This window comes from Triturus cristatus, chromosome 3_2 (assembly GCF_964204655.1).
Source record: "Triturus cristatus chromosome 3_2, aTriCri1.1, whole genome shotgun sequence".
Classification (NCBI taxonomy): Eukaryota; Metazoa; Chordata; class Amphibia; order Caudata; family Salamandridae; genus Triturus; species Triturus cristatus.
This window is the reverse complement of record NC_140584.1, coordinates 439,912,676-440,156,468: the sequence shown is the minus strand read 5'-3', so window position 1 is coordinate 440,156,468 and position 243,793 is coordinate 439,912,676. Positions and strand designations below refer to the sequence as shown.

Genomic DNA, 243,793 nt, shown 5'->3' with positions numbered 1-243,793 from the left:
CCAACCTGTTCAGAGACGCAGGGGCCGTCTCAAACTATAGCAACCCACACACAATACTGCTCGAAAACGCCGATTGATGTTCAGACCCAACACAATTAGACTTGGCTACGACGACTCTGGTGAGTGACTATGCCCAAAGCTGTGTGGAAATACACCTTGCGGCCGCAGAGAGCGCAACGAGGCGCTACAAATCCCCACTGAGTATTATCCACCCGCTGATAAAATAAAATGTATCACTGTGTTAATGTGCTGGATCAACAGATGAGTGTGTGCGTTCCAAGTAATCTGTTCAAATCTTAGAGGGGCTTCATCGACCCGTCTTCCTTCCCAGGTCGGTAAAATGAGCACTGTGGACTTAGGCAATTATGATACCCGATATTTAAGCACCAGTGGGCAACCCGGTTGTCTTGTGTGTTGTTGGAGTGTTGGCTTCACTGCAGCAAGTGTGTGTGGGTGAGAGAGAAAAGGAAAGAAAAAAGAAAGAAAGAAAGAAATGAAGAAAGTAGGAGGAAAGAAAGAAAAGAAGGAAAGAAGAAAGAAAGAAAGCAAGAAAGAAGGAAGAAAGAAACAGAAAGAAAGAAAGAAAGAAAGAAAGAAAGAAAGAAAGAAAGAAAGAAAGAAAGAAAGAAAGAAAGAAAGAAAGGAAGGAAGGAAGGAGGAGGACGGAAAGAAAGAAAGATTGATTCCCAGGCTACCTGCACCATCCTTTTCCTGGGGTGAACTCATGTGAGCCCTTCTAGCCAATACCTTCCCCTTGCACCTGGAAGCCTGCTTCATAATCATGAGCCACCGCGCTCAGCCCTGCCCCCTCACCCTTCCCTCTGCCCCTGCCCCTCCCCCAGCCTCCAGTGCCAGGCACCTTCCTGCAGCCTGGCAGTGCTGGATTTAGGGGCTGTGCGCGGTGCAGAGCTGGGCGCTGCTTTGCTGTTCGTCCGTCACTTCAGAGTGGTAGAAGGCACCTTCCGCAGGAGACCCCACCATGGCCCTCCGCGGCAGCCTCCGGCTGGCCCTCCTGCTGCAGGCGCTCTGCCTCTCCCTGGCTCAAGTTGTAAGTTTTTTATATTTCTCTATTTAAATGCCCCCCTCCTCCATCTGGATTGCATTTTATTTGTACTTATCCTTATAAAATATGTAATGTCCATAAAGTTTGATAATTTAGAACCAACGATTAACACAGTGGACCCTGCTTTGAGTCACCACTGAAACTGACTTCCAGCGCTTTAAAAGCGGCCCTTCTGTAGCATTAGCGCTATATAACCCAGAGCGCAGCCCAGCCTAGAACTGTCAGGGTGTTTTTACTTGTTTTGTCTTAGCCTCGAGTAAATCCCTTCTTCTGTGTCTGTCAAGAAAAGAGATCCTTCGCCTGCGAAGGATTCGGCACCTGATGCTAAACGCTTTTCGTGTTTCTTCGTTGCGTTTTGTGAGGCGCTAGCTTAGCTCACAGCATCCACCCGTACAGAGAGAGTAAATGTGCAGGACTGGCAGTGGAGGGCGTTACGGGGAGTGATCGCAGTGCAAGAGCAGAGAGAAGGCGCCGGAGCCCATGTTGAGTCCACCACCCTGCAGCAGGCAGAGCCATGCCACACTGGATGCCACCTCTGCATCTTCTGGGACACAGGACGAGTCCAAGTGAGAGCCAAGACGGCAGGAGAATTGATGCCGTGTGCAGTCTACAGGAGGCATGGCAGTGGCAGGCTAGATGGGCCTACATCAATTCAGGAGTCGTTCTTTTCCCTTCCAGGCTGCTGATACACCTGTGGACACCGGGGAAGATTAGGAAGGGGTGAGCATCCTTTCGCCGGAGAACTTCAGGGCCGCTTTTCAAAAATACCGAGGATCAGAACCGGGACCCGTCTTCTTTCTCTGTTCGCATCTGTTTGCTATTTGCTGCCGTTCTAAAGCTGCAGAGATTGAAGTGCCTGGAAGCCAAAGCACTCACAGGGATCGCTATAGGGAATTCCTCACGTATCCACCTGTCCTGAAAGTATGCAAAAGTTACCAATAAACTACCGCGTCATATGCAGAAGAGGAGGACGAAAATAGGGCGTATCAGCCATGTTATATGGTAACCTAGGTCCCGTGGGCCACCTCTGTTGCCCCCCCTCACACATTTTTTTATTCAGCAACTGGATTATAGATTCCTGTATCAGTTAAAATGTAATGTTATACTCGGGCAAGGAAGGGGTAGCTCTATAATACCTGTTGTTATTTACAGCGCCTAGAAGCCAAGACATTAAGCCAAGGAGCTCTAACGCACACAAGCCACTATTATGCCCCCATCAGTATTTGTACACCTTCCCAGAGCCTCCGCTCGGCGGGGCGGGGGAGGGGGCTGGAATGCTGCTGTGGACAGAGGGCCGCTGTTGGGCGGTAGGTGAGGTGGAGTGTGTGGTGTGCAGCAGCACAGAGGACTCTTTATGCCCGCTCGGCCAGGGAGGTTTCCTGCAGCAGGGCCACGTCTGCAGGGTTACAGCCTGGGCGCTAAGGGGAGATTAAGGCAGGAGCAGCTTAACTCAAAGAGCGCCTCGTTCCTCCGCAGACACCCCCCAGACAAAAGCATTTGGCATTCATTTGTGACAGACAAAGAGCCGTATTGACTGGCCGAGGCCAGGATGCCCCTGTCCCCAGGTCCTGCAGGGAGTCTGTTTTAACAAGCTGACCTGTGGGGTTTCGCTGCCTCATTTTACTCCGCAGTAAACGCGCAGGAGTCTCTTTGAAGAATAAATATGTCCTGAAACGAGGACTGGTGCTGGCTGTCAGCAGCGAGCACAGTCACGTGGCTTGACTCGAAGAATGTTTTCTGGGACTGCGGTGGTGGCCTCCGCTGAGCGCCCTCTGCGCTGGCTGCCGGTCTGTGGGCTGCACTGACTAACAGGGAAACGCCACTCGGGCTGGGGTGGTGTCATTCACATGCCAGACAAGGCCTGGCATAGGACTGACTTCGGCCCAGGAGCCTTCTGGCTGTACCCCAATCTCACAGGCTTCGAACTCTGCTGCCAGGATGGATGGTCTTGAAGGGTGAGTCCATCTAACTCCATGGGGGTGGGTAGTTCTTGGAGGTTTATTTGTGCTGGAAGGGCAAGCCCACTGAAGTCCATGGGAGAGATTCGGCGCTTTGACTAGATGAAAAGTAGAATAAAACAGGCCCTTCTGAGCAGCAATCCTACACAGCACTGGGGGATAGGGCGCTTCCCAGAAACACTGCTGCACTTCGAATGGCGCTGCCTGGACCGAGAGGTCTTGTGAGGATTGTAAGGAGAGAGGTACTTACCAACAGGCCTGCCCTTAATATATAGTATATTCATTCCTCAGCACGGCTGCTGCACGTTTAGTGTTACTCTAAGAATTTCTTAGCAGTATTTGTATGCCTTTAATGGAACAGTACCGACCCTTCTGAGCTACACTTTAAATGGGACAGAGCTCAAGAGAGCTGCTATGCCTTTAAATGGGACAGTGCAGGTACTTTCCAGCAGGACATCTATACTCTCTGTACTAGAGTGTGTGTATGGTTCAGTATTTCCCTTAAAGATAGACGCTATAGCACTTCCCCGCGGAACTGAAGCACTTTTAATGGGGCAGTGTCGGTCCTTCTCAGAAGGGCTGCAGCACTGGTAACGGGAGCAGCAGACTTCTCAGCAGGCCCACGCTTCTTTACTAGGACAGCAGCACTGCTATTCATTAATAGAACAGCATCGCCAATTCTTAGCAGGCCAGTATGTCACTAAATATTAGAAGTGCTCTGCAGGCCCTCTGACCTTTAGTAGGACAGTACCAGCACTTATCTTTTTGCTGAGGACGGTAGTAGCACTTTTCACCGTCTCTGCTGTACCATACAATACAAGCATTCATCAACAGACTGTCTGCACTTTAATGCAACACTATTGTCACTTCTCTGTAGCCTGATCTCCTTTTAGTATGACAACATTAGCACTTCTCTACCCACCTGAATCACTTTTCATTGGATAGTACTGGTACTACCCTGTAGTCTGCTTTTCTTTTCATAGGCCCAGACTTTGCCAGAGAAGCATCAGTATTGTACTATGCACATTTTACCAGGCTTGATATTCACCGGATAGCACAGAACCTGCCTTTCTTGCCACATCTCTTTCATGGGACTGCTGCAGTGCCAGCATGTCTTTGCAGGCCTGGTTTTGGTTTCAGTGCTGCAGTACCAGCATTCTCTGCAGGCCTCAGACACTTTTCATAGGGTAGTAACGGCACTTCTTTGGAGGTCTGCTACGCTTTGCTATATCCAGCTCTTCTTTGGAGGCCTGACACAGCTTCCACAGAGCAGTACCTGCACTATTTGCATGAGTAGTACCTTTTTTATAGGACTATCCCAGCATCTTTGGAGGCCTACAACACTTTCCATAGTGCTGCACCAGCACTTCTTTTCAGGCCTGTTACACATTTCAAAGGGCTGTAGCAGCTCTTCTTTTCAAGCCTAATGTGCTTCCTTAGGGTGGTCTCAGCTTCTTTAGAGGCCTGCAACGCTTTTCAAAGGGCAGTACCAGCACTTCTTTTCAGGCCTAATGCACTTTCTTAGGGCAGGCCCAACTTCTTTAGAAGCCTGCAACACTTTTCAAAGGGCAGTACCAGCACTTCTTTTCAGGTCTGATGCGCTTTCTTAGGGTAGTCCCAGCTTCTTTAGAGGCCTGCAATGCTTTTCAAAGGGCATTAGCAGCACTTCTTTTCAGGCCTAATGCGCTTTCCTAGGGTAGTCCCAGCTTCTTAAGAGGCCTTCAACACGTTTCATAGGACAGAATCAGCACTTCTTTTCAGGCCTCGTACACTTTTCAAAGGGCATTACCAGAACTTCTTTTCAGGCCTAATGCACTTTCTTAGGGCAGGCCCAACTTCTTTAGAAGCCTGCAACACTTTTCAAAGGGCAGTACCAGCACTTCTTTTCAGGTCTGATGCGCTTTCTTAGGGTAGTCCCAGCTTCTTTAGAGGCCTGCAATGCTTTTCAAAGGGCATTAGCAGCACTTCTTTTCAGGCCTAATGCACTTTCTTAAGGTAGTTCCAGCTTCTTTAGAGGCCTGCAATGCTTTTCAAAGGGCAGTACCAGCACTTCTTTTCAGGCCTAATGCGCTTTCCTAGGGTAGTCCCAGCTTCTTTAGAGGCCTGCAACGCCTTTCAAAGGGCAGTACCAGCACTTCTTTTCAGGCCAATTGCGCTTTCTTAGGGTAGTCCCAGCTTCTTTAGAGGCCTGCAACGCTTTTGAAAGGGCAGTACCGGCCCTTCTTTTCAGGCCTAATGCGCTTTCTTATGGTAGTCCCAGCTTCTTTAGAGGCCTGCTATGCTTTTCAAAGGGCAGTACCGACACTTCTTTTCAGGCCTAATGCGCTTTCCTAGGGTAGTCTCAGCTTCTTTAAAGGCCTGCAACACGTTTCAAAGGACAGAACCAGCACTTCTTTTCCGGCCTCGTACACTTTTCAAAGGGCAGGATCAGCACTTCTTTTCAGGCCTAAGGCACTTTCTTAGGGTAGGCCAGCTTCTTTAGAGGCCTCCAACGCCTTTCAAAGGGCAGTACCAGCACTTCGTTTCAGACCTAATGCGCTTTCTAAGGGTAGTCCCAGCTTCTTTAGCGGCCTGCAACACTTTTCAAAGGGCAGTACCAGCACTTCTTTTCAGGTCTAATGCACTTTCCTAGGGTAGTCCCAGGTTCTTTAAAGGCCTACAACACTTTTCAAAGGGCAGTAACAGCACTTCTTTTCAGGTCTAATGCGCTTTTCTAGGGTAGTCCCAGCTTCTTTAGAGGCCTGCCACACTTTTTAAAGGGCAGTACCAGCACTTCTTTTCAGGCCTCATACACTTTTCAAAGGGCAGTACCAGCACTTCTTTTCAGGCCTAATGCACTTTCTTAGGGTAGTCCCAGCTTCTTTAGAGGTCTGCAACGCTTTTCAAAGGGCAGTACCAGCACTTCTTTTCAGGCCCAATGCACTTTCTTAGGGTAGGCCCAGCTTCTTTAGAGGCCTGCAATGCTTCTCAAAGGGCAATATCAGCACTTCTTTTCAGGTCTAATGCACTTTCTTAGGGTAGTCCCAGCCTCTTGAGAGGCCTGCAATGCTTTTCAAAGGACAGTACCAGCACTTCTTTTCAGGCCCAGTGCACTTTCTTAGGATAGTCCCAGTTCCTTTAGTGGCCTGCAACACTTTTCAAAGGGCAGTACTAGCACTTCTTTTCAGGCCTAATGCAATTTCCATGGGTAGTCCCAGCTGTTTTAGAGGCCAGCAACACTTTTCAAAAGGCAGTACCAGCACTTCTTTTCAGGTCTAATGCACTTTCTTAGGATAGTCCCAGCTTCTTTAGAGGCCTGCAATGCTTGTCAAAGGGCAGTAACAGCACTTCTTTTCAGGCCTAGTACACTTTTCAGCGGGCGTTACCAGAACTTCTTTTCAGGCCTAATGCACTTTCTTAGGGTAGTCCCAGCTGCAACACATTTCATAGGCCTGCACCACTTTTCATAGGACAGTAGCAGCACTTCTTTTCAGACCTAGTGCATGCTTGATAAAACAACAGCAACACTTATTTGCAGGCATAATACATTTTTTATAGGGCTATACCAGCACTTCTTTGGAGGCTTTCAACACTTTTCATAGGACAGCACCAGCAATTGTTTTCAGTCCTCGTGCACTTTTTATAGGACAACGCCAACACTTCTTTACAGACCTAGAACACTTTTCATAAGACAGTACCAGCACTTCCTTTCAGGCCTAATACACTTTTCATAGGAAAGTACCAGCACTTTTGTGGACTCCTGCGACAGTTAGCATAGGACCTCACCAGCACATCCCAGTGTATGGTGACCACCTCCCTCCACGTCCAGATGGTCCGTGTTTCCAGTCCTTGGCTTTTGCATGAAAGCCTGATGCATTTTGGGTAGACATGTTTTGCCTGCACTGAACTAATGAGGCTAACGCCTGTGAAATCAGTGTAGTGAAAACTTCAGGACTGGAGCCGGTGTCCATAATGGCTAGGAGTGAAGTGGTGACGTTACATCCTCGCAGTGGGACAGTACAATCACATCTCAGCCACATGAATGGTGCATGTCTTCGATTTATTACTGTATTTGAATGAATGAATGAATGAAAGGATTTATAAAGCACAACAGCTGCTCCAAAAGAGTGTCCCGGTGCTACAAAACAAAGTTATCCCGGCCAGACAAGCAAAGCTAGAGACTAGAGAACAAGCAGATTTTTAAGTGTTTTCTAAAATGCGTCTCATTGATGGTTTGATGGACAGCAGAAGGTAGGTTATTCCAGGCCCTAGTTGCCGGAAGGGAGAAGGGACAGCCTTCCTGCCTGGCTAGCCTGAATTTGGGTATCTTAAACAAGAAGGCATCAGACGACCTCAGGGTTCTTCTTGGACGATAATGATGACGTCTCTATGAGATATTTGGGACTAGACCTATAGAAGGCTCTGTGGGCCAGCACCAGTGATTTAAGAAGGATATACTTTTGTACTGGTAGCCAGTGAAGTTGTTTTAGATGCCCAAATATCTACACTTGGGTGGAGATTTACTAAGTTTTTACACTGTTTTTTGCATCACAAAAGTGATGGAAATCGTCGCAAAATCTTTCTTTATTCGATTTACATTCCAGCGCTAAACTTGTTTATCGCGCTGGAAATAACGTGAAAGTAACGCAAAACACCGCATAGCGCTGCTTAGCATTACTTAGCGACAAGCAGGCGCACCATGGGTGGTGCATAGGTGTTCCCAGTAGACAAGGTTTAGCATCAGAAAACTTTGCCCTTTTGAAGTAGGAGCAAGGAAGGAGAAATGGTTTCATTTCTCCTTCCTTATTTCGCCTTCCTTTTCCAACTTTGTACGTGTGCTGCTCTCTACAGCACACACACATAGAGGGAAAAGGGTTAAAGTCAGTCTATGCATGGTATTTTGCACAGGAAGAGTACCCTTCAAGTACAAAACCTATGCGAGACTCACGGAGACACCCTTGCACTATGGCGCAAAGGTGTCTCCGTGGCACACGGCAGCTGATTTCAGCGCCGGCGCTGGGGAAAGGGGAGGAGAGTGCCATATTTCTGTAAATATTGCTCTCTCCTTTTCACGCAGCGCACTTATGGCTGCTGCGTTGCGTGAATAAGTGTTAAATCTAGCCTTTGGTGAGGTATGCACGTATGCACAATACGACTTGGTTTGTGGGTCCAATAAATGTTATCCCGACACAAACATGCGCAATGATCTGGGGTGGAAGTCTGAAACTATATACTGGACACAACAACGTATGTTGGAGGCGTTTTAACCCTTTCTTGGACTGTGTGGACTAGACCATCATGTATGAACCCAATGCCTGTATGTCGTACAGATCGAAACTGTCTATATTATTTGGTGAACGTGACAGCCCCAGCTAAAAAAGAAATAAAGCAAACTCGCTAAACATTCAGGATTTACTCATCAATGCCAGGGCCCAGGTGAATGGGGAAAAAGAGCGAAAGCAGATGGGGTGCGCAACAATAGTAATAATAAAAACAATTCTTATAGTGAGGTGGGCGTTGTATTTACAATTCAGGAGGAAAGGCTACCTTTCCACCTGGTGGCCACGTCAAACCATGCCTTCACGGCACTGTTTTCCGTCCTGGGATGTTCGTGACAACCTAATGCATTCTGGGGTTTGCAGTCTTGAGTTCTTTCATTGACAAAAAGACCCGACGGGAATGATTTCCCTAGGAACGGCAACAGTGTCTGTGACGTCATAAAGAGAGTAGGAGCACCCCACTCTTTTGTCCCCTGTTACCCTAATCATGCATCCCTTGCGTCATTTGTACCCATGTCACGTTTTCATCTGAATAGATTATTTCAGGGAGATCCCTGGCCTTAATCAGGTTTAGGTAATATTTATATACATTGGTGACCCTTTTATGGAAACTTAGACTGTGTGCCTAAGTCGGCCTACATATGAATTTTCGCTTTCTTCCATTATGCTGATTTCCTGAGGTGTTAATGAGCACGTAGCGTGTAAGACTTTTCAGCAAACGTTACAAGAAGCACGAATAATTACTGTTGTTAATATTATGATGAGCATTAATATGATGTATGTGCACTCTGTTTCTTGTACTTATGTACTTTTTCTCCGTTTTCTCTCCTTTTAGAGGGGTCCGCCAGGTGAACAAGGACCCCGTGGTCCCCCAGGCCCTGCAGGAATGCCCGGATCCGATGGCATCGACGTGAGTACACGGTTGAACTCTGGACAAAGGGGGTCTTGTTGGTTCGTCCCGCCCCATCTGGGCTGGGGAGAAGGGCAGACAGTGCTGCAGTCGACTCTACTGTCACTAGATGGCAGCAGAGACCAAGGAGAAGAGGCAGGGCATCTCTGACCAGTAATAAAAAGTCGGCTCTTTGAAACGATAACACTGCCTAGACCAAGTCTCCTAATGAAAAGAGAGAGGAATGCAGAAGAGCGAATTCCCCGGATTTAGCAATTGAAGCGCATAATCTTCTAAGAAATGCTCTTGCTTGGTGCGAAAATTATTCTTTCTAATCTTACGACCCCTTCCTGATTTCCATGAGTTGGATTCATTTTCCTATGCTAAAATAGTACCATTTCGTCTGGCCTTACACCGAGTCCTTCAACGTTTAGTTTTCCAAACATGGCACACCTTTTCCCACTAAACCTCAAGATAAGCACCCTTTTCCCAACTGTCCCTTCAATTTTTTTTTGAAAAGCGCAACCACAGTTCCCTTTCCTCCTACTAATTTGTATGAACTCTCCTTCATATTTGTTACTTCTGTGGCAGACGTACTCCATAGACTTCCGCCTGTTCTCATTCGTCAATGCGTGCACGCTGATAGGACGAACCGCAAATAACGAATTGCACAGAACGCTCGATATGAGGGCGCGCGCTCGCCTCCTTCTATGAGCTGTAAAGCGATTGAGTCAGGATGTTCATAGTTCTTGAACAGTCAAAACGTCTCGAGCCACAACCACAGAAATAAGACTACAGTTTCTGCAGAGAGTATGGGGCACAGAAAAAACCTACCTACACAGAGAAGGCACCCGATAATGTGGCACTAAGGGGAAATTATGGGGCTTGTTTACAAGCCCCTTGCGCCTCTTTTGCGTCATTTTTAAAATGGGAAAAGTGACGTACGGGTGGCGCAAGTGGCTTGTAAATCTGCATCTATGTGCCTAATTTACACACTGTATCAACTGTGATGATTGAATTGATTTCTTAAAAGTCATGATATCTAACTAATCCTGCACCGCTACACAGGAAGACTTGCCTCCCTCTGTGTATAGTCAGCCCTCTTTAAAAACCAAGATATTTTCAAAATTTATAGAAATGTACCAGGAACTGTCTCGGCTAATCTTGGATTTCTGGATCCCTTATGCAGGGTCGGACTGGGAACCCAAAGCAGCCCTGAAAAATGTTGTAAGACAAGCCCTGATACAGTGCATAGCCAGTGCAAAAAGCGACCCGGACCACTCACTTCAAAGGGAGGTTTTGGAGAGAGAAAATTTGGGAAAAAATGGTGCATTCCACAAAACATTTGTCATTCTATGTTCAATTGTATTCAGTGCTTAATTTGTAAAAATATAAGTCCCAGGGCTCTCGTCAGGCGGTCACTGAAGCTTGCACCACACATTGCCCTTGCCAGGCTGCCAACGATAATAAGAAGACAACTACTAACCATCACACTCCTACCACTGTTATATTGAAAAAGTAATTGATTGTTGTTGAAGTAATCTCTAAATTGGCCATATCGCGCCACCATGTGCGGACAGTCACAAGCGCTGGTGTTGACAATTATGTGTCAGTGCCGAGCAACGGAAGCCACTGGCACAAATTGAGCACTGATTGTATTAGCTTTTACGGCATAGTGAATGATGACTTTAATGATTTCCTTACTATCGCCCTCCAACAGTACCTCTAATCTCTCCAAAGCCCCTTTCTCACATGTATTTCATTTGTTTTATAGCACCTCACAAACCAATGTAGGGTGTCAGAGCACTTTACATCACACACACACAGACAATGAATCATACATGGGTATAGAAAATGTTACATAAGGCAAAGGGGACTACACGTTGTAGGGTTCACATGCCATCCATACTGGTTGGCACATTTTAGGAGTGCTTGGTCTGGAGAAGCACAAACTCAGGATTCAGAACATAACAAAGTGGTTAGGATTCACTTTAATAATAAGAATTTATTTCTACCCAAACAAACCTTTTTTTTTTTTTTTTAAAGCAAAATCAGGATAATGAAGGACTGGGAAAAACATAGCTTTCTAATCTTTACCATGCATCTTGCATGCAGCTCTTTGATGGCAGCTCATAACTCACTGTGCTAGATTACAATTGTAACTTAGGAACTGCACAGTAACAAAATAATCTGTTCGACAAAAGCAGTAACCCACTGAACTATGAACATAAAATATTGGGGCATATTATCAAGCACAGCTTTAAAATTATCGCCGCATTAGTGGCAGAAAACTGCCGCTAAAGTGGCGATAATGGGCTTGATAATATGCCGTAGAGAATTCCAATAGAAGCCCATGTTCACACCAGAACATGGGCTTCTATGGGAATTCTCAAGGGCATATTATCAAGCCCATTATCGCCGCTTTAGCCGCAGTTTTCTGCCGCTAAAGCAGCGATAATTTTAACGCCATTTCCTGATAATATGCCCCATTGTTCTTTGCTATGCATGGTACATATTCTTTGCAGCAGGCATATTAACTCTCTGCACTACCTTAGGTGAGTCAAAACTGCAACTAGACTAAACTCCCATCTCTCTCCAGCAGGTACGTTAATCACCAGAGTTAACTTGGCACTTTTATTGGTGCTCGAAAAACGGCTGAATATTCAAGGAACTTTGTAGTTATTTTTAAAACTGCAGCACTGCTACAAAACCAGCCCCCACTAACAAAACTGCCCCCCCACCTTCCAGCCTTCCTCAGAAACACCCAATGCCTGGTACAGCCAGTCCAGCCTCGGACCCACGTCACCTGAGCCAATCTAGGCCAGAACAGTGCCTAGATAATTGAAATCCAACACGCGCTATTGAATTCACTCATTGTCTCGTCCCTTTTCACTTCTGATGAACGCAATCACATTTTGAACTCTTGTACTCACTCATCTGCTCACCCAGTCATGCACTGATATGCTTTTTAACACATGAGTTCGCGCATTGTATTGGGACTTTTATAGTTGCATTTATTTAGCTCTTCAGACTGGGAAACAGCCTTTAGATCACATGCTTTACATCGCAGGCCATTACATCGTGGTCGTTACAATGACCACGTTGTTACAACGCTAAACATTACATCGCAAGTCGTTATAACGACTTGCTGTAGGGTGCAGAAGGTGTTGGATTTACAATCCAACAGCTTCCCAATCCAACACCTTCCCTGCTGTTGCACAAACTGGAGAAGAAATACTAAATTATACTATTCCTAAGTCCAGCGCACCCCCTACAGAAAGTCATTGAAATGACTTGCGATGTAATGGTTTGCGTTGTAACAACGCGGTCGTTGTAACAACTGCGTTGTAAAGGCAAGTGATGTAAAGCATGCATTCTAAATGTATATATTCCTTCAAACCACTAATGAGACTCTGAAGCGCTTCTGTGGGTGGATAGCATATTAGACTGTAGGCGCTTGGCTGCCAAAATGTTAATTTGTAGTATGGTGTATGTTAGACTTGGCATTTTTTGCCATGTTTCCCCTGCCTTTTTGCTGTCTAACCTCCCGGTTTTGACTCTGTTTTTGCAGGTTTAGTGTCTCTGCGCACTTTCTCACTGCGGTTCAGTGTTGAAGTGCAAGTGCGCCTGTTGTAAAATGTTATTCTGGATTGGTGTTTCCATGATTGGATGATTAGATTTACTAATCAGCCTCTAGTACAGTGCACCGTGAGTGCCCAGGGCCTGTAAATTGAATGCTGCTAGTGGGCTTGCAGCACTGGTTGTGCCACCCACACAAGCAGCCCGTAAATGTAACTATCCTGCCATTGCAGAGCCTGTGTACAGTCTGGTACGGCCATGTCGACTTGGCACGTGGATCCACTTGTCAGGCCCTAATCTTCCCTTTTCTTACATGTCAGTCACCCCTAAGGTAGGCCCAACGTACCCCTGTGGGCAGGGTGCAGTCTATATGAAAGGTAGGACCCGCCCTGGTGTGTGTGGCATGTCTTGATAGAGAATTACTGCCAATTTCGTTTTTCACTATTGGAAGGTTACCTGTTCCCATAGGACAGAATGGGGAGTTTGTTTATAACATCTTATAAACATAACTGGCCCTAGGAACAAGGTAGAGAAATAAAGTTTTATTTGCCTGAACTCAGAATCTAAAGATGCATCTTTTAGTGAAGGTGATTTTTACATTCTGTGTTTGAAAATACCACTTTTAGAAAGCAGGTATTTTATTGCTCAGTTATCCAGTGTGCCTCTGCTGGGTTTTTGGATTGACTGTTTGGCTTTGGGATGACAGGGGCTGGGAGGAGCAGTGGCTCCAGAGAGTCTAGATGGGTCAGGAATGGTCCTGGTCTGCCTTTGACAATGCTGTCTCGACCTCCTGCCAGGAAGCTGCACCAGAGAGGACAGAACTGGTTCTGGGTGGGCACAGACACTCTCTGCCCACATAGAACAAAGGATTTTGGGCTATAAAAAGTGGGGCCCAAACCTCTAAACTTTAGAACTCGCTGGAATCACAGGAACTTGCCAAGAAGAAGAGCTGGAAGAGCTGCAAGGAGGAGTACTGCCCCATTGCTGTGCTTTTGCTTTGTTGGGTTGGCCTGCAGTTGCTGCTTCTACCTTGGGCAGTGAAAGGACTGGACTGAGCTTTCTTTTACTTGTGCTGAGTATCTCCAAGGGCTGAAAGTAGAGCTTGCCTCCTGTTCTGAAGTCTCAGGGACAACAAAGACTTCACCAACCTCTGGGTACTGCTTCTGGAACCGCTGTTTCCGTTGCCACAGAGAAGGGAACCACAACCGACTCTGTCACCGACTCTGTCACTGGCTCTGTGTCATGACGGCACTGCAGACCGCCCCTTCCCAATCTCGCACCGCAACTCTGGTCTCACCGACGGCAAACACCGCCATCTCTCCTTTAGGATGGACTGGCCACTATTTAGTGGATATTCGAGTTTCTCTGCCTATGATTCCCTCTACTCCTTCGGTTAGATCGGTCCCTAGAACACACTGGAGTAATCTAAGGCTAGAGGACCTGCATCATGTGTTGACTACTGATCCGTTGGGGTCCTTGGATGAGGTTGAAACAGGCTATTACCAGTTTTGTCAATGGATTACCAGGGCGCTTGACTCCTTGATCCCGAGTATTACATCTAAATTGAGCCCTAGGAAGTCCAACCCCTGGTATGACAGTGCATTACGTGCCTTGAAAGGGAATTGTAGGCGGGCCGAGAGAGAATGGCGGAGGACTTACGATACGGCTATGAAAGCGATGTATCTGGCCACCATTAAGACTTATCATCGTGCCATATGTAGAGCTCGTGCAGCGTTCTACTCTCGGGAATTCCGTAACAGCTTGAACCCATCGAAGACCATATTCAAGGCCCTTAAAGATCTTCTGTCGAAACGAATTTCTTCCCCGGTCATGGCCTCTACCTCTCAGTGTGAGGCTTTAGCTGTTTTCTTTTTGGAGAAAGTGCAGGGCATTTACCGGACCTTTCCCTGTACAAGTCCGCTTTTGGAGGTTGTGGATATTTCTTCTGTCCCTCTTATTTTGGACTCTTTCCCCCCGCTCCTACCTGAGGCTTTTAATAGACTATCCCTAAAGATCAAATCGGGCTCTCCTTTGGATCCGGTAAGACCTGCCCTCTTCAGGGATCAGTCTTTTCTGGGGCGCTCCGCGGTCCACTCCTTGATAAACACCTTGCTGGCTACGGGCAAGGTTCCAGCTAAATGGAAGCGCGCAGTAGTTTCTCCAATTTTGAAGAAACCCTCTCTGGATCCGCTGAAGCCGGAGAGTTATCGGCCTATTTCTTTGCTTCCTTGGCCGGCAAAATTGGTGGAGGCTCATGTCAATCAGGTTCTCTCTGACCATCTCACTCGTGCTAACATCTTGGATGCTACCCAGAACGGGTTTCGTGCTGGGCACAGCACAGAGACAGCCCTTCTTGCGATGGTTGAACATCTGCGGTCGGTGCTGGATGGGGGACAGACGGCGGCGCTAGTACTATTAGATCTGAGCGCCGCCTTCAATACTGTCTCACATCGCATCCTTCTACATCGTCTTGAGGAGATAGGTATTGGGGGGTTAGCCCTTCAGTGGTTTCGGTCCTTTCTCGACGACCGGTCCTTCTGCGTTGCCATGCCACCATATCAGTCCAAATTCCATCATCTGGGCCTCGGGGTGCCTCAGGGATCCTCGCTGAGCCCCACGTTATTCAATCTTTACGTGAAACCGCTGGCTGATGTCGTCAAGCAGTGGGGCATGAATATGGTCTCATATGCGGACGACACTCAGTTGGCGGTGACCATCAGCGGGGATGCTGGTGTGGATGCCCCCAGGTTCCAGAATGGACTGAGGGCAGTGGCGAGCTGGATGAGTGCCAACTGTCTCCAGCTCAACGCTAAGAAGACCGAGGTCATGGTTGTCGGGAAGGGTAAGGAACTCTGAGGGGACAGATGGTGGCCTTCAGAACTAGGACCATCTCCAACTCCGGTCTCGGTAGTGAGAAACCTAGGAGTATGGTTGGACTCTACTTTGAGTTTCGTTGGGCACACCAAGAAAACCGCAGCTTGCTGTTTTGGGGTCCTTCGGGGCTTAGGATCTCTCCTGAAGTTTTTTGACCCTCCCACCAGGCAGCTGGTGGTTCAGGCAACTGTAATATCCCGTCTGGACTATGCCAGCTCGCTCCTGGTAGGGACAAATCAGGCAGAGATCATCCGCCTCCAACGTGTCCAAAATGCCGCTGCAAGAGCTATAGTTGGCTTGCCTAGGTCTTGCTCGGTTTCAAGTACTTTACGATCCTTACATTGGTTACCGATCAAGTCGAGAATTCACTTTAAAGTACTATGCTTGGCTTTTAAGATCATGAAAGGAGTAGCTCCTCAGATCCTTTCGAATCTCCTATCTAGCTATGTTCCGACTCGCCCTTTACGATCACTGGGCCAGGCACTAGCTGTAGTGCCGAGGTTTAAGGTCAGCCGAATAGGTGGTCGGTCTTTTCGGGTGAAAGCAGCAGCACTTTGGAACTCGCTGCCGCTCGAGATTCGTGTGATGGACGATCTTTTTCTTTTCCGTAAAGCCTTAAAAACTTTTTTGTTTTAATTTTCGCTATTTAGCTGTTCCCTCTCTTGGAATTTCTTTTTCAGTGTTTGTTGTGTTTTTTACTGGTCATGCGCCAGGACGCCCCTTAGCCGGGGCAGCTGTGCGCAATATAAATAATCATAACATAACATAACATAACACTGAACCGCTGCATGCACCTTGGTCTGTGGGCACCGCACTCCGCACCGCCTCGCTTTACTTCGCCACCCTGGTCTCACCAACGCCGTCGCTGCTGCTGACTCTACACCCATGACCGCATCGTGGTTTGGGGTACTGCTCATAAAGTTTCATGTTGCACCAACTCATCCCACACAGCCGTCTGGGCCGACCAATGCCAGCTCCCGCTAACCGGCTCTGTTGCCTGCACCGCAACCTGCCAGCACCGCATCGAGCACCGTCTCGCCCTGCACCGTAAGTCTTGGTCTCACTGACGCCGTCTGGATGATCGTCACAGAGCCGCTGCCTGCACTGCATCGAGAGGACACAGCGCCCTGCACCGCTTCCATTTTGCAATGCAACCGCGATGGTTGCCACGACCGGCTCGCACGCCTGTGTAAGCCGCAATGAGAAAGGTACTGATACCAAGTCTGTTCATGCCTTCGCTGGCCCGTATCAACACGGTCAGCTTGATTTGTTAGTGTCGGGATCTGTCAGCAGCGCCAAACAACAAATATGCCACTAACCTTTGAAGTCCTCCAGCGGGGACGAGGGATTTCAGAAAAGCCCCCCTACTCCCCTGAACGCAAACTCCCACAGAGTGACGACACACTGCTCTGAGAGGGAACACCCCAGGGAAAAGGGAAGTGGATAAAACAACAAACTATGCTGCTTAGGTAGGTATCTACTTATAATTATGTCTGGTCAAGAATCGCGGTATGTCTTCAGAAGCCACCCCACTGGTAAGTGCTATGTGTAGAAGAAAGAAGAGATGTGTGAGAAGCAGCACGGGGATACACATACATACGTAATAATAGTAGGTACTGGACTGCTACACATACTCACAAACACTTATGCAGCAATACAGGAACATCAGGTCAAGAAACGATAATCCATTCAATGAGAGAGAAATTCATCAGATAGTCACTTCTAGCACAGAGGGTAGACTAGTACAGAGGGTAGACTTTGATGGCAATAATTACGTGAAAGAGGAATCGAAGTCACACACAGTCTCGTAGGGTTAACTTCATGGTAAAGGTCATTCCACTAAATGGCCACAATCCTGAGAAATGTCACAATAAGCAAACAAGGAAACAAGGGGAGGCAGGGCTCTCTCTCAGTTAGAGGCTATAATCCATAAGGAAAATAAATACACACACTGTTAATATCACAGGGACCATCTGTACCCTGCAGCTGTTTAGATAACACAGAGTCACAAGAACAGCAAAATCAGCCCCGCACTTAGCTGCTGTGATTACCACCGGAGTGAGGCGTAAGGCAAAAACAAAGTTGTTAACTGAAGCGTATAGCACTTCACAACAAAGGTACTCGCACGCTGTTGAAGTCACAATGCAGCGAGTGTTCCAAACCGCCCAAGCTCACCCACTGTAAGGACAACAGAGCTTGGGCTGATGGAAGTCAGAGTTGCGAGAGGAGCGCTCCTGCGCATCCCTCCAGGCTTGGCAAATACCTTACGGCTTCTAAGTGGCTGCAGCAAAGACCCAGGAACTCCGGAGCCGCTGAACCCTGCGTCACGCTCCTTGGAACCCAGTCCAGCGATGAAGACACCTTCACGGCAGCAGGGGCAAAACATAGCATACGATCAGGATAGTCCAGCCAGGAAATGCTTCGATTGTCAAGTCCCGACCCCAGGAAGGAGAGGGGCTTTATAGCACACCACAACACTATGACGGTGCCGGAGTTTCCGTCCCACCTGGAGTCCCAAGGGATTCTGGGATCTGTAGGTCCCTAACCGGCGCCAGGTAACCTACGGAGGTGGAGCCATTCGTTCACCAGACACAACATCGTGCACATAGGGGATGGAAGCCCTATGTGTTGCAGGATCTAACCCCTTCACCCCCTGCCCCCGCTGGACAAGCATGACAGAACCCCCTCTCAAGGACCAACGACTCGGCGGTCGACCAGGCTTACCAGGATGCATGGCGTGAAAGCATTCCAACAGAAGGGGACAATAGAGATTGCGAACAGGCTCCCAGGTTCTATCCTCAAACCCTTTCCAGTCCACCAAATACTGCACCCTACCCCTCATCAGCCAGGAGTCCAGAAGTTCCTGTACCTCATACCTGCGTGACCATCCAACTCTATGAGAAGAGTCCTCACCTGTAATCTAGTGGTTACGGGACAGGTACGGAGTAAAAACACATGTAAGACCGGGTGTATGTGCCAGGAACAGGGTAAGGACAATCTCATGGCGACGGGGTTAACCACCCTCTCAATACTATAGAGGCCAACATACTTTGGTTTCAATTTGTCCGCCCCCTTGAGATGAAGATTCTTAGTGGCCAACCACACCTTGTCACCCACATGATAATCGGGTTCCCGAGCCCGCTTCCCGTCAGCGAAACGTTTATGTGTGTCCTGTGATGTAGCCAAGTGGTTTTTGGCATCAGTCAACACAGCTTGTAGATGAGAATGGTGTTCATGTATGGAAGGGTGATTAGAAACTATAGGCCATTCAAAAGGAAGCATGTTTGGATGGTGCCCATAAAGGCAAAAGAAAGAAAAGCAGCCCAATGTGGAATAGGACGCATTATTATAGGCGAACTCCGCCATCCTGATCAACGTGTGCCAGTCCATGGAGTTCTGCAAAGAGAAGCAGCGTAAATATTGTTCTAACGTCTGATTGAGACGTTCTGTTTTTCCATCCGTTTGAGGGTGGTAACTGGTGGACAATCTGGCTTCCACCATCATGATGTCACAAAGTACTCTCCAAAAGTGAGAGGTATACTGAGTTCCACGGTCTGTAATGAGAACACAGGGTATTCCGTGAGCCCGCACTATGTGCTGGAGAAAGGTGATAGCCAATTCAGAGGAGGTGGGCAGGTGTTTCAAGGGACTAAAGTGCCCCATTTTCGTCAGGTGGTCTATCACAACCAGGATAGTGGTATACTCTTCACTGGGTGGCATTTCCACAACAAAATCCATAGACACCGTATGCCATGGGCGAGGAGGAATGGGTAACGGATGTAACAGTCCTGTTGGTTTCGTATGACTGGCTTTTCCCGGCGCACAAATGGTACAGTTCCTCAGGTACTCCTTAGCATCCTTACGTAACTTTGGCCACCAAAAGGAACGTTCTATATAAGAAATGGTTTTGTATTCTCCCAGATGCCCTCCTATCACCAAATCATGGGCCAAGGCCAGAACTTGTAGTTGCAAGGAGGTTTCCGGTACGTATAGTGTGTGATAATGGTACAACAGATTGCCTTCTTCTGTTCAGTGTTCAGGGTCTTCTTGTTTCCAAGCCAGTTCACCCACTTCCACCAAAGACACCTTCAGGTCCGCTATGAAGTCTTGCGGTGTGATCAATGCAAAGTTCTTGCTTCGGATAGCGGTTTTGGGAAGAATAGAGGTTGACTCAGGAAGTACTTCTTGCAGACTTTCTTTGGGTTCTTCCATACGTGAGAGGGCGTCTGCCTTTCCGCTTTGTGGACCAAGATGAAACTTTATGATGAAATCATAATCAGAGAAGAAAAGAGGCCATCTCAATTGACGTGGAGTTAGGGCACTGGCGGTTTTCAAGAACATCAGATTATGGTGGTCCGTATAGATCTCCACCGTGTGACGGGCTCCCAACAAATAATGTCTCCACTCTTCGCAGGCTCTCTTGATGGCTTGCAGTGATTTGTCGGTGATGTTGTAATTGATCTCACATGGAGTGAGCTTCTTGGAGTAATAAGCCACGGGATGTAGTTGTCCTGTATCTGGATGCCGCTGTGACAATACTCCCCCTAAAGCATATTGCGTGGCATCTGTTTCAACCACAAACGGCAACTGAACATAAGGATGTAGCAAGATTGGAGCACAAGGAAAACCGTTCTTTCAGGGTTTGGAAGGACTGGTCCGCTTCTTCAGTCCATACGAAGAGGGTGTTTTTTCTCCACAATCTTGTTATAAATGATCTTGGAGAAGTCTTTGATGAAGCGCCTGTGAAAGTTGGTGAATCACAGGTAGCTCTGTACAGATTTGACATTGTGGGGAGCCTTCCACTGCATGATTGCTTCGCCTTTTCCGCCATCCATCTGGAATCCTGGTGCATTTATTACATATCCCAAGAAGTTGACGTCTTCGGCGTGGAATAGACATTTCTCCAGCTTGGCGTATAAGGCGTGGCGTTGGAGCCTGTCCAGCACTGCCTTCATGTGGATCACATGTTCTTGTGGGGTTGATGAGTAGATAAGTATGTCATTGATATAGACGATGCAGAACTTCTCTAGGTAATCGCGAAGCACCTCGTCCATAATGTACTGGAAAGCAGCAGGTACGTTGCACAGCCCGAAGGGCATTACTTGGTATTCGTATAACCCAAACTCCCTCCAGAAGGCTGTCTTCCACTCGTCACCTTTCTTCACTCTCACTTAATGGTAGGCTCCGTGTAGATCCAAATTAGTGAAGAGTCTAGCTCCCTTGAGTTGGTCCAATAGTACCGGGCTTGAGAGGCAAAGTGTAACGTTTTTTATGGCCCCCCTATTGATGGCCCTGTAGTCTAAACATTCCCTCTCATCTCCTTCCTTCTTGGGGATGAAGAAGAGAGGGGATGAGGCCGGTGACGAGGAATGTCTGATGAATCCGGACGCAAGATTTTCTTCCAAGTAATCCTTCAGCTGCTGTGTCTCTGGCTCGGTGAGGACATACACCCTACTACACAGGATGGCAGCTCTGGGAGTCAAATCGATGTGACAATCGTATGTACGATGCAGTGGAAACTGGGTAGCATTCGGTTTGTTGAACACCGGTTTGTATTCTTCGTATATCAAAGGCAACGTGGTAGAGCAGCAATACTGGATTTCTTCGCATCCAGCTGCCAAAAGACCAGCCTGCGTACCGAGGGTTCTTTCCTGACGTACATGTTCCCTGGTGCAATGTTCTTTACAGAAACTTGATTCCAGGGTGATGGTGTGGGCTGCCCAACGCACCACAGGATCGAGTAGGGTTAAACACGGCATGCCCAAGATAAGACGGAAATGTGGGGCATCAATTAAGTCAAATTGAATGGTCTTGTAGTGGTCTTCACCGAACTGCATTACCAACGGAATGGTATGATACCTCACCGATCCTGAAGTCAGCGCCGTCCCATCTATGGCCTTTACAGGTTCGGGGGAATCCTTTTTCTCACAAGGAACACCAATGTTCTGAGCGTACGTCTGGTCCATAAAATTTCCGGTTGCTCCAGAATCCAGCAAGGCAGACATCTTTAAAGGTGTTTCTTCAGTAATCCATAGCATGATATACACATTCAGATGTGCTATGGAAGACTGTATGGTGTTGGCTAATACAAAAGAGATTACTTCTTGTTGGTCACCCAAGCTAAGAACCTCGTTCTGACTCGGGCTCTTTAGTTTTACGTCGCCTCTTTTTTCTTCGGTTGTTGAAGCACCACTGCTTGCATCCCTTGGGTGCTCTGCCTTTCTGGGAATCTATTGCGGGCTCTGCATTCCTTGATGAAGTGCCCGCTTTTTCCACAATAAAGACACAACTTCTGTTTCCGTCTCTTTTCTTTTTCTTCAGCTGTAAGAGGCCCCTGGATTCCATTGATTTGCATGGGCTCTGTTCCCTCAGACGCTCTGGCATGTTTCTCGAAGACGGGTTTAGGTCTTTGAAGGTAGTAACAGTTCTCGCCATGATTCTTGTCCCCTTTCCTTTCCTGTAGCCGGTGATCCAATTGCACCATGAGATCAATCAGCTCATCAAAGGACTGGGGCAGCTGAACCACCTGAGACAAGACGTCTTGCAGATCCCCATGCAATCCTTGGTAAAACAGAGTGATGCGTTTTTTGAGGGGCCCATCGGTTTCCACCAGGAGTCGGTTAAACATTGTTATATAATTGAACAAATCTTGGGATCCCTGCCTGAGGGTTATTAGTTCTCGGTCCAGAGTCATAACATGTGATTTGCGGTCGAACAATTTCCTCATTTCAAGGCAAAAGTTCGGAAAATTGTACAGGATGGGGTCATCTCGCTCGATCAGTGGAATAGTCCAACTAGCTGCATTACTCCCCATATAGAACATCACAAATGCTGTCTTAGCCTGTTCCTCCTGGAACACTGTAGGTTTACATAGGAAGTGTAACGGGCATTGACTTAGAAAGACTTAGAATTACTTTGGATCCCCAAAAAAGCATTCAGGAGGTGCCGAAGGGATCCCAGTATTCTGTACTACTTCGATAGTTGGAGTAGGCTCAGTAGAAAGAGGGGATGCTTGTGCCACAGAAAATAACCCTGTTCCCTGCATTTTACCATTAGTGTGTGTGTGTGTAGCATGTACCGGAGGAGGTAGGGTCCACTCTCTAATGTAAGTCCCTGTCCCTGTACTATCGAGTTTGCCCTTTCGGGACAGGCCTGCCACTTCTCTCCGTAACGTACCCATCTCTTTCCTTAACTCTTGGTTTTCTGACCGGGAGGTGTGTACCTCTAACTGAAGAGATGTAATGCTCTCCAAGAGAGAAGACAAAACTGTGTTGGTGTCCATCGTCCAGGCTGGGTAACAGTCTTGGGCTTGACAATCTGTCGGGATCTGTTAGCAGTGCCAAACAACAAATATGCCACTAACAATTTGAAGTCCTCTGGCGGGGACGAGGGGTCGCAGAAAAGCCCCCTTACTCCCCTGAGCGCAGACTCCCACAGAGTGACGACTCACTGCTCTGAGAGGGAACACCCCGGGGTAAAGGGAAGTGGACAAAACAACAAACAATGCTGTTTAGGTAGGTGTCTTCTTATACCTCTGTCTGGTCAAGAATCGCGGTATGTCTTCAGAAGTCACTCCACCGGAAAGCGCTGTGTGTAGAAGAAAGAAGAGATGTGTGAGAAGCAGCACAGGGATACACATACATACGTAATAATAGTAGGTACTGGACTGCTACACATACTCACAAACACTTATGCAGCTATAGATGAACATCAGGTCAAGAAACGATAATCCATTCAATGAGAGAGAAATTCATCAGATAGTCAGTTGTAGCTCATGTACGGAGGGTAGACTTTGCTGGCAATAATTACGTGAGGGTGGAATCAAAGTCACACACAGGCTCATAGGGTAACTTCATGGCAAAGGTAATTCCACTAAACTGCCAAAATCCTGAGAAATGTCACGATAAGCAAACAAGAAAACGAGCCGAGACAGGGCTCCCTTTCCGCGGCTACAATCCATAAGGAAAATAAATATACATGCTGTTAATATCACAGCAGCCATCTGTACCCCGCAGCTGTTTAGACAACACAGAGTCACAATATCATCAAAAGCCGCCCCTTTGATTACCAGCGGAGTAGGGCATAAGGGAAAAACAAGGCTGGTAATTCAAGCGCATAGCACTTCACAAGGAAGGTACTCGCACGCTGTTGAAGTCACAACGCAGCGAGTATTGCAAACCGACCAAGCTCACCCGCTGTAAGGACAATGGAGCTGGGCTGATGGGGGTCAGAGTTGCGAGAGGAGCGCTCCTGCGCTTCCCTCCTGGCTTGGCAAATACCTTACGGCTTCTAAGTGGCCGCAGCAAAGAACCAGGAACTCCGGGGCCGCTGAACCCTGTGTCACGCTCCTTGGAACCCAGTCCAGTGATGAAGACCAGCCCTGGGCGTAGTGGGGCTACGTGGAGCAGCGTGTAGTGTGGCAAAATCTACGCACACTCGCGCGCTCCGCGTAGCCCCACTACGCACCACCCGCCGCCCACCCGCCCTCATTTAAAAATACTTAAAAGAATATCAAAAGTAAATAAAAGACCTTACCTGAAGTGTGGCATCCCGGGGCTCCCTCTTCTTGCTTGCCGGTAACTTCTTCACAGAAATGCGCATGCGCGGACGCCTGCGCATTTCTCATGAGAAATGCGCATGCGCGGGCGTCCGCGCATGCGCATTTCTGTGAAGAAGTTACCGGCAAGCAAGCAGAGGGAGCCCCGGGACGCCGCACTTCAGGTAAGGTCTTTAATTTACTTTTTATATTCTTTTAAGTAGTTTTAAATGAGGGCGGGCGGGCGGCGGGTGGCGGGCAGCTTCGCTTCGCAGCGGCTTGGGCGTAGCGCTGCCTGCTACACCTACTTCATAAACGGCGAAGCAGGCAGCGCTACGTGCACTCTGTGGGCGAAGCGTAGCACGCCGCCCACCCTTAATGAAGACACCTTCTCGGCAGCAGAGGCAAAACACAGCATACGATCAGGATAGTCCAGCCAGGAAATGCGTTGATTGTCAATCCCCGACCCCAAGAAGGGGAGGGGCTTTATAGCGCACCGCAACTTCATGACGGTGCCGGAGTTTCCGTCCCGCATGGTGTCTCAAGGGATTCTGGGATCTGTAGGTCCCTAACAGGCAACAGGTAACCAACGGAGGTGGAGCCATTCGTTCACCAGACACAACATACTACACACAGGGGATGGAAGCCCTATGTGTTGCAGGAGCTAACCCCTTCGACCCATGCCTCCTCTGGACAAACATGACAGATAGACTATGTTGTTTAATGTTTTCAGCATCGCGGTTAGCCCGGACGGAGCTGCCGACTCGTACAAACTATGTTTTTCAAGTATTCTTGCAAAGTATACCTTTTTAAGTATTGTATTGTGGATTATAACAGTTTTGTTCTTGTTTTAAGTATATAAAATATTGGATATTTTTCTAAAACTGGTGTGGTGTCCTTTTGTACTGTTTTTACTGTATTACTGTTGGTTTTGTGCAAATGCTTTACACACTGCCTCTAAGATAAGCCTTACTGCTCGTGCCAAGCTACCAAGGGAGTGAGCAGGGGTTATTTTATGAGTGTAACTCCCTTATCCTGATTCGAAGGAGGGTCCTTACTTGGACAAAGGTGCAAACCCTTGCCAACTAGAGGCCTCCATTTCTAACAGTGGATGTGGAAACAGTTGTGTTGTGCGTGATGACCACCATATCCTCTCATGGACTGCTGCATCTTAGTATTTAGTGGAGTGAAGAGGAGTAAGGGACAGAAGAACCATTGAGCTTTATATTACTGTTGTGGTTGTTAGGAAGTGTGAGGTCTATGAGTGCTGCAATGAGGAGTTAAGGAGTGAATGGCACTTCTCATATTGCTGCCATGGTGTAATTGTGTTTATTCTTGCAGCAAAGTGACACAGACTGAGAGATAGTAGGACATGTGTTTGTGTCTACCATCCTTGCGTGGAAATGGTTATCAGTTCTTGCATGAATGCGATTGTGGGTCATCTGATGTTGAAACTTTTCTTGCATAGTTAATTTGTTCTGTTAATTGTTAGGTTTTATGTTGCATCATCTGTTTGGGAAGAGCATGGTATTTACTTCCTTTGAGAATTCCAAGTTATCTTGGATATTTCTTGACATTGCGGGGAGGCCTTTCCCTAGTTCCCTGCTTGGATAGAGAATGAAGTTCTCATTGTAGGAGGAACTGATCAATCATGATAATCCAGAACAGAGGTTTCTGTTCCATGAGAATCTTTTGAGCTACACTTGAAAGAAAGATGGGCTACTACCGTGAGTGGCTCTAAGGACAAATCTCGGCGTGTTGAAGGTAAAGCTAATGTTTATGCAGAGATAGTGGAAGGCTTGCTGCACTGGCATCATTGACTTTTATAGGCGAAGAAATAAGGGCTGTCTTGCTGGATCCTTTAAGGCGTCTACGAAGAAGTGGGAGTGGTGCCTCTAGTTAGAGACAATGTACATCGACTAGTTGCGACATGACGTGGGCGATGGTGGCCTGCATCTTCTGAGGGTAGCACAGAGGAGGGAAAAAGCAGGACAGAGAAAGCACTTCTTGTAGCTTGGTTCTCTTCGGGGACTAGAGTTCTCGATCGCTCCCAGAAGCCTTCCTTCAGTTGACGTCACGGTCTAGGGTCCAGTTACTGACCTCAGATGCTGGTAGACTGGTAGCATTATACACTGGTTAGGATCTTAGTTTGGGAAAAGTTAGGTTTAAGGGGGAGACTGATCATCCACTCATCAAAGAGTCGCAGGAGCCTGCATCCTTCCAGTTTTAAGATGTAGGATGCTCTCTGTTGTGGGTGTAGTTGTATTTAGCATGCTCTGTGTGTTGTGGATGTAGCTGCAGCAGAGCTGGGTGATGTGTCTAATGAGATCTGGTATCATTGTGAGGACGAGGTTGAAGAGGCATGGTGTTGTGATCACGCCTTTGGGCGTGTCTTTAACCCCTTCAGCGCGGCGCGGATTACCGCGCTGTGCTGAAGGTTCAATTGCGCGGGCGGGGCCATGGCGGAGCGGTACCGTCATACGCACAGCGCAACCGATGCGCCTGACGGAACCGCTCCGTCATGCGCATCGAAGGGGTTAAAATTGGCCTCCCATGTCTGATTACTGGTTCTTTTGATTTTCCATGTGCTTAGTTGGTCTTATGCCCAGGGACCATTTAATTAATTATGTAACTGAAGTTTTGCCCACCTCCCTTAAGTCTCTGCTAAAATTTTAAGTGGTCAGATGTAGTATAGAAAAAACAATTGCTGCTTCTATTATGCATTCAGTGTTGTGGTTTCAAGACCAGGGATGTTGCTCGTCCTTTTAACTGCAAGCGGGAAGAGAACGCATGTGTGATTATTCTCTATCTCATGTAGCTTTACGGAATGGCACCATAATGTTGAAGACACACACTAGAATTGATCTGCTCATCAGAATAAATGTAAAACGGATGCATATGAATGTCAATACTACGAATAGACATATGGATATTAATGAAGGGATGCCCTGATTAACATGAAGGTGAAACACCTATTGGCATTTTTTGAGTTTTGATATTATGAACATTAACAGAAATAATAGATGTATTAAATTATTAATACATTGCAAATTATGAATGCATAATTCAAGTGACAATTTTTTTTTCTATATTACATCTGAGCAGTTAAAAATTTAGAAGAGATTCAAGGGAGGTGAAACAAAATTCAGTTAAACAAGCCTTGGGGTATGCCAGATTTTGTGCTGAAAGGAGCTGATGTTATTGGAGGTAGGAGGAAGATGCTAGTCCTGCTGTTCATGTAAGAAGGGATCAAATCTAAGGCATGCTGCCTTTGGTACAGTGGTTCTTATGGATCAGTAATATGGCCTGGTGGTGTACCATGTCAAAGGCCGTAAAGTAACCAGTGTATTTTGTCCACAGTCATTTTCAAGCCGCCCAAGATCTGTGTCATGTGGAACTCAGTGCTTGTGTCTGAGTAAAAGCTTGTTTCTAGTCCTGGGCAAAATATACATTATTCTGGCTAAATTCAGCACATTTGGGCTAATGTTTGTTATATGAAATTTCCCAAATAACGCTATTATGCTACTTCTTGTTATTATAACTCGCCGTTTGCAGCAAAAATTTACTGTGAACGCACAATTCATGGTAAAATTTTACCACAAGCCCACTGGAACAATGGACCACAAGTGGTTGTTGTTCGTCGTCCTTTTGATTAAATGCCTGAATGCCTGTGCCAAAAGTTGATGAGTGGATGTCCTCTGTACTGAAAGATTGTGTGAAATGATGGATTTACATTTCACATAATAAAGCCTAATTTCGCTGTCATAATTTCGCGCAATTACGCGAAAATAAATGCCGCGAATTTTGCGCGCCACTACTAGTTTTTTCATGTTCAGAGTGTAAGTTGATTCCTTCCACGAATTCTGAGGTCTGGAAGAATGCAGTTCTTTCAATGAGTTTGAATCGGCCATTGGAGGCCGGTGAGATAGCCGTCTGGATGTGCGACGATGCCAAGGTACTTTTAATGATGAGAGATCTGATGTAGAAGGCCCTTAGGATGGGAGGGAAGAGTCCGGAAGATGGTGAGTTGTAGCATATCGTTCTTGCTTGGAAAAAGGCAGTTGTTAACATGTAGGATTTTCTTGAAGATTTGTGTTAGGCAAGAGTCTGCTAGGGAACCAGGAACCTCTTTGCCATGACTAAATCCTTGAACTCAGACTCAGGGAGCCGTTTCAAGGAGGTCTGATACTGGTGTTTGCCTGAGCAAGTTCTCTTGTTAACTCCTGTAATTTTTGGCTGCTTTCTGTGCATCTTGGTCCTGAGATACTCTGTCAGGTTCGCTGTTTTTGAGAAACGTTTGTTTGCAATGGCATCTTGGAATGCTTGCAAGAGTGTGCTTTTGGTTGTAGTGTGATCTCGGTTGTGGTATTCCAAGAGGATTCTAGAGAGTAGGGGATTTTGCGTTCTTAATGGTCGACTTGTCGATCCTGCTGTGGCATCAGAACCGTGTTTTATCACTTCTTCTGTTTCCAGCTTCTTTATTTTTTCATTGAGTCATGTGATTTTTCCCCCATGGGTATGGTGTGTGAACGTTCTCAGGGAGTCAGTTTGTTGTAACCTTTATATAATCTTTTGTACATGTTTAACCTCTGTTAAGTGGTTGTGGGAGGGTGGTGGAGAGGTGATAGTCAAGTGGTGAGAGGTTGAGCTCATGCACTCAGTAATATCTACAACTATCCACTAGCCCACTTATGTACTCACTCAACTAGCTACTCACAACTCCACTGACATTATCAGTCCCATGCACACACATTCACTCAATCACACACTCAGATTCACACTTATGTGCTAACTCACTTAGACACATACGTATTTGAGCCGGGCCTTGTTTACTCCCTCACACACTCGCTCTTGTGTTCAGCTGCGCAAAAGGACACACATGCATTGATTCACATGGTCACTAACATTAACATTTTCACTCAGTAACAAATTATCTTGCATGGGTTCAGCCAGTTACTCCAATACAGGGAACCCATAGATGAGTCTATCAATCATTCATGTAAAGTTACATGTCGAAACTCTATTTATCATAGAAAATTGATGTCTGACCCAACCAGTCAGAACAACTCCTGATCTACCAGAAACAATATGCATTTGGGGATATGAGCTAAGAGTTGTTGGACATGGAGTAAGAAGTACAATAACTAAGGAACCTTTATAAGACGTGTGGCCTGCACAAATAGGTGGTATAAACAGAATCTCCGTAAATAGACAGTACAGCTGTGATCAACAAACCAATATGTTTTTATATTATTTAATAGAAATATATCACACCCTGCGCAGCGGCTATTGACAGCAATACATATGGGAAGGTACAAGCAGGTCATTCACCATGTTAAAAATAAACATGCTTCATCAGACAGGACAACCCCCACCCTCGCGCCCCGGCCAGCTGCACCACCCGCACAGGCTTAGGCCAATGAACAACTTCTATAACTCTACCCTGCATCTCTCCTCTTCCTCACGCATCACTGAATACCCAATGGCCACTTACTTTTCAATGTTATCACGATGTTTCTCTTCTCGTGCCCAAGTGCTGGCCCCTTTTCAATTATCCATTGAAATGAATTGGGCTGATGGTATAGTTCAAAGGGTCGTATGGAGGCCTTTAGGAACCTGTGACATTTCTTTTCATGAAATTTAGCGAACATTTTGTGAATTTTCACAGAATTTGTGTAACAAATTGTTGCCATGTCGCGCATGGAAATGGACATTTTATGCAGGGGCATACCTCACCTTATATAGTCATGTTAGGAACCGATGTGGAGAACTGGTTCAAGGAGAAATTGCATCCGGCAGGGCATTTTCTACTCCCCAAAGACATCTTCTCGCGCCAGCTTCCCATGGAGGGAAAATGTACTTAATTTGTAGGCATAAAATCTCAATGATACCTACTTGCAGCAGGACGATGGTCACTTTTTAGCATTATAAATTAATGTACAGCTGTAGTCTAGTTTTGCCTATCACTTCACTCTGTTTTAATAAAATGTACCGTTTTCTACCAGGCTCCAAATTATATTTTTATTCCAAAAAGATTCAATGAACATAAGATCCTGGTTGGTGTTTGTAAATGAGGGTCACTGCAAAGGTTGTTCCCTCAAAGGCGATCCCACCAGCAGGCTACACTCATTTTTAGTAAATACATTGAACATATCTTCTCTTCTGGACTCAGTCATCCACTAGTCCACTTCTTCCTCCAGAGGCAAAATGGATAAGTGGAAAGTCAGGGGAAGGAAGGTCAACCAAGGGACTGCGTAAACCCGAACCTGGACCGGTGCTTAATTTGAGCCGGTAGTTTCCGGTGCTCGGCACCGGCACTTAATTGGCAACACCGGCGCTAATGGCAGTCTGCCACATGGTGGCGCTTTTTGTGTAATTTAAAGAGCATCATGACAACAATTCTTTATCAATTCTACATACTTTAAAAAAGACTCGTACCCGCAACCCAGGCTATTTTGCTTTCATTTCAAGCAAAATTCTGACTTTAAAGCCTTTCTAGGTAAAAAGTGCCACTCCGCTTTTCAGCAGTATCCTTCGGACACGCTGTACACACAGACACTCCCAGCCTTCTCATAGCGCACTCTCTGTTAGGGGGGTTGTAGTTTTGTAGAGACTGGAGCTTGGTAGTATTCTAGTGAGCAGAAGTCATGTTTATGAGTTTAGAAGGATGAAAAGGAGAGGTGTCGGAAATAAGATGTGAACCAATGCTCTTCTAATTTCAAAAGAATGACACATTAGGAGCATTTACCCACTGAGTCATCGATTCATGACTCCCATATCAGCTTCCTGACTGTAAAGCAAGTGAGAGACGCCAGGGGATTAAAAAGCCCTTTCCAAGTTTTGCATGTACCACGCATGTCTCCGCTGGTGTGGGGCCTCGGCAGATGAATGTGTCTGCTTCAAACCACTGTGTAGTCTATGAGCTCTAGAAAGGATTCCTAGTGAGAGAACTCAGAGGGTTCATGCGTTTGTTGCAGAGATCGAGGCGCATTCCGCGGGTATCAAGTTATCCCTCTACTTCAAAGCACTATCTGCTGGATGTAATGTAAATGCACGCTCCAGCTCTCACCCCTTTACCAGACAGGGCACCTCTTACTGAAAAATAGCAGTGACATGCAGCACCTCTGGATAGTTTACATCAATAGAAAGTATCAACGTCAAAGAACAAGCATTAGCAAAGCCAAAATGTCTGCTCGTTGCATAGAGGTATCTTGGTTATTTACCTATTTCATTTTTTAATCTCTTTTAATTGTAGGCATATGAATGCACATGTAGCCTCCTAAACGTAGCCGGTATATCATCTATGCTTGTAATACACATTTTTTAAATTAAAAAGCATTCACTGAAGTTGCCATTTTACTAGTGATGTTTTTTCAAAATAGTAGGCGTTTTGGTTATGCCATGTATTGTCTTATTATTTACGAGAAAGAAAAGAATGCACGAACATCCAAATAGGCGCTCAAACTGCAGGCAGCTAAAGTGTTGCATTTTTACTTAAACACTTTATAACATGGAGACAGAAAATAAGTCGTCATCTAACTGGGCACACGAAGTGCATGGAACTTAAAGAGCAGGTATTTAAAATCAATATTAATACAATATACACCATTTGAATCAGATTTGTAACGTGAATCAGATTTGTAATGAAAGAGAAAGGACCTATTTTTTGGCGGATGTGAACAATTTGCCCAGGTTTTGTGAAGTGTCTGTCAGTGAAAGGAGCCCATGAGTAAAGTGAACTGACCCACTGCATCAAGCAGTATCCTGTGGTGGGCAGATGCAAAATGTGAGTGACAGTTTAATAGACCAGTAAATGAAGCCCATTGACTAAAAGCCCCTCTATGTATGCATATTATGAGTGAATGCTTTGGGAAAAAAATAACAAGGCTAGATAGTTAAAGCTGACAAAAAGGCCAGTCATAAAATGTATACCCCACTATATCAACTATACATACATCCTTAAGTAGCACAAGACAAGTTTACTGCAGCGAATAGGGGATTACTTTAAAGACAAAATATAGGACCTGAAAATAACACAAAAAACACCCAGTAGCATTCGTACCAGACACAAATTCCCAATGCAGAACTCTGAAGCTAAATGGCGCAATATGCAGATACACTGAAAACAAAATGCCTAGCTGCACCGACTTAGAGAGATCTGCCGGAAGGCATCAAATCTGCCTCAAGGCTGAAATGTAAGTTGTCTTGTAAGACTATCTATGACACCTCTTCAATCAGTTCATCGGGTTTTGTGCGCTTCCAACTTTGCAGTAATATTCATCGGATAACTCATAAAGCTTTGAACCCAAAGGCCATTTGAAGATGCACCACTGAAGGCAAACATTTGCAAAGCCAATATGTCTGGTGTGTATTTAAAGAACGGACTAAAATATTTTTTTAAAGCCTGCTGCGGTGAAAAAACGAAACAATAAATACTTTTTAAATATAATGCATATTTGAGATAAAGTTTAATGTGCGACGATTAAGTGTACCTTTGAGAAGTAAAATGGTCCCATACGCATTGCAATGCATTTACCCTGTAGGAGGGAGAATGATGTACCAAGCAGCCAATAGGCATGAGATGAGAGAGAAGCATTCCTTTGGGCGTAGCCAAGGCCACTCTATAGTTTAAAGAGCTGGTAATAATATGTCTTGCATACAGATGCATTTTCTAGCCAGATCTAATAAAAATGGGTCTAAAAGAGAGAGAAAAGAAGTGGTCATGTTGATCTGTGTTACACTCACAAATATTGCCATCAATCCAAAAATTGTGCACAATAAAAGAAAGGGTGTCGTTACGGTACCAGTTTCATCACACCTCAACACTGCTCAAACTTACAAGCATATGTTTTTTCTATTTTACTAGTTCCAGTACATTCCGATAGATTTTCTTTGCTGTATCAATCTTTCTCCTATACTAATATTACTTTTGGGAATATTAAACAATGGCTTTAAGTTGTTATTCTCTGTAATAAAAAAAATGCAGCAGTAGTTTTTACTTACGTCAACACTATGTCATGCCACCTACAATGTTTCTGTTTTTGTACCCTTTGCATATGTGCCTTATGCAACATACGTTTTGGGCACCTACTTCAAAACTGACAGAGCTACACACACAGACTCATGACATACCAATATCTAGCGGACGGGTTATTGACCCCATGGGAGAGTGTATTTACTATTGTAAGTCACCACATGCCTTGAGAATGTAATAAGACCGAAAACAAATATAAGTGCCCCTTTTTCAGTATTTTCACTTCCCCGAAGTAGCTAAACACTCTACGGGGACCAATCCCCGTAGCCCGCTGCCCCTTATAGAGATGGTGTTTTATCTATGTTTGTCAGAGTTTACCAAATTTGTAAGGATCGGTCCAGTCCTCATAGCATGGGTTAAACAAAAACTCGCTCTCTCGACCTATTTCAGTGAGGTGCTCTATGTTGTAGCCTTTCACTGTCTTTGTTGACATGGTTGCCTTAGTTTTGTACATCTAGGATATCCTAATAAACAATTATTGCAAAAAAAAAAAAAAACAAATACTACATAAATCAGAGTAGTATGTCACAAGATTGAGGTCAATAATACCTACCTGCACATTTGTCAACTACACTGTAACAACTTCTAACGTATTGTTGAGGTAAGCGGAATAAAGATGTACAGATCTACTTTTCTTAATCCCATGTATGCTTGCCACGGCAGTGTATTGGTAGCCGATACTATGCTGCCATTGTAAGTGCAGGCTGGTGTTAAAATGTCAGTATTGTGGCAGAACACCATGAAACAGTGCATCCAAAAGACACATTATATCATTTCAATGCCCAGTGTTTCAAACGTCCATCACTATGTAGATCATGTGACACCTCCAGTCACATCTATTAGGTATGTAGGATGTGGTGAGCCCTGGCAAATCTGTGACCTAACACATCCAGAATCCATACACACCCTTTCCCTCCAATCAATAAATAAAAAGAGAAAATCTCTTCAAAATTCAGTGTATTTTTCTAACATGCGGAAGAATTGTCCACAGTAAGATAGACAGACATTTATTAAAAATGATAGTTTTTAGAATCATTCATGGCCCGCCCCCACCAGCAATGCCATTGGTGAACTAAGAGGCAAGTCAGTAGTCATGTAAATCCTAAAAGTTATATCACTTCTTCGTTTAGCTGGAGCAACAGTACAGTCTATTAAATCCAATCTCAGAGGCGCTTGTACAATGGACATCCTGAACTCAAGCATTTAAAAGCGCGCTCATATGTGATAATTAAGAAAAAGGAGGCTCATTGAAATACAATATTTGCATAGGATCACACAATTTGAACAAGCAGGGAAGCCATTATTGATTCCGGGTTATCTGGTTTCACATTTTGAAATTGCGCCACCAGATGGGTATCTCTGTCCCTCTCTTCCATTTACATTAAAAGTCACTGTTTTGTCTTTCATTCTGGGCCCAGGAAGAGAAAAACTGACACAGAGATCCCAGACTCCATTTGAGCCCCCAGACCCAACTACCAAGCCAAGAATACAACACTGCCCCTGAAGCTTCATATGAATCGTTTACTTGGCTCAAAATCGGACTAGTAATGGTAGAAGGAGTCAATGACATCCAGACTAGGACTTGGATCCTGGCATATTGTGGAAAGGATGCCACAGGGGTATTGAATACTGGATTTAATATGCAATTGCTACAATTATGATAATCAATTGCATCTCAATCCACACTCTCTGTTAAGATGGAGGAGATGCTATTAATCAGAGTTAATTTCAGTCCTTCCTCCAGATGAAAGTTTTCTTACTAATCTTGGACTGAGCAGTCGTGGTCTTGCCTTTGGTCCTACCAGTGGAAGGGGAGGTAATTGGTCTCATACCTGCCCCACCCCTTCTGACCTCACTTGTTCCTAAGGACTTGCCACCTTTAAAATAAGAACCTTTTCCTTTTCTTCAGCAAGGCATGTGACAAAATGGCACTCATGCAGTTGGAGAAATATTCTCTCCTCCTTTCGTCTGGTGACGGATCTCTGTTCCACCCTTACTCATTACTGTACTTGATGCGGGAACTCCCTTGGTCTGTAGCTCCAGACCACACAGTAATGATGCTTCCACCACTCAATCGGCCTCTTCAGCCATGTCTGCTGCATGTGAGTGCTTTCTGGTCGCCTGATGACACCTGCAGTGTGTGGGGGAGACTTTAAGGACTGTGAGGGGGCATCAGGGATTGTGATACTCATGAATTACTCTATACACCATGTAAACCTGTGCTGGCTGGTAAATTTCACCCCTTAAACTCTGACTGAGATGTAAATTGGGGCAGGGACTCATTCCCACTTTCAATAGCAAGATTCATTTATGACTTACTAAACTAGGTCACTATCACCTCCAACACCTTCATAACAGGCAAACAGACTACCACAGACCGCGGTTCCTCTCACAGCCGCTCTTATACTCATGTGAACATGGAAGATGAAGCGGGGCACCTCTTTCTGTGCATCTTGGGATGGGCAGGTGTAAGCTCCAAGGGTCATTCTTTATAGACTCCCAAGTTTGTTTCAGGAAACCTCAAATTCTTGGTGTAGCTCAATCAGGCCTACCCTGAAGAGGATCTTCACAGTTGGCAGACGTGGACATTACACATATTCTCGCCTATGTTCCCTCTTTGGATGGTCGGATGGTCCTCCCTTAGTTACTGATGCTGCACTGGTCTCTGCTGTCTGTGAACCTTTTTTCATATATCTCCGTGCAGGGGAGTAGTTATAATTAGTGCAGCAGGTCTAGTGGCACCGAGCGTGAATTATTCCGAGTCAGCTGCACCTGCAGCCTCCATGTGGCTGCCAAATAACACCGATTATGGATGTCCTTTACTATCCAACTAGGGGTGAGCGGATTTTCTTTGCTTGCATTAGGGCCCATGGCAACCTTGTTATGGCACTGCCTGGACCAACAGTCGATTTCACTGAAAAACTAATAATCACAACGTGTGTTAATCTTCACCTCTGTGGACAGCTACAGCTAACATGCCAAGGGTTGGAAAGACACAAAAACTGAACCCCCAGCCTACCTCCACGGATCTGGTGTTTGCCCACATTAGTAGGCATATGCTACTTTTCTTTTGTTGGATTGGCGAAGGGACGCCTGTTTTCTTTCCTGTGCTGTATCTGTGATGAAGTATGCCTGCACACCTGCTTCCTGCGAGGTACCTGCTGTGGTGTGTGAGGGGAGGAAGCTGGAGCTTGTCCTAGCACTGTCCTTCATCTTACTGTTTGTGCACGGCTGCATCTTATGTTGCCCATTTGCTGTGAAGTGTTAACTGCTGCTGCATGTTCTGTGCCCCATTGAAGGTGGCAGGGGCTCTGCCTGTGCTGTGTCTCTTCTATATGTTTGTTGCGTCCATGCGTGATAGAAGCTTGCACGTTTGTAGTCCACGCTGTGTATGCTTTGTATGGGTATAGCAGACGTACAGGGGAATATTTACTAGAAAATGTCGGTGCGCGGTGTTACGCCAAAATTGTTAACGTTGTGCTCCAACATTTTTGAAACGCATGGATGAGCCGTATTTACAAAAATTAGGCACACCCCTGTGCTTCCCTAGCGCTGGCACTAAAAAAGCTGCCTAGCACCAGCGCAGGCACCTTTGCGCCATGTTGCATGGGTGCCTGCACGGGCGATTGTTTTTGTGCAGGAAGAGACACATTCCTGCACATAAACAATCTTTAAAGGTGATTTGCTGTTTCTATGTGTTCTGCAGAATGCAGCAGACACAGAGAGAACAAAATACGAGGAGAAATGATTAATTTCTCCTATTATTGCCATCCTAAGACCAGGTTTTACCTGGCTTTAATTTTTGGTGCTGCCCCAGCCTTGTAAATATGGGGCAGCGTCAAAAAGCAACGGTTGTTGCGGAGGAAAACCTACAGCAACACCCATTGCCCGCCCCTTTGCCACATCAGGCTGCTGCGTTAAGGGGCATATTTACAAGGTGGCGTTAAGCTTCCTTAAGTGGCTTAAAGCCACTTTGTAAGTATGGGGAATAGAGAAACACCACCAGAGCGTCGGAAAAATTGACGCTCAGGTGGTGTTAGGAGCTTGTAAGTATGCCCCTTGGTTCTGTAGTTCATGCTGTACCTGTTACGTGTGAAGGAATCCCGAACTACAGCTACTAATCCTGCACCTGTTCTGTTGGAGAGTGAATGACATTTGCACTACTGTAGTTTGTGCTGTCCCTGTCCTGTGTGATGTTGGAGTGCACTGCTGAGACCAGTACTTTGTGTGTGAGAGAAGTTAGCTCTGCTGTCACTCACATACATGCCTCGTCTGTGCTGCTGCTCTCCGCACTGTATCTATTCTTGGTGTCAGGAAAAAAACCTTGAACAGCACTGCCCATTTTGTACCTGCTCTGTGTACTAGATGCGAGTTCTGTGCAAAGTAGGTTTACCTTGCTTGTGTTGTACTTTCTCTCATTTTGTGAGGGAAGTATTCACTCCTGGTACCGTGTTTGAGGGAAGTTTAAATTGTTGCTGTTGGTGCTGTATTTGTTCTGTGCATAAAGGAAGCTTGCACTACAGCTGCCTGTTATTTATTTACCCTGCGTATAAGGTAAGCTTACCCTGCTGCCCTATCGCGCTCTCGCTGTTCTGTGTGTAAAGAAACTTGACGTTCTGCTGTTCCCACGAGCAATAGATTCAGCACAAGTTACACCACTCCACCTGATCATGCGAGCTGTTCCCTCATCTCATGAACCTTCTCTCCCCTCTACAGACCTCATGGTTTCTTGGTTCTTTAAATTCAGGCGAGAAGTTGTCTTTCTCTCTCCCATAACATGTCCTATATCTTTTTGAGAGTGTTGAATTAGATATAATGTCTATAACCGCATCCCATATCAAAGGCCACTGGCTGGGCAGCTGTCTGGAACCTAAATCCCAGTCGTAGACGTGCTGATCCTATTCATCGTCAGTCAGCCAGACCCTCACATTTCCTTCTATCGCAATCATCCACTACCAAATATGCAAATCCACTCCCCCAAAATTCTTTTGCTCCAACAAGAAAGTTCTCACTGTTACATTCAAAAACACCTTTCTTGAATGCTTTGCACACCTGCCGCATGTCACCCACCTGGAAACCTTACTAAACACCGTGACAGAAACAACAGACTTTGCAAAGGAGAATGTGCCTTACTTGAAGACGCAACCAGATATCCCAGAAGAAAACTGATACAGCGAATTCATGAAATCAATAAATTAAGTGTTGCAGCATTGAGATCATTTTTGGACAATTCCCGCTTACCGCAACCATACAGAAACTTCATACGACCCGATCCACCACCCACTAAGCCACTTTCTCAGTCAAACAAGACTACATTATCGGCAAAGGTCTCAAAGCCCTAAACACCCCGAAGAAGATGTTCGAAGTGGTGCAGGATGTGATAATACTCCAGTGTAGGCCTGACACTTGTCACACACTGCTGCAAAGCAGTGGTCTCGCTTCATTCTTCATAGACAAGGTCTGCTAAATTAGATCTGCCATCAGCCAGACCCACAACACTGCCCCAAACACACCAACCATCCACACCGACCCCAGTGCCATGATGAATTTGAGTTCACTGTGTGAATGAACCACAGTCAGAGCTCTCTCCCACACCTTCTGGTTCCAATGATTCCTAAATAGATCGATATCAGGGTACTAAGTACACCTCAGATCCCAAAAAGTGGTCAAAAGGGTCAACTTCATCCCCTTCTGCTCTTCAACATATACATGAAGGTTCTAATTAATCTTTTAAGACAACATTGTTCAGTTTAAGAAGTCTGTGTGCCATGAAAACAATTTCAACACATATTAGAAAGGTTAAAAGCCACTGGAATTTGGGTAAAGCATAACATGTGGTTCCAAAACAGATACATTGGTCCTAGGTAGCATGTATCATGGTAAAAGTATCCACTCTTTCTGCTCATCTGTTACATTGTATGATGTACAGGTCGCAATGAAAATCAAAGTCAGAATTACCCCGAGACACCATCCTCGCCTTCAAAGCCCAGCTTGCAGCACTGTTTGCAAAGACCCACTGTCACCTACTAGGAGCTCAAACCAACCCATGGAACAAATCCTGCCATTCCTCTCATGATCACATGTGTAGTGGCCAACTCTCACCTTTCACCGAAAATGCGTATGCTGGCCATAGCTGATACCGAATTTGCAGACTTTAGAAAGTACAATTTGCAACGGTTTCATCCTCAACCTCAAAAAATGGACAGCGAGTCACAGCACACACCTTAAAGCTCTTCACTGGCTCGCTTTTGGGACAGAATTTTATTTATGTGCCCTACCTGACTTTTAAATGTCTTAGCGCCTAGACGAAAAATTCCTTCAAAGCAAGATTGTCCAACATGCAGCCTGCAATATAACCTTTCCCATGCCTCCCTAAGCCAGGTGCAGGAACCTTCGCAATGCATGTTTCTCCTTCTCGTCCTGCCGATGCAACTCAGGCTCCCTCCACATTTGTGATTCTGAGTGCCTCTCAAAGGCCTCTTGATCCTGGGTCCCTCAGCCTACAGCCATGCTCCTGACCATTGCTGATGCTTTATCCATACTGGCTCAAGCTCCACAAACCTCTCTTTCCACCAATGTAACTCACATGCATTCAGTCTGTGCATTTACTACATTGCCTCGATGCTGCATCAACAGTCCAGATCCTTTGGGGCAGATTTACAAGCCCCTTGCGCCTCTTTTACGCCGCCGTTGCGTCACTTTTGTGACGCAGCGGCGGCGCAAAACCAGCACCATGCTGCGGGGTATTTACAACGTGACGCATCTGGGAGATGCGTCACGTTGTAAAGCCCTGCGCCAGAAGCAGGCGTTCCTGTGCAGGAGGGGCGTTCCGTTGCAGGAACGCCTCCTAAAAGTGGCTGAGTGAAATCTACAAGACTTCACTCAGTCACTTTTGAGCCCATGCTGCGTCAAAACCCTGCGCCTGCTTGAAGCAGGCGTAAGGATTGACTCAGCATTGTGCAGATAGGGCACCACAGAGCCTCGCTGGAGCTGCGTCGCGCTCGCGACACAACTCCAGCAATGCGCTGCATTTACGGCACAGATGCGTCACGCATCTGTCCGTTTTTGCACCATGGTGCTCCGCATTGTAAATGCGGCGCATCCATGGTGGCGGAGCCGTGACGTACAATAACTGGGGCATCCCTGCTGTTATGCAGGGATGCGCCAGTTATTGTAAATCTGTCCCTTTGTATTTCCTGCTGTGACTTCCTATCTGCAATGTTCATTCATTGGTTTAATGACTTAAAGGGTAGTTTAGAATTTGGGGAATGTGGCATATCTGGCGAATATTGGCAGATGTCGCTTCCATTGTATTTAGAGTGTGTATGCTGGTATATGTTCTAAATAGTGGAGGGCAAAACATTCATCAATTTTGGTGGATGTCCTAAATCCATCAAAAGGATTAAAAACCCTAATCTGAAAAATTCTTTAATTCTTTAATGCCTATTTGAAAGGTATTCATCCCACCTCAGCACAGAATGGAGATATTTTCTGAGAGCCGACCATAAGAGTTCTCATCCATGACCTTCCAGTGCTGACCAGCTTTCAGCCTCCCCTTCCCAGAGGGTCTGAGTACAAAGATGATCAGGATTAGCGCTCTCAAGCTGATACGCACTCAGTAACGTTCAAAGTCAAATTAATTAAATATGTTAAGTTAATAAAAACCATTGCATATAAAAAGAGCACAATACATTTTTTTCCTGAAAACTACAATTAAAAAGACATCTTAAGAACTCAACAAGAGATATTATTTTAATACCATTGCGAGCGACAATTTTACACATAGGAGGTAAAGTGCATTTCTTAAAAACTCATAAAAAAAAGAAGAAAAAATATATATTGTCTTAGTGCCAGTGCCAGAAGCATTGTACATGGGAGGCATGCAATTAATTTAGCAAGGTTTTTGATGCAGTTTGACTAATGAGGAAAAGCTGACCAGCTGCAGGTTTAATCTTGTGTTGTCTCGGTTGAAACATGTTGTGGACAGGTTCGCACTCCCAGTCAGTTTAAAGAATGTTGTAGGAATTGTCGTCGCTCTCTCAGGAGTACTGGACAAATCTAAATAATGTGTCTGACAGTTTCAAGAGCTTGATTCCAGCCTCTGCAGGATTTATTGATTTCTTTTGCAAGCCATTTCGGAAAAATACCCAAAGTTGGGAAATCACCCAAGTGCAGGGGCATTATTTTAATTTTTTGTGGGGCGAATGACTAAAACTCAGGTATTCCTGCTGCTCTAGGGTCTTATAGGATTGGATGGTAAACCATGAGTGAGTGCGCTTTGAAAAAATGTTTTTATCCTCATAAGCAGGATCTCTTGCATATTTTTATTGACGTTTCTCACTCGGTAACACACAAGAGTCCCAATTTGTTTTTTTATTGAGACCTGTTCAATTTCATTCTGTGCGGTTTCCTTGAGAAAGAAATGTAGGTATTCTATTGCGTTCCTGCATGATGATGCAAACCTAATGTTAACCAGGAAATAGTTTTTTTTATCAATGTCCACAAGAAAACACTGCTGATCCTGAGTGATCGGCTCTTCTAGAAGAATCACTGGTAGATAAGTAGTTATTTCCCTTTTCTTAGAACCCTCTCACTTTCATGCCAGTATCACATGTGGACAACTGTTAATTGACTGTGAAAGGGAGAACGCCTCACAGGAGCGGCTAGTAACATATAAAAGCGGTGGGGTGAGCGAAGTGCCCCACTGCATCCCAAAACACATTTACATTAAAGAGCAATACAAAATAAAAACACTCAGATGCATTAAAATGACATTAAAAATAAAATAAATGTACTTACCTGGGCTGCGTCCTCTGTGTTCTTGCAGTCAATGGCTCCAATGGGCACGAGTGGAAGCAGAAACCTCCCAAATCAATCCAGACGCTGCTCTCATGCTGCATGAGAGCAGCGTCTGGATTGGATGGAGTGTCCTGGCTGGATGGTGCTTTAGGCACTGTTGGCCTGTGCTGGATCTCCACACAGCTGTCCAAAACAGCTTGGTGAGGACCTGCAAAGTGCGCACGTCACTTTGGCCGGCTCAAGACAGCTAGCCAAACTGACTTGCACAATTCTTAAGTGTCAGGCCAGCCACGTCACCAGTCCTCCATGCAGCAGAGGACACGCCATTCCTTCATCCTGGCTCCTGGGCAGACTGATGGCTGCGCGTGCTTTGTGAATAATAAAAGGTCAATTAAATCATTTCATTGCCATTTTATTGTTTACATTCCTTTAGCGGGGCTGGCAGCAGGTGGGGAGGGTTAGGGGGGTGCGACGCTACCCCGCCTTCACGAAGAAACCGCCGCTGACACCTCAGCTTCCTATTTTTGGCTTGCAGAGCGAGATGACTAGTTTTCTTTGCAGAACTGCCATACGTATGTTTGGATCCCAGCTGTGCGGGAAGTTATGGAACATTCATTTGAAGTGAAAAAGAATAAGGAAAAAATACATGTCCAGAAGTGATGAAGGGATGGTGATAAATGGCAGCAATATGAACACTGAGATTTTATCCCTCCGAATCCCATGTGGGAAGTCATCAGTTTACAGATTTCTTCTCCAAACGTCATGGTGGGATATGGGTCCACCAGAGGGGTCTTTATGACCTCAGTGGCCAATAGCTCAAAGTCATCTTAGTGTTGAGCTTTCCCATCCTAAAAATCTGCTATTTTCTGAAATGAGCCCTGAGAAAGTAAAAGGCATTGGCCACAGATTCCTATTAGGATGTGAAGTCTACAGAGATGAAGGGCTGATTTATTAACACCATGTAATTCGCTTCCTTCGCAGGGGGACAAAGGACCACCTGGGGCTCCTGGTGCACCTGTAAGTTTATACTTTTATTTTATTTTCATTTTAAACATGTGACAAAATAACATTTGTATTAAAAATTTTAATATTTTGTTCCTTTGTTGCCATATCTTGACAGGGTCCAAAAGGTGATCCTGGACAGCCTGGCCTGGACGGCGCTGCGGGGGAACCTGGAATTGATGTGAGTAGACATATGATCCAATCTTCTTGAGAATTAAGAGTTTACGTGAAATGTTCTAAAAAGTGGTTTTTCCTTGGGTACGGTGACAAAAACTCCCCTAAGACAAGAGGTGGTTTAAAGTTCTTATCAGATAACGTTTACTGGGAAATGCTTGAAATGCTTAGGAAGTGGTAGCCCGTCCCACAGTTATCAAAAGTTCAGTTCATTGACCATACAGGCACAGCTGGACACTTTGGGTGAGGACGTTCCACTGCGGTAGGACGGTGGGGGCCATTCATTCACGGTTTAGCCCTTTTCTTGTTCTGGTAGTACAGAGTGGATAAAGTTATTTATTGTCTAAGTAGGGTGCATGAACACCTTTGTTCTCTATATGACTTGTTCTGTATAGACGGGGTGGCAAGAATCATATATTTATTGGGCGGGGTGGATAAACACCATTTTCCCTTACACTTTTTCTGGTAACTCAGGGTGGAGAGGATTTTTTGTTGTCTAAGCAGGGTCCTAAAAATCTTTGTACCAGAGATTTGCTCAGGTAACACTGAGTTATTTGACCGAACATGATGTATAAGCGCTCCTCTAGCTTTGTTCTGCTAGCACAGGGTGGAGAGGATTGTTCTCTGTCTGAGTAGGGTACATAAATACGTTTCTCCATTACATTTGTTCGAGCGACACTCGGTCATTCTTTGAATGAGAAGGTTGCATAAGCACCTTTCTCTCCTAGACATGTTCTTTATGCAATGGGTGGTGAGGACCAATCATAGACCGCGGATGGTGTATAGTCACCTTTTTACCTAGGCGTTTTCTTTTTACACATCATGAGAAGGGTTCTTTGTTGATTGAGTAGGGTGCATAAACACCTTTCTCCCCTAGACTTCTTATGGTAAAACTGAGTCATTCGTTGATTCAGCAGGGTTCATAAATACCTCTCTCCTCTAGGAATGTTTTGGATACACTGCGTAGTGAGAACTCTTAGTGTGCATAGACAGCTTTTTCCCTCGACTAGTTCTGGTTACATAAGGTGGAGTGGGTCACTGACTGAGCAAAGTGGGTGAACACATTTCTCCCTAGATTTTTGGGGTAGCCCTGGGCCATTTATAGACTAAGCAGGGTTCACTGGCACCTTTCCCCCCTAGACTTGGTCAGGTAAGACTGGGTCCTTTGCTGTATGAGTAGAGTACATAAACACCTTTTCTCTTCGATATTTAAACAGAGCTAAGAGTGTCATTTAATGACTCAGCAGAGTGCCTAAACACCTTTCTACCCTACACTTGTTCAGGTGAAGCTGGGCCATACTGTGACCGAGCAGAGTGCATAAATTCCATCCAATGCTTTGATCACAATGGCTGATAATTTGTTCTCCTAGTAGGGTATATAAACACCTTTTCCCCTCAAATGTGTCCTGGTCAAGCAGAGTTAAGAGGTTCATTCATTGACTGAGCAGAGTGAAGAAACACCTTTCTACATTGTACCTTTTTGGGTGAAGCTGGGCCATACTTTGCCCTAGCAAGGTGCAGAAACCCCACCTAATGCTTTGGATACAATGGCTGATAAGAGTAATTTGTTGTCCTAGTAGTGTACATAAACACTCTTTTCTGTTTTCTCACTATAACGTTACTTTAACCTTTGCTTTTTTCAGTGAATTTCTAAGGTTTTTTTAAACGAAAGCAAATCCTTTTATTACACCTAACTATAACGTTAGATGTAAACTTCTCCTGGTTCCACATGGTGGAGAGAGTCATTTGTCGACAGGGCAGGTTGATTAACCACATTTGCTCCTAGACATTTTCTGGATACACTGGGTGCTGAGAGTCAATTGTTGACTGATTAAAGTGCATACACACCTTTTTCACTTAGAATGTTTCATGTTACGCAGTATGGTGAACGTCAATTTTGGACTAAGCAGGGTGCATGAACACCGTTCCCTCTAGACTCATTCAGGTTATGTATGGTGGAGAGGATCATTTGTTGACTTTGCAGGGTGCAAAACCACATTTCCCTTCTCATCCTGTTCCCTTTAGACCCATTGTTAGAGATTGACCATTGAACCTGCATCCTACAGAAAGTCCCCTTAGCTTTGTCCTCATTCTATTTGAAGAGGAACATTACTGACCAAGTGTCTTATAAACTCTCTGTTTTATCCAAGGTTTGTTCTAATTATTAAGGCTACTACAGATAACATATAGATTAATCATAGTTGTAAAAGTCCTGGTCCCAGTATAGTTCCAATTGAACAGACAGGGGGCAGTTATTAACTGAAAATGTACAAAATCTCCTTTCTTTCAGTGACATGTTCTAGACCAGGGTTCTCCAAAGTCGGTCCTGGAGGGCCGGATTCATGCCAGATGTTTAAGATAACTACATTTATCTAAATTGAGAAATGCAAAAAATCTGGCATGGATCCGGCCTTCCAGGACTTACATTGGAGAACCCTTTTCTAGTCAGAGAGTTGATTTACATCAGCTAATGACTGAGCATTGTACACAAAGACCTGTCTCCCATAAACTGGGGCTCCCATGTCAGGAAACTAAGGGGACGATTATGATGGCGGATGGACATCGGGCCGGGGCATGGGACCGTCCACCAGCAATGCGGTGGTCCCGCCATTGAGATTATGATGCGACCATCACCATGGCTGTTGCATCGTGTATCTCTGACATTGCGGCCGGTGCTGCTGGCTGAAGCACCCGCCACAATGTCCGAAATACATTGTTTGGATTTCCCTGCACTACGTGGCAGGCACGACAATGTGCCTGCCACCCGATGCAGGGAAATGTAGGGGGGTACACCCCCCAGTACACATCCAACTCCTCCAACACAACGGGGGCCCACTACGGGCCCCCAAATACAATCCCCACCAGCCTGTGAATAGCGGTTACACTGCCATACACCAGCTGGTGGGGAGACAGCATCATTGTTTGGCGGACGGTGCCTGCTAGGCACCGCCACCATATTGTTAATGCAGGGTGAGTCCGTCAGGCAAGCGTAAAATTGCCTGTGGCGGACTGTGGTGGACGGACTTTGCCAGCACACTACCCGCCATTGTAATTTGGCGGGCGGGGAAGTGCCTCACGATGGCGGTGAAACCGCCACAGGCAGGCTGCCGGTGGTGGTTTCACCGCTATCGTAATGACCCCCTAAGATAGGTGTTCTGAGAGCTATCTGTCTCATGTCTTCTCCGTGTAAAGCTGTAATGCTATAGTATTGAGCTTTTAGCTATTCAGTGACAACAAAAAACACACCTCGCACAGGTTAGAGTTGGATTCTGTCTTTGACCCTTGTTCTCGTCCAACATTTCTGAGTATGCTTTTTGAGTTCTTCGTCAGTGAGCACATGGGGGAGGTGAGGTACTACTTATGCCTAAATCTAGAAACAATGCAAAAGGAAAAAACAATTTTGAAAAAAAAATAGATAACATGGTTCGGTTTTGGCAGAATAAAAATAAAAATCCGCTGTTAGTAAAGCCTTCTTGTTAGTGGCTTTAGCTGTCTTTAATTATGGGATGAATAAACTTGAAATTATCTACCTAGAAGTAAGACGCTCTGTATGTGTCTCTGTGTGCCTGGTAAGTGTCCCCCTTACACAGCTAAACATTTCTACAGTTTGCACACACTTTTTCCTCACTTGCTTCTTTCTAGACAAAGAATTTAGTGTAGAGTTTGAAAATGAATATCATGCTACCACCTGACGGATAGGAGTAGGCTTGCCCTGCAGCCTTTGGAAGTAGGCCAGCAAAGCGAGTTCCGTTGAGTAGGGTCTGGCCAGTGGAATAACCCTGCCCAATAAAATCTCCCTCTCGACTAACAAAGGTTGGTCGACTCCTTTCTGACCAGAAAGGTCTCATTAGTAATGGGATAGTGGGTCCCGACTGTGCAAGTGATAGCTCAAGTATAGATCGGTTGGTGCTCCCAGATCACGAGCATGGATTCCATTTGGGTGCTACAGGCTCCCTGACCAACCCCAGTTTAGACATCTTACCAGTGCCCTCCATTATAACAGAATGTCCCCGGAGGGATGGTTCTGAGACCTCACTGCCAAAGGCAGCTTGTAGCCACAAATAATAGGAAGAACGTGAGATGGGAAACAGTGGACTCCTCACCAGAGGGAGTTAGGGCCCTATATTCAATCCTGGGTCCCCGTATGGAGAACATATGAGCCAATTGGGAGAAAATTACGTGACCCTGGCTGAGCACCATACTGTATTTTCCAAGCTGAGGAGCGTCCTAACCAATGAGGGTGGGGCCTGCCCTAAGCGGCCATGGGGATGGTTCAATGGCCGGTGAAAGAAGGCAAAGATAAACTATTTACAAGCGATGCAAAAGGGGGGATACCCAAATTATAATGGAGCCAATTATCAGGCTAGCATAAGAGCAGCAAAAGCAGCATGGAGGCTGACTTACTAGACACCGTGGAAACTAACGACCAGAAGTTGTGGTCTTTGGTTATCAGGAGTGAAGGGAGGTCAGAAAACCTGCAGGAACATCTATCTTACCCTGTGACTGGGTCACTCATTCCAGGAGATTGTACTCCCTCATTTCTGTACCTGATGTCCAATCTGGGTGTGGGGCTGCTTTAGTATAAAGAACCAGCTCATCCCCCCCCCCCAGTAATTTTCTTCCTTGAGGAAACAGAACAAACAAAAATCTCGTTCAAGCCTGGGAAAGCCCCAGGTCTTGATAAAGTCCCAGCAGATGTTTTTAAATCCGACTTCGGGGCAGTGGTGGCTGTCACTGAGTCGCACGGGTGAGGCGAGGGGATAGAAAAATAAATCAAAAGGTTACTTACCTTGCTGCCAGACCGCCGTCTTGCCTCACATCAATCCCCTTCTGTTCCTGCTTGAAGCAGGAAGCACACACGGGCTCCCCAAAGCACTCGCAGCATCTCTACCTCGCAGTGGCATACCTGCACGAGCCACTCACTCAAAACAAGCATTGGCCCAGCCAATAGGTCTCGTCTTTGGGACCTTATAAGTGTTTAGTTATTCAGCACAATATCCTTGGTGCAACAACATCAAGTGTTGCATGGCTAAACACTTATAAGGTCCCAAAGGCTAGACCTATTGGCTATGCCAATGCTTGTTTTGAGTAAGTGACTCGTGCAGGTATGCCACTGTGAGGTAGAGATGCTGCGAGTGCTTTTACAGGAGCCCCTGTGACTTTGTGCCTCTTCAAAATATATCTTGGGTCTGGTGTAATACTTCTAGCCCCTATTCCTGTCTTCTCGCACCCAATGCATTCTTAAATGTCCCATGTACAGCCAGGGTTGACACTCCTATTACCCCTGACCTCCAGTGACACTTTACCTGTCACGGGTGGTGGTGGACGTGGTGGTGGTGGTGGACATGGTGGTGGTGGTGGACGTGGTGGTGTTGGTGAATGTGGTTGTGGTGGGGTGGACATGGTGGTGGACGTGGTGGTGGTGGATGTGGTGGTGGTGGACATGGTGGTGTGGACGTGATGGTGGTGGTGGACGTGGTGGTGGTGGTGGACGTGGTGGTGGTGGTGGTGGATGTGGTGGTGGTGGTGGATGTGGTGGTGGACGTGGTGGTGGTGGTGGACGTGGTGGTGGTTGCTTTGGTGGTGGACATGGATGTGGTGGTGGTGGATGTGGTGGATGTGGTGGTGGATGTGTTGGTGGTGGATGTGGTGGTGGTGGTGGACGTGGTGGTGGACGTGGTGGTGGATGTGGTGGTGGTAGACGTGGTGGTGGTGGACTTGGTGGTGGTGGACATGGTGGTGGTGGATGTGGAGGTGGACATGGTGGTGGTGGACGCGGTGGTGGATGTGGTGGTGGACGTGGTGGTGGTGGTGGACATGGTGGTGGATGTGGTGGATGTGGTGGACTTGGTGGTGGACGTGGTGGTGGTGGACATGGTGGTGGTGGTGGACATGGTGGTGGTGGATGTGGTGGATGTGGTGGCGGTGAGCGTGGTGGTGCTGGTGGACATGTTGGTGGTGGACATGGTGTTGGTGGTGGACGTGGTGGTGGTGGACGTGGTGGTGGTGGTGGATGTGGTGGTGGTGGTGGACATGGTGGTTGTGGTGGACATGGTGGTGGTGATGGACGTGGTGGTTCACGTGGTGGTGTTGGTGGATGTGGTGGATGTGGTGGTGTTGGTGGACGTGGTGGACATGGTGGTGGTGGTGGTGGACATGGTGGTGGTGTTGGACATGGTGGTGGTGTTGGACGACTATTGGGTAGGAGGATGCTGGCAGAATACGGATGGAGAGGAGGATCTCGAAGGGGGCACATGGGAGAGCAGAAAGAGGCCGAATATTAGATACAAAAAATGGCGAGTAGATAGAACACGAAACAGATTTAGCGGGGTGGTCCCTTCTTATAGCGCATGTGAATGTTCCTTAGCACCCCGTTTTTAGTAAACAGGGGGACCACGGGGAGATTAATTGAATAATCACGCATGATGATCCCTTGTGATTAATTGATTAATCATTCATGATGATGGCGTGCGGAAGATGTGTTGTTCAAGTCACGGCGTTGGCTTACCAATGTGTGATTCTGGGCAAATTAGTTAATCTCTCGTGCCTTCTAAAAGGCAATGTGTTCCTGTGTGAATGTGCTCTTGTGTAATGTAACTGGGTGTCTTGTAAAGGTCTCTACTACTTTTGAGTTCAGTTTGCGCTGTATGAATTTGCAAAACAAACAGCCAGCAGACTTTGTAGAGTAAGAGCCTATTATATCCGTTCATGTAGCGCACGCACAGCAATGAGGGCTCTGTACAGCCCAGTACTACACACTACACAACAAACAAATATCCGTTTATGTAGCGCACGCATAGAAATTAGGGCTTTGTACAGCCCAGTACTGCACACTACACAACAAACAAATATCCGTTCATGTAGCGCACGCACAGCAATGAGGGCTCTGTACAGCCCAGGACTGCATTTAAAATTTAAAGCTCATTAAAGCGCAATGCTCCCATTAATAAAAAAAATAATTAGTGCCTGCAGTGAGAGTGGCTCACAAAGAAATGAAACATGCCACAGCATCGCTCTGGTTGTTGTTTGGGAGGTGGGAGGGGTGTTCTGTGCAGAAAGGCATTACGGCGCTCTAGTAAATAAATAAATAAAACAAGCGCGGTACGCGAAAATGAAAGCGACCGCGTTTGGAGGTGAAAGTGCACGCTGTGCTTAAAGAGCAATGACGAGGGAGGAAAGCCACGCTCGCTCCCGCGGACCCTAGGCCAGGGCAGAGAGAAGGTGGGACATGCCCCCGCCCTTGGCCAATTGCCTGCTGTTTTTCTTAGAAAGACGCATGCAAAGGCCAATAGCGGGTGAAGAAAACAAAACCACACGCACAAGCGTGTGGTTCCAAAGTTTAAAGCCCTTACTAAATGTCTCGCAGAGCAACGCATGCATGCTGGCTCAGGCGAGACCTAAAAAGGGGGACCCCAGTGTGCTCTCCAGCTACTGCCAGAGCAGCTTATTAGATAATCTTCAAAAAATCTTTTGCAAGCAGGTCCTTGAGCGGTTGTTGGACTGGTGTGAAGAAAACGAGACCCTTTCAGGACTCCACGCAGGATTCAGGCACAATGTTAGCGCCGTTGACCAGGTTTTCTGGTTCCTCCTGGTCAAATGGATGGCAGTGGAAATGGCCATGGGCAATCTTTATGTGTCGTTCATTGATTTACGTGCCGCATTTGACTTGGTCCCCAGAGGTAAGTTATGGGAGGTGCTTCAGCGGATGGGGACCCCACTTGATCTCCTCTGCTTGATTAGATTACTCCACGAGGGAAATTTTGCTAAAGTAAGATGTGGCATGAAAGCCAGACTAACTGAGGCCTTTCCGGTAAATTGAGGTGTATTCCAGGATTTTGTCCTTGCCCCAATCCTCTTTTTCTTATACATTAACAGCTACATTGCTTATCTATCAAACTGTGTTAATGATTCCCCTACCCTGGACGGGGCAAAAATTTCAGCCCTCCTCTTTACGGACGATGTTGTTGTCCAAAATCAGGACGGGTCTGCAAAATCTGATTGACAGTTTCAATCAGTTCTGCAGATTTTGGTCTTGAAATGAATACCTCCAAGACCAAACATATGACTTACACCAAAAAGGCAGGGTGAGAGGGGTTATTAAGGAGGGACCTGAAGTATTAGAAAGAGTACAGGAGTTCGATTGTCTGGGCATCAGATTAGACGAGTCTGGATCCTGGGACCCGCAGATCTCAAAGAGAACCCTAATTGTGAATCACCAGGCCAGTGCCAATTTATAAGGCCCAAGCTAGGAGGGCTGCATTGTATGGGTGGAACTATGGGGCCATTGTAACGCCAGTTCCCTGAGTATAGCAGAAAACAACTTGAGCCTAGGGAAGGGCACGCCTGGACTTAGGGATCCACAAGATATTGTCAATGCTAGCGATAAGACCCCTATAGTACTGGGTTTGAATTTAGAGTCTGATGGATTGCGCCATCTTAAGGAGGGTGTCATTTTAGCCAATGGGGCGAAGAAAGTTAGATGCTTAGGGGGTCTCAAAAAGGGTTAGTCTGAATTGAGTCTAGGAAAATTGTGGAGTGAGCCACAGTCCATTCGTAGAGGGCATTCCGCCATAGGTGAAAAAACTGGTGAAAGAGAAAGTTAGGGACCATTCCTCCTCGCTAGGGAGCTCAACAAGTGCTTTGCTTTTCTCCTCCACAAAACTAACTGTATGGCTGAGGAATTTTGGGATTTTATTCTCATGGCACTTGTCCCTGTATCTCATTCTCCACCTGCGGTATGGGTCTTTCCTGGTAGCAGCCTTTACCGTTAACAGGAGGAAGACGAACCAGAGATCTGATTACTGTTTTCATTGTAAAACCACATGTGAAAGCGAAGAACATGTGCTGTTTTTCTGCCTCCTTTACGCGAAACTGAGGTCCAATTGGATTGTTCCCAGGTGCATATCCCTCAGTCTGCAATTGGGGTCAGGACTGTTTCCAAATGTCTGCACATAGCGTAGTTAATTAGATGCAAAGAACTAGCCATTGTAAATAGCTACGCTTCAGATGTTTTTTCTGTCTTTTATGTGATTGCATCTGGCTGATGAATTTTTGTTAGTGACTTTTTAAGATATTTATTATTGTTTTAAATTGCAAATGTTTTTAAATGTTTTTATGGATGTATTTTTTGAGATGGAATGTTTCGAACTGTCAATAAATGATATGATACGATTTACAATGTTCTGCAGGATATTATAAAGTTATACTCTGAAATGAATGACATCTTCCACCATATACTTACAAGTTAGAACACGTTGATTATTCTCTTGGCGAAAAGCAACATAACATAACCTAACATAACATAACCTAACCTAATGCAACGTAACATAACATAACATAACATAGAATGACACAACATAACAAACCATAACATACTGTTTCATGTTAATGCACATATTAAGAAAAGCCTGTGCGTCCACATAGCATTGCATATGCATGGTGCCTGCAAATCTTTCTCCAGGCACCAGAACTCATGATGTGTAGATACAACAAATTACATTTTTTAGGCAACCGCAATGGAACTATGGCGTTGTTGTTGAGGTGTTTCGACTCTCTAAAGGCTTCGTGATAGAGCCTTCATCTTTACATCTTTAATTGGATGGCAGTCTATTGTAATTAGAATCCAGGCACTTGCTGAAGGCTTGCCAAGTTGCAGGGCCACTTTTTTTCTACTGGATTAGGATAAAACACTTTTTACTGCTTCCTTTTTTTTACAGTCTGGCATGTCCAACAGTGGACATGCTTTTCCCCTTGGGGACCATAACTATGGGTGACAAGCAGAGCGCAGGCTTCTGGCGGGGCAATGGAGTTTAATGCTTTTCCGCAGAAAAGAGGGCTTGATGATGTGATGTGCGACACATGAAACAAAGCAACTTGTACATCATATGCTCTTGGAAAAATACTTGGACATCGCACAACAGGATATTCAGGGATCCCCAGGGAGGCTCAACCGGTGTAGTAAGTCCTGAATAGAACAAAGATCATTACATTGTGACCTCTGTGGAACACTGACAAATGCAAACATTCTCTGATTTTTTTGCCCATAAACCTTTTCTTTTAGCCTCTGACATTTGCATGTGCTTGTTTTCTCTGGAATTCCTCTTGTCTCTCCAGCCTGTTTTGTCTCTGGAAATCCCAGGCTCCATTTTGGCCTGCCCTTGGCACAGCCGTTTTGGGGCTTGGTAACCTTTCCCTCCCCTGTGCCTGGTGAGCCTCTGCCTTCCTGGGTGATGCCTGTTTAGCTTGGACAGGTGGGATGTTGGTCTATGGTGAAGCATCGGTCAGATGGGCTGGAGGTGTCTCACCCACTAAATGGACTGCTAAATGTCATGGGTGGCAGAGCGAGCCTTATGGCACATTCCTGCTGCCCTAGAAGTCTATGTGAATTTGCGAAATATTTCAGAGTATTGATTAACCGAGAGATTAATTAAGATGAGCGTCTTTTCATTTCATTAAAGAGTTCTAGGAGAGGGAATGTCTCAGGTCAGCTTCTTTGCTGCCTCGTTCACATTACATTTCTTGCAGTTAACTTCAGTTGATTTATTATCGAAGAGCAGTTTTATCTACGATGATATCAGTAACTTTGCATCCACATGAATGTATGTGGTGATGAAGGCCAGCAGCGGCTGCTGCAAGAGGATGCACTGGGAGCAGGCGAAGAGGAGCGAGCCCCGGGGGGACTCATTCTGATGGTGTGGGGCGCGTGAGATGGAGGCTTGGAGAAAGACATGTGTGAATGTGCCCTGGGTGTAGGGCATATTCTACTTGTGTAAGTGCAGTGAGCTAGGGGTTGAGGTATCTTCCTGCTGAATAACAGGGACTGAGTCAGAAGACAGGAGCAAATTCAAGCAGTGAAAGGGGGAAGAGCTCAATGTGTAACATGATAAGTGCCAGGCCCTGGGCAGGAGGCCACTGCAGCTTGCACTGCACATTGCCCGTCCGAGTGCTGCCAATGACGGTACTAAAACAGCGACTAACCATCTCCCTTGCCTGCAAGTGCGACAGTTCAGATTATTCCAGGTCCCCAAAGCTAAAGGAATGGCTGGGGAGGCAGATAATAGTTATTTTTTAAAGTATATTGTAAATAAACAACCATTGTTCTTCTCATCTCTAAATAAGATGAGCAGCGCCACCATGTGGCATACTATAATAAGTACAGTGTTCACAGTTAAGTGCCGGCGCCCAGCACCGGAAACCACCGTCTCAAATTAAGCAGTGAAAAGGGGGCTATGCGTCGTAGGCCCCTTCATGTAAAAAAGAGCGAGCTACGGGCTTTGAAAAGGTTGCAGCGGTGTAAAAGGAGAGCGCTAGACACACAGAGCTCATACCTGCTGGGTAAAGGTGAGTTCAGGGACCCAGAGCATGCTGCAGTTAGGTGACATTGCTGGAGCTCGGAGTTTGGCCATAGTCTAGCTGTCTAAACAGGGTCCGTTGGACTCAGCAAAAGGGCATAACCTCTTCCTCCTCTATAGCCCCCGTCTATTGGCCTCGATTCTCTACCACAAGACATTTGCACCTTCATCTCTGGTGAAGGCCAATTGCTCCACAATCTTGAAAAGCAAGCCAGCTCCACTTTATTCTGTAGGCGGAGGGCCAATTGAGCTCAATTCTCAATAAAGGACCATTATACCTAGTTCTTGCTGATCAGTCGTAGCACATCACCATATAAATATGTCCGCTGAGCAGGACTCTGATGCTCCTGACAACGTGTCACAAACGTTTGCACATCATTCTACAATGCATATTTTACATTAGTAAAGTAAATGAACTTAAGTTGCCATGTGATATTGTTTTACAGAATCTGGTATGACTTGCTAGGATGTGTTAAGTATGTGACTGTGAGGATGTTTATATCTTTTTTGACGAGATCGCCAATGCATTAATAATAATCCCATCTTCTTTTCCAATAAAACACAACACCATGAAATAGAAATGGGAAGAACCAGGTATTTGGTGGCTAATAGAATTATAGTCCGTCTTCCACTGATGCGAGGTGAATTCAGCTTGAAATGTGGATCTTGCAAAATGTGGGATAGAAAAAAAGTCAAGCAGATGAGGCTCACTTTAAGCATGACAGGCTTGGGTTCATAAAGAGGTTTTCTCTGCATACTTGGACCCTACTACCGGCTAGGGTCTGATTTACTCGATCAGTGAAAAATGCTCTATGAATGTTACTCTTAATAATGACTGGTGATGGTGGGTCATTGAAATCAGGAAGTGCATGGACCCTCCTGAACACTGTAAGCCTGCCTTCACCAACCAGAAGCTGTTTTACTATCTAGTGATAATCTGCCATGTGTTTAACGCCAATCTGAAATATGGTGTGCTTTCTTTCTGCAGGGTTTAATAGGGGCAAAGGGAGACAGAGGTCCGGCCGGAGCTCTTGGCCCTAAAGTAAGTATGAAAGATTTCTTGTCAATGGTAATCTTGCATTATCTCTTCAGTTTCCTTTCACCAGCCAAGGCGGATCCAAATACTCCGAATTCATGCTCTGGGTTTCAATGACTCCTGGGATGGAGTCTTGTGTGATAATTGGATGCTTCATTCAAATTGCATTATTTGCATTTTGCATAATGCACTGGAGTATAATATTTAAAATGCCGGGTTGACCACCTTATGAACACTCCTTACTTACAAGAATATGGCAATGAGGTAGGAGTAGAAAAGTTGGTTTATCAGGTTCACACATTTTGCTTAGTTGGGGAAGCTGGTAAAATGCATTTGCCTTCTGTTCGCACAATCAAGAAGTTCATTATTAGCCTATATCCTGATCTTCAGTAGTAGCAACACAAGGCACAGCTTCCCTTTATTCATGGCAGAGGCATAATGTGAAACAATTGTGGCCTCCACATAATTTCATGAGAGTCTCCAACATGCCACATGCGCTGCCTCCTCACGGGAAACAGCGTTTACAACGCTGTCATTACATCGCGTTACACTTACAACTCGGTTGTTACAATGACTGCCTTGTTATGACGCAATACCTTTACATCGCAAGTCAATAGATCGACTTACTATAGGGGGCGCTCTAACCTAAGGAATATTATAATTTACAATTCCAACACCTTCCCTACTGTTGCGCACGCTGGAGTTGGAACAGTAGATTATACTATTCGTAAGTTCAGCGCCCCCTACAGCAAGTCGATCTAATGACTTGCGATGTAAAGGTATCACGGTCTAACAAGTCGGTCGTACGACCGCGTAGTAATAGAACGCGAAGTAAAAGCATGGGTTGTAACAGCTATATTCCTCCTCACAGATATACCAACGTATTAGGCTAGGCAGCGGGCTGCTGAGGTGTTGGATTCACGTTGAGCTCATGGGCTACAAGGTCTTAGGTTCTGTCAATGGTTCACAGTTATGCATCACACCATTTATGTTGTTTGTTTTAATCAATAAGGGCCTCATTTCACATCCACTGGTAATTGTGTTTGTGCCCGAATCAGGGATACAGCTCGGGCAGTACTACCCAACTTTTTCTGTGCATTGATTTTCCCAGGTATAACTTGGCACAATTTGCGTGGGACAAATGCAATTGAGATTTCACAGTTCAGAATGGAAGATAACTTCTGGTATTACTACATTATCACCCATTCTGAGGTGTGGAACTTGGGAGGAGGGATAATAGGACTTATAGTTAATAGCACACCCAGCACTATCTGTATGTGATAGGTGGATTTGAACTCTAAAAATATTGTGGTCAACTAAAGTGCCACCAGTATCTTTGCTCGTCCATTAATGCTAACATGGCACAGTCTGGCTGGGTCATTTGGCCCCTGGATGATTTCCTGGCTGACTGCTGCCTTGACATCAGCTGAGGCTGGATCATGTGAAACCTTTGCCTTGTTGGGAGATCTCCGTCACAGATTGCCTTTATGCCATACTGTCTCTCCCTGCTAGCATCACTGGTTCTGAAGGTTTAATGTGATACATTCCTCAGCCCCTTCTAAAGCAATGACATGCTGTGGGTATTTCTAAGGAATTTTTTGCTCAATTCCCTTCTTTTTTTAAAAATGATTCACATTCTACCTCATCAACTGGCACCAACTTTGAAACTAGGTTTTACAAACTTACGAACACTCCCCATCTGCTGCGAAGTGCCATTGGGCTCCATGCTCTCTCCCCTCATCTTTAACCTCTAAATGGAACCCCTCTTACATTCTTGCAGACAACAGCACCAAGATCCATCAATATACAGATGATACCCAACTCCACATAAACATTTGTTCAATCAACAACATAGAGAGACTCAAATCCTGCCTCAAACCCACCCAGCCGTGGATGTCAGCTAACTTCTTGAACAGTCGCGGCTCGCCTCACTAGTGGTTGGGGAGGTTGATGGGGGGGTCACATGGGGGTTCGAGCAGGGGGATTTAAAAATAAAAAAAACGCACCATACCGGGTCCCGTGCCGCCTCCGCTCTTGGCCGGGTCCCACATCTTCCTGCTGCTTTCCTGCTCTCCTGCCTCTGGCAGGAACAGGAAGCAGGCAGACTCCCTCCCCTCCCCTAAGCCAATCACAACGCTGCAATGGCAGCGTTCTAATTGATGGGGACAGCGCCCAGCCGGGCGTCAATGGGGAGGCCATTTTCTCTATGTGGGCTGCATGCAGCCCACATAGAGAAAATGCAGAGTGCGCATGACAGGTGGTCGGCCCCAGAGGGCTGAACAAACAGTCAGGGCCAACAGCATTGGGCAAGCCATTCCTCCCCGACCCGCCCAACCCGCCCGCCCCCAACCAATCATACCCTTCTGTATTCTCACATTTTATGTTTCTGCTTCTCGCACTGTGAGAAAGCAGTGGGGCGACGCTCCTCCGCCCTAATGGAGGAGCCGCCCCTGTTCTTGAAGCTAAACCCCACAAACAGTACCAGACAGCCACACAATTTAAGTCGGACTCTCCAACTTAAACCTACCAGGCTTCGTGCTCCGGCTGACAGACAATGTAAAATCTCTGCGACCCATCCTTGACACAAACCTTTCATTCAAGCAATACAGCACCAGAAAGACCAAGAGAGCTTGGTTGCAACTCTTCCTCTTGACGAAAGTGAAGCAGCTTCTCCCAGAAGAGGATTTAAAACAATGTAGTCCTCTCCTCTCTGGATGGAGGCAATGCCCTGCTCAACATTCTCTCCTGTATCACTTTATATCTCCTGAAAGGTATGCCACACACAGTAGCACTGCTCATCAAAAGCTTAAAGAATGTCAACCATTTCACCCTCATGTTAAACAACCTCCACTGGCACTGCCTTCCAACATGGTTTATCTTCAAGACTAGTTGCATCACTTATAAAACCCTCAAGGACAAGACAATAGTTTACCTTTACTTGAGGGACAACACCATATCTGGAACTTGAATACTGCTAAACTGGAGAAAAAAACTTTGCAAGAAGCAAAAATACAGAAGGCGAGCCTTCTCCTTTTATGCTACAGATATCTGGAGCAACATCCCTGTTTGCAACGGATGAGTACCAACTCTCCTTCAAATCATTAAAAGGTTCACAAGGAGCACTACTCCCAACTCAGCAATCTACCCTTAAACATACCCCCATGATTGTATCTTTCTAAGGATATGTCCCTTGTTCACCACTCCTTTGCACATGAACTCAGTTTGCACTCTAAGTATACCACCACATACATAGTGTGGCAGTTTAATACTCTATGACAGTAACTCAGGTCTCAGGGGCTAGCATCATATACAAGTGAATGGGGCTGACCTGCATTCTTCAGACTTTGTGCACATGAAAGTGGCTATCAAGGGACATAGTGTAATTACTTAGTGTTTGTAGGTTTTACATGTACACAGCATATTGCCACAGTAAGCATAGGTACATAATACATGTACATAGTTGCTTTACCTATATTTTGATGCCACAGATGTCACCTACGAAGCAAAATGGGTTAATTGTACACAAGGAGAAATTCAAGTTGAGGGATTCTGGGTTTCCTTACAGGATTCTGCATATTCAAATTTGTCTACTTGAAGAACTTTTCTGCATGAGTAAGTCAGGGCTTGGACAAAAGGAACGATAGGGGGCTGGCTCGGAGATCAGAGGGAAGAGTAGCTGACAATGCAAACACACATTAACACCCACAAAGTAAGTTACATTTACACATTTACAATTATATAGTTACCATTGTAAAATAATTACTGTTATATTGTTAGCAGAGTTGCATAATTATAAAGCTATTTGACATATTGACATTTATTACAGTTGCTTACATACATTATAAAGATAATATGATTCTAAACAGATAGTGACTGATCTTAAATTTTAAAAGGGTGGGGGAGCGGAGAGTAGTATAAATGGGATTCCCAGGGTCATGGAGACTTTTATGGGGGATTATCTGGAGTGGTTAGCAGCTTTCACTTCTCAGATGTTCGGACTCAAACGTTGAATTTTTGGTCTATTATTGTGGTCACGAGGGACAGCAGACGAACACGACTGAGAGGATTTTCCCTTCAACGTTCGAGTCCGAACCTCTCAGCCCCTCGGCGACCATGAATCACAATACTGCTCACTAAATAATACTACATGATTATCGTATCGTATGTATTAACCCCGCTTGCTTAATAATTGCAGCACAACGTATTTTTCCTCATTTTAGGTCACTTAAGGAGTGGTACACACAGGGCTGGACCCTGTGTTTTGTCCTGAAGAAGAGCACTGGGGAAGCTCGAAACTAGTTGACGTCCACTAGGGACCCCTGACCCATAGTAGACAGGGACCCTAGAGACCGACCCCATTTTTAACATATCAACAAGGCGCCCGAATAAAGTTATTTCACCCACTAGTTAGATATTTTTAACTCACCCACTCCACTTACACCACTGCACTACACAGTCACTCACAAAACAGTGCTCCTACACAGTGTTGCAAATCGTAGCACGCCCCAACCCGCAGCGGGCTGGGATGGCCCCTATGATAAAGCATGTCACCGTGGGGAAACCCTGGTGAGTGAGGGGACTCAAGAAAGAACATTTTTCCTTTCATGCCATGTTTTTCTGACTCTAACTGAGCGAAAAACCTTTTTCCCTAGCTAGGTTCTTTATCAGAGATCTCGGATGTTTTTGGTTTACGATTGAAACAGGAGGGTGGACCTAGAATTTCCCTCTTTCTCCCCCCGTTTTTTATTCTTCTGGGCTCTGGACCAGTGTGGTTGTGCGGCAGTTTTTCCCTGCAGTGTGGCAGAAGGTCCCGTGGTCGTCCAGTTGCCATGGAGGGAGAAGCCCTCGCTGGCCAGATAAGGTCTGTTTGGAACTGTAAGTCAGCGGTCACCTCATGCAAACAGACCCACACTCACACAGTTGATATCTCATCTAGATTGGACAGCCACCCTGCCCTGCTGGCTGAGCTCTAGGAATAAAATTCACACACTAATCACACCGGACAAGTATACTACGAGTCCTAGCGCTCTGAAGCGAAGGATCGGAGATACCCGGAGCTGTAAAAAAAAATGTGTTTACATATAAAGAATGAAAAATGAGCTAAATTGTGTCTCCCAGATCCTCCTGGTCTGCCCTTGTGTGACCTTTGGCATATTTTATATTCCCTGTGTGTTAGCTTGTCTGCCAGAGCTGCCAGAGTTTATGCCAGTAGTGAACATACTTTGCGTGCTTATTTCTGTGCCCAGAAAGGGTGATTTGTGGAATCCTCTATACTAGCATCTCCACTCACTCACAACATCTACACAGTGGGCTGAGCGGCCTGTCTCACTAAGGGGGCAACAACTCCAAGACTCAGACATTCTGGGCCTCATTTATAAGTTTTTGCATCAGGGCAGCACTGCAGGCCTTCCAAAATAAAGGCCAGCAATGACCAAAAAGAGGCAAAATTAAGGTCAGAAACTAGCAGAAATAGGCAAAATACAGGTCAGAATACAGGTCTGAAAAAGGCAGAACAAAGGTCAGCAATGAGCAGTAAATGAAAGGCAGAATAAAGGTCAGAAACGAGCAGAAAGAGGCAAAGTAAAGGTCAGCAACGAGCAGAAAGAGGCAAAATAGAGTTCATAAACAAGCTGAAAGAGGCAAGATAAAGTTCAGACACGAGCAGAATGAGGCAAAATAAAGGTCAGGAGCAAGGAGAAAGAGGTAAGATAATGGGCAAAATTAGCAGGAAGAGGCAAAATAGAGGTCAGAAACGAGCAGCAAGATGCAAAATAGAGGTCAGAAACAAGCAGCAAGAGGCAGGATAAAGGTCAGAAGCAAGCAGAAAGATGCAAAATAATGGGCAGAGTGAGCAGAAAGAGTCGAAATAGAAGGCAGAAGTGAGCAGAGAAATGGCAGAAAAATTAGCAGATAATACACAAAACCAAAGGCAGCAGAGGGTAGCAGACTGCAGGCAAGCTGGACAGGAGGGCTGTCAGTGGGGGAGCTGGCATGAGGACCTAGTACTCTGTGCCCCCCTACCTTTTTAATGTGCACCATCTGACAAGCCCACTCATACACTCACACACCCACTCACAAACTCATGCACCTACTCACAGACGCACTCAGAGACTTACACACCCACTGACAGACACACTCAGATGCTCATACACCCACTCACAGATCCATTCAAGCACTCATTCACCCACTCACAGACCCACTGAGACTCACACAAACACTCACAGACCCACTCAGAGACTCACACAACCACTCACAGACCCTCTCAGACACTCATGCACCCACTCACCAACCCATTCAGACACTCACGCACCCACTCACAGATCCACACAGGTACTCCTACACCCACTTACACAGCCATGTACACACCCATACAGTCATCCACACACCCTCTCACAGACCCATACAGCCACTCACACACCCACAGACCTACTCACACACCCTCTCACAGACCCATACAGCCACTCACACACCCGCTCACCTACCTTTACAGACACTCACACACCCACTCTCAAAGATTACAGGTTACATTTAGGAAATTAAATGTAAAAAAAGTTGAAATTCACTGAAAAAAACTAAGGTTACAGTGACATTATAGTTAGGAAATAGAATTTAGAAAACCATCGAAATTCAGTGAAAAAACAAACGTCACAGGGATGTTATAGTTAGGAAATAGAATTAAAAACCTTAGAAATTCAAAGAAAAAACCAAAGGTTACAGGCTCAGATTTCACTCATACAAAACCAGAGAAATTCCACAGTTATAATTACCTGAGCTAACAATAAATTACTCCCCCACAATGCACTGCGTATGACTTCGCATATTACATATTGACATCACTGATGACATTATTGATACATCTCAAATTACATCACTGATGACATCATCCACTAAGTGTGAGTGTTTCATAAATGTTTCTGAGAGCTAAAGATACATACTAAGCTACTGCAAAAGTTAGATTACTATTCTTTTTGTACTATTAATAAGTGATACTGTTTCTAAAATGTATCATCTGAGTGGCACTGTGACTGTCTGTATCAGTGTGGAAGAGGGTGTGTGAGGAAACTAGATCTACACCCAGAAAGTGTGTTTTTTGTGATTTGGTGTATATTTGTTTAGCAGTTTTTGAAAAATTAGGATACAAAAATATTTGTATATCTGGACGGTTGGGTTTGAGGAGTAGTCCCTCAAATCTAATTTTTAAAAACAGAGCCTTCTGATTCGCCCAGGGGGCTTTTTTTTTTACATTGGGCCAAATCTCCTGTGGAAGCAAGGCTCTTATTGACTGCCAGCACAATGAAGAAAAATATTTCTGACAGTCACTACAGGACTTAGACACTTTTGCTACAATCCCGTGAAACTTATGTTTGATTGTGGCAAAAATTAAAAACGAAAATGGCACGCCAATTTTTTTTCAATATTTAGGGAGAACTGATGTAATTGAGGCCTCCCTCCCGAGCCAATGGGGCCACAGAGACCCCATCCCCCAGGACCAACTTTTAAAAAAGGGGAGGGGAGGAGCAGATGACCCCCCTCCCTGAGTCTGTAGTGCACTGGGGAACCCATCCCCCGGGGTGACACACTTTTGTTAGGGAACGGAGCATGCAGCCCCCCTCCCTCAGCTTGTCACAACCCTGTGGACCCTATCCGACAGGGCCAAACACTTTATTTTGAGGGGAGAGGGGCATGCAGCTCCTCTCGCTGAGCCCAAAAGGGCCTCGTGGACTTCATGACCTGGGGTCAAATAATAAGTAGAGGGGAGGGGGGCACATGGGCCCACCTCCTTAGCCTTTCAAGGCCCTGGTCGGCCCATCCCAGTGCAGGGCCTGATCGTTAACTGTGTCCTTGAAAGCCCACCCCCAGGACACAGTAGGATAAAGTGTGCTTCCACCCGGCGGAATCTTTAAAAAGGATCCCACTGGGTGGGAGCACACTTCTGTTCCCCTGACTGTGCTCTTGCAGGCAGGGAACCTGTGATTGCACAAAAAAGTGGGTTAACACCACTTATAAATATGGAGCAGGGCATTGCGCCACCAGAACACCTGTAAAAATGATGCGCAAGTGGCGCAATCCCCTTGTGCATAAGCCCCATGTTATTGGAAAATTAATTAATCATCATTGACGCTTCGCCTAGTTGCTGCTGGGACTTTTGACAATATAATTATTGTTATTGTGGTCTCAGTCCGTGCTTGTTGGGTGTTTGTTCTTTGATTTACCCCATTGGGTGCGCATAGATGAAGAGCTCATGTGGTTCCTTTCTGTAATATACCTCCTAACATGGGATGTTGTTATCTAATGTAGGAGCATGGAGTAGGTATGATAGTATGCTTACTGTTTGCATTACTTCATAATTTAAAACAAATAAAAATAGTTTAGAAAATAGTGCTATAGCATTTGATTTCTTTTGTTATATATTTAAAATGAATACATAACATTAACGTTCAATATTATTCAACGCAAAAATAGTTTGGGGGGAATTAAATAAAATTTGCTATTTTGCCTATCCTTTACAGTAGGGACACTCCACAGTCTAGGCAGAGGTCTTCGTATGGTAAAGTGTTCAGAAAATGAAAACATTTCATTCAAATTGGAAAAAGTTATTCAAAGTATTTTTATACTAAGCATTATTCTACATATATATTCTAAATTTAGAACAAAATAAAGAAAATGCTACATCACTATTTAACTTAATTTCGAATTATATCTTTAATTAATTTACATATAGTCATTGAAATTAAAATTATTTTTCTGACATTTATAATTTCCTACCTAAAGTGCAAAAATAAATGTTTATAAACATTATTAACTATTAAAAGGGCTCTATAGAAATTAATAAAACTAGCTTAATTGTATTTTATTAATATTTAATCTTACATAGTTTTTTAATTAAAAAAATGTTGTTCAAATGTTTAATGATTAAATAATAAATATATTTTACTTTTATATTTGTTCAAGTTGATTTTTATGTATTTACATGTTTAACTATGTTATATCATTTAATTTAGAATTTTTCCTGTGGTGTTTTATTTTTAATGCCTGCCACCATTGTATTCTCTGGGAAGTTGTTGCAGTATTAGTGGGTGGCCGTATGTGACACTGAACTTACTACTGTTTCTTTTTGTTAGTAGTAACTCACACTTATACATTTAGCTCCAACCCCTTTTTCAGAGGTTGGAGACATGTAATTCCACACTTTTGAGTACCTTTACACTCCTATTTTGTGAACAGCCAAAATAAGTAAAGTTACTCAAAAGTGTAAGAGTAAATTTGCGCACAAGTGTAAATTACCTTTGTGAATAGCCCCATTTTATTTTGTTCATTTTTAATATTACAATGCCTTTTCCAGCATATTTGTAAACAAATACAAAATAAAACACATTGCCAAGAACAGTCCTGTTGGATTTGATAATGTTTGTTCCCTACAGCAAGGGCTAAGAACTTAGACTTGGCTTGCACAGACCTTCAACACCCTTAGCAAGGAACCACTTCTTTGGTGCCAATAAAATATGAAGTCTGTGGAGATTTATTTTCACTCGATAGAAACATCATTGCTGTGAGCACAGTGTGAAATGAAGTTCTATAGAAAGAAAAAGAGCTCACTCATATTCAAATGGGATAGAAGTTACTGTAGACATGGGTGATCATACATTCCACAAATAAAACCTCCTTGGAGTCTACTGCCTTGAACCTATGATGAGTAAATATATTATAATGTGAGAAAAGTCTTTCCTTGAGGATCATTTTTGGGATTTGTGTAATTTGCTGATTTTCCTACTTGTAATATGTTTAGGCACTAGTGTTGTACACCATTCCCAAAGAGGCAATATCTCCCCATGCGCGCTAGTTGGTATTGAGAATGGATGCACCATTTTCTTGTAAGTGAGCCTTAAAATCCTTTTCCTCACATCTTTCAAACCGTTTGCATGCTAATGATCTTCAAGTAAGTATGGTAACTTCACTGCACCGCAGCACGCCTTAATGTGAGTGTTTTCCCTCACTTTGTTTACTCTTTAACCAGTCCTGAAGAAAGCCTCTGCATCTTTGTTGAGGCTGAAACATGTCGACCACTGAAAGTGGGATAAGGAAGACTAATTCTATGTTCAAAATATTCCTATATTGTTTTTAACCGTGCCCAGGAAACTCAAGAATAAAATTAGGCATTGAGCATTCCAGAGGTACTTTTAAATCACAATCACCCATTTTTCACGCACTCACTCCAAAAAATCCCCACTCCTCTGTAGTTCAGGCGTGGCAGCACAGCTGGGTTGCACTCGGCAACCCAGCTGGGAACCCGATGATGAAGCATGCCACCAATTAGGTTGGTGGTGAGGGTTCTTCTAAAAAACGAACTGTTTTTTTTGCATTCTTGTGAAGGACAGTGTGCCATCCTTTCATTTGGATCCCCCACAGGGTGCGTCCACGTTGTTGTTTATAGATTATCTAGAGAGAAGAACGTTCCCCATACTTTTCCTCGCTCTTTCTTGGTTGTTATTATATTTGATCTTTATCAAGCAACAACTTTAAAAGGGCTTGAAAGTCTGATTTTTGTGTGAAAATCCACAAGTGGAAACCTTTGTAAACCACAGGTTTTGTAGTATTTACGAGAATTGTAAGGAAAGCCACTAAAGAAAAATATTGCTACTTCATACTCTTCTACTTTGAACAAGAACATCATAAACTCCAGATCATACCTACTAAACAGCACTTTTCTTGTACAGATTTGATGAGGAAAAATCTGTTTTTTATCAATTTTTATCTGCACTCGAGCCAGATCCAGTCTGTCCTGTTAAGTCCTTCTTGGCTGTCATTAATCACCGTGCTTCCCAATGGGAATAATCTCTTTAGGTTCACAGTACATATCCGGCGAAATCACAAATTAGTTATATGTTTGCAACCAAACAGCTACAAATTATACGTAAAGCAAAAGTCACTTTAAAGTACTAGTCATAAGACATTTTACGAATTGTTTTTCAATGTTTTACACAAGTACATTCAAAGAGGCAGGTTTCTTGTTGGTACTACTCACTATTACTGATTCATTGCACTGGGAAAAGTCACTTCAAAGTTCTAAATATATATATGCATATGTATTAAGAGTTCTATATTTGAAACACATCCACAATCACTGTGGTTTTGATCCTATGCATAAGTAATGCAGCACACCTATTTAGTAAACCTAAAATGCCTTAGATGAGGTGTTAAAGGCAGGGAAACATCATTCTAAAGACTTGAGGGAAAAGGGTTAGTTTAATTATTGGCTTGTATTCCTGCTTTGATCTTTACCTTTGATCTTTGAAGAGTTTACCTAACCAATTAAAATATGAGTTTTCCATGGGCCTGAATTCCATATCACACACACTTCTGAAGTAATAGAGCAATACAGAAAAGCCTCAGATGGTAATCAGTCTAAATCATATTTTAGCCCCTTCCTTTAAAGAAATGTTTTGTTTTTCGTGTTATACATAAGTGCACACTGATGCTCCGCTCTACTCATCCATCTCAACGTCCTTACATGGTCCTTCTTCCATACATACCGATGACAATCTGAATGTGTTAATTTATCTTTCAAATGGGGTTTCTTGCTTTTGTAATGCAGGATGAGAGCTAGCAAAGAAGGTCTGCTTGCACATTTTTTTAAATTGGAGTTCAATATATCAACTCTTGTTTTTATTTATGCAGGGTCAACCTGGTCCTCCTGGCCTACCTGGTCCCAGAGTGAGTATAATTGCTTCAAGCAGATCACAACATTATAAGAAAGGATACATAAGTTTACATCTCTAATTTCAAGTCTTTTTGTCTAGGGACCTGGGCTGCCTGGACTGGCGGTGAGTATTTTTTGGTGGAATCATATTTTCTGAAAACCTTAATGTATCACTCTTAAACAGGCAGGGTTAAAGTAAACTTTATAACTAATACAACAAGCTTTGAATGAGAAATATGAGTGAAGAATGCAATGCCAATATATAAAAAAGAGGAGTGACGGAAGAGATAATTAATAGAGATTGCTTTTTTATTTAAAAGCAGTGAATGTGGAGAAATGCTGTAGTTCACAGGACATGTTTTCCAGCATTCATGAGTGAATAAAGTAAGTGTAGCGTATTCAGATTTACAATTAAGAAAACTGAGATTGCCATGTAAAATGTCTGCACATATCACATTGTGATAGTAAGAAAAATTCAAATGTGTTTAGGTATTTAGAGCTGTTGACATTATTAATTTCAAATTTGAAATTGTGATAATTGTAATACAAATTTAAAAGCTGTAAAAGTGTTTTTGTGTCTTCAAAATTATAATCAATAGATAAATGATGTGATTTTAAGTTATGTTATCGTTGTATTAAAATGTATTTAAAAACTATGATTGAAACAGAAATTAAATAATTATTACGTCTTTTGGTATGTTAAAAATTCTGGTGTTAATTAAAAAGTAGTCTTTGCAGTCTTAAAAACGTGACTTTTTATTTTCGAGTTTAACAGTAGCTGTGAGTGGTTTATACATTGTTCTAAATATTAGGTTGGAATCCATTACATATGAGATTTGCTGTTTTAAAATTATACAAGATATTTGGTCAATTAGAAAAGTTATTTTTGCTAACTAAATCTATACAAGCTATTTGGTTATTTAGAAAATGTAAAAAACACATGAGCTCCAAACTGTGTGGAGTAGGGAACAAGAGGCACAGGGTTTTAGGAGCTAGCAGCCTCCAACTATGAATATTTAACCACAAAAGAGCTGCTCCAAAAGTGATAACCACTATAAGGTTTGAGTTATATTGTGAGTGGGGACATCTCACAAAAAGTAACGGACTGGTCTCACACACCACCTGGTGTCATGCTTCATCACTGACCAGTCCTCGCCCTCTAAAACCTTGGTTTGATAGAGGGCGGACATACACCTGACAACAGGGATGCACTTCTAAACTAAGTGGGGGCCCGTGTATGAGTGAGTGAGATTAAAAATCATTATAGTTATCCTCATTGTGTTTTTTAATGTGAAAGGTAACTATATGATGTTTAAAAGCAGGTGACGGTATGTGGGGGAATTAGTGTCCCCTAACCGGTGTGTTTAGAGGTCGACATGTTTCTGCCGTCTTGGCCCAGGAGGGTCCAGGGCATTCATCAGGACCTAAATATGTAAATGGGGGCTCCGTTCTTACCAAAAGTGGCAAGAGTGTACCACTGTGTGGGCGTGATCACTGTCACACTCCACAATTGGATGGCTCCTAGATTCAAGCCCTAAAAACCAAAGCTACTGGCCCGATGGGAGGAGGGGAGGGGAAACCCCTGTTTGTCAGAACTGCCTCAAGGAAAGTTTCCTGCGTGGATCCTAAGCGACTGCTCCCTGCTAGGCGACTGCTCCTGTTCCTCCCCGGTGTAGCTACATCGGGGAGCAACGGGAGCAGTCGCCTAGGGGTATGTGGGGGACACTAATTCCCCCACATACCGTCTTACCTGCTTTTAAACATCATATAGTTACCTTTCACATTAAAAAACACAATGAGGATAACTATAATGATTTTTAATCTCACTCACTCATACACGGGCCCCAGTTAGTTTTGAAGTGCATCCCTGTCGTCAGGTGTATGCCCGCCCTCTATCAAACCAAGGTTTTAGAGGGCAAGGACTGGTCCATGGTGAAGCATGACACCAGGTGGTGTGTGACACCAGTCCGTTACTTTTTGTGAGATGCCCCCACTCACAATATAACTCAAACCTTATAGTGGTTATCACTTTAGGAGCAGCTCTTTTGTGGTTAAACATTTAGAAAATGTATCATTACTACTTAAAATCTGTAACAGGTATCAAGAAATGAAAACATTGTGTCAATAATTAAAAACCCCTTCAAACCGTATATGCTTTCTTCACAATTTCCTTAAAAAGTTTGGCTTTTGCAACAATTTCATTCACAAAAGATCAACTTGCAGAGAAAAAAGCTGTATACATATTCATCGGGATTGTCAGTTATAGAGAGGGAGGTTTTGTAGGAAGGGAACAGATTTGTGCAGATCGATTATATCGTGCTCTTGCTTTAATAAGATGCCAATAATGTTTCTCTAGTTTGGTGCACAAGGGTGTTCACAGGTAAACATGTGATAATGTATGAGTGTATACATTTCTCTTCGGTTTTAGATCAGGCAGGGTGTTGTGAGACAATAACGGAGAATGGGTTTTATAGGACTGACATTACGTTAAGGGTATGGATATCTGAGCATGGGTGCAAGTGCATGAACATGGAGAATAACCATGTTTTATTAGGGAATAGGAGCACACATTTGGGCTGTGGGTGGGCGGGCCAAGGAAAGTGTCATGTGTGCTTAGGACACAGATTTTGTTTGGAAAATGCAACTTAGTACAAGTTTTGACAAAAATAGGTGTGTATACTGTGGGAATGCACGTGTGCAAAGTGGATGGGTGTCTTCGGTATGGAGGATGTCCATGGTATGGGTCCTTGTGCTTCTGGGCTGGGCGCAAATATTCAGAAAACAATCAAGAGAGTTGTTTGTGGGAGAGATTGGAGAATGATGCATGGGCACATAGACTAGGGCATAGGATCGGGCACCCTCTGCTGCACAACGAACATGAAACATGAGGGTCACATGTTGGTTCAGCATTCCTGACCTTTATTTAGCACACACCTTAAAAGAACATATTCTGTTTTTCCAATAGGGTCCTCCAGGGCCAGTAGGAGTTCCTGGCGAAATTGGAGTGACCGGTCCCAAGGTAAGTGTCTTCTTCACTCACAGGTGACTCAGAGACAATATGAAGAAATCCCTGTGGTCCTCTCCAAAAGCCCTTCAGATGAAGAACGAGCGTCCCATCTGATGATACGAATAGGTTTGACTGGGATGTATTTTTAACATAGGAATGAGCTATGCGGGCTTTTAAGTTCAAATGCAGGATAGCAGGAATATCCTCTAACACCTTTGAGCCCTAGTCACATGGGGCTCTTTAATCAAACCCTCATATCCCCTACACTCTCCTTTTAGGTGTTAGTAGTGGTTAATGGGACATTGTTTCTTAACCTGTTAATCACTATAGTGTCTGCTGTTGAAACTAAACCAGTGAGATACCACAGTCAGTTTAGTGCCTGCTCAACTACTCTATACATGTGTAACTTGTTGGTCAGCTCTTCATATCCTGTTGGGGCTGACTTAGACTTTCATCTTTCTTAGGAAGATAAAATGAGCACCTGTTGGATGCTAACAACACTTGTAACTTAAGTGTCAGGCAATGAACTGCTTTGTTCTCTGCTCGGTAAATGGCCAGTATTATATTATTTTTGTGACCCACAATCATTTTCAATACAAAATCGTGTTTTTTTTAAAAAGAAAAGCTGGTTGCTTTTCAAATTTTTGGAGACAAAGGTATTTATTAATTATGATATTCTCTTTTTCTTTCAGGGTATTAGGGGGCCCCTTGGTGCTGCAGGACCACCCGGTCTCCCTGGAAAGCCAGTGAGTGGTTTTATTCTAGTCTCTGAGATGTTTTAACAGTTAAAAGATGGTGCCCTAAGCCACAGTGACTTCAACAAAGTTTCTCTTTTATCCCTCGTCCACAACTCGTGACATTTGATGATTTGTACTGTGCTTGAAGAGGGAGACTCTTTGAGCTATTCGTATTCTCCAATGGTGTAAGGACCCATGGGAACCGTGGGGATTCCATCCGGGTAGGCGAGAGAAGAGTTAGCTGCCAGATTTCCCAAGAGACTGATGCTTCTGATAGACTGCTTAGGGAGTGTCGGGGTTGTTCACATATCAATTGAAAGTCTGATATGTGATTGACTCTGTTCCGCGCTCCGGGCCTATCAGAAGAACCCATCTGTTTGGAAATTTTCCAAATCCACCATACAACAACCAGCTGTGCAGTTGAAAGAGTGCATCCTCTTTTCTCATTCTTTCCGAGAGAATGAAAAAGCCATTTCTATCATCTTTACCATCTTTCTGAACAGAAAAGGGTATTTCGTAAGCAATCACATTTTTCTTTCCACACTCTTCACATTCCTATGATATACACTGAGGGCCTGATTACGAATTTGGCTGTGAGGTATCGGACCGCCACGGTGGTGGCCCAACCGACCACCGCCAAACCCATGTGCCCACTGCTCGCCAGATGACGAGTTACCTCGTGTCTGGCGGGCTTTTTTGACGGTCACATGGCGGTGCCCTTGAAAATTGGCACCGTAATGGGAACACCCAAGAAAATCCTTCACAGCATGGGCTGTAAAGCCCATGCTGTAAAGAAACTGGGGTGCATGCACATAGGGGGCACATATTGAGCCCCCCTGCATGCATTTCCATGCATGTGGGCAATAGGGGGCTCTGTAGGGCCCCCTTTGTTTCAGGACCGCCAGCCTTTTCATGGAGGAAAGACCTCCATGACACCGCTGGCGGTCCTGAAACTCGCAATATGCATGGCTGTGCCTCAGCAGCACTACCAGCATATTACTGAGGCCCTGACCACCGCACCACCACCAGGGAACGGCAGTTACGTGGGGTCTGTGGTGGTGCAATGGTGGTTCGATCGCCCAACTTGTGATGGGGCAGTCGGACTGCGGGCGGGGCGTTGGCTGGACTACCACTGCAGCGCTCCGGTGAGTCTGGCAGTCTTTGAACCACCAGACTTGTAATTAGGCCCTAAATGTGTATATAAATTAATGTTCTCTGTCATGAAAGTGAACATATAAAAAGATCTCTTTCTGATGCCCCTTAATCGTAACCACGGACACTTTTGCAGAAGCCAGAGCAGATGGATAAAACAATTGTCAGAGGTAAAGATGAGAAATGCAAAGAGACCAGAGAGAAATGCTAAGCTGGAAATTCCATTATGTGAAGGTTTTTTTAAATATTTTATGTATATTCCAAGCTCTAAACTACGTATTTGCTTCCTTTATGTTTTTTTGTTGTAGGGTCCTCCAGGAACCATCCAGGGAATTGAAGGCAGTGCCGACTTCTTGGTAATTGTTATTGTTTACAACATTCATCTTTCGTCCATATTCTGTGCCCCATTGATTGTTCCTGAGACCTTTCCTAACTGAGCTTCTTTTTTGTGTCTCTTGCAGTGTCCAACCAACTGCCCCGCTGGACAAAAAGGGCCACAAGGCTTGCAGGGACTCAAGGTAAAACCGACTTCATCTACAAGTTCCTTTAATGGGATCCCATGTTATAGCTTCTTGAGAAACAGGTGTCTTGAATATTAGTACACAGGCACTGCATTCACAAGAAAATACTTTACATCACAAGGGTAAAAATGTATTTATATACACATTCACATAGAAGCAAGGTTAGTCTAGATAGAGTGATTTGCCCGGAAGCACAATTTGGTTAAGCTAAAATGTCCCCATCAGAACTCCACTCTGTAGACTCCATATCAAATAATTTAACCAATGCCCAAAGTTTATTTATCTATGACTTCTAAAAGACGAAGTTATAAAATACCCTGACTGAAAATTTGGAAGCCAATTCAGGTTTATGGACATCTACATTGTTCCTGGCTTTGCATTTTGAAAATAATCGACTTCCATAATGAATTAAATGAAAACCTAAGATAATATGAGGAATGACCCTGCCTTCTTCGTGAGAACAATACATGAGGAAGTGACGCCACTTGGATTTTTAACTGCTTTTTTATCTGAGCACAATGTCTGACTGTAGGGACTCAAAGAGACATTTAATAGATTGGCAGTTAGCACGTTTAAATGCACTGCTGATGGCTTTACATCTGGAGGTAAAATTTCAAAACCATACTGCCTTGGCCGATATAGGATTGGTGATTCATTGTATTCTCCCAGCACTCCACAGTGCGTTCAGTGAAATAGTTCTTATGTATCTATTGTGTCACTATGCATTACAAGTCAAGGAGGAGGTCGCAGAATTAGGTTATTGATATTTTTTTGGGAAGGAGGATTTTTCAAAATTTTCGAGGCAAGAGCATCGGCTAATAATGTGTTTGCAAAGAAGTGGGAGTAGGTGAGCTATGACAAAGCAATAGAGTACATGGAGGGAAAAGCTGCATAAGGCACATTGTCTAGGAAAATTAAAGAGGCACACGCTTGAGAATGCCAACGAGATTCATAAAAATGGTACACCAGAGTCGGAAAACACTTCATTGATTAGGAATAATGTTACACGAGAGTGGAAAGCTTTATACAGGAGCAGGTGTGGCTGGCACAGGTAGAAGCGGTGGGGCGGGGTGGGGCCGGAGGGGGTGGGGGGAAGTCATCAGATGATGGGGTAGGTAAAATTTAATAAAAAAATGTATAAAACCACTTACCTTGCCTCTTCCCGCATCGCCGACTATGTGTTCTATCAGGCAAGGTCCTTCCAATTTATTACCAAGCTTGGTTGAAATCTAAAGTACTTGTGTTTTGTTGGGGGCTACCGTGCTCAATAAATTGGAAGGACTCTGTCCGATATAACACTGAAACCGGACGGAATACACAGACTTTATCATAATATAAGGGAAACCATTGGATGTGGTGACCATTATAATGTTTCACAGTTGAAAACCTAGATGGCAGCAGTCCCTAATAAAGGACAAAAGTGTGCCTCATCGTAATACGGAAAGTGGGAGCTTGGACACTGAAATATGTGATGTGTGTGATCATAGGTAAATTTTCTTGCAGTTGGAAATAGAAAGATTTACCAAAGCCCTGAAGAAGTCCACAAGGACAAAACGCATTGGCTACAAGTGGCAAGCTGTTTTTCAAGAACTGTCAATAAAGGAATTAAATGAAGAGGAAGGAGTCTGTGCATTCATGTTACATTATTGTTGATGTTTAAATAAGGAATCTCTTGTCCAACTACTGTGGATAAATGTGTAAGGTTGTGCTGAGTCAACAGTGTATATATAGTGAGTAGGAGTTTTCTCCCATGTTAAAAGGAAAGAAGTTTGTCATTTTGTGACTCTTGCATTCCGAAAAGAAATATTGTCTGTACAATGATTCATTCATGAAGTAGGTGCTTTATGTATTGTCCAAAACCACTCAATATTGAACTGTGATCGAGTAATGTTAAAGTAGACTAGAGCAATATTAAATTGTAAAAGAAGAATCTTATGCCAGAGAAAGGCAGTAGTAAACTGCTGTAGGAGAAATGATAATGTTAAGCTGAAGTAGGATAATTTTGAACTATGAAAGAGACATGTTAGACAGGAGTAAGACAATATGAAATTTAACGGAGAAACGCAAATGTAAAACGGTAGTAAGACAATATTGAACTCTAAGAGATAAATGTTAGTCTGGCGTGGAGCAATATCAGACTGCAGCAAGAGGAATGTCATACTGGAACACTGCAATATTAAACTGTCGAAATGGAATATTAAAATGGTGTAGGTGAATATTAAATTATCTAAAATGGAATTTTACAATGGAGAAAAATTGAATAACAATAGAAGGTCTAAACGGATGGAAGACAATATTACACTTTATTAGTTTAATATTAAATTGGAATGGGACAAAATTCATTTACAATTAGAAGAATTGTACAATAGAGTAAAATTGAATAACAATAGAAGGTCTAAACGGATGGAAGACAATAATAAACTTTATTAGTTTAATATTAAACTGGAATGGGACAAAATGTATTTACAATTAGAGGAATGCTGATTGGAGTGGATCGTGAAATATATTATATGAACTATCAAAAAAGGAAGTTACTTGAAGACAGTGATCTCCTTTGTTTGCTAGAGAGGTAGCTACTTGAATGTACTAAGAGGAGAACTGCAACGTTCTGTACCGCAAAGGGGACATATAGGACCTGTTCTGCTGGATGAGACTGCTCATATTGGCTTGAAGTGTATGAGGTTAAATGAGGGAGACCGAAATGACTTTCACATTTTTTTCTACCCTCAGGGTCATAAGGGACATCCAGGTCCACTTGGAGAGCCAGGAAAGATTGGGACAACGGTGAGTAAATCAAGAGAATTGAGTCTTTGGAAAGATGTGTTGCTTAACAAAGATGTGCCAATGACAATCCTGACCCCATTCATCTGCCATTGATGTCTGTGGCTGGCAGGCCAATACGAAGAGCCTTTGTGTGAGAGACGGTCTCAGTACACATCAGTAGTGAATAAAGAATGTTTAAAGAGTCGTGATTCCTCGATCAGCCCGTGAGTCACTAACATCTTTGTAATATAAATAGTGATGTATTATCAGTACAAGTTCAGTGACAGTCACAAAAAACACACATCTACGACTTCAGGAACGAGAAATATGTTGCACCAGATCCCTTTCCTTGAAAAAGGAATTAAATACAGATCAGATGTCATGGCTCAGATAATGAATTGCCAGCAGGTGGGAAAAGTTGCAGGTTATGAATTGCGAATTTGAGAAGGAATCAGCAAGATATTGCTGAACCCGGGTCAGAGAGGAAGTCAGTTACAGATTACAGACTTCAGGCCAGAGATGGAATCAGTCACTCACAACAGATTCTGGCTTAAAGAAGGATTTCATGTGTGCTGATTATCACCCAAAGTAAGAATCTGCTCAAGATGCCAAATCTGCGAAAAGTGATCAGTTGCAGATTACATTTTTTTTAAATAAATTAGATACAGATTACAGACTACCTCTGAAAGAAGGAATCAGTTACAGATTTTAACTCCAAGAAGGGATCTGTCACATATTACAATTAGGGCTTAGGCAAGGGATTGTTTAGATTAATAAGAACGTTTGTTACTATTATTCTGGGAGATTAATATGTTGCAAAACTATGTCCCAATGTTACTGATTCTGACCAAGTAAAGTAATCTCTTCCATCTGTGATTTTATTTTGGAGTTCTATACATTAGGCCGGGTTATATGTATCTATCCTCTCTCTAATACTCTTGAATGTCTCAAGTTGCCGGCCTGGTCTAGTACATATGCACCTCTGTTTGTTGCAGTGTTGTTTGGGAATCTTGCTGTTTTCTGGCCTTTGGGTAGTCCATATTAATCTGCCCCTTCTCCTTCACTGTTTGAGGCTGCTGCAAGTTGCTGCAGTCCCTTTAATGAGTATATGTGCTATTTGTTTTCTGCTCAGGGTCCGAAAGGAGATGTTGGAATATCTGGCGAGCAAGGCATCCCAGGCCCTCGAGTAACGTATTTACTTACATTTAATATATAACTTTTATTATGTGTTTTACTAACCATAAATTCGAACATTGATGTGTGCGCTGTGTATTCTGCTGTTGTATAGTGAGATAGGCACACCAAAATTCCTGGTGATGCTGTTCAGCTCCTGCAGTGTTATGGTATGATCCAAGGATAGGCATGCTTTGAAATGTTCTTCATTCCATGCAGTGATGCAGTGAAAGTCATATAAATGTCTGGATATGTTTTAAGATCGGGCCTAGAGACAACTCTAGCCGTCACAGCAGCCCAAGGTTTCCAAAAATAAAATCATAGCAAAATTATACATACATATACACGTACATACATACATACATACATACATACATACAGAGGCTTTTTGTCCTCCCCTCTTGATTTATTGGCCTCTTCAAGTGTCACTCATAGTTTACTTCTGCACATCACAGCCTATAGCACGGGGCAGTGGGCCGGCCCATTTCATCCATTGGATGTCTTGCACCGCAAGTGTTGGCATTTTGCCAGTTCATCTGTACAGAGCTGCCTGAAAAGGAGCGCACGTCAGTGCCAGGGCTGCTGTGCATGGGCCACTGGTTCACCTCTTTATTCACATAGTTTTATCCTTTTGCCAATTTATTCATTTTATTTATCATATCTTTACAAAAAACACCCACAAAACAAATTCTCGCCATACCAATTGGCTTTATCAATGCTTGTATTTACTCCATGCAGTTGTACAGGGGATGTTATTTTTTCGATGCAGTGATGCAGTGGAAGTGATTATAAAACCGAGGGTGTTCTTTAGTCTATGCAATGTGATAGCAGGATAGGCATGCTTTGGTATGTTTTTGGTCCGTGCACTGAGCTAGTACTGAAACTGCCCAGGGATGTCTTGCAGTGTTTTTATTCTAAGCAGTGATGGAGTGAAATTGAAGGATAGGAATACTTAGGAGTGGGCATTTTTCTGTACATGATGATGTTTCATATAATAGTGATAACATGTAAAGGCTAGGTTTAACATAATATTTGAAATTTACCCAGAACATGTTGTTTTTTAGGGTCCACAGGGCGTCCGAGGTTATCCCGGGCCATCTGGACCCAAGGGGGAGACGGTAAGTGCACCAATAGTATTATGTAATCTCTCAGCAGGAACGTGTCCCCTTTAATCTCGTTTTCTACCCTGGACCAAGGTACTTTAGTTGCAGCACACTTTGGAGGTCGTTTGTGGCGCTGATTTTAAACATCTGGAGTCCCAGCCCTCCACCGCCCCTCTCCCCAGGCTGCAGAAGTAACTTGCGGGACCAGTTTACTCAGCTGGCTTCGATCCTGGATTAATTCTTGATTTCGGAGGAGGCCTCTTTTACTTTTCTCACTCTGTGCACTTCTGGCAGGTTGTGACACTATCACAGTAGACATCCATTTTGTCCACTATCCCCTCACAAAGGAGTCTCGTTACTTGTTGGAAAAATATTCATGCTTATTTTCAGTGTTTTTGGCAACAGGAAGGAATAAATAAAATGTTAACCTCCTGCCCTTTGTGGTGGACTCATCCCATGCTCCCTGTTAGCTGGTTCTTTAAAACAATCTGCCCCTGGCTCCACACTCAACCTAAATTTGAATAAAGCTAAGAGCAAGCAAATGCTCTCTGAACTGTTTTAAAATGCCACATATCAGGCCATTTTACAAAATAGATGCATATTTGTTGTCCCTTCTCTCTTTCTACTTAAGAGGAATAAAACTATCCAATGCTCCACCCACCTCGCCTTTTTTGTTTTTATTTTGCTCTAAAGGTACCTTGCCACTATGCCGCAGACCTTGGCCTCATTATCACTGAGCTGGTAGTCCTGATTTGGTTGCAAGTTGGAGTTTGCCTCTGAACCAGGATTTGTAGTAGTGAGAAAATACCACAATCTGTCTGCACACACCTTTCATAAGGTACAACCTGGTAGAATTGGTGCTGGAAACAAGATAGAGAGCGTTTAACAGCCCCTATGGGGGAGATCACATTGTAGTATGTATCATCTCTACTCCCAGACATCGAAAAAGGAATGGGGAAGTAATATCACACCTGATAAATACTGCACCCTGAGGTATTTGCATTCGCTGCATGTTAAATTATTGCACAAAATAATGTTTCTCACCAAAAGAGGGTGCCAAACAGAATCTCCCCATGGTGAGGGTGGCGAAAAGAGGCTAGCAAACTCTAAAAGCTTTTCACCTAAAACTAAGCTTAATCTACCATTTTGGCACATTTTGATTGACAATATAGCATTAATGCACTGAGCTTGACCACTCAGCCCTTTCTTAACATGTCTCTGTAATAGAGATTGATTTTACGGGAAATCTTCTGCTGACTCATTAAAGTCATTATCTCTGTGCAGCTGCCAAGGACCAAGTAACTCACAGTTGTATTCACTTTGTTTCAGGTGGTCCTTTTGCCATTGGCCTTCTTCTCTCCCCTGTTCCCCCTGTGGAGCGGTGGCTCGCTCTAGACATTTGAGTCTGACACCCAGTCATTGGGCTTCTGCCATGAGATTTGATTGTGTTTGTCTTCCTGTGCAAAGGTGTGGCTCTCCTTAAGTCAACAGTGCAGTGGGACTGGGCCCCAGACTTGAAGTATTACTTTCTTGGAATACACAACCACTGGTCCACCCAGAGCCGGCTTTAGGGCAGTGCGACTGGTGCGGCCACGCTGGGTGCTGACCTGTGGAGGGGGCGCTGTGACCTCAGGGGGGCCTGTGTTTAGCAAAATCTTATGATAGTAGATATGAGGGGAACTTTTGTAGGTGGTAGGGAGAGGATCCGAGGAGGTGGTCATGGGACGTGGGGGCGCCAAAAGTGATTGTCACACCGGGCGCCACAAGCTCTAAAGCCGGCCCCGGGTCCACCTTTCCTTACTTGCTTCAGGGCCTTTACAACCAACGACGTACTTGTTCTCACAGTAATTTGTCTGAGTGCAAGAGCGGTGTGAGGAGGTTAATATGGGGTAGTGCAGTTTGTGAAACCAAGTGTCAAAAGTCAATAGTGTTGCTTGTCCTCCTCTTACAATGCTTGGTTTGTTCCTGCCTAGGGTCCCACTGGATATAAAGGAATGATCGGATCAATTGGAGCAGCCGGGAAACCTGTAAGTTCACCATATGTCATCAGTCTTTTGTAACTTCTATATCTCATCTATCCTTTCCTAAGCAATATACAATAGCCTATTTCCTATATATTCAACAAAGAATGATAGCACCTGTTTCCTGAAGCCCTTTTCTCTCATAAACCTTATATATCCTTGCGGTGTGTACATCAGCGCCTCTCATATCACCTCACCTGTAGTCTCACCTCTCTACCACACTGCTCATTAGTATCCAGTTCCACAGCTGTCTTCTACAACCACCTATCATCAACAGACATACCAGCTATCTCTCATCTGTCTCTTACACCCCCAAACCTGTGTCTTACACCCATCTGTTCTTTCCTTAACTCTCAATTTACATATTTCTCACATGCGTCCTTAACCCATCACTCCCATATTCCTTGTCTGTCTCTTCTGTTACATTCATCCTGTAACCACAACGATTTCCTACACCCCATCGTTTCTCCCATGGTCACACCCATCTTTGTAAACGTCACCTGTGCATGTAGGTGTCATGTTCTCCACCAGTTCCAGCTCACCTCATGCCTCTCTGTCACACCACTTGTTTAGATCTAATATTTTGACATTTATGGGAACATATCCCTTTGTTGCCTGATTTCCTGGTTCTTGGTCCAATATGTGAGTATCGGGGGTTAGCATTGTTCGCTGAAGTCCTTGGCCAAAACCCACTCCCTCATTTCTGTCCTGTTTTCCATGCAGGGTAAAGAAGGACCTCAGGGGCCTCCTGGTGATGCTGGTGAGAAAGGAGACACGGTAAGTAACCTGTTGTCTTACATTTCTGAAGCCAGCCACACTTGCTTTGTTTTTAATCACCTCTATACAGCTATTTTAGAGCTCGTGGTGCACCTAAGTTTAACACATTTAGATATTCACTGCAGATTGTAAGGATATTACAAGTCACCAAGGAGCTCCATGACATATAGTGCCATGAGGCAGAATACTGGGGGCCCCTATGCATCAAGGGCTTGCTTTGCCCTTGCATCATGAAAGGTGGCGCAAGTTTTTAAGTGAGATTTACTATGTCACCTAGAGCCACCTTCCATGGCTCTGCAAAGCATTATAAATCTGAAGTAAAGCAGGGCAGCACAAACTATTGTCTTGCATCACTCTATCCTAGGAAGGTATTCAATGGGTGGAGCGTGGTTGTCCCGTGCATCCACCTATAATTCTTGGAGCATGCCTAGATTTTTAATAACACTAGTAAGCCTGAAGATGCGTCAAAATGGTACACCTTCTGATAGGAGGCATAACAAGGAGAAATATGCCTATTTATCTTAATTTTTCCCTCTTTCTCTGCAACACACTAGAAGCGGAAAAAGCCTTAGAGGATTGGTTTTGCGCAGGAAGGTTGACCTTCCTGTGCAAAAACAAAGCTGGCACCCTTGAATCATGGTGCAAATGTGCCTTCGTTGGCGCTTATCAGACACAAGGGCACTGGCCCTTAATAGTTATGGTGCATTCCTGCCCTCTCCATTTGATGTAGTGCAGCAAGTTGTCTTGCCGTGTTGCGTTGCACCACATATTAGGAAATCTGCCCCTGTGTGTCTTTATAAGGGCAAAAATCTTCAAGATAATTTGCAATATACTTGTTTATGCTCAGTGGAGGCACATTATCCAATGTAATAGTATGCAGGGGATTGTGATAGTCAAACTGGTCAAGTCTTGTTGTGCAGCTCTGTCTTCCAACTCTGAGATGAGGCTACTGTAGGCTGAAAGTGCCAATCCATCATGAGCACATGTTTTTGGATCCGAGAAGGGCTGTGGTAGGCAAACCCTGCAGGAGGCAGAAGATTGTACTCGGATATCACTACTCGCAATAAGCTATTAGAAGTGAATAGTGTAGTATTTTGCTTAGTACAGGCGCACTCTGAAAGGTAATAAGAAAATAAAGCTCACCCATTTATAGGGAGATTACAAACTCCCACTTATTACAGTATATATAACATACATAGGCTATTCACCCTGTATCTGGAACATCATCCTGTGTCCATCAGACTGCCCCAGCACTGTACTAATTTAGGAAAGAGACTCACCTCTTTATGGAGCAGTACATCACAGTGCATAAACTGCCCATAAACCAACTTTCTGTCCTTTTACTCATTGATTCTATGTGTTTTTTCGACCATGTATAGGTCTTAACTGCCTTTTGTCTAGGTTTGCACTAAAGAAATACCATGTACACATATACATACATAATAGAATAATTTAATTATATATGTAAATGTGGTGCCTGATATTATAAAGATAAATAAAACAATAAAATAGGAATAGTGTTTCATATTACTAATGAATCAAATATTTATGTGTTAATTGTTCTTGCTGTAATACAATGAAAAGAACATAACAAAAAGAAGAGTGTATGTAATTACACAATAGCAAAATAACTTATTCTCCTTGGTCAAGACAGAACAATAATAATCGGCCCAACCATTCAATGATCCACAACCAATCCTATGAATATAAATAGTACCTCTCTCTATATACCATTACCATAATGGAATAGCCAGAGAGGCACAGTCATCAAACCACCAACCATCAATCAACACAATGGACACCAAGGAGCTTGTTTAGAAGAAAATGAAGGGTGAATGAGCCTACTCATTAGCCTTTTCAGTCTATTTCCCCTTCTTCCCCCAATTCTCACTCCTACATTGAGGCATCACATCAACCCCAGAATCCAACTGGTTCAGAAATTCATTCGCAACAACCCTTCAAACTAGGCCCTCCTCTTCTGCAACCTCTGATTGCCCTCTGCCAAGATCAATGTTAGAAATTTCGCACCCACTTCCACATTGATTGGGAAGCATTCTCCCGCGTCTTAGTAATACCACCCTTGGTCTATTCCAGGCTACTCTAGTGTCAAGGCATAGAATCAAGGCCTGCTGCCCCTCTTCTATTATGGGAAAAAAGACCCAGCAAGAGCATACTTGGTTATACCACCAAATTGTGTCCTAAAACCTGCTTGGAGGGTTACCAAGCCCGCCCAGAATGGGTTACATTTACCACATTTCCAGTACGTTTGGAAGAAATCTGAAAGCTCCTTGCGGCATCAATGACCTGGGTTCATTTTGTGAGCAACCGTGGGCACAACATATGTAAGCCTATGACATTTAGACTGCGCCATCTTAAACCTACAGTTATGCAAACCATTGTTATTATGATTAGATCTTCTCCACCACAAATTCCTCTATGGAGCCCCCCTCTCTTTGCCTATATGTCCCTTTATTCAAATTTGCAAAGTTTGGAGATCTGCATTACAAAAACCTTTAAAATTCAGTGTAGTGGAGGACTTTTTTGAAAATTCAAGGTGTTTGAAGATTTGCTTCCTGTGACCTGCATGTGATTTCTGCCCAGGTCTCTGACTTTTTCAATTCTGAAAATCGTACTCCTGAGGTAGTCATATATTAACCCAGATACACTATATCACACCAGCAACCTTTATACCGCCCTTACTGTTTAATCGACAAATATTTACTTTGAAATGGCCAGTGGTGGCTGCCTCTGTATGGGGATGGGGAGCTGGAGGCATGATATTTAAAAAAAATAACTTACCTTCTTCGCCACCGCTCCAAGGTCACTCCCGTAGTCCTTGCAGAGCACCGGAAGCACCCAGTCTCCCGGGCTCTACCAGCCAATCATGAAGCTGCAAGAGCAGCGTCGTGATTGGTCTGTCTGGCTGAAATGGCCGCTCAGGCAGTAACTGGGAGACTGGGCATGTACTCCACTGGGCTGTGCAACACAGCCCAGTGGAAAACATGCCAAGTGCGCATACCCCTTTGACTGCCCCGGAGGGCCGACCAAGTTGTCATGCGCACTTAGGGAAGGGATGTAAACCACTTCGGCTCCCTCTGATACGGGGGATCCCACTCCGTCCGACCTGGCGGGAGTCGGAGTCCCGCTAAGAAAAACTAAAATGATAATAACTTCTTGTTATTATCATTTTTATTTTGCACTACTCAACGAGCAGTGGGGTGACGCTCCTCCGCCTTAGTGGAGGATTCGCCATTGGAAATGTCCATTAATCATGAGAAACATAGAGAATGACTGTTTAAATGAGAAATGGTGGAATAAAGAGACATGTTACAAATGTCAGGATAATTTCAAAATTGTAGGTATTCCAATTCCTTTCAGTGGTTCAAAAGTCTGCTTCTGTCCCAGCTCTTTAATACCTCTTCTGTGCAGCTAGCTTGCCCATCCCTCATATAGCCCTGACTTCAATAGCGCCTCTGAGCCGAAACCCCACAGCATTGGCCTTTGTCTTAGATTAGTAATCTTGCAAGGGATGAGCTTCTGTATGAAAATAAACCTGTTTAGAGTATTTCTACCGAGCCAAGGGGCAGCTGCATGATTTAATAAAAGTTCTAAACAGCCAGGCCCAGAGATGGGCCGTCTCTAGTGATGCCCCTTTGTACCAGCATCAGATTTCTTTGAATCCCTCGTTTCTAATTATTTTGAGACTCGTCGACAGTGCGTCATTTTGCCTTGAGGTCAAAGAAGCTAATTTTGTGTAATTCTGTTGATACTGACAAGCTATTCCTAAAACCTCAATAAAGAGCAGCCAGAATGATATTAGCACAGAGTACTTAATGTAACGTAGATATGAAAAACAGACTGGTAAAAAAGGACAGACATCATATAAAAGCTGTGATAAATGAAATAGAAAAAAGACCTAGCAGTAAGACAGGCATCAATCCAATAGAGACGAGGAGACCACACTTCAGATCCAACTGAGATGTGATTTACATATATTGTGAACTGTTCGAGAAGCCTGAAAAAAGTACTTTAGCGTTTTGCAGGCACCCTATAGAAGAAACATGCATACACACACGCAGCGAGAGAAAACATTAAAAACACACATTCTGTTGAAGCAGCAATAGGGCTATCGAATGGCAATCACCAAAGCAAATTCTGGGGCCAACGTTTGCTAGCGAGTCACCGAGAATAGAGGGAACTAGAGCATGCTTTCCAGAGGCCCCTAGTCACATAGCCAGTTAAAGAGAACCCATGTTAATGCACAAACATGATTTGTGAAAACGGACATGGACCTGGACACCCAGCTAATCAGCATTAGAAATAGAGGCAAGGCAAAGAGAGGTGTTATGGTGTGACCTTCAGATAGTATGGATACTTTAAGAAATGCAATTATGTCCTAGTAGAATGCTTTTCCTCTTCGTCTTCCTCACACATGCCTCATTTGCACCTTGGCATTTCACCGCAGTCACATTTCCAGTGATGCAAGTCGGCCTGTGCACATCAGGACTCCATCCATGCTGGCCTCGGTCACTGCGACCCGCTGAGGCGGTGCCTTTTTATCTTTAATTGGAGGCCTGTCTTTTGATGTAGCTGCTACATTCAAGTAATTTGCCTTTTTGGGCAACGTATAATCCGGAACCTTTGACCCCCGTCATTAGTGCAATCGGAGTCCCAGCCTCTAAGCCTGCCACTGGCTTGTGGGTGAAATATGAAAATAGCACATTTCGCTTGTCACTTCCGAAAGACTGAAGATTTTTTAGCACAAATGTGTATGTGGCACAGTTGGGGAATAACATAAGCCAACGCGTTGTCAAGAGTTCCATCAGTGTCGGCCCTATCTATTGACCAGGACAGCGCACTGGGTGGAATGAACATTTGTTGTATGTTGTGGGGCGGAGGTTGTTGTGGTGTGACGGCAGGAGGTGTGAGGAAGATGGGAGGAGGGCAGGGGGCTGACGGGGTGCTAACAATTATGCTGAGGTACATGAAGGGCTCATTACAAAGTTTTTAACCGGACCCGATTGAGACCAAGTGGGATGGACGAGCTGCTGTTTGCATAACATTAAGTCAGGCGGCTCACCCATGCCAAAGGCTGACCCTGAGTTTCACCCTTCAGTGAGAGGAAACTAGGCATAAGCCTTGGTATATCTCTGCAGGGCTTTAAGTGGGATAAAAAATATGTGGGGGCGTCTCTAATTTTAATCTTTTATTTATTTATTTATTTATTTATTTATTATTATTATTATTATTATTATTATTATTATTATTATTATTATTATTATTAGAGGATCTTGGTATATTGGTAAATTGGGCTATTTCTTGTGTAGTACTATCACTAGGGGCCCCATTAGGATGGCGGAAGGACCACCACTGGAGTGACGGCGGTGGCAACCGCTGGCCCTGCGGTGGCGGTCCTTCACCCATCGAATGGATATTTCCCACCTCCAGATTAGGATAGCAGTGGGAACAGGAATGCGTCTGCAGCGGACGCAAAGACCGTCTGCCGCCAGTAATCGTCCAGATTGCCTGGCGGACGGCTCGGGGAGCACACAATGGTGGCGGTGCCTATAAGGCACCATTCACCAGATTAGGATGGCAGTATTAGGCAGCCGTTCGCCGCCATGGAATGGCATACAGTCTTTTTTCACAGGGCCCTTTGTGGGCCCCCAGGGGGGTGGGTGGGCTGCACTTGGGGGGTAGCTATGGTACCCCCCTGCATTGCCATGCCCAAGATGGCAGGCACCGCGTGTGCCTGCCACGTTGTACATGGCAATGCACGACGTGCCTCTTTGGCATTGCGGCGGGGACTGCCTACAGCACCGTCCATCGCAATGTTAGAGATGCGAATGCGACTGCCAGGGTGTGGGTCGCATCCTAATTAGTGGTGCTGGACCGCCGCACTGCTGGCGGACGGTCCCAGCATCGCTAGGGTGGCGGGCAGGCGGACGATTGTCCGCCCGCTATCCTAATAGGGGCTTTAGTCTCTAATTACATATAAATATGAGTTTGCCAATTTTGTGGAACAACACAAACCTGATGTTATATTTGTCACGGAGACCCTGGCGGATAGTACATCTGACGCAGATCTTAATATTGCCATCCCGGAGGGCTTTAATTTAGAAAGTGCTGACTGATTAGATAAAAGGGGTGGGGGAATTACTATAGACTATCACAAATCCATAAAAGCAACTTTCCAGCTTGAATGTGAAGCTCTTAGATTCAATTTGAAACTGAACAATACATATTGTTTTCAGGGCCTTCTTATTTATCGTCCATCTGGCCCCAGGGGCAATTTCACCCAAAAGATACAGGATTTCATGGAATCTAGTTTTGAATTCCCAAATTTTACGTTTATAGACAATTTTAATTTCCATTTAGAGCATGCTTATTACTCCTCTCGCTGATCATTTGATAGATAACTTTCACAGTTTTAATCTTATGCAGATCATAAAGGAACCCACTCATCATGCTAATCATGCTCTTGATGGAGTTTTCACTGACAATCAGGAATTGAGTTTGGATAACTTCCTGTCTATAGTATGATAAGGTCATAAGGCCATATTTCATTCAGTCTTTGGAAAAACCTCAATTTTGAGGAGTTAAATGTTATTCTTTCCAATTCTAATCCAATCCTGTATACTAATGTGGAAACTGCTGCAGTGAATTACACAAACTGGATAGAATCTGCAGCTTTACGAGTAGTGCCGGAAAAACTAATAATTAGCCATAGGAAAAATCTCTCTGCGCCTTGGTGTTCACAGGAATTAAAAGCTTTAAAACAGATATGTAGACACCAAGAGCATCGATGGAGGAAAGAACATTGCTTGGAAGAAAATAATACATACAAACTTCTTCTTGAGGAGTTTAAGGCACTAATCATTGCAGTAAAGTCTTGGGGGCATATCAGCAACAACCGGCGATAATTATCGCTAAGCGCACTTAGCGCTCGGATAATTATCGCCGGCTAGCGTGGATTTTTATCGCTGAGATAGCGTGCTATTAGCAACGCTTATCTCAAAAGCGATAAAAGTCCTAGCGCTAACTGCCAAACGTGAGATTATCGCTAGAAACCCAGCGATAATCCCACGAAGTTTGGCGATAGCTTGCTGATAGGGCCTCACATACTTAGCCATGATATCCACCTTCCATAGGACATCATGGCTAAGTTAGTTTCAAAGCAGGTGTGAGGAAAGTAGCGATAACAGAGGTTATCGCTACTTTTCTTGTCGCTGCTTTGTGTGAGGCTTGATAATAGGAGAAATGTCGCTTAGTGACATTTCGCCTGTTATCCTGGGGAGGACCGCCCCCTTTGCATCTTATTAGAGATGCAAAGATGGGCGTTAGGAATTCAGATGATAAGGCAAGGTTTCACGAGATAGCGTGACGTTGCTAGTATAGCGATAAAATTATCGCCGCTTTTTGGCCGAAAACGGCCGCAAAAGCGGCGATAATTTTATATCTCCGCCTTGTAGATATGCCCCTAAATACTTTACTGAGAAAATAAGCTTAGCCAAAGATACTACCAGAGAGCTAATCAAAACTGTTAAATCCTTGTCTAATTTTAGCAACGGAAGCACTTTTAACCCTGATCAATCATCCTATGATAAGCTGGCTAGGTTCTTTCTTGCCAAGGTAAATCCTATTTTTCAGGATTTCAGTCAAAATCAAAATACTTTCTGCGTAGAAGAGGTTTTGACCACTGTAGAGTTGTGGACACTCAACAATGCTACAGTGGCACTGTCCCTATAAAGATTGAACAATTCTGCTTATTTAACAAAGAAAAAGTGATCAATCTCATTCATTCACTCGGTTCGGGGCTCCTTCGGACTCCTGTCCTCCACAGGTCTTACCTGAGATTTCCAGGACAGTAGCTGGTCCTCTTATGGGTTTACTAAATACAGTTTTGATCACAGGAAAGTTCCCAGCTATCTGGAAAAAAGCCTCTATTCTTCCTTTGGTGAAAAAACCTTCACTGAATCCGTAAGATGTGAAAAGCTATTGGCCTTTATCCCACCTTCGCCTTCCGGCCAAGATACTTGAGAAAACTATGAATAAGAAAATTCTATCTTTTTCGGACGCTAACCAGCTTCTTAATTTCTCACAGAACGGTTTCAGAGCAAACCACTACTGAAGCGGCCCTAGTGGCAGCCTCTGAAGAAATGAGACTGGTGGTTGACAAGGGTGGAAAGGCGGCGTTGATTTTACTAGACCTATCTGCCGCCTTCAATATGGTCCACCACTCACTCCTTATAAACCGGCTCCAGACATTGGACTTTAGAAGTCCAGCACTGGCCTTGCCTAGCTCGTTCTTTTGCGAAAGGGAGCAGGTAGTGGCACTGGGAGATTTATCTCAGACCCCTTCTCCCTCCCCTGTGGGGTGCCTCAGGGATCCTCTGTTAGCCCCACACTTTTTAATATTTATGTTACCCCTCTAGTCAATCTTATCCACAGTTTCGGCTATGCAGTATTTTCCAATGACACACAAATTGTGGTGTCAATATCACCTGATGTTGAAGAGGACGAAAAAAAATGTTTGTAGTTGCACGTCTCACATTGTAAATTGGATGTAAAGTAACTGAAGCTAAACTCAGGTAAAACGGAGGACTTGCTTTTTGGGAATCATTTGACCTTCTGGAACTCTTCTTGGTGGCCATCCAATCTTGGTTCCCTTCCTTCTCCTGCTCAAAATGCCAGAAATTTGATAGTTATTTTTGACACCAAACTGTGTTTCTCAGAGAAAATAAACCAAATCACCTCCTCTTGCTTTTTCCTGCTCAGGATTTTAAAGAAGATGTTTCCGTTCATTCCTTTGGAACTGCAAAAGACAGTTATTGTGCTGCTTGTTCTCTCATTGATCGACTATAGCAATGTTTTGTATCTGGGCACCCATATGCATCTGATGAAAAAACTTCAATCTCTGCAAAATGCAGATGCAAGACTGCTTTTGAAAATTCCTAAGTGCGCTCCCATTTCTCAACCTTTGCATGGTCTACTCTGGCTTCCATTTAGGGATAGGATCAATTTCAAAGCATTATGACTGGCCCATGAAGCTCTTCACTGGACTGGGCCAGAATATTTTCAGAAAACGTTCTCCTGGCGTTCTCCTAGCTGGGCTCCCAGATATAGTTCAGCCAGAATGCTAACTGCCCCCAGAATAAACAAAGCAAGATGGAATGGCAGGATTTTCTCCTTCTGTGCTAGTAAACTTTGGAACTCTATGCCCCTAACTTTGCTCTCCAAATCCAATCTGCTGCAATTTAGGAAGCAGCTAAATGCTTGGCTTTTTATTCAGTCACACAGTTAATCTCATTGACCTGCCTAGGCTATGATGGCCTATTGGGGTTGAACACAAGAGCTAAGACACCTTCGGGTAAGTGCGCGCTCTAAAAAATAAAATTACATTACATTACAATTATCAAATGGTGGTTTGTAGGCAGTCTGAGGCCAGCTGCGTGTAGCCAATCAAAATTAAGCCAACTATTGACAATGAGAGAACAGTTGTCAACTTGCAGTCAAAGCAAAGCTGTGCTTAGGATTGAGTGAACCGCTGCACAAAAAGTGGGAACATTTCTTCCAACCAAGTATCAACACTCAAAAACTCCCATCAAAAAAGCACTTAACATCTGGAGGCATTCTACTTCCCAATCTATACTAGAAATATCTTCTAAAAGAGGCAAGATTCCAATTATATTGACTCCTAAGAAGTTGAAAGGCACATCAATTTCTAATTCGAAGGTGAGCCTGGATGTACCTATGCCATTAAAACCATGATGGAGTCCAAATACATGATTTAATGCTGGATGATGGTACAAATCCCAGACAGGGTGTTATTTTGAAGCACTAGACACTGATTACAATACACAAAAGCTCAGCCTTTGCAAGACTCGCAATTTGAAGTAGACTGCCCTTTGGCAAGGCCTGGTACAAACATCCACACCTTTCCCAATATTACTAAGGTCCTGACTATGAGCCTGGTGGTCCTCGGACCATCAGACTTGTGGGGGTGCGGTGGTGGCAGTCTCCTGCCTGCCATATTAGGAGTCAGACAGTCAGCAGTGGGGCAATACAGGCCCCCACAGCCCCTGCGGTGCGGGGTGCCCCCAAACTCCAGGGGGCCCCCTCAGCACAGAACTCTGGCCAGAGAGCTCCCGATTTAGTCGGAGGGGCCCCTTCCTAAACCTTGTAGGTGTCCCCCTCAAGTTTTGTTATGCCAGTGGCAGTCAGACCTCCACAGCCCCACCGCCAGGGAACCACCATTCCATGGTGGTGTTGTGGTGGTGTAGAGGCATCCATATGCTTAGCGGGACTGCATATTAGGAGTTTCCTCTCCGCCAGGGTTTTCAAGCAGGATGAGCCGCCATGAACACCCTAACTGATAGGAAACCTCAGTGCCTCTGTACCCTGTGGATGCACACAGAGGGGTACATTTTGTGGATAGCACACAGGGGAGCACAACATGTGCCCCCCCCCCCCCCCTGTGAGCATGCACACCAGTTCCTGCAAGGCATGGACTTTTCAGTCTATGTCGTGCAGGAACTTTTTTTGGCGTTCCCAAATGTGGTGCCCATTTTTAGAGGCACAGCCGTGGGAATGCCAAAAAAAAGCCTCCCAGACAGGAGTAAACTCCTAATCTGGTGGACGACCTAACCACAACTTTGGTGGTGCGATGGCGGGGCGCGGGGCAGACACCACCAAACTCATGATTGGGCCCTTAGTGAAGTACAGACTAGAGACCAGGATAAGAAAGGCTTGTCACGTTTCTCTGAAGAAGGAAAACAAATGGATAATACGATCTAAAGAATATAGAAGAATACAGGGTTTGTTCCCCCATGCGAAAAAGAACGCCATTCGAAAACCAGTTCGGGTGTAACTCGCCAAGAAAGAGGCTAGCTTAGAAATTCCAAGATTATATGGAAGAGGATGAGAACGAGACAGATTTTATCAGTGAAAGCTGAAGTCAGACCCACTTTCGTAAAGTTATTAAACTGCTGTTCCTCGTGTGATATACCAGACTAAGTAAATCTTTCAGAAATTAGGGAAAATTAAGAATAAACTCTGCAATGATGAATATATACAAACCAGTTTCTTGGCTATCGGTGTTATATGAAGGGGTGCTCTGTGCTCGTGAGTCGATTCAGTCACTATTTCCGTAGTAAGAAAAACCATGCCATAACCAAGGATTCTGTCAGTATCCAGCACACTGCCTCCAAGAAGGGAATCAAGCACTGTGTAAGCTCAGCCAGTGCCTCCTCCCTTTGAGTAGATGTATACATTCCACATTGCTTTACATTATGTTATGTTATTGGCCTTTTTATAGTGTACTATTGCCCATTAGTGTTACTACTGTCGAGTACCTGTCTGCTTTAAAATGCAAAAAGGCGCATTTTTAGAAGTAATTACATCATTGAAAACAGTCAGTGAACTACGTGTTATGTTACTAGACGATCTGTTTAAAAATTCAACAAAGATAATACTATTCCATATACACAACCAAGGGTCAGAACACCATCCTATCCTATCTTTTCGTGTTGAATAGAAGTGACATTCTTTAGGGTCATTTAAAAATGGCAGGTGGCCCAACAGACATGAATCGGGATCTCTGCTTTCAAGGCGGGTATCTCTAGAGCCCTCACTGCAGCCACAGTTGTGGCAGTTGCAGTGAAGGCTGTGATCTTTTCAGAGCATGTGCCATGTTTGTTGTAGCCGCTTAGCTTAGTTTTTGCTTTTTCGAAACAACCCCTTTTGCAGAAGTTTCTTTCTGGACACAAAAGACCGCTGGGCCTGATATACTGAGAGGTCACTCCAGGTGCATGATGGTCATTTTTATGATTTTCCTATTCAGAACCACCAGTGGTTTCTGGCAGTCCTTGACAAGAAAATGCACGTCTTTAGAGCCATCCTGAATAGAGCAAGTCTTCTGCCGTACTTTTACTGATGGTCCTGTGGTAGATGGGATGTTATTCAAAGTTTTCAGATGCTGCAGCAAGTTACGGCTTCGCCGCCAGAAACCTGGCATTTCAACTACTTCTAAATGGGGCTGATGAATCATGAGGGCGGCAGACGGGGAATCTACCACTTTGTGGCTGGTGCACACTCCTTCAGCAAAGTTGTAAATGGTCCTCAGAAGTCTTTTACAGATATCCACAGCACATACAGAAAGGTTTATATAGAAGAGGATTCATATATTACGTTGTTTGAACTAAAAAGTACAGAAATGGAAACCGCTATTGGTTTAAAAATTGTTATAAGGGAATGATCATTACAAAGACAAGGGGGCATATTATCAAGAAACGGCGTTAACATTATCGCCGCTTTAGCGACAGGACACTACAGCTAAAGCGGCGATAATGGGCTTGATGATATGCCGCAGAGAATTCCAATAGAAGCCCAGGTTCTGGTGTCAACATGGGCTTCTATGGGAATTCTCTGCAGCATATTATCAAGCCCATTATCGCCGCTTTAGCGGCTGTTGTCTGCCGCTAAACCGGCGATAATTTAACGCCGTTCTTGATAATATGCCCCGAGATTCGGGAGTTGGATGGTAAAAAGCATGGAAATCTGTTGTGAGCACGGGGATGATAAATTACATTTCCTGCTGAGGTACACTGCACTTGTATGTTTTTCATATCTTTCGTGGGGAAAGTAACTCATCATGACATTTGAGGAGCAGCAGCTTGGAATTCCACTCGTATATTCCAAGACATTGCTGTATTAATGAAGGGATGGCATCCAGTGGTGGACGGATTTTTTCATCTGTTTTTCGCTTGGCTCAAGTCTCGGGCTCATGACCTGAGTGAGCATGTGACCTGCTAATCTGATCCGTGCTCTGCACGCGCACTTATAATAGCTTCATTCTGTAAATACAAGTTTTCAATACCTTTAAACAGCTCTGCAGCTTGATCAGTAAAAGATGCTCATATGATTGATTCACAGCGCCAACCCGCTGGACAGGTTACAAAATCATGCCCACCACAGAAAACTTTAAGAAATTCAAATGAACTTTTCTAATTAAACCACTAGATGGCAAGCTAACCACAGCATGCTCACTCTTAACCTCTCTAGCTGCTAAACTAAAATTGAAGATCAGTAGCTACTTTCCTTTTAAGATTGGCAAAATATAACCATTATCGACATTACTCTTTTTCAGGGGTCGAGAGGCGGCCAAGGCCTACAAGGAGCGATGGGTCTCAAAGGGAACAATGTGAGTACTGACGCAGTATAATATTGGGGATGGGTGCATGCCACGCCCCTCGCAGGGACAGGCAACGGGGAAAAGAAAGAGAGGCCGTATCTGAGACTGCCAAGAGATCAGCGAGAGTCCAGGGTGACGGAAAGGGAATGTGGGGTTGGCCTTCACTTGAAAAAGATTGTGAGGGTGGTATAGTGACAGAGGTTGTCCTTATGAAAGACTGGAGTACACTCAAGCGACAGAGTGTCAGTGCAAGAGAGTGTGAGCGAGAATACCAACGTTTTTGTAAGATTATGAGTGAAATCGCGTGTGTGTGCCAGATTGTGGGACACTTCAAAAGCAAGCACATGTCTGGGGATGAATATGCGTTAGTCCTAGAGAGCGATTATGAGTGAGTGAGTGACTGAGCAAATGTGAGTCAGGTTCCCGGAGTGAGACAATGAGTGAGAGAGCATGTGCTAGCGCAAGTGGGAGAGTTTGGAGTATGTGAGTGAATATATGCCTAATCCTGTGAGAGCTCAGTGTGTAAAAATGTGCATGTAAGAGAGTGTGTTTTAGATAGGAGTGATATCACGCAAGTGAGACTTCACATGATGGAATATGCCAGGAGAGGGAGTCAGTGTGACGTACAAGAAGACGACACGCATTGCACTCCAGAGTGTGTAACACGTTTTTGATGGACCCCTCCATTGCTTCCGCAGGGCCTCCCCGGCATCGACGGCAAGGACGGCACTCCAGGTGTCCCCGGCATTAAGGTGAGTGCTCTGCAGGAGCCTTGTTTGAGAATGTGGCATTAAGTGCCCCTTTCTTCCAGGAGTATCAAGTATCCCCTATGAGGCATATCGGAAAAGCAACCCGCTCTTTGTGGGGTAAACTGCTCCACTCAGGAAACATAGGACAGGTGCGCACCCCTTTAATATGTATCACTAAGGCAGTGACAATGTTCCCACGTCCTCAGTGTTCTGCAAAGTGCCCATTGTTTTCAAGTGTAATATCATCAACTCAGAAGCTTTTATGCAAAATTGTCACCTTATGTACGTTTCGTCAATTTAACTGTGATACATTGTGCTCATATCCTTCGTGAGCCACAGTCTTCCAGCCATATATCAATCCTGCACAATGTCCACACCCTCACTTTGCAGCTTAGGCAAAGAAGGTAAGTTACACCAAAGCGCTCTCCCCCTCCATGTGCAGCAGTGGTAAGCATAAACACAATCTTAAAGTGCCATCTCCCACCATGGAAAACAATATCCACGAGAACCACCTTTACTTCAAGTCCACATCCTCTAAGTGCAACAGTATTACAGGCAGGAATCACTTAAAGTGCCAGCTTACTCCATGTGCATCATTGGCGCAGCTAAGAATTCTCTCTGCATATTGCACGAGTCATCCCTTTGCAGCAGTGGTACAGCAGGAGCGCTCCCCCTTAAAGCTGCCTCGTCGCCATGTGCAAGACTATTATAGCCAAGAATCGCCCTTCAAAGTTCCCTCTTCCTCCACCAGCCTCACTGATGCAGCCAGGGTGTGTGTCTCTAAATTGATCCTTGAAGTGCTCCTCTATCCTTTTGATGCTCCTGCTAAGATCATCATTCTTTCTTTTACAACGCTGATCCAGTCTCGAGTTCACCCTGCAAACCATGCGCATCCTCCATGAATTGAATCACATTCATCAAGTAGGAAGCACCACTGCGCATTGCTCATCTCTTCCAACATGGGCAGTTCTTTCCCAAGCAGGAAAGATCTCTGAAAAGTGCTCAGCTACTCCACGAGCACCTCTTGTCCATCCAATAAACCCCTGCAATGTTCGTACCCCCTCCATCGACAACTCTTGTCCAACCAGCCAACATTCCTACAAAGTGCTCACCTCCTCCACGGACAGCTCTTTTCCACCCAGCAAACGTCTCTGAAAAGTGCTCACCTCCTCCATAGGCAATTCAGGTCCAGTCAATAAACATCCCTACATAGTACCATCTCCTCCATAGGTACCTCTTGTCCATCCAATAAACATCCCTGCAATGTTCGTACCCCCTCCATCGACAATTCTTGTCCAACCAGCCAACATTCCTACAAAGTGCTCACCTCCTCCACGGATAGCTCTTTTCCATCCTGCAAACGTCTCACCTCCTCCATAGGCAATTCAGGTCCAGTCAATAAACAGCCCTACATAGTACCATCTCCTCCATAGGTACCTCTTGTCCAACCAGTAAATATCCTTGCCAAGAGCTTACATGCTCCATGGGCTAGTTTTGTTCACAAACCAGACAGCCCTGCAAAGCCTTTATCTACTCCATGGGTATCTGTTGTGCGGCCAGCAACCATCCCTGCAATGTGCTCACCTTTTTTCGTGGTCAGCCCACAGACATCCTAAAAACTTCTCACTTTCTCCATGGATAGCTGTTGTTCAACAAGGCGTCCCTTCCTCCACATAAACAATCACTAATGTTGATTCCCCCCAACACAGGCACCCTTGCACTATGGTGCAAAGGGACTTGTCTTGGTACCTAGGCAGCTGAGTTTAGCGCCAGTGCTAGGGAACATGCAGGGATGTGCCGTACCATAGTAAATACGGTGCATCCCTGTGCTTTCAGGATGGTGGAGCGTGGCGCTAGCAGTTTTTGCTTAATTCCACGCTTTGCCATTTACTTTTAAATATACTCCCTAGTGCTCACTTCTTCCATGGGTAACCTTGCCCAACTGAAAAAGTGACCCAAAATCAAAGCATTAAGTATCAGCCTCCATGGGGTTACCTGTGACAAAATGGGCTTCGTTTAGATGTTTATGCATTTGCCATAAAGACAGTATATCATCAAGGACCCATTTGCATGCAGTTTCAACTCATGAGGTATACATCTAACAATCCGGACATCACCCAGCGCTAATTTTCTGAAAGTTCCTAATTTTCTGAAAGTTCCTATGTTCAAGAAGACAAGAATCAGACAAAAGGCTTTCTAAGTTTGAACACCTAAGGATTGGAATCTTCGTCCGCCCGCCATCAGACCAGAAGCTTCCCACAATTTAGTTCATCTTTAAAGATGCGGCTGTTTGTTAGTCTAGTCATCAAAGTCTCTCATTCTCTGTCCTTGGTTTTTCTACTTTTGATAGCGCCGGGATCCCTGTAAGGCACTGGAGCTTGTAGACAAAACTAAACTCAACTTAAGCAGCAAACATGTCTGCAGAGTGCTCACCTCCTACATGCACACTACTATTGTCCAAGCAGGAAACACCCACAAGTGTTTGCGATTCATTTTCTCTTTTTCTCCCCAGGGTGGTCCCGGACAGTTTGGTTTCCCTGGAGTACCTGGCCACCAAGGACTGGCAGTAAGTACTGTATTGTGATAACCTGTAGCACGCCTTGTCTGCTAGTTACATTCACTCACTTCCCTGCAGAGGGGCTGGCTTCTGTCCCTCACTGGGGAATAGTCCAAAAGCCTCACCTTAGAGAGAACGGGAAAAGGAAACAAAACGATTTCTGCTCTCATACATTTCAGTGCCAGTGTTGTGCACATGATATATGCAGGCGTTCATGTGCAGAGATGGGCGCTGGGTAGTTTGCATACTGGAGTGAAGTATTTCTAACGTTGTCGAGTTGACTATGAAGTATTATTTCTATTTTGTGTTATGCATTTGCACAGACGTCCCGTCGATTTTCAGATTCATGTAATATTAGTGAAGTAGTGTTAATTCTGTGATTCTGGCACACTATTGTGCACTATTTACATGATAATTATGCCGTTGTGGAAAACCAAAGTACACAACCCCTATGAACAGGCGTTGCATTTTGTACATTATGTATGTAATCCCATATCTCCATTATTTCTCTGGTGGTCCAAAGGCTTGGAATACTAGTGTAGTATCTCTTTAGTTCGTGCATAGGTGATCCCATAGTGAGGTTCCATGGATTTGCCTCACTGCGATGCACGGTTCCTTTGGTAATCGGATAAATTTGGAACACGGTAACTATGTGTGATCGAAGCACTGTATTGCTGTTGGAGTGGCACAATACAGTGCAATAGTCGTAGGCTTATGTTAACATTCTGCACTCTGCGGTGCAGTGTTCTTTGGGCAGTTTTTTGGGTTTGGCACACTGCACACTGCGCTGCCAGCTGTATTGTTTTGGATTTTACAGACTTTAGCGCAGTATTGCTATGGCGATGCAGAAATGCCACGTTCTCTGGATGCCCCAGGCAGTGATTCTATATTCCTCTGGTAAAGATATTTTTATTTTTACAGAATGACCGTGTTCTCAGGTCTTTGTTCACAGTAGCGCAGTATTCCCATTGTAAAGCTGTGTTTAATTGTTCAGAGCCGCACGATAGTAGTAAGATAATGGCGTGTTCTTCATTCAGAACAGTGCAATGCTCCTATGAGTTTTTCCTCTATGTAGTGCCATTTTTATATATAGATGTATCTTTTTTCGCAGTAGTATAGCTTGCCTTTCATAAAGCTGTGTTTTGTCACAGTAGGGCAGTATTTCTACACCTATACTGAGAGTTTGGCACACTATACGTACGTCGTTTGGTAATTGGTAGCAACATTTCTATTTCTCCTTATCAGAGCTGCGCTTTCCAGTGATCGTCATGTCCCACCTTTCTGTGTCTTTAGTCCCACTTGGCTGACCCCCACCCCCCCCAGTGGACAGAGGTAGCTGTGCGTCAGTCAGGGGGCTGTAAGATGGTGGGGAAAGTACCACAATTGGCTGTCTTTAACACATGGACTATACTCATGTTTCTTTCTTCCTATTCTTAGGGTCTGCCCGGACAACCAGGACCCAAAGGAGGTGTCGGTGCCAAGGTATGTGCCCATTGACACATTTGTACCAGCATCCCCTGTCCACATAGAAACATTTATTTGGCACTCTACATAGGGGTAAGAAAAAGGAAGTCTTGGAAAAGAACTGAAGTATCTGCAGAAGGCTGTGACAGAGAAAAATGACTGAAACGTGTTGTGTATGTTGTACTGATGAAGTGGACCTCTTTGAAAGTATACAGATGCGCGAGGGTGCTTGGGGAGTGTATATCAAGCCTCTATATGCGAAACACATCACAGAAAGCTCAGTAGAATTTAGGGGAGGCCTTAGCGAGGCTGTCTATGTATATCGTACCAATGAAACTGTTAAACATGTTAATGAGGCCAGGCAGTCAAAGAGGACTGGACCAGAGGGCGGCCTAGTACTGACCTTAAGTCTGTCTCCAATGGTGAGCTTTTGCATGATATGTGAATGTCTGTGCAATCATCAAGCTGGAGCAGGTATGAAACAGATGGAAAGGGACTATGCTGGTACTGGTCCATAAGAAAGGCTCAAAATGCAGAGTCCATCAACTAAAATATTCTTTAAGATCTTGCGAGAACTCATGGAAGAGCAGACACTAACGCAGAAGTGGTTTTGGAATGGAAAGTCCACGGTGCACAGGCCACGGACACTAACTGCCCTCGGAAGCATGCATAGTAAGGTGGGAGCTGTGCCACTGCGTTGAGCATAAGTGGATTTCACCAAGACATTTGACTGAGTGTGCCTTGTGACCCCATGCTTATGCTGAATAATTGGGGTGCCCCAAATAAACTAGTAGAACTCACTAGTGAGTTTGATAGGGATAACTAGAGTAGAGGAAGAATTGGACGCGGGGAGTTGTCACTCACAAGAATCTCAAGTAACGGAGGCGTGAAGCAGCGGGGCATGCAGGCACCTGTTACTCAACAACTTCCTCAGTAGACCGGCATTTGGTAGGAGCGGGTTAGACTAACCCTGCCCCGGAAGGGGAGTGGCACCTTGTGTTATGCAGATAATTTAGTGCTTTGTGACTGACGCCTGCTGGGCTCCAGGGAGCTCTGGGGGTTTCATAGTTCTTGACCACCTGTGTGTTAATATGGAAAAAGTAATGACCTTAGACCATGCTTCCTACACAGGGACCGGTATATCAGTCAGTTGGTTGGAAGAGACAGGAGAATCCTTAACTTTGATTTACGAATGATAGCAAGCTTACTGGGGAACCCACAGTGGGCGGCAGAGCGAGCGCCGCGGCTGTGCGGATGAGGGCCCTGAGGAACTCTGCCCTCCTTTATTTTGCTGTTCCACAGCAGCTTCAATAAACATTTAAAAAGCAGCAATTAGTAATGGAGCACAAGCCTGGTTTCATGAATCTAGTGCTAATCCCTATGCAGAGGAGGCCCCTATAGTGAAGTGCTCCAGGACTTAGCCAAGTTACCCCATGGTTGTGACTTTCCTCGAATTTGGCATAAGATCAGCCTGGTCGGCCTGTTTGACTGACATGCCAATGTGCCTTTACAGCTTTGAGCATTCTAAAGGTGGCACTTTGTGGCAGACATGCCAATGTGCCTGTACAGTTTTGAACATTCTAATGATGGCACTTTGTGGCAGACATGCCAATGTGCCTTTACAGCTTTGAACAGTCTAAAGGTGGCACTTTGTAGCAGACATGCCAATGTGCCTTTACAGCTTTTAACATTTTAAAGGTGGCCCTTTGTGGCAGACATGCCAATGTGCCTTCACAGCTGTGAATAGTCTAAAGATGGCACTTTGTGGCAGACATGCCATTGTGTCTTTACAGCTTTGAACATTCTAAAGGTGGCACTTTGTGACAGACATGCCAATGTGCTTGTACAATTTTGAACGTTCGAAAGATGTCACTTTGTGACTGACATGCCAATGTGCTTTTACAAACCTTTCATCATTCTAAAGATAGCACTTTGTTGCAGAAATAATGTCGACTAGCATAAAAGCAGCATGGGTGTTTGTTACCAGAGTTTGGCCTGGTTTTTTCAGTTGAAACAAAAGGAAGTACTTAGAAGTGTTGCTGTTATGAAGGATGTAGTTTAGAAGCTCTTAAGGAAGCTCTCAGAAATGGAAAATGATCATATATGACAACAAAGGCAGCTCTTGAGCAGGACTTTGGGGCCTCTGCATATGAAGTGCCTTGTATTTATCCTGCTGAAAGATGATAGGGTGGCATATAGGGGCATACATTCCCAGCACTTCCCTCTTTGTGAACCAGGCGATGAAAGGATGAGAGATTTTGCCAGTTGTACAATAGCTCAATGAAATCCTCGCCTCTTGTACTTCTGCAGTGCTACAGAGAACTGCAGGCCAAGTATAGCTTTCCATTATTAAATAAATCATTAACCTGCAAAGCCAAGCAGGCGAAAGAGCCATTAAATGTGAAAACTGTAGGTGATGGCATTTTCTGTAATTTATTTGGCACGATTTTCAAAAATTTAGTACAACGTGTGTCATGAGATTTATATACTGTTTTATAGAATAATTTTACGTTTGCAATATTGAATATGGTTTTGCATAAATGTTAAACGTAATTAAATTATGAAAGGTCTAATAAGAGGACAATGAGCCCTACAGGCTGAACAATTCCTTTTTATTTCTAAGACCTATTTCTCTGCTACAGCGTTATTCCATGGCATGCCTAGAGGGCAAAGAGATAGGCATTTAAAGAAGACATTTGAGTTAATTCCTGGAGACTAAATCCTATACAGGTTTCAAGATGACTTAAAAATACATGCAGGGCTTGTTTCACTACAACAGTCCCCTCTGGGCAGTGGGTAAATGACTAATAATGCATCACAGTCACTACAGAACCCGATGGCTGCCTTCTAAGAATGTAACAGAGGCAGTGTTGTGGCCCTCGGTCTAGTGTTCAGTGTGCACTTGCTCCAGTGTGCACTTAGTTCAGTGTGCAGTGGCACTGGAGATGGGAATGGAGGTGAACTGGTGCAGCATGCTGTTCTTCCAGTGCTGGGCATCAGAGTTAATACAGTGTAAACCTGCAAGTAGGGAATGCCATAAATCAATGCAGGGCATACACAGAGTCCAGTACTTATTCATTGTGATGTCTCCAAGTCTGAGGGATGCCTTGTCTATGCTTACTTCTGTCTGTGACTTTTGCAGGGTGAGCCTGGGAGCCGCGGGGAGCCAGGATTCACTGGAGCCCCAGGCAAGATTGTAAGTCATGTTGTTGTGTTCAGGTCACTGGTTTTCCTTTCATTTTACTCACCTTCAAGCATCCCTTTTTAAAAATCTTAGCCTTTTTACCATTCTAGCTTTCCCTTCTCCACCCTTTCCTGTGCCGCTTTTACGTTTCCACTTCTTTGAGTCTTCCTTAACTCATTTTTCCCATCTCTAACTCTTCCCTCCATTTCATTTTTTACTTCATCTGTCCCATCATTTCCCCTGTCCTCTATTCACCATTTCTCCTTTCTTCCTTGCATCCCTGCCTTCCCTACTCCCTGGATTATTAGGGTTTTTTCCTCCATGACTCATTCTTTTCTTCCCTCCTCTCTTCTCTCTTTTTCCATTCTCCTGCATTCCTTTCCTCTTTTCTTCCTTATCTTCACTTCTTTTTACATACTTTCCCGGGCCTTTGCTTTTCTGCCTTATTTCCTCTATCCCACCCGCTCCTTTTCTCAATGTCATTGTTTATTCAGTTGTCAACTTCCATCCACAAGGCTAGTTCACATTTGGTAATGGATAGTTTCAGAGACATTATTGACTCATGATGTCTTCTCATTGCTAGCACCTGCACGTCCTGAACTTTCTCTACTATTCCTACAACTCACTTTCTGGTTCTTGGCTCTTCTGAGGTGTATTCCATACTGTCTGTCTGTCCATACACATGCACTGCAGAAGGGAGGACGTTTACACAGTTCTTTCTCTAACTCTCCTGTCATAGACTTTTGTGTACTGTTGGCACGGGGACATTGTCAAAATTCCCTGTGCTGTACCGTGGATGGAGCTGTCATGTTTTAAATGATGTTTCTCTCTGTAATATCTTTCAGGGTGAGCCAGGGCCACGAGGAGAAGTAGGACCTCGAGGAATCGGTGGACTCAAGGTGAGTATAGAGAACTAAAACTTAATGATGTGTCAAGCACCGATGACATCAAGTTATGTCTTCCACAACTGGTGGCTCATTGTCTATTTAACCCGCTTGACCGATGATATTAGAGGCTCTGTCATCTCTCTGTGCCATTGGTACCTCACTGCCTCCTGACTGGTACTTCATTGTCACTCTCATTGTCTCCTGACACATCACTTTCTCCATAATCTTCCGATGGCTGTTACTTCATAGGGGCATATTATCAAGACAGGCGATAAAATTAAAGTCGCTTTAGCGGCAGAAAACTGCAGCTAAGACGGCGATAAGGGGCTTGATAATATGCCCTATGGAATTCCAATTGAAGCCCATGTTAGATGTGAAGGACATCTAACCTGAGCTTCAATTGGAATTCCATAGAGCATATTATCAAGCCCATTATCGCCGTTTTAGCTGCAGTTTTCTGCCACTAATTTTATCGCCTGTCTTGATAATATGCCCCACAGTTCCTTTCACTGATCTGGGTGAGTTTGTGCTCCTACAAAGAGTCTCTGTGGCTGGCCTTCCCTAGGCACAGATTACCAGAACTCGATTATCGGCTAAAGGACCAAAAGATAATGTGACGAAAAACTTTTTCAAAGGGACCCTGAATTTAGGGTGCATAGGTGTCAGGCAAACGTAGAAGAGGTGCACATCAACGTACTGACACACACCATAAAAATCACACCGCCTAGAGTGCGACAGATATCTTTAAATGATGAACCCAGTGATAGGCAGATCAGAAGGATTTGGAAACCTGGGCCCTAGAACAATTATTTGTAAATGAGGCAAGTCCTTTTGACATTAATTCTATCTTCTACCTTTTAATGCGAAAAAAAGTGATGAGATGAATGCTTGCAAATAGTCGGCAATCGCTCTGGGTAGTATTACAACTTATCAATTTTTGCCCACTGTGACACTCTAGACAGAGACCGACATTATTAAAATCAGTACTGACCCTGTTTCTCATGGAAACAGTTCATCCCAAACTGCCAAGTAGGGACCCCTCCAGAAAGGAACCTAAGCAACCTCAGACCAGTTTCGGTCATATTATGTCTTGTCAGTGAGGTATAGTTTGCATCCTGTGGCACAACGAGGAAGAGACCCACATCGGTGACTCTCACTTTCTCCCTCTGATGTGTTATTCTGGCTGTCAAAGCCTCCATTGAGAAAAGTCACTCTCAATGACTCCCTTCTCATATGTGATTTTTATCCTCAATGCCCACTGTATCCCTCTCATTGCTCCTTGTCGTCTACAAAAATATCAAGGGGCTTATTTACAAGCCCATTGCGCCTCCGGTGTGTCACATTTATTGATGCACCGGCAGCGCAATGGGCTTCCCCATATTTACAAGGCCATGTAAAGTCACGCAGGGTGACTTTACATGGCCTTGTAAATATGTTTTCCTTTCATGCATAACTCTGCATGAAAGGGGCGTTCAATAGGTGTTTCTGTGGGTGTTTCCACTCAACATCCATGGAACTGGACGCATTCCCAGATTTTAGTTTTGTAAACCTGGGAATGCATCAGAAGCGTACGCCTCCCCAGAGGAGACGTAAGGAGGTGCAACGAGGAGAAATACTTTCATTTCTCCTTGTTTTTTCCTCTTTCTATGCATGCTGCAGAATGCAGCACACATAGATAGAGAAAAATGCCTTAAATTATTGTTTTTGTGCAGAAAGGTTTACCTTCCTGCACAAAACAATCATCCCCTCAGCGCAGGCACCCTCGCAAAATGACGCAAGGGTGTCTTAGTTGGCACACGTACGTCTCCTGTTTGTGCGCCGGCACAGGGGAGAAGGACAGGAATGCCCTGTACCTTGTAGGTATGGCACATTCCTTCCCTTTTATTTTGAAGCACAGGAGTGGAGCATGAAGGCTTCCTACACTGCTGTGGGTCAAAATAGTATAATGAGGCCCAAAATAACTAAATAAAGTTCTTTCCTTCAAATTTCATCATTATTTTCTTTTCTCATCTTCCTACCTTCTTCCTCATACCTCAGATATGTGTAGCAATGTTTATCTCAATTCCTTTGTCATTCCTTCACCCACATTATCTTTCTTATTTTAGGGGGATCGTGGTGAACGGGGACCTGTGGGACCTATTGGATTACAAGGCAAAACGGTGAGCTGGATTCTGTTACTGATACATGGTTCTAAAAGCAGCTGCTTTTTTTTTTTTTGGGGTGGAGTCAGGTAGTCCCATTCCTAACTGTACGCTAAAATGGTGAGCCAAGGTCGGCAGCCGAAATGTTAAAGGGCGTGCGCTGGGTAGAGAACCCTCCAATGGCGCAAGGGCCAGAGCAGCTGGCTGACCATTACTGCCCAGATCCAGACAGTGATGGTTAGCTGCGCTGACGATCGTAGCTTATCGATTCAGTGGAATACCATTTCACTTCTGCGCCTCTTATTCTGAAGTGGAACTATTGGCCTGGATTACGTCGGCGCTCTTTTTCAGGGGTATTATCCTTGAGTAAGTTATTACCACTGTATCCTTTCACTAAGGTGTGCATGTCTACCATTCAGCATGCTGTGCAATGTATTCCAATGACTCGGATGCCTAAGAGCTTTACAGTATGTCTCCTCATGTTCTTAGTCCTGATGAGGCCCTACTGTCCTAACTAAGGATCGAAACGTTGTTGACAAGCTTTAGTGACAGACACACATGAAATCTGTCTATTTTATTGTAGAATGCCTTGCAGTTTATAAGATGTTTGTTACTGTGACGAAAGCCTATGTTCACTTGCGGATGGTGATTACCTTAAACTTGGGCTTTGAAATCTGGGGGCACATTGCACTGTGTGGTACCGCGAAACTGTGATGTTTTAACGCGTTATAATGTTTTTCTACTTGAACTTCATAGAGAAATTGCTCTGTTTTTTCTCATCAAAGGTGGTCTGGTGTTTCCTAATTTGTATATGTTGTATATGTCAAGGAATGCATAAGACTATTTAATCTGTTTCCTGAAAAAATGTTTTTGTAAATGATACCAATGTGAACCATTGTTGCCTAAAGATTGTTATGTACCCGGGTTCCCATGGGTTTAAGGGTTGTTCTTGTTGCCTGACATGACCACTTGTAGTGACGGTCTAGATTTGAAGCCTAGTACTAGGGCCTAGTGGTCAAGAGGAATTTCTACCCGAGATATTTTTTTCTCTCTGAGAGGATTCCAATTTCCATTCGTATGTACTTTCAAGACTCTATAACTTGCGACATGTGAAAATATTTATTCTCTTGCATTGCAGGGTGCTAAAGGTGAACAGGGCCCACCAGGAATCCCTGGTCCCCAGGGCATCCCAGGTGTGAAAGGAGACCAGGTGCGTAACAAAGGTTGTACAATAATGCCTGGGAGATTGGCTGAGGAATACAGGGGAAGAGATGGAGTGAGGGTGTGGGTTCACGAGAGGAGCGGGGATGCAGGGTAGGTACGGGTATATTTGTGAGCGACACTAAACTGCATTGACAAACCACTAGACCTGGGTCCACATTTTCACATGGCTTGAGTGAGCAGACTGGCCTCAGCAAAGTCTTAAAAGATTAGAGTGCAGAGTGATCAGCAGCCACATATTCAAAAAACAAAAGGTTTGAGAGACTCATCTGGGTACCACAAAGTGACAAAGCTTGTAAAGATTTTAGAGTGCTGCAGAGCCTCACCAAAGCCTGCTAAGAGCTGAGAGTGTCTCAGAGTTGTGCCAAAGCGTGCAAAGATTTCAGAGTGTTGCAGAGTTGTACCAAACAAAGTCTGCCAAGATTGAAACTTGTGGTTGAGTCTCATTGAAGGTTGTAAAAACTTGAGGGTGCACCAGACCCTCACTAAAACCTGCAAAGAAATGTGAATGAGAGGTTCATAGCCTGTAAAAACACGACAGTGATTCTGAACCTATGGTTCTGTAAAGGAATTATGTAGAGTACTGGTGGTCTCATTAAAGTGTGCAGAGCTTCGAGGGTGCTGCAGAGCCCAAATAAAATCAGAACAAAACTGCTGCTGTGCTGCATTACACTTTATAAAGAGCTGAGAGGTCTTCAGTGTTACATTAAACTGGGCAAAGGTTTTAAAGTGCTGCATAGTTTGACTGAAGATCAGGCAGATTTGAGTGGAAGCAGAGAAGTGCGTGATTAGTCGTAGATAAGTGCACACATTTTTGAGTGGTGCCATGCTTGCAGAGTCTGGAATTATTTGTGAATGACGCTCTGTCTTATCAGCGTCTGAAAGTATCTTATGTGTGTACCAGCCTAAACAAAGCTGTCAGAAGTCACAAAATGCTCACTGACTCTTTTTTTAAATTTCTGTTCCTCAGGGATTTCCTGGCAAAGCTGGACCAAAAGGAGGAATTGTGAGTACCAGGCACTGATTTGTAGCACGTCTTATCTATTTCTTTCTATTAGAGTGTGATTTTTGGAGCATGCTTTGCCTTGTGTCTATGATGCACACTGTTCTGTTTGAATGGTGAACAGCCCTTACAACGAATCCTTCACTCCGGATGCAATTACAACGCGGTCGTTACAACGACCGCGCTGTAACACCGCACACCATTACCCCGTAAGTCATAACAACGACTTGCGTAGGGGGCAGAAGGTTTTGGATTTAAAATCCAACACCTTCTCTACTGTTGCACAGACTGGGGCTGGAATAGTAAATTATACTATTCCAACATCCAGAGCCCCCCCTTGAGCAAGTCGTTATTACGACTTGTGGGGTAATGGTATGCGTTGTAATTGCATGTGGAGTGAAGGCATCCATTATAAGGAGGCATATTCGTTTGAATGAGTGCATCCATGTGCTTGTGGGGGGGAGCAGCTTCACCCTTCGAGCTACTAGATGTTGAAACTCATTCTCACTCCATATCAAAGCTGCTCCCACATTGTTTGCCTTTAGAAAGCAAGTGAAAACCTGGATCTTTAATAATTAATTTTAAATAGGGTTCTTTCAGTTGTGTTTCCTGCTGCTAGCGCCAAGATACCTCAGAGTAATCGAGCGCTTTAAAAACCTTGTGTATGACTATGAGTGCCCATATCAGTGGTCCAGTAAATGCAGTGTACTAAGCGTCACAAGCCTTTTTTGCTAGTCAAGTGAGTACATATTAAAATCTAGTACTTCGAGATTTGACACTTGTATTTCCAGTGATTTTTCTTTATTGACATAGCTAATAAATCTTGAGGAACAGAAGTTTCACTGCTATCCCAGTGTATTCACCCACAGTCAGATGCCTTCAGCTTAGCCACCCGGTACTCTGTGAATCCGCTAAGGTACAAGGCTACCTCATTCCCTGCTACTGCAGCAAAGTACGCCCCGTTTGCTGTTTCATTTGCTTCTTGGCAGACGGCATGACAGAGAAACGTGGAAAGCACCTTTCAGGCCTGACACCATGCCTCCGAAAGGTGGTCTGTGACAGTCACATGCTTGGTTGGGACAGTCCTATTAGGCTTTCAGAGGTACAGACCTCTCTGGAGGATTCCCTTATTCCCACTGTTTAACCTATTGCTATCGTTAAAGCCTTTCAAAAGCACGGGAACTCTCCGAGGGCGAAGAGATTTAGGAAGTTTAGGGCAGATTGTGTCGAAGGCAGGGGACATGGTCACTGTATCACAGCGGGAGGATCTTCCCAGCTACGTGCCTTTTGCTTTTCGTCCAAAATAGTGGCCATCTCACGTTCTGTGTTACAGTGGGTTAACGCCCCCTCTAAAAACGTTTCCAGCTCTGTGGTGTCGTAGCTAGGGGTGGGCGGAATTTGCGAAGTTGTGATACGCAAAGCTCCGCGAAATGGTAACAAATCTCCGCGAGCACGCAGAAATTCCACGAACACGCGGAATTGCTTGTTCGCGATGCTTTTTTCCTGTTTGCGAAAGCTGTTTGCGTGCTTGGAGGGGGGGGGGGAAATCTCGTGAACACACATTTTGAGAACGCGAACAAGCAAAAAATTCCGCAAAGCCGCAGAATGCAGAATCTTGGGCAATTCCGCGTTCTCCGCAGAATGCAAAATTACCCAAATTCTGCAAATTCCGCGAGCGGAACAGATTTTACCGCCCAGGCCTAGTCGTAGCTGCAGTGTAGCAAAGAAAAGAAAGCAACTTAAAACTGGATTTGCATGTGGTGAGGAGGAGATGGTGTTCTCAGTGAATTCAACACCACACTTCTCATGACCTTCATCAAGGACACATTTCAATGAGGTTTGTGATTGTATAGCTGAGGAAGACTTCCTCCTCAGAACAGGGAACACCAGAGCTTTCTTCACTCGCTTGAAAACACAGTTGACATCAAGCACTAACTCAACTGTGGGCTGAAGAAGGACATGCCTGTGCGTAGAGCTGTAGAGATTCAGATCTTGCCTAACTCCACAAGCGGGCCATGAGGCTTTGCGAGGCTAAGTGGAGACACGAGGAGTCTTCCTAAACAGGTGGTTCCTCTGAATTTGTGTAGTTACCTGTGCATATATGTTTGCTTATATGGTATATGCATCGGAATCTGTGCCTTTTTAAAGTCTCATGGATGTGTGTGTTTGGGTCTGCATGTTAGACTGCTATTTAAAAACCCTTCTCAGAGCCAGTGTCTCCAAATTGGGTATGTTCTGTAAATGTGTGATAGTAGGTACGACCCTCATTTCGGAGTCAGACCACACCACGCCAATATTCAGTTCCACTAGCAACAACGCATCACTATCTTCCTCTGTCCTGTGCAGTTTTCAATCGTCACTAGAGCCTTTGTATTTTATCTCCGTCTGTTTCTATGAAACCATAAGTAGGGTTTGGATTGGCCTAATGCCACAGCTGACATGGAGGTGTGGACCCTGCTGCAACCCCTCCACATCAACCTCATGGGTGGATCTGGTGGTGGCCATCTTTTTTTATGATGGATGTGGTGAGGCAATATATTTGCCTGGCTGAAATTATGGAAAGATTTGTTTTTCAAAGAGGGTCAACCAATGGGAGTAGTGGGGGGGGTTCAATGAGGATCAACCAGTGGGGGTAGGGGGCGTAGTGCAATGAGGATCAACCAATGGGGGTATTGATCCCAGCGGTGGAAGAGGAAGATTTAATTAATTCTGTTCTTCACTATGCAGACTCCGTCATCCCCTCACATCTCTTGGATATGCTAGTCTCCTACTATGTGCTTATCTGTCTAGTGTAAGAAATTGCTCAAACTGTTTGGGTGTAATAGGAGAATGCAGTGGCATTGTAGTTCATGTGCGCGTATGTGTGTGTGTGTGTGATTAGTGTGCGTAAGTGAATCATATAATACCCTTAGTGCGTCAAAATGGCAGGCAACCCCTCTGTACTCTAAGAGCTTGCCATGAAGACCCTTTCCTCTTTTGTCTACAGGGGGACCCTGGTGTCGAAGGACTTGGTGGTGAGAAAGGCGAGATGGTAAGCCATGTCCATGCTTCTCTTGACCACCCTGCGTCTTCCAGTGCTTGACTGTATGTGTGTTCAGGAGTTTTATAGGTCTGAGGAGCGTGGTCCACGCAGGACTTGCAGGGGCAAGTGGCGGGTAGGGTGAGAGGTTCGGTGGATTTTAGCTTAATTTTAAAATTGCATTTTTCTGATTTTTAACATAGGGAACTTGCTCAGTCATCCGTAGTTACTTACATAAAAAGATACATTATTAATGTAAAGTGCAACAGACCTAATGAGCTAACTTTAGCTGAAGTTTCCTGACACTTGATGGTAGCCACGTGCCACAGAAAGTTCTCCACCCATGGACATTTGGAATACCGAAAGTCATCCAAATGCTACAGACATTTTTCATAGACAAGAACAGAGCCGCAATGCGGCACCAGGAACCCGAGGACCACCTGGCTAGCACAATCGTGGTGGTCTGTTCCAACTTTGATGGTTTCTCAAGGCACTTAACAGGGGATATTGCAGAATATATAACAGCACCCACTTTTACACATTACAGCTTCCATGCTTTTACTCTGTGTTATTATTTTCGTATTTATTGGTTTTCCTGTACCCAACATATGCATCAGAGGATTAATACATATTCAAGTAAGCTCTAAACACAGTGGGTAATAAGCAATTGTTCAGTATATAATAAGTCACAAGACATACAAACTGTAGAACAAGCCTGAGAGGAAGGGGAAATGAAGAGATAAACAGAAAGAAAAGAACAAAAGATGACTAGGAAGCCAAGAAAGGAGCACACATTAACAAATACATCGGTGAAAGTAATGATATGTAAAATGTTTCATGATGTATGCATTAGAAATCGCGACCTATATCTATTGCTTTCATAAACCTTTGAACGCTAAAAAAATGTGTATCTATCAGAATATGAACAATTTACTCTCTCATTAACCAAAGCAAAGAAGACATTTAAAACAGGCGAAAACATTGCTAACGTTCAATCATCTTTATTTGGTATGGCCAGTAAATTTCAGTAATGGGCTGGCAAAAAATAGCCTGAACTTGGAGAAGATCCATTGAGAAACCAATGAGGAGATTGGAGATGAGGAGCCACTGGATGTGCCGATATGACATATGTAGAGCTGTAATTGACATGTAGTTGTCGGACTTAGGTACCAGATACAGCGGCGGCGCATGTGCGAATAATTAAATCACAAATGTGACTTATTACATGATATTAAGTCAAGGGTGGGCACTCCTCTGGGCGGTATTGGTTGAGGGGAGGGGTGATGTTGATTAATGTTGTTGTCATGAAAATCAATATAGATATATTTTTACAAAAGTACTTGGAGAAGATGGGGAGCCAGAGTTTCAGTCTAGCGTGAAATGATGAATTTGAATACAAAGACTAAGAATACTGAGATTTGTTAATCTAGTTTTCCTCTCTTTCAGGGCGAATCTGGGGAACCCGGTCCTAAAGGGCAGGTAAGCAGTTTGCCCATTATACTCCCTCACAGTGGTGGCCAAGTGACCCAACGCGATATGTGTTGATCTCACGAGAAGAGAAGGGAGGCAGTGGGATGTACAATGGCCCAACAGAGTGCGTGGCCGGATAGTATGGATGGGATCTGTTGGGACGAGTGGTGGGTGAACAGCGTGGCTTTGTTCTCACTGCTTGTTGGTGCACTTTGTTTCACTGCTTCTTTGTCACTAGAGGTAGTCAGTGAAAAATTAGTTCATTTCAATATTTGCTTTTCCTCTGGCTTACGCCATGGGCCAGATCCATGAACAGAAGTGTGACTTTAATTTGCATCCATATGTAAATTCAACAATCACATGGGTATAACTTGTACATACTTGCCTTACTTGCAAAACAATGTGGCTTTGGCAGGCAAAAACTAAACAAGTCAGAACAAACAAGCATAAGTCATTGGTATTTAGCAAAGTGCTTACTTAAACTGTCTGTGTTAGCTCAATAAAAGCATAGTGTGTAAAATACACATGTTCAAGGTCAGGAAATGTGTGATTTTTTAAATGTGGAAATGGCACTTCTTTCAAACTTATTCTTTTTTAGCTTAACATCTCTCTGCTTTCAACATTATCCTCACTCTGTGTGACAACTATAGTAAATGGAGCACTTCCCGGCACTTTCAGCAGCATTTACGCCTTGGCTGTTCACACGTAGCTGAAAAGTGTGGGGAGTTCCATGAGATGTGTTTGAGACTTTCTAGTCAGTTCCGACTGAGTGGATGTTCCCCACATCCACATTGGGTTTCCTGGACCAATCCTGAAACACCCCTTTGTGTACCCACAAGTGTAGATTAGGAGGAAACCTGCATGAGAGTCCTTTTTGCTCGAGTGAGTACATTTCAGACATGTATATCTCAGGCCTATGCCTTTACTTATAGACAGAATCATGCATTATTTACCCAGGTTTAACTTACACCTTGTGATAGGTGTACCTGAGACCCACAAACATGTAGCACCGTCTTTCAAAAACCGTGCCCATATTAACATGTGTCCATGTATGATCACGTGTAATCAGTGTCTTGTGATGTAGCTCAGAGAATGAAGCTGGACTATGATTTGTTGAACAGCGCCCGAGATTTGTAACCCTCAGTTTGAAGTCATTGTAAATTTCTGTAATAAATCCAATTAGAGAGTAAAGCACATTTGAACTCCCACACGAATGGTGCTTTTTCTACATTTTTTGTTATTACACCGAATGATTCCACAGTGCACATTTCGTTGTTGAAACTCTGGGTTAAAATGTATTAAATTCATGTAACGCGCATGCTTTGCTTTAACTTTATGTTTCTTCTTTAGAATACTTACCCCCCTTGCTTCCTCCACAGCTGGGAGTCCGCGGAGAGACGGGCTACACTGGCCCCACTGGGGACGCGGGGATGCCGGGTGTGCAGGGGCTCGCTGGCCCCCCAGGCCCACGAGGGATGCACGGAGAGAGGGGCGTGCCGGGAATGCCTGGGCGCCAGGGGGGTCCGGTAAGTGGCTTGCACTAAAGTTTATGACAACTATGTAAGTTATTTAGGGTATTAAAAGACCGAGCTAGTGCATTACTACGGCCACACTCTCTGTTCAGCCTTACAGCTTTGTGTTTGAGGCACGCTTTCCAGTGAAGGCGCGCATGTGCATTTATGGTTCAGTTCAGTACTGCGCACAGGTTTATCTGAGGCACTTTCATGTTGAGCGAACACTTGCTTAGGACGAGGCCCTCCCCATGAAGTAACACGCTATGCCTTGTGGTTAGCGGGTACTATTTCCACTAAACATTTTAACTGTTGACATTCTTGACACTAATGACAACGCGTTTGTCTTAGGACAGCCTTTTGCCCTGAACACATTTGTTTTGTGGGCACAAGACATGCTTGGGGCTAAGGAGGCACATTGCTGTTTGGGGCACTCTAAAAATCAGAATCTCATTAGGAAATGTCCCATAATTAGAAGGGAATATACTCTGTGGTCTGGGTATGGAATTCTCGTCGGCCTCTTATCAACAATTACTGGGCAGTGTCATTTTTCAGTCAAAAATAGAAGGATACCCCAAATACGTTAGCGGTGGGGAGGGCGTGGGGTTTTTAGGAAAAAGACACCCTATAAAAACGCTGCTTATCCATAACCAATTCACAAATAAAAAATAAACAAAATCCCAAAACGTGGAATGTCACAGATTACAAGCCATCTCACTTTTATAGTGATTTATTCTGCCTAGATATAGGCAATGACTTGCGAGACAGTTTACCAGGCCACACACCATATGCTGTTCCCTTTCTGCACACAGGCGGAAAAGGTGCGCCGAAACACGTCTACTTCTTCCGAGTGTATGTCTTCAGCTGGTAAAAGTTGTAAACAACCATGTGGTGTTTGTCCCCCACAGGGTTCGCATGTACCCCAAAGTCAAGTTACTTCTGTTTGAAGCACTCTTCCTAGCAAGATTACCCATTTGTTTTTGGACAGTCTTTGTCACTCAACTAACTTGGGTGCGAGAGGTTGTTCAGGCAAGACTTACACATGTCTGTTTGGGGTACTCTTCCGACTGACTAAGCTAAGACATCAGTGTTTGGGTGTTTTTCACCTAAGCCATATCCCAACATGGTATTAGCGGTACTTTGCTGAAGGGCCAAGTAGCGATCTGTGGTATTTAAGGCGCTTGTTACTACAGTCTGTTATTACGATACTCTTTAGCGGATCTTAATCCACTGCACAGTATAGAACAGAGCCAAGTCCCTCTTCAGCTACCTGTAGGCAGCTCTCCTGTGTGCAGCCAGCCTACTACATTAGAAATGTTTGCTGAAAGTATTATATTGATACAAAAATTGAAAAGCATGTCATCGAGACAAAAAGGTGTCTATTATCAAATCTCTTAAACGGATTTTTTGAGAAACATGTTTGAATTTCAGAAATATATTTAAAACTGGCACTTCAAAGATAAATCATGTGGTGTCAGGGAGACTTATCACTAGCATAATTACGTTAAAGCTGGGTGCATTGCAGCTGTGGCTGTTATGCCCACATAGATGCATTCCACAATGACCAAGCCTTTTTTATTTTACTTTACTTCTGGCTACCATGCCTGATGGACTGAGACGACCACTGCTGGTAATCTTGCATTTGCTGGCCAGTAATGTAATCTTTTCTAATGTGGTCACAATTACGCCTCTAACAATATTAGCAAATCGGGATGATTTTCATTGAACATAAGTAGGTCTTATTACAGAAAAGTTTGGAGCCCCCTGTAGAATAGATTTCATTGTATTTGTGCTGCTATGCTGGAGAAAATATTACAACCACCAACTAACTGCAAACAGTTTGCATTTCGTTGAGGCAGTGATGACTTAAATCCAGTACTTAATTTGAGCCGGTAGTTGCCGGTGGGGCACCGGCACTTATTTTTCTGCATCAGATATTTACTGAGTGGAAGAGCTGGAAAGCGCACATGTAGGAAAGATGTAGGAAGAGAAAGACGCCAAAACCATCACTGAGGAAGAAAGCAGGAGCCTGCAAGAGTGAGCTAAAGGGGCGGGCAGTGTCTTCTCCTCAATTAAAGAGGCACAAGGTGTTTTTAAGGCTACCAGCCTTGGTATTCGGCGCCCCAAGCGCTTCTGAGCAGATCTTTGGGCACCAGTGCTTTTTAAAATAAAATAACCACTTCTTAAATTGGACCATGGAATTGCATTTACAAATCTTACAAAGAAATAAAATTGTGGCCTTGGGCCCTAAATTGGCTTTTTTACAGGAAGAAGGAAGAAGTGTACTTAAATGTTAAGAAGGGAGATTTGTAAACCGGAAGACGCTTTCCTTTTTATGCCACCTGTGTATTGTTTGTCAATCATTAAGATTTTACCCCATCCTTGTTCAACATAGCCTTAAAACAATTACCAAACTACAAAAACTGAGGACGCAGCGCCCTCTGCTGGACAGTTATGAGAACTCTAGGTACAACCAACAAGCTGCAGATAAAAATGTTTTACGTGTAACCACAAACCATCGCCATGTGTTATAACGTCCCTATTCATCTCAGAGTAGCCCTATCATAGAAAAAATGAGATAGGCTCAAGTACACTGGAAGTGCCCCAACCGACAAAGCAGAAATTCCAGCACTCATAAAATCCTGGGAAGTCAAGTACCATGCCAAAAAGGAACAGCAAATAAAAAGACATTCAAGTCCACATCATCAAATAACGGAACATTCTGAAATGCCTATTGTTAGAGATGTAGGCCTGGCTAAAGAGAACTGCTCCTTTGCTTTACACCGGATGCCCCTTTAAGCATTGTTCCTGGTTGGCAGTAGATAGATATAGTTAGGACCATGTTTCCATAGGAAAAGCATTTTTGACTAGCCTAAATCTTTGGTGCCAGTTTACGAATGTTCACAAAATTTCCCCCAAAAACTGCCCTGGTGATATTTGCTGCGCATGGACATTTTTGGGGTGATTGTTAAGCGGGTGCTGGGAAAAAGGAGGGGGCAAATAACTGTATTTCTAATGTTAGTTCCCATAGAGATTTTAGTTGCGACTACAGCCCAAACTGCTAGATGGAAGTACACCAAATTTGACAGAAAGGTAGCTCTTGTTCCAGAAAGAACCTTTTTTGATATTTGGTATAAATCTGTTCAGTAGTTTTTGAAAAATAAGAAACTAAAACAAATTAGTATATATAAGGAAGCGGATCCTCTGAGGATCCGACAGTTCCCGTGCTGAAATGTGACTGGATGCCAACAATTCAAACAGGATATGTTGGCAACAATCTTAGGACTCAGCTTCAGCCGAGTTCCACAATTCTTTTTTTTTTAAAAGAGAAGGCGACAGAGTAGGAAAACCCTGACTCACTAAGCCTCTTTGGGAAATGGTCCCACAGGGCAAAAAAGCATTTTTTTTTTTATTTCAGCTGGAGTCGTGCTGGCTCCGTGGCTGCCACATATTTGTTTTTGTAAAAGAGGTGCAGACTCCCTTGCTTCTCTAGTAATTTGCCCCCGAGTGGGCCAAATGTAAATGTAAATGTATGTGTCTTGTAAAGCGCACTGCTACCCTGAGGCGTCCTGGCGCTGTAGACCGCTGGGGAACCCGTCCTGGCTATCCCTGTGAGATGGTACCTCCAGGGTATCTCCAAGGTGAAACCAGGCATCCCCGGCGAATGTGGGGGGCCGTTGTGGAGATGAGGCAAGCTAATGCCCAGAGTTGCCGAGTGTGTTCCTGGTTAGAGTAGGTACCGAGGCGAGAATTATCGAGTCCATTTTGACCCTGGTCCACGACCCTGCCGCGTCGGGAATTGAACCCTGGTCCGTGGCCGATTCTCTGCTTGCGGATCTGCCGCCTCTAACCAGTGAGCCACACCTCTCCACCAATCCTGGGGGCATACGGAAATAATAAGAGGAGGGGGGCACACAAGGCTACCTTCGTAAGGCTCTTTTAAGCCCCAGGGACTCCTACCTCCCTGGGGCTTTTTTAATATAATGGAGGGGGTTGCACAGACCCCTCCTGAGCTCTTTTGAGCCCCGTGGACCACCACCTCCCTGAGGCTTTGTCTTTAATTTGGAGGGGGTTGAACAGACCCGCTCATGGGGTGGGTTCAAGGCCCGGGGACTAACTCCTCCCTGGGGCTAAATTAAAAACAATGGGGGGCCTGTGTGCACCACCCCTGGTCCCAGGATCCCCCACTGCCCCACGGCCTAAAATGCAATTAAAACAGGGAGGGGGAGCCCCGCTCCTAGGCCATATATGGCCCTAGGGACCACCACCTCCTCAGCACTGGCCTATGCTCACAGAAGGATGGGGGCCACACAGCCCCCTCCTTGAGCCAATTATGGCTCTGGGGACCACCACCCCCCAGGACCGGCTCCGTCTATGTCCCATGGGGCCCACCCAGAGGACATAGCTATTTGCTGTGACTTGGCTGGAGCTTTAACAGCTTCCACCAAGTCAGAGCAAACACTCCGCTTCTAGCAAGCGAGAGCTGACAAAATGCTCTCGCTTGCTGGAAGTGGAGGTTTTGTAGGTTTCCCCGCCTGCTGTCAAGCGGGCAGGGAAACAGACAAAAAGATTGCTCCTGCATGCAAGGAGCTGCCTTTCAGAAGCTCTATCCGTGTAGCACAAATGACGGCTCCCACGGGAGGCAGGGAGCCGGTAGGGACCGCGGGTCCTTGAGGCTCCCCCACGGTCTCAGGGGCAAAGAGTAGCAAGAGGCAAAATAAAGGTGAGAAACAAGCAGAAAGAGTCAGATTAAAGGTCACTAATGAGCAGAAAGAGGAAGAATAAAGTTGCGAAACAAGCAGCAGGAGGCAAGATAATGGTGAGAAATGAGCAGAACGAGGAAGGATAAAGGTCAGAAAAAGGCAGAATAAAGGTCAGAAACAAGCAGAAAGAGGCAGAATAAAGGTCAGCAAAGAGCAATAAAAGGCAAGGTAAGGTGAGAAACGAGCAGAAAGAGGCAGAATGAAGGTCAGAAATTAGTACAAAGAGGCAGAATAAAGGTTAGCAATGAGCAGAAAGCGGCAAATTTAAGGTAAGAAATAAGCAGAAAGAGGCAAACTAAAGGTCAGCAATGAGCAGAAAGAGCCAAAAAAGGTGAGAGATGAGCAGAGAGAAGATGAATAAAGGTCACAAACGAACAGAAAGAGGCAAATAAATGTCAGAAATGAGCAAAAAGAGGCAGTGAAAAGGTCAGCAAAGAGCAGAAAGAAGCAAGATAAAGGTGATAAATGAGCAGAAAGAGGCAGAGTAAAAGTCTTCAGCAACCAGAAAGAGGCACAATAAAGGTGAGGAACAAGCAGAAAGAGGCAGAATAAAGGCCAGAAGGGAGCAGAAAGAGGCAGAGTAAAAGTCAGCAAAGAGCAGAAACAAGCAAGATAAAGGTGAGAAATGAGCAGCAAGAGGTAGAGAAAGTCAGCAACAAGCAGAAAGAGGCAAAATAAAGGTCAGAAGGGAGCAGAAAGAGGAAGAATAAAGTTCAACAACAAGCAGAAAGAGGCAAAATAGAGATCAGAAATGAGCAGGAAGAGGCAAAATAAATGTCAGTCAAAAACAGAAAGAGGCATATTAGAAATCCGAAACGAGCAGAAAGAGCCAAAATAAAGGTCAGCAATGAGCAGAAAGAGGCAAAATAGCGAATGAAAACGAGCTGAAAGAGTTAAAATAAAGGTGAGAAACAAGCAGAAAAAGACAAAATCAAGGTCAGCAACGAGCAGAAAGAGGCATATTAAAATAACATAAAGGTGAGAAACAAACAGAAAAAGGAAAAATAAAGGTCAGCAACGAGCAGGAAGAGGCAAAATAAAGGTCATAAGTGAGCAAAAAAGGCTGAAAATGAGCAGAGAACGAGCAGAAGAGAGCAATCAGACACTCTCAGGCCGACTCACAGACCCACTCAGAGAATCACACATCCACTCACAGACTTACTGATACACTCATCCATCCACTTACTCACACACTCACTAGCAAAGGTTAGTGGTTACATTTAGGAAATAAAATTCATAAAGCCGTAGAAATTCACTTTAAAAAACCAAAGGTTACAGGGACATTATAGTTGGGAAATAGAATTAAAAAAAATGTAGAGGTTTACTGAAAAAAACAAAGGTTACAGGGTTGTTATACTTAGTAAATAGAATTGACAAAAACCTTAGAAATTCACTGAAAAAAATCAAAGGTTACAAGGGCGTTATAGTTAGGCTCAGAATTCACTTGTACAAAACCATAGAAATTCTGAAGTTATAGTTACTTCAGCTAACTATAACTTATGCCCCCACAATGCACTGCTTATGATCTCACATATTACATCACTCATGACATGGTCAATGACATCACTGATAACATCACTGATATCTCAAATGACAACACTGATCATATCACTGAATACCTCATCAACCGAACCACTCATACACCCACTCACACCTCTATACAACTTCACATACACCCACTCCCACTCAACAACTCACAAATCCATTCACAGACCTATTCAAGTACTCACACACCCACTTCCTGATTCATAGAGCCACTCACACATCCAGTCACTCATACAGCCACCCACACAACCATTAACTCACATACAGCCACTCATGCACACACTCACTCACCAATACAGCCACTCACACATCCAGTCAAACAGATATAAAGGCGCTAACACACCCACCCAAACAGCCACTTATATACTGAGTTAGTCAGCCATACAACTACTCACACACCTACTCACTGATGCAGTCAATCATACACCCATACACTTACCCATACACCACTGACACACCCACTCACTCAACCACACAGCCACACACAGTCACTTACTCACCCCCTACAGCCTCTCACAGAGCCAGTCACTCACCCATACAACCCACTCACACACTAATAGAGCCGCTCAGACACCTACTTACACATGGATACACACAGTCAAACAGTCGCTCACATAATCTATGTTAGAAATAGTTTCACTCGTTAGTAGTACACAAAGTATAACGATATAACTTTTTTAGTGTCTTAGTATATATGGTTAACACTCAGAAAACTTTAGAAAACACTCAAACTCACTGGATGATGTCACTAGTGATGTCATGAGTGATGTCATCAGTGAAGTCATTTGAGATGTCATGAGTGATGTCAACAGTGATGTCACTGGCCATGTTATGAGTGATGTAATATGTGAGGTCATAAGCAGTGAATTGCAGGGGCATGCATTATAGTTAGCTCAGGCAACTATAACTGCTAGATTTCTATGGTTTTGTGTATACAATCTGAACTTTTGTTTTTTTCAGTGAATTTCTAAGGTTTTATTTATACTATTTCCTAAATATAATGTCCCTGGAACCTTTCTTTATATATATCTTTTGAAATTTGCAGAGCTTTTATCTGAGAAAATCCTCACACTTCTGTACAAAATTATTGACTTTAAGAGAATAGACAAAAAGTTTGGAGCTGGGTGGGAGGGTCTGTTATGCCATCATTGGTTCCAGGCTTCAATAAATCAATAAATCAAGGGGGTGTATTGAAATCCTGTACTGTTTTTATGCTCTTTATTGCTGATAAAGTCCAGTTTGGGCTTCGGGATTCTGGCTGGGAAGAGGGCGAGTGACATAGAGGTAATGGCCTGATTACTTACTTTCACAGCTCCAGGCTTTTTACTTGTCCCAGTTTTTGCCACCCTCCCTTCCTCTTGTGACATTAAGGTCCTTCATCTGAGATTTGTTGTCAGAAGGATACAGTATATGTAAGCCTCTTCATGCCACCTAGATAGGTGGCTGGACTTCATTTCAGTGTTTCCTGATGTTTCTTGTTCTGAGGTGGGATCATCTCATTGGTAATGACTAGGATGTGTACAAGTAGGACTAGGAGTAATGAAGATTACCGGTAAGTAATTGGGCCAATCTGCTCTGCCTTTCTGAATTGTTTTTACATGGTGCTGGCATTCACTTTTCCAAGTTAGAAACTCTCACACTCACATATCTACTTCTTCCTTCCATCTCTGTCCCTCCCTTTCCCACTCATAAACTCAATCTCACACATGCCCACTAACTTCTCCAATTAACTGTTTATTCCCTCACTTCCCCATATCTCCCACTCACTAATCTACTTATTTCATACTCCCACACTAATTCACTTATCCACTCACTCACTTCCCTCATTCATTCCCTCTCTCTTGCTATCAGGGTCTCTAAATTCCTCTAGCCCTCCCAATTACATGTATCTCTGTCCCCTCAGTATGTATTGCACCACTAACCTCACCTGCTCACTCTCCTTTGCTTCTAGGGAAGAGATGCTGGTGACAGGCACATTGAGGAGGTAGTCCTGAAGATGCTACAAGGTGAGTACGTACATGTGCTCTCTGAGCGCTGTCTTACGTTGGGTTGGCCCGGTGGGGAGTCGTACAATCAAATATGTGGTTCACAGTTTAGATATAGGAAAGTTCCTGAACTACTCCACTTTCAACTTGTTGCTCTTGTGTTATATTTTGGCATTTTTTACATAACTCACAGCTATATGTACTAACACATTTTCCCATAAACACAGAATGGGAAAAACCCTTTCTTACATCAGGCCCTCAGTGACTAGGCACTTGTGTGTGTGTGTGTGTGCGCGCGCGTGTGTTTGTGTGTGTGTTTCTTTCCTGAGCATGGAGCAAACTCTATGACCACAGGTTCTTGTACTTTACTGCAGCGCTAGGTTGCCTGCTCTGAAGCACAGAGCAGTTACTTGATCCTCCACCTCCTTGTGGTATTACTTCAATACGTTTCTTTATTTTCCAATTTATTACTCTTAAACTTTTACCTCGCAAAGAAAAATTCAAACTACTCAAAACTTTGATAGAAAATAACAAAAAATCTAGTAAAAAGAAAAATAGATTAATTAACATTTTGGGAAAACAGAAAATATCTGGCAACAATAGGTAATTAAAGAGGAAAAATGTAGTACAGGGGAAAATAACAAAGGAGAAAACAACGAAAAACAGCAGAAAACCCTAAATGAAACAGATGCAAACAGAATGAAAAAGAAACAAAAATGATTTAATTTAAAAGCAAAAAAAAGGGGGGGGCAGGGGGTAAAGGGTTTACCACAGAAGAAGAAAATAGATAAGTAAAATAAGAAAATGATGGCAGGTAAGGGAAGGGGAGAGAGAAACTTGTCCAAATTTCGCAAGTCCGGCACATTCCGTGAACTGTATAGTGTTTTGTAGTGTCCAACACACTCAACATGTATGTCAGACTGGGTGTAGAGTAGGTGTCCAGTACTGGCTGTTGTGTTTGCTCCTGCCTAATTAGCCACTCCAGTATGACATGCTCTGTCCACAGAAAAATGAGTGCGGGCATAGTGGGCAGCATAGATCAGCAATCGTAATCTTTCCAGGTGTTTCGCGTGTTTGTGCCTTGCCTCCGCCAAGGGCTGGTTTTCCATTGGGTCAGCCAGAGCAGCGGTCTCCAACTGGAGGAGCGAGTGTTCTATCTGCGACACCTCCTTGTCCAGCTGCTTGCGGATGCAACAAGTCAGGCCCATGCAATGGTCCTGAATCACTGCCTTGTGTGCTTCCCATTCTGAGCCCCTGTCCGCACCATGCCTGTGCTAACGTCAAAGTATGTGCATATGGCTTCCCCTGTGGTTTCATGGTAGCCTGAGACCTCCATGGCTGCCGGCTGAAGGCGCCACAAGCGCATGGTTTGGTCAGCACCTGGCCACCTAAGTTGGATGAGATGAGGGTTGTGGTCTAAATGTGTGCTCCCAGGTAGTCAGGATAGTGACAACCGGTAAGCAGCGCTGCGGATCCTACAAAGCTGTCAATGCAGATGTGTAGGTTGTGCGGGTGGGAGGAAAATTATTAAAGCTTGGTCGCCGGATGTTGTGCGCGCCAGATATCTGTTAGGTGCCAGTGAGAGAGCCAGTCCCTTAGTGGTTGAGCATTAGACATTGCAGTTGTACGGGAGGTAGGGAGAATGACCTGTCTATAGATTTGTTGAGCACCACATTAAAATCTCCACCTATAAGCCAAGGTAGGGAGCTCCAGCACGCTAACATAGCTGATAGGGACTGGCAGTATGAGGCCTGCTCACAGTCGGGCTTCCGTCCAGGCGGCCACATGCAAAGACGTATCACCCATCTTTGTCTGTCAGGGATTCGTCGACATGAAATGAGGTGCCTGGCCTCACCCAAATTAGCACCCCTCTTGCATGTGCTGAATAATCTGTGGCAAGTACCTGCCCGCCCCACCTATAGTGGAGATGATGTGTCTCTGACTAAATGAGGTGTGGTTCCTGCAGTAACGCTATGTGTATTGACTGTTGCTTGAGATAGGCATATGTTTTATAACGACGTGAAGGAGTGTGCATCCCCTTCAGATTCCAAGAGAGTATGTTAATGGACGACATTCTCTAAGGGTGTGTGCATGGATGCTAGCATGGTCTGCACCTGGGGGGGCCATGGTGGTAAACAGGAGAAGCAGGCAGGAGGTCGCACCCGCTGATGGGTGTATCGCTTGGATATGGGCAGCGACGCGCTATAGTCTGAGACTTTGGAGGAGGAGAGAGGGAAGAGTGAAAGGGTGAATGGAGAAAGAAGGGGGTGGCAAAACAACATGTGATAACTAGGTTGGGGCAGAGGAACAACATGTATCCACCCAAACTGTGGGAATTACAACCCACTACAACAGATCAACTGATTTGGTCGGGGAGAGTGGCAGTGTGACGTGTCGGGAGCGCTGGAGATGTTCCTCTGCCGGTCCCCACGTGATGCAGTAACGCGCTCATATGTGTTAGGTAGATAGATATAGCAGGAAAATGGTGCCTGGATGACCATGAAGTGCTAAAGTGAATGGTCAGCTAGGTGAGTTATTCTAGGGAGTTGGAGGCATATAGAGTGTAACATTGCCATGCACAGTATATGATAGAGTCAATGGGGCAGATTTATGAGCCCCTTGCGCCACTTTTGCGTCACTTTTCCCATGTTAAAAGTGACGCAAAAGTGGCGCAAGGGGCTCATAAATCTGCCCTAATGTCTTTAGAACAGTTCATCTGCCATTCGAGGCATGACATCTGGGGGTGGTCCAGTCTCCTCTCTGAGGGGCGAAGCTGTAGTGGAGCTGTAATTGCTGAGGGGGAGGTCAGGAGTGGCATCCAAGTCCCGATCTGACTCGTGAATACTCAGCGTGGCAACAGCCTGAAAGGCCTCTCTACATTCCTGGATCACCCGCTCCAAGTTTGATACTGTAAGAGGCTGGGAGGGCCGAGCGGGGTTGGGCGCGTAGATGTCTTCTCCCACGGGTATTTGAGCGAGGCTGTGTAGGCGGTGCACCTTCCCTGTGCCTTGGGAACGCCCCCAGTCGGGTGACGGACTCCAGCCAGGACCAGGCCTCCTCCGTCCCATGAAAAAAGTGTGAAGCCCCATCAGCAGTGACTCTAAGGTGGGCCGGAAAGTGAAGAGAGTACGGGAGCCCTGCTTTTTCTGTAATACCATTGCGTAGTCGGGGAAAAAGAGAACGGCAACAATGTCAACCCGCACTCCTACGAGCCTGCAAGCCTCACATGGGACTAGGAAAGGCCGAGGCCACGAGCGAGGCGGAGGACGCCTTGCCGGGACACGGTGCACCCTCTCAACTGTAAAAAAGGGAGAAAGCGAGCCTGGTGGGAGCAGGGCATGCAGCCACCGCTCGGTGTATTCCATTGTGTCGGATCCCTCCACGTTCTCGGGCAGACCAATGACGCAGACATTATTCCAGCGGGATCGCTCCTCTGCATCCTCAGCGTGAAGTTCTAGAAGGTGGACCCGTCAGCTCCGGTCGCGTGCCATGACAGCTGTGTCTGTGACAGTAGGGCAGTCTTCTGCAAGAGTGAGTTCCATATCCCGCACTTTGTCTGCAAGCTTGCGGTGGTCATCATGCAGCAGAGTGAAATCAACAGTAATTTTGTCGATATGGTCTTCGAGCGAGGTTCTGGTCTGGGCTAGAGAGGTGCCCTGTCTCTCCACAGCATTTAACACAGAGTTTAACTTGGTCTCCAACACCAATGAGGACACTGTGTCTGGTGCATGTTCCCCCCGCTCTGGATGTGTGGTCGGGGTGTTGGGCTGCAAGGAAGTTGAGTTAGGGGTGCCACGCTGTCGACCCATTTCTTGGGAGTGTTCCAAATCGCCGTTTGCGAAGAATAGAGACTGCGGCTGGTGATCAGGCGGAGTCAGGCCCCGCGCGAGTCCCTTTCATTTGTAGCAATGGCGGGCATGTAGGTTAAGGTGATAACGCTGCTCAGGAGTGTTTGCTTTCACAGGTGGCTCCGCGTGGAGGTATCCCAGTCCACCTTGGTCTCTTCAGTTCGCTGGGTTCGCATATAGGCTGCGGGCCCTCACCCAGTGGCGCACCAGGCAAGAGATGGGGAAGCAAGGCAGAGGGCAAGGGTTCAATGGAAGATGGAGCCTGCAGCCGTTCGTCCCTGGTCATTCAGGTCTGCTCAAGCAGCGTGGCAGAGACCAAGTGCGACCAGCACACCGAGTCCATTAGGGAGACAGACCTGGGCCCGATCCCCGGGTCCAGCAGTACAGCTCCCAGCTATGTAACCCTTCAGGTGCGTTAGGAAGGGCCTGAGATGTGAGGCAAGCAGGAGGGGGGGGCATGGGGGAGGAGGTGATCTGTGTGAGGGAAATGAGAGCTATGGCAGCACAAACAGCTCCACCCCAGCACACAGGAACAGTCCGATGATGTTCCCACTAGGCACAAGGGTGGGGCCAAGTTCGATGTGGCCCCGGGCCCAGTTCTGCACCCACGTCCCCAGAGCCCCACGCAGCATACCCAATATTAGGGAATTGGCAGGTAGGTACTGCAGCCAGGGTGGGCCTGGGCCCCACACATCACATACTATCTTCTCCTCCGGTCTACTCAGCAGCCCCCCAAGTAGTGTCCGCAGTTGAGCGCGGCAACCCGTGCAGGCCTGGGCCCGACGCGGCCCCTGAGCCTCTCACATCCCCTCCTGCAAACCTCCCGGCAGGCCGGAGGCTAGGCCCGAGGTTCCGTGCAAGCAGCAGGGCAGCGCTAGCAGCGTAGGCCAGCGGAGGTGAGTGGGCAGATCCTTTGGGTCCCACAATGCGGATCAGGTGGGCTCAGGTATTCGGCAGGATCCCACATGTGCTTGGGCCTAGGCCTGAAACTGCCCCGTGCCCGACAGCACCGCCTGGCTGCAGGGACTGCCACCAGACTGCCAGGCATAGAGAAGGTGGTCTAGATCTACCGCTCAGATTGCCACTGTCCGTGGCCGCAGGTCAGCATGGCTCTGCGCCTCTCGCATGCAGTCTGCAGCAGGCAGGTCCGGGGGGAAAGGGACCACCCCGGCCGCGGTGCTCGGACTCCGGCTGTGTTCTGGGCCTTGCTTCAGTTTGGCACCGGCGTAGTCCGGGCAGGTCCGGCGGCCTCCACTCACAGCCGTCGCAGGGACACTTAGTGGAACCAACCCCAGGCAGAGCTTGCCGTGTAGATTTTCTATAGGCGTGCGATTCCAAGAGGCACCTCGCTGCGGGGCGGTCGTCGTACAGGGGCCTTGGCGCATCGGAGTCGCACGGGCTGCCCAGGAGGCCGCCAGGCACTGCACTCTGGCTGTCAGAGGGGCGAATCGGTTTCCGAGCAGCTCCAGGCATTCCGCTCCGACTGCGGCTGAGGTGTAAGATGGCAATGCGGGCATTAAGATGTTGTCGGATTAAGGGGGCCGGAGCCTGGAGCACTTTTAAGGTGCGTCTGCCATACTGGGCCATAAGCTTAGAAACTTTATGCAAATAAATCATTGAAAAATAATAATTTGTCACTAAAACTGCCACCTCAGCAGGACAGGTTTCTCTACTCCTCCTCATCCATCAGTCCCGTGGGGCCTTGTGCAATGTTATGATAGCTACCTGCATTTGTGGGCTGACGGCGACCAGAGAAAGGAAGGGTGCAGACTAAATGATTCCCCAGGACAAAAAGTAATTGCAAAAATTAAATGGTGATAACAAAAACATTGTATATGTAAAGCGCTTACTTCAACAGGCTTGTACTTTCCAAACGCTGTAAACGTTAAAACTGCATCAACTGAAAACGCTTCCCTTTTATCAAGTTCGGAACGGACGGGGTACATGCACATGTCTGAATTGGATCCTGTGACTTGCAGGTGCCTTGAAGGCACTTTGGCCTGATTCAGAGCTTGCCGGGCGAGATACTCTGTCACAAACATGATGCATATCACACCTGCCTTCTTGTAAGTGCCATGAGTTATAATATACTTGTAAGAAGGCGGACAGGATATCCGTCACGGTTGTGCTGAAGTAACCCGCCCGTCAAACTATAACCCTTAATACACTTGCTTCTCCTTCAAGAACATACATGTCTGACGTCACCACAGGGCATTTACATGTTATCCTAATTGACCATTTCTTCAATTAGGTTATGTTTCTGATGTACTGCACAGCCCTACCTAGCCCCCACTAGACCCACAATGTTCTCTCCCACAACTTTTATGTCCAATGTTGTGTCTAGAGGCGGCCCTGCTGTATAGAGGACTGTATGTGTCAATATTTACTTCTCACATTGCAGAAAAGTTGGCTGAGGTAGCAGTGAGTGCGCAGAGAGCAGTCCTCGGTGGAGCGGGCATTATGGGACCCCCAGGCCCACCTGGACCCCCTGGATCCCCGGGAGGACAAGGACCTCATGGACATCCTGGTGCACGTGGCGTTCCCGGCATCTTTGGTTCTGGTGGCCAGATTGGCAACACAGGCCCGAAGGGTAAGTGGCCTGTATATCGCAATTGTGTGGCTAGGATGCGGGTGAACCAACGTTTTCTGCCAGGTATGTGAGTTATGGGTAGTAAGTCTTGTGCTCTGGGAGGCTGGTGATGCATTGTAGGTTAGAAACCCACCAACCTTCATCCCAGTGCAGCTACATTCAGAGGGTCAATTATCATTGGAATGAAGGAAGGTCCAGTGTTACCTGCAGGGGTCCAGAATTAAGGAAGGGCTTTATACAGCGCCTAATGTCATCAGAAGCGTCTGAAACGTTTATAGCGCAACAACTGGGGCTTGTGCTGAATTTTGAAAATGATGGACTTTTGTTGATGTTAACGGACCTGCAAATGGTCACTGAAGAGATTTGCACTAATAGGGCCCAATTCACAAACGTAAACTTTGACCAAACGTCTACGTTTAAAACTTTGGGAATTCACAAATGGCATTTAAGAGTGCTGTCTTTATGTCTGTACTCGGAGCGGAGATCCGCCCCGATTGTGGACATAAAGATAGTACTTGTAAATGCCCTTTGTGAATTACCAAAGTCGTAAACGTAGACGTTTGGTCTAAGTTTACCTTTGTGAATCAGGTCCAAAGTGTTTGGGGTAATAGCGCATAATAACCTATGTGATTTGAAAAATATAGGCAATGCTTGCGCCTATCACACATTTGAGGGAATCTTTTGAGGACTGAGAGGACAATAAAGAAGACATTAAATGAGGAGTTTGGTGGTCAGCTCTAATGGGGACTGTAACTTGGGAAATACGGAGGATGTCATAGGGAGAAAGAGCTTCTGTCATTGTACCACAGTATCTGGGGTCTTTCTCAAATGTTCACGAGTCCAATCATCTTTCAATTAACTTAATGTAGTTTCATTTAATTTCATGTCTTCTTTTGATTTTCAGGCAAAAGAGGCGAGAAAGGCGACAGAGGGAATCCTGGTCATGGGCACCAGGGTATGCCAGGACCACCTGGAATCCATGGTAAGATCAACAGGAAACTCGGATGTCCAATGCCCAAGAAGGGCGAATTTCAAAGATGGAAGGGGCTGTATGGGGTCGGTGGGCGGAGCACGGGTTTCGGCTATGATCCTATGATGGATATGACCCATTGGACAGGTGGATAGGATCAGTACCATTAAATATGCAGAAATGCTTGCTTATTCTCCCTGCAAATGCCGTGACGAGTGCTTAGCACACGCAATATGTAGTGTAAGGGCTTCTGCTTACATCTTACAAACAGTAACTCAGGCATATATTTTTTAAATGCTTAATGTTAATTATATGGGAATTAATTAATTCATACAGACAGACTTCCACAAACGTGGTTTCTACTCAGATCTCTATGACATGTTCTAGAAATATTTCAGAGCACCTGGAAAGTTTAACACAATAGCTCACGATTGATAAAACATATTTTTGTTGAGTTGGCACTTTATTTGACGCGCAGAAACAACCATGGTAGTGCAGAATTACAACGACACAAAACTCAAATATTTCACAGATGCATTAGAAAGTATACTGACGTTAGGGAATTGAGTTTCCAGCTCTTATCGACTGAAAACACTGACCAGAGCAGGGGCAATAGCAGATGAAATCACTAGGTAAAAAAATATTGTATGTAAAAATATTGTGATCTAAATGACCTGCAAAAAAGATTCCATCTACAATATTTACTACCGCTTTCTGTATCGTAAAGGTAACCGTATACGTGGAAGTGCAGATTTACAGTTCTTAACTCCACATCTAATTGCTTTGGCGATGTAGTAGTAGTCGATACTCTGGACTCAATATTTTTTAGGTCAATATTTTGGTCACAAGACAGTGACAACCCTACCGTAGCACTGATAACACAGCAATGCAGTTTTCCTGGTCTCTGCAGACTGCTAATAGGATTACTGGAAGGTTAAGTCAGAAAGAAAGTGAGCAAGTCAGAGGCTAATAGGAAGAGGGTCAAATTGCCAACCCGGCTCATCTAATATTGGTGGCAATGACAACTGCTGTAACCTGGATAGGAGGACTTACTGAAGGTCAGGCAGCCGAGGTTGTACTTTTAATAAAACCTCAGTCAGGCAGAAGTGGAGAAATAGAGAACAGGGACAAATCCTCCACACTATTGTTCTCAAAGGCATTTGAAACAGTTCTTTACCATGCAAGTCAAACTATTGGAGAACCTGCATTATGGCATCTGTAGGCAACAACAACAGCAACTTTATTTGGCTTTTGCAAAACACCATAAAAGTCAAGAAAGCCATACATATACAAGAAATCATGGGGCAGATTTATGACGACTGGCGCATCCCTGCATATCAGCAGGGATGCGCCAGTTATTATGCGCCACAGCTGCGCCACCATGGATGCGCCTCATTTATAATGCGGCGCACCATGGGGCAAAAACGGCACAGATGCGTGACGCATCTGTGCCGAAAAGTGGCGCATTGCTGGAGTTGCGTCGCAAGCGCGACGCAGCTCCAGCAATGATCTGGGGGGCCCTATCTTTAAAATGCTGTGTCAATCCTTACGCCTGCTTCAAGCAGGCGCAGGGTTTTGACGCAGCATGGGCCTAAAAGTGACTGAGTGAAATCTTGTAGATTTCACTCAGCCACTTTTAGGAGGCGTTCCTGCGCCGGAACGCCCCCACCTGCCCTGGAACGCCTACATGTGGCGCAGGGCTTTACAACGTGACGCATCTCCCAGATGCGTCACGTTGTAAATACCCCGCACCATGGCGCAGGATTTGCGCCGCCGCTGCGTCACAAAAGTGACGCAACGGCGGCGCAAAAGTGGCGCAAGTGCAACATAAATCTGCCCCCATGTCTATAAAATGTTTACCACATCTAATACTACTTACATGAATATTAAAACAATGCTTATTTACTTAATATTTAAAAAGGATTAAAAAGATGCATAAAACTGTATACAGAATAAACAGAAATACCAAGATCACATCCAGCCATAATACGCCCTCAACTGTTAATCACAGCTAGATCTAAGCCTAACAGGGGACTTTAAAAAGCTAAGAACATAAAATACAGTATTATCATAGAGCATTGATAAAAAGGTAAAGGCACATGCCTAAAGTTTGCATGTTTGGGATAGGGATGATATACGTCTTCCCCGATAGGTCATAATAACTGCAAAACATTAAAAAGTGGAGCATGTCGTGTGGAGACTTCCCGTCGCAGCCACAGGGCAACAAGCTCTGACTGACTGACTGAAGTATTTATTAAGCGCACTTATGCCGAGGCGTCTTGGCGCTGAGCTGAAGAGAGGTGTGTGGAGAAAACTACGGCTTGGTGAATAGCCAGGTTTTCACAGACTTTCTAAACAGGGTCTTACTTGTTGTCAACCATAATTCGGTTGGTAATCTGTTCCATAAGCTTGCTGCCTGGAAGGAGAAGGCCTTGCCTCCCCAATGGGCCCTTTTAAATTTGGAGATGCCGACTAGACCCGTATTAGTGGATCTAAGAGTACGGCTTGGAACATAACGAGGAAATAGCGTTTTTATGTCATCTGCACCTCCACCATGGACTGCTTTGTGCACTAGGCACAGGATCTTGAATTGAATACGGTTACGTACAGGGAGCCAATGCAGCTTCTTCATACATGCTGAAGTGGGATGATGCTTTGGGAGATCCAGTAGTACTCTTACAGCCACATTCTGCAGAGATTGGAGTTTTTGGAGCTGTCGCTCACCAATCCCAGAGTATAGTGCATTACAGTAGTCTATGCGGGATAGGACCAGAGCTCCTACTACAGTTTTCCTTAGGGGCGGAGGGATAAAAGGCAGAATTTTGCGAAGAATTTTGATCATCAGGAAACACGCAGAGGTGACCTGGTTGACTTGGTGAGTTAATGAGAGATCTTTATCCACCAGAAAGCCTAAGTTCTTGACTTTTTGTGCAGGAACAGGACAAGCGCCCGCCTCTAGAGGCCACCAGAGGTTATTCCAGATGGATGGTTTTTGGCCGAATTCCAATACCTCCGTCTTTTCGGTGTTAAGTTTAAGAAAACTCATCCATCTCATTACCCTGGAAAGACAGCTTCTGAATCTCTCCGCAGTGACTTCAACATTTTGTGTCAAGGACACCACCAGCTGGGTGTCATCAGCATATGACACTAATTTTAGGCCGTTGTTTCTAATTAGGTTAGCCAATGGCATGACATATAGGTTGAACAACGTAGGGGATAGTGCTGATCCCTGGGGAACACCACAGGGGAGAGAGAGTTCAGCAGATTGAAGTCCCTCCCAGTGAATCTGCTGTGATCTTGACTCAAGGAAAGAGCGCAGCAGCGCCAGAGCAAAATCTTTAATACCTGTTTCGTTCAATCTATCCAGCAACACTTCATGGTTAACAGTGTCGAAAGCAGCTGTTAAATCAAGAAGGACAAGAGTGGCCCTGCCTCCACTGTCCATGACTCTACGGATTTCCTCCACGGCCATAATTAAGGCTGATTTTGTGGAGTGGCGTGATCTAAAACCGTGTTGTTACATCCAGTAGGTTGTTGGAGTCAATAAATTGCATCAACTCCTGGTTAATCATTTTTTCTAAAACTTTGGAAGGAAAAGGGAGACAGGATATGGGGCGATAATGTTTGGTATCCTGTGGGTCAAGTGAAGACTTCTTTAAAATAGGCCTGATACAGGCCTTTTTCCAACTTGACGGAAAGACACCTGAGCTGGTGATTTTATTAAGCAGGGGAGCCAGCGAGGCACTTATCTCCATGGGGGCCAGATGGTATATGTAGGAAGGGCAAGGATCTAGGGGAGAGCCTGACTTTATTTGAAGTAACGCGTCATTGACCCTTGTTCCGCCCACATTGGTGGGTGAGAAGAAGATGAAAGAGGTCAAAATGGAGCCTGGGCAATAAAAAGCGATCGTAAGAGCTTGATATCCCTAAAAGGTATGGTTAAGTGGATTGCATAGTTTAAAAGATGATAAATCTACGTATACTAGACTTCCTTAGCTCCAGGTCTTCCCTTCTAGTATCCGCTGTCTAAAAAGGCCTCCTTTACCCAACCCAAGTCCTTCATACTGGTTGATTCCGGGCTAAAAATAAATCTGCTCTTTTCAGGCTTGTAAAACACTCCTTGAATGGCATCTGTAGGCATCAAGTTCTAGTTCGAAGCATGATATTTTTGTTCAATGGAGATTTAGACAAATGTTAAATATTTTTAGACTCCCCCCATTTTGTTAAATCGATGCTTGTACACTGCTTATAGTTTGTAATTAGTGAATCAGCATGTGTGTGCCCATTTTACATTTGTGTGCACATGCCAATAAATGTCCAGCACTGGCAAAATGTGCAAAAAAGTAAACATTAATTTTGTCACAAGAAACTGATCATCCATTCCAGATTTTGTTGACTGGCTTTGAGGCATCTTGCATAGCCATTGCCAGACCCCTCTTGGTGATCATTGTACCATGATTAATCTGCTAAACATAATTAAAGTGCTACATCTGCCTAAAGGGACAGAAGAGTCAGAAGTTCCTGACAGACGAAATCCTGTATGTTCATGATAAGTCCTTGGTTATTCACCCGAAAGATGTTTGTGGGACTAGTTTCTTGAGGTAAAAGGTAGATTCTTGGATGGAAGAATTGTTACAGTGTGCTGTGCCTTGGTTCATTGCCATAGCTTCTTTCTTTGAGTCTGAAAGTTCTCACTTGGAGTGCCTGATTTAGACTAGGGCAGATTTCACGATCTTGAGTCAAATATTCTATGTGGGGTTATTCCATTATCTTAAGATAGAGTTCTTACCTTTAAATTTGATAGTCTCTGTGTAAGCTCCTCTTTACGATCGAAGAAGAGATCAAGGGGCATATTTCCAAGGAAATGGCGCAGTACGGCACTGCAGCAAATTTTACAGCGCCCCTCTGCGCCACTTCCAAAATGCAGGGATGCGTCGTATTTACAACAATACGGAGCCCCCATGTGTTTTACCTAGTGCTGGCACTAACAATATTTGCCTAGTGGCACCACAAACACGTTTGCACTATAGTGCAATGGTGCCTGCATTGCAGGGATAATTGTTTATGTGTAGGAAGGTGTCCCAATCAATAATGGCGATTTGCTACTTCTATGTGTGCTGCATTCTGCATTTTGGAGCAGGACATTGCGCCACCGGAATGTCTTCCTGACGTTCCGGTGGTGCAATCCCCTTGTACATATTATGCCCATAAGTTCATAGCTTGAGAGTTCTCTCTGAGCTGAGGTTTGTTGTTTGTTCTTGAGCTTGAGAGCTTTCTATTGCAACTGCCAAGTTAGCTGAAAGGTCGGTCAGTTTTATACTTGAGAGTCCATTAGAGGAGCTGCTCCTTTAGTTCATGGACAAATTTCCAGTTTTCAGACGGAGAGTTTTCAATGGGAGTATCCTATGCCTAATTTGTAAATCAATAAGTATGGGGACCCAACGTTTCTCTCAGAAGCCCACCGCTGGTGCTGCAGAATGTAGGGGTTACTGAAAACCACGGCTGTCTAGTCTTGAATCACGTCATGACTCTATCCAGTACCATACACTCCTTGCTCTTTATTTCCCTTTTACATGTTCATTTAATCCCTGCTTTCTGTCTTTGGGACTGTTAATCTGTCGTTCTCATATTTCTTTCCTCGTTATCTCTCTTTTGTTCTGGTTGAAGTCGGATGATGAAAAATGTGTCCCGGTACCCACAAATGAGTGCCGGTGGGCCCTACCTGCAACCACAGGCTCAAATTAAGCATTGGGAGTCTCCACTTCACCATATATTTAGAGGTCATTATTTTGAGCTTTGGAGATCTTAATGAGAGCTGCTCCTTATGTGCAACAAAGAGTTCTTGTTTTGAGCATGCGGGCTTTCTACAGGCGCTGCTCCTTAATTTTAAAGCTTTTGTACTTCAGATTGGGAACTCCCTATCACATCTGCTCCTCGTATTTTCTTAAGTGAGCTGCTTCTTTAGTTGGATGGTATACTTCTTGGTTTTGACTTTTGAAAGTTTTCAGACTATTTTTAGAAGGTTTTGAGCTGAGTATTGTTATTTCGCGGTGATTCACCTTTAGCTCTAAGATATAATTATTTGCTTTGTTCTCAGTTAAAGGTGCTACTTTAGATCAAGGGCCTTATTACTCTGTCGACACCATTGCGGAAAGGAAACTCCCGACTTTAGGTGGGCAATTCTGACCGCACTATTATGATGCGACCACCCATAGGGTGGTTGCAAACATCCATTATACAATGAAAGCTTCTGCGGCGGGTGGAAAAGCCCCGCAGCACAAGCTTCCATTTAAAAATGTATGTTTTGAAACATCCCTGCACCATGTGGCAGGCCCAAATGTGAAGGGCCAGGAGGCAAGGGGGCCCCAATGTCACTTTCCGACAGCCTTTCCATGTTGGAAAGGCTGACATGGAAAGGCAGTCGGTAACCAACATCATAATGCAGACGGAGGAGACACCATCATTAAGGGATTATGCAGACTTTCCAATGGACCGATGGGCTACTTGAGCCCATCGGAAGCATGTCAGAATCCCCCTGCAGGTCTAAACTCTGACTGCCACCATCCTAATACGGCGATCAGACTTGTAAACCGGGGACTGCTCCAAAAATCTTACCCCTTCCCAGGGAAGGCATAACTAGGAAAAATATATATTTCTCCTCATTTCTTTCTCTTTCTTTGTGTGCTGAATTTAAGCACACATAGGAAGAGGAAAATGCCTCCCAAGATTGTTTTTGTGCAGGAAGGTGCCCCTTCCTGCACAATAAAATCATGCATGAAGTGCAGTCACCCTTGCACCATGATGCAAGGATGCCTGAGTTGGCACTAGGCAGCCAAAAGGGTGCCAGTACAGGGGAAAGGACAGGAATGCATCATATTGCCTTAAATACAGCACATTCTTGCCCTTTCCCTGTTACACAGTGCAGCAAGGTGACCTGCTGCGCTGCACTGTGTGACTTCCCCATAAATAGGCCTCTAAATGAGGAGGATCTTGTGTGCGCTTAGGGTTTTGGCAGGAAGCATTATATAATTGTAATGAAGACAGTGGTTATCAACAAATGTCACAAAGGTTATAGTGTAGGAGATATGACAGAGTGGAAGACAAAGTAGTCTGTGGCATAGTCGTAGGCAGAGGAGTGGGTAAACAAGAGGACACGGGCGTTCCTTATCCACCGTGACGTTTCTATACACCTTGCAACAAGCATGCTCACAGCCAAGAAACTCAGGATACCATTCCATATATACACTGCCCCTTACTGTGATACTGGCATTTTAAAGCAGAGACAGCCCATTTAGGTCCAGGTCCTTGGAAGATTTTCAGAATATCTAAATGAGATACATTTACATACAATAATTCGAAATGAAACTCATTGACAAAATCAGTATGTATCCTTAGAATGTTTTCTTTTCTGGTGGCTGTGCTCACCACATATGCTGGGGGAGTGCTGTGCACCTGAAGGTAAAATGCAACTTCAGTGCATAACAGTGGTGTTTCCATGTTTCAAAGTGTGCACTAAGCAGGCTGGTCTCTGGTTGAAGAGATGTAGGGAGCAATGATACCTGTTGCATGGCTGGATGTTATATGGTGACAGAGGCCTGGCATATGACACACAGTTAAGATTTCTGTTATTCTGGTACATTTAACTGAAAACCAAGCCCATTTCCTCCAGCCTCACCATGCAATAATTCTAATGCTTGTTCGAAAATGTTAGGTGGATATGACACATTAATAATGGAATGCAATTAGTGAAAAGCTTTAAATGGTAATCATTATGTGCTTAAGTGTAACAAAAGTGTATTTAACACCAGAGATTGCCTGAGTCATTACAGGGAAACAGATGTGGAATATATTGAAGCCCTGATTATGAGTTGCAAGGTACTTGTGAGGTGCAAACTCCACACGTGAGCTTAAAATCACAGTGTAGTAACATCCAGCCAGTACCGTACAATTATGAGGTAACCCCTAAGAAATGGGGCATAACTGTGTGAACCTGATTGTAAGAGGTGGCTTCCAAGCAGTGGGCCGCGTTTACAAACAAATGACGCAGTGCGGCCCTGCAAACCATTTTGCTGCGCCATGCTGCGTCATTTTAAAAGCACTGGGATGTGCCGTATTAACAACAATATGACACATCCTGTGCTTTCCCCTTTGCTGGCACACAATTGGCATCCATGAGCCAGTGCAGGCACCCTTGCATCATGTTGCAAGGGTGCCTGTGCTGGGGGGATTATTGTATTTGTGCAGGAAGAAACAGCTTCCTGCACAAAAACAATAATTGATGGCATTTTCCTCTTTCCATGCATGCTGCACAATGCAGCATGCATAGAAAGAAGAAAAAACGAGGAGAAATAAAAGTATTTCTCCTCATTGCACCACTCCTACACCTCCCTTGGGAGCTGTAGGGTTGTGATGCATTCCCAGCTTTACAAAACCTTTTAAATCTGGGAATGTGTCAGGTTCCATGGATATTGTGTGGGAATGCCCACAGCCACAACCATGGAACGCCCCTTTCACGCAGAGTAATGTAAGCTTGGACACAAGTGGCCCTCAAGAGTAGAGTCAATGGTGTAGAGAGGGAACAGGAAATAAGCCCTGTCAGGGGGAAGGATTTCATGCTCCCCTTCGCAGTAGAAAAAGGTTAGGTGAGTATGGAGACAGCGTCTTGGCTTCTGTTACAGCCAAATTATGAAGTGATTTTACTGGCTTATTTTTCTGGCAAGTAAAGTTGGACTCTGTGTTCCCATACCCAGTAAATCTGGGTGCACAAACACCGAGCCAGCCATAATCGCCTAGAGATGGATTGTACAAGTGATTTTCACTCTGCCTGAAGAGACTCAGGTGTTATGCAAATCTCTAGAACAGTGAGAGTGACTAAAAACATCAATTTTAACATCTCCCATTTTTGCTTCCTCTCCAGGTCTTCCTGGCGTCCCTGGCTACAGCACTGACGGCAAGGATGGGGAGCGTGGCCCACCGGGTGCGCCCGGCGAGAACGGACGTGCAGGGTCCCCAGGACCCGCAGGCCTGCCTGGATTCTGCGAAGCAGCCGCTTGCCTCGGCGCCTCAGCCTATGCTCCTGCATCCCTCACAGAAGCTGGAGCTATCAAAGGATGAGCAGACTGACCTCACCCTCTCAGCAGCAGGGGGCCTATTTAATAAACATGCAAAGTGCAATTTTACACATTTCTGAAAAAAATGTTGGGGAAGAAGTGATCCCCTGCCCCCAAAAAATAAACTTTGAGGAATCTGGGAAACCGATGAGTGTGGAACAATTTTTCTCACCTGATTTTGATCGTATACATGCCTCCGATTGGTCTTCTGCCGGAGCAGTGGCACCAAGATGGAGCCACAAAGGAACACCCAGGTCTCTGAAGCTCAAGGAGAGTGAAGGAAGAATGTGCTTGTAGAGGTGGCCGCTCCAGGATTCGACATGCCGCAACACATTGTATGGTCAAGACTTGCCACACTTTCCCACCATCTAAGACAAGACATACATTGTGGAGGAGTTGTTGTTTGCTCAATACCTCATAACCATGTCTCACTTCCTCACCACTTGTAAAAAAAAATAGTTATTAATAATTCTAATAATAAAATGCATCAGCTAAATAATCTCCATCCTTTTTATGTTTTTCACGTTTGTTGTCTACAATAAATGCAATTTTCTTTTTTTTTTTTTAGTTTTAAATAGACACCAGCAGCCTGAAGAAGGGTCCTGTTCCACCACTGACACCGCCAGTCCCCAGTTTTGTAAATCTCTGTATTTTGTAAATGATGGTTTTATAAATAAGAAAATAAAAACAAACAAACGTGTCCTATGGAGAGTGTCAAATGGTGTCAGCTTTTGCGATTGCGAACATCAGCTGTTTACAAGAGTGTGACTTGTTGGTTGCAAAAGTGTGTGGCAGAGGCCATTGCATGGACAAAGTTGCTAATGCCTCCCTCCATCCACAAGGGTGACAGGATGAGAAGGATGCCTGCTATTGACCAAGCCAGACTACCATATCTCCTGCACCTCCAGGAGATCGGATGACTTCTTGGGTCTAAGGAATAGATGGTCATTATTGTGGGTGGCCAGAACGAGGCCTGAGTCCACTGGTAGGGGACAAATCTTTCATTCCTCACTGAATGACCTTAACAAACTCTTAGACCTGATCCTATCTGTGTGTGTTGTGGTGGATGGCCAAAAAGACTTAAGCAGCAGTCAGTCAGGTCATTGTTGCTGGCGCTAAGGGCTGACCCCGGATGCCTTCCTACTTTTAGGCAAACGTCTAGATTGACTAGGGGATCTTTACCAGGCAGAGTTTGTTCTGGAGATGTGACACACAGTTTAAAAGTACCAGCCCCCTAAGAGGCTTCCTTCTCTTTAGTCTCTCCCTTGTGACATCTGCCTATCCTTCTAACCTACTTTGAGTGAGATTCCAGTGCCTTCCCACTTGGATAGGAAGGGTGTGGTGATAACTTTTGCATGCCCGAGAGGATAATCTGATGGCTGCAGTTACTCAACTCAAAATATGCCTGCACCTCCTGAAAGGTCCCATGGCGGCAAAACCGGATCACTGACATAATATCGAGTGACAAAATATCGTGTTCCCAAAATATCGGGACATAAATATCGATGTCAAATATATCAACATCCTATCTTCATAATGGTAAGTACTAAAATAGCGAGAAAAAAAATATTGTTGTTAAAAATGTCAAAGTACGAAATATCGTTTTTTTTTTAAATGTATAAAAAATAATGTAAAATGAAGTAAATAATGCATATAACTTTCATTTTTTTTAGAATTATTACAAAATGTTAACAATTATGAGTAATAAATGTAATGTAAAAATAAATTAAACAAACATATAAAATGTAATATATATATTTACTTATTAATAATTAATAAATAATTATTCTAATCAATTATAAATTGTTAGAAATATATTAAAAACAATATATATATATATATATATATATATATATATTCACTGAAAAAACCATAGGTTTCACACATGTTATAGTTAGCGGAAATTTTACTGATAAAAAACCAGTGAAATTCCCCCGTTATAGTTAGCGCAGGCAACTATAACTCACGCGACCGCAATCCTCTGCTGATGCTAATACTGTATTTAGACACTTATTTGCCCATGTCTTCTTCCATACATTTTTAGCTATACATATATTACAAATATTTTTTTTTCATAAAGACACATATGTCATCAGCAGAAGATTGCAGTCGCGTGAGTTATAGTTGCCTGCGCTAACTATAACGGGGGAATTTCACTGGTTTTTTATCAGTAAAATTTCCGCTAACTATAACATGTGTGAAACCTATGGTTTTTTCAGTGAATTTGCAAGGTTTTTTAAATGCTAATTCCTAACTATAACGTGTGTGAAACCTATGGTTTTTTCAGTGAATTAGTACGGTTTTTTAAATGCTAAGTTTTTTTCCCTTATAATAAGCCCTGTAAAGCACAGGGGGTGGGGTAAGTGTGGATAGTGTTTTTTGCCCTTAACAAAAGCCCTGTACATTTGGTGGCTTTCGGCCACCAAAAGCACAGGGGGTGGGGTAAGTGTGGATAGTGTTTTTTTTATTTTTATTTTTTTACCGTACGCTTACCGTAAGCGTACGGTAAGCGTACCCCGCGAAATTGCCGAAAAAAAAATAAAACCGTTTTTGCACTTGGGGGATGTTTGGGGACTCCCTCAACATGACTATGTGGGAGGGAGTTGTCAAAACAGCCCCTTTACATGTTTTTTGGCTTGATATTTTAAAAATCACTCTCAGTGCGAGAGACAAAATGGCGGCCGCCGCTTCCTGGTTTCGGCCGATTCGAATGTTTACTAAGATCTAAGAGCCAATCAGAATCGCGCTCGCGCACGCCACCGTACGCTTACCGTAAGCGTACGGTAAGCGTACCGTAAGCTGGCTCAGATATATATATTGATTTAAAGGCTATTTTCTCAGAATCTACTGAACAGATTTACACCAAACCTACAAAAGGCACTTCCTTGACCTAGGGACTACCTCTCTGCCAAATTTTGAGAAATTCTGTTCAGCCGTTCGGGCTGTAGCTCGTTCTAAAGGTCCTATGGAAAAATGCATGGGAAAAACGCGTTTTGGGACCCCCCTTTTATCTCAGCCCCCGCTTGACGGATCCCCCCGAGACTTTCAGGGTAGGAGCGGAGCGTAGCGCCCCACCTATTTTGAGAAATTTGCGAGGATTCGTCGACCGGCGCCAAAGTTATTCAAAATAGAATGTTGAGGTTTTCCTATGGAAACGTGGTCCTAACTATAACTACCTACTGGCTATCGCCAGTAGGTAATATATATATATATATATATATATATATATATATATTCAATCGTCGCTTCCACCAGGGCTGCCGAATACACGGCCGGTGCATCCAAGTTTGCAGGGGGTGGAGACCCGCTTTGTTACACAACAACTACGAGTGGAGAAGATGCACTCACGAGGTAGTTCAAAGAGGCTTTATTATTCGCATATGCGTTTCAGCATTCGCCTTCATCAGTGCGGTAAAAGCCATACTTTCTCTGACACAGCGAGAGACCATTTAAACAAATATGTGGCCTGATAGGTTGAATTGCGGCCTCTGGGAGGACTGCCACTCCCTTTGGAGTTCATGGTACTGTGCCGTTCTCTTTAATGTTCATAATACAGTTAGGTAACAATAACCATTTTAAGACCAATGTCAGGATTATTATAACCAATGTCCCGGCTCTTCTCCACTGGAGTCCTGCCACTTTCGTTGTTTTTAGGGTCCTTTTCGCTCTAGCTGTGTCTTCACCATCTCTCGCCTGCCGCCGGATGTCAACTGTCGGCTTACTGCGGGTGTCCGTCGTATGGCTGGGCACTCCTGGCTTTGGATAAGCCACGACCTTTTTGATTGGCAGGGCCTTGCGGCGGCGATTCTGGCAGCCCAAATAAATTCCAACGTCGCTTCCACCAGGGCTGCCGAACACACGGTGGGTGCATCCAAGTTTGCACCTGTAACATTAAAAAGAAATATATATATATATATATTATAAATTAAAATATTTATTATTTTTTAAAACTACATTTTACACTACATCAAGGTGCCGATCACAATCCTGTAAAAACCGGGTACGAACCGTCGGACGGAGCACATTCCCCGTCCGACGCGTACCCGATCGTCAAAATATACAAACATGGAATTACGATTCGCACGGAAACACCTTTCCCGTACGAATCGTACAAAACCCCGACCAAAAAAAATAAACGTACAAATGCGATCCGGGAAAGCGCCGACGTGACGTCGGGACGCACGCAGCCTGCCATTCACGAACCAGGAATCACGATTCGCACCGACGTCATCCCGCATGGACAATATTTTCCGGCTGCCAAAAACTGCCGGGAAATCAGGACGACGCGAACAAGGAGGACCTGTACGCGACGGACAGACATGGACCCGAACCTACGTGTCATCCCGGCCCTCATAGCAGTCGACCTCCTCTACAGGTTACGACGCAGATGCCGCAGAAGGTCAGAACAACACTCATGGGCAAAGGGGGGGGGCAGGGGCAGGACACACAACTCCCACCCAAGTCACACAGCACACATGCCCTGGACATACCTGACCCTCAGGCCCTGATCACTATGAGGGGGTGGGGGCGTGTCCAGCCAAGCCAGCGACCGTCACAACGGAAGTTCTTCACGACGCGAACCGTCAACACAACCATACAGGTACGTCCCGTACCCACGCCTTAAGAGCGTGGGTATGAGTCGTACCACGCCCACACCTACGTCACCCCAACAATTGCGGGACGGCACGTACCCACGTGGCAAAGGCCTGGGGACGGCCCGCACAAGCATTCCACAGCGTGGGTACGGCAATGTATGGACCGTACCTCCACCCGCGTATGCATGGAGCGTACCCCCCACCCCAACAGTGTAAGTACAACACATACCCCCACCCGCATACGTACGGAGCGTACCCCCACCCCAACAGTGTAAGTACGACACGTACCCCCACCCGCGTACGTACGGAGCGTACCCCCCACCCCAACAGTGTAAGTACGACACGTACCCCCACCCGCGTACGTATGGAGCGTACCCCCCACCCCAACAGTGTAAGTACGACACGTACCCTCACCCGCGTATGCATGGAGCGAACCCCCCACCCCAACAGTGTAAGTACGACATGTACCCCCACCCGCGTACGTACGGAGCGTACCCCCACCCCAACAGTGTAAGTACGACACGTACCCCCACCCACATACGTATGGAGCGTACCCCCCACCCCAACAGTGTAAGTACGACACGTACCCTCACCCGCGTATGCATGGAGCGAACCCCCCACCCCAACAGTGTAAGTACGACACGTACCCCCACCCGCGTACGTACAGAGCGTACCCCCCACCCCAACAGTGTAAGTACGACACGTACCCTCACCCGCGTATGCATGGAGCGAACCCCCCACCCCAACAGTGTAAGTACGACCCGTACCCTCACCCGCGTATGCATGGAGCGAACCCACACCCGTGTATGTTCGAAGCGTACATATTGTGAATTAGGAGGGGTGTGTGCAGAGTCCCCCCAGCAGTGCCCAGAGACAGGAGGGGTGAGTGCCTATCACTCCCAGCAGTGCCCAGAGACAGGAGGGGTGGGTGCCTATCACTCCCAGCAGTGCCCAGAGACAGGAGGGGTGGGTGCCTATCACTCCCAGCAGTGCCCAGAGACAGGAGGGGTGTGTGCAGAGTCCTCCCAGCAGTGCCCAGAGACAGGAGGGGTGTGTGCAGAGTCCTCCCAGCAGTGCCCAGAGACAGGAGGGGTGTGTGCAGAGTCCTCCCAGCAGTGCCCAGACACAGGAGGGGTGGGTGCCTATCACTCCCAGCAGTGCCCAGACACAGGAGGGGTGTGTGCAGAGTCCTCCCAGCAGTGCCCAGACATAGGAGGGGTGGGTGCAGAGTCCTCCCAGCAGTGCCCAGACACAGGAGGGGTGGGTGCAGAGTCCTCCCAGCAGTGCCCAGACACAGGAGGGGTGTGTGCAGAGTCCTCCCAGCAGTGCCCAGAGACAGGAGGGGTGTGTGCAGAGTCCTCCCAGCAGTGCCCAGAGACAGGAGGGGTGTGTGCAGAGTCCTCCCAGCAGTGCCCAGAGACAGGAGGGGTGTGTGCAGAGTCCCCCCAGCAGTGCCCAGACATATGAGGGGTGGGTGCCTATCACTCCCAGCAGTGCCCAGACACAGGAGGGGTGGGTGCAGAGTCCTCCCAGCAGTGCCCAGACATAGGAGGGGTGGGTGCAGAGTCCTCCCAGCAGTGCCCGGAGACAGGAGGGGTGTGTGCAGTCCTCCCAGCAGTGCCCAGAGACAGGAGGGGTGTGTGCAGAGTCCTCCCAACAGTGCCCAGAGACAGGAGGGGTGTGTGCAGAGTCCCCCCAGCAGTGCCCAGACATATTAGGGGTGGGTGCCTATCACTCCCAGCAGTGCCCAGACACAGGAGGGGTGGGTGCGGAGTCCTCCCAGCAGTGCCCAGACACAGGAGGGGTGGGTGCAGAGTCCTCCCAGCAGTGCCCAGAGACAGGAGGGGTGTGTGCAGAGTCCTCCCAGCAGTGCCCAGACACAGGAGGGGTGTGTGCAGAGTCCTCCCAGCAGTGCCCAGAGACAGGAGGGGTGGGTGCAGAGTCCCCCCAGCAGTGCCCAGAGACAGGAGGGGTGGGTGCCTAACACTCCCAGCAGTGCCCATGCAACGCAAAGGGTGGAGTAGCCACAGATACCATGCCCAAAAATGTCAGTCAGGTGCACAAAGACCCTGCAGTACATGTACCACATGTGTGCGAGGCTGGGAGTATACGCATGCATAGCGCCGAAAAGAAAACATGTCCACATGAAGTCATGTCAATAGTCCACACACACAAGTACTATGACTACCAAGGGTGCCACGAATGATGCAGGTGGAGACATCGCTCAGCATGCATGTGCAAAGTTGAAGGAGTCCGTCACACACCCAGCTGATGTAGACACAGCTCAGCACCACATATTGGGAACACCCTGCAGGGAAGATGTCAGGGTACACAGAGGAAGGAATACACCTTGGAACAATTCCACCATGCAGCAACTGCGTACATGGACAGAGAAACCTAGCTAACACCGTGTGATGGCACACAGATACCAGGGTCCCCCCTATGACCAGCACACTACTACATTTCCCACACACCTAACACATGATTACCACCCAAAATCAGGTCACAGCCCCACCAACAGCAACATCAGAAAAGCAGTAGTGTTCAAAGGAAACAAAAATGGCTTTAATCAGCATGATCTTAAATAGTGTGTTAGTAGAAAGTTCAATATTTACAAAGCCCATAGGGCAGTCCATGAGTCACAGCTGGATGGGGGACACAGTGGGATGCGTGTCCCCTAGCTTGCCTGCACAGTTACATGCCGTCGTCTTCCACAGGGGTGAGGGCATCATGTGGGGGGGAAGGAACAGGCACCGCAGGGACAGGAGGGCGAAGGGTAGGTGACGTGGGTGCAGGGATGGAGGACTCCACCACAGGGGGTGGGGCAGGGCCAAAGGTGGATTCTAGCAGCGCGCTGCACACCTTGGCAAGGTCCTCCAGGGACTCCCCTGCACCCGAAGGAACCACAGGCCCCAAGGAGGGGGGGGGTCAGAGGGATGGGTCGCAGCGCCACTGGGGGAGGGTGTGGACAGGGGGGGGACTCAAGCACCCTGACCGTGGACTTCCTTGACCACTTGCGGGGTGGTGTCACTGTGGGGCTCAGGGACAGAGCGGCCATGAAGGAGTCTTTGGGGGAGATGTGGCCAGGAGAGCTGAGGGGAGGGGATTTGGAGGGAGTGGATTGGGTGGAATGCGGACTCCCACTCTGGCTGCGTGTCACACGTTTGCCCCCCGACCCAGTGGGTGTGCCTACTACACCATGTGTGTGCGTGTCAGGAGGTGTGCGGCAGACCTTCCCTGCTGGTGTGGTGCCTGTGTCTGTTGTGGTGGGTGCATGCTGACGTCTGGGTGTATGTGGGACAGGCATGGGAGTGGGAAGTGTGGAAGGGGCAGGGGTAGGGGGTGGGACGTAGCACTGCAGGAGACCCACTGCTGCAGTCAGTGTCGAGTCTATCGACCTCAGCAAGTTGCGTTGGTCAGCCTGCGATGAATGAATGCCCTCCAAGTATGCCTCCATGTTGTTGAGGACCTGGCTGTGGGCATGGAGGACATTAAGGATCGCAGTCTGACCAACCTGCAACTGCCGCTGGATGTCCACAGACTCGGCATTGGCGGCAGCAGTGGAGACAGGGGCAGGGGGTGCGGTGCCTGGCAGGAAGGAGACATGCGGTGACTGGGCACGCTGGGAAGGGACACGAGCACGTGGGAGGCAGCTGATGCCAATGGAGGGGACGGTGCGAGATGTAGGGCTGCTGTCAGATGGTGGTGCAGCCACCGCCCACTCGGAGAGATCATCCTCGGACCCGTCAGCTTCATACTCTGTTGTGCCAGTCGACAGGTCCCCGGCTTCACTCTCCTCCGCCTCAGTCCCACTCGATGTGCCAGCCACGATGTCACCGCTGGCACTGGTGCTCGGTCCCTCTGCGCCGTCTGTGTCCATGTCTCCCTCCGTGTCCCCCGACGATGCTGTGGGCAGGGTGAAGAGACAGAAATTAATCATACACCTGTATACATATGTCACATGAGTCCAATCTACTTAGGTTACAGTGCATAGCCTGAAACAAAAGAAGAGTTACAACTACAAAACAAGGTACATATGTAGGCCCTGCAAGACACAGTTGTTTGACCCACCATGCCACGGAAAAACTATGGAGAGCATGACACAATAGCAAATGAGATGACATGGAATTTTGACTGAGGAGCAAGGCCCTGGGGACAATCCAGCACTGCATCTGCACCACACAGCGTGGCAGGAAATAGGGATGAGCAGGGACCATAGCCAGGAACTAGAGGCACATGCAGCATAGGTAATACTGATAACATGCCCACCCTGACTGGCACACTGCACCTTGAGTGTATGTCCAGACAAACATCACACACTGGCCAGTCCTAGCAAGGAGATTTCAGGTCTTGACATGTAGGCCATGCCCGCACCACCCACCCCCTACATGAGACAAATCTTTGGAGACACAGGAAGCACGTACATCTCTTAGTCTAGGTGAAATACACATGGGATGCAAAAATTCAATATTGCACACAAAATACCCAAGGTGCGCCTGTCCAAATAATCATGTACAAATGGGCATCATCAGATGATTGTAACAAGACACACAGGCAATGGCCACCGTGAGTATGTACTTGGAAAATCAGGTCAGGCTGGACAGTGGACACTTGTACTACATTTCACGTCAATATACATGGTGCCAGGGGACAATGGCACAGATCACAACCTATGCTGTAGACACAGAGATTTTCGACATTTTCGAATTACACACATGATACCTAGGTAAAGATGCCCCTGGGGACAGTAGTGGCCACACAACTCCATGCTCCTGAATGGGAATGACTGCAACACACGCTAACATCCCTGCACTATGCGTACCGCACACTCATGCACATCATGTCACAGGCCACCACATAGGACATGCGTGCTGGAAGGCCTCGCACTTGAGAGATTAACTCCCATGTCTGGACTCAGCATTAATGCCAACTGACATGCAACCCACAAGTCCAGAACTGGACAGGGCACAGGCAAGGTCCCAAAACCTGTTACACACCACCCCCACACATGATGCTGCAGGCATAGTACACTTGGAGAAGGTGCCAGGCTACATAACCTTGTGACGGAGTGACTACACACAGACCAGGGAACACATTGCAAGGAGGGGAAGGGAGGCAGGAGAGCACTGCAATACTGTGGGTAGCCGGATCTGCACAGCACCATAAAACCCTGGCAGTGTATCCATGGAACAGTGCACGTACAAATGCTGGTGAAACACAACAAACACACATGTACCCACCCCCTTCCTGCTGCTGCATCTCCTGTAGGCGCCTGTCCAAGTCTGGAAAGACCACCGCCAGCACACGCTTGTGGATGTGGGAGAGACGGCGGCGCCCGCGGTTCTTATGGCTCTCAGGTGAGTCCCCCAGCAGGACCCGTGCGATCCTCCGCGTCCAGCACCGGATATCCTGCCAGCGTTTCCTCACCTGGGACAGGCGCCGCTTCCGACCATCCGCACTCCTCACGGCGCTGACGGCGGTCAGCCAGATGTGCTCCTTGGCAGAGGTGTCTACCTGTGAGGATGAACAAGTGACACTACATCAATACACCTGGCACATGTCACAGAGACACATATTAGAACACATTTGCTGTTTACAACAAGGCATAGTATGCATCCAACGCATTGCACCTTTGTCATAGGGACATGATCCTCTGGGGAAGGCCAAAAGCAGTACGTGCCATTGAAAGGACACAGGTGGAATGAGGGCAACTACACAATCAATGATCCAGGCTCACACTGTGCATCACACCCACCACTCCTGTCTCTGGGCACTGCTGGGAGTGATAGGCACCCACCCCTCCTGTCTCTGGGCACTGCTGGGGGGACTCTGCACACACCCCTCCTGTCTCTGGGCACTGCTGGGAGTGATAGGCACCCACCCCTCCTGTCTCTGGGCACTGCTGGGGGGACTCTGCACACACCCCTCCTGTCTCTGGGCACTGCTGGGAGTGATAGGCACCCACCCCTCCTGTCTCTGGGCACTGCTGGGGGGACTCTGCACACACCCCTCCTGTCTCTGGGCACTGCTGGGAGACATCAGGCATTCCCCCCCCTGGGACCCCCCCTACAGTACATAGCATGTGTGTCACACCTGGACACAATGGCAGAAGTCACAGTCACCAAAAAGGGACACAGTCTGTGCCAGTGGACACTGCACTCACCTGATAACCTGGTCGCCCATACAGCATGGGGTACTGTGGGAGGATCACATCCACCAAAGCCATGTTCTCCTCCAGGGTGAATGGCTGTGACCTCTCCACAGCCCTTGACATGGTTCCAGGGAATCAGTAGCAGCAGCTGGGTCGTGGAATACAGAGATGTGCAGGCAAGTGCTCCCTCATGGGACCTGGCTGCCTTATATCTGCCTTGCTGGCCCATTTCATGCACAGGAGTGCAGAGTGATTGGTCACTCACATTTGCATCCTATGTTTCCTCCAATCCCTTCAAACCTAGCAGTCAGTGGGTTCTTATTCTTTTTTTTTCTTCAGCATGATGTCAACCCCACAAACACATTGCAACAAAGTAGATTCATTCCAACTGACTTCTGCTGTGCACCTTCCAGAACAAAATCAAAGTTTAAACTTGGTCTCCATGACAACCAGCATGCATGTAGACCTTAATACTTGTCCCTCATGTGTCCCCTATGTAATTTGGAGCTTCACACACAGGTACGGTGCGTTCCGGGGCCCTAGGGCACCCCAAATGCATATCAACGGCCCGTACACACGCCTGTACGCTCCCTATCACTATGGGTGTTCTCGCGTATGCGTACTCGTAGTGGTACGGCCCGTACACATGCCTGTACGCTCACTATCACTATGGGTGTCCTCGCGTATGCGTACTCGTAGTAGTACGGCCCGTACACACGCCTGTACGCTCCTTATCACTATGGGTGTCCTTGCGTGTGGGTACTCGTAGTGGTATGGCCCATACACACGCCTGTAGGCTCACTATCACTACGTGTACGCATACGCGAGGACACCCATAGTGATAGGGAGCGTACAGGCGTGTGTACGGGCCGTACCACTACGAGTACGCATACGCGAGGACACCCATAGTGATAGGGAGCGTACAGGCGTGTGTACGGGCCGTACCACTACGAGTACGCATACGCGAGGACACCCATAGTGAAAGTGAACGTAGGCACGCGTGTACGGGCCGTACCACTATGAGTGTTCTTGCGTATGCGTACTCGTAGTGGTACGGACCGTACACACGCCTGTACGCTTACCATCACGATGGGTACACATACGGCAGCACTCCCATAGTGATACGGGAAGGTACACAGACCCTCTTAGCAGAAGTACGGTGTTTTTCACACATCACAGTGGTGACAGGCAGCACACAGGAAGGAATAGGGCTGACATACTTGTCCATGGATGGACATGAAGGCATTGTCTGGGCAGTACTACATGTGTGGGGGCACAGTTGTGAAAGGCTGTGATGTGGCACAATACTCCTGAGTGGAGAAGGCACCAGATGTATGATGAGATGTGTGCATATGTAATGTGTGACGGTGCAATGTGTGCCAGGCATGCCCTTGACTCCTTTGGCATGTGTGCATGTCGTACTGCACACTTGGCATGAGCGTCACTGGCATGGCACGGACAACAACACACGCAAGTGTCCCCTGAGGCCCGGTACAGGGGTTACCACACCTGACATGTCACTACCCATGGTGCACGATGTGACTATGTCATGTATGTGTGGGGGGTTCACATTAGGTAGATGTTTGAGCTCCCTCAAAAGCTGCAGCCGTTGCAGCAACCAACATGTGTCTGTGTGTAGATGGCCATGGCACACTGTTCCGCACACCATGCCACATGTGGTATCAGATGTGAGGTGCGTATGTATGCATGGGACACGGAGTAGCGTAACAAGGACATGTCTGCATCCTCTCTATGAATGTGTGGTGAGTCATGACATGTGCACCTTCATGGCAAGGTGTGTGGGCTGTCCTAGTGTAATGTCATGTGACCTGTGGCTCTAGTGTTCCGCTACCAGTCTCTGCAATCGACATCCTACTTCTGCTGATGTGTGGGTGTATGTCACTCCTGTCTTGCGTCTGGCTGTTCACTTGCACTGGGACACAGCTAATCCCATGCCATGGCATGTGGAGGTTCTCAATCTGCGTGTGTAGCTGGGTCTTGGTAGGAGTGTCACCTGCCAGCCATACGTGTCCAGGGCATGTGGCACATACCTGACTCCGTATGTCGCATATGTGTATAGACAGATTAACATGTGCTCAGGACAAATTATTTGTTGTTGTGGTGCACTCACTCTTCCTTGTCACTTCCAAATTACTGCAGAGCGCCGCCTCTTCCCCGACCAATTCCGGACTTGGCTGCCATGCGGGAGAATGATTGTATCCGGTGCTACCGCTTCCCCCAACGGTTGATTCTGGATTTGACGGCGAGACTGGCACCACACCTGCAACCGCTGCACAGGTATCCTACGGCACTGACACCCAAGCTGAAGGTAATGGCAGCCCTACATTTTCTAGCCACGGGTACCTTTCAAAATACCATAGCTCATGTTGGTGGCATGTCCCAGAGCATGTTCTGCCGTGTGCTGCATGATTTCTTAGAGGCCATGTTGATTCACCTGGATGACTTCATACATTTTACTACCCCTGAAATGTTGACTGGGGTCAAGCGTGGATTCTATGCCCTGGGAGGGATGCCCCATGTCATTGGGTCCATAGATGGGACACATGTTGCTTTGGTACCACCACACGCACAGGAGGTAGCGTATCGCAATCGCAAGCACTACCACTCCATCAATGCCCTTGTGGTGTGTCTGTCCAACATGGTGATTTCACATGTCTGTGCTCGTTTCCCAGGATCAGCACACAATGCCTACATCATGAGGCGTAGCAGGATGCCTGAAATGATGACGCAGCTGCGCAACGAACGAGCATGTGTTGTTGGTGGGTACAGTCTGTCTGTCCTGTATTTTGCGTAGACTTCCAGCACGACCGCTTCTCCTGTTCTAACGATGTCCATGTGCTTCCCATGTAGGGGACGCTGGCTATCCCAACATGCCATGGCTGATCACACCTCTCCGCAACCCCATCACGCCGGCCCAGCTCCGCTACAACACCGCCCATGGCCGGACAAGGCGAGTGATAGAGAGGACGTTTGGCCTGCTGAAGAGCCGATTCAGGTGCCTACACAAGACTGGCGGCGCACTCCCATATGCCCCGGCGAAGGTCTGCAAAATCTTCATGGTCTGCTGCATGCTGCACAACATGGCAGTTGAGAAAGCTGTGCCACTCATCCTGGATCAAGATGACGAGGACCATCCACCCGTGGAGGACGAAGGGCTGGGCAATGGGGCTAGTGATGTGGAGGATGTGGAGCCGCAAGAGGACATCCGGACTCGGCTCATACGCAACTTCTTTGCTTAGTGGTGAGTACCGGTGTCTGAGTGTGCACGCATTGGTCCCCGTGTGGCATGTGTTGTGATGTGTGTCTCCACCTGCATGTATGGCACGTGAGTCAGAGGTGTGTGTGGGTGTGTCACTGGAGTGATGGTGCCAGTGATGGTTGTATTTCCCCAGTCATAATTGTGACCTAGCATGTTGTCATCCATACATGTGTCGAGTAAATGCACATGCAAGTGGCTGTGCTTTTTGTGGCTGACTTCTTGTGTGTCTCTCTTCCCCAGGTACTTGCGCATGCCGACTGCTGCTTGCATTGTTGTGGCACTGCTTTTCCTCATGGACACGTCATCGTGTGCTGACTCAGCGTTACAGGCACGGACACGTTTGGAAGTCTCCTTAGGGTAAGGGATGCATCAGGGGTGTATTGGGTGTGGCAGTTGTTCACGATGTATGCACACTGCCCCTGTCGATGTTTGGTTCCTCTGCAGCCATGTTGCATCACCATGGTACACATGACATGCAGCTGGGTACACCTGAATAGATGGTCAGACTTGTTGACAGTCATCAGTGATGGGATAGTGGATTGTGATGATGGCATCAATGTGTGTAACACTGCCCTCGGACACATACGGTTTGCATTGGCTTGACATGCTGTGGGACTTCCACATCAGCGGATCAATGGTGTATGGCAGGCTCTCCGTGAGCAGCTGTGGGTGTTTAGCTGTTAGCCGACACTTGTGTGCCAGTTCCATGGCTATCACGCATTTGTGCTGCAGAAGGGGGGTGCCAGAGTTGGACCCACATGTTACTCCACATGAAGTGTTCATGTGTACTTCAAGTTGCCTCTGCAATCCCGAAAACATGACTAATAAAGGTGTCCCTATGCCTCCAAGGTGCCTCTTCTCAGTCAATGCTGGTGTGTTGCCACGGTGCATCCAGCATGTCTGGCATGGTTTTCCCTGATAGTGGCTATGTGTCTATGTGTCGAGTAGCAAGATGCAAGCTGTGTGTGTGGGATGAGACTGTGTATTGTGCATGATGTCCATGACTGTGTGGGTATTGTGACATGTGCCATCCCCATGCATCCAACGTTGGCCAGGCCCCCATTATGTGCATCCACCGGACTCAAGCTTGCAGGACATGGTTCTGCCACCTGTCTACACATACCTGGGTGCCCCCCAGGACACTGGACATGATCCCTGACCTCTGCGCATGACTGTTGCTGTACTCAATATGTCTGTCAGCACGGTTGTGCGGCCACCCCCTCAGCTGGTTGGGCCCATCACGGGTGTGTATGGTGCTCCATGTCTGTCTTGCCTAATACACTGTGACCCGTGTGTCCTGTGCCAGACTCATGCCCCAGGGTGTGGATGGTTGAAGTCAAAAGAGAACTCAGGCATGGTTAGACTTTACAAGACACATGTAAGGTAATAATGCAACCAGCAGGCATCTTCTCTTCATGGTGTGACTTTTTTTTTTAGTGGGGTATGACATGAGGGGCTTTCCGGGTGTTTGGAATCCAAAGTTCAGTAGGGGAGTTGGTGTCCTTGCCATTTGAAATCCTCAGAGTCCATGCCACAGTCTTTGTCAACATTGGTCAGACAGTGACCAGCAAGGCCATGTGGCAGAGAATGTCTTTTGATGCTGTGCTGCTGTTGCTCCAGTGGGCCAGGTGCCAGGCCAGGTGTCCTGGGAGATGGTGCTGTAGCGCTGACCCTCACGGTCTTTTCCGTGGACGACCCGCCCTCCTGCGGGGACCCTCAGAAGCAGGCCGTGACTATGTCTGGGATGCTCCATCGGATGTTTCCTCCTCCTCCTCCTGATCCCTCCCTGTGGGTGGTGATGTTCTACGCCTTCTGGCACAGGGAGGGTTGCCCATGTTGTCGGCCATCCGACGGAGTGTATCGTGAATTCCCGTGTACGCCGTCACGAGCTCAGCCTGTCCGTCCTCCATCCTCCGTTGGTGTTGCAGTAGACAGGCATGTAGCTCCGCATGTTGCTGGGCCTGCTGGGTCTTGATCCCCTCGAGGACGGGCACAACCTGGGCCAGGCCCGTGGTGTCCTGCCGGTATGTGTCCAGGATGTTTCGGACATGGGAATATACCGGATCCCCAGCCAACTGGTCAGGCTGGCGCCTCCGCCGTCCTCCACTCCCACCACCCCTGCCCACTTGCACCTGGCCTGCCCTTGTGGGCACATCGGGTCTCCGGGACCCCTGAGGGGTGGCATTGGCGTTGTCGCCTGCCTCCTCCTGGGTGCCTGGGACACCGTGTCCCTCCTGGCCAGCCTGGCTGCTTTGTGGTGGGGGGGCAGGGATCCTGGGTGTCTCCTGGGATGTGGCAGGAGTGGGGGTGGTGGTTGGCCCCGTTGTACCTGACGCAGGTGCTGCAGGTGGTTGGACACCAGAGGGGCCAGGTTGGTCGGGGTTGTCCACAGAGTGGTGAGAGTCGTCGCTGCCGGTGGGATCGGCCTCCCGCAGAGCCGGGTCCTGTGAGTCTTCCCCCCCAGTGTTGGGGGGTGAACCACGAGGTTGACCTGTGTGTGAGAGAGACAATGTTAATTTTGGTCCATGCAACATCCATGTTTCATCAGTTTCAAAGTTGGAACATTTCCTCTGGGAATTTGGATCTGTCTTGTATTCCACTCACAGTGCACTTGTGCATGGGTGTGTCCCTTGGGCACAGCTTTGGCGCCTTTAACTATGTGTGGCACAGTCTTACTTGCTGCGTCAAGTGTGACTGCAGTCAGCAGTGGAGTGGGCAGGTGTGGCGAGCCGTGCATTGGCGCCTTCCGTGTTGCACTGTACGTGGGCACATGAAGTAGTTACACACACTTCAATGATGCAGGTAGCTGTCGTTGTGCCTGTGCACAGATTGTGACATGGCCCTGTGTTTTGCCATGGAGGAGAGGGGGGGTGCTGGCACTGGCCACCCTTGTCTACATGCACGCAGTCCACCTCCTGACGAGCAGACATTCCCACACACCACATGGCTGATTTGCTCTCCCTGTGTCTCTCTCCCTCTCTGTCCTCCTCTCCCTCCCTCCGTGTGTCAGCCTCCTCCCTCGGTCCGTGTCCCTGTGTCTCCCTCCCTCTCTGTCCCCCTCTCCCTCCCTCCGTGTGTCAGCCTCCTCCCTCTGTCCGTGTTCCTGTGTCTCCCTCCCTCTCTGTCCCCCTCTCCCTCCCTCCGTGTGTCAGCCTCCTCCCTCGGTCCGTGTCCCTGTGTCTCCCTCCCTCTCTGTCCCCCTCTCCTTCCCTCTGTGTGTCAGCCTCCTCCCTCTGTCCGTCTTCCTGTGTCTCCCTCCCTCTCCCTCCCTCTCTGTCCCCCTCTCCCTCCCTCTGTGTGTCACCCTCTGTCACCTCAGCCCAGCTTCCTGGGCACACACTGTTAGCAGATCTTTGAATGGCTCTTGGCTTGTTGATGTGAGTTTGTTTCTGATCTCCAGGCACCCATTGGGTGTAGTGTGTGTCTCTGCGCTGCTGCTGTGGTGGTGTGTGCTGCCACTCTTTCACAATGTTGGCTGTTCATTAGCTGCTGTCATGTGCAAAACAGTGCCTTCACCCCCATGTGTTAATGCAAGGCGTCTGCCATTTGCTGGCGAGTCTTTCCTGTGTGGGGACACACTGTTTGTCTGGCTGTGACCTAGGCCATATGGGCAGAGGGCATTGTTGTCTGCTTCTGAGTTGCACTATGTGATTTTTGGGGCCCACCCTCCCGCCATCCGGGTTACCGTGTCATGTGTTGGTGTCTTCTGTGGCCTGTGACTTGACATTGTCCAGCTGGGTGCATGGGGCATGGTGGCGCCAGTGGCATGTGTGTGTTCATGGAGTGTGGTTGAGTCATGCGATAGCTTGGGGTGGTTGCGTGCCTGTTTGTGAGTTTGGTTGTGGATGACGTTCCCCCCATGTGAGGTGCGTTGTTTGTGTTCTCACCCGGGTCTCGGAGTCCTCCTAATCCTTCGACTGCCTCCACCAGCAGTATGGCCATCACCCTCTCCTCCCAGGGATGGTAGTGTACGGGTCTGCGGGACGGCCCTCCTCCAGTGACGTTGGCCTGGTTGTGTTCATCCGTCATCTTGGCTCGGACCCTCCTCCGCAGATCGTACCACCTGGCTTGGCATTCCTGCTTGTTCCTTCTGGTGTCCGCAACAGCATTCACAGCATCGACGATGGTCTGCCACATGGCTGTTTTTTCTGCAATGCTGGTCTGTCTGACCAATGTTCCAAAGAGGTGTGGCTCGACTCTGAGGATTCCATCGACAAGGACCTCCAACTCTCGGTTACTGAACTTTGCATTCTTGTTAGTGGGCATGGTGAGGGATGTGGGTGTGGATGGTGGGGGGGGTGTGTGGATGGTTGTGGGTGTGTGGGTGTGGTTGTGCAGGTGTGTGTGTGAATGTGATGAGGGGGTGTTTGTGAAGGTGGTTGTGTGAAGGTGTGCAAGTGTAAGGTGTGGTGAAGCTTCTAGTTTGGTGCTGTAGGTTGTCTGTGGGGTCTGGCAGCATTGAGTCTGTTGCAAAGGCTCATGGTTTGTGTGTGTGGGCCCTTTTTATTGGTCCATTGGTGGGTGTGGCTGTGTTTGAAGTTTGGGTGGGTGTGTTATAAGGAGTGGTGGTGTTTTGGGCCTCTGTTTGTTTTTGGCAGTTGCAGGTCAGTGAATGTGTTGTTTTGGTAGTTGTTGGACATGTTTTGTGGCTTTGTGCCATTCGAATGGTGTATTCTTGTGTCGTTTTGGTTTGTCCTGGTTGTGTACGTGCGTTTTTTGGCGTGTATACGGTGTGTACATGGCCCATTTTGTTGTACAGTGCTGTCCTTGTGTGTGGCTTGGTACGAGTCGTACATTCGGTTGTGATGTTGGGGCCTGGGGTGCGCTCCGTCCTTAGGATGTTGTGGTGGGGGTACGCTCCATGCATATGCGGGTGGGGGTACATCTCTGACGTACACGGGTGTAGGTACACGGGGGTACGACATGTACAGGGGTGTACATACACGGGTGGGGCTTCGACACGTACACGGATGTACATACACGAGGGGGTACGACACGTACAGGGGTGTACATACATGGTGGTACGACACGTACAGGGGTGGGGGTACTACTCGAACGTACAGGGGTGTACATACACGGTGGTACGACACGTACAGGGGTGGGGGTACGACTCGAACGTACAGGGGTGTACATACACGGTGGTACGACACGTACACGGGTGGGGGTACTACTCGAACGTACAGGGGTGTACATACACGGTGGTACGACACGTACAGGGGTGTACATACACGGTGGTACGACACGTACAGGGGTGGGGGTACTACTCGAACGTACAGGGGTGTACATACACGGTGGTACGACATGTACAGGGGTGGGGGTATGACTCGAACGTACAGGGGTGTACATACACGGTGGTACGACACGTACACGGGTGGGGGTACTACTCGAACGTACAGGGGTGTACATACACGGTGGTGCGACACGTACAGGGGTGGGGGTACGACTCGAACATACAGGGGTGTACATACACGGTGGTACGACACGTACAGGGGTGGGGGGTACTACTCGAACGTACAGGGGTGTACATACACGGTGGTACGACACGTACAGGGGTGGGGGTATGACTCGAACGTACAGGGGTGTACATACACGGTGGTACGACACGTACACGGGTGGGGGTACTACTCGAACGTACAGGGGTGTACATACACGGTGGTGCGACACGTACAGGGGTGGGGGTACGACTCGAACGTACAGGGGTGTACATACACGGTGGTACGACACGTACAGGGGTGGGGGTACGACTCGAACGTACAGGGGTGTACATACACGGTGGTACGACACGTACACGGGTGGGGGTACTACTCGAACGTACAGGGGTGTACATACACGGTGGTACGACACGTACAGGGGTGTACATACACGGTGGTACGACACGTACAGGGGTGGGGGTACTACTCAAACGTACAGGGGTGTACATACACGGTGGTACGACACGTACAGGGGTGGGGGTACGACTCAAACGTACAGGGGTGTACATACACGGTGGTACGACACGTACACGGGTGGGGGTACTACTCGAACGTACTGGGGTGTACATACACGGTGGTACGACACGTACAGGGGTGGGGGTACTACTCGAATGTACAGGGGTGTACATACACGGTGGTACGACACGTACACGGGTGGGGGTACTACTCGAACGTACTGGGGTGTACATACACGGTGGTACGACACGTACAGGGGTGGGGGTACTACTCGAATGTACAGGGGTGTACATACACGGTGGTACGACACGTACACGGGTGGGGGTACTACTCGAACATACTGGGGTGTACATACACGGTGGTACGACACGAACACGGGTGGGGGTACTACTCGAACGTACTGGGGTGTACATACACGGTGGTACGACACGTACATGGGTGGGGGTACTACTCGAACGTACAGGGGTGTACATACACGGTGGTACGACACGTACACGGGTGGGGGTACTACTCGAACGTACTGGGGTGTACATACACGGTGGTACGACACGTACACGGGTGGGGGTAGGACTCGAACGTACAGGGGTGTACATACACGGTGGTACGACACGTACAGGGGTGGGGGTACGACTCGAACGTACATGGGTGTACATACACGGGTGGGGGTTCGACACGTACACGGGTGTACATACAGGGGGGGTGTACATTCACGGGGAGTACGACTCGAACGTATGGGTGCTGGGGGGAGTGTTGGGCGCGTATGCGGGCACATGTCTCCATGGTTGCAATGGGAGTTCGGTGCGGATGGTGTTTTTACCATACGGTTGTAAGATCGGACGCACGGGTTGGATCGTGATTCCTCGGTCGGACTTCACTTTTCACATTTGTACGGTAAATCGTCCGAGGACGTGTCGGACACATTTTCCGACCCGAGGACGTGTGGGGAATAATTCCCAAGGCAGTTCGTATGGACTTTTTACCATGCGAATCATGATTGCCAGTTTGTACGGCACCTGTACGATTCGTACGGTAAAAAGACCGGATACGAGTCGGACGGGGAATTTTTTTAACGGATCGTGATCGGCACCTAAGTAGTGTTGGATACCGGAGGGAAATAATTTACTAATCCCCCTCCAGCAAGTGCAACAGTAGGAAAAGTGTTGGAATACAGAGGGAAATAATTTACGATTCCCAAAGCAGCAAGTGCAACAGTAGGGAAAGTGTTGGATAGCGGACGGGATAAAACCAGACATTACAGCTATTGAACATAAATCCCGAAACAAAATAAAAACAAAACAATTACCAAAAATATTTATCAACAAATAAATGAATATTAACCACTTCGCTGCGGGGGTCATTCCCCCACGGTGTGGGGGGGAAGGGGTCACCGGCGCTGCTGTGCTCGTGACGAGCTCAGCTCTTCATGACTCACAGTGGAGCTGTGCTCATGATGAGCTGAGCTCGTCACAACCCCGCCCAATGATTAATTCTCCCGCACAGGTGCGGAATTTATCGCGCGTGGGCGGGCCGTGGCCGTTATGACGAGCTCAGCTCGTCATGAGCACAGCTCCACTGTGACACATGACGAGCTGAGCTCGTCATGAGCATGGAAGAAGTTAATGATCAAGTAATGATTAATTTATTTAAAATAAATTACTTTCCACCCTCTACCCCAATAAACACCAAAACACACACCCAAAAATATTTACATTAATAAATTAATAACAATTAACAACAAATCATTAATTAATTTAAAAACATTTACTTCCCACCATTAACCTCTATAAACCCCACAACTCACACATCACAATTATTACACAATTAGCATATTCAATAATTAATTAATTAGCATTAATTAACAATTAATTAATTAATTATAAATAATTTACCTCCCACCATATTCCCCTATAAATGCCACCACCAATTTTCTAAAACATAATACAATTAACATAATTAATTATTAATTAATTAATTGATAACAATTAACAAGCAAAATATAATTATTAATAACTTAATCCACACTATAAAATACAATTAAATATTATTTTAAAAAAATTAATAAATGTATTGAAATGTAATTACTTCCCACCCTACTCCCCTATCAACCCACAACCGACCCCTAAAAAAATGACACAATTAACATATTTACCAATTAATTAATAATAATTGACAACTAATCAATAAATAATAATAAAATAATTACCACAGTTAACAATATAAAATATTAAATAAATAAATATTAATAATATATTTGTTAATTATAATTAAATTAGTTCCCACCCTACTCCCCTATCAACCCACAACCCGCTCCTAAATAAATGACATTATTAACATAATTACTAATTAATTAATAATAATTAACAATCAAGTAATAGATAATTAATAATAAATTAATTCCCACAATTAAGAATATAAAATATTAAATACATAAATATTAATTAATAAAAAAATGTAATTCATTAATTATAAATAAATTACTTCCCACCCTATTCCCCTATAAACTCACAACCCGCTATGGAACCCGCTATGGAACCCGCTATGGAACTAAAACGCAAAATGTACTTAAAATAAAATTAATAACTCCTAAAAATGTAACAACTATATTAATAAACAAATGCAATAAAATGGAACACATACATTTAAAATACATACTAAAATACATAACACTAACTAAAAAATGATATTTTTAACAACTATATTTTTGCAAACGATAATAATGACTTCAATATTTTTTCAAACGATATTAATGACTTCGAAATTGTTAAACTCGATATAACTTACCTTAGACTCGATATTCTTGACCATGATATTATGACAGTCGATATTTTTGTATCATGATATTTTGCATTCAATATTATTGCAAGTCGACAATAAAAGCTCAATATTCTGACTGTTTACCGGCAAAAGTAATACCTCTCACAGTAGGCCCTCCAAATATATCTCATGCTAATGTCTCCTCCAACAATGTCCTCGAGGACTTTGCACGATACCCCAGATAAAAAAACCTCCAAACACTTGTTAGTGAAACACATGCCATGCTACTCTGAAGCACTCTTTAGGCCCCCAATTTCACTCGTCTCACCATTAGGGTCACCTCATACGGCTGTCAAACTTACAACACTTTATGACTGCCCAGTGACTATCTCTCTTTACTCTGAGCTCACCATTTGTACCTTTTCCTCTTTATCTCTACTCTTTTTCTGCCACTGACATCTCTTATGCATTTCTCTTCCAGCATCTCTCCCTTCTCTGTCACCCATCATGCTTCATCCCTCCCCAACTCACCAGTTAGCGTTTCCTTAATACATCTTACCAGCTGTAACTTTCCATGTCCCTACTCGCCTCAGTCCTGCACCTATTCCTCTTAAATCTTCGCTCAAAGCTCCCCTTTCTTTGTTAGACCTCTTCTCCTACAACAGAATGTCTGCTTCCTCTCACTCCACCTGATGTGAATATCCCTGACCAGTTCTGCTAAGCATCCCTTCTCCCGGTCAACTCTCAGCATCTCTATGTCATTTCTCTCTTTTGAAGCCTGTTTGGTCACCACTCCTCCAGCTCTCCCTTCACCTCTACTATTGCATCACATCCTTCTTCCTTTCACTTCCTCTGCATTCCCCCTCACCTTTTCTCCTGTAGCGGTTCCTTCTCCAAGTGACTTCTTTTCCTGCAACTTTGCTTCTCTCCTTGCCTTCTCTAGTTCTTCCTTCCCTCAGTCCCTTTCTTCTCCATGGTTCACCCTTTCCTCTTCTCTCCATGCACCTCTTCACCTCTCCCTTCTCCTGCAGCTATGCCCACTTCTCCTCCTGTAGCTATCAACATACCATTAACTCGCCACCCCCAACTTAATTCCCTCTCTCACAACTCTCTATCTCATCGGTGGCTCCTCCGCTATGGGGGAGGAGCGTCACCCCACTGCTTCACTGCAGTACCAACTTTAGAAACATAAAATGATAATAACCTAGTTATTATAATTTTATGGTTCGTATCAGTCTGCGTTGTGAGAGGGCAAGTGGGCGGTGCTGTTCTGTTCTGGGAGCAGCGGAGGAGTGGTTTGCCCACTCCTGAGTGTTCAGTGACTGGTTGGCCCTCTTGGGCCGCCCAAAACAGTCATGCGCAATTCCCTGTTCTCCATGCAGGGTGCAATACAGCTTGCATGGAAAACATGCCCACCCCTCCAGCCCCTGGCTGAGCGCCATATCACTGCACTCAGACCAATCACAATGCTGCATTGGCTTAGGGGAGGGAGCCTGGCTGCCTGCTTCCTGTTCCTGTCGGAGGCAGGAGAGCAGGAGCAGAGAAAACGTGAGACCCGGGTCGGGACCCGCCTCAAGGTCAGTTTGCGTTTCTTAAACTGCGACATCCCCCACCCCTCTGCAGCCCCCTTCATGACTCTTGTGCCCGGCCACCACTTGCAAGCAATGCCGGCCACCCGCTGTATCCGTAGTTACCTTTCCCCTTTCCTCCTACAGTTTCCATTCTGCCTCTCACTTTTTCCCTAGAAGAGTGCATGATTTTCAGTACCCCATAAAACATACCATTTTTGCATCTGGATTGCTTCCTAGATAATGAATTCAATGCCATTTTGTGTCTTTAATGGTAGTATGACGCCATCTTTAGGAGTGACCCTAAAGCCATTGCATTATGAAAGCGTGGTCCTTGCTCCCACCCAAGGCTCTCCGCCCCCTCATCTCTCCACCAGCAACTTCTTTCTTCCTGCTGTCTTCCACCTGCCGCTCTGTCCCCTTTCCCAGCATCCCTACAGTTCTTCTTCACCTGTCTAAATGCAAACCTGTTTCTCGTTGTACATTCTCCTGGGTTGATGTCCAGTGGTGTAACAATAGCCATCGTAGCCCCCGCAGCGTGGGGGGGCAGCGAGTTCCATGGGGCCCCATCAGGCACTGTGCACGGACGACGGGCCCCTGGCTTGAGAAATGGTCTGGGGCAGGGCCCCCTCCACGTACTGTGCAGGGGGGGCCCACTCAAGTTTAGTTATGCCACTGTGGATGTCCCTGCTCCACTCCAACTACAGTAGGTTCTCGTCTTCCATATAAATTTCTCTTCACCCCTCGACATCCAGCATTTAACTCTCTTCTCATCTCCCCCAAATGCTCCCCCTCTTCTGCTCCGAATGCAGCACATTGCCACCTTCTTTATTTATTCTCTTGCTGCTCTCCTTTCAACTCTCCACCTTTACTTTAATTTCTCCTGTGTCATATCGCCCCATGATGCTCTCCATTCCTCTCCCCACATACAGCCAGGGTCAGACAGACAGAAAACATGCTCTGGCTCCAAAATAAGCAGCCCCCATAAGCAGATCAGATGGCAGAAAAAGTTGCCCACATTTGTAAATCGAGCAGAGACATGCAGTATAGGTTTTTAGAAGGTATCTGAGACTGCATGCATTTGTGCTTACCACGTGCAATGTTTGTGTTCCTAACAGATAATTCAACAGTAACAAGCAATAGGTCTAGCTTTAAAGGAATTTTGCATAACAATATGAAGCATTACAAGTAAATAGCATGGGAATGGATATATATTTGTGTGGAAGCAAAGAACTGTACACTAATGTTGGTGTAGATTAAAAGGTCAGGTGACAGCTGCACTGTTAAGCCAGACCTAAAAATCCTTTTGGGAAAATGACTACACCCACCCCATCATCTGTGCTGCTGCCTGTAAAAAATAACATAAATTATCTAGTTATCTAAGACACTTTACTAGCATTACAATGACGTGTGTGCTCCTGAAAGTCCAAGATTATGCAGCTGAATAGATAAAGAAAATGATCACAGCGGCATGGAGAGTAGGCACTTTTTCATATAAACACTCCACTTCTGCCCACTCAAGATATGTACTCCTGGCTTCCAACATGTTGTCAAAGCCCCTCTCTAGTGGTGCTCACATAATCATCTGGCAACAGCAGTTCTGTCAAGCCAGACCATAAACCCCGGCCCATCAGACCAAAAACCATTCCAACTAATGGCTAAAAAAACAGCCCACACACTGTCCTGTCAGATTAGGCCTCCGTGGGCCCCACTGACAGCTGACAGCTGTTGAATGTGCTGGGTGGGGGAAAGGGGGTGACAAAGCACACAAAAGACACTACACCTTGCCACACATATTGATTTGTCCAATTTCTTTTTGCAGTAAAGCAGCGACTGTTTGAAACAATATTGAGCCTGCATGTATACATGGATATCAGTGTCTCCATGTGTGCCCTCCCCCAAAACCTACATGGAGGAACACCATTGCCTTCTGGCACTAAAGATTGCCCTACATGCCAGTCCGACCTTGCCTGCAGCTCCTTCCTCTCTCTTCACCTCTCACTGCATATCCGTCTCCCGCTCCTCGTCACTGATTAAGCTGGTGTCCCTTCACTTGTAACTCTTGTCCCCCTTTCCCTTCACCTTTCCCCCTGCAGCTGCTGCTTCACTTCTCCAGGTGCAACATAAATTCCCACCACGCTTCCCTTCAGCCCTACTCCTTCCTCTCACATCCTACCCTGAAGCTCTTCCTTACATTTGAGTCATATGTAGTCTTGGGAATCTCAGCCTCAGAGCAGACTCTGGATGGTTGATCCAAGGGAGACAGTATTTGTGGATCATCTGTAACAGCCCACCTCACTTCCTTGGGGTCACAATGGTGAAGCAAGGTTACCATTGGCCCTAATGCAAGCAAGGGAAATGGAGCTGTCCCCCACACATAGATTCAGTGGTGTAACAGAACTTGAGGGGGCCCCCTTGCAAAGGACATGGGAGGCCACTCCATCCCATGCTCTGGACCCAGCCAGGAGCTCTCAGGCCTTGGGCCAGCCCCCCCCCGTGCACAGTGCCAGAGGGGGCTCCCTGGAGATCAGGGCCCTCCTATACCACGGGGGCTGCGTGGGCTATTGTTACGCCACTGCATAGATTGGGTAGTAAGAGAGATTGATAGCAGGGGTGCAATGGGCCTCTGTACCTTTTGCATTAATAATAGCTCTTATCCATGCCTATGAACTCTCGGATTCTGGAGCAGGTACTACAGACAAAACACAAGCCATTACCCCCTTTTAGTGCTTGGTTTGTAAAATAAAGAGCACCCGTGCTTAAAAGCTCTGCTCAGAAGCCCTTGGCCGGTGCTATTAGAGGTCGGCTCATCGAATACCAAGGCTGCGTAGTCCTTAATACACCTCATGCATCTCTAATCCACCACCAGACACTCCCTGCCCCTTTATTTAACTCTTGCTAGTTCCTGCTTTCTCCCTTTGTGACAGGTTTTCCCTCTTTCTCTTCCTCGTTCCTGTCCCTTTGTGTGTTTTCCCTTCATTTGCTTTTGGGAAATGTCTGATGAGGAGAAGTAATTGCAGGTCCCCAAAAATGAGCGCCGGAGGCCCCCACCAGCAACCACCGCCTCAACCTGAGCACTGCTAACTCTTTAACGCCGGTGTAGGCAACCACCTAGTCCACCTGTTACTTACTCTAGCCTTGTAAATACTTTGGTTCACAAACTAGACAAAGTATTGTTTTATGAGTGTGGGAGGACGATTGCAGCCCCCTACCGTATGCGTATTTTGACCCATCCTTTCTGTAAAGTCTATGTTGCAGGGTAAGTACCCAATTTCACAAGGCTAATTGTTTATTTTAAAACATGGTTATCATTGAATAACACTGAATTCAGCTATTTCTAAGGTATACACACAGGTAGCTGCGTGTATGTGTAACATATCTAGATTTTGAAATATTTTAATGCACATTCCTTCTCATTTTAATCAGAGTATAAATAATTTAAAGGCAGTATTCATTCACACACTGAGGTGCAAAAGTAAGGACAGTAAAGGGGATGGAAATATCTCCAAAAGCCACCTTCGTTTTTAAAGGGACAATTGCCACATATGGGTAAAAAACCACGAGCAAATTTAAACAAGGGATCTATCTGCAAATAGATTCCTGTCCCTCGAAAACGTATGCGCCAGTACTCTACAATAGAAGTATGCAAAGCACATCTTTGTTTGCCAAAAATGTTCCAGGGTTCAGGTTTTAAATTGTGGGCGGGAATGAACAACCGAGGGTGGATATGTAGATGAAACAGGAGTGAAATGTGGGTACTGCACTAGGCGAGAAATTCTCTCAAATAGAGGCAACCATTAAATAAGTTCAAATGTTCACTTCACCTCCGACGAGTTTGATACAGTAGGTGTTACATTTACATAAATTAATTAATAACGTTACAATTAAACCGTGCATCATTTCCTGCATCCTGCTCCATAGGGAACCTCACATCTGGTAGTCTAGCAGCAAGACTTGCATTGTCTATCGCTAATTGTGAATTGTAGATTTTGATTTCTTTATTAAACCCCTGTGGTGAAAGTACAGACTGACACTGTGGAACAAAAATGGCAACCTATTGCACCTCACGTATATCTTTCACTTAATTGTTTTTATGCGGAACAAAACCAGAAAATGGGTCAAATAAAGGTGGATGTACTCCCTCATTATTAAACCCAGTGCGGTCTTAACGCATGAGAACGCTGGGCAGTTGCCTGGGGGCCCCAAGAGCATAGGGGCCCCATGTAGGGCAAAATTTAACACTCATTTTCCATTAAATATTTTTATTCCTGTGAGTGGTTGTGTAGGCTGGGCCCAGTGCACTTCTTTGGCCGGGGACCTATAATGCTGTTAAGACGACTCTAAACCCAGGGGTGAATACATCTGTACATGGAAGACCACCTGAAACTAATCAGGGGAAGTAAGATGTTGCATTCAGTGTAAAATGTTTGTACGCCAAATGTCTTTAATGTATTAGCTTGTGGGGGGCGTGGCTTGAAGCCTGCGGTGGATGGTGGTGCCGATGTGAGGCTCCACAGGACGGCGTCGACCGGCCATGTTTTGAAGCCATTCGTGGTAAGGGCCCATGGTCACCGGAGGATGCACTGACACCCGGGGCTCATTTCGGAGCTTTCCCGGCGACGAACATGCCGTTTTCCCTCATGGCGCACCTTTCCTGCTATCTATGTTAGTCGCAACCGCCATCTTGGGTGCACCGTTTCTACCTCGGTCAGATGCCCGGTAAAGGTATTGCTAGTTATTTGTGAGAAACAACTCCCGAGTTGCTCCTTTGGGAAATGTTTTGTTTTTCATCATGACGTAACCTTCTTTCAAGCTCTGCAGAATCTGACCGCCATTTTGGGTGCACCAAATACTCTTCAGTTAAGTGCTTGGGGAGGTTGAAGAGGCGCATTTACTGGATCAATTCTATCCGGCCATATTATGTTTGATATTTGGCCCTCATACCTCACCACTGCCATAATTTTGCTTGGGCTTTTGGAGGCGCTGTTCATCTTTAATGTGCTCCATTTTTCTCTAGTTGGGCTATAAGTGAGAATTTTTCATATCGCTTTCTTTTGAGGCAACTTAACATATTTTCTTCTCCACAAAAGGTCCGACAATATTTTTTGATAAAGCTTTGTATTTGAAAAAATAAAAAATCTGCATATTTGTGTCTTCTTATGGGCAGACTGAAAAAATTGGGCCCCCCTGTGCTTCGGTCCTCTCAGACCTTCATAAAATATTCAAAGATTTTTCCGGAATTTTCTAAAATGGAGGACTCTGGCTGATGTTTCTAAAACCTCGTCATCTCCATTCAATGCTGCTCCCGCAGCACTGAAGGCTACTACTAAACGTTTGAAAAAAGACCCTCCTTCTCCTCTGAAATCTTCCACACCTGTCTCTTTAGACATGTTTTTAGAGGAGATATGTGCGCTTCGTCCCTTCATGGAGGAAACAACTGCCAAGTTGCAGTTTCTGGCAGAAAATTGGTCTCAGATGAATGATCGCCTTACCTCTGTGGAACACAATGTCTCCTCTTATGCGCACACGAATGAAAAAGTTAATGTTCTTCAATCTCAAGTCTCCTCACTTCAACGCCAAATTGAAGACCTTGAAAACAGAAATAGAAGAAATGATCTTCGCATTTATGGTCTGACGGAGGGCTCAGAGGGCTCAGATCCTCTCTCTTTTCTTAAATCATTCCTTCCAAAACTACTACATTTACCAGAAGAAACATCACTCAACATTCAATGTGCTCATAGACTTGGTCATCAACGCACAGATATAGCCTCTTCTCAGAGACAAGAGGAGTTATCATGTACTTTCTTGAGTATACAGATTTACTTAAAGTACTTCAGCAGTTAAGTCAATGCAATGTGCTTCATGGTCAGGCTCCACATTATTTTTCGCTCAAGATTATGCTAGAGCCACAGCAAACAAACACAAAGAATTTCTCAACATGAGACCTGATCTCCGAGCCATGGGGGCTCGATATGGCCTTTTCCATCCATGTCTCTTTAAGGTTACTTATAATAACAAGACTGCGACATATGAAGAGCCTATCAAATTGCAGAGCTTCATCAACTCCTGCAAGACGGAATCCATGGAACATTCTGGGGCTGCGTCATCTCAACACGTTTGATGTTTTTTTTCTTTTTAAAAACATTTATTGACATTTTGATTAAAAGAACAATTAAATGCATTTCAGTAATATTCGATGGTACATACAAATTGACTCAGTAGGGTATACATTAGTTCACCAGTGGATACATCGTAGTAGGTGAGGTTCGTGCTGACTTTAGTTTGTGGGCAATTGGCATATGTGTCATCTTGCACTCAGTCTTTTATTTTGGTCCAGTCAGTTACTCGTCTACGACAATGATTCTACGAGCGGGGGTTCACATATATTTCCACGGTAAGTATTCCAACCTCCCCACACCCGTGTCCAATTTTTGGGACAGCCTCTGTGCACATAAACTGATTTCTCCACTATCATAGCACTGTCCATACCTTTACACCACTGTCGCAGGGTAGGGGTTTGATGGGATCCCCAGTGCTGCCCAATATTACGCTTTGCTGATGTCATACCCACTGTCACCCAGTCTTGTGCTGTGTGGTTGAGATCCGTGGGTTCCCAAACATTAAGAAGGCACCTTTTCGGTTCTGGGAGAATCGTGACCTTCGTGACTTGTGATAGTGTGCGCATCACTGCGGTCCAGTAACCCGCAACCTCCGGGCAAAGCCAGAGGATGTAGAAGAATGTACCTGGTGCACCGCATTGTCTGAGGCAGAGTGGTGTGTCTGTCCAGTTAATTTTGTGTAGGAGTGTCCTAGTATAATAGGTGCGATGTAGGATTTTTAATTGCACCAATTTGAGTTTGGACGATATCGCAACCTCTTTCGGAGACGCAAGTGCCTCTTGCCAATCTGTGTCATCCAGTTCACCTACCTCCTGTTTCCATTTGGCTTTGAGAGCCGCAGTGGGATCTGGATGATTATTTATAAGTTTCCGATATGTTTGTGAGATTACCTTTTTGGTGAGTTGGTCTGTAAGGAGTCTATCTTCCAGTGGTGAAGTTTCTTTGAGCTGCGTACCTTGTGGAATTAGTGCCGTGAGTGCATGTCTGATCTGCGTGTATCGGAATATTTATGTTTGTGCCAAATCATATGTGGTCTGTAATTGAGCGAATGGGACCATTTACCCTGTTTTCCACCGATCTCCAACCTTCAAGATTCCTATCAGGTCCCACTGCCAAAAGCCCTTTGTGTTACGAAGTGTGCCCAGTTTTTTTGTGTCCCATAGTGACGTGGCCTGTGTCATTACTCCCTCCCAACCCATCGCTCGTTGCGCCTCGAACCATATTTTGATAGTGTGTGCTGTCGGACCTGCAAGGTTGTTTTTCCTGACCTTGTTGTAAAGTGCCCCCATAACCCCCGCAGCTCCGAGGAGGTGTCTATCCATGTGATATGCTGGGTCATCCTGGGATATGTGAAGCCATTGATTTATAAAAAAGAGCTGAGAAGCCCAATAGTATAACTTGATATCAGGGAGGGCAATGCCACCGTCATACCAGCTTCTCGTGAGTTTATTTAGGGCTATGCACGATGCCCTACTGTCCCATAGCAGACTGGTCACTTCTGCGTTTATCTCCGTAAAATATTTTGGAGTAACGGGGAATGGTGTATTTTGTAGTGCATATAGGAATCTTGGGAGCACCATCATTTTAAAGAGGGCTGCTCTTCCCAGTAGCGTTAGCGGGAGTAAGTGCCAGGTTTTTAACGCCACAGCGGAACCTCATCAGGGGCTTTGTGAGGTTTTCAGCAATGAATTGTGTTTTATCGTGTGTTGCATATATAGCTAGGTATTTAAATCCCCCATTAGCTATTTGAATGTCACATCTCCGTGGAAGCCGTGGCAGGGAGCCGTGCAGTATGTAGAGAAGCGACTTTGCCCAATTAATGTTGTAACCTGATACCCGTCCATATGATGCGCATATATCTAACAGGCAGTTAATTGAGCGTGCCGGAGACGCCAAATATAAAAGTTTATCGTCTGCATAAACTGAAATGCGGTCTTCCCAGCCCATGGCCCATTTCAAACCGCGTATGTCCTGGTCTTGACGCACCCAGGCCGCCAGCGGTTCCAAAACCAGTGCAAGGAGCAGTGGCGTTAGGTAGAGGGACGAGACAAGGCTGTCCCCTAACGGGAAGTCTGTTGATATATGTCTGTTCACAACAACCTGCGCCAGTGGCTGTGTATAGAGTAGCTGGACCCAAGCGCAGAATTTAGGACCGAATCCTAAGTGTCTATGGACCGCAAATAAGAAGGGCCATTCGACTAGGTCGAATGCCATTCGTGCATCCAGCGATAAAATAACTGCATCCTCTGCTATATGCCGTGACCCCATGCAAGCGCCTCAGATTAAGTGCCGTGTTTCGATTTGGCATAAATCCGGATTGATCCGGGTGGATCACAGTGGCGAGATATAGCTTCAGTCGCATGGCGAGTGCCTTTGCCAGTATTTTCGCCTCTGTGTTAATTAAAGAAATTGGTCTATATGACATACATTCCTGCGGTGGCTTGCCGGGCTTGTGAATTGCCACTATGGTGGCTAGGCGCTGATCTCTGGGTAGGACTCTGTGTTCCAGACTGTCTGTGTACATATTAAGTAAATGTGGTATGACACGAGGCACCGCTTTCTTATAAAATTCCACCGGAATTCCATTGGGCTCTAACGCTTTTCCTGTGTGTAAGGCGCTTATTGCCAGCTCTAGGTCCTCCATAGTCAGGTCCTTTTCTAGAGTCTCAGCTGCATTAGGGTACAGTGTGGGCATTTTTATGTCTTTGAGGAATTCTAAATTTTCCTCCACCGTGTTGGTGGCTGTTGGGGTGTAAACTTTTTTATAATGCATCACTAAGGCTTCCGTTATTTGCTGGGGCTCCGTCGTTATACTGCCATCTTCGAGCCGGAGCTGCGCCACCCATTTACTAGCTTGCTCTTTTTTATCCAGCCATGCTAGGAGATTTCCTGCCTTATCCCCTAGTTCGTAGATAGTGTGTTGCATTTGAGTGTATTTGGTTTTTGCCTCTTTCCATGCGTAGGCCCTGTACTCTTGTTGTGCTAAGTGTACCCTGTGTGTTGTGTCCTCATCAGGACCTATGACATGAGCCGCGTCTGCCCGGGACATGTCTTGCTCTAAACTCTTAATGTGTTGTTGCAGAGTATGCTTATGACCAGTTATCAGGGAGATAGCCTGCCCTCTCAGAACTGATTTGTAAGCCTCCCATAATGTTGCGGGGGACCGGACCGAGTGTTGGTTTTCCGCAAAGTAGTTCACCGTCGTTTTAAGGAGGTCATTGCTGATCTTACGGTTTTTAAGGTAATTGGGGTGCAGTGGAAACAGCCTGCGCTGTCTCGGGGTGGAGGCGGTATAGGTGATGTGCACTGGAGAGTGGTCCAAGATACCCCTGGGCAGGTGCGTGATCTCAGTTACCCCTACTAGCCCAGTTGCTAATGTAAAAATGTAATCTAATCTGGAAAGGCTGTTATGCACTCCCAAATGGAATGTGTATTGTTTCTCAGTTGGGAATCTATTTCTCCATACGTCTATTAGGCCTAGGGCCTCCGTGAACCCTGCTAGTTTGAGATTGCGCCGCTAGGGTCTTTGGGGGGTTGGCTGTCTATGGATGCATCTTAAGTAGTATTAAAATCTCCCCCAAGTATGAGTTCCCCGTGTGGGGAGGGCTAACAAAAATTTCCCCAGAGCTGGGAAAGTTACTTGGTGTAGCGTCGGTGGAATGTAAACCGTCACAATGTTAAAAATGTTAACGTCCCATTGAAATGTTATTGCGGCAAATTGTCCTTGATCATCCTTTCAGGATCCCGTAACTATCAAGGGGAAGCGTTTATTGACCAAGATCCCCCCTCCCCGCGAACCAATGGTAAAGTCAGAGTGTACGACCATTTTAAATCCCCACCTGTCTAAGGCTTTACAGGCCGTCCCCGTCAAATGTGATTCCTGGAGAAGCATAACAGCAGGCCCCTTACGTCTAGGGTCTTGTATAACTAGTCCCCGTTTTATTTTATCACCCAGGCCATTTACATTCCATGATAGTATCTTGAATGGAGGGTGCGTGGGGCAGGAGGCTCTTGGCTGGGGGCCCATGTTGTCCTCCACCCTGTGGAGGTGCGTCGTGGTCGCCATCTATTGGAATTGAGTGTTGAGTCGTCAGCAAACAGCCTACTGTGTTGTCGCCGTGTATGTACTGTAAGTGTGTACCATGCGTCAATTGCGAAACTGGAACTGAACAATATAATTCCCCCTTTAACAGTGCCCTTCCCCCCACCCTGCCTCCCTGCTCCGCAGATTTAAAACTACCCACCACCCCAACTCAGCAGGGTGCTTTATCCCCATAACTGTGTACTTGCGTAAAGGGGGAGAGTTACTCTGTGTTTCTAGTCCATTCCCCTTGATTATTCGAAGTCCATTGCGATCCATCTGTGTGTCTCCGTGGCTTGGCTCAGTCCCTGAGTGTCATCGGGGGTATCACGGGAGATCGGCCCCAGGAGCTCGTTGAATCATAGAGTGTGACTCTGCAGGGTCAATCATAGGTCCTGGCCGTGTTTTATTGCAATCCCTACTACGGTCACATCTCTTTACTTCCGTATGGTGTTGCTGTCATGCATTATAGTTCATAGGTGAGGATCTCGCTGGGTATAGTGTCAATCCGAGTTGTCATCGGCATTCTGTTGAGTGCCGGTCGACGCTTCTGCTTCTGTCAATTCCGCTATGGCCGGTGTGGTGAATTGTTGCTGCCATTTCGGTCCTTGTCTTCCGGGTCTTGTGGCTGGTAACCATCCCTCCAGCAGGTCGTGAGCCTCCTCCGGTGTAGTGAAGAACCAGCTTTTACCTTTTGCCTCTACCCGTAGTTTTGCTGGAAAGAGCATTGTATACTTGAGTTCTCTGCTGTGCAATTCTTTTTTTACGTCGAGTAAATTGCGGCATTGTTTGACACAGCAGCTGTGTAGTCCGGGTAGAGGGTCACGTTGCAGTTGTCAACCTTAAGTGGGGGGGCAATACGAGCCACCTGGAGAATCGTGCCTCAATCCCGAAAGTTAAATATGCGTGCCAGTATAGGTCTGGGGGGCTCCTGGTCTGGGTCTACCCCCGGCACTCTATGAGCTCTTTCCACTGAAAAGAAATGTGCTAGTCCACGTGGCTGCAGTTGAGTTTGGACAAGGTCTTCAATGAAGAGGTCCAGGGCCGGCCCCTTGATGCTTTCCGGAACACCGACTAAACTAATATTATTGCGTCGCGATCGGCCTTCCTGATCATTGAGTTTTTCAGCCATTTGCTTGGCTGCCAGTTCCAGTTGGCGGACCTGTCGTTGTAGGGCCGCTGTGTTTGTCAAGAGTGTCGCTGTAGTGGTTTCCACTTCTGTCAACCTAGTGTTCATTTTGGAAAGATCAGCACGCAGCAGTGATATGTCGGATGAAATTGAGCCAATAGAAGTTTGCATCTGTTGCTGGGTAGCCATCACATCCTGTAGAGTTATTTATTTTGGCTTAGCAGTCTTCAAGTTGCCGCCGTCGATCGTGTGTGGGGATGGTGTATTTGGTTGTTCTTTATGGAAGGTGTATTTGTCCAAATAGTTGATCCTCACACCGCGCTGTCCTCTGCCCCTCATGGTAGCTGGAGCTGTAAGTGAGGCGTCTGGGCGCTGGGGAGGCCGTATTCGCCGCTGCCTTCCAAAGGGGTTGAACTCTCCGTTGCGGCCTTTTGGTTTTCCTGCCCCCCAGTAGCACCCTATGATAAGCCGGCTTCAGCAGAGGAATCTCGCCTGGGGGTCTGCTCTGTGTAACGTCCACAATTACACCCTTCCACGGTCAGATTGGGAAGCGCCACGTGGGTGTATTGGGTTCTGCTTTGTTCCCTGAGAGATGTGCAGTGCTGCGTTTACGTTGCTAGGGATATATATGGCACTCAACCTGTGGCACAACGACTAGTTAGTGGTACCTTGTATTTGCCCAGTAAATCCAAGCTTGTTTCTATTGCCCCCACAAAGCAGTTTTGTAGTAGGAATCCGGAGCCAGCCCCCCGCGTGGGATGTCAGCCACGGCGTTTTTCTTGTTGAGCCCGCATACTGGGAGGCCGCCGTTATCTGGTGCAGTGGATAGCTGTGATACGTGCAGCGGGCCGGTTGTCTAACGTCTCAGGGTTCACCCCCGGGCCGAGTCTTTAGCGTTGGCAGTGATTTGTGACTCCGGCCCGGCTCTGACTAGCCGCTTGCAGACGCTCCCTGGTTCCACGATAACTGCTGTACCTACGGGATGCCGCTCGTGCCAGGCTAATCGCGTATCCAGCTGCACAGGTTTGTCTGCGGCGCCTCTCACCGCACTCAGTGTCGCCCGTTGACTGTCTCCTTTTCATGCAAAAATCACCTCGGAGTAGGCCGCCGTCACCCCTGTCTCGCTCGGCCCTTGCCGTACGCGAGGCCCCGGCTCGTCTGCAGTTCGTAGGCCTCAGTCTTCTTCGGTCTTAGTGGCACTCATGGAGCTCGGACCTGCCATATACCGTTCACTGGGCATTCCGGAGTCGCCGCCGATGGTCAATTCCTACAGGGTAGCCGGATTCATATCAGGATTTTCGGGGAAGGTTGAAATGTTCGCCGGAGCTCTCTCAGGCTGCAGCCATTTTCGTTGGTCGCTTGCCACGCCCCGATGTTTTTCTTCTTTATTCATGGTTGTAATCTCTTTCCTTGAACTCTAATGTTACAGAGCTCTAGTGTATGGTTTATTAACTCGTTGTTCGCTCTTTGCCATATTCATCTTTTGTCAAGTTTATTTGTTATGTCATCCAATTTCCTAACTTCAACTTATTTTTATGGTAACTGCTCTTTTTTCCTTTTCCCCAGGGTAGTCCTTGTTTGTTCCTGCCATTTACCCTTGCCCCCTATGCAATAAAACAATGTGGCCCGTCCCTCTCTACGTTCCGTTGAGCCTGGGCGTGCCGCCCTTTCCATGTGGTCTCACCCCCCCACCTTCCTATGATGTTTTTAGATGTAGGTATGTTGTTTTTCCTTTACTGCTACTCTTCTCTTTTTTTCTCTCTTTCCTCTTTTTTTCTGCTCTGTTTCATTTTTCAATCTACGTCTTTTCTTCTCTTCTCTTTCTGGTTTATTGCCTTATACTCTGTTTGCTTTTATCGTTCTTGAATTCCCTCTATCGCTGTAATTTATGCTTTTACGGTTGGATTGCTGCATATCCTATTCTACACTCTCTAATGGTCTGCTTAGACCTTCATATTTTTGTTATCCTATTGTTATTTTTATATCCTTGAAAATCATATCATGGAATGTCAGAGGTTTGAATTCTCCCATCAAAAGACAATGGGGTATATTCACAAGAACGTGTGATAACTACCGCAAGAGTAGCTTAACGCAACTCTCAACATCGCAGCCTATCGCGGGAAAATTACGCCGTGCCAACCAAATATTCACAACGCGGCTGTAGCATGCGATTGTCACCAGATAACGGGTCAAATGGCAGCGCAAAAATCAACGCCACACCGCAAAAATGCGAGATCCTATGGTTTGGTCGTCTTTATCCCAACAAATGTCATCCTGTATTGATGAAAATTTCATTTTCGCTGGTGATTGCAACCAAATGTTAGACACTTTTATAGCCCGAAATTCAATGGTTTCTTTTAAACCTCATAAAGCACATACATTATTTACCCAGACTATTCAGCAATATAAACTCATAGATTCCTGGAGAATTTGTAATCCTACCACAAGAGAATATACATGTTTCTCCCCAGCTCATCAAACCCAATCTCGTATTGATAACTTCTTTGTTTCGCATATTATCTCTCAGTCATTAAAAAATACGGATATTGGTTCTATTTTAATCTCTGATCACGCTCCCATTTCTATTCAATTGGATATAATCCCAAAATCTAATTTACCGAGAAGATGGTGATTTAATAACTCATTTCTTTTGGATCCGAATTTTAACTCCTCCTTTGTTTCCTTTTTTAATGAATATTTTTCCTTAAACCAAACTGACACTCTTCCCTTCTCCGTAATCTGGGATGCATTTAAAGCAGTTGCTAGAGACTTCATCATTGGTTTTGTATCCAGAAAGCGTAAAAACGCACTCAAAATAACGAATGATCTTCAGGCTGAGATAAAGAGATTGGAACACTCCTATTACTCCACGAAATCCAAATCTCGTCTTTCACATCTCATCAAGGCAAAATGTCAATTTAATAAGGAGTCAACTGATAATGTTTCACTTTACTTGTTGAAATCCAGTGCAACATTTTACGGGGGTCAGAATTAGGCCTGGGCAAAAATTTCGTTCAGTTCGCGGAAATTGCGATAATTTGACATTTTCGCGTTCCGCGGAGAGCGCGAAAATGTCAAAATTTCCGCTTTCCGCAGCTTGGTGATAATTTGTTTCTTGCTCGCGCTGTAAAATAATACATTATCGCGCGCGCGCGATCGCCTTACCTGAATCCCTGCGTTCGCCGACAAGTTTTCTTGATCCGGTCGCGTTCTCCATGAGATGTTGGATTGTTTTTAGCCATTTGCGCTGTCTCGCGACAGTTCGCGCCCGCAGTGACGTCATGCGTCGCGCGATCACGTCTTTCTTCTCGCGATCATGCAACGTGAGACAACTCAAAACAAGATGGCCGCGCCCGCGAGCAACCACATGGGTAAGTTGGCGACCCGCAACCATGCAGAAAATCTCGCGAACATGCAGGAAAAAAAATTCCACATCTTCGCAATGTTTCCGCTTGTTTGCGATAATTTGAAACATTTTCGCGATAATTTGCGAAAGTGGATTTCGATAATTCCGCCCACCCCTAGTCAGAATAAGGCTGGCAAGCTTTTGGCGAATTACTTGAAAACTAAGCACAATAAGTTTGATATTGACTCCTTTATGAATGATCACAATACATTGCGAACTAAAGACTCAGAGATATTAAATGAATTTCTTCTTTTCTATAAATCACTATACACACCTAATGTCACACATTCGGATTCCGATCTTATGCAATTCCTCTCAGGCATTCACATATCCTCTAACACCCAACTTGATTTCACCCCCTTGGAGTCTAACATCTCACAACAGGAACTTCATAATGCTCTGCAAACTCTCAAAAAAGAGAAAGCCCCGGGACCAGATGGTTTCACAGTAGAGTTTTTCACACATTTCGCTCCAATTCTTCTCCCCAAGTTACTTTGGGCCATATTTTCAAGCACGGCGTTAAAATTATCGCCGCATTAGCGGCAGTTTTCTGCCGCTAAAGCGGCGATAATTTTAACGCCGTTTCTTGATAATATGCCCCTTACTCTTTTACACCTTTTCACACACTCGGGAGAATCTTCTGGGTCCTGTTTAGAAGCTGTAATTTGTCTAATACCCAAGGAAGGGAAAGATTTTAAATATTGTAAGAATTACAGGCCCATTTCATTTGTTAACATTGATTATAGAATCTTTTCTAAAGCCTTGGCTATTCGCCTTGAATCTTTTCTCCCTCAACTATTGGGTGCAGAACAATCTGGTTTTGTTAAGGGACGTATCATCTCTGATGATACCTGTTTATTTTTCGATATTTTATCGAAAGCCACTACCTTATCACATCCATTAGCAGCTATGGCTTTAGACGCGGAGAAAGCGTTTGATCGAGTTAATTGGTCTTATCTTTTTCAAACACTCAAATGGTTTGGTTTTGGCCCAAATATCATTTCCCTGATCTCCATTTTATATTCAAACAACGAGCAGCCGTTTTTGTCAATGGTACCTCATCTCCCTATTGTGATCTGAAAAGAGGTGTCCAACAAGGTTGCCCTTTATCCCCGTTTCTCCTTAATTTGGCTTTGGAAACTTTTTTGTCCAGAATCCGTCAAAATGATTACATAAAAGGATTTGACACTAATGACATGCAAGTTAAATTAGCAGCATATGCTGATGATATCTTGTTATTTCTCTCCAACCCACAATCCTCTGTACCTGCCTTTCTATAAGAAGTAGACCTCTTTGACTCTGTTTCTGGCTATAAGCTTAATAGGGACAAAGGTGAACTACTTCCATTAACTAAATATACCTTTAAAGACGATTTTAAATCTTCAAATTTTGCTTGGACTTCGCATCATATTAAGTATTTAGATCTTTATTTCACCCCTTTAATTCCAACAACACTATCACTTTGTATGGAGAAATGTATACATAAAATTTCCACTCTAACAACTAAATGGCATCCTTTATATCTCTCAAGGTGGGGCCGTCTGGATACTATGAAAATGCTGCTTGTCCCTTTAGTTCTATATACTGTTTCCAACATCCTAGTTCCCATTCCCTTACATTTAAAAAAAAAATCAACTCCATACTATCTTCTTTCTTATGGAATAATAAAAAATCTCGCATGTCTCTGATGAGATTAATAAAACCAAAAGTAGAAGGTGGAGTCAATTATCCTGACTTTCCTACTTACAAAAAATCTTTCTTACTTCGCCAGGCCTCGAGGTGGCTATCTGACTCCCCACTGGATTGTCCTCTATGGGTCTATCTTGAATGCTCTTTTCTTTCTCCTTTCTCGTTTAAAGAAATTCGGGGCATATTAGCAAAGGCATTTACGCCACTTTTGCGGCACCTTCTGCCGCCAAAGCGGCGATATTTTTATCGCCCAATTAACAAGCTGTCGCTAACAGCTGTTAGCGACAGCTTACTGGGAATAGCGCCTGTTTCCTTACTGCTTTTCATGTCAGCGAGAATCATCGCTAATGACATGCAAAGTGGGCGTTCCTCACCTAATCCTCAATGGAATCCGTCGCCAACACAATATCGCCCTATTAACAATGCGGGTCAACCAATAAAAAAAGCTGCGCTGAGCGCAGTTATCGCCAGAAAATAACACCTGCTTCAAACCTGACTTAGCTATTTTCACAATGGGAGGTGGATTGATATGCTAAGTCCACACTCTCTGTTAGACGGACCGGGAGGGTCGGCCGAGGACAAGGGGAGAGGTCTCCGGGGAGAGCCGCCTCCAACGATCGTACAGACGAGTAACTTCCCCCCCACAGATGTACACCACACGAAGATAAGGTTTAACGTTCTTTATAAGCAATCTTTAGGTACGATAGAATGGTACAAGGAGGCCAGGACTCAGGGGTCCCCTCGATTCTAGTCTCTTGGTTGGGAAAGGGGGTAGCGGGACAGTCTTGTTACCAATCTGGTAGATGCGATGATATGATGGATAGCTCACAATCCTCGAGCTCGGCATTCTAGATGGATGGGCCGCGGCAGCGCCGGCAGGTCCCGAGACGATCGTAGGTAGTGACGGTCCGCGGCGGCGCCAGCAGGTCCCGGTGAAGGTGGTAGTTACAACGGTCCGCGGCAGCGCCAGCAGGTCCCGACGAGGATGAAGGATGCAGAAGGTTGCGGCAGCGCCAGCAGGCAGGACGATAGTTCGCAAGGCAGGGCTACGGCAGCGCCAGTAGTCCGTCAAGGATGAGTTCTTCACGGTGTCTCTCGACTCCAGGATACAACTGCCTTCCTGCTCTGGAGCTGCCCCAGTTATAGGTCTGGCGCCCTTTGATGTCCGGACCCTCGAACTTGGAGGCCGGGAGGTCCGGGATGAGGGAGTCCAGACACCCAGCAGGGGGGTGGAGCCAGCGCCCGGGGGAGCTGGGGGGCGATCGGCACCTGGCGGGGGAGAGCCATCGACACTTCTTTCTCCCATTGACCTGCCAAGTGGTCCGTTCACCTCCTGGGTGGATGGTGGTGCCGGGATGTCGGGGCCTGGCCAGGCCCAGGGTTAGGGTCGAGCTGAGGCCACGCGGCCTCGTGGTGCAGTGTCCAAGATGGCGGCCGGGCCGGGCGAGGGAGCCGGTAGTGGTTCGGCCCCATGATACAGAGATGTCCGGGGGCAGGAGTCCCGTATGAGACGGGGTGCGGGTTGCTTCTGTGGGTAACACCTGGAGGGCCGGGGCTCGGGCCCTGTCATGCGGGGAGGGAGCAAGCCCTTTATGTGGCCTGTCCAACATGCGTCCCCCCCAGCTGAAGGCGGGGAGAGTCACCCATCCTCTTGGGGACTCTCCTCGTCGAGGCGGAAAAAGCGTGACAGGCCATCCGCGTTGGCGTGGTCTTGGCCAGGTCGATGTTCCACAGTGAAGTCCATCCCCTGCAGGGAGATGGACCAACGCAATAGTTTGGGGTTTTCCCCCCGCATCTGCATTAGCCACTGCAGGGGCCGATGATCTGTTTGCACCCGGAAGTGGGTACCGAAGAGATAGGGCCGGAGCTTTTTGAGGGCCCACACCACTGCGAAGGCCTCCCTCTCGATGGTGCTCCAGCGCTGTTCTCGGGCCAGGAGGCATCTGCTGATGAAGGCCACTGGTTGGTCAAGTCCCTCGGAGTTCAACTGGGAGAGGACCGCCCCGATGCCATGGTCGGAGGCATCTGTTTGTATGATGAATTCCCGACTGTAGTCGGGGGCCTGGAGCACAGGGGCAGTGCACATGGCAGCCTTCAGCTTCTCGAAGGCCGCTTGACAGTCTGGGGTCCAGTTGACCTTCTTCGGTGGTTTTTGGATGTGAGTTCCGTGAGGGGCCCCACAATGCTGCCATAGTCCCTCACGAACCGCCGGTAGTAGCCGGTGAGCCCCAAGAAGGCTCGGACCTCGGTCTGCGTGACTGGAGGCTGCCAGGACTGGATGGCAGCGATCTTGAGTTGTAGAGGGGCCACCAGACCGCTTCCCACCTGGTGTCCGAGATAGGTCACGGACCCCTGACCAATTTGGCACTTGCTGGCCTTGATTGTGAGGCCGGCCCGTTGGAGGGCCTGCAGGACCTCTCGGAGGTGGTGGAGGTGGTCGGACCAGTGGCGGCTGTACACAGCGATATCGTCCAGGTAGGCGGCGCTGAACTCCTCGAGTCCCGCCAAGACCTGGTTCACCAGTCGCTGAAAAGTAGCTGGGGCATTCTTCATGCCGAATGGCATGACTTTGAAGTGGTAGTGGCCATCGGGGGTGGAAAAGGCGGATCGTTCTTGAGCCCGGGGTGTGAGACCGATCTGCCAGTAGCCCGCTGTCAGGTCGAAGATGCTGAGGTAGCGGGCAGCCCCCATGCGGTCGATCAGTTCATCCGCTCGGGGGATGGGATGAGCGTCGGTTCTGGTGACAGCATTCAAGCCCCGATAGTCGACGCAGAATCGGAGCTCAGGAGTGGTGCCGGGGGCAGCAGCTTTGGGGACCAGCACGACCGGGCTGGCCCAGGGGCTGTCCGAGGGCTCGATGACCCCGAGCGTGAGCATCTTTGACACCTCCTCTTGGATGCAGGCCCGTACCCGATCTGGTACGCGGTACGCCCGATGTCTGATAGGGGGACTGTCCCCAGTGTCCACGTCGTGCAAGCACCAGGGGGTGACCCCTGGGGTGAGGGAAAGCAGGGTCGCAAACTGCAGCAGGAGGTCCCGGCAGCCTTGGCGCTGTTCCGGGGTGAGGGCATCTGAGAGTCGGACCCCGTCCACGGAACCATCTTTCTCACGAGTCTTTAGGAGATCAGGAGAGGCTCGGTGTCTTCTTCCGCTCCACTGTCTGTAGCCATCAGGAGGCTGAGCTCCGAGCGCACAAAGTGGGGTTTGAGTCTGTTGGCGTGGAGGACCCGGAGGGGGTTCCGTGGAGATTCCATATCGATGAGATAGGTGACGGGGCTCTTGCGCTCGACCACTTTGAAGGGCCCCGTCCACTTGTCCTGCAAGGCACATGGTTCGGTGGGGGACATCACCCACACTTGTTGGCCAGGTTCGAATTCGATGGAGGAGGCATTTTGATCGTACCATTTTTTCATGTCCTCCTGACTGGCCTCAAGGTTTGCTTTCGCCATTTCTCTGAATCGCCTGGTCTGATTGCGCAGGGTCAGGAGGTACTTGAAGACGTCTGGAGGGGTCTTTAGGGGGGCCATCTCCCAACCTTCTTTGACTAGGCTGAGGGGCCCTCGCACAGGGTGTCCGTACAAGAGTTCGAAAGGGCTGAAGCCGAGGGACTTCTGGGGGACTTCTCGATATGCGAAGAGGAGGCACGGAAGTAGCACATCCCACTGGCGACGGAGGGGCTCTTCCAACCCCCCAATCATTCCCTTGAGTGTGCGGTTGAACCGCTCGACTAGTCCGTTTCCTTGAGGGTGATAGGGGGTCGTGAATCGGTAGGTGACCCCGCACTGTTGCCAGAGGGACTTCATATATTTTGAAATAAAGTTTGTGCCTCTGTCGCTGACGACTTCTCGGGGGAAGCCCACCCGGGAGAAGATCCCCATTAAGGCCCGGCCGACCACCGGGGCTGTTACAGTTCGCAGGGGAACAGCCTCGGGGTAGCGGGTGGCGTGGTCCACCAGTACCAGGATGAACCGATGTCCTTGTGCTGTACGGGGGTCCAGGGGCCCCACAATGTCTATTCCCACCCTCTTGAACGGGGTGGTGACAACTGGGAAGGGTTGCAGAGGTGCTTTAAGTTTGCGGCCGCTCTTCCCGCTGGCCTGGCACGTGGGGCAGGACCGGCAGTGGTTGAGGACGTCGTTTCTCATCTTTGGCCAGAAAAAGTGGGTCACCAGGCGACTGTAGGTTTTGTCCTGGCCCAGGTGTCCAGCCAGAGGGACATCGTGGGCCAAATTTAACAAGAAGTCTCTAAAACGGAGGGGCACCACCAGCACTCGACTGGCCCCTAACTCCGCGATTCTCTGTTCACTGTACAACAGGTCGTTGTCCCAATAGATCCAATGGGCTCCGGTGGTGTCCCCTGCGCTCTGGGCGAGGGCTTGCTGGCGGAGTCCCTCGAGGAAGGGACAGGTCTTCTGCTCTTGACGGAACTGTTCCTGGGTGGGCCCCCCTTCTTGACGCCACTGAGCCAGGTCGGGAAGGTCCTGGGGCTGAGCGAGCCCTTTGGGGGTTTGCTCTGGGGGGTTGGTATGGTCGGTGTCCTCTACTGGAGCGATCGGGGGAGGAGGTGCTGGCCATTCTGGTTCTTCTGGTCGGGGGATGGCACGGGCGGCCATGGACCGGGTGGTTACGCACGCCCAGTCCGGGAGGCCCAACATCCCCAGGTGCTCTCTTCTTTCTACGGCGGCCCACGGGGAACTCTCAAGATCATTCCCCAGGAGACAGTCCACGGGGGCATCATCTCGGACCGTCACCTTCAACATGCCGGAGACTCCTCCCCATTCGAAGGGGACGCAGGCCATCCGACATAGACTCTCCGAATTGTCGGCTGAACGGACGGGGCAGAGAATGTTCGGCAAGATCTGTTCTGGGGTCACCAGGTGACAGCGGACGGCCATCACACTGGCCCCCGTGTTACGTAGTGCTTCGGCCCTGCGTCCATTAATGTTCACCCACTGACTATATTTTCTGGTGTTGGCGGGTAGGGGAGCCCGCGGGACCATGTCTCTTCCCCCTAGGCACGCTAGAATCATGGCGGCCGGTTCCCACTCTTGTTGTTCTTGTTCGCATTCTTCCTGTTCTTCGGAGATTTGTTCTCCCCCCAGGGCGGCGGCAGCTACCTGGCGGGGTCTCGGAGTTTGGTTCTGTGGACAGTTCGGGTCATTGGCGTAGTGGCCGACTCGCTGGCATCGGTGACACGTGACATTGGCTCGGAACCCCGGGCGCATCGGGGGGTTGCCCCGGCTGGCCGGGGGCGGGGTGCTGGCAGCGGGGGCGGCCGGGACGGTGTCTCTTCCTCGTCCCTGGCCTCCTCCTCCTCCTCGGGGCCGGTGCTGACCTTGGTTGTTCCGGTTCTGTTCGTGCGGCCCCCTCCGGCCTACTCGGGTGCTTTCCCACCGGTCAGCTTCGGCGGCAAGCTGCCGTGGGTCAGTCAATTTACTGTCGAGGAGGTGCTGCCGGAGCTCGACGAAGCAGTTGTTAGAGAGGTGCTCCCACACCATGAGATTAAAAAGTTGCTCGTAGGTCGTTACGTGGCTTCCCTTGATCCAACCCTCGAAGGCTCGGCTGAAATAGTTTACATATTCCACCCAAGTTGTACCCGGGATCCGGGTGCAGTCTCGGAACCTCTGGCGGTACATTTCGGGTGTGAGCCCATATCGGGTGAGGAGGGCAGCCTTCATGTGGTCGTAGGATGTCATCAGATGGTCTGGGAGCTGTAACAGGGCATCGCGGCCTTCATTGACGAACCTCCCCATAGACCGGCTCCCCAGTCACTTCGATCGATCCGGTGGGAGGTCATGGCGATCTCTTAGGCCTTGAACCACTGTTGTATGTCGTCATCTCGGAAATACTCTCGAACGACATTCTTGGGGATGTGGACTTTCTTTTCTGTCGCTCCTGGGGTGCGCGGTTGCTCGGGCACCCCCAGTTCTTTGTTCTGCTTCCGTAGGTCTATTTCTGCCAGTTTGCGCTCGTGTTCGTACGCTAATCTCTTTTCTTCGAGCTCTCTCTGCCTCTGTTTTTCTTCCCGTTCTTCTCGGAGCCGCAGATGTTCTAGGTTCAGTTTTTGTTCGGCTAATTTTAGTTCACCGTCCATTTTGAGCCGTGCCATTTCTAACTCATGTAGTCTGCTTTTTTCTCTCTCTTGGATCTCTTCCTGCGAGAGACCCGTTCTTTGCTCCTCGGGAGCCGTGGTGTTCCTCTCTGATGCTGCAATGTTTTGGTCCGGGGGTCTGGCGGCCCCGGTTTCTGCCCACGACTCAATGGCGTGCTTGAAATCGTCTTTGGTACTCAGACCGGTGGTAGCAATGCCTAGTTCAATGCAGAATTGTTTCAACTCACGATGGCTGTGCTCTTCCAATTTCCCCATCTAGAATTTCTCGGTGGATCCACTCTCTTTGGTTGTCATTGTGGTTTCGTCGTGGGGTGAGCTACTCTCTGTACGATTACGCGTTGATTCGGATCGCGCCGCTGGCCACCAATGTTAGACGGACCGGGAGGGTCGGCCGAGGACAAGAGGAGAGGTCTCCGGGGAGAGCCGTCTCCAGCGATCGTACAGACGAGTAACTTCCCCCCCACAGATGTACACCACACGAAGATAAGGTTTAACGTTCTTTATAAGCAATCTTTAGGTACGATAGAATGGTACAAGGAGGCCAGGACTCAGGGGTCCCCTCGATTCTAGTCTCTTGGTTGGGAAAGGGGGTAGCGGGACAGTCTTGTTACCAATCTGGTAGATGCGATGATATGATGGATAGCTCACAATCCTCGAGCTCGGCGTTCTAGATGGACGGGCCGCGGCAGCGCCGGCAGGTCCCGAGACGATCGTAGGTAGTGACGGTCCGCGGCGGCGCCAGCAGGTCCCGGTGAAGGTGGTAGTTACAACGGTCCGCGGCAGCGCCAGCAGGTCCCGACGAGGATGAAGGATGCAGAAGGTTGCGGCAGCGCCAGCAGGCAGGACGATAGTTCGCAAGGCAGGGCTACGGCAGCGCCAGTAGTCCGTCAAGGATGAGTTCTTCACGGCGTCTCTCGACTCCAGGATACAACTGCCTTCCTGCTCTGGAGCTGCCCCAGTTATAGGTCTGGCGCCCTTTGATGTCCGGACCCTCGCACTTGGAGGCCGGGAGGTCCGGGATGAGGGAGTCCAGACACCCAGCAGGGGGGTGGAGCCAGCGCCCGGGGGAGCTGGGGGGCGATCGGCACCTGGCGGGGGAGAGCCATCGACACTTCTTTCTCCCATTGACCTGCCAAGTGGTCCGTTCACCTCCTGGGTGGATGGTGGTGCCGGGATGTCGGGGCCTGGCCAGGCCCAGGGTTAGGGTCGAGCTGAGGCCACGCGGCCTCGTGGTGCAGTGTCCAAGATGGCGGCCGGGCCGGGCGAGGGAGCCGGTAGTGGTTCGGCCCCATGATACAGAGATGTCCGGGGGCAGGAGTCCCGTATGAGACGGGGTGCGGGTTGCTTCTGTGGGTAACACCTGGAGGGCCGGGGCTCGGGCCCTGTCATGCGGGGAGGGAGCAAGCCCTTTATGTGGCCTGTCCAACACTCTCCTATCAGCAAGGTTTTCATCAGCGCACTGCCATTATCGCTGCTTTTCTCGCACAGATGCCGATTATCGCTGTCCATGGCTGGAGTGTACATCGCCATTGTGTAAAGCTTTGATAATACGTCACTAAAACGGTGATGTACTCCAGCGATAGGCGGCGATAATGAACATCGCGCTAAGCGCGATTTGCGGAAAATACCGCATGTCCTTGCTAATATGCCCCTTCTTTCTTTCACCCGTAGACCACAATCTATTTTTACCCCGGTTCTCAAACACACCTGTAAACTTCTGGAACCTACTCCAATCACTCCCCCTACTGACCCAGACCTCTTCTTTAACCCACATTATGGCTCAACAAATCTATTCTGATTCGTAGAAAACCATTCTATTGGAAAACCTGGAGACACAAGGGCTTAATATGGACACACCAGCTTTTTTCTCAAAATGAAGTCTTGTCTTTTTCTGAAGCTAGTCAACTTTTTGACCTACCCCCTTCCTTCCATTCCAAATACAATCTGATTAAACAAGCCCTTTCAAGTGCTTATACTCAAGTTTTATCTCATCGAGAACCTTTCCCGGTTAACAGTTTACATGCTTTCCTACTTTCCTGCCCTAAAGCCTCCACTATTTACACTCACATCTGCCCCTCACATTCAAATAGAGAAAAGACGAAGCTTGAACTTCCTTGGGAGGAAGATCTTGTAGTGGGTTGGTCACCTTCTTTATGGAATAAAATATGGTACAAGATAAGGAAAACCTCTAGGGCAGCTAACACTACACAAACATTATTTTTTATTTATAATAGGCTTTTGCTGCACCCGTTCGCATTACATAAAAGACATAATGAAGTACCTGATACCTGTTGGTCCAGCTCTTCCCCACTTGCTGATTTGAAACACCTACTTTATACATGCTCACATGTATATACATTCTGGAAAACGGTATGGGCTCAAATTAATTTAATTTTCAACTCCAGCTTCCCTTTCTCTATTACACATTTATTTTTAGGTAGTCTATCACCCATTTGGGATGATTACATCTCCAACATAAGGATTGTTGATTTATTATTTGCAGTTGCTTTTCAGCACATTACAAAAAATTGGAAAGATTCTACAAACTTATCATTTCAAGCATGGTGGTATGCAGTATGTTACAACCACAGATTGGATACAGCACTTGTTCATCCCATCCATTTAGCCACAACGCGTTTGAATCTGTGGTTACAATGTTCATTGATTCCAGTGCTAAACGTTCGTTCTCCCTAACTCCCATTCAACAAGAAGTTGCTCCACCTCCATGATATTCCGTATCTTCATGATAATAATATTTCATAATGTATTATTATTCTTGTGTTACTATTGTATTGTTTTATACAAATTAGGTGGGATGCATTATTTTATTGGTTATATTGTTATCTTATTGCTTTGCCATTCCAATGTAGTCATGTTTGCATTAGGTTTTATACTAATTGACCTCCTTTTATTCTTACTTTTTCGTTTTCTATTTATTTTTCTATTTATTTATTTCTTGTTCCCCATAATATTATATTCTTATTGCTTGTTTCTCCAATAAAATTACTTTTTTTAACTTAATGTATTAGCTTGTTGGTTGATGCTTGCGGCCATCTCCTTGAGTTCACCAACATTCTTGGAAGGTAGGGAATATTTCTGTGAGTCTGGAGGTAGATATGATGGCTGAACAAGTAGGGGCATATTTAAGAGCCCCGTTGCATCTCTCATGCACCATGCAACGTGGTGCAAGAGCGACACAACTAGGGGCGTAACAAAGGCCCCCGCATTGTGGGGGGGCCCCAGGCTTATCCATGCTGGAGTGGGCCCCTTAATCCCCTACTGATGTGAGTGTGAGGGGCCACTTCAGAATGGTTTTGTTACACCACTGACCGCAGCTCAAAAATGGGATATATGAAGCCACGCATGGCCACCTTGCAGGGCTCTGATTGGCTTCATAAATCTTGAGTAAAGCAATGCAGTGCAAATCACTGCGTTGCCTTATTCTGCATCAGGGAGACGTTCTGTGGGTGTTCTCACACAAGATTCATGGACTTTGATTCATTCCCAGATTTACCAGAAGAGGAAGATCAGGGCATGCGACAAAAACTTGTGCCTTGCCAGGTGAGCTGTAATGAGGAGAAATATGTTTATTTCTCAGTTTTACCTCTTTCAACGTGTGCTGCATTCTGCAGCACACAAAGAAAGAGAAAACATGCCTCAGGGGATTGTTTTTGTGCAGGAAGTTACCCCTTCCTGCACAAAACAATTCGGCATACAACGCAGGTATCCTTGTACAATGGAGCAAGCGTGGTAGCGTTGGTGCTAGGCATCCAAAATGGCACCAGCGCAGGGTAAAAAGCCAGGAATGCACTGTATTCTTTTAATTATGGTGCATTCCTGCCCTTTCCCTGTCACGCAGCGCAGCAAATTCACTAGATAGCAATTTAAAAAATCTGGCCCTGAGTCCCTAAATTCCAAGGAGCGGGACTGTGCGGACTAATCTCCAACCTTCCTTTCTTAATTAAGGTGTTGATAAGTGTAGTGATTGCCTACCTGTACACCTGTTCAAACATGAAAGGCCCAATTGAGCACCACTGTGTCGGCTTTAGATCAGAAATAAGGATTAAAAACACCTATGGCATATTTTCTATGATCCGATGCTAGAAATTGACTGAGGTAAAACTACCTCTCTTAGAATGGTTAGCAGCCTTTGATAGTGTGGGCAATCACACACAAATGAAGCAGCTCTTTGAGGTAGGCATGGAGTCAGTGCTGGGTTGTAGCCAGTTGTTTTTTTCCAAATGCGAGCCAGCACTAGAACCTGTGCCCTTCAGATCTACAATGATTCAGCAAGAGTTTTGAGTTGCATAGTGCTCCGTCCTGTCACTTCTTCTCTTCAACATCTACCTCAGTCCTTTGATATTTCTGAATCAATCAGTTGAACTCATGGTGTAAAATTACCCTGAGAGTACCTAGACCATGGTTAATGTGTCGATGCAGAGATCTGGGGCAGCTGACATTGTGTCACTTTGTGTGAGCAGTAAATAGCTGGATGCTGCAGAACAAAATGAAACTGAAACCAATAAAATGGAGGCGCTGTAACTTTGTAAGCATAACATTTTCCGAGGGCTGTCGAGATGCTGGATAACTTTAGCACAAGCCCAGTGCTAATCACTTGAGTTGATAATTTAGGAGTGATCATGCATAAAGGCCTCTCATTGGACACTCATATGTCTAATATTGTTAGAAGAGGGGATTTCCTAGCAGAGTAATTTACAGGAAGTAATATTGGCAACTGATTGGCACTGAGTATTCATTTGCAGGAACAATTGAACATGCGTGAGGAATTAAACCTGTGACTTGTTGGTCTCACACACCAAACTCAGGTGCGCTAACCCACTAAGCTCAATATTCTGAAACCAGTACATGTGTGTGACCTCAAACAAGCATATGTTGCAACGTCCTGATGAGCAGACTGAAAACATACCTTTGCTCAGTCTTTCCGAGATAGAATGAAAAATATTTCATGAACTCATTGTGATTTCACAGAAGGAATTTTAAGAGAATTGGTAACATGTCCCCTTGCCTTTTATATACGGTCCACAGCATTAGCAAGATGCTGTGCATCTTGGAGAAAAGCTGAGAAAACAATTAAAAAAAAATGCTACCCCAACATTTTGTCGCTAAACACATGATCTATTATGCATTTTTACCTACAAAATGACAGCGGTACAGATTTTCATATTTTATCGATACAAGATACATTGGTAGATAAAAAAAAGAAATAGAAGTAGCACAAAAATGCTTTTAAGGTGGATGGCACAGCAGCAATCTACGGACTATCCTCTGCAAAAACGAAAAAACAAGTGTGTGCGTGGGGGTTGAGTTGCAGCAACAGCGAGAAGGATGTTGGGAGGTTGCAGCAATTGGGAGAGGGCAGCTGGGAGGGGAAAGCATAGGGGAGCGGGGGGAAGGGAAAAACTAGCATTCGAGAGAGAAGCAAACAATTGAGAAAGTGAGAAAGTAAGGTCGGGGGAGAAGCACACAAGAGGGAGCCCCATACTGAGGGGGATAAGTTAGAAGCATATGAGAAGCATGAGGGAGAGTACCACAGATCCCGACAGAGTGAGGGAAGAGAAGTACATGGAGGCGATAGCAGCAAAATACATGTACTTTAATGGAGTGAAAGGACACAAGGAAAGAGGCTATGCTTCAAAGGAGTGACAAACACAGAAGAAGAAGGCAAGTTCACCCAATTCAGTAAATAAGAGGGACAATAAATCCAACCAATGGTATACAATGAGCGGGCTCTAAGCCCACTGTAATTTCACAATAGGTATTTCCCATCTGACAAATTATGATTTCTGGGTGAACTTGCTTGAGAGACCCTTGGTACCCTCATGTGCTCAAGACAATACCAAAGCCATACAGTAGGCAAAACATTGCCAACAGAAAGGACTTAGCAAGCATCGCACCATTATACATCTTAGAATCATTGAGATGAAGATAGCTTAAAACTCACAACATCCTAAAGCCCAAAATATTACACCAGAGTTCCTTTCCTGGTTAATGATGCTGTTTAGAAAACAATCTGCATTGGAAAATTATGAACAACTAACCACCCAGCGCAACGACAAACACCTCCGGCAACCCATCTATACACATAAACATCTTGAGCATGATCCAACACAGCTTACTCTCACATTATGCGACTGAACCATTACTAAATTAGACATTTCTGAACTCTCTGCTACTCATACAGAACCAACACCAACCCCAACCCCAACCCCAACCAAACAATCAAACACAATTGGTTCATGGAAGTCTCATAACCATAAGAGATGGCACCCAAATGAACGAAGCAAACACAAGGAGATGTTGGACGGAGCACTGAAACTTTTCAGATACTCACCCCCAGTCACAGATCTGGGTTGAATCATCATCGTTCTTAATCTCACTTTGCCACCCCAGTTCAGATGCAGCTATATGCAAATCAGTCTTGGCCCTGTGCCTCACGAGAACAGTCTAGACCGAACTGCCAAGCCAGGTCTTCCCTGGACCAGAAACAATTATCCTGGGACCGGTTTCAGAGTAACACGCCCTATCAGCCAGGATAGCTTGAATCCAGTGGAAAAGTGAGCAAGGGACCCATGTCTGGGCATCCCCTGCTAACTTAGGGCAAACAAAGCAAACACAAGAATATCATGGACAGAGCACTGGAACTTTTCAGACACTCACCCCCAGTCACAGATCTGGGTTGAATTCATCATCGCCTTGAGCTCACTTCGCCACCCCAGTTCAGACCCAGCAATATGCAAATCATTCTTGCCCCTGTGCTTCATGGGTCCAGTCCAGACCGAACTGCCAAGCCAGGTCTTCCCTGGACAGGAAACAAGCATCCTGCGACCAGTTTCGGGGTAACACCCCTCTTCAGCCAGGCTAGCTTGATTCCAGTGGAAAAGTGAGCAAGGGACCCACGTCTGGGCATACCCTGCCAACTTAGGGCGAACAAAGCAAACACAAGGAGAGGATGGATGGAGCACTGAAACTTTTCAGACACTCACCCCACATTTCCGTGCTTCTTCCATCATCTCCATGTGTTTGCTTTATTCACCCTAAGTTGGCAGGGTATGCCCAGACATGAGTGCCTTGCTCACTTTACCACTGGATTCAAGCTAGCCTGGCTGATGTGGGGGTTACCCCGAAACTGGTCCCAAGATGCTTGTTTCTGGTCCAGGGAGGACCTTGCTTGGCAGTTCAGGCTGGACTGTTCTCATGAGGCACAGTATCAAGACTGATTTGCACATGGCTGGTTCTGAACTGGGGTGTCGAAGTGCTTTGCTCACCCTAAGTTGGCAGGAATGCCCAAATGTTGGTCCCTTGCTCACTTTGCCACTGGATTCACGCTAGCCTAGCTGATGAGGGGTGTTATTCTGAAACCGGTCCCAGGATGCTTGTTTCTGGTCCAGAGAAGACCTGGCATGCCAGTTTAGGCTGGACTGTTCCCATGAGGCACACGTTCAAGACTTATTTGCATATAGCTGGGTATGAACTGGGGTGACAAAGTGAGCTACAGAATGATGATGGATTCAACCCAGATCTTAGACTGGGGATGAGTGTCTGAAAAGTTTCAGTGCCCCGTTCATCATCTCCTTGTGTTTGCTTTGTTCACCCTAAGTTGGCAGGGTATGCCCAGATGTGGGTCCCTTGCTCACTTTTCCACCGGATTCAAGCTAGCCTGGCTGATGAGGGGTGTTACACCGAAACCGTTTCCAGGATGCTTGTTTCCGGTCCAGGGAAGACCTGGCTTGGTGGTTCAGTCTGGACTGTTACCATGAGTCACAGGGTCAAGTCTGATTTGCATATGGCTGGTTCTGAACTGGGGTGGCAAAGTGAGCTAAAGAACGATGATGGATTAAACCCAGATCTGTAACTGGGGGTGAGTATCTGAAAAGTTCCAGTGCTCTGTCCATCATCTGCTTTTGTTTGCTTTGTTCGCCCTAAGTTGGCAGTGTATGCCCAGATGTGGGTCCCTTGCTCACTTTGCCACTGGATTCAAGCTAGCCTGGCTGATGATGGGTGTTACCCCAAAACCGGTCCCAAGATTCTTGTTTCAGTCTACGGAAGACCTGGCTTGGCAGTTTGGGCTGGACTGTTCCCATGAGGCACAGGGTCAAGACTGATTTGCATATGATTAGGGAAAGTCTGTGACACGCTTCAAAATACAATACTTGTTTCGATATAGTATACAATCTTTGTAGAAATCAAAAGCACATATATCATACAAATAACATCAGAGCACAGTGTGGTCGTAGTTGTAATATCTTCTTTAATCCTGAACCGTTGCCTAGCCAAAACATGTTTCATCTGGGGAAGTACCCCACAACTTCTTCAGGGCTGGCAAAATGTACAATAGGACATAATGTATCCTGACACAAAATGATATGTTCACCACATACCATGTTAAAAAAAATGAGAACCCTAAGTGAAAAACGTGCACTTACATCATAGTGCCCAAATACTTCATGGAAGTATAATCTATTAATTATTGTTAACCCACTAAACATTGTGGGGTCTATAGAAAGTATACAAGACCCCCTTTATTTACCACAAATGAAATTCCATGAACGCCAATAGTGGGTGTGAATAAAATCGCAAGATCGTTAAGCCGGTAAAGAGAGTAAGGGAGAAAAGCAAAGACCTGGAAGAGAAAGAATTCTCACTTCCAGTTTGCAAAACATCTGAAGAAAATCCGACGTAATGGTGTGAGTACAGGTCCAAGCGAAGCCCCCCACTTATCATGATTGCAGACGTGAGGAAAGTGGTCCTCGCCTGGTGATAATATGCATGCATACAAGTGAACATGCATCAGAATAACAGGGAGAATATTCCCTGGAGGTCAATGGTTAATCCGAAGTGGATCTAACTGAACATGCAAGAGTACAAGCTTATGCGACACAATAGTGGTGAGAAAATATCCTGAGTGGCTTTGAACGTCAGGCGGAGAGAGATCTAAGAATAATATCCTGGGTGAGTCATGTATTATAAAATGTAGGAATGCACCAGTTGGAGATGAGAGTATCCTACCTTCTGGCAAACTTTTTAAACTGAAGGGCTGAGTACGAAAATGGTGAAAAAGAAACAAAAAGAATATATCAAAATAGAGACCGTTGATTGTGGTGGTATAAGCTAACAATGAGAAGGTGAGACCAAACTCTCACCTTTCTGCCGGTTATACTTCCGACCCGGCTGGTGATATATATATATATATATATGAATCACCAATCCACCTTCCCCAAAGAAGAGGCACGCACACCGGTCTGTAGATATGGGGCTGATTTTAATGACAATTCAAGTCGCCCTCGACCCCACAGAGAAGAGAGACGCGTTTCGCCTGCGCAGCAGGCTTTATCAATCTGAATGGCACCAGCAAATCACGGAAATATATAGTTACCTCCCCCTCCTTCAACCATTAGTAAACATGATGGAAAGACTAGATGCAGGCGGTCACTGGCAGGTTGAAACTGAAAATTGCTCAGTGCCGAAAATCCAAGTGTCAGCTGTTTTACAAGGATCTAAACACAATGGGCCTCATGTAGGTAGCGAAATACCGGTCGGTAACGGCCGATTTTCGGTAAATATGCCGTTACCGACCGGTATTCAGACAAGTGAGATGTAGGAGTCCAAAAACCACTGTTCGGTAAATATGAGGCGGTAAATACCGATTCATAGTTACCGAATGCTAAAATACCGATTCATATTTACCGAATACATAATTAACGAATCGGTAAATATGAAGTGGTAAATATGAAGTGGTAAAAAGTTAAAATGACATGTAGGAGCACTCGGTAATTAAGAAATCAAAGAAAATCGGTAAATAAGAGTCGGTAATTAACACGGATTGAAAGCAGGTGGTAACCAACAACAGTGCAGCTAAGCAATCCCAAAATGCAACAGCGTGGACACCCTGTTAAATGGTAGCGGCAGTTTCAGTCGATAATCTTTCAAGTATTTGCCCGGCGGTAATCGCCTCTCATACCACTCGATAATTTACCAATAAAAGAGGCAGGCGCCGGAGACTGGAAGGCAGGAAACAAAGTTTTATTCCGTCGGAGCAGAACACATCAGATCAGACAGCAAGGTATCGTCACGAGGTGCTCTAACTGCATCTCTGAGACCTGGTCTCTTATACACTGGTTTATTGCTTTATTACACATAGTATATTCTTGAGACTCCCTTGATGCCTGAAAGAACATCCCCTGAAGCCCCGGCTCAGATCCGATCCCACACATAGATACAGTAGAAGTTCCCACCCTACCCGCAGTGGGAGATGGCTATCGCGCAGCAGGGAATTCCGCTAATTCCCGGGGGTGTGTGCAACCGGCCGGGTCTCAGGGGGGTAGGGGCTTTGATTCTACTGTAATCCCTTTGATGTGGGGTGTTTCCCTTACAGTAGGGGCAATAAACTGCATCCGCAGGGCTAGGTGATGGCCTGGGACTAGTTCAGACAATGGGGTGCAGAGGAAGGGGGTTATCAAAGGAGAGGCATGACCATGTATGGGTTGTCGGTCGGAAGTGGTTCCGTAGCAGGGTCGCGCAGAAGGAGAGGGTTTATGGCCTGTATGAGAGAGCGGGGGTGGCCAGCGCGCGGGGGATGCTTGCAGCGCCAGGGGAAAGCGCTGGCGGTCGAGAGTGAGCGGGGAGAGAGTGGGGTGCCTAAAAATGGCGGCCGTGCGTTCGCTTGTGCGTGGTGCTGGGGAGGGGCAAGATGGCGCAGATAATGTTCAGTTTGCGAGCTAAATTTCCACAGTCCTCCCTTTTAACATATCTCGCCAGCTTGTCCGGCCAATATTCGCCTTTGTTAGCCTTTCAGTTACAGTATCGTCAATGTTCGTCACACATTTTAAAGATACAGAGTCGTTTAGGGTAGGCAGGAGTAATCTGACACATTTGTACATTGTCTCATACAGTTTGATAAAGTAGGCGAGGAGGAAGTACATTCAAAGTTGCAGTATAGTCGTGTACATGGCTGGTGTTGTATGAATGTTACTATACAAAGTTACATTTTCTTAACTTCTCAGTGTACAGTCGGAAGTGATTGATGCAACATCATGAAAACTTGATAAGAAGATAGTTAATATAATAAGGTGGTTGGGAGAGGATTTTCAACTTTGACATGGGTTCTTCTTTCCAGTGTCCTTGTTTCATAAAGAGCTATCACTGGTAAGCTCTCATTGTTGTTCTTCTTTCGTTGGCACTGTTGAGCACCGGCGGTGGAACTAAGGTCCAGCTCAAATCCGATTTCTTCACGTGGCAGGGCGTGACCACTCACTGTTCTTTGATCACAGTCCTGTTCCTTAACACAGTTCACCACAGGTACTTTTGAGACAGGGTGCCGGCCTTTTGTTCCTCGGTAGTAGGTCAAAGTCACAGTCCAAATGAAAGAGGAAGAGAGAATGGGGTGGCATGGGATCGGATCAAAAATGCGGACCAAGGAGAGCAGAATCTTTTCAGCACTGGGCCCATCAATCGGGCCCGACGGGTTGAGACTTCAGGCACGCTGGTCAGTGAGCAGGGGCCTCGATGTAGCCCTTCGCGCTCATCGTTCTGATAACGGTGTCTCGTCTCACACCCTTGTTGCTTCGTCGCTTCCCCCTTGGTCGATGTCATAGATGTTTTATGATCCGCAGCCAGACTGTGCGTCACGTCCGACCCCTCTCTTCCGATGGCTGCAGGTTATCCTTGAATAGGTTATAAGAAACGAAAGTCTTAGAGATTTTGGCAGGGAAGACATTTACATACTTCATTTCTCTCTCCCAACCACTGAGTAGTTGCGGAAATGCTCTTATCTGTCACTACATGATTGGTGCCTATTAACTCTGATGTTAATGTGCGTGTTACTAATCTATTAATTACTGCTGTGGTGCAGGGTTCTGTGGGTGTCCCTGTCCATCGTCTGGCCTTCTAGGTGTCGGTTTCTGCGCCTTATAATACAAGGTTTGGTAGTACCCGTAAGTGCGAGGTGCTACTGTCATGCGTTCATGAGTATCCTTTTCATACAGTAGGTGACCCTTTATCAGTTTAAAACAGGGCCATCAGTTGTTTCGTTCGGGATACTCTGAGACGGCTTAGTATAGGGCTGGAGTTATCTCTGGGAGAACAGGGTGCTTTAGACATTCTATTTCGGGCTAATTGGTCAGGGGTAATTCTGGGTGGTGGAGATGGTGTCCTTTAAGAACAAAAACCACTGACATATAGTCCCCGTGTTGAGGGTCAGATTGGGAGACATCAGTCGTCTTACCTGTCCTTTCCTTCTCAGCCGATTTAGGCTTAACGTTCGCAGAAAGGAGAGGTAGTAATCGTGGTAAAGTATGGTCGTTTTTGTTTCTGTCAATTTTGTTCGAACACCACCGTGTTTGGGCCAATTATACACTTACCAAAGAGGTGTATGTCGTTAATTTATTCAAGAAGAAAGAGGACAAGAAAGAGCCTTTTGCGAGGAGGGGGAGAGAGAGAGTGAGAGAGAGAGAGAGAGAGAGAGAGAGAGAGAGAGAGAGAGAGAGAGAGAGAGAGAGAGAGAGAGAGAGAGAGAGAGATGTGTGCATCAAGTAGGCTATTCTGGCGTACATACGACACAAAACGAGAGAGAGAGAGATGGGTAAGATAATAGGCCACTTGGTGCACACACAACATGGAGTAGCATGGGTCTGTTCCATGTAAGAAAACACAAGCGGGGAAAAGACATAAATTCGGTGATCACGTACACACAAATGTCGGATAGGGGGTGACAGTACATGCATCAAGATGGAGACTCAGGGCTGCGTTGAGCACGGGGACCTCTCCTTTCCTGTCCCCTATTTCCTACGCATGTGGCGTACCTTTAGCACTTTGTAGTTTATCTTAGGGGGTGTCTGACCCCTTTATTCTCCTCCCTTTGATCGGTGGACAAGCACTCCAATCATACAGTGACGCTCTCTTCAAGTGATCCAAACATGAAATGCATACACATTCATAGCGTATAATCGTAGTACACACGCACAATCATATCATACGGTTTTTCATGTTCCCAATGATGGTCTGTAATTTTACGCACTATCTCACAACGTTTGTCTATGTTTTCCCTGATATTGAACTCGGTGCGGTCCAGGTCCACTCCACTCTTCAGTCGGAACTTCGTCGTGACCTATAGAGGGGAAATAAGAGGGGAGGGGAGGTGCAGTATTCAAAATACCCCAGCGCGCGCAGACACGAAAGGTTCTACCTACCGCGTACCAGGCTAGCCGCAGGGGTGGGTAATACCACGGACCCATTATTCTTTAGTTCGAGGCAAAGATGCTCTAGTTCATTCATCTCCTAAATTCGCGTTCCCTGGTCGTGCATGTATTTCTCAATTGGTCGTGTATTATGGTGCAGGATACCATACCTTGCATGCGACATGTACCTTAAGTTATAGTTCATTATTGATTCGACAATTCTTGGAGAAAGGGCAGGCGTGATGGGTACGAATTCCGTTAAACAAAAAGATTTTTAGGCAAATTGTGTCTGTATTATCTGTATGCTTTCGCTTAGGAGTAACAATCATTTATTTAAAAGAAAAAAACTTTCAACAACCCAGATGATTAGTCATGACACTGATTTCGTAATTCCTTTTTAAGAAGCCCTTTATTTAAAACAATGTCAGTATGGAAGTACGGGCCTACAGTCGCCATAGACCGGCCACGGTGTGAGAGGCGTCGAGCAACATGAGCAACACTGGATTAACATAAAAATCGGTTCCCCCCTCTCCCCCACCGCCATGTGTGAAAGCATCGCATACATGTATATATATATCTCTTTTTAACACGAATGTCACGTGACTGGAACGCCACAAGGAGTTGTAGGCCACTCCTACATCAGCGCCATCTTAGGGCGGGGTCGGGCCAGTGCACAGTCTAAGTCTTTCCATGAATTAGCAGTTGAACCAGAATCCCTTTCGGTAGTTCGAGAACTTTCGTTAGCGTCAACTTTGCGTCACTGCAACCTTGTAGCAATGCCACGGTTTGTTCTTAGGGCGGGGCAGCAGGCGGGTTCTTCCGCCGACGCTTTACTGTCTCACTGTATCAAGCGGAGGCAAGGTGGCTGCCGCCCGGGGGCAAAAAGAGCAATGGTGGTGGTTTTGTCCTTACCGGAAGTCCGCAGGAGTCGAACGTCAAATGACTCCAACCAATTCTGCAAGGCTGAGGGGAGCGTTCTGTCAAGGGTGGGGCCCATGCCCTAGCAAACAAGCTTTCGAGTCCAGAATTGTCTCACGGTGGGCCAGGCCTGGAACCGGAGGGGTCAACCGCCGGAGTTCAAGGGCAGCAGTAGCAGCAGCTCTTCGGTACAGTCACCGGAGAGGAGCCAGCAGCAGTAACAGCGGCAGTTCGGATGGTACTGCCACCGGGGAGATTCCAGTAGCAGTGACGACAGCAGTTTGGATGGTATCACCACCGGGGTGGGTCCCCGATTACCTTGCTGCGGGGGCCCACTCCTCACGTCGGGTGCTAGCGGCAGTCCTGGTGAACCCGGTGCTTGGGTGGTTGTCTGGCGGCAGCGTGCAGGGGTGCCGGCTCAGCCGAACGGCGAATGAAGTGGCAAGGCGCAACTCAGCTGGCTGACGTGTGAAAGATGCGGTTTGGGGTGCCCTCATCTGCTGGCGAGCCTCCACCTGGGGAGGTGGGGGAGGCTCGTCCGCGTCGCCTCCCCCCGCCAGGGCACCCTCCGTTATTGAAGGAAGAAGTGACTGGGAAGACCCGCACAGCGTGCCAGGGTGAAATTCAGCAGGCCGATGAAAAAGATGGCTGGGTGCAGCTTAGCTGGCCGGTGAGTGAAAGACGGTTGGGTGCAGCTTAGCTGGCCGGCGAGTCAAAGACGGTTGGGGTGCCTGGCAAGCCTCCACCTGGGGAGGTGGGGGAGGTCCGTCCGCGTCGCCTCCCCCCGCCAGGGCACCAGCCCTCCGGCGCTTCGTATAGCCTCCGGCCTATTCGCACAATCGCCCGCCACTGATGTCAAGGGATTTTTGCATGGCTTTTATAGCCCAAAATCAACTAAAAAAGACCGCCCAAAACAGGCCAATGTTGCAACTTCGAGGAAGGAGAGGCGAGGACGGCGTCACGTGGACGTAAATGCTTTGGGATGCAGGTCGCAGCAGACTGTCATGTAAATAGTTGTTTAAAACATGTTCTAACCTGTTCATTTTGCCGGAATGTTGTAATACTTATAATTTATTAAAAATGTTTGACCATACTATTTTGCTGGAGCGTTGTACGTAACAGCGATCTGGTTAGCGTATTCGGAAAAAATGGCGTTGCTTGATTGCACGTGATCCTAATCAAGTGTGGTGACGTTGATGGTGGGTATCAACAAACTTCCGGTTGTGTCTATTGGGGTCCCTATTTTTGTTCAGTTCCAAAAGGACCGGGCACTGGGATTTCCAGTGTCCGAACCCTCTACAGAACGCACATTGATTCCCATCTAAGTTTCTCCGTCCGTTGTAGGGTGTAGGTGTATGGTCTCTAGGGGGTAGCTTTCTAGGGGCGGTTGGTTGGTAATTCTCTTTTGGGGGTTCCCTTCCTATGGTCACCCCTTGCAACTGTGCTATCATCACCCTCTCCTTTAATTCCTTTTTCTTCTTCTCTGACGCCCTATCGTTCTCGTTCTTCTGGTTTTCGTAGTATTGGGCCATCTGGAGAATTGCTGCGGGTTTGGAGGCTGCCCAACTGCTCTCGCTGGTCTGTAGCTTCTGGGAAACTTCTTGAGACAGACCCTTTACATAATTCTGGACAAAGAGGTGGTGTCCGGTTGCGGTGGTCATGTCTTGGCCACTGTAATCGGAAAACACAGTCTCGAATCGGGAGAAGTATTCAGACACATCCTCCTGGGGTTTCTGGCGGCAAGCCGTCACTATCGACCAGTCTACCTTTCTTTCTGGGATTAGAGTCTTCAGCTTTTGTACAATCTTGTCTGGGAGCTCTAAGATGGCTTTCGGGGGTTTCTGTCCAGGTTCTCGCTGCTTGTCTATGGTATCGAGTTGTATCCAGGTATATCCGAACGGCTCAGCGTGGTCAACTTTCCGGATTTGTTTCCACACATCAGCCGGCAGGCATAGCCCAAAGAACAAGTCGATATCTGCCAACGTCATTATCGTTGAGCCTAAGGCTGTACCCAATTCAGTGTAGAAGGCAGTCGGGTTCTTTCTCAAGTCGGGTAGAGTCTTTCTAAAGGTCAAAATATCTTGCCGGTCCCACGGCTGGTAGACCCAGTTATATACAACCCTTCCCTTCGCATCTTGGTGGTTGATGTCGTCGTGTGTTCCCTGACCCCGTGGGGGGACCCAGTAGGGGGCAGCTTCTTTAATGGGCATCATGGCATCGGCCCTTCCTCCCTGGGGCTTAGTTGCTATGGGGGTTTCTGTTTTGGTGGTCTGTCCATGTTCTTTAAGGTGTCGGTAGACCTCGAGTGTACGAGTGAAGAGGTTCGTTACATCGCCCTCTCCTTCTTCCCCAATGTCTACCTTCCTATATAGGGCCGCTAAGCCTTCGGGACCTTTATCGTGGTATCTGTCCTCATATGCATTCAGGGCGTGATAACAGAGCCGTACGACGAAGTGTCGTCTGCGGCTGTCGGCATACGAGCTATACACGTCTGTTATGTACTCCTCACTTTCTTTTCGCTCCACCAGCGTCCCTACTATCCTATCGATTCCTGATCTTTCATCCTTAGTTAATCGATTCATTCTGGTGGACTCTTTCTTTCCCATCTCATGGTCATCTAGCGTTGTAGTCGACATCGGGTTCAGTACAAGAGGCTCAGCCGGCGCGGAGGCCGTGAGGGCCGAGGCCCCTGTACTGCTTTCGCTCGTGTTCGGGGGTTGTGGGTGTTGCACTACTGATTGGGAGGGTGCATACGGAGGGGGCATGTAAATGATCGGGGGACCTAACAGTAATTCGTCATTCGTTCGCTGCTTGGAGGACAACTCAGGGTAGAGCAAAGAAGGGGTCCTAACAGCGTACTGGCCTGAGGTTTCGGGCTCCTGTCTTAGTTTAGTTTCCCTTCTCTCTTTTATGTCTTCTTCTAACTTTTTAGCGGCAAGGTGAGCTGCCTTTCGTAATTCCTTTTCTGCTTTTACTTCTTCCCTCTTTTTCCGTTGTGTCGCTTCTTTGCGCCACATGCCAATACTGTCAAGCATAGTAGGCGTCGTCTTATTGTTACGCAGAGCTACTTCTAGCGCTTCTATCTTGCGGTCGTCGAAGGATCCCATCAGTGGCCACTGACTTTCGGGGTCCTTCTTGGTATATTTATGCCACAGCTTGCTATAAGCTACGGCGACTAGTCCATATTTAGTGAACATGTCCTTATTAGGGGTGCCTTCCAGTGGAGCCGGGTGGTTCACCTCTAATAAGCGGTCCGGGCAGAACCAACTACCAATCAGTGGGGAGAAGATAGGCATGACGGGTTTCAACGGGGACAAAAGTCAGCACTACCTATCTTTCCACTGCTTGCAAAGACTAGACAGAATATCTCTATTCCTCGTTATTTGTAAGCAGAGAATACCTCCAAAGAACCAATATCGAACAACTAGTGTTCGGACAATCAATCAATCAATCAATGGGGAGATAAAGATAGGCACGACGGGTTTCAACGGGGACAAAAGTCTGCGTTACCTACCCTTCACTATTTGCAAAGACTAGACAGAATATTCCTATTCTACGTTATTTGCAAACAGAGAATATCTCAAAAAGCACTATTCTTCAAAACAATCAATGTTCGGACAATCAATCAATGGGGAGATAAAGATAGGCACGACGGGTTTCAACAGGGACAAAAGTCTGCGTTACCTACCCTTCACTATCTGCAAAGGGAGAGAGAGAGAGAGTATTTCTACTCCTCCCCGTTTGTAGACAGCGAATATCTCAAAGAGAACAATCAATGAGCAATACTAGTATTCAAACAATCAATCAATTATTTCGCACTTTTGTCGTATTTCACGACCTTACCCGGACCGCGTGGACAGTTTCTCGTCTTCCGCCTCCAGCGCCCGATCGTCCTCTATTCTCCGTATTTGCCGCGGCACTCCTGATGGTTCCCAGTCAGGACCGTAGATCACTCGAGAGAGGTCTGCTCGGAACCAGTGAAGTTCGGATGATCGGCTGCCAGACGAGGGTCTATTGGGCAGGAGCTCTCCCGATCGTTGCAGTCGTTCACTCTGTCGTCGGGACCTCTCCCACTGGATCCACGTGTCGCTGATGGGCCCCACGTTTGGGACGCCAATTGTTAAATGGTAGCGGCAGTTTCAGTCGATAATCTTTCAAGTATTTGCCCGGCGATAATCGCCTCTCATACCACTCGATAATTTACCAATAAAAGAGGCAGGCGCCGGAGACTGGAAGGCAGGAAACAAAGTTTTATTCCGTCGGAGCAGAACACATCAGATCAGACAGCAAGGTATCGTCACGAGGTGCTCTAACTGCATCTCTGAGACCTGGTCTCTTATACACTGGTTTATTGCTTTATTACACATAGTATATTCTTGAGACTCCCTTGATGCCTGAAAGAACATCCCCTGAAGCCCCGGCTCAGATCCGATCCCACACATAGATACAGTAGAAGTTCCCACCCTACCCGCAGTGGGAGATGGCTATCGCGCAGCAGGGAATTCCGCTAATTCCCGGGGGTGTGTGCAACCGGCCGGGTCTCAGGGGGGTAGGGGCTTTGATTCTACTGTAATCCCTTTGATGTGGGGTGTTTCCCTTACAGTAGGGGCAATAAACTGCATCCGCAGGGCTAGGTGATGGCCTGGGACTAGTTCAGACAATGGGGTGCAGAGGAAGGGGGTTATCAAAGGAGAGGCATGACCATGTATGGGTTGTCGGTCGGAAGTGGTTCCGTAGCAGGGTCGCGCAGAAGGAGAGGGTTTATGGCCTGTATGAGAGAGCGGGGGTGGCCAGCGCGCGGGGGATGCTTGCAGCGCCAGGGGAAAGCGCTGGCGGTCGAGAGTGAGCGGGGAGAGAGTGGGGTGCCTAAAAATGGCGGCCGTGCGTTCGCTTGTGCGTGGTGCTGGGGAGGGGCAAGATGGCGCAGATAATGTTCAGTTTGCGAGCTAAATTTCCACAACCCTGGCAGCTATGTACGTCATTGCAAGGCGCCTACGTCTACAGGCAGCAGGACTGAGGGTTTGGTGACGGAAGGAACGCATCCACAGACAGCGCATCACACTATTCCAGCTGACTGATGCAGAGATACATGAGAGGTACAGGCTACACCCCGAAACCATCATGGACTCAATCAGGGACCCGCACCCACTCCTGGACCAGCCAATAAGAAGGGCGCACGCCATACCCCCACATGTGCAGGTGCTCTGCAGCCCACATCTGCTGGCATCCGGCATTTCTCAGGTGGTGACAGCTGCGGTGGGTGGTGTATCCCAGAGTTGCCTGTCCCGTTCCTTCAGGAATTTCTTCCACCATTATATTGGCTGCATTGATGGGACACACATCCCACTCTGTCCACCAGCTGACACAGAGCACATCTACAGGATCAGGAAGTCCACCCACTCCATCAATGTGCATACCGAATGGAATGATGTTGTGAATGGTCCCGTGGGTGGCAGAACCAAAAGGTGCGCGTATGCTATTTACAACGAGGTCTGCAAGTTGTCGCACAGTGAGGCGGCTTCCAGACTGAGAGCTATTGACCAAGCAAACATGGAGAAGGCCTAAGCCGTTATAGATATTAGCTCTAGCACTCTCACTTCTAGGATTCATACATGAGACAATAGGCACATGCAAGTACACGGCGCATGCAATGTACAAGCCCCGATTTTGGCGTGCGTTCTACGAGGTATCCCAGTGCCTGTGATTACACCTTCTTTCACTGTGCTTGCAAACGGTATTCATTTAATTATGATTAATGAAGTTTGCTGCGGGATGTGAGTGGTAATCCCGTACATAACTGTCTCGCATGAAGTTGTCTGCTGCAATACTGTTCTTTTTCCACCCCCGCATGGGCGGCGGGATGTTTCCATCTGGCCTTCGATTCCAACCTTGAGAGCAGAGTCCAACAAGTTGAGCAGAATAGAGCGCCATTGTCCCACAAAGAGGTGCCTTTGACTTCCTCTCGTGAAATATTTGTCCTTCACGTTGCTACTACGCGCACTGAGGAACAGGCGCCTCTGAATACTGACCTCCCCCTGCATTTCGGCTCTTTGATCCAAAGTATTATCAATGCCTCGTCCACGACCGGCCTGGCTCAATTTTTTTTAACATGTGGGGCTCGGGTCTCGTGACCTCTTTCCAAACTATTTTTGGTGTAATTCCGGCATTTGTTCATTCACTGTTCTCGAGCATCTTTGGAGGTGTTCCGCTGCTTCTGGCGCTGGTGGCAGGTGTGCTGCTTTTACTTTTCATACTACGGAATGGCTGCTCCTACTGTGCCACACGAGCACCTGTCCCGTCTGCATCTTCTTCGTGATAGGATGCTTGACTTCTATGGTACTTTGCCATTGGCGACTTTGAGCCTGGCTTATGGATTATCCTTCAGGTATTCCTACTTCACCTGCGTACAACCTGTATTACACTGCCTGGATTGTCCCTTTGAATGGCCTCTGGATTTGTGCTTGACCAACATGGTGTCTCCGGTGCCGGATTTCGATCGACTGATGCGGCCCTTAGTGTCTCACGAGTTGTCCTGTTCTGGTGTCCGGATCATGGCGTGTGGAGCGGCGCATGGTATCCTGGGTAATTGGGACATCTCAGCGGCAGCCTACGACTTCTTGTCCATGAGCTATTTGGAGGAACATTCCGGGTGCCCTCTGATTGTGCTAGAGGCTCCGTTGGTTGGAGAACACGTATGTTCCTTTTCTTTACTCAATTGGATGGCTGAGACTTTTAGTGGCCCTGAAAACGATTGCTTGTTGGAAGCCGTGGCCACATATGCTGCCTATACATTCATGGATTAACTGGATTGTCGTCCATTGCGCCTGTGCTACTGGACAGCACCCTGGCGCAACATTTATTTCTTTTCTTTCTCGTTTTTCTCTTCCTGATGGTCTGCTTGAGTTTTTTACTATACTTGCATTGTGTTTTTTGGAATTGTATGCTGCAATTAATTGGACTGTAGGACTTTGGCGCTGCATTGGTTACGCCCTGTTCTGCTCTGACGAAACTGAACTCTGCGTTCTCTCTTTTCTTGCCTATTACATGTTGCTTCGCTCAAGGGGGCGTGTAGTGAGTTCTCCCTGAATACGTACATGCATTGTTCAGTTGGCATAACCACGTTGAATGTTATGTAGCCATATTTGTGTCTTTGCACACGACACTGCGTTTACATGTTCTTTCTTGAATAAACTGCTGACTCGAGACTTCCTTCCGACGAGTGCATTCTGTTGTTCCCATCCCAAGCTCTGCGCAGCGACCTTGGTCTGTACATGCTGTGACACACAGTCTGGAATTTTACACAATGCATGTTTTCCACTCTAGGTTGTTCGACCCACGATTTAGCCATGGCACACGCGCAGCTGCACATACCTGACAGTTGGTGCTTTTCATATCTCAGACATCATGTTTATTATTCAGACCGAAGACGAGCCTTCCTGCGAGGAGACTCCTGATGCTCCTGTGATGTGATTTCACTACGCTGATCTTTGAGGTATGGGGTCCCCTATTCAAGCCTGAGAGACCTTCTATAATGACATGATTATGATATTGGCTACTTAGTTAAGGGAAGGTGGTAGTATCCTCGGTATTTTCCGATTCGCTAAATACCACCTCGGTATTTACCGATTCGGTGGATACCACCTCGGTATTTACCGATTCGGTGAATTCCGATTCGTATTTACCGAATGTTACCGAATCGGTAACTGTTACCGAATTTTTACCTACATATAACTTACCGGTTCTAATTTACCGATTCGGTACGGCTCGGTATTTATGAACCGGTAAAATTTATTTACCTACATGAGGCCCAATGTCTCATAAGCCTGCTGAGCTGAATAATATACATGGATAATCATTCTACATTAACATAATATGAAAAATAAACGTAGCATCTGATTATTAGGGGTGGGAGCATATGCTGTGGATGTGGTGTCATTTCTCTCAACATTTGCTGCCCTGATTCAAATGGATAGCAATAATAAAAAATGAAAACTGCATAAATGCAGAGCATAAAAACGGGCTGCACACTGGAATGAGACACTCGCTATGCTAAAATTGAGCAACAGAAAGCCCAGCCATCGAGATGTAATTGATTGGTCCCGTGAGGAATGGGACAAAATTGAATTGACAGCCTGCAATTGTACATCGTGAGTAAACCCATTGCTGGCCTCACATAGAAGGGTGGTCCAATGTCCATGGTGCTGTGATTTTTGCTGTCCCTAAGGAACTACGGGACCCATAATTCCCTTTGCTGGCCTTGGAATACCAAAGTCCGTTTTCAAAGTAGACCGGCAAAAATGGGTTCGAATTTGCAAGTGTCTGTTGGGATGCCCAATCGAAACGGGTGTTCTAGATTATGTCCAGAGTTTAGGCATGGGGATATTAGCAAAGTGTCACACCACCTGAATTCGGCAGCAGCTCGAGGCATGATTCCTGAATGAGCATGCCATGGAGGTCGGGGGAGACTGGTATACATCAAGCATAAGCAAGCCATAACAGACCTCACCGTTTCCGCATCAGCTTCTACGGTATCCAGTCTCCAAAGGGCGCCAATATACTAGGTGAGGCTTTTCAAGCATTGGAACACAGATTTGCATGCTGGCCGTCGGTCACAACCACCTCGCTCTGCAGTCTTCAATTCCATAGCTGTCATCCTCGCTCCATTCGTCTGGCGCGTACTCTGGGTGCTCCGCTGTGTAGCACTATCGTACTCCTCCCAACACCATTGCGGTCAAAGCGGAGCCACATGGTGACTGGAGGTGCGTGGAGAACGCCAACCGCCAACGTTCGAAAATGATATGAATCACCAATCCACCTTCCCCAAAGAAGAGGCACGCACACCGGTCTGTAGATATGGGGCTGATTTTAATGACAATTCAAGTCGCCCTCGACCCCACAGAGAAGAGAGACGCGTTTCGCCTGCGCAGCAGGCTTTATCAATCTGAATGGCACCAGCAAATCACGGAAATATATAGTTACCTCCCCCTCCTTCAACCATTAGTAAACATGATGGAAAGACTAGATGCAGGCGGTCACTGGCAGGTTGAAACTGAAAATTGCTCAGTGCCGAAAATCCAAGTGTCAGCTGTTTTACAAGGATCTAAACACAATGTCTCATAAGCCTGCTGAGCTGAATAATATACATGGATAATCATTCTACATTAACATAATGTGAAAAATAAACGTAGCATCTGATTATTAGGGGTGGGAGCATATGCTGTGGATGTGGTGTCATTTCTCTCAACATTTGCTGCCCTGATTCAAATGGATAGCAATAATAAAAAATGAAAACTGCATAAATATATATAGATATATAGAACCTTCTTATATGTTGTCCAGGTGATGGACTACAATTTAAGTGAAATTTAGGTTTGCTTTGACAGATGATCGTTCAGTCCTAAATGGTAAGAAGTGGGCAGAGCTATAAAATTACGAGCTGGGAGAACTAGGTAACTATCCATAACATTAATGCAACAATGTCTGAAAAGGGGCTTGCCCCAAACTCTCACCAAATAAGGTCGATATTCTTAACGTGGTATTCAAATTGAAATAAATAAGTCTTCAGATGCCGAGTACGGATATCTGATACGAAAATTGTCAAGAAAACTATGTCAGAACCCCCATCCAGGATCGCTATCATGGAGGTGCCCCCTTGTCAATATCCACTTACTTTAGACAGCAAGTACGCTGGCCACGCTATTCCAGGGTTCCTGAATATCCCGGATGCAGTTTCCTAACAGTGGTGAGGTACCAATGTAGACAGTGAATTCTGGAGACTAGACCGTAATCTTGGAGCGGTAGTGTCCCTGTCTACCTACCGGAAGTGGCCCGCTATGTAACAGACTCCCTGGAAATACGTCAAATAGGCGTGTCCCCTAGATAAATAGAAAACTATATATATAATGAAAACTAAAGTTATACAAAGTAAAGGCATGAATGCCTAATTGAAAGTCACTTACGAGACGGCAATAAAACCGCAAATAATAATAATAATAAAGGAAGGTGGAAAAGGAGGTGTGAGAAGTGCAGATATATTCAGGAACATGAGTGCACATAATGGGAAGGACCAGTGCACATAAACATTATGAGACTGTGGTGATGGAATGAGACGTAATACAAATGGATTGCATAAAACCCATGGGTTCATGGGTGGTGGGTAAAAGGCAAGAACCACGGGACAAGCAGTGAGCATGCGGGTGTAGGGACAATTGGAAACAGATAGAGTAAGTATGTAGCTCACCGGAGACACGGCTTAACTATCTAGCACATAAGATTTGCAACACTGTACATGTATATTTAGTGTATACCTATTACTTATAACTAACATGTGACAGAGATAAGAGTACAATCAACAAATAAAAATACATAATGTAAATTGTAGAGTGAACATATGTACATCGTTCAAAATTAAGTGTGAATGGTCAAAAAGCAGTTGGAAGCACATGTATTAGACTACAAGACATGTGTCCCTGTGCAGATCTTATGTATCCCAGCCACAAAGGACACCAAAGTTACTATGCACATCCAATGTTAAGGGTATATCTTAAACATGTGGATGAGAAATTGCCTCTGAAAATACTGCATCTCGTGGTCCGTGTTCAAGCCACATTCCACCATTCTCAGATGCATAATCCAAGTTGCCTCTGTGCAACGTAGTTTCAGCTCCCTGTTTCCCCCCTCAAATTCAGCAGAATTATTTCAATCCCAAAGAACGAGAATTGCTTATGGGGTCCCTGTGCTGCGCACTCCATGGCATGAGTTGCCATGGGATATTTGTCATCACATTGTTTCAGTGCCCTAGCATGTTCGCTGATTCGCTCCATCAACATTCTAATGGTGCTGCCCACATATAGTTTCTTGCACTTGCATTCAATAATGTACACAACATATTTTGAGGTGCAATTGATGTTGTGTCTGATCACAAATTCACGTCCATCCTGTCTAGTCACTTTTTTAATTGTCTGATGCCCACCTACGTACTCCACATGATCCACATTTTTGGAAGCCTAGTGAGTGTTGGGTAAGCCAATTCCGGTCTCTCTTGTCATTTGGGACGGTGGGACTAAGAATAGTCCTCAAAGTCCTCCCTCTTCTGTATATGATTTGGGGTCTGTGAGTGGTAAACTCATCTAGTGATTTGTCTGCTCTTAGGATATTCCAATGCTTGTTCAAGTTTCTCACTAGGATATTCGCTATCCCATTGTAGTTAGTGACTAGTCTGACTGGTTGGATGGATGTAGTCATTCTACTCTTTTCCATTAGTGTCTCCCTCCTTGACAATTTCAGAACTCAATGTTCAGCTTTTCTTATGTGTTTTGTGTTGTAACCCCTCGCTTTGAATCTAGTTTTCATTTTACTCAAGCATGAAAGGAACTCTTTGTCTTCACTGCAGTTCCTCCTTGCTCTGGTAAATTCTCCATAAGGTATTGTCCTGATCTGATGGGGTGGATGAGAGCTGTCAGCGTGCAAGATAGCGTTACAAGCTGTCGGCTTGCGATGTAATTTGCTGTGCAGTCCTCCATCTCTTATGTATAGTTCCACGTCTAAGAAAATTATGTGTGTCCTACTGTGATGGTGTGTAAATTTAATGTCCCATGTGTTGGTGTTCATGTACTCATAAAATTCGAACAACTTCTCCTCAGTGCCTGACCATAGTAGTAGGCAGTCATCGATATATCGCCCCCAGTTGCAATGTTTTCATTCCAAGAACTACCTCTTTGGCTCCATATCCAATCATTCTCCAAACTCCTCCTGAAGAGGTTGGCAAAAGATGGGTAAAATTTAGAGCCCATTGCCACCCCTTGCTTCTGTTTGTACCATTGACCCTCAAAGATAAAGTAATTATTATTAAGGATTAACTCCATCATTGTCAGCAACATCCTGGTACGTTGCCATTGTGTTGCTGGTCTTTTACGTAAATCCCATTTGATATCCTGCATGCCTAGTATGGGTTTTATACTGGTGTAGAGGGCTACCACGTCTAATGTCGCCAGAATTATGTCTTCCTCCCATGTTAGATCAGATAGGATACTTAAAATATGTTTTGTATCCCTAATATAGGAGGGGAGGTTCTGTACCACGGGTTGAAGAAACAGGTCTACATATTCCGCCAATCTTTCTGTAGGACCTCCTATGCTAGACCCCATGGGTCTGCCCAGTGGAAATGGAAGATTCTTGTGAACGTTGGGCAAGGTATAGAGGCAGGGAAAAGTAGGTCTGTACACCTTGAGGTACAGATGTTCATCCTCGTCTAACAATCCCTAAGAGTACCAATCTCTAAAGTATCTGTTGATCTGAATAGTGAGGGGGGCAATAGGGTTCATTTCCAATTTCTCAAAGCACATATTGCCATTTAGTTGTGTTATTGTTTCCAGATTGTAATCTTCCCTATTTATTACCACAATCTTTCCCCTCTTTGTCCGCTTCACAGATAATGATCTGATTATCAGCGGTCAGAAGTTCCATTGCTTCCCTTCCCCTCTCTCTAGATTGTCAGAACCTCTTGTCCTCTTGTGCCTCAGTTTGTGATCGTATTTGTCTAGGTCCTTCAACACCAGTCTGTAAAATGTATCTATTGTGTGTTGCCCCCTGGTAAAGTTGCAGTCCATTTGGATCTGGTCTTAAGTCCACTAGCTATTGAATAGTCTGTGTCCACATTCAGTTGTCTTAAAAGATTGTCCATATTACTTGGTGATTGTTCCAGGTCTGTGATGGATAACAGGAGTTGAGTATCATAAATATCATGCTTAGAACATCTGACGTAAGACAAATAGGAATATTTTTACTGCTTTTATTCGATGTAGGGTTGTTCATAGAGAATTTTTTCAGTTTCAGATTTCTAACAAATTTGAAAAGATAAATTTGAACTTTGCTAAGATCCCCTCTTTCAACTGGACTGAAACCCAAACCTTTCTTAAGAAGTGAAATCATGTCATTAGTGAGTGCCTTGGATGATAGGTTGATTACATCCACCCCAATCTCTTTGGAATTATTTAATTCCTCTTGTGTCCTGGTCTCAAGGTCATTCTGAAATCGTCTTGTCCCTGCTCTTTTCCCTCTACGGGTTTTCTTGTTTGATCCGCACGTCTGGGTTGTGTCTTGTTGCCCTTTTTTATTCTCTGCACCTCCCTTAAAAAAGAGTTGCCTGGTCTGTTCTCTCCTGATGTGCTTGCTGTATTTTCTACCTCACTGTCACTCGTTGGGGGAGCACTGATGGATGTTGAGCTAGAGGAGATCGAGATAGTGTCATGTTTTGATAGTCTACCTCTCTCCTGATCACTCATTAACAATTGATCATACTTCTTTGCAAAAGTAAAATCTCTTCCCTCTCTGTAGTCAATCTGATCCCTCTTTAATTTTCTTGCCTTCCTTTGTTTTATATCCTCCTGATGTTTTTGTAGGACCTCTTTGAGAACGGTGTAATTTTTTTCTGTGGCCTCTTGTAAGCCTAAATCCCCAATTTCCCCCTCTAAGGTGTTGATTTCCATCTGCAATCTCGCTACTTTGCGATTGGCATTTTCAATTAAAATGCCCATTAAGGTGTTTGAGTTTGAGTGCCTCCTCCCATTGCTTAAGCTGATCATCATCGAGATCATCCTATGTTGGGAAAATTTGGGCCCTAAGGCCCCTAGAAATTCTGTTCAGTCTGAGGTATTGCTTAAGCATCACCCCATCCCACTATTTGCTGTTTCATTTTTCTTTAATCTCTCTAATTTCATAAATGTTTCTCTGAGTCCTCCGTTCCGTAAAGGGTACCCAGTTTTGCCTTTAGCCAAGCTTTGAAACAGCTCCTCCGCAATTTTGTCTCTGTCCATAGTGGATAAGAAAGTTTAGGTAATAGAAGTAATTTGCTATGCTGAGGCTGCCCCTACCACTTTCACATAGTGAAGCAGACACAAAAGAGGGGGGGTTTCTTAGGTGTGGTTGGAGATGGCGCCAATCAAGTGTGTGTAAAATATATCATAAGCAGGTAAAGCGTTGCAACAGGTGAGGGAGAAAGCATAAGCCCTCCAAGAATGAGACCCTAATGTTGTGTGTAGATTTAGGTTCCGCATATAGGTTTCCCAATTTATGCCATTATATAGGTACAATTCATATTGCCCTTACTTCGGCATAGAAATTCCAGCCCTTATTTAGGCATTGTCCATGCTAACCAAGTACAGGCATGGTCTCCTACATCCGTCCATCCACGTCACAATGAGTTCTTGGAAAACCAGACTCTTAGCCTTTAGGAATTTCCCTAGCTTGGATATTGATTCCTCCGAGAACTCATTTAGTATGCATGAACATCTATTCCTTAGGGGTTCATTCACGACGTTCCGATGCCCGACTTTTACGTCAATACAGGCATTCCTAAACACCTTCAAGGTATAAATATACCTGCACTTGCCCTGCAAACTACGGTTCCGGCACGATCTAAGGTATGGAGCAGACTAGAACTTAGAGAAACTTTTGGCAACACTTGGCAAAACTAAAACTATAGCTATAGTTAGCTATACTTTAGAAAACTGAACAAAACAAAGAGAGTGCCAGTGCTGCACTAAACTTTCAGAAAAAGTTTTTAAACATGAACTGAATTAAACACGTCCATTTTTGCCCATTTTTTTGGTTGATTTTAATCAAAAATATTTTTATGCAAATTTTCTTATTATTTTGCACGGTTATATTGAAGTGATTAAAGCATTAAATAATCAAAAAATACAACAAATTATTACAAACGGTACATTCCTAATATTTACACTACATTGACACATATAAATGACATCACCACTAGCGTACCTCAATCATTCAGACAACAACAACACTCAAAAATACACAAAATACTGACTAAACACCATAAAACAGACAATTTACACTTGTATGTACAAAATACATCAGGCCATCAGCAAATAACACTTGCAGTACTTCTAAACGCTTATTTTTTAGTTGTTTTAGCAGATGATTGGCCAAAGGCGAAGATAGGTCAAGATAGGTCTACGTGTTTCGAATCCCTTCACCGGGGACTCTCATCAGGACACAACACTGAATTAGACCAGTTGGCCCCTCAATACTCAAAAAATTAATTAACCATTCACCTATAATCGGGAGCCTTACCTAGAACTTGAAAGTACGCAACCCAGGCTTTCAATATGAAACGAAATTAACGTCCAACGGAAAATCTGTGTATAGTAGAGTAAGAGTTTTCAGAAGAAAGACAAGATCAAAGAAAAGATCAAGCGTCAAAGCTAATGTCTGATGGCACCGAGGTGCAGTGGTCTAATGATCGAAATCTTACTTGTTAGGGCAGAAGGTGTCTCGTAGGTACGTATATATCCTTACTCGTCCTGGTCGGAGTTGGCTATGCTTCCGTGCAGAAAGCGGCGTGGAAATTGATTCGCCAGCTAAGACCTGAGGGCAGAAGGCAATTGTAGTCGTGAGACCGCGGATCTTTAACCCCTTCAGCGCTGCGGGAATTCCCCCGCGGTGCTGAAGGGTTCGAGCGCGGGCGGGCCCATGACGGAACGGTTCCGTCATGAGCACAGCGCAACCGATGCTCATGACGGAACCGTTCCGTCATGGGCATGGAAGGGGTTAAACTATTTAAACAACCACGATGGTTTTGTTCTGTGTGGTCTCCGAGTCGTGTTTACCTCTTTGTTGAAAATTTGCATAAAAATATTTTTGATTAAAATCAACCAAAAAAATGGGCAAAAATGGACGTGTTTAATTCAGTTCATGTTTAAAAACTTTTTCTGAAAGTTTAGTGCAGCACTGGCACTCTCTTTGTTTTGTTCAGTTTATATGACTTGGCCTTGCTGCCATCGAGTCAAAACCCAAGCTTGTTTTGCTAGTATACTTTAGAAAACAGCACCTTCTTCTTACCTCGTACAACACTTAGGTTAGGTACACAGGGGTAGAAGTATTTAGAAGCATCAGATGAGTATTCACCTTTTAGCCTGTGTTATTTATGTATGTATTTTAATTAATATATGTCATAGCTACAAACCATGCTATTGCAGTATTATTTTATCTTACTGCTAACTGTGTACATATTGCACTTCGCAGCCTGTCTTACGATTGTAGCAGTTCATATCTCTTGAATGAGAAATAAGACTGTTCAATAAACCCTTTTTATTGAAACGCCCGTCTCTCTATTTCTGTGCAACTCTGTAGAAATGAAGCATGCACTATTGACTGAGTGAAACTGTTATCTATTGTTTCCACGGCTCTGAGATTGTTCCGACTCTAAGGGAAACAAAGTTGTCATGTTTATGCGGTTGTCAGAAACAAAACCCTTCTCGTGTATTCGAGAAGTTTCTAGTGACCTCTGAGTTAGCTGGCACACACACACAAGTAATTAAGTTTAACCCCTTCGGTGCTCATGACGGAACGGTTCCGTCATGAGCCACGGTTGAGCTGTGCTCATGACGGAACCGTTCCGTCATGACCACGCCCGCGCAGGAAAAGATCAGCACAGCAGGGGAATCCGTCCAGCATGGAAGGGGTTAATGTACTCGATAGAGACATACTGACCTCAGTCCTATGTCAAAACTATAGTGTATATTATTCCAATGCGCAGAGCCTATCAGCGATATAGGAACTACACTACACTAATGTCAACGTATGATTACGGCAAGTATGTGCACACGCTACAAAAAATGTTTTGATATAGTATACAATCTTTGTTGTTGGCTGGTTCTGAACTGGGGTGGCAAAGTTAGCTAAAGAAGCCAAAGTTAGCTAAAGAACAATGATGGATTAAACCCAGATCTGTGATTTGGGGTGAGTGTCTGAAAAGTTTCAGTGCTCTGTCCATCATTGCCTTGTGTTTACCCAAATGAACAAAGTGCAACGATTCTCAAAACTACGAACAATAAGAACCATGTGGCTGATGATGTTAAACAGCTTTATGTTGGGTGCCCAGCCTCTGAGGCAAGACGTGGCTTCCTGTGCAAACGTGCATTCGGTTCAGAGAGTTCTGTCTCAACTGCAATACTTTTGTTTCTCAGTGAATGGCTCAAAAGATCTTCGCTCTGCCTCTAAGATTCTCTTCATTTTGCGCCATTTATGCAGTTTTTCCCTTAGATTACTAGGACCTTCTTCGTTGAAGGCATTGATGTTTGATATTATTCAGCTGCAAAATATATATTTTTTTAAATCCTTGGGGGCATATTAGCAAGAACGGCGTTAAAATTATCGCCACTTTAGCGGCAGGAAACTGCCGTTAAAGTGGCGATAATGGGCTTGATAATATGCCATTGAGAATTCTAATTGAATAGTGTGGGGATTCCTAACGGCCAGCTTTGCATCTCTAATGAGATGCAAAGTGGGCGTTCCTGACCTAACATGACAGGAGAGATGTCGCTAAGCGACATTTCTCCTATCATCAAGCCCCACGCTATGAACCATAGCGTCAGGAAAAGTAGCGATAACCCCTGTTATCGCTACTTTCCTTACGCCTGCTTCAGGACTGACTTAGCCATGATAGCCTATGGTAGGTGGATATCATGGCTAAGTTTGTGAGTCCCTATCAATAAACTAACACCACATTGCGTGAGATTATCGCTGGGTTTCCAGCGATAATCTCACGTTAGGCAGTTAGCGTGAGGATTTTTATCGCTGAGGAGATAAGCGTTGCTAATAGCACGCTATCTCAGCGATAAAAATCCACGTTACCCGGCGATAATTATCCTCACGCTAAGAGCGCTGAGCGATAATTATCACCGGGTGTTGCTGATATGCCCCCAAGTTTCCTAACTTCAGTTTGGCGTTTTTCATTTTGAACTCTGAAAACTCAATTTATAGCGTTTGGAAACCACATGGGATTAGAATGCTCTATGCGTTTCTCTCAGTTGAGTTCAAACGCCATACTAAGACGAAGACGATATACAAATGTTAACATAACATAACGCAACACAACCTAACGCAACATAACATAAAATAAACATAGCATACAGAGTCCGCAATGAACTTCAGAGCGACTACACTCAATTTCAGAGGATGGATCTTTCAGTTACTCACATTCTTTTCTTTAGTCACCAGATGGCGCTGTAACCCCGTTTAAAAAATGCTGGGCTGTCAGAATTAATAGTCTTTCCCTGCTGGCTCCCCGCCTCCAAAAATCAATTCCTCTTTCAAGGCAAAACCTTTTATAAATGCGGATTGTCAGGGCTGCGTCTGTTGCCTCATTTCTGGTATCTGTGAGCCGTCTCCTTCACAGCTCCTTATTTGGGTTCCGATCTTACTTCATAAAGCAGAAAGCTCAGCGGGTTAATCTCCTGCAGTCAAAGTTTCTCTGTATATGCCATGGGTTCACAACCAACCGGGAATTATAGATATCCTTTCTTTTACGTGAGGTCGATAAAAATGCAGTTTGGTATGGATAATATCTCCACCTGTTATTTACTTCTAAACAGCTGAAGCATCATTAAATTCACTATGGGCCAGATGTTTCAAACAGTTTTCCGATCGCAAACGACTGGATTCGCAGAATCGGATCGTTTGCGCCTGGAAATATGCCTTATGCTGGCACATGCATCAACAAAGACTTTTGCGATTCCTTAATTGCGACTTTTAAGGAATCGCAATTAAGGAATTGCAAAAGCCTATGCATGTAGGAATCGCTATAAAAATAGCAATTCCTACAAATTCCTTAATTGCGACTTGCAAATTGCGAGTCGCAATTAAGGAATGCCGTCCCAATCATTCCTATGGGCCTCCAGGCCCATAGGAATGATTTGGACGGAGATTGCATGAGCAAATTGCGAGTACCAGTAGGTACTCGCAAATTGCTCATGCAATTTCAAGGGTGCAAGGGTGTCAAAATGACACCCTATTGCACCCCTCAAATTGATCTGTGCACATATGTTGCACACACACATGCTCTAAGGGCATGTGTGTGCGCAACATGAAACTTTGAAAAATGCACAAAAGTGCATTTTTCAAAATTTTTGCAAATTACAATGAAGTTCAACTTCATGGTAATTTGCTCCCCCTATTAGCGAAATCGCTAATATTTTAACTTTAATGCATTGCATTTAAGGAAGCTCAATTTGGGATTCCTTAAATGCAATCGCAATTTAAGGAATCGCTATTTAGAGATTCCTTAAATTGCGATTTTTGCATTTGGGATGATGCATCCCAAATGCAAAAATACCGGTCGCAAAGGGGCAGATTCTGCTAATCTGCCCGTTTGCGACCAGTTTTCTCGTTGATGCATGTGGCCCTTTGTATATATTGCGCCAGATGCATGCAAAGAAATTGTATTGGTTAAAGAACCGAATCGCAATTTCCGACCGTTGAGACTTGCAATTAGCCTTTCAATATGTACAAAGGCTTAAATATGGGGAGAGGATATAGGCTTACAGCTAGAGCTGCTGACTTTGGAGTTTGGGAACCAGGTTCAAGCCTTGGCCTTGGCTCAACGTCCTGTGATTCTGGGCAAATCACTTACGGCCACATGCATCAAGCATCCGCAGAATCGGCCCCTTTGCGACCGATATTTTGCCATTTGGGATGCATCAATCTAAAGCAATTTGCAAAATGGGTAATCGCAAATTTTGCGATTACCTATTTTGCAAATGTAGTTAGGGAATCGAAATTTGCGATTCGCTATTAACGAATATGTAGGAATCACAGTTTGTTTTGCAAAACCTACATACATAGGTAATTGCGACTCCTTTAAAGCGATTCCTTAATAATCGCTATTAAGGACTCGCAATTCCTACCTTTGATGCATGTGCCCCATTAATCTCCCTGTGCCTTCCAAAAATGAATGTGACCTTGTGTAACGTAACTGGTGCTCATGTTCGCGCTATATAAATCTGCAAAAAAAAAAAATTAAACGTGGTCGCAAAATGCAATTTCTACCAGGTAGAAATTGCATTTTACGATTGTCTAAACAGAAAATCGCAAATAGGGATTTCCTATTTGCGTGTTTGCGATTTCCTATGCACATGTACAAAGCTTTTCCTAAATGCGAAATGGGCATTCAGGAAATGCTATTGCCATTGACTCCAAGTTGATGGTAACTATGTGCAATTTAAAAAAACGCACCCAAAATTGATTTTTTAAAACGCCATGTAGAGTGCACATGTCCCTAGATCATTTGTGCACTTTTTAAATGCAGCCCATTTTCCTTTAAGGAAAACGGGCTGCCTTAAAAAAAAAGATTGCTTTATTTAAAAAGCATTCACAGACATATTGATCTTCTGATCCCAGCAGGCCACCATCGCTGTGATTTTAGCGATTCCTAACTGGTCACAAATTGTGACCTACCTCATTAATATTGAGGTAGGTCAATTTGCGACCCACTAGGACTCGCTAAATGAAACTCTATGAGTTTCAACGTTAATAATAGCAATTTCCTAATTGCGATTTGCAGAAAATTGCAATTAGGTAATTGCTATTCCCAGTATTGATACATCTGGCCCTATATTACAATAAAGCCCATACTTTGGAGATTTTACTCTGCTTCCCTTAAAATGCACCCATGTCAATGCATCTCAATGGGTATAATACCTCATGAATAATACCCACACATACTCAGAACATTTTAGAAAGCTCCTTCAGACAGAGTAGCACACATGCCAACCATTTAGAAGAAGTAAGGGTGAGATTTTAAAACAATAACCGGGAGAATGTATTTCTCCCATTGACTACTTTTGAAGCAGGTGCAATTTCAGGCAGGAGATAGCCAAAATAAAGCCATTTTTTGCTTTAAACAATAAGGAATTTCCCGCCTGAATCGGGTCTACTAGCATGTATGGATTTCCCTTTGGAGTTCAAATTATGCGGCAGCGGAAGACCAAGTTATGCAACAGGTTTGACTAAATTATGTGTCAAGAAAATGCAAACTTTTCTGCACCATGTGATGCATTCTATGGCAGTGTTATCTCAATATATTCTACCCCTAACACAGATTGATACAGTAGGTATCCCAGACACTATGCAAGACAGAAAAGATTCTTAATAAAGAAAAAAATATACATTAACCATAGATGCGAATAACCAGATTTACAGTCTGGTATTTTTAGCTACTCACTCTCAGTGAGAGTCAGGCATAACATTTCCCTTCTACACTTTCACTTGCAACCCCTTCCCTCTTCCACGCCCCTCCACCCCTTTCAGTCCCCACCTTACCTCTCTTGTTCTCCCGAAGGACTTTGCATCCGCCTAATCAGGCTCTCGATGGGGTGGGGGCCTCTAGCCGCCTTGATGTCCCTTGTGCAGCCTTTCACACCGTGAACATGTGCAGGTCAGGACTGGCCGTAGCGGGCATCGAGCATTTCCCTGGTGGTCTGGAAGGGTGGAGGGCGGTTTTAGAGCCGTGGGGGCAGTTTTTCCTACTGGGGGCCGGTTTTGCAGCAGATACGCAATATCAGCCCCCTGTAAACAAAGCATCAGTGGTGATTCACCCCCCACCCCCACCCCGGCCGGTCCAATAGAATTGCAAGGGCTGATTTGTGCTCTCAGTCCGGCCCTGAACATGTGCTGGGCAGAGGGGTCCATGAGGAGCCATCATTTGTTTACAAAGGGGCAAGATGCAGGAGCCGCGGCACAGAAGGTGTTATAATGCAAACCGCAGCTTCTGAGGGATTTTTAGATCCAGAATTGCTAACACCATGGAATGTGAACACCTGCAGCAAAGCTGCTGTAAATCCGCCGCGTAGCAGACACAAACCAGCAGGGAATCATCCCTGAAGCCTTTAATGGAGCCAGGTCATTCAGTGACTGTCATTAGCCAGATTGAGGTAATGGCCAGTCCTGCATGGGTATATATAATCAGAGTGCCTTGGCCCTCAATGCAAGGGAGAAATGGGTCTCCCTGCTTCAACGGGAGAGTCAAAGACAGCCATTATTGGGTGCAGTGAGCCCTGCAGGCCCCTTGGCCGAAGACACTGCACCTACAACACCAATAGGAATGACTTCTCGGAGTTTGCCCTCGGGCGGCACATGATCACATTAAATGCAAGCTGTATGTAGCACTGAGATAAGCCAGGGCACACGTTGAGGGTATGTTTAGGGTGCACATGGGTAGACAGTGTCTACCCACTTTTTACACAGGGTGGACACAGTCTACCCTGCCAAGAGGCTGGGCTTCCCAGAAATATGCTAAACCTGTGTCATTTTCAGACACTGGGACACATTCAGCAGAGCCTGCACATTGGCTGGTTTCATTCCGAGCATCAACATGCAGGCGGGGAGGGGAGGTATAAGATTCCAGCTGGCCCCAAACCAAAGGCTAAAGTTAAGGGGCCATCAGGCCTCCTTTTACAGAAGTTTCCTGGTTGAGAGCTATGGGGAACCTCACATCTAGATGCAATTGAGGGAAAATAAATGCTCATAGCTTGCAATCACTTCACCGGTACTTAAGAGAGGCATGCTTTTGACTTTATTAAGTCCCTGTATATAAGACATATGCATGCACTGTAAGAATGCCAGATGTGCTGGTCTGTCCCAGTATTTAGACAAATAATTTAAATACCACTATTTTGTTTTATTTCTTTTATAGCGTTACTCTTCCAAATGCAAGGTGTCAGAGTATTTTACAACACATGTACACATTATACATTGACAATAAATCATATGTGTGTAAATCAATGTGCAGGATGTGTTACAGAGGACAGTGAGGGTTACAAGGTGTATGAGCCACATGTCCTTCATAGCTCACTGTGCTATATTAGAAGGACTACAATTTATGACGTGACAGTAACAACAGGATCTAATGTTAAAAGTAGTAACCCACTTACCCATTTACATAAAATAAAATTTGATCATCTGCGTGTTACATAATGTGCTTTGCAGTAAACATATTAACATTATATGCTACTTTGATTTAAAACTGGGACTTGACAGAACACATATCTCTAGCAAATATGTTAACCTCCAGAATTATTTTACCATTATTATTATTCCCTGAGATTTACTGTGCACACAAATATCTCTGCAGCAGGTTTCTTAACCCCCATATTTTAAACTGCAGACTTTGCAAGCAGTTAAACAGAACAGATTTACGGGCACCTGGCTCCTGGTTGCTAATTTCTTTGTGACAGAGTTAAACAAAATTAAAAAAAATGTATATGTTGAGGCCCAGATTTGCATTGGGGTTGCATCAAATTTTTGGAACATTCCTGACGCAAAATCTAATTTGTTAAATATTGTAGTGCACTCAGATATATTCATGATAGTCCTGCTAAACGTATGTGTGAGGTTTTAGGATCAGAAGTCACATCTGGTGATGTCACTTCCTGCAAGGTCATGGCCTGTGATGCCACTTCACCTGATGCCATATGCAGTACCATATGTTGTGATGTCACACACTGTGATGTCATGTGCCATGATGTCACTTGCGTACTGCCTAATTTGGTTAGTGTATCAAGGTGGCAATATTATGTGGTATGGCTGAGTGGCTTACCATGTAATATTAACACAATACCCAAAAGTGGACCTCAAATTCACACTAGTAATCCTTCTCTCAGACCTAATAGAGTGGCACAGAGCAGACAGGCTTACTTAGTGGAACATGTGTAAAGCATGTTACAGTACCAAGATTTACGATAAGTAATTGGCATGACCCGAAAGAAATCCAACCACAAGTCATAACAAGCATTGGCATAGCCAATAGGTCTCGCCTTTGGGGCCTTATAAGTGTTTAGCCAGAGCTATTGACTTTGCCAATTTCTTTAAGCTGTGCTGTAGAGAAGTGTGGCTGCTGTGCAGCATGCTGAAAAGTTTTAATAAAAAAGTGTCAGAAGCATTTTTGTTACCTTATATATCACCAAGAAGGCATTATGTATAACTGAAAGACCATATTAAAAAAAGTATTTACAATAAAACATATTCCTCAGTTTTCTTTTGTTCTTGCAATGCTGGCTACTTGGTTCTGCCTATTCCAATGGTTATTTGTTAAAGCTTTTATATGAGGGGGCATAAGCAATCGGAGGGTGAAGGTTGGGAACTAGTACCTGTATTATAACACTAGCAGAGGCCGGGCGCTAGGGGAGAACCAACAGATGCCAGAATCCAAGAGCAGTCTGAGGTGGTGCTGAGTGATGCTGAGGTGGTAGTGGTGGTGGTGGGGGTGACTGGTGCGGAGACGATGCTGAGGTGATGCTGAATGATACTCAGGTCTTGCTGAGTGTTTATGATGTGGTGGTTTACTAGTGCAAAGGCGATGCTGAGTGACACTGATGTGGTGCTGAGTGATGCTGTGGTGGTGCTGAGTGATGCTGTGGTGGCGCTGAGTGATATTGATTTGGCGCTAAGTGATGCTGCGGTGGCCCTGAGTGATGCTGTGGTGGCGCTGAGTGATGCTATGGTGGCGCTGAGTGATGCTGTTGTGGTGCTGAGTGATGCTGCGGTGGCACTGAGTGATATTGTGGTGCTGAGTGATGCTGTGGTGGGGTTGAGTGATGCTGTGGTGGCACTGACTGATGCTGTGGTGCGTTGAGTGATGCTGTGGTGGCACTGACTGATGCTGTGGTGCGTTGAGTGATGTTGTGCTGGCCCTGAGTGATGCTGTGGTGGCGCTGAGTGATGCTGTGGTGGTGCTAAGTGATGCTGTGGTGGTGCTGAGTGATGCTGTGGTGGCGCTGAGTGATGCTGTGGTGGCGCTGAGTGATGCTGTGGTGGCCCTGATTGATGCTGTGGTGACCCTGAGTGATACTGTGGTGGCGCTGAGTGATGCTGTGGTGGTGCTGAGTGATGCTGTGGTGGTGCTGAGTGATATTGTTGTGGCGCTGAGTGATGCTGTAGTGGCGCTGAGTGGTGCTGTGGTGGTGATGAGTGATATTGTTGTGGCACTGAGGGATGCTGTGGTGGCACTGAGTGATGCTGTGGTGGCGCTGAGTGATGCTGTGGTGGCCCTGATTGATGCTGTGGTGACCCTGAGTGATACTGCGGTGGCGCTGAGTGATGCTGTGGTGGTGCTGAGTGATGCTGTGGTGGTGCTGAGTGATATTGTTGTGGCGCTGAGTGATGCTGTAGTGGCGCTGAGTGATGCTGTGGTGGTGATGAGTGATATTGTTGTGGCACTGAGTGAGGCTCTGGTGGCCCTGATTGATGCTGTGGTGGCGCTGAGTGATGCTATGGTGGGGCTGAGTGATGCTGTGGTGGTGCTGAGTGATGCTGTGGTGGCGCTGAGTGATATTGTTGTGGCGCTGAGTGATGCTATGATGGCGCTGAGTGATACTGAGGTGGCACTGACTGATGCTGTGGTGGCGCTGACTGATGCTGTGGTGGCGCTGAGTGATGCTGTGGTGGCGCTGAGTGATGTTGTGGTGGTCCTGAGTGTTGCTGTGGTGGCGCTGAGTGATGCTGTGGTGGTGCTGAGTGATGCTGTGGTGGCCCTGATTGATGCTGTGGTGACCCTGAGTGATGCTGTGGTGGCGCTGAGTGATGCTGTGGTGGTGATAAGTGATATTGTTGTGGCACTAAGTGAGGCTGCGGTGGCCCTGAGTGATGCAGTGGTGGCACTGAGTGATGCTTTGGTGGCGCTGAGTGATGCTGTGGTGGTGCTGAGTGATGCTGTGGTGGCGCTGAGTGATGCTCTGGTGGCGCTGAGTGATGTTGTGGTGGTCCTGAGTGTTGCTGTGGTGGCGCTGAGTGATGCTGTGGTGGTGCTGAGTGATGCTGTGGTGGCCCTGATTGCTGCTGTGGTGACCCTGAGTGATGCTGTGGTGGCTCTGAGTGATGCTGTGGTGGTGCTGAGTGATGCTGTGGTGGTGATGAGTGATATTGTTGTGGCACTAAGTGATGCTGCGGTGGCCCTGAGGGATGCTGTGGTGGCGCTGAGTGATGCTATGGTGGCGCTGAGTGATGCTGTGGTGGTGCTGAGTGATGCTGTGGTGGTGCTGAGTAATATTGTTGTGGCGCTGAGTGAGGCTGTGGTGGCGCTGAGTGATGCAGTGGTAGTGCTGAGTGATGCTTTGGTCATGCTGGGTGATGCTGTGTTGGCCCTGAGTGATGCTGTGGTGGCACTGAGTGATGCTGTGGTAGTGCTGAGTGATGCTTTGGTGGTGTTGAGTGATATTGTTGTGGCGTTGAGTGATGCTGTGGTGGCGCTGAGTGATGCTGTGGTGGCGCTGAGTGATGCTGTGGTGGCCCTGAGTGATGCTGTGGTGGCGCTGAGTGATGCTGTGGTGGGGCTGAGTGATGCTGTGGTGGCGCTGACTGATGCTGTGGTGGTAATGAGTGATATTGTTGTGGCACTAAGTGATGCAGTGGTGGCGCTGAGTGATGCTGTGGTGGCGCTGAGTGATGCTGTGGTGGGGCTGAGTGATGCTGTGGTGGTGCTGAGTGATGCTGTGGTGGCGCTGAGTGATATTGTTGTGGCGCTGAGTGATGCTATGATGGCGCTGAGTGATACTGTGGTGGCACTGACTGATGCTGTGGTGGCGCTGACTGATGCTGTTGTGGCGCTGAGTGATGCTGTGGTGGCGCTGAGTGATGTTGTGGTGGTCCTGAGTGTTGCTGTTGTGGTGCTGAGTGATGCTGTGGTGGTGCTGAGTGATGCTGTTGTGGCCCTGATTGATGCTGTGGTGACCCTGAGTGATGCTGTGGTGGCTCTGAGTGATGCTGTTGTGGCGCTGAGTGATGCTGTGGTGGTGATGAGTGATATTGTTGTGGCACTAAGTGATGCTGCGGTGGCCCTGAGTGATGCTGTGGTGGCGCTGAGCGATGCTATGGTGGCGCTGAGTGATGCTGTGGTGGTGCTGAGTGATGCTGTGGTGGCGCTGAGTAATATTGTTGTGGCGCTGAGTAAGGCTGTGGTGGCGCTGAGTGATGCTGTGGTGGTGCTGAGTGATGCTTTGGTCATGCTGGGTGATTCTGTGGTGGCCCTGAGTGATGCTGTGGTGGTCCTGAGTGATGCTGTGGCGGTGCTGAGTGATGCTTTGGTGGTGTTGAGTGATATTGTTGTGGCGTTGAGTGATGCTGTGGTGGCGCTGAGTGATGCTGTGGTGGCGCTGAGTGATGCTGTGGTGGCCCTGAGTGATGCTGTGGTGGCGCTGAGTGATGCTGTGGTGGCGCTGAGTGATGATTTGGTGGTGTTGAGTGATATTGTGGCACCGAGTGATGCTGTGGTGACGCTGAGTGATGCTGTGGTGGTGCTGAGTGATGCTGTGGTGGCGCTGAGTGATGCTGTGGTGGCCCTGAGTGATGCTGTGGTGGTACTGAGTGATGCTGTGGTGCCGCTGAGTGATGCTGTGGTGACGCTGAGTGATGCTGAGGTGGCCCTGAGTGATGCTGTGGTGACCCTGAGTGATGCTGTTGTGGCGCTGAGTGATGCTGTGGTGGCGCTGAGTGATGCTTTGGTGGCGCTGATTGATATTGTTGTGGTGCTGAGTGATGCTGTGGTGGCCCTGAGTGATGCTGTGGAGGCGCTGAGTGATGCTGTGGTACCGCTGAGTGATGCTGTGGTGGTATTGAGTGATATTGTGGTGGTGCCGAGTGATGCTGTGGTGGCGCTGAGTGATATTGATTTGGCGCTAAGTGATGCTGCGGTGGCCCTGAGTGATGCTGTGGTGGCGCTGAGTGATGCTATGGTGGCGCTGAGTGATGCTGTTGTGGTGCTGAGTGATGCTGCGGTGGCACTGAGTGATATTGTGGTGCTGAGTGATGCTGTGGTGGGGTTGAGTGATGCTGTGGTGGCACTGACTGATGCTGTGGTGCGTTGAGTGATGCTGTGGTAGCGCTGAGTGATGCTGTGGTGGCACTGACTGATGCTGTGGTGCGTTGAGTGATGTTGTGCTGGCCCTGAGTGATGCTGTGGTGGCGCTGAGTGATGCTGTGGTGGTGCTAAGTGATGCTGTGGTGGTGCTGAGTGATGCTGTGGTGGCGCTGAGTGATGCTGTGGTGGCCCTGATTGATGCTGTGGTGACCCTGAGTGATACTGTGGTGGCACTGAGTGATGCTGTGGTGGTGCTGAGTGATGCTGTGGTGGTGCTGAGTGATATTGTTGTGGCGCTGAGTGATGCTGTAGTGGCGCTGAGTGGTGCTGTGGTGGTGATGAGTGATATTGTTGTGGCACTGAGGGATGCTGTTGTGGCACTGAGTGATGCTGTGGTGGCGCTGAGTGATGCTGTGGTGGCCCTGATTGATGCTGTGGTGACCCTGAGTGATACTGCGGTGGCGCTGAGTGATGCTGTGGTGGTGCTGAGTGATGCTGTGGTGGTGCTGAGTGATATTGTTGTGGCGCTGAGTGATACTGTAGTGGCGCTGAGTGATGCTGTGGTGGTGATGAGTGATATTGTTGTGGCACTGAGTGAGGCTCTGGTGGCCCTGATTGATGCTGTGGTGGCGCTGAGTGATGCTGTGGTGGGGCTGAGTGATGCTGTGGTGGTGCTGAGTGATGCTGTGGTGGCGCTGAGTGATATTGTTGTGGCGCTGAGTGATGCTATGATGGCGCTGAGTGATACTGAGGTGGCACTGACTGATGCTGTGGTGGCGCTGACTGATGCTGTGGTGGCGCTGAGTGATGCTGTGGTGGCGCTGAGTGATGTTGTGGTGGTCCTGAGTGTTGCTGTGGTGGCGCTGAGTGATGCTGTGGTGGTGCTGAGTGATGCTGTTGTGGCCCTGATTGATGCTGTGGTGACCCTGAGTGATGCTGTGGTGGCTCTGAGTGATGCTGTGGTGGCGCTGAGTGATGCTGTGGTGGTGATAAGTGATATTGTTGTGGCACTAAGTGAGGCTGCGGTGGCCCTGAGTGATGCAGTGGTGGCACTGAGTGATGCTTTGGTGGCGCTGAGTGATGCTGTGGTGGTGCTGAGTGATGCTGTGGTGGCGCTGAGTGATGCTGTGGTGGTGCTGAATGATATTGTTGTGGCGCTGAGTGATGCTGTAGTGGCGCTGAGTGATGCTGTGGTGGTGATGAGTGATATTGTTGTGGCGCTGAGTGATGCTCTGGTGGCGCTGAGTGATGTTGTGGTGGTCCTGAGTGTTGCTGTGCTGGTGCTGAGTGATGCTGTGGTGGTGCTGAGTGATGCTGTGGTGGCCCTGATTGCTGCTGTGGTGACCCTGAGTGATGCTGTGGTGGCTCTGAGTGATGCTGTGGTGGTGCTGAGTGATGCTGTGGTGGTGATGAGTGATATTGTTGTGGCACTAAGTGATGCTGCGGTGGCCCTGAGTGATGCTGTGGTGGCGCTGAGTGATGCTATGGTGGCGCTGAGTGATGCTGTGGTGGTGCTGAGTGATGCTGTGGTGGCGCTGAGTAATATTGTTGTGGCGCTGAGTGAGGCTGTGGTGGCGCTGAGTGATGCAGTGGTAGTGCTGAGTGATGCTTTGGTCATGCTGGGTGATGCTGTGGTGGCACTGAGTGATGCTGTGGTAGTGCTGAGTGATGCTTTGGTGGTGTTGAGTGATATTGTTGTGGCGTTGAGTGATGCTGTGGTGGCGCTGAGTGATGCTGTGGTGGCGCTGAGTGATGCTGTGGTGGCCCTGAGTGATGCTGTGGTGGCGCTGAGTGATGCTGTGGTGGGGCTGAGTGATGCTGTGGTGGCGCTGACTGATGCTGTGGTGGTGATGAGTGATATTGTTGTGGCACTAAGTGATGCAGTGGTGGCGCTGAGTGATGCTGTGGTGGCGCTGAGTGATGCTGTGATGGGGCTGAGTGATGCTGTGGCAGTGCTGAGTGATGCTGTGGTGGCGCTGAGTGATATTGTTGTGGCGCTGAGTGATGCTATGATGGCGCTGAGTGATACTGTGGTGGCACTGACTGATGCTGTGGTGGCGCTGACTGATGCTGTGGTGGCGCTGAGTGATGCTGTGGTGGCGCTGAGTGATGTTGTGGTGGTCCTGAGTGTTGCTGTGGTGGGGCTGAGTGATGCTGTGGTGGTGCTGAGTGATGCTGTGGTGGCCCTGATTGATGCTGTGGTGACCCTGAGTGATGCTGTGGTGGCTCTGAGTGATGCTGTGGTGGCGCTGAGTGATGCTGTGGTGGTGATGAGTGATATTGTTGTGGCACTAAGTGATGCTGCGGTGGCCCTGAGTGATGCTGTGGTGGCGCTGAGCGATGCTATGGTGGCGCTGAGTGATGCTGTGGTGGTGCTGAGTGATGCTGTGGTGGCGCTGAGTAATATTGTTGTGGCGCTGAGTAAGGCTGTGGTGGCGCTGAGTGATGCTGTGGTGGTGCTGAGTGATGCTTTGGTCATGCTGGGTGATTCTGTGGTGGCCCTGAGTGATGCTGTGGTGGTCCTGAGTGATGCTGTGGCGGTGCTGAGTGATGCTTTGGTGGTGTTGAGTAATATTGTTGTGGCGTTGAGTGATGCTGTGGTGGCGCTGAGTGATGCTGTGGTGGCGCTGAGTGATGCTGTGGTGGCCCTGAGTGATGCTGTGGTGGCGCTGAGTGATGCTGTGGTGGCGCTGAGTGATGATTTGGTGGTGTTGAGTGATATTGTGGCACCGAGTGATGCTGTGGTGACGCTGAGTGATGCTGTGGTGGTGCTGAGTGATGCTGTGGTGGCGCTGAGTGATGCTGTGGTGGCCCTGAGTGATGCTGTGGTGGTGCTGAGTGATGCTGTGGTGACGCTGAGTGATGCTGTGGTGACGCTGAGTGATGCTGAGGTGGCCCTGAGTGATGCTGTGGTGACCCTGAGTGATGCTGTGGTGGCGCTGAGTGATGCTGTGGTGGCACTGAGTGATGCTTTGGTGGCGCTGATTGATATTGTTGTGGCGCTGAGTGATGCTGTGGTGGCCCTGAGTGATGCTGTGGAGGCGCTGAGTGATGCTGTGGTACCGCTGAGTGATGCTGTGGTGGTATTGAGTGATATTGTGGTGGTGTTGAGTGATATTGTTGTGGCCCAGAGTGATGCTGTGGTGGTTCTGAGAGATGCTTTGGTGGTGCTGAGTGATGCTGTGTGGTGTTGCTGAGTGATGCTGCGGTGGTGCTGAGTGATGCTGTGGTGGTGCTGAGTGATGCTGTGGTGGCCCTGAATGATGCTGCGGTGGCCCTGAGTGATGATTTGGTGGTGCTGAGTGATGCTGTGGTGACGCTGAGTGATGCTTTGGTGGTGTTGAGTGATATTGTTGTGGTGCTGAGTGATGCTGTGGTGGCGCTGAGTGATGCTGTGGTTGCGCTGAGTGATGCTGTGGTGGCCCTGAGTGATGCTGTGGTGGCCCTGAGTGATGCTGTTGTGGCGCTGAGTGATGCTGTGGTGGTGCTGAGTGATGCTGTGGTGGCGCTGAGTGATGCTGTGGTGGCACTGAGTGATATTGTGGTGGCACTGAGTGATGCTGTGTTGGTGCTGAGTGATGCTGTGGAGGCGCTGAGTGATGCTGTGGTGATGCTGAGTGATGCTGTGGTGGCGCTGAGTGATGATATGGTGACACTGATTGATGCTGTGGTGGCCCTGAGTGATGCTGTGGTGGCGCTGAGTGATGCTGTGGTGGCCCTGACTGATGCTGTGGTGGCGCTGAGTGATGCTGTGGTGGCGCTGAGTGATGCTCTGGTGGCGCTGAGTGATGTTGTGGTGGTCCTGAGTGTTGCTGTGGTGGCGCTGAGTGATGCTGTGGTGGTGCTGAGTGATACTGTGGTGACCCTGATTCCTGCTGTGGTGACCCTGAGTGATGCTGTGGTGGCTCTGAGTGATGCTGTGGTGGTGCTGAGTGATGCTGTGGTGGTGATGAGTGATATTGTTGTGGCACTAAGTGATGCTGCGGTGGCCCTGAGTGATGCTGTGGTGGCGCTGAGTGATGCTATGGTGGCGCTGAGTGATGCTGTTGTGGTGCTGAGTGATGCTGTGGTGGCGCTGAGTAATATTGTTGTGGCGCTGAGTGAGGCTGTGGTGGCACTGAGTGATGCAGTGGTAGTGCTGAGTGATGCTTTGGTCATGCTGGGTGATGCTGTGGTGGCCCTGGGTGATGCTGTGGTGGCACTGAGTGATGCTGTGGTGGTGCTGAGTGATGCTTTGGTGGTGTTGAGTGATATTGTTGTGGCATTGAGTGATGCTGTGGTGGCGCTGAGTGATGCTGTGGTGGCGCTGAGTGATGCTGTGGTGGCCCTGAGTGATGCTGTGGTGGCGCTGAGTGATGATATGGTGACACTGATTGATGCTGTGGTGGCCCTGAGTGATGCTGTGGTGGCGCTGAGTGATGCTGTGGTGGCCCAGACTGATGCTGTGGTGGCGCTGAGTGATGCTGTGGTGGCGCTGAGTGATGCTCTGGTGGCGCTGAGTGATGTTGTGGTGGTCCTTAGTGTTGCTGTGGTGGCGCTGAGTGATGCTGTGGTGGTGCTGAGTGATGCTGTGGTGGCCCTGATTCCTGCTGTGGTGACCCTGAGTGATGCTGTGGTGGCTCTGAGTGATGCTGTGGTGGTGTTGAGTGATGCTGTGGTGGTGATGAGTGATATTGTTGTGGCACTAAGTGATGCTGCGGTGGCCCTGAGTGATGCTGTGGTGGCGCTGAGTGATGCTATGGTGGCGCTGAGTGATGCTGTTGTGGTGCTGAGTGATGCTGTGGTGGCGCTGAGTAATATTGTTGTGGCGCTGAGTGAGGCTGTGGTGGCAATGAGTGATGCAGTGGTAGTGCTGAGTGATGCTTTGGTCATGCTGGGTGATGCTGTGGTGGCCCTGAGTGATGCTGTGGTGGCACTGAGTGATGCTGTGGTGGTGCTGAGTGATGCTTTGGTGGTGTTGAGTGATATTGTTGTGGCATTGAGTGATGCTGTGGTGGCGCTGAGTGATGCTGTGGTGGCGCTGAGTGATGCTGTGGTGGCCCTGAGTGATGCTGTGGTGGCACTGAGTGATGCTGTGGTGGCGCTGAGTGATGCTGTGGTGGGGCTGAGTGATGCTATGGTGGTGCTGAGTGATGCTGTGGTAGCGCTGAGTGATATTGTTGTGGCGCTGAGTGATGCTATGATGGCGCTGAGTGATACTGTGGTGGCACTGACTGATGCTGTGGTGACGCTGACTGATGCTGTGGTGGCGCTGAGTGATGCTGTGGTGGCGCTGAGTGATGTTGTGGTGGTCCTGAGTGTTGCTGTGGTGGCGCTGAGTGATGCTGTGGTGGTGCTGAGTGATGCTGTGGTGGCCCTGATTGATGCTGTGGTGACCCTGAGTGATGCTGTGGTGGCTCTGAGTGATGCTGTGGTGGCGCTGAGTGATGCTGTGGTGGTGATGAGTGATATTGTTGTGGCACTAAGTGATGCTGCGGTGGCCCTGAGTGATGCTGTGGTGGCGCTGAGCGATGCTATGGTGGTGCTGAGTGATGCTGTGGTGGCGCTGAGTAATATTGTTGTGGTGCTGAGTAAGGCTGTGGTGGCGCTGAGTGATGCTGTGGTGGTGCTGAGTGATGCTTTGGTCATGCTGGGTGATTCTGTGGTGGCCCTGAGTGATGCTGTGGTGGTCCTGAGTGATGCTTTGGTGGTTTTGAGTGATATTGTTGTGGCGTTGAGTGATGCTGTGGTAGCGCTGAGTGATGCTGTGGTGGCGCTGAGTGATGCTGTGGTGGCCCTGAGTGATGCTGTGGTGGTGCTGAGTGATGCTCTGGTGGCGCTGAGTGATGATTTGGTGGTGTTGAGTGATATTGTGGCACTGAGTGATGCTGCGGTGAGGCTGAGTGATGCTGTGGTGGTGCTGATTGATGCTGTGGTGGCGCTGAGTGATGCTGTGGTGGCCCTGAGTGATGCTGTGGTGGTGCTGAGTGATGCTGTTGTGCCGCTGAGTGATGCTGTGGTGACGCTGAGTGATGCTGAGGTGGCCATGAGTGATGCTGTGGTGACCCTGAGTGATGCTGTGGTGGCGCTGAGTGATGCTGTGGTGGCGCTGAGTGATGCTGTGGTGGCTGTGGTGGCGCTGAGTGATGCTGTGGTGGCGCTGAGTGATGCTGTGGTGGCGCTAAGTGATATTGTTGTGGCGCTGAGTGATGCTGTGGTGACTGTGAGTGATGCTGTGGTGGCGCTGAGTGATGCTGTGGTCATGATGAGTGATATTGTTGTGGCACTGAGTGATGCTGTGGTGGCCCTGAGTGATGCTGTGGTGGTGCTGAGTGATGCTGTGGTGACCCTGAGTGATGCTGTGGTGGTGCTGAGTGATGCTGTGGTGGCACAGAGTGATGCTTTGGTGGCGCTGATTGATATTGTTGTGGCGCTGAGTGATGCTGCGGTGGCCCTGAGTGATGCTGTGGAGGCGCTGAGTGATGCTGTGGTACTGCTGAGTGATGCTGTGGTGGTATTGAGTGATATTGTGGTGGTGTTGAGTGATATTGTTGTGGCCCTGAGTGATGCTGTGGTGGTTCTGAGAGATGCTGTGGTGGTGCTGAGTGATGCTGTGTGGTGTTGCTGAGTGATGCTGCGGTGGTGCTGAGTGATGCTGTGGTGGTGCTGAGTGATGCTTTGGTGGTGTTGAGTGATATTGTTGTGGCACTGAGTGATGCTGTGGTGGCCCTGAATGATGCTGCGGTGGCCCTGAGTGATGATTTGGTGGTGCTGAGTGATGCTGTGGTGACGCTGAGTGATGCTTTGGTGGTGTTGAGTGATATTGTTGTGGTGCTGAGTGATGCTGTGGTGGCGCTGAGTGATGCTGTGGTTGCGCTGAGTGATGCTGTGGTGGCCCTGAGTGATGCTGTGGTGGCCCTGAGTGATGCTGTTGTGGCGCTGAGTGATGCTGTGGTGGTGCTGAGTGATGCTGTGGTGGCGCTGAGTGATGCTGTGGTGGCACTGAGTGATATTGTGGTGGCACTGAGTGATGCTGTGTTGGTGCTGAGTGATGCTGTGGAGGTGCTGAGTGATGCTGTGGTGATGCTGAGTGATGCTGTGGTGGCGCTGAGTGATGATATGGTGACACTGATTGATGCTGTGGTGGCCCTGAGTGATGCTGTGGTGGCGCTGAGTGATGCTGTGGTGGCCCTGACTGATGCTGTGGTGGCGCTGAGTGATGCTGTGGTGGCGCTGAGTGATGCTCTGGTGGCGCTGAGTGATGTTGTGGTGGTCCTGAGTATTGCTGTGGTGACGCTGAGTGATGCTGTGGTGGTGCTGAGTGATGCTGTGGTGGCCCTGATTGCTGCTGTGGTGACCCTGAGTGATGCTGTGGTGGCTCTGAGTGATGCTGTGGTGGTGCTGAGTGATGCTGTGGTGGTGATGAGTGATATTGTTGTGGCACTAAGTGATGCTGCGGTGGCCCTGAGTGATGCTGTGGTGGCGCTGAGTGATGCTATGGTGGCGCTGAGTGATGCTGTGGTGGTGCTGAGTGATGCAGTGGTAGTGCTGAGTGATGCTTTGGTCATGCTGGGTGATGCTGTGGTGGCCCTGAGTGATGCTGTGGTGGCACTGAGTGATGCTGTGGTGGTGCTGAGTGATGCTTTGGTGGTGTTGAGTGATATTGTTGTGGCATTGAGTGATGCTGTGGTGGCGCTGAGTGATGCTGTGGTGGCCCTGAGTGATGCTGTGGTGGCGCTGAGTGATGCTGTGGTGGCGCTGAGTGATGCTGTGTTGGGGCTGAGTGATGCTGTGGTGGTGCTGAGTGATGCTGTGGTAGCGCTGAGTGATATTGTTGTGGCGCTGAGTGATGCTATGATGGCGCTGAGTGATACTGTGGTGTCACTGACTGATGCTGTGGTGACGCTGACTGATGCTGTGGTGGCACTGAGTGATGCTGTGGTGGCGCTGAGTGATGTTGTGGTGGTCCTGAGTGTTGCTGTGGTGGCGCTGAGTGATGCTGTGGTGGTGCTGAGTGATGCTGTGGTGGCCCTTATTGATGCTGTGGTGACCCTGAGTGATGCTGTGGTGGCTCTGAGTGATGCTGTGGTGGCGCTGAGTGATGCTGTGGTGGTGATGAGTGATATTGTTGTGGCACTAAGTGATGCTGCGGTGGCCCTGAGTGATGCTGTGGTGGCGCTGAGCGATGCTATGGTGGCGCTGAGTGATGCGGTGGTGGTGCTGAGTGATGCTGTGGTGGCGCTGAGTAATATTGTTGTGGCGCTGAGTAAGGCTGTGGTGGCGCTGAGTGATGCTGTGGTGGTGCTGAGTGATGCTTTGGTCATGCTGGGTGATTCTGTGGTGGCCCTGAGTGATGCTGTGGTGGTCCTGAGTGATGCTTTGGTGGTGTTGAGTGATATTGTTGTGGCGTTGAGTGATGCTGTGGTGGCGCTGAGTGATGCTGTGGTGGCGCTGAGTGATGCTGTGGTGGCCCTGAGTGATGCTGTGGTGGCGCTGAGTGATGCTCTGGTGGCGCTGAGTGATGATTTGGTGGTGTTGAGTGATATTGTGGCACTGAGTGATGCTGTGGTGACGCTGAGTGATGCTGTGGTGGTGCTGAGTGATGCTGTGGTGGCGCTGAGTGATGCTGTGGTGGCCCTGAGTGATGCTGTGGTGCTGCTGAGTGATGCTGTGGTGCCGCTGAGTGATGCTGTGGTGACGCTGAGTGATGCTGAGGTGGCCTTGAGTGATGCTGTGGTGACCCTGAGTGATGCTGTGGTGGTGCTGAGTGATGCTGTGGTGGCGCTGAGTGATGCTGTGGTGGCGCTGAGTGATATTGTTGTGGCGCTGAGTGATGCTGTGGTGACTGTGAGTGATGCTGTGGTGGCGCTGAGTGATGCTGTGGTCATGATGAGTGATATTGTTGTGGCACTGAGTGATGCTGTGGTGGCCCTGAGTGATGCTGTGGTGGTGCTGAGTGATGCTGTGGTGGCCCTGAGTGATGCTGTGGTGGTGCTGAGTGATGCTGTGGTGGCACAGAGTGATGCTTTGGTGGCGCTGATTGATATTGTTGTGGCGCTGAGTGATGCTGTGGTGGCCCTGAGTGATGCTGTGGAGGCGCTGAGTGATGCTGTGGTACCGCTGAGGGATGCTGTGGTGGTATTGAGTGATATTGTGGTGGTGTTGAGTGATATTGTTGTGGCCCTGAGTGATGCTGTGGTGGTTCTGAGAGATGCTGTGGTGGTGCTGAGTGATGCTGTGTGGTGTTGCTGAGTGATGCTGCGGTGGTGCTGAGTGATGCTGTGGTGGTGCTGAGTGATGCTTTGGTGGTGTTGAGTGATATTGTTGTGGCACTGAGTGATGCTGTGGTGGCCCTGAATGATGCTGCGGTGGCCCTGAGTGATGATTTGGTGGTGCTGAGTGATGCTGTGGTGACGCTGAGTGATGCTTTGGTGGTGTTGAGTGATATTGTTGTGGTGCTGAGTGATGCTGTGGTGGCGCTGAGTGATGCTGTGGTGGCGCTGAGCGATGCTATGGTGGCGCTGAGTGATGCGGTGGTGGTGCTGAGTGATGCTGTGGTGGCGCTGAGTAATATTGTTGTGGCGCAGAGTAAGGCTGTGGTGGCGCTGAGTGATGCTGTGGTGGTGCTGAGTGATGCTTTGGTCATGCTGGGTGATTCTGTGGTGACCCTGAGTGATGCTGTGGTGGCTCTGAGTGATGCTGTGGTGGCGCTGAGTGATGCTGTGGTGGTGATGAGTGATATTGTTGTGGCACTAAGTGATGCTGCGGTGGCCCTGAGTGATGCTGTGGTGGCTCTGAGCGATGCTATGGTGGCGCTGAGTGATGCGGTGGTGGTGCTGAGTGATGCTGTGGTGGCGCTGAGTAATATTGTTGTGGCGCTGAGTAAGGCTGTGGTGGCGCTGAGTGATGCTGTGGTGGTGCTGAGTGATGCTTTGGTCATGCTGGGTGATTCTGTGGTGGCCCTGAGTGATGCTGTGGTGGTCCTGAGTGATGCTTTGGTGGTGTTGAGTGATATTGTTGTGGCGTTGAGTGATGCTGTGGTGGCGCTGAGTGATGCTGTGGTGGCGCAGAGTGATGCTGTGGTGGCCCTGAGTGATGCTGTGGTGGCGCTGAGTGATGCTCTGGTGGCGCTGAGTGATGATTTGGTGGTGTTGAGTGATATTGTGGCACTGAGTGATGCTGTGGTGACGCTGAGTGATGCTGTTGTGGTGCTGAGTGATGCTGTGGTGGCGCTGAGTGATGCTGTGGTGGCCCTGAGTGATGCTGTGGTGGTGCTGAGTGATGCTGTAGTGCCGCTGAGTGATGCTGTGGTGACGCTGAGTGATGCTGAGGTGGCCTTGAGTGATGCTGTGGTGACCCTGAGGGATGCTGTGGTGGCGCTGAGTGATGCTGTGGTGGTGCTGAGTGATGCTGTGGTGGCGCTGAGTGATATTGTTGTGGCGCTGAGTGATGCTGTGGTGACTGTGAGTGATGCTGTGGTGGCGCTGATTGATGCTGTGGTCATGATGAGTGATATTGTTGTGGCACTGAGTGATGCTGTGGTGGCCCTGAGTGATGCTGTGGTGGTGCTGAGTGATGCTGTGGTGGCCCTGAGTGATGCTGTGGTGGTGCTGAGTGATGCTGTGGTGGCGCTGAGTGATGATTTGGTGGTGTTGAGTGATATTGTGGCACCGAGTGATGCTGTGGTGACGCTGAGTGATGCTGTGGTGGTGCTGAGTGATGCTGTGGTGGCGCTGAGTGATGCTGTGGTGGCCCTGAGTGATGCTGTGGTGGTGCTGAGTGATGCTGTGGTGACGCTGAGTGATGCTGTGGTGGTGATGAGTGATATTGTTGTGGCACTAAGTGATGCTGCGGTGGCCCTGAGTGATGCTGTGGTGGCGCTGAGCGATGCTATGGTGGCGCTGAGTGATGCGGTGGTGGTGCTGAGTGATGCTGTGGTGGCGCTGAGTAATATTGTTGTGGCGCTGAGTAAGGCTGTGGTGGCGCTGAGTGATGCTGTGGTGGTGCTGAGTGATGCTTTGGTCATGCTGGGTGATTCTGTGGTGGCCCTGAGTGATGCTGTGGTGGTCCTGAGTGATGCTTTGGTGGTGTTGAGTGATATTGTTGTGGCGTTGAGTGATGCTGTGGTGGCGCTGAGTGATGCTGTGGTGGCGCTGAGTGATGCTGTGGTGGCCCTGAGTGATGCTGTGGTGGCGCTGAGTGATGCTCTGGTGGCGCTGAGTGATGATTTGGTGGTGTTGAGTGATATTGTGGCACTGAGTGATGCTGTGGTGACGCTGAGTGATGCTGTGGTGGTGCTGAGTGATGCTGTGGTGGCGCTGAGTGATGCTGTGGTGGCCCTGAGTGATGCTGTGGTGCTGCTGAGTGATGCTGTTGTGCCGCTGAGTGATGCTGTGGTGACGCTGAGTGATGCTGAGGTGGCCTTGAGTGATGCTGTGGTGACCCTGAGTGATGCTGTGGTGGTGCTGAGTGATGCTGTGGTGGTGCTGAGTGATGCTGTGGTGGCGCTGAGTGATATTGTTGTGGCGCTGAGTGATGCTGTGGTGACTGTGAGTGATGCTGTGGTGGCGCTGAGTGATGCTGTGGTCATGATGAGTGATATTGTTGTGGCACTGAGTGATGCTGTGGTGGCCCTGAGTGATGCTGTGGTGGTGCTGAGTGATGCTGTGGTGGCCCTGAGTGATGCTGTGGTGGTGCTGAGTGATGCTGTGGTGGCACAGAGTGATGCTTTGGTGGCGCTGATTGATATTGTTGTGGCGCTGAGTGATGCTGTGGTGGCCCTGAGTGATGCTGTGGAGGCGCTGAGTGATGCTGTGGTACCGCTGAGGGATGCTGTGGTGGTTTTGAGTGATATTGTGGTGGTGTTGAGTGATATTGTTGTGGCCCTGAGTGATGCTGTGGTGGTTCTGAGAGATGCTGTGGTGGTGCTGAGTGATGCTGTGTGGTGTTGCTGAGTGATGCTGCGGTGGTGCTGAGTGATGCTGTGGTGGTGCTGAGTGATGCTTTGGTGGTGTTGAGTGATATTGTTGTGGCACTGAGTGATGCTGTGGTGGCCCTGAATGATGCTGCGGTGGCCCTGAGTGATGATTTGGTGGTGCTGAGTGATGCTGTGGTGACGCTGAGTGATGCTTTGGTGGTGTTGAGTGATATTGTTGTGGTGCTGAGTGATGCTGTGGTGGCGCTGAGTGATGCTGTGGTGGCGCTGAGCGATGCTATGGTGGCGCTGAGTGATGCGGTGGTGGTGCTGAGTGATGCTGTGGTGGCGCTGAGTAATATTGTTGTGGCGCAGAGTAAGGCTGTGGTGGCGCTGAGTGATGCTGTGGTGGTGCTGAGTGATGCTTTGGTCATGCTGGGTGATTCTGTGGTGACCCTGAGTGATGCTGTGGTGGCTCTGAGTGATGCTGTGGTGGCGCTGAGTGATGCTGTGGTGGTGATGAGTGATATTGTTGTGGCACTAAGTGATGCTGCGGTGGCCCTGAGTGATGCTGTGGTGGCGCTGAGCGATGCTATGGTGGCGCTGAGTGATGCGGTGGTGGTGCTGAGTGATGCTGTGGTGGCGCTGAGTAATATTGTTGTGGCGCTGAGTAAGGCTGTGGTGGCGCTGAGTGATGCTGTGGTGGTGCTGAGTGATGCTTTGGTCATGCTGGGTGATTCTGGGGTGGCCCTGAGTGATGCTGTGGTGGTCCTGAGTGATGCTTTGGTGGTGTTGAGTGATATTGTTGTGGCATTGAGTGATGCTGTGGTGGCGCTGAGTGATGCTGTGGTGGCGCTGAGTGATGCTGTGGTGGCCCTGAGTGATGCTGTGGTGGCGCTGAGTGATGCTCTGGTGGCGCTGAGTGATGATTTGGTGGTGTTGAGTGATATTGTGGCACTGAGTGATGCTGTGGTGACGCTGAGTGATGCTGTGGTGGTGCTGAGTGATGCTGTGGTGGCGCTGAGTGATGCTGTGGTGGCCCTGAGTGATGCTGTGGTGGTGCTGAGTGATGCTGTAGTGCCGCTGAGTGATGCTGTGGTGACGCTGAGTGATGCTGAGGTGGCCTTGAGTGATGCTGTGGTGACCCTGAGTGATGCTGTGGTGGCGCTGAGTGATGCTGTGGTGGTGCTGAGTGATGCTGTGGTGGTGCTGAGTGATATTGTTGTGGCGCTGAGTGATGCTGTGGTGACTGTGAGTGATGCTGTGGTGGCGCTGATTGATGCTGTGGTCATGATGAGTGATATTGTTGTGGCACTGAGTGATGCTGTGGTGGCCCTGAGTGATGCTGTGGTGGTGCTGAGTGATGCTGTGGTGGCCCTGAGTGATGCTGTGGTGGTGCTGAGTGATGCTGTGGTGGCACAGAGTGATGCTTTGGTGGCGCTGATTGATATTGTTGTGGCGCTGAGTGATGCTGTGGTGGCCCTGAGTGATGCTGTGGAGGCGCTGAGTGATGCTGTGGTACCGCTGAGTGATGCTGTGGTGGTATTGAGTGATATTGTGGTGGTGTTGAGTGATATTGTTGTGGCCCTGAGTGATGCTGTGGTGGTTCTGAGAGATGCTGTGGTGGTGCTGAGTGATGCTGTGTGGTGTTGCTGAGTGATGCTGCGGTGGTGCTGAGTGATGCTTTGGTGGTGTTGAGTGATATTGTTGTGGCACTGAGTGATGCTGTGGTGGCCCTGAATGATGCTGCGGTGGCCCTGAGTGATGATTTGGTGGTGCTGAGTGATGCTGTGGTGACGCTGAGTGATGCTTTGGTGGTGTTGAGTGATATTGTTGTGGTGCTGAGTGATGCTGTGGTGGCGCTGAGTGATGCTGTGGTTGCGCTGAGTGATGCTGTGGTGGCCCTGAGTGATGCTGTGGTGGCCCTGAGTGATGCTGTTGTGGCGCTGAGTGATGCTGTGGTGGTGCTGAGTGATGCTGTGGTGGCGCTGAGTGATGCTGTGGTGGCACTGAGTGATATTGTGGTGGCACTGAGTGATGCTGTGTTGGTGCTGAGTGATGCTGTGGAGGCGCTGAGTGATGCTGTGGTGATGCTGAGTGATGCTGTTGTGGCGCTGAGTGATGATATGGTGACACTGATTGATGCTGTGGTGGCCCTGAGTGATGCTGTGGTGGCGCTGAGTGATGCTGTGGTGGCCCTGAGTGATGCTGTGGTGGCACCGAATGATGCTGTGGAGACGCTGACTGATGCTGTGGTGGCACTGAGTGATGCTGTGGTGACGCTGAGTGATGCTGTGGTGGCGCTGAGTGATGCTGTTGTGCCATGAAGAGTGTAAAGGCTATGTATTTATACACAAAAATTCTCCATTTAGATGTGTGAATCTTTAAATCACTTCGTAGAATTATATGGGCAACAATTATTTCCCAGGTTCCAAATGACTGTATATCATAAAGACAAAAAAAAGAACCAATTATGTACCACCTCTCCCAACTATGAGGTACTCAGTTTATAAAGGTCCTAAAAAAATGAAAACGGAAGACTGTGTACCTTTTAAGAAAAAGACGTGGTCATTGAGGCGCACACAGCCTCTGGATTGATGAATTCCTAAAAAAAGTGACAGAACTATGTTGAAGAATATGACCTTTAACTACCGCGATGTCGCGTTGCAACCAGGCTCGAACAGAAACAGCAATAAATTACCTTGACTTCAAAGTGCATCCGTTCACTGCATTGTAACTGGAGCACTGGGCGGAAAAGTCATTAAGTACCCAGCCGTCATGAGGTGCACGTGGGGGGCGCGTCGTGAGGCCATATGTTTTGAATTATCGCGTCAGTGTCTGGGCACGATAATTCAAAACCTATGGCGCCAGTGCGGGTAACCGCAAGCAATAGGCCATGCTTGTGCATGTGTAGCCTATTGCTTGCGGTTACCCACGTGTGGTGAGCTTTTGAAAGCCCCTTACAATAAGTCTCGCAGTGCAGTGCATGCGCGCTGCTAGGCGAGACCTAAAAATGAAGCTTATTTGCGGGGAAGGGAAGGTTGTCAAACTGTAGCCTCTTATATGAGGGCGTTCCATCATGTTGACAGGTCTGTATTCGTGGGTACACTCATTTATGCATTAAGGGGCTTGTCTGGTTTAGGCTTCCAGACCAGATCCATAATAGTCTCCCCAACACCACCGTGACCATATTTACAAGGTGGGGTGGCGCCGAAAACTAAGGCCAGGTAAAACCTGGTCTTAGGATGTCGATACGAGGAGAATTATACATTTCTCCTCATATTTTGCCCTTTCTATGTATGATGCATTTTGCAGCATACATAGAAAAAGCAAATCGGCTTTAAAGATTGCTTATGCGCAAGAAGGTGTCCCTTCCTGCAGATAAACAATCGTCCTTGCAGCGCAGGCACCCTTGGAACTTGGTGCCAGGTTGCCTGCGCTAGGGCTAGGCAGCATTTTTAGCGCAGCGGGAAGCAAAGGGAAAACAGTATTTTTGTAAATACGGCGCATCTCTGTGTTTAAAAAATGACGGAGAGTGGGGTTAACAATTTTGGAGTAACACTGTGCTCCGACATTTTATTGTAAATATCCCCCTTTGTTACAAGATCGGCTAACTATATGCAGTTCAACTGTTTACTTAATAACCTTGGACCTGCTAGATGAGGTTCTAAATCTTCCACGGCTACAAAAGTATTTGGGTATGCTCAATAATATCCTATTTTTACTGCCAGGCTGGTCTACCTCTCCCAAATCAGATTCTGACTCATCGCACAAGGGGTATGGGCACCTCCTGGGATGAGCTTGGGGGAGCTTCTGTTTTGGACATTTGCAAGGCGGCTACTGGGACACCCTTGTCACTTTTGTTGCTTACTACACCCCGAATTACTGTTTGATCAGAGGATTTTGTCAAAGGGATCGGTTGAGTAAATGGAGGTTTTTTAATGTCTAGAAATGATGCTTCAATGTAAATTTTGAGCGAGGCTTGTTTCATGGCTACTGGGGATTCCTTTTCACATGATGTATTGCAATGAAGACAACCTGCTTGGGTACATCCTCGAAGATTAAGGAATGGGATGGAGAAGGGGAAACGAGGAGGTAATGATTGGATTACTCACTGGTAATTGTCATTACTGAGATTTCCCCTTTCTCCATCCCAGTACTTTCGTATGCCCCGCCCCTTTCAGGGGAGCTTCATACACTATAAGCATGAAAGTGCTTGGAATCTACAGAAAGCAGTAAGGGTGCTGGCAGAGAGGGAAGGGGGGAAATATAAGATCTTGGGAAGAGGATGCCAGGCGAGGAAGGAGGGGCTTGCTCAGAGAGTTAAGTCAGGGAAGGGAAACATCACAGCAATAAAGATTATTGGCCACTAATTCGTTCATCACTAGTTAAAGCTTTGACGTAACTGAAAGGCGATATATAGCGCTTTACAACAATCTTGAAGACATAGGAATTATAGCACTGTACATATTTGTGGGTGTTCCTCTGAGCTTGAGAGGCATCGCTGCTTTCAGAGCCGTGCTGTGTGCTGCGGGCAGCTTGTGATCTGAGCTGCTGTTTCACGCATGGTGGTTTCTGAGTTGGCAAGGATTGGCTGGGCACCCCTGTTTCCTGGCCCAGTACTATTCGAGGGCACTTTGCTCGTTCCTGGGATACCCCACTTTAGCAGTGCACCTGTTTCCTGATGCCAGCACTGTTGAAAGTGCACCCTTTCCCCTGCGAGAGCACTATTAAACAGAGCGCTCATCGCTTGCCCTGTCGAAGCCTTATTGACCAGTGCTCGTCGGTTTCCAGAGGGTGCACTGTTCAACAAGGTTGTCTTGGGCCAGGACCTAGCACGGGTTGGTGGTTCACCAGCATAGACCTGTTTTAACGGTGCACACGTTTTATGAGCCCGCTATGTTTACAGGTACGTGAGCTAGCACTTGTTAGCGTGCCTTCCTTATTTATGAGCTACCACCTACTGGCTACGCGGGCTGGTTTCTTAAGCTAACATTGTTGGCACTGATTCCTTGTTTCTCAAGCTTCCCCTAATTGAAGAGCTTATAATGTTTACCGGTGCATCCATTTTTCTAAGCTAGCTCTGTTTACCAGTGCACCCTTGCTTCCTGAGCTGGCACTGTTTAGCAGTGCACATTCGTTGTCTGAGCTAGCTCTGTTTACCAGTGCACCCTTGCTTCCTGAGCTGGCACTGTTTAGAAGTGCACATTCGTTGTCTGAGCTAGCTCTGTTTACCAGTGCACCCTTGCTTCCTGAGCTGGCACTGTTTAGCAGTGCACATTGCTTGTCTAAGCTAGCTCTGTTTACCAGTGCACCCTTGCTTGCTGAGCTGGCACTGTTTAGCAATGCATACCAGTTGTCTGAGCTAGCTCTGTTTACCAGTGCACCCTTGCTTCCCGAGCTGGCACTGTTTAGCAGTGCTCATTGCTTGTCTAAGCTAGCTCTGTTTACCAGTGCACCCTTGCTTCCTGAGCTGGCACTGTTTAGCAGTGATCATTGCTTGTCTAAGCTAGCTCTGTTTACCAGTGCACCCTTGCTTCCTGAGCTGGCACTGTTTATCAATGCATACCAGTTGTCTGAGCTAGCTCTGTTTATCAGTGCACCCTTGCTACCTG

General features: G+C 46.7%; 1 protein-coding gene across 1 annotated transcript; it reads left to right on the top strand.

Moving 5' to 3' along the window:
• The first annotated feature begins 850 nt into the window (after window positions 1-850).
• On the top strand, window positions 851-138,414 carry COL9A2 (collagen type IX alpha 2 chain). Its single transcript, XM_085648025.1, has 32 exons — window positions 851-1,048; window positions 9,115-9,189; window positions 42,972-43,007; window positions 43,111-43,173; window positions 55,506-55,559; window positions 67,230-67,265; window positions 67,352-67,375; window positions 70,217-70,270; window positions 70,951-71,004; window positions 72,456-72,503; window positions 72,609-72,665; window positions 75,399-75,452; window positions 76,564-76,617; window positions 77,669-77,722; window positions 79,681-79,734; window positions 80,452-80,505; window positions 93,653-93,706; window positions 94,396-94,449; window positions 96,959-97,012; window positions 98,441-98,485; window positions 101,610-101,663; window positions 102,497-102,550; window positions 104,644-104,697; window positions 105,818-105,889; window positions 106,871-106,906; window positions 109,890-109,934; window positions 111,369-111,401; window positions 112,772-112,918; window positions 121,163-121,217; window positions 127,446-127,634; window positions 128,539-128,616; window positions 137,522-138,414. Exons 1-32 carry the CDS (start codon window positions 980-982, stop codon window positions 137,716-137,718), a joined length of 2,061 nt encoding a protein of 686 aa, XP_085504151.1. The 5' UTR covers window positions 851-979; the 3' UTR covers window positions 137,719-138,414.
• Window positions 138,415-243,793: the final 105,379 nt, after the last annotated feature.

What these genes read in the sequence shown, in the direction of transcription:
- COL9A2 (XM_085648025.1), top strand. Translation starts at nt 980, where the DNA reads ATGGCCCTCCGCGGCAGCCTCCGGCTGGCCCTCCTGCTGCAGGCGCTC. An exon ending in CTGGGCGCCAGGGGGGTCCG is followed by an intron (nt 112,919 to 121,162) that starts GTAAGTGGCTTG and finishes CTTTGCTTCTAG; the next exon opens with GGAAGAGATGCTGGTGACAG. An exon ending in AGGACCACCTGGAATCCATG is followed by an intron (nt 128,617 to 137,521) that starts GTAAGATCAACA and finishes CTTCCTCTCCAG; the next exon opens with GTCTTCCTGGCGTCCCTGGC.